Source organism: Pantherophis guttatus, chromosome 2 (genome assembly GCF_059756535.1).
Source record: "Pantherophis guttatus breed Tessera chromosome 2, ASM5975653v1, whole genome shotgun sequence".
In the NCBI taxonomy this organism is placed as follows: Eukaryota; Metazoa; Chordata; class Lepidosauria; order Squamata; family Colubridae; genus Pantherophis; species Pantherophis guttatus.
In genome coordinates this window covers 88,069,793-88,358,150 of record NC_142064.1, presented here as the reverse complement: position 1 = coordinate 88,358,150, position 288,358 = coordinate 88,069,793, and the positions used below count along the sequence as shown (strand labels likewise).

At 40.4% G+C, this 288,358-nt stretch overlaps 7 protein-coding genes and 2 long non-coding RNA genes across 17 annotated transcripts in view; 4 read left to right on the top strand and 5 right to left on the bottom strand.

Annotated features, from left to right (window-relative positions):
- GRIN3A (glutamate ionotropic receptor NMDA type subunit 3A) overlaps positions 1-24,439 on the top strand; it is a 142,867-nt gene extending 118,428 nt beyond the window's left edge. Inside the window, exons 6-9 of one of the 2 annotated variants that reach the window (XR_004590065.3) lie at positions 5,000-5,151; positions 16,567-16,745; positions 18,482-18,555; positions 21,087-21,224. Coding sequence is in view for 1 of the 2 variants with exons in the window: in XM_034410622.3 (XP_034266513.1) it covers positions 5,000-5,151; positions 16,567-16,731; positions 18,482-18,555; positions 21,087-21,420 (725 nt within the window). In the remaining variant the exon portion in view is untranslated. Of the gene's footprint in view, positions 1-4,999; positions 5,152-16,566; positions 16,746-18,481; positions 18,556-21,086 lie in introns of both variants that reach the window. The other variant, XM_034410622.3, reaches the window with a different exon arrangement.
- A 2,960-nt stretch (positions 24,440-27,399) lies between these two features.
- Positions 27,400-56,402, bottom strand: RNF20 (ring finger protein 20). 2 transcript variants are annotated; one of them, XM_034410623.3, is made up of 20 exons: positions 56,107-56,402; positions 53,401-53,569; positions 52,743-52,910; positions 52,509-52,656; positions 52,196-52,378; positions 50,240-50,358; positions 47,735-47,881; positions 46,752-46,829; positions 46,523-46,642; positions 43,211-43,390; positions 42,604-42,739; positions 41,807-41,928; positions 40,266-40,657; positions 39,458-39,575; positions 38,487-38,636; positions 37,040-37,252; positions 34,173-34,298; positions 28,596-28,736; positions 28,002-28,103; positions 27,400-27,713 (listed from the first exon to the last, which is right to left on the bottom strand). In XM_034410623.3, coding segments are annotated over exons 1-20 (2,991 nt in total). In that variant the 5' UTR covers positions 56,109-56,402; the 3' UTR covers positions 27,400-27,536. The 2 variants fall into 2 exon arrangements, with proteins under 2 accessions (XP_034266514.2, XP_034266515.2); XM_034410624.3 differs by lacking the exon at positions 56,107-56,402 and adding an exon at positions 54,893-55,204.
- Positions 56,403-56,422: 20 nt separating this feature from the next.
- On the top strand, positions 56,423-64,384 carry PGAP4 (post-GPI attachment to proteins GalNAc transferase 4). Of its 2 annotated transcripts, none has more exons than XM_034411267.3 (2): positions 56,423-56,674; positions 63,057-64,384. In XM_034411267.3, exon 2 carries the CDS (start codon positions 63,108-63,110, stop codon positions 64,359-64,361), a length of 1,254 nt encoding a protein of 417 aa, XP_034267158.1. In that variant the 5' UTR covers positions 56,423-56,674; positions 63,057-63,107; the 3' UTR covers positions 64,362-64,384. The 2 variants fall into 2 exon arrangements, with proteins under 2 accessions (XP_034267158.1, XP_034267159.1); XM_034411268.3 differs by having other exon boundaries at positions 56,427-56,488.
- Positions 64,385-76,674: 12,290 nt separating this feature from the next.
- ALDOB (aldolase, fructose-bisphosphate B) lies at positions 76,675-96,651 on the top strand. Of its 2 annotated transcripts, none has more exons than XM_034410621.3 (9): positions 76,675-77,125; positions 88,475-88,591; positions 89,185-89,396; positions 90,245-90,299; positions 91,036-91,196; positions 91,356-91,439; positions 92,743-92,917; positions 94,376-94,575; positions 96,059-96,651. In XM_034410621.3, exons 2-9 carry the CDS (start codon positions 88,480-88,482, stop codon positions 96,152-96,154), a joined length of 1,095 nt encoding a protein of 364 aa, XP_034266512.1. In that variant the 5' UTR covers positions 76,675-77,125; positions 88,475-88,479; the 3' UTR covers positions 96,155-96,651. The 2 variants fall into 2 exon arrangements, with proteins under 2 accessions (XP_034266512.1, XP_087742475.1); XM_087886349.1 differs by lacking the exon at positions 76,675-77,125 and adding an exon at positions 77,798-77,947.
- LOC148115179 (uncharacterized) lies at positions 96,139-98,433 on the bottom strand. The gene is made up of 2 exons (XR_015732296.1): positions 98,244-98,433; positions 96,139-97,029 (listed from the first exon to the last, which is right to left on the bottom strand). It is a non-coding gene; the product is annotated as an uncharacterized LOC148115179 (long non-coding RNA).
- A 207-nt stretch (positions 98,434-98,640) lies between these two features.
- Positions 98,641-102,108, top strand: MRPL50 (mitochondrial ribosomal protein L50). Its single transcript, XM_034410620.2, has 2 exons — positions 98,641-98,781; positions 101,084-102,108. The coding sequence occupies exons 1-2, from the start codon at positions 98,693-98,695 to the stop codon at positions 101,460-101,462; spliced, it is 468 nt and encodes a 155-aa protein (XP_034266511.2). The 5' UTR covers positions 98,641-98,692; the 3' UTR covers positions 101,463-102,108.
- A 4,438-nt stretch (positions 102,109-106,546) lies between these two features.
- On the bottom strand, positions 106,547-237,218 carry PLPPR1 (phospholipid phosphatase related 1). 5 transcript variants are annotated; one of them, XM_034410618.2, is made up of 9 exons: positions 236,482-236,629; positions 236,208-236,325; positions 159,063-159,170; positions 130,013-130,201; positions 124,477-124,609; positions 119,000-119,250; positions 111,758-111,934; positions 110,503-110,634; positions 106,547-108,974 (listed from the first exon to the last, which is right to left on the bottom strand). In XM_034410618.2, the coding sequence occupies exons 3-9, from the start codon at positions 159,123-159,125 to the stop codon at positions 108,942-108,944; spliced, it is 978 nt and encodes a 325-aa protein (XP_034266509.1). In that variant the 5' UTR covers positions 159,126-159,170; positions 236,208-236,325; positions 236,482-236,629; the 3' UTR covers positions 106,547-108,941. The 5 variants fall into 5 exon arrangements, with proteins under 5 accessions (XP_034266509.1, XP_034266506.1, XP_034266508.1 ...); XM_034410615.3 differs by lacking the exon at positions 236,208-236,325 and having other exon boundaries at positions 236,482-237,218; XM_034410617.2 differs by lacking the exon at positions 236,208-236,325 and having other exon boundaries at positions 236,452-236,850.
- Positions 237,219-240,985: 3,767 nt separating this feature from the next.
- Positions 240,986-241,598, bottom strand: LOC117662005 (uncharacterized). Its single transcript, XR_004590228.3, has 2 exons — positions 241,521-241,598; positions 240,986-241,223 (listed from the first exon to the last, which is right to left on the bottom strand). It is a non-coding gene; the product is annotated as an uncharacterized LOC117662005 (long non-coding RNA).
- An 11,904-nt stretch (positions 241,599-253,502) lies between these two features.
- LOC117661596 (uncharacterized) lies at positions 253,503-263,439 on the bottom strand. The gene is made up of 11 exons (XM_087886348.1): positions 257,491-263,439; positions 257,192-257,268; positions 255,978-256,985; positions 255,783-255,846; positions 255,588-255,682; positions 255,311-255,374; positions 255,148-255,210; positions 254,854-254,988; positions 254,581-254,676; positions 254,199-254,267; positions 253,503-253,729 (listed from the first exon to the last, which is right to left on the bottom strand). Exons 5-9 carry the CDS (start codon positions 255,632-255,634, stop codon positions 254,587-254,589), a joined length of 399 nt encoding a protein of 132 aa, XP_087742474.1. The 5' UTR covers positions 255,635-255,682; positions 255,783-255,846; positions 255,978-256,985; positions 257,192-257,268; positions 257,491-263,439; the 3' UTR covers positions 253,503-253,729; positions 254,199-254,267; positions 254,581-254,586.
- Positions 263,440-288,358: the final 24,919 nt, after the last annotated feature.

Here is a 288,358-nt window from a genome sequence, read left to right as displayed (position 1 = left end):
TGAAGGCAAGCTGTTGTATCGGTTGATTGTTCTCACTGTCAGAAAAATTCTCCTTATTTCTAGGTTGAATCTCTCCGTGATCAGTTTCCATCCATTATTCCTTGTCTGGCTTTCAGGTGCTTTGGAAAATAGTTTGACCCCTTCTTCTCTGTGGCAACCCCTTAAATATTGGAACACTGCTGTCATGTCTCCCCTGGTTTTTATCTTCACTAGACTAGACTAGCTATGCCCAGTTCCTGTAACTGTTCTTCATATGCTTTAGTCTCCAGTCCCCTAATCATCCTGGTTGCTCTTCTCTGCACTTTTTCTAGAGTCTCTACATCTTTTTTATAGGGTGGTGACCAAAACTGGATGCAGTGTTCTAGGTGTGGTCTTATATAAAGCACATTGTGCAAATGTTGCTAGTGGGTAGAATACTTTAGTTCAGGCAAAAGTGTAACTGGTACACGAACTGAACCTGATAGTAGCCACTTTGGACTGTAAAGATCACTTGGGTTTCTAGAGCAGTCATGAACCCAAAAGCATATTCAAGCTCCATTTAAACTCAGTTTAATAGATACAAAGGATAAATTTCATAAATCATAACTTAATACTAGATTGGGCTTCTGAGCTCAATTTCTTTCTTTCTAAGAAAGAAGTGTTTAAATCAGACTTCCCGAATCTGGTGCGCTCAAAACACATTCCAGAAATGCTCAGCCTGCATGATTCTGATGACTGGAGATGTCTGGGAGTAGAATGACACCATCACTGAGTTAACCAGATTGAGGAATTAGAATGACTTATGAGATGGAGGAACCATCATGACATACATGATCTTAGTAGATAATCACTTAAATATGAGCCATCAGTGCAGCTGCCAAAAAAAGCCAACACAGTCCTACGCTGCATTAACAGAAGGATAGAATCAAGATCACATGAAGTTTTAGTACCACTTGATAAAACCTTGGCAAGACCACACTTGGAATATTGGATCCAGTTTGGGTCGCCACGAAATAAAAGAAGGTATCAAGGCTCTAGAAAGACTGCAGAGAAGAGCAACAAAGAGGATTAAAGGACTGAAGGCTAAAACATATGAAGAACGGTTGCAGGAATTGCATATGTTTAGTTTAATAAAAAGAACTAGCGATAACATTTTTCCAATATCTAAGGGGCGGCCACATAGAAGAGAGAGTGAAACTCCAAAGCACTTGAAGACAGGACAAGAAGCAATGGTTAGAAAATAATCAAGGCAAGAACCAACCTAGAACTAGGAAGAAATTTTCTGACAGTTAGAAGAACAGTGGTACCAACTCCGCCAGAAGTTGTGGGTGCTCCAACATTGGACCCCTGACTTACAAAGTATAGAAGGATTCCTACCAATCCATTACACCAATCCCTTTTCTCTCTAGGTGGGATATACTTAAAAGGAAACAATGCAAATGTGAAAAAGCTTTTAATTCATAATCCTGTAGTATTTTCTAGGGGATGTATGAGAAGATGTCCAATTCTTTGCTAGCTAGTAAAACATCAAGCAAGTCAAAGTGGGTTTACAGTGCCAGAAGAAGTCTATAGGTCAAGTAGGGACTCCTAATTTGCAGATTCACTCATATGTAAGTCTCTCTGGCTGTCAGATTCTGCTGTTTGTGTGTAATTTGTATATCAGCTAATAGTGTCATTGACAGCAGAACTTTCCCCACAGAGAAGGCAAAATTCTCACTCCTGTAAAACTTGCTGTTGCTATGAGCCGAAGTAGAAGCTAATTTCTTACTATTCAGTGAGCTAAAGGAGCAAGTATTGAATAGGAGTTACGATGCATATTTTAATGACCATCAGCCAAAGCTACAATTTTAGATATTCTTGTTTGGCAATTATGGTCAAGAATCAACTAATGAGAAAAATTCTCATTAGAAAAATAAAATTGAAAAAGATAAAAGCCAGATTAAGGAATTGGAAAATCAATTTTTGCTTACTAAAGAAAAATTTTTTTTGGAGGAATTAAATTTGCTAAAAAATAAATTGATAGAAGAAGATATAGAATTGGTAAAAAAGAATATGAGATATTTAAATAGGAATTTTTTTGAATTTAGCAATAAAAACTCTAAGTTATTGGCAAGGATGGCGGAAAATAAAAGAGAGAAGAGAGAAATTGGAGCCTTGATAGATGATAAGGGTATAAGACGCTATAAAAAATTAGAAAAATGTGAAGTGGTCAGGAACTTTTTTCAAAATTTATATTCGAAAAAATTAATTGATCGAGGAAAACTGAGAAGCTATTTAGAAAAACATGTTGTGAAAATTGACCAAACATATAAAGATTTAATGGAAGAAGATATAACACAAGACGAGATTAATGGAGTAATACAAAAAATAAAATTAGGGAAAGCTCCAGGTGAAGATGGATTACCTGCTGAGTTTTATAAAGAATTTAAGGAAATAATAATACCAAAATTGCAAAAACTATTTAACGGAATTTTACATGGTGGAGAAGTTCCGTTGTCATGGAACAGAATGGTGATATCTATAATCCCTAAACCAGATAAAGACTTAGAAAGGATTGAGTCCTATCGGCCCATCTCTTTAATTAATCAAGATGCAAAGATATTTACTGCCATTATAAGTAATAGATTAAGTAGATTTATAAATAGATATATAAGTTATAACCGAGTAGGTTTTGTGAAGGGTAGATACATGAGTGATATTGTCAGAAGAGTATTAAATATTATAGATGTTGCTAAATATAACGCTGATAAAATACGTATAATATCATTAGATATTTTTAAAGCTTTTGACTCTGTACAATGGGAAACTATTAAAACAATTGTTGAGGTACTAGATTTTGGTAATAAGTTTATACATGTTATTTCAAAACTGTATCAAAAAAGTAGTGCAAGAGTGAAGGTGAATGGAAGGCTGACAGAAGAAATAAGATTGGAAGCGGGTACAAGACAAGGATGTCCCCTGTCTCCAACATTATTTTTATTAGTTATGGAAATTTTGACTAAAATGATAGAAAAAGATGAAGAATTGGAAGGGTATAAGGGATATAAGATAAATCTGTATGCGGATGATACTTTGATTATTTTGAAAGATATAGAGAAAGATTTGAAAAAGATACATAAGCATTTGGAAGAATTTGAGGAAATGACAGGTTTGAAAATAAATTGGTCAAAATCTGAACTATTAATGAATAATAATGGTAAGGAGTGGGAGAATATGCAAGAACAACTTGGGATAAGGATTAAAAAAACATTGAAATATTTGGGCATAACACTTTCACTCAAAGTTAAAGAAATGAAAAAACTAAATTATGATGTGGTGATGAATGAAATTGAGAAAAAGATAGATAAATATAAAATGATAAAGTTGTCTTGGTTTGGTAGAATTGCAATGTGTAAGATGATGTTGTTGCCAAAGTTTAATTTTTTATTTGAGATGTTACCATTAAACTTGACAGAGAAAGATATTGAAGGATATCAGAAGAAACTGGATAAATTTTGCAATGGTGGGAAAAGACCTAGATTAGTGAAGAAAATGTGGTATCAAAATCAAAAGGAAGATGGATTAGGAATCCCCAAACTACTCAATTATTATTGGGCTTATGCTATTCGGACTGTGGTAAAAATATTTAAAGGTGAAGATAGTCATTGGAGAGATTTAGAATTAAAGGACATCAAGAGATTTGGCTCAACATGGTTTTTAGATAAAGCAAAATCAAAATGTGTAATTAATAGCTATTGGTTAAAGGGACTGAGTAAAATTTGAACAAATTTGTTAAAATTTTAATTCCAGATATAATTTTCTTAGGGAAGACAATTGAAAATTGGCCGATTAAAACTAATATAAGTCGTGATAGGGTAATGGAAGATGAAAATATACAAACTATAATAGATTGGTTAAAAACTTCAGAAAATGAAAGGAGGAAAAAAGAAATCATTGAAAAATTGGGTTTAGGCTGGTTTGAAAAAATACAGATAGAAAAATGGACTAAGAAGGTAAGGGACAATTGTTCGATAAGTAGAAGTAAAACTGAATTTGAATATTTAGTATTCCAAATTATGAAAGATGAAATTGGGCTAAAGGGACTCGTTAGTAAGATATATAAGATTATAAATTTTGATGGAAAACCACAAAGGGTGAGGAAGATGAATTGGGAAAAAGAACTTAATATTAAAATATCAGATTTAGATTGGAACGTGAATTGGAAGAGTAGAATTATGAAGACTTTATCTGTAAGGATTAAAGAGCATAATTATAAGGTTGTTTGGAAATGGTATTTGACTCCATTAAGATTGTCATTGATGGATAAAAAAATTAGTAAACAATGTTGGAGATGTGATATGGAATTAGGGACTTATGAACATATGTGGTACAAATGTGATAAAGTTAAAAAGTTTTGGCAACAATTGGAGGAAATGATATTTGAAATGATGGGGAAAGCAATAATATTGAGACCAGAAACTATATTACTGTTGATAATTAAGGAAATAGAACCAACAAAATATGAGAAAGAATTGATTAGAATTATGATTATAATGGGTAGAATTATAATAGCCAGATATTGGAAATTACCTGTAGTATTTTCTAGGGGATGTATGAGAAGATGTCCAATTCTTTGCTAGCTAGTAAAACGTCAAGCAAGTCAAAGTGGGTTTACAGTGCCAGAAGAAGTCTATAGGTCAAGTAGGGACTCCTAATTTGCAGATTCCCTCATATGTAAGTCTCTCTGGCTGTCAGATTCTGCTGTTTGTGTGTAATTTGTATATCAGCTAATAGTGTCATTGACAGCAGAACTTTCCCCACAGAGAAGGCAAAATTCTCACTCCTGTAAAACTTGCTGTTGCTATGAGCCGAAGTAGAAGCTAATTTCTTACTATTCAGTGAGCTAAAGGAGCAAGTATCGAATAGGAGTTACGATGCATATTTTAATGACCATCAGCCAAAGCTACAATTTTAGATATTCTTGTTTGGCAATTATGGTCAAGAATCAACTGAGAAAAATTCTGGTGTTCTTTTTTTCTAGGCTATGGTATTGGCCTTCCTCCAAACTCTCCACTGACCTCAAATATTTCTGAACTCATCAGCCAGTATAAATCCCACGGCTTCATGGATGTCTTGCATGACAAGTGGTACAAAGTGGTACCGTGTGGGAAAAGAAGCTTTGCTGTGACTGAGGTAAGGAATGTTCCTTAGGTCCTTCCAGCACTCGGGATGGATAAATCCATCCCTTTGAGTCTCTCATTTCTTTTAACTGTGTATTTATTTCAATCTCCTTCCATCCATGTTTTCTGGTTGGTCGTTGTTGTTAAAGTCTCCATAAAAGTTTATGTACATTTTCACATACCTTTATCCTAATGCATATTCCTGTTCTTGGTTATGTACACTTGCCCAAACCCTTTCCTCTGGTAGAATTCATTTCTATGTTGACATCCCTTAGTCTTAACAGATAAATTGTTTCTCTCTCTCTCTCTCTCTCTCTCTCTCTCTCTCTCTCTCTCTCTCTCTCTCTCTCTCTCTCTGTGTGTGTGTGTGTGTGCTTTGTTTAACTAGAAGTCTGGATGGTAAAATTTGACTATCTGAACATCTAAAGGCCAATTGCATTTCAAGTTGCATGTTTGAGCACATGTAAATTAAGATACAGTAGGTTGTAAACAAACCTCTCTTCCTCACATGTCAATCTTCATTTCATCCATTCCAGAGAGAGGGGGGGGGAGAGAGAGAGAGGGTGGGTGTGTCATCCTGGAAGCCATCTTTTACTTTGGATCTTTAGGGCTGCCACATTTAGTGCTGTGGGAAACTGGGAGGGGGGATTTTATGGAGTTGGGGAGATATCTAGCCATAATAACATTCTTTTCTCTGAGAGTCAAGGGCATCCTGCCCTGCAGCTGGAGTGGTGTGACTGGGAGGCATCTCCAGTTGGGACAGTGCATTGATTGGACCATGTGATGGACATGTGGGTGCTGGGGCAGGAACTTGGACTTTCTTTTGGGTGGGGAAAACTTGGAAGGTTTCAGATTTGGGTTTTCCCAGATGTGCCAATACGACATCTCTAATAAAATGGAACTTTGAAGAACTTCTTGGAGCCTTCTTTCGTTGGGGGTGTTACTTGGAACCCTGTCAGTGTGTGTGTGTGTGTGTGTGTGTGTGTTAGAATACACATTCATGAGCAGAGCCATTGCATCAAGAGCTTATACCATGTATAGTTTTGACAGCATGAACATTCTTGACATGAATTTTTTTTAAACAATCAAACAGCCGTCTTGAAGGACCATGAGTAGCTAGAGCAGAGGAAATGATCTTTCATTATCAAAGTTTGGAAAGCTTTTTTCCCCAACACGAATACAACATCCAGGTGATAGTTTCTAATGAAAGACAAGAGGGTAAAACTGTTCCTTGCCCTGCCCTTAATGCTGTGACTCCTGTTTATGTGTCTGTTAATTGATTCCTGCAATTGACAGCCCATCCATTTCAGTTATAAGTGCTCGCTACCCTGGTTACTATGGGAAGCCGCATGCTAAAATGAATGAACCTGAGCTCATTATGCTTTAGCTTGGCAAAATGTAGGGCATATCTCCTTAACTGGCATTATTAACAGACACAAAAAACTAGCAAAGTGGAAAAGAAGTGATTGAGGAACTGATTCTCTCTCCTAATAATGATTTACCTGGTAATCTCACCATTATAGTATTATGATTATTTAGAAACTGCTACTTCTGGATGCTGATGTCCACAGAGGGTCATTTGTACATCCAGCTCTTGGTCAAGAAATATGCGCACTGTGGACCCATCCATAGGAACATAAGTGGGCCAAAATTGTTTTGGAAAAAACCAGAATTTAAGCAGAACAAGACAGCATGACTTTCATATTGATTTTAATGTGCCTATTGAAAGACAGTAGCGTTTTAGGTTCTCCAGCAAAAATGTGGTCCAAAATGTACTGTTCTTTGAGAAACGACAGGAGTTTTTAATGTAGCACTCCTGTCCTCGGCCAACTGTGATCTGTGATCTCCTTGGTACTGTTGGGATTTACTCCTTACCAAGTTCATTCTGAGCTGGGATACAAGAGATAGTCGAGCAGTTTAATGAAATTTAAGTTCTTTAATCTTCATTCAAGTGCAATGACAACAAGCTATGGGGGAGGATGGCCAAAGAAACTCCCTCCTTCCAGCACGTTTTATAATTATTTATCTAAAGGAGACCTTAACTTACTTCCATGGGTGAGCTGCTCGCATGGCCTGGGAAAGCTAAAAAGCGAGAAGGCCAACAAAATCTTAAAGAAACACATTATGAAACACAGTTTCAAAGCGAGATGTGGTTTCAGCATCTTAATAAAAGTATAAATGCTCAAATACTAGATTCTATAAAATATCTAAGCAGTACTTTATATTTGGAAACAGTGTTGTCCTGGATAACATTCTGTTAAAAGGATTGGTAAGCAATTCTTGTCTTTTATAGGATACCCATTTACAGGAATAACTCTTATTTTGCCAGAAAAAAATTGGCTTAGGAAGTATGTAATTTCTCTTCAGTTCTCTCTCTTCTATAACAAGCAGCTTGAAGGTTGAAAACAGACAGCCTATTAATCTTTTAAAAAGAAAAAGAAAACACTCTTTTTGCTAGCACTGCAACAAAGATGGGGAAAGATGTTTCTTTAGAAGCTGGCCTCTGTCAGAATTGCCTTAAAAGCAAACTCAGGATGCAGCATTTAAGATCAAACTAGAGAGGTGTAGTTCATTCCTACTGGAAGAGAGATATCAGATATTGAGCACTGAAAGATTACACAAACTGGTCATTGCTAAAGATGCTGAAGAGACGTCTCCTTCCTTTTCTCTCTCATGCAATCCCATCATTGGAAAACTTTGTTGTAATACTTATTTTTAAAAAACCTCTGCAGATTGGAAGTATACTTCTAATCAGCTCTAAGTATTTTTAAGATTTTTAGTTGATTAGCTTTAATCAGTTTGATGAGCGATGATTTATCACCAAGAGGCTAAAATTAATAAGAAGTTAAACAATGATTATATTTGGATCAAAGTGGAATGGTTTGAAGTGGTCTTGAGATCTTGAAATCAAGAAGATATGACTCAGGAGGCTTCAGATTGCTAATGTGTAATCAGGGTCTGGCCAAGAACTATTTCAAAAACTTAACTACTAGTTAAAAACACAGTGGGCTCATTTGTTTGTTTGCCATTCAGCTCAGGGCTAGTACTTTTGCCATCCATTTCTCCCCATGACTTTGTGAGGTGGGTTGAGAAAGAAAATTACCTTCTGAAGTCACCAAAGTTGCTTCTGTGAATTTATCTAAATGATTTTATCCAAAGTCCTCTCATGCAGTTTGTTTGTTTGTTTGTTTGTTTTTGTTTGCTCCACCCCAAATACTTCTTTTGTTAAATTCCTTGCATGGTGAAGAAACAATATTAAATAATTTTAAGTAAACATTTCAGTGGAAAGCTTTTGATGAGCTACCAGTGGTAAGGTCCAGCCCCAGACTCTGAAACAGAAAGCTGCTTGAGATGATTTCTCTGATCTAACAAGATATAAATTGTTTATCTTCATAACTTTAAGAAAAAAAATGTTATTTTTATGTAAATGTCAAAATAATATATGTGACTATATGAAACTGATCAAGGAGAGATTCAGCCTAGAAATAAGGAGAAATTTTCTGACAGTGAGAACAATCAACCAATGGAACAGCTTGCCTTCAGAAGTTGTGGGAGTTTCATCACTGGAAGCTTTCAAGAAGAGATTGGACTGCCATTTGTCAGAAATGGTGTAGGATCTCCTGCTTGGGCGGGGGGTTGGACTAGATGACCTACAAGGTCCCTTCCAACTCTATTAATCTGAATTGTGCGCTGCAATTCAGAATTCAAAACCTAGGTATGTTTACACAGCCATTTTTGTCTTGTTTTGTTTTGTTTTTAAGCAAAAGTAAATCTTTCATGCCATCTGAACAAACTTTAGGAGTTATGCTTTTGAGATGGGTGGGACATCAGGATAAAAAAAAAAAAAGCAACTCCCCTTCAGAGTACAATGGAAACAAATCAGAATTTCAATAGCAAATCACATTAATGAATGTTGACAGTGTGATCAGAAGCAAGCTCCAGGGACACTATCTATTTGTCTACCTCTATATTGGATTTATAAGACAATTTAATCATCAAATGACTCCAGGCAGCATATAACAACATAACACGATAAGGAGAATCAAACCGCAAACAACCGGCCAGGGAATACCAAAAATTAAAACTGTAACAGCATAACTGGGTTCATAAAACCCCACAGTCTCTGTCTGGGGCCTGAAGGCAAAACCTGTTGAAGGCAGAGTGGAATTGCACTCTGTGCTTGTGTGGTGAATATCTGCCATTTCTCCAGATTGAAAGGATGGTTTTAAAAAGGATGTTCTTCCCTGCGTACATTCTACAAAATGTACACAGTGGTGTTTGTGATACCATATACAAGATTTCCCCCCTCCCTTAAGATCTTTTCTGATTAAAGTTTCTGGCTTGCATAGCAGGATATATCAACACAAGACAAATGATCTGGCATGGCCTTATCTATAAGCAAAATATTGATTGTGATGACCTTGCTAAACAATGAAATATCCATCTCCTGGTTTTCATCACTCTTTTGGCCTCCTCCATAACCAATATTTCAGCCCGCAGTACTTTGCACTTTATTCCCTGATGAAATCCTCTCTCTGCTTACTTAAAGATTTTTTTCTTTGTTCGTATATTTTTGTAACACAAACTCGCTTAGCAAAACGTTCTGCTTTCGTCTGCCAGAACAGCCTCTTCTAATCATGCATCAATGGCTTGATTGTCATGCAGTTCCACTGGGAAATAATAGTCAGCTTCCAGAAAGCTTCCAGAAAAGTTGGGGAGATGTTCGAATCAAAGGAGGGAAATGGCAAGTAGGTAACGGGTTCTTCAGCTAACTATACCAGTATTGTATCTTTGGTGTTTGGTATTTGGTGCCTTGGCTTCTCATTCCAAGAATTCCTGAAAGTGGATTTGGAGTCATGGAGGATATGAAGAATTATGTTAACCATTTCTAAGGACTAAACATCTTAGGAATTTTGGAAGAGACAAAATTCTACTCTCCCAATTCACTTATATTTTCTGCCAAGACATCCAGATATATGTCAGGCCCATCCAATAAAATGGACTCCTCCAATCTCTAGAAATTCTTATCAGAGGTTTTTTTTATTATTATTTTTGAACAGCAATTAAAATTTTGAAGATTAAAAGCTAATACAAACTAAAAAATTAAAAGAAAAATAGAAAGCGCAGAAAAGAAAAAAATAAAAAGGAAAATAGAAATAGAAAATAGAAAGAAAACAATGAGTATTCTTATTTATATAAATGAATACTTGCCCCTTCATCACAAGTATAAATAATTTTAATAACTGGTACTTTCTCTTCTGCCTTATAGTCAGCAATGACTAGCAGAATAAAATCCACAGAGATTCCTTTACCTTTTTTACCTTTTATACCTTCTCTTAAAATACAATAAATGATCTCTGCTTCCCATATCCCATCTCCTATCCATAAACTAATCTTTAAAGCCACATCATTTCAGTCCTGATATCAGCAGAAGGCTATTAAGGGTTACTAGAGATAACATCATGTATATTTTAGCTAGATCAAATAAACCGACCTGATACCCTTCCTTTTGTTTTTAACAAATCTTCATTTCTTCAAATAATATCCTAGAACTTGATTTCTTTTCATTTTCTTTTTGTCTCTTCTCACAAAATCATTCAAAACTTTAACAAGCCTCTTTTGTAAATCCAATATAGGAAAATTATCCAGGTCACACTTTTGTTTGTTATTGGTTTATTCCTTTTAATTACTAAGATATCAGCTGTTTTTTTTTTTTGTTGTTGTTGTTTGTTTTTTGTATATCCAGTAAAGTGTCTTTTTCAAAACTTTTCCATTCTTGAGGCCTGTCATTTTAAAATCCACTTTCAGGTTAGTCTCAGCCTTGTCTGCTAAACTTGTCCTTCTTTCATAACATATTTTAAGCACAGTCTATCTGTAGAGGTAGTCACTCTCAAAATTTATTCAAAAATATCCCACAATATGTCCAGTGTTAAAATATTTTAATTCATTATATATTAGTAAATCAAATTTAAGTGTTCTTCTCTTTTAATGGTAAACTTTGATTCATTCTGATTTCCTTCCAAACTTCAAAGTTTGATCCTATTTTCTTAAGAAAATTCAAAACAAAAGCATTTGCACACAGGAAAGATTCTTCTAATTAATTCCAAAATCCTATTTCATCCATCTATAATCAGTTTGGTTTATCATACTGCATCTTGCATTTGTTAACCTTATATCTAATATTCCCTTATTTATATTTAGCTTGCTATTTACATATCTATGCTACGTGCTTCCCTAACATCTACCTCATGACATTTTTACTTCTATCCATTGGTACCATTTAGCAATGTATTTTTAAAACCATGATAACTTTGCTTGTTTTGAAGTTTGTTTTGTTCCATAAACAATGATTCAAGCCAATCATAGTTTATGACGCAGGTCATGGGTTTTGCCAAACAAGTTGTTGGCTCTTTTTGATACCTGCCTTTATGAATGTAGTATAAATCTGTAGCCCTAGATATCACCGAAACTGTAGTCCAGATATTGCTGAATATCCATCATCTTTTCATACTCAGCACCCCAGACCATTGGTCTCATTAGGCTAATAAAAGTTACACTTCAGACACATCTGACTAGGCACAACTAGCCATTTCCACCGCCATCCCTGGAAGGAGAATATTCTAAACACATTTCGGGGAAAGCGATCAAAACATCTAAGTATAAGAGCTTCATCAATGTGAATTCAATTAAAGACACCTAATTGAAAGCTGCATGTTTTGTGCTCTTGCATTCAGTGTTTACAATTCTCTTTAAATCTGTTGTCAAAGAGAAAATGCTGCTGCCAAGACTTTGAGATGCATAAGGATAGAAAAAGAAGGTAATCTGAAAAGATTAAGAGGTTGATCTGAAAAGAAAACATTCCTCTTATCAGGAAAAAAAAATGTTTATGATGTAATCCTTGTAGGAAAAAATTGTAGACACCATATTTTGATTTATTGTTCATTTGCTGAGATTTGTCATTAGATTCATCAGATTAATTATTTTTCCTCCTCTGCTAACTAAAAGAGTAATTAGGCACATTACTTAATTAATCAAAGAGCTGCCATATTTTATTTGCTTTTTCTTAACATAAAAGGAACAGTCTTCAGTTGAAAACCTTTCTCAACACTCAACACTTCATTATACAGCCAGCGAACAGGATTAGACGTCCAAAGTCAGGCTTAGAAAATGCAAAAAAAAAAAAAAAAGTATTATTGATTTACATCTGCTGGTGTTACTTCCCATTTGCTGGTTTCTATTCAGTGAAGCCTATCTTTGTCACCTAATAATGTTTTCCTTGCATATTTGGACTAAGTTAAAATAGACAAAATTCAAGTTCTTTGGCTCTATATTGTGGATAAGTCCAGTGGTGGGATTCAAATAATTTAACAACCGGTTCTCTGTCCTAATGACCACTGGGTAGGCGTGGCTCAGTCGTCATATGACCGTGTGGGCATGGTCAACTTAATATCACTCAACTTGTAATGACTTAGCTGTTACAATGTAATAAGGGTTAACCAGAGAGGCAGTTTCTGTAAACAGGGCAATAAAGATTAGGCTAGAAACAACACCAGAATGTTTCCTTCCTGCCTTCCTTACAGGATTAGCCCTGTAAAGTGGAAAAAAACAAAATAAGATTTCTTCCAACAACCGATTCTCCGAACTGCTTAGAAAGTTAACAACCGGTTCTCCCGAATAGGTGCGAACTGGCTGAATCCCACCACTGGATAAGTCTCCAGATGATGTTTCTGAAATGGGAAAGATTTAGCCCTCTTTTCCCAGTTCTGATCCAAATCTCATTTTTGTCCTGCATGTTTTACTCTGAGTCAATTTTCAACGAAGCACTGGAAAACATTGATGCTGGCCTCAAAGTAAACGGTGTTCAGATCAACAATTTAAGATATGCTGATGATACAGTTCTGCTTGCCAGTAAGCATGAAGACCTTCAGCTCCTCATCAAGAGAGCCTCAGAAATATCTGAAAAATATGGCTTGAAGCTTAACACCTCAAAAACATCATGGTCATCAGCAAACAACCAATTAATTTACCACTGATAAATTTGGAGGGAATACTACTAGAAAAAGTTGAAAGGATCACATACCTCGGTTTTAATTTACACGAAAGCTGGGATGTGATCAGTGAAGTAAAGACAAGGATAGAGAAAGCTCGAACAGCATTCTTCAAAATGAAAAAGGTTTTCTACAGTCACAACATAAACCTAAGACTGAAAATCAGGCTTGTCAGATGTTACATGTTTTCTATCCTGCTCTACGGAGTAGAGAGTTGGTCTCTGACAGAAAATCACTTGAAGAAACTAGAAGCATTTGAAATGTGGATTTACAGACGGCTGTTACGTGTAAACTGGGTTAACAAAATCACAAAAGAGGAGGTGATAAGCCGTCTGGGAAAGCAAAGGGAAATCATCAAAGCCATTAAAAAGTGAACGTTAGAATATTTTGGACATGTGGTACGAGACCCAGAAAAATACGGCATCCTTCACTTAATCCTCCAGGGAAAGATTGAAGGCAAACGAGGTCCAGGCAGAAGAAGAACATCATGGCTTCAAAACCTAAGGGACTGGTTTGGACAAAACTCAGCAGCACTTTTTCATGCAACTGTTGACAAAAATAGGATTGCCAACATGATTGCCAACGTCCAATGACAGATATGGTAGAAGGAGGAGGAGGAGGAGGAGGAGGAGGAGGAGGAGGAGGAGGAGGAGGAGGTGGTGGTTTAAACAAACTTTTGGGAATAATTTGGCATGGAATTATCTCATGTTGTATAAAATAAGATAAAGCCAGGAATTCTGTAAAGCATTTTGCCAGCTTTTTGCAACAGCTGACTTATAGAAGTACTATTTGATGGGTTAATTCTCCTGGGGTTCATCTGTACATCCCTCTAATTGCAACTCAGAGCTGCTTCATTAGCTGTTTCTATCGATACTGCCTTCATCTTATCTCCATAGCTCAGGCTGCCTAACCTCTAGCCTATCAAAGAGAAGGATTAGAGGGGAACATGAGAATTGTTTTCCAGTACGTGAGGAGCTGTTAGAGAAGAGGGGTTTGACTTATTCTCCAAAGCACCAGAGAGCAGGCCAATAACTAACGGGTAGAAGCTTGTTAAAGAGAAATCCAACTTAGAAGTAAGAAGAAATTTTCTGAAAATGTGAACAATTAATCCATGGAATAGTTTGCCTCCTGGAATTGTGGGTGCTCTGTCACTGGAGGTTTTCAAATATAGACCAGACAACCATTTGACTGGGTTGGTATAAGATCTCCTGCCTTGAGTTGGATGTCCAGGATGGCGAACCTATGGCACGCATGCCACAGATGGCACGCAGAGCCATCTCTGCGGGCACACAAGCCATTGCCCTAGGTTGCCTTCACTACGCATTGCACATGCCGGCCACCTGATTTTTGGCTGGGCACGCCCACACCACCCCTCCCTCCCAGGAATCTCCACATGGCATGTTTTGGATGCCAGGTAAGTACAGGGATCACATGGAGGCTCTGGGAGGGTGAAAAATGGGCCTTCCGGAAGTCCAGAAATGGGCTGTGTTCGCCCTCCCCAGGCTCCAGGAAAGCCTCCGGAGCCTCGGGAGGGTGAAAAACAGGCCTATAGGGCCTACCGGAAGTCCAGAAATGGGCCATTTCTGGCCTCCGGAGGCTTCAGGAAGGCCTGCTAGGCCTAAAACAGGGCGCGGGAGGGGGGTGCGTTCATGCGCAGCGGGCGGGACATCGCAGGGTGTGGTGCGCTGGGGGTATTGCATTATAGGTGTGGGCATGCACGCACACAATCCCCCCTGCACTGCCCCCGCTTTTGGCACGCGATGGCAAAAAAGTTTGCCATCACTGTTCTATGTTCTATATTTAGCTGATCTAATTCAAACATTCGTATGAAACTAATGTTTCCTCATTTTTCACAAACATTTGTCATAATTTCTGGCAGGCCATCCTTGCATACAGGCAACCACTCAACTGGAGAGGTTTCCAACAAGAAACAAGAAATAACTGAACAATGATGCTAACATGGAAACCAAACCCTGAAACAAACTCAGATGTCTGTTTTGCCTCCATGCCTATACCAACAGTATTATTACAGGCCACAATAAGTACAGGCACAAGATTAGAGGTGCTTCTCACGCTCCTCCTCTTATGTGATAAACACTATCATCTGCTGACAACCTTTGGGTTCTCAGTATGATACACTGGGCAAGGCTTCTGTAAAAGAATTGATGGATCAAGTTTGGCATTGGGATTCAAATCAAGGGCAATGTAAAGCATTTACCCCCCATTACCGATCTCAAAGTAGCCATCTTGGAAAAAAGAAATTTTTCAAGCACAATTGAGTGAGAGATTGCTGAACTCACCCAAAAGGTCTCAAGCTATCTCAGGACATGTCAATAAAGGATAAAGGAGAATATTTGGACCTCAGAGTTGAAATTAAGGGTCCTTGCTGTTCTCTGAGCTTGCTTGTTTTGTTGCAGGCCTTTCATTGCCCAAACTAGGTACAGTAACACCATCAATGCTAGTAAGGAGTCCTTACCATTCCTTACTACCACTGATGAGCTCTTTGATATCAGCATTCCTCTTGAAATCATTAACTTCTGCTGGTGGGTTAACTTTCTCCTCAGAGTAAAGTCTCATAATGTTCAGAGTAGTGATGCTTCAGGGAATTGTGAGTTGCAGGGAGTCCTTGAGTTACAACTGTAATGGAACTCATCCATCACAGTTGTAACTTACGACAGTTGTAAAGATGGTTGGTCACATAGCTGACCCAATTATGCAACCTATTTTACAGCAGGTTATTAAGTGAATCACCTTGGTCAGTAAGCAAATTCCACAGTCATTAAGTGAACCAATGGTTTTCTATGGGCTGGTTTTCTGCAAAACTATTGTAAAATGCAATCAAGTGACCACGGGATGCAAATGACCATAAATATGATTGTCAAATATCCAACCTGCAGTCCTGTGACTATGGGAGAATTCAGCTGTCAGATCTTTAAATCTGGGTCATAAATATCCCTGAGGTAGCTCCATCAGAACTTTGAACCAGTCGCAAATCAAAGAGTGCCTGTACTTAAAATTGCAAGCAGTTTACAGCCATCTCTCCCTTCTACTTAGTCAGTCCAAAGGCAGCTAGGCCTTATCACTGAGTATGCAACTTTATGTTTGAACCCTCTGCCAATAGGTTGGGCCCCAGTAACTTGGAAGAGCCAAGTTTAATTCCATGTCTCATGCAACTAAAACTCTCTTGCATCATGGCGAATCTGCACATTTTCATTTTTGGCTACAGCCCATTATATGGCATCAAATGGACTGGAGTCCATTTCCTGGGAAGAAAATCAAGTGGAACGGTTGTATAAAAATAATTGTCGATTTTGCCCCATGTGTGTTCCCATTTTATAAATGTGTACATGGATTTCCTTTTTTTTTTTTTTTTCTAACAGACCCTGCAAATGGGCATCAAGCACTTTTCCGGACTATTTGTGATGTTGTGTGTTGGATTTGGTTTGTCTATTCTCACGACCATTGGAGAACATATCATATACAGACTGATGATACCACGAATTAAAAAGAAATCCAAGATGACATATTGGCTCCATACAAGTCAGGTACATATGCCTAAGTAAGTCTCTCAAAGGGAATGATCAGATTCTGCATTGGCTGGAACCGAAGTCCTGTTGAAAGTATTGGATTCAATACATGGCATTTCCAGGCCTCTTCTTGAGATCTTATCATATCCCAACTGTGATTAAGAAGCAAAATCTGGGATAATTGTTTTCTTTCTTTTTTCTTTTTCTTTCTTTCTTTCTTTCTTTCTATTTTTTTAATGCATCTGACTCTGGAAAAAACAAAAATAATAATACTATTTAAAAATTATCCTACTTCGTTGAGAAAAATACATAATGTAGTTCTAGGAAAAGTGACTCAGATATCATACAATTCACAGGCAAAGGAACTTTCTCAAGAAATTTGCAGCTCCTTGATTGTTAACAGTGTTGCGCAAACTAATGCAGAAAAATCATACATCTTTAGTTTTGATTTTCCTAAGAAGTTTTCTGATTACTTGCAGTATCTAACAATTACAGATATCACAATATTTTCTGGATTTCAACCACAATGTCTCAAAAGCTGCATGCCAACTGTATTACACCCATTTTATTACAGTAACATATTTCTATTTCTCCAACGTGAACAGAAGGAACAAAACTTTTAATCTGTTTTCATATTATAAATAATATACCTTAAAATGGAAAGGGCACCAATTCATGAATATTATCATAAGTTTATGCATTCAGTATAGAACTTCAGATTGACATTTTCAAGCTTTCAAGATGCCCTATAGCTGATGTTCACCATGAGGATCAACATCTCTATGGTAAATTTCCTGTTCCATGCACAGCATGAGCTACAGACACAACATAGAGACATCACATCAATCTTGCGGGTTGATTTGTCATGCAGAATTGTCCGCTGAACTTTTCTTAATCTCTATCTACATGTGGTCCCTCACTCCACAATCTAAGCTCTCAGTAATGATGAAATATTGTTGGTGAGCTTTTTGTGCCTTAGTCATTGCTACTCAAGAAACACAAACCATACTTGGATCCCTCCTTGCTTTATCCTTTTTAGCTATTCATCATTTTGTTTTCTGTGCACATTTTAACATGTATTGAATAAAAAAGAAAAATGACATAAATTTCTTCTGAAGAATGACATAATGTTCTTCTGGGTTGACTCCTCTCTTTTCCATGCTCTTCATGATATGGAAGAAGAAATACTTGCACTTGCAATATGATTATTCTCTAAAGCTTCTTTGTATCAGTCATGAAAGGATATTCTTATTACATTCAGTCCCTGGGTCATCTGGATTGGGAACCTGCAGCCCTACAGCCTTTCCTACAGCCTTTCCCTATTTTGTCTGTAGGCACCATGTAGTTAACATCGTAATGGTCATACATTTCCCATTTCTGATCTAAAACACAGAATTGGTATATTTAATCAGCCTATTGGCCCATTTTGCCTCCAGTTGGTTACCTTGCCTGGCAACACTTCTGGCTGTATGGCTGAAACTCTAACTCTGCCTCTGCCTCCCCCAGCTCTGTCCTAGGAAACTTCTGGATTGAATCTGCATGCAACCATCTATTCTCTAGTCCTTCACTAAAGTGCAGTATTAGCAAATATGAGGAGCTGAAACTTGGACTTGTCATAAAGATACAACATTCAATAACAATGATAAATTAGGCAAACAGTTTTATTTCCATACTGCATTCCCTCCAGGGTCCCTGTTTTATGTTCAATCTACCTAAAATGCAAGGACAATTTCCCTTCTGATTAATTTATTTTGGGTTTTTCCTCTAGCGACTGCACCGCGCTCTAAACAACTCATTTACGGAAGACAAGCACCAGCTTAAAACAAAGCCAGTTGAAAAGAAGTAAGAAAAATGAGTTTTTAATCTCTTGTTTGCTGATGCATCTGTAGATAAAGATTCCCCAGATATTGTTTTGTTTTGTTTTAAAGGACAAGAATTGTATAATGTAGTCACACGATGTATAATGCAGTCGACACATTGTAGAAAAGTGGAAAGTTTTATTTATTTGGGAGTCAAGAGAATCACATATCAGACAGATCCACTTCACCTGCATTGTATAAGACAGTGAAATATTGCAGGAAAGTACAAAATTTTATCTATTTGGGGTCAAGAGAGTCATACATCAGAAAGATCCACTTCAACGATATTGAAAGAATGACTTTAACTATATATCCTTTCCCTGAGTTAATATTTCTTCCCCTATTAACTGATTTAGTATTGTCTAACACAATGTTTCTCAATCTTGGCGTCTTTAAGATATGTGGACTTCAACTCCCAGAGTTCTCTAATCCATATGGCTGGCTGGGGAATTCTGTGGGTTGAAATCTACATATCTTAAAGTTGCCAGGATTTTTTTTTTTTTTTTAAACTGGTCTAACACATTGTATTCAGGCACAAACTTTGAAACCATAGTCATTTAGGAATAATATGTTAGGGGTTGCAGAGTGTTCAGGGCATTATGACAGATAGATAAAGATACCTCTCGGTCTGATAATTCCATTTCCCTTTGAGCTTTTTCTTAGTACACAGGGGTGTTGTTATGTTGTTATGTTGTGATATGATATGATGTCACACCTTTATTATTTTTATAAATAGCTCAAGGTGGCAAACATACCCCTTTCTCTTATTTTCCCCACAACAATCCTGTTGAGGTAGATTGGGCTGAGAGAGAGTGACTGGCCCAAAGATACTTTCATACTTAAGGCAGTACTAGAAGTCACAGTCCCACTTTCTAGCATGGAGCCTTCACCACTAGACTTTGCCTCTTCAAAGCCAGTTTACAATTTATCTGACATTCTTATCTATAGTGCCATTGTGTTGCTTACTCCATTATGGAATTTCTCTCTGAAGCCAATTCACAAGCAAACTTTGCAACGCTACATCAGCTTTGACAGATGTGCTTTTAGCTTCCTGATATTATTTGTGACACAAATAATAACACCCATGCCTGCCTGTATTTTTCCAGACATCCTTCTTTGTTGGCTTTTCTCATGCCCCTTGTAATAAACCTAGTCTGGTCATAAAGGAATTTTTAGAAATCTGATAGAACTAAATCCCTGGGTGAGTGTGACTTTCTAAATGGTTTTTGATAAAAAATAAATATTTGATTTGAAATGTTGGGGCCAGGAACCCTGGAGAAAGAAGGGTTGAGCACCAGTATGGAAACATGTCTCCCATGTTGTATTTCTATGATGGATACCTATTCAATCAAACTGCAGTCAAGTTGCCAAAACCACAGATATAGAAATAGCAAATCATTGCAGTTAAACAATGTAAAGAATGACCTTCTGCTCCTCAATAACTCTGATCGATGCTTTTAGGTAATTGTATGAAAGACAGAAATGAGAAACGCTGAAACAAAATTGCTGTCCCTGAGCTACACAACCATTATACCGTCTTCAATCAGTACTGAAACTGTTTTTCCCGATACTATACATGTAGAGATGCGCTGCTTTTTAAAACATTCAAAATAAAAAGACAAAATTCCTTCTATAAAGAAAAAAATAACATCAGATGTAGCTTTTAAATTAAAAATACTTGAAACCTGCCTCATCCTAGTCTAGCCACAAAACTACAACACAGGTTGGGGAAATCATGGCTTTCCATAGATTTCCAGAGATTGTGTGCAATTTCCAGCTAACCCTACTGATGAAGATATAGCTCAGGGACCTCTGGAAGACAAGTTTTCTTCAAGGCTTGTTCCAGCTGAACGTTTCTATCATTCTTCTTGCCTGTCTTTGCAAATTAAAACAGTGGCCAGATTCTTTGTAATGTAACCACTTGCATCAGTTACGAAAGACAAAGAGCAAAAATACAGGCCCTTAGTTTCCATAAGCTGCTAGAAGACTTCTTGGAAGCTTCTGGGGAGTATTTTGGAAAGCAAAATATTGGGCTAGATAAAGTTTTTGTCCAATCAGGAGGATTATTCATAAAACAGCCATAGATTTGTGATTGTTCTGTTGTTTGGCCAGCCTGAAAATATGCTGGACTTAAGTTGGGACATGGGGTTGGATCCAATTAGAGAAGCTCACAAGCAATCAACCAATGGAACAGCTTTCCTTCGGAAGTTGTGGGAGCTTCATCACTTGAGACTTTCAAGAAAAGATTGGACTGCCATTTGTCAGAAATGGTGTAGGGTCTCCTGCTTGAGCGGGGGGTTGGACTAGATGACCTATAAGGTCCCTTCCAACTCTGTTAATCTGTTAGTAATTCAAAACGACAATAGAATAAAGAAACATAGCTAGAGGGGAAGCTGGAAAGATAGGCCTAAGAAGTTGTGGGGTTCATAGAGTTTCCTTTTCCTAGTTTGCCTCACTATGTACATACATATATATGATGAGTTCCTAATTCCTTGTGTGAACATCCTCCTGCAGGTCCAGTCCCAGGAACAGCCAGGTTTCTGTCTGGAACACCGCTAGCCCTGGCAACTGCCACAGAAGGAAATACGTCTGCAGTATTGAAAAGCCGAGTGAAGTGATGCTCAAACAACTACAGCATGATACCGCTTTTCCCCCCTTGAAAAGAGACTCTCCAGGGACTACCAATGGGAAAGCAGACGCTCTGAACGCTGCTAGGACCTCAGTGATCCAGGAACTCTCAGAACTGGAGAAGCAGATCGAAGTGATCAAGCAGGAACTGCAGTTAGCGGTGAGCAGAAAACTGGAGCTGGAGGAATTTCAGAGGACAAATAGAACTGTGGAGCTTTGAGAGAGTTCACCCTCGTTCCATCTCGGACTGTAATAATTTGTATTACACCCTCACCTTTGGGCTTTGTTTTTGTGTAATGCTAAGAAGTGGCGCCACAGTCAGCAAGCAATAGATCTACAGTAGCTCCTGCCTTCCTGCAAAAGCGACACTACCAAAAGATGGCCGCATTCTGGTTACCGGAATACTTCAAAGTACCAACAGGTCCTTCTCTGTGGGAAGTTTTAGCCTAGTAGAAAAGGGTTGATCTCAGGCTACAGGAATTTGAAGCCTCCAGACCACACAGCACCTATTTTCTTTCTCACTAGAATTAAATGAATTTTTCCACTTTTTAGGGTTTTTTTTTTCTCTGCATTAATTAAAACAAAAGAGCAAAAGCCTTTCAAAGATTGTTCAGAATTGTTCTCTGCATGGATTTTGCTGTTCAGAGTTTTTAAACCTATATCGTTGTGTCTCAAACTGTGGGCTCCGAGGGTCCTGTGGGTACTGGCCTTCTCTGCAATTGGCACAAGGGGAGTACTGATATTCCCTACAAAATCAGATGCAAAGATTAAACACATTAAGAAGGGGTTTTAATTATACCCCATTCTTAACTATCCATTATCGAAAAATGATACCACGTTTGGAAGGAAATCCTCAGGATAGCTTTCAAAAATTGGGGGTTGAGGTAGGAACATATGGAATTCTGTCCCTTCTGAAGACAAACAAGGAAGATTGTGTTCTGAATGTCCATCCACATTAAAAACAAAAGTAGACTGGTTTTGGTTCAAACTTTTGCTGTTCCAAGGCATTATGTAACCACATACCAAGTATCTTTTATATGGGGATGTACTCAAAATACAGCTTCTTGTCTCCAAGTTTACTGGTATAGCCCAGCACTCTGACCATATTATTTTTTGATAATATGTGCAGATTGCTTCTCACTGACAGGTACCATCTTATATTCTTTGCTATTTCCGTTCTCAGAATTGCCAAAGTAAAGTCCACCCAACTTTCTCTACTACATAAAATAATTCTACAGCCACCCTCGGCAGATGTTGTAGATACGCACTCTTAATTTTGTTCAAAGGTAGTATTTTAAGATTCTTTCATTTTAAGTTACAAAACAGAGTAGGGCTGTATTTTTTTTTTTTTTGAGTGGTTCACTTAAAACAAACAAATAAGCAAGCCTTGAATTGTAAAACATTTTTCTTTAATGTGTTGAGTGTTTATAGAAAATTTTATACTTGGCAAAGCATTCAAAATGCTTTCCTGTCTCCTCACATTTTACAACCGTTTCAGCATCCTGTAGTCACATAATTGCCACTTCTGTGCTTCACAATTAGTTTGCGACAAGCAGAGTGAATAGAGAACGTAGAAATACAATCAAAAGTCACGGTCACAAGATATTTCGCTTAATGACCAAAGCGAATGTGCAGTCGTATATCTGTCACAATCATGTGATTTACTGCCTAATAACCCCAGCTTTGCATATAATCTTGTTAAGAATGAAAAAGTATAAAAGCAAATGTTAAAACCATGAAAAATTCAAATAGCAAAATAAAAAAACCAGCATGAAAGTGTGAAAAGGGAAAGAAAGTTTGAAAAAGGAAGTTTTGCTTTTCACACTTTTTCTTTCTTGTTCTTTACAGCAACTGCAACAAAGTTGCTCATTTCCATTTTGGTCACTAAACAAGGACTACTTACATATTCTTTGGACAAAGTTCTACTATTTTGCCACTTTTTTCAGACTAGACCTTTTACCAAGACTTTGCTTCACAAAATAATCCTCTGGTTGCCCTTGACAGGATAGATGGCCTGAGCTCATTTTTTAAATGTCAAAGGAGAAATTTTAAAACTACCAGTTAAAATATTCTTTAAAGTGTTTTTCTATTACCAGAGTCTTATTTATATATATAAATATTCCATGTCATGTTCTGAGAACCTATCATTTTAGGCTGGTGGTGGGGAAACTCTGGTCCCTCATTAGTCCAAAACTAACTCTAGTGGCTAAATGTTTTTTTGAAGCTCGGTGGTATCCTTCAGTGAAGTGTGTTGTGTAAGTTGCCAGTGATGATGGCTTGCTCTCCAATTGTTAAATGTGTATACTTCATGCGGGTGCTATACAAGCAGTGGGTGCAACAATGTATGGTGTACAGCCTATTGACATTATCATTCTGTCTCCCATTCCCCTAAACCACCCTGCCTACACACACACACACACACACAAAATCATTGTCAGTATGGTCCAATTTATAAGCTAGTCTAAATGACATAATCCTGGTCTCAAAGATGATTTCATATTATTCCAAGCAATATGGTTTTTTTTTCTTCTGTCAACACTGGGGCCTCATACATAGTTATATATCGAGCTGATGATGCTCACCCTGTACAGAGGGGGCTGCTGATAAGGAATATAACTATGAAATCCAACTTAATCAGATCCAGAGTATGTATTACATTATGTTGATTGGCACAGGAGTAGTGACAGAAGAGGCAAGTCAAATCAAAGTAATGTATATACTAGGGCCTTGTATAATTTGACCGGTTCACTTTCAAGTTTTTCTGCCAATCAAAGATTGAGAAAACATAGCCTATAGACATGCCACATAGATTTAGCTTTTGCATCCAAGATAATTCCTATGTGAGAATATGAACAGAGACCCATAATGGGGATTTGCCCCTAAAAACTGCCAACAGTTTTTGTGTAGCAAATGCAGTACAGTAATCCACCAACAAAATGTGCTAATTAAGTCTAGATGCCTAATGCCTGACTAATGTCTCTCTACTCACTAGGTCACCAGTGATTTTATCCAATTAAGAAGCTCCTCTCTTTCCTTAAGTATTTCATTGGCATCTTCAAATATCTAAGGGAAAGCCAGCACTACAATACATCTTATACCTTTGATTCGGTGTCAATGAGTGAAGTCTTTCCTTGACTTCTGTAAGTTGCCCTAGCCATTGCCTTTTCTGAATGAAAATTCTGGTTGGGGAATGTGCTGGTTTTTTGTTTTATTTTGGTTTTAAATAAATTTTAATACTACTTGTTCAGGCTTGTTGATTTGCTTCACAGTTGGGATCTAGCTGACAAGCTGGTTGGATGACAAAATGCAAACTAACACTGTGGAGACGAGTTATGTTTTATTTGCCCAATACGAAGACTGTTTTCCATGAATTATCTGTAAATGTGGGGGATGGAGAGAATCAACTCTCATTCAGAGACAGAAAGTGATAAAAACAAATAGGTGGAAGAAGACATTCCTGTTGCAAAATCTTGATTCTTAAAAACTAACCATAATTGGGATGGCTGCTTGCCTTGTCAATTTTAACTCTTCAAGGTAACTCATGCCTAGCCGGGGCTTTTTTGTTATCTTCATTTTTATTCTTCCCTGTACGGTATAACTGTTCTTTTTCTTTCCCCATCTTCATTTTTACCAGTTAATCCATGGATAAAATGGACTTCATCACAGAATCAGCCTTCTATGTGAAACAATGTTTCAGCAGGATATGATTTTTTTTTCTTTTAATGACTCTGTAATCCTATTCATCAGGGTTGAATCGGGACGACTGAATGGAGCTGAGCATTTACTGGCCAGATGCCCTTCCTGACACCTACGTGGAGTTCACAGCAGACAATTACTAATTGTGCCCAGAGAGAAATATCTGCCATTACCTAGGAACAAACTCATAGCCTCCTGATTGTGAAGCGAGAGCCCCATCTCTAGGCCATCACACTGCTCCAGCAGAATATATGAGATTTGTCATCATTTTAGACATTGTCTATCCACTGCAGGATGAAGGCCTCTTCTGTATGTTTCCATCCAATATGGTCCTGAGCTTTTTTGCCAATTGGGCCTGCAATACTTGCTGATGTCATCAATCCATCTTGTTTTAGGGATATGAAATTACCATACATTAAATCAGTTACTGGTTCATTTGGACAGTATCACCTCAAGGACTGCATACCCAGAAAATAAAAACCCTTCAATCTTGTCAGAAGCAAAAACATTTATTCAGAGATGATTCTCTACTAAGTGGGCATCTTGCAGCTTGTATGTATATCCTAGCACCCTAAGATGGTCTTGTTGAAATTCAATAGCAAAATACCATGTTTCAATAGCTATTTTCTTATTATATATTGCATCTAAGTACATCCTCAACCTGAAATCAGTGTATTTTGCCTAAATTTGGTGGAGGGAGTATACCAATAGGAACAGGAATGAGAGTCAAATCATTCCCATCCCCACCTTTAGCATTCCTGGGAAAAGACCCAAAGTCTTTTGGGTCTAGACTGAAAGTCTAGGGAGTTTTATTGGTAGGTGATCAAGGGAGGGAATGTAGTTGTTTATGGATTTCACTGAATTTATTAACTCATTCCAATCCCACAGGATATTGTGAGCATACCACGTCAATGAGAAGAAAGCCAAGAACATAATAATAAATGAGTGAACTGGAATAACAACAACTCCCTCCCAATATTACAATGAGCAAATATAAGCCCCAAAGAAAACCCAAGAAATGTGCCCACAATTTTAATCAACAGGAATCAAAACTATGTTAAAATGAAAATAGTTTAAATCTATTTCCAGGACTGCAGCAAGTAGAGGCTGTACTTTTGGGGGAAGGGGGGGGAAGTATTCCACAAAGTGAGGACTATACCAAAGAAGTTCTGCTGTCTCACTCCTGCCTTGTGGACCTCACAAGGGGAGGGAAATTTCAGAAGGCCCTCTCTCAATGACTAAACCAAATGGACAGATTCTGACATATCCTGGTATACTCCAGAACGGGAATGGGTTGCCTCCCAAAGCCAGACATTTCTATTCCCATTTCCCACCATTCCATTCAAAAAGTGCAAAATCATACTGGGCTCTCATCCTTTAGTTTAGCTCTTACATAATAGCTCTTTAGCTACAGTATGTACATGGATATACAAACATCAAAATCCCAAACTGTCCATATCTAAGATCAATTTACAGACTCAGGCTGTTCGCAAGAATGAGGGCAAAAAAAAATATATATATCCAATCCCACAAAGCAAAAACAAGAGAGAACCATGGCAATTTATTGAAGACAATGCCCTTTGAAAAAATGCCTATGAAAATCTCATTTTCATAGCAAAAGAGACAGTAGCAGCCAATAAACCCTGGGCCATTGACAATTCTCTGGCCAACCAAAAGGAGGTGACTTCCCTGAAACAGTGGTCTCTAAAACCTAGCTCTGGTCCAGAATTGCTTCCTTCACTGCACAGAAAATGTTCAAAGCAAATCAGGCTCATGCATTTGAGTGCGATCCAGTTCCTATTTATGCAATAGATTGGCTGCAAGAAAGCAATGGCCAAATGCTGCCAACTGCTACCATTTGTGCTTACCCTTAGTATTAAAAATTCTCCAGGCAATGTGTCAAAAAAGTGGCCTTTTCTTAAAACGGCATCATGATGTAATCGGATCCAAAATTATGGATGAGACAAAGTATTGTGTTTCTGCATTATCAGAACAGATTACATATGATGAAGAGATGAAATATAGTGAAGGTCACCATTTTCTCAATGCCTCAACTTCCAAGATGTACTTTGTTGGCAATTTTCAGAAAACATGAGTTAAAAGTTCAGTTTGAAATAGGATGGGTGCATTGCTGTCTTCTTTCTTCAGAAGTAGGAATGCCTTCTGTAGACTGCAGCATTCCACACACACAAGCAGACATTAAACTGGGAAATGCGATAACTAGAAAGAAGAGTTTCCTCTTTTATCCAAAACAGAGAAACAATTAGCTTAAAAATCATGAGAAAGCCAACTGAGCTATCCCAAATGGATTTCCCAGTTTAAATGTTGTTGCCTTGTTTAGTTCCAAGCCAAATGATGTCAACACTGATGAATCAGGGACCAATTGACTATCTGGGCCCCACAAAAAGTGTATTTAACAAGACAAGTGAGACCTGGCTTGGGAATTGGCAGTACTTTAAAAAAAGTGAAGAGAAAAACAAAAAGAACACATACACAAAAAGAATAAACCAAGATGTTCCTTTACAAAGAAGTCAAAATAGGGGGAAACCTAGCTGGCAATAAGCAGTATCCAGCCTGCTGAAGAATGGCAGGTATGGGAGTGGACAGCGGAGATCCTCTGGACATACATATCTGGACATATCAACCAATGTAGATCCGATGGAAGTCATTGGCTCCAAATGCAGCATTGCACTTGGGACATTTGCGCTGCCGAGTGTCATAGCGAGTCTTCACACATTCAAAACAAAAGACGTGAAAGCATTTGGTGAGCACAGCATCCTTCTTCCGCATGTTGCAGCAGGGGCAGGTCAGGCGAGCCTTTGGGAAAAATAGGGCAGAGTTTAGGAGCAGATGTTTAACAGACAAATCCTCCCCTTTTAGTCCATGAGGGAGAAAATTCTTCATCCTGGAAAGGTGAGAGTTCTCTTTCCTTCCATAAAAGGACATTTTAAAAGTTCTGCTTACACAATATACTTCCCAAATGAGCCAGCCCCAACTAGTAGCATTTTCTATCTTTCTCCAAACCTACAAAGATATGCCCAAACCCACCACACCCAAGAGTCTATAGGCCTCAAATAAAATAAAATAAATAAATAAATGATCTACCTTATAGTCTTTGATCTCCTCCATGAGGATCTCATCACAGTTGGGAATCATGTCTGGTTTCTTAGTTGTCTCCAGTTTTCTTCGTAGCCGTGAAATATCCTCCTACAGGAAAAAATATTAGTCGGGTAGGCCTGTTATCTTCTTGCCTTTCAGATGGCAGGTTCCCATTGTAATGGAAATAAATCTGGTAAAAGGTTCATAAACACCTACATTTTGGCTTTTACCGCCCTACAGAGTTTCACATGAATTAGAAAAATTCATGGATCTATTTTAAGTTATTATGAAAATGAGAAAGCTGTAGTTCTTCCATTATTATTAGAGCCTTGGAGAACTCTTTTGGAACTCAAAACTGAATTAAAATTGATATGTGAATTGTAGGAGCTCCAGTGTTCAGTGCCAGCATTGACAACTAACAAAAGCAACAGTGGAAACAACTGAAAGTGAGCCATGTAACAGTGACCAAGCTATCAAACTACAGGAGCCAAAACACTGTCAGAAAACAAGAGGCAGCCATATAATCTGAATTAGTGAAACTGGAAATAAAGACAAATTGTGAGAGGTAGCTAGCCAAGCAAAGGACTGCATGCCAGTTACCTGGGCTCGTTTGAAATTGAACATGTCTTTTTCCTTTGTTACACTATTTTCCACAATCTCATCCTGGAAGTCATGCAATTTCTTCTGAGCCAGCTCCAATTGGGCCCGAAGGTCATCAGCTAGCTGAGCAGCATCCATAGCCTAAAAAACAAAACCGTAATGTTTCCCCATTCCACTTATTGAAATTAACACAAGAGATAGCAGCACTCTAAAGGTTAAATCAGAAGTTTCATCTTATTGCTTTGGGAATGTATGTCAACTTTTTTCTGGAGAAAAACAGAAAGGAGGGAGGGAGGGAGGGGTTCAGCACTTACCTACAATAGTCACTACTTCCAGTAGTGACTATTGTAGGGTAAATAACAGGGCCTCCTTGGCGTAGGACAAAACATCTATTTGAGAGCCCAATGGCCTTTTGCTTGAAGATTACAGCAGTATCAAAAGAAAATGAGGGGACTAGGGGACCTGTACCAGTTCTGACTGCAAAAACAAGTTGATTTGTTTCTCAAATCTAACTCTACAGAACATGTGGGTGAGCCTGTTTCTTTGGTTTGATGGTCCCCAGCCCATTCTACTAGCTTATTCTGCAGATAAACATGGAAATATTGCTGAAAGTCCAGGAAGGGAGGAGGGGAATGGAATGGGATTAAATGGAATATGTTAAGTAAGGGAGAGGGAATTGGGGGGAATGATGGGGGAGAAGAATCAGTCCAAAATATATACAAATACATTCTAAATCCCATCTCCTTATCCTATACCAAAAGCCAGTTAGGAAATCTTTATGGAAAGCTCTAGCCAAGAAGACAACCTAACACCTACCTTATTTTCATCTCACTGCAAATGCCTTTGCCCAGTTTCCTAGGCTTTTAAAATACTGCACAATGCTTTGTTCCCCCTTTAATTATTATAATTACTTTTGCTTCTTCCTTCTGAAAAATTATTTTTATACTGTGGTATTTTATTGGTTTTTTTTAAAAACCTGAAACTGTTTTTTAGCTTTTTACAAGCTGCCTTGGCACACTAATTAAAGAGAGGGTAGAGTGAGAAAATAAATTCCCCTGTGATCTACCATACAGAAATGAAACCTGGCAGAGAAAATTCCCCCATCCCCAGTGATCTATAGAGCCAACATCATTCCTATCTTCTGGTGTTCTCTGCAGGCCTCAGAGATTCCACCCTCCCCTGCTTTTGAAAATTCAGTGCTGGAGGATTTAGACTGAAGGCCAGGAGAAAAGAAAAAGGATTGCTTCTCCAAAAAAAAAAAAAAAAAAAAAAAAAAACCTGCACCAGTTAAAAGGGACTGTTCAGTCTTTTGTCTCAGAGACTGCTGTTTTTGTCAGCAATGTTAATGTGTTGTCCAGAAATGGCCAGAGAGGAGAGATCCAAAATTCTTGGGCTAAGGTTCACTCAAATGCTCAACTAATTGCTGATCTACAAATTAAGGCAGCCCTAGATGTCTGGTCAATGGGACCTGCAGCTCATTCTCATCTAAGAATTGAAGACACAGAACTTTGGTTGACACAAAATTATACGTTGCAGTCCTATTCTTTTCTGCATGTGTAACAATGCAATAATCAAAATCTCAAAACATTATTATCAAACTCTCTTCTTATGACATTCAGCCCCCACCCCCAGTTCATTCTGCTTTTCATTTATCCTCACAACCATTTTTTGCTGGAAACCTTCAAACCTTCTAATTATTTACATCAGACTACTCTATTAATTTTTTTTGAAGTTCAATTTTTTCCCCTCACTCTTGCTTCCTTTTGTCCATGAAATCACTTTGTAGCATTGCTTTTTCTCCTAATTATAGAATCATTTGCGATTTCTCTTCTTAGGAGAGAGAAATTTATCTGATCTAGCTATCTGTCCCTATGGAGAAACACATTTGAAAGGATTCACACAATCGGAATAGCTGTTTTTCATTTTGGGGGCCAACCTAAGTCTCTCAGGCTTTCAATAAAAATTTCCAGTCATCTAGGGAACCTATCTGTTTCTAAAATAGAGACGTTTGCAGCTGTCACTACATTCCACTCACCCTCTTGGTGCATATTTCATAAATAGATATATATAGTCTTAGCTTGAGGATCCATATTCAGTGACCATTCCAAATTGTAACGGTGCCGAACAAATGATAGTCATGACTAACCCTTGAAGTTACAGTCATCACAGCACCCACACACAGTCATATGATCAACAGGCACTTGGCAGTCCAGCCACATTTACAACCTCAGCATGCACTTCAGTTCCTATCTGCATATCTTCTCCCACCACCTCATGTCTGCCCTTTTGCCACCCTGCAATCCACCACTCCTGATGCCCCTGCCTCCGTGGACTCCGCCGACAACTGCTGGCCCTTTGTTGACACTAGGCGCACTTTTGACAGCAGCAAGAGGAAGAAGATAACATAGTTGGCTGGGGTGATCATTTAAATGGCAGCAGCAGAAGACGTGACAGCCAAAAAGGCAGAGATGGGAGACAGGCAGTGGTGGTTGAAGCGCACAGGTTGTAATGGGGGAAGCTGAAATGGAGGTGAGCCCAGCAGGTCAGTGGAGCCTCTGCCAAAGGCAACTCGCTGGGTCCAGCTGGGAAGGAAGCAGCAGGATAGAGCTGGCAGTTGTTGCAGGGCAGAAGTGCAAGGTCCTTATCTAATGATGGGGCAGTCCTCACCTAGTGACAAAAGCAGGACTACTAGACCTGGCCTTGCTAAGTGATACTGTTATGTGATGCTTCGCCTAATGACCATTATGCTTAACAACGGAAATTCCAAGGGTTGCTAAGTGAGGACTATCTGGCTTGCTTAACATTCACAGGATTAATTTTAAGAGCCTTCAGATTGAGCATATGAGAATCCAAGTTCAGAGTTTACAGCTGTGAAGAATGGAATCTTTTCCAGTTTCATTGCCCTGGAATAGCATGGTCTTTATCCTACAATAATCACTTAAAACTACTTAACTGAAGGGTGTCTAAGGAAATAGGAGCAACTTCTAGGAGGGAAATTCAAAGTGACTGCTTGTTTCTATAATGACCAGATTAAGTATCTTCCATGTGATTCTTATTTAGCATAAGGCTGATTGACAGAAGCCAGTTCAGGATGGAATTCCATGTAGATTTTGGTCAGGTTACACTAGGGGTGTCAAACTCACGTTATCAGTGTTGTCACATGACGTATCACAACTTTTTTCCCTTTGCTAAACTAGGCATGGCCAGCGCGTGATGCACCCGAGCCATGGGCCACAAGTTTGACAGCATTGGGTTACACCCAAGAATATCTTTCTTTAGAGAACTGATTAGGCACAAGGAAGAGGAAGCCAGGATAGTATTTATCATGGTGCCACTGCTCTTAACACATAATATTTGTGGATCTATTCCTATTTCTATTATACATAAAAATGCATAATACAGTATGTATAAATGTATATAGTGGGGCAAAAAAGTATTTAGTCAGCCACCAATTGTGCAAGTTCTCCCACTTAAAAAGATGAGAGAGGCCTGTAATTGTCATCATAAGTAGACCTCCACTATGAGAGACAAAATGAGAAAACAAATCCAGACAATCACATTGTCTGATTTGGAAAGAATTTATTTGCAAATTATGGTGGAAAATAAGTATTTGGTCACCTACAAACAAGCAAGATTTCTGGCTCTCACAGACCTGTAACTTCTTCTTTAAGAGGCTCCTCTGTCTCCACTCATTACCTGTATTAATGGCACTTGTTTGAACTTGTTATCAGTATAAAAGACACCTGTCCACAACCTCAAACAGTCACACTCCAAACTCCACTATGGTGAAGACCAAAGAGCTGTCGAAGGACACCAGAAACAAAATTGTAGACCTGCATCAGACTGGGAAGACTGAATCTGCAATAGGCAAGCAGCTTGGTGTGAAGAAATCAACTGTGGGAGCAATAATTAGAAAATGGAAGACATACAAGACCACTGATAATCTCCCTCGATCTGGGGCTCCACGCAAGATTCACCCCGTGGGGTCAAAATGATCACAAGAACGGTGAGCAAAAATCTCAGAACCACACGGAGGGACCTAGTGAATGACCTGCAGAGAGCTGGGACCAACGTAACAAAGGCTACCATCAGTAACACACTATGCCGCCAGGGACTCAGATCCTGCAGTGCCAGATGTATCCCCCTGCTTAAGCCAGTTCACGTCCGGGCCCATCTGAAGTTTGCTAGAGAGCATTTGGATGATCCAGAAGAGGATTGGGAGAATGTCATATGGTCAGATGAAACCAAAGTAGAACTGTTTGGTAGAAACACAACTCGTCGTGTTTAGAGGAGAGAGAATGCTGAGTTGCATCCAAAAAACACCATACCTACTTTGAAGCATGTGGGTGGCAACATCATGCTTTGGGGCTGTTTCTCTGCAAAGGGACCAGGACGACTGATCCGTGTACAGGAAAGAATGAATGGGGCCATGTATTGTGAGATTTTGAGTGCAAACCTCCTTCCATCAGCAAGGGCATTGAAGATGAAACGTGGCCGGGTCTTTCAGCATGACAATGATCCCAAACACACCACCCGGGCAATGAAGGAGTGGCTTCGTAAGAAGCATTTCAAGGTCCTGGAGTGGCCTAGCCAGTCTCCAGATCTCAACCCCATAGAAAACCTTTGGAGGGAGTTGAAAGTCCGTGTTGCCCAGTGACAGTCCCAAAACATCACTGCTCTAGAGGAGATCTGCATGGAAGAATGGGCCAACATACCAGCAACAGTGTGTGCCAACCTTGTGAAGACTTACAGAAAAAGTTTGACCTCTGTCATTGCCAACAAAGGATATATAACAAAGTATTGAGATGAACTTTTGATATTGACCAAATACTTATTTTCAACCATAATTTGCAAATAAAGTCTTTCCAAATCAGACAATGTGTTTGTCTGGATTTGTTGTCTCATTTTGTCTCTCATAGTGGAGGTCTACCTATGAAATTACAAGCCTCTCTCATCTTTTTAAATGGGAGAACTTGCACAATTGGTGGCTGACTAAATACTTTTTTGCCCCACTTACATATTATACATATCTGCATTTGTGGATCTATTCCTGTTTTTATTATACAACTTAGTTTGAGTCCCGTTTCTTTTATTTTTTTTAAAGTCTCCTTCACAAATGTAAAAAAACGAGGAACTTTTCCCACGGGATTTTAATTTCATTATACACACACACACACACACACTTATGACTACAATTGAGCCCAAAATGTGTTGCTAAGTGAGAAATTTGTTAAGTGAGTTTTGCCCCATTTTACGACTTCTCTTGTCACATTTGTTAAATGAATCACTGCGGTTATTAAATTAGTAACACCATTGTTATGTGAACCTGGTTTCCCCACTGACTTTGCTTGTCAGGAGGTTGCCACTGGTGATCACATGACCCCGGGACACAGCAACTGTCATAAATGTGAGTCAGTTCCCAAGTGTCTGAATTTTGATCATGTGACCATGGGGATGCTGCCACAGTCATAAGTGTGAAAAATGGTTATAAGTCACTTTTTTCAGTGTTGTTGTAACTTCGAACGGTCATTAAGTGAACTGTTGTAAGTCAAGGACTACCTGTATATATCTACTTACTTTCCGCTTGTTCATCTCCAGGGCCTGGGTTCGCAGGCCCAGCTCCTTTTCTCCAGTGCCAATGTTGTTTTGTAGCAGATGCTCTTTCTCCTCCAGCTTGCGCACAACTTGCAGCTGGGCATCCACCTTCAAGAGGCAAAAACAAGGAAGAGGGAAGCATTCGATTTAGGATTTTGCATTTGGTCAACTTATTTACGGTTCTGTCTCTTAGGATTGGAGTAAGTAAACTGTACAGTTCTTCTTGTTTTATAATAGGGATTGTGCTTTTTGCCCAATATGGAATGAGAAAGTTAGTACAGCCAATGGAAATCTTCCCTTTAATGGATCCTGAAATGTCAAGCAGTCATAGCTCACCTACTTCTAAGCAGGGCTACAAATTAAAAGATGCTGAGCCGCAGTGGTGCAGTGGATAGAATGCAGTACTGCAGGCTACTTCTGCTGCCTGCCGGCTGCCAGCAATTCGGCAGTTCGATTCTCACTGGCTCAAGGTTGACTCAGCCTTCCATCCTTCCAAGGTTGGTAAAATGAGGACCCAGATTGTTGGGGGCAATATGCTGACTCTGTGAAAGCACTTAAGAGGGCTGTAAAACACTGTGAAGCGGTATATAAGTCTAAGTGCTATTGCTATTGCTTCAGGAATCAATGTCTACGCTTAACACCACATTCTGCATTCCATATGCTTAAATAATGTATTTCAGATTTTAGTCTACCAAATACATTGTGACAAAACCGTAAGGCAACTATGGAAATTATGTCTCCAAAACACAAGAACTTTTTCAAATGGCTAATTTAGACTTTCATGCCTATGGCCCAAATCATGTAATTCAATATTCTTTATGGTATTAAGAAAGCGTTACCCCCCAAAATCCCGAGATATGACTTGCATGTTTGCACTTTTCAAACTGTTGCCCCCAAATCCACCTAATATCCTGCTTCCCTCTAAATAGTAAAGTTTCTTTCTTCATCTTCCTAGCATTCCTCTGCAAAGACCATGCCTGGATCAAAAATCTATTATTGCTTCAGAATAGGGATGAATTGAAATCCCCCCTCCCTTTAAAAAAATATGGCTTCTGCGGTATACAAGGGGCAAGTCATTAATACAGGGATATCACCTGAATGAGTAGGGTTGAAACCTGTAGCCCTTTTTTGAGTGACTACTCAGAATAGCTGCATTAAGGGTATTCTGGAGACTTAATGCATTTATCTGGGGAATGTGAAGCAAAAAAACCCATGCCACTAAAAATCAAACATTTCCCCCAAATGTTGGCAGCTTGACATTTGAAGGAATGTCTCAAAATGGGGCTGAAGTCACTCGTAGTTATAGGTTGTCTGCCCCTATGTAAAAAGATGCCATATTACCACCAAACTGCTCAAAACTGATCTCTGGAAGGCTAGGGACAGAGGATATTCCTCGGCCCTGGTCCTGTTAGATCTCCCAACAGCTTTTGATACCATCGACCATGGTATCTTGCTGCGGCGCCTCGAGGGGTTGGGAGGCACTGTTTTATGGTGGTTCTCCTCCTACCTCACTGGATGCTCGCAAGTGGTGTTGGCGGGGGGGCAGAAGTCGACCCCGAGGCCCCTCACATGTGGGGTTCCCCAGGGGTCAGTTCTCTCTTCCCTGCTGTTTAACATCTATATGAAGCCGCTGGGGGAGATCATCCGTGGTTTTGCCATGGTTTCTTCATGCTGATGATACCCAACTTTTTATATCCACCCCGAATCAGCCCAGTGATGCCCTCAACGTGATGTCCCAATGCCTGGAGGCGGTGCGGCTCTGGATGGGGAGGAACAGGCTCCGACTCAACCCTGCCAAGACCGAGTGGCTGTAGGTATCAGCGTCTCGGTTCCAAGGGAATATTCCATCTTTGGTCATAGGGGAAGAGGTGTTGCCCCTGTGGATAGGGCGCGAAACTTAGGCGTCCTCCTGGATGCACGGTTGATCTTAGAAGACCATGTTACGACCGTGACCAGGGGGCATTTGCCCAGATTCGCATTTGCCCAGGTGCGCCAGTTGCGCCCCTACCTGGACCGAGATGCCTTATGCACGGTCACCCATGCACTCGTCACCTCCCGGATCGACTATTGCAACGCTCTCTACATGGGGCTGCCCTTGAAAACCACTTGGAGGCTTCAGCTAGTGCAGAATGCAGCTGTGTGGGTAGTGATGGGAGCGTCCCGACACTCCCATGTCACACCCCTCCTGCGTGACCTGCATTGGCTACCGGTTGCCCTCCGGGTGAGGTTCAAGGTGTTGGTGATTACTTATAAAGCCCTACATGGCTTAGGCCCGGGGTATCTGGCGGATCACCTGCGGCCAGCAACAGCACCCCATCACCCCATGCGCTCACACAGAGAGGGCCTATTTGGGGTCCCGTCGGCCAAGCAATGTCGGCTGACGGCCCCTAGAGAGCGAGCCTTCTCTGTAGGCGCACCTACCCTTTGGAATCAGCTCCCCTTGGAGCTCCGGGTGGCCCCCAACCTTCGCTCCTTCCGTCGTGACCTTAAAACATGGTTGTTTCGCCAGGCTGACCTGGACTGAAGGGGTTTTAATGGGCATTTTAGATTCTTTTATCGTTTGAATTTTAATCTGGACTTGTTGTTGCTTTATTGCTGTGAGCCGCCCTGAGTCCTTGTGGAGAAAGGGCGACATATAAGTCTGATAGATAGATAGATAGATAGATAGATAGATAGATAGATAGATAGATAGATAGATAGAAAATTGTGGTAAAGATGTACACAAAACCCAGTCTTAAGATGCAGTCTCTCATTGATGACAACAACTGCATCTTTCAACTTATGTCTTGGTCAAAGAAGTTAGACTTCTGGGTTCCTATTTCGCTCCTCTTCTCATTTTCCCCACTTGCCTGTGTCTTCAGGGTAAGAACCTGGTCTGCCAGCTCTTCCTTTTCCTCTTTTAATAGCTTATGGATCTGGTTGGATTTGATGCGTTCCGACATGAGCTTGAAGTTGGCGTCATCTTTTTCCCTCAGCTGTTGCATCAGGCGGATGTTTTGCTCTTGCATGTCTTCAAAGGCCTGTCCTGTCACATCCATTTCAGATAGCAGGGCTTCTTCCTCCTGCAATTGAGAGGGAAACGGTTTCCACCTTTCCTGGATACTATGATACAAGTAGATAAATCTGTCAGCGCTTGACAGGAGGAGATATAAATGATGACTTTTGAGTAATATCATCATGCAATCAAATACAGGAAGTGTATTCTTTAATAGCTAGAATTGGGACTGTCAACTCAAGTCACTAAGCAAAGTGAAACAGCAACTGTGAAACAGCAACTGTGCTTAAAATCTCACTTCGGCTTTCCTTTGCTTTATGGACCTATGTCTTTTCTGCCCCAGCTACAGACCCCAAAGAATGCAGCAGACACAAAATCTATAAAAAGCTTATTTTACTCAAATAACTCAAATAATCAATGGCTGTTAATAAATTTTCAGACAGCCTACAAGAATTCTAAGATAAGGTCATCAGTCTTACTAGGGTTGGCAGAAAGCCCAGAAGCAATTTTGCAGAGAATCCAGACATGAAGGAGAGTGAACTAAAGTTGTTCCCTACAGCTTGCTGCAATCGGCATTCCTCCTTAAACAGGCTAAGGGAGTGGCCAATTAGTTCCAAGCCTTACTCTCGAGGAGACCTCCTCCCGAGAAGCAACTCCTGCCTTTTGGCAGCTCTGCGCGCCCGTGCATTGAGAAGAGGCTCCTCCTCTTCGTCCTCTTCACTTTACAACACTATGAAGATTGTAAAGGCAAAGACTGGCTGCAAAGTCACCTTTTCATCACCTTCGTAAGTGGAAAGGTTGCTGCATGAGGCAGTCACTAAATAGATTTTATATTGCAATCTATGTATTTACTTCAGACATCGGGACTCAAATATGTAACAGTAGCATTTGAACGCTGGCATCATCATAAACATGTCACCATTACGGTATCATCAGTTTGTGATAATGTTTGTTATGAAAAAGTAACTATCGGGAGCTTCTAGATTTTTTTTTTAGTTATTGGCATATAATTTAAACAAATTTATTAATTAACATAAATTATCTAATGTAGTATATCCTGGATTCTACCTTTCTGATACATATAACTGACCACAAATATGCATTTTCCTAGCGAAGTAGATGACTCCATTTGGACATGGATATCTGGTGGGGGTGGTAGTAAGAAGAGAGAAAAATATCAACATTCTAAACTCCAATCACCTCTTACCTAGTCATTAAGAGTAAATCAAAGATTTAGCATCCTTGAGGAATAAGACTATTAGCCCTACTTGCCTCTCAACCATCTCATTACTACTTCTTACCTGTTTTGCCATGGCTAGTTTCTTCTGCAAGTATTCTATTTGTTCTTCCACAGCCCGGATTTTTCGGAGAGCGTCCTCATCAGCCATCTTTTTGCTCTCTTTCTTCTCCTTATCCTCCAATTCCTTCAGTCTTTGCCTTAGCTCTTCCAACTATACAAAGCAGAATTGTCCAGGAGAAAAGGTTTTTTTTGAAGGAATAGAAAATGAATATGCAAACAGTAAAGGAGGAGGATAGCTCAAAGGTTCCTAAGGTTGTTCAGAATTACTTGGAGGAAGTAAAAAGAAGGCTAAATAGATTTGCTAATTAGCACTAGACAGAATGCCATCTTACAAAATTTCACAAAAAAGAGGACTGCATCAACCCACTGAACTGTACTGTGACAGTTGGAGAGAGGAAGAGGAGTCACATCACTGGTTTAAATGAAAAAACAAACAAACCCAGAACTGATTCCACTCCAGTTTTTGACACAAAAAGATGACGACTTGTGGCACGTTCTTTTGTATTCATTATAAGATCAGTATGTCACTAAAATCCAAATATTCTTGTTTTCCTGTTCTCTTTCTTTGGTTCCTGTTCTTTGTTTGTTCCATGTCTTTTTAGATTGCAAGGAAAAGGCAAGGATTCATTTTTATGGACTTGTAAGACAAACTACTTTTTAAAGCATCATAAAGCAACCTGGAAACTTGCAGTCGAATTAGAAGTGATCTCCATTGAATATTTAAAGTCTATCCCTTTATATTCTGCATTTCAAGCATTCAGATTCTGCTTGGTACAGTTCCAACTGACAAGCAGAATCTGAATGTTTGAAATACAAAATATTAAAGGATAGGCTTTAAATATTCAATGGAGATCACTTCCAATTCGACTCCAAGTTTCCAGATTGTTTTATGGTGCTTTAAAAATCAGTGTCCATTATATTATGGGAGAGATTAGAACAGAAAATACTTTGGACCACATCAAATATGATTACCTCAGCTTTAGACTTCTTTTCAGCAGCCATCAGTTGCACTTTGTCTCTCTGCTCTTTGGGGGCAGAGCGGTACATATCTAACAACAACTTCATTTCTTTCTGGCTCTCTTGTGCCTTCCTGAGTAGATTGGAAAATAAAACAGAATTTTTAAGGGTAAAACTGTATAGCACTGTCTAGTTGGAAACAACAATTCAGCTCACTCTTCCCACTAAGTTAGGGCTTATTGTCCCCAGGAGTCATGTTGGGGACAAAACAGGAAAAAAGGCTATTCATTTTGTTCTATAACTGTGCTGGAATAAATCAATAAATGATCTCGACTCTAGACAGTGTCACAACTGGAGGTTGCAACACCACTTCTTGCTAAGCGAAAGTTCCAAGAAGGTGAGTGTCTCATAGGAAAAAAACTGAAAAAATGCTGGTTGTGGAATATGATGGTATTGCTTATCATCAGCCCTTTGCAAGTGGCCTAGAAATTGCAACTTATATGGCTGGAAGGCTATTAATTGGTGCTGAATGCTGTGAGCATCTAGCACAGATGCTTCATCACTTTACTGGTGCAGCCAGCCTAGAAGCAATCCTAGGTGACTTCCACAAATCCAGCGATCCCCTTTGTAAATTGACAATATCTGCAAAATTTAACCCAATGTTAAAAAATGAAAAACACTTTTCAAGATCTAGGACCCAACTTCAATCCCTCTGTTATTTTTCTTCTCTCTTTTTTGGACACAGTAATGTCACAAAATAAAAATCATCTTCAGCTATCACAGTACAACTCTCCAATGAAAAAAAATATACAGATCAACTTACTTAAGATCTGCTTTCAATTGTTTGACCAACTCAGCTTCTCTCTTCCTTCCATCATCATGTTTCCCTTTGTCCTTCTCTTTGGTAGATTCTCTCTCCTTCTCAGATTCCTTTTGCTTCTGCTTTTCCCTTTCCCTTTCTTTCTCCTTTTCCCTTTCCCTTTCTTTTTCTTTCTCCTTTTCTTTCTCCCGTTCCCGCTCCTTTTCTCGTCTTTCCCTCTCCCGTTCTTCTTCATCTCTTTTTGCTTTAGTTTCCAAGGCATCCTCAGACGCTCCCTTGGAGGTTGCAGCATGAGAAGGATCCTCAGCTTCCTGTTTGATCTCTGGTGGTTCCTCCTTGGCATCTTCAGTGCTGGATTGGGAGTGCAGGACAGCACTGCCACTGCGAGAACGAGTCTGGAGTAGAAAAACAATTTATTAGGAATACTTTTGATATGGGTTTTCAAAAAAACACCTCTTCTTCTTTATCTTCATTTTACAGTGGTAACCAACACACACCAAAACAGAGTTTTAAAAATGGGGTAAGGTGAGACACTTTTTTATTCACTCAAATGTGAAATAGAGATCATTGTATATTATCCTTCATGCCCTGTGTAGTTGATACATGCAAATATTCTGCTCTGAAGATGTAACATTATTGATAGGAGCAAGAATGCTCTGTGCATAAAAATGGAAAGATACTTTAATTCCCACAATAGATGGCTGGCTGGAAAAAAAAACCTGATGAAATTAGCAGAGATGGCTAAATTGACTGACAAAAGAATACAGCTAACCTTGTTTCCAGTTGGAAACACTTCTCGACTTTGTGCCTGAGGTGGAAAAAAATGAAACTCCGACTTTGGGTTTTGCTGATTAGATAGGTTGTTGTAGAAATGGCTAGTATGTATTATTATGGAAAAGTAAAAAGTTGAGGCTGTATATTATTATTTTATTCTACTGTGCTAAAAAGGGTAGGAAGTCAATGCAATGCTATTCTTTCCTTTTCCCCTTTTATACTGCACTTGTCTTCCCTTCTTCCTCCCCGCTTTCCCAACTATTTTCATTTTTCTTTGTATTTTATATTTTGTTAAAACTAATAAAAAATTGGAACTTGAGGATGGAATATTACGCGGAATTCTGAGACATTATAATACATTCTGGGGGTGGGCCAGCAATCTTTAAAAACAATTTTTTCTGAACGAGGCCATGTATTGTAGTGTTCTGGACATGGTCCGGAACAGTTAAGAGAACCTCCTAAGATCTATCTCCAGACTGCAGTGTTTTCCGCACACAACTTGCTTTTCTTCAACTGTAAATTTCATTTACTGTACGTTTCTGTAAAAATAGCCCGAATGGATCAATTAAAGCAACTAAAACTATTTGGGTAATAGTTTAAGAAACATTTCTAATAGGAGTACTTATAAAATGATAACTATCAAGCACTGTCTTTAAAAAAGCACAGCTGGTCATGCAAACAATATCCCACATACTCTTCAAACCTGAACTAACACACATCCTTTTGCTTCCAGTTTTTTGAAACAATCTTTATTTTTCCATTTCCCTTACCTTGCTCAAGTCAGACTGAGCCTCCCTCAGCTTCCGCTTATATCTCAACACCTCCCCTTTTAGCTGGTGATTATGATTTTGGAGACTGCTGATGAGGTGGCGCATCTCTCGATTGATGGGGCCTACAACACACACACATAACAGATGTGTTATATCAACTTCTCCTCAATTTTGCCATTAATAACCATTCCTCAAATAAACTAATTCCTAGACTAATTTTAACCAATGAAAATTTATATCAGGGACGACTAATACAAGTCTCCAAAACAAATGAAATGTCACCTCTCAATGACCAAAGACTCTCCTTTTGACCTCTGATCATTTCCAGTTACTGAAATGCTGCACACAAAGAGAGTGTCATATTCATATTATTCACAAGAACTTTGTAGATGATCAAGTAGCAGCCATCCTTCAAAATGGTGCTTATAAAGGGCTTTAGCTCCTGCGATTCTAGCAATCCAATTACAAAAGGACCTATGGTGGAATAAAAAAAATTGCAAGAACACACAGAAAGTACCCTTAAAAAGCTCCATGCTAATAGATAAAAAATACTGTGCTATAGAAGTGGGAACCTCATGACTCACATCCATCCACCCATCCATTAGATTTATGTGTCATCGTGCTTCAGGCTTACTTAAAAGATCATATAAATTTTAAAACCAATGGCTCTTTTTAGTGTTCAGTCATAAAGAGCTATGTCATTGGTGAAGTTATGCAGTGTTAAAAAGATCACTTGTGCAAATGGTTTTGCAAAATCAATAAAGTAGGATCTCTATGAAAGACCTGGTATGAATTACCTGCTTGTTCGTTAGCTGCAAGAGTCTGTTCAAATTCAATCCGCAACATCTCATATTCCTTGCGGACCTGGGCAAGAGTGTCTTCCAGTTGAATAACCTCTGTTCGTAATTTCTTGTGTAAACTGACTTCATCCCGCTGGCAAGGCAAAACAATGGCTACTGCATTAATACTGCCATGATGTAGGCTGTAGATACATTTTCTAGAACCATAATTGGATATTTCGGTAGCAGAAATTATGCAGTTTACTTGAAACACAACTAAAATATGATATCTATTTCTGTCTGCACTTTTTTTTTTAATTATTCTAAACCCTTTCTGAGGGATTTTGGCCAGAATAGTTACTTGCTATTTATCTACTAGTAGCTTTTGTCTTTGCAATCTCCACCTGATTATCCTGATGTTGAAACACAGGCTTTAAAGTTTGTGTTGCAAAAATATTTTCACATTGAAATGTTCCAAGCCAGCAAGAACCACATATTACATAGCTGAGACTAGTAGGAGTTACTGTCTAAAACATCTGGAATGAGCAAAGCTGCAAAAGATACAACACCCACTTTCTTATATTTTCAGGACAAAGTAAGAGACACAAAGGGAGAAATACATTACCTCAATCAGTTCCACCTGGCGCTGGTGAGTACTTCGGGTACCATGTAGCAAAGTGCGGGCTTCATCCAGTTGTGATTTTAACTGGAGACTCTCATTATATAATACAGAGAACTGGGACTGCATGCAACGGTATTCTGGAGTTTCCTTCACTACCTCTTCCACTGCCCGCCTTAGATCCACCTGTTTGGGCCCATGAAAGGAAAGAGAAGTAATTCATATATACTTGATAGAAATAAAGGCAACAAAATGCAATTGAAAAAAAACACTGAGCCACTGCATCCCTTTAATATAATATAAATAATATAAAGTGATTTATATTATTAATCAATTTGACATCTATACCATGGAAAATCCCAGGAAAAAAGGAAAGTTACGGGTTTGCAAGAAATTTATAACCTTGGTTCCTACTACTGTCTATATCATTCTTTCTCAGTCTTGGCAATTTGAAAATGTGTGGACTCAAACTCCCAGAATTCCCCAGCCAGCATGTTGGCTGGAGAAGTCTGAAACTTGAAGTTCACATATCTTCAGGCTGCCAGGCTGAGGAACACTGATCAATATGAAGAATGCCAGCTTTAGTTTTGTTTCTTCAACTGATCATTGCCTACAAACAAAATATGCTGGAACCCAGTTATTTATCAGTTTGATGGCATTGCTGAAACCATAACACCCCAAAGACATGCCAATGTACCTTCCCCAAGAGCAACTAGTTTTCAACATTGCCATTCCCACACCTGCAACACTGCTCTGAATGCTTGATTTTTACAGAGACCTGACTTTATTTTATATCATGAATGATGTCACCTATTAAATGCTGCAATTATAACATTGAAACAAGGCTAAAGTTTCAAGACAATCAACTGATCAACTGGATAATCAATGTTATTCCAACTGCATATTCCTTGCAATAAAATAAGTATTACAATATGTCCCTAATTTCAAGAGACATTCAAGAGACAAGAGTTCTCTAAAGCAATGGAATGACCTTAATATCTTAGATTGTGTTTTTATTTTTTCAAGTAAAATCAAAACACACAACATATTTAGGATATCATATATACAAGTTTGCTCATGTATATTTTGGGCATTCTGTAAAAAGAACTATGCAGATGGACACTATGAGAAGATGGACAATTCAACAGCCATCTAGTTAAAACTAAAGAAATCTGGGGGATTTTCAGAGACTAGATCAGTGATGGCTAACCTTTTTGCTGTCGCGTGCCAAAAATGGGGGGAACACGGGGGGGGGGGTTGTGCATGTGCGTACCCACACCCATAATTCAATGCGTCCCGCCCCGCTGCACATGCGCACGTGACCCCCCCTGCTCCCCCCACTTTTGGCACGTAATGGCATGGTGGGCCCAGTAGGCCCGTTTTTCACCCTCCCCAGGCTCCAGAGGCTTTCTTGGAGCCTGAGGAGGGCGAAAACGGCTTCCCCCCCCCCAAGGCCCTCTGGAGGTCAGAAACAGCCCATTTCCCCACTTCCAGTGGGCCCAGAAGGCCCATTTCTCGCCCTCCCCAGCCTCCAGAGGCTTTCTAGGAGCCTGGGGAAGGCAAAAACTGCTTCCCCCCCACCCCCCGGAGGCTGGAAACAGCCAATTTCCTGACTTCCGGTGGGTCCGGAAAGGCCAAAAATCAGGTGGCCGGTGCATGCATGCATGCTGGAGCTGAGCTAGGGCAACGCTCGTATGCCCACAGATATGGCTCCGTGTGCCACCTGTAGCACATGTGCCATAGTTCGCCATCACGGGACTAGATGGAAGAGTGCTTCAAAGCTTAACTATCTGGTTTTCAGCTGTATGAAGAAAATATATATTAAATAATGTATGTAATAATCTTGTCATTAGGAATCTGTTGCTATTTTGGAATAAATATCAGAGTAGTATTTAAGATAATATAGACAAAGTATGTTGCTAATATCTCCAGCTTGCTTTATTAGTCCAGAGGGGGGCAGCACTGCATCAGACAAATCTGCTTCCTAACTATACCCATTACAATTAAACTAATGTATTAAAATCAACGCAGCATATAGAGAATGTGGAGTTATACACTCTTGTAATACTTTTTTTAAAGAAAAAACAGAAAGTAATGATGAATTAAGACAATAAATCAAAGCAGTTTATATCTGTTGAATTCTGCCCATACCATAGACCTGGAGAGGTTGCAATTTATATCAGTTTGAAGGGTCAATAATATCAGGTTTGGTGTGTCATGTTGAGGGCTGTTCTCTAGAAAAGGAGGAGTTCAGAACTTTTAAGAGATTAAATGGATGTCTTAACAATCTGCTAGACTTAAGACTTTACAAAACTTACCAAAGCTTCCTAAAATGTTTAAAAAGGACCAATACATTCTTAGATATGAGAAGGTTTCAGGTATCACAAAAGTGATACCAGCAGGCTGCAATTCAGTATGGATGCAAGTTTTGCATCTCTGTCCTACATTTAGAGCATGCTCATTTTGACAAATAGCGAGCTCCAGGCTAGGTAGGAAACTGCTTGTTTTATTCAGACCTTGGGCTCTTGTAGTAAACTAAGAAGTTAATCATACTGATCCTTTGGATACATTTGGAACAATTCATCATTCACACTCTTCCTCTTGAGATCTGGCAGGCCCCTACCCTTTTAACTTTCCAGAAAGCACTTAAGAACTTATTTTTCCCCAAAGTATTGTTATGGACTGCACTGAGGAAGTTTGGTTGCAAATCAGGTTTTTCTGTTCTTGGTTTTATTATTTCCTGTTTTACTGCTTATATTCCTGGTTTGTGAGCCACCCAGTATTTGGTGTTAAGATGGGTAGCTATACAAATGTCATTAATAAATACATAAATTCGTTATACAAATGCAATGATCTGCCTTTTATGGGAGCTGCTGTGGTTAGAAAGGGCTACCTTTGGCTCCAAGAGATATTCCTGTGGGCCAAAGCCACTTCTTGGAAAGAGAGCTGTTTTCAGTTCCTGGATTGGTCTGTCTTTCTCCACATATCCAGACTGACTACTATACTTTGATGAATAAGCAGCAGACTGTAAAGGTTTGGGGTTAGGACGCTGAGCAAAACCAATGGTCTTCCTGACTTAAATTTCTGATAGTGTCCACCAAGTACTGCAGAGATTTCATATCTGCATACATTCCTTCATCCATTCAGAAGACACACCTGGGAAAACTGGTCCATTCAATAACACAAAGACAGGAACTATTGACTGCTAATTCTGATTCTTAGATGGACTCCAAAATTAAAGCCTTGCAGATGTGAGAGTGAATTACACTTTCAAACTTAAGTTTCCAGACTTTTGGGAAACACATGCCCTATTCATACCTTTAGCTTGTCATTCTGAGTTGTCACCTCCTCAAGATCCTGACGCAATTTTTCTAATTCACTCAAACGGTTTTCGGCAAGCTCCTTGTTTTCCTCAAGTTCTGCATTCATCTCCTCAAACTGCAAAATGGAAGAACACCAGGACCACAAATGTGTAACGTCCTATGCTTTGTGCTCTCACTCTCTGATCCCCCCCACTACCTTTATGCCACTGAACCTTAAAAGTTACCTTTCGAGAGTTGATTGTGATTGTACCTCCATAGAGACTGCTACCTGCTCCATATACCTTGTATCCTTTTGAGTTTACCTGTAACATTTACAATTTTAAAAAAACATGTATTAAGATTATCTGTTTTGAAACATTTAACAGCTGTTATTACAAGGGTAATGTTCACAAAGCTGCAAATTGTACAAAATGAAAACTTATCCAATTGGAGTTAAGGACTGATCCTCGCTGCCAGCATTAAATAGAAAATGATAATGTATTTGGTCTCCCCAGCTTTTTTGAAACTGTTGTTTTAAGATTTCCCTCTGCATATATAAAGGTTAAAAAGCTTTTTGGTTGCTTCTCTGTATGTGCATTTTAACTTTTGAAACTAAATTATCAATAGCAATAATTTCTGCCCCTCATGGAAATGTATACAGTTAATGCAAAAAAATGGATTAGAGAAATATTTAGCCACGGTAAATATGTACTTTATTCTGACTCAAAACAATTTCAAATGAGGTGTGAAAGCAAGCCAAATTCCAAAATTTTATTTTATTTTATTAATACATTGCTTTAATACAATTTTGTTTCTTTCAGGGAAAGGCAGTAAGCTATTCAAAACACTATCACAAGCTATTGGAAATTTTTTTATAATAAGTGAGCAGCCCTCATCAGCTGTCCAAAAGGAGGTTTCCACGTCTTTCAAAAACAATTTTCCAAGATGAAATTTAAAGTAGGAAGCCTTTATTTCTGAAAAGTGGTATATTAACACTTTATATTATACTTCCTCCAATTTTATCCATTTGATTTCCAGTTCTCTTTTTAAAAAAAAAAAAAAAAACTGCTATACTTTACAATCACTGTGCAACTTCAGAGACCTTCACTGAAATGCAAAATGCCTACCTAAGTAGTAAAGAAAGTCCAAGCTGATGACCACATTTTCACATTAACCGAGAAATATTACCGTATATGTTCCTATTTTTTAATCTGGGACTGCTACTTACTCTTTCTAGAACATCTGCCAGATGCCTGTTCAACCGCTGTTCTCGTTTGCGGATTTTGTCCGTATCCCACTGCAAGTCTTCAATTGTCGTTTCTAGCACAGATACACGAGACTCTGCTGTCTCTACTTTCCCTTGTAATTTGGAAAACTGAGGCAAAGAAATTAGAAGGGATGGAAGTTAAATGAGATTCCTGTGTTTATTCTAGAGAGCAACTACTCACTTTTGTCATTCTGCGTGTTACACACTTAAATTTTACTTATACCTTCACGAAGGATGCCACTGCCACATGCTTGCAAAAAAAGGAATCTTCAGAGGCTACTAATGAAACTTCCCTCCTTGCTCTTCCCTTCCAACTGCACCCACAGCCTATCCCATTCAGGATGTCACTGCAAATTCTACAACCTATACACTATATGCATCCTACGAATAACTCGTTTCTGTGCCACAATGTTGAACCACAACTCTAAAGGCACCTTCACAACATGAGAATCATTTCTGTTTTAAAATGCCAGAGTTACAGAATACCTTTTCTGAAGCAAATGTTCATGCTGACTAATAATTATGGGATTGTCCTCATATAACAGAACAATGAATTAAATTGCAGGCACACTTAAAACGGAGAACGGAAGTTTTTCATTTATTAATTTTCTGTTTAAGAAATGTATGTCATGTTTCTCCCCAAAAAAGAAAGCATTGCTTTGACAGACTCACTATTTTTAAACTGAATATTAAAAAATATTTAAAATGCCTTTATAGCTGAAAGCAAGACACAAAAGGGAAAACTGAAAGTAAGTAACCTAACTTAATTGTTAGTAAGACTAACAGCATCAGAATAAAATGTTTACTAAAAGTGAGAAATGCTGGTTCCAAGAATTAACACCTTGAACATCCCTGAGAAACAAGAAGCCACCAGTGCAGTTCACAGAGAACAAATGACACTGAACACAGCACTCTGCAAAGAGCAATATGGCATTTTGACCTTGCTTTCATTTCTAAATACTGTCCAGAAGCTTCCCCCTATCGTCCATGTTGCAATATTCAAGGCAAGGAATGAAGGTGGCCAGAATCTTTTTCTTAGCCAGAGTAGCTATAGTCTCTGTACTCCAAGAATAATGCAAGGTTTACCTAAGAACTACCTAAGGCTAAGATCTTTTAGAGAGAATGTAACCCTAACCGCAATATATTGCACCTCAGTCCAAAACTAGCTTGATGGTTAATTCACCTCCATATATTGCAGGTAGTCCTCGAGTTACAACCACAATGGAGCCCAAAATTTATGTAGCTAAGTGAAACATCTGTTAAGTGAGTTTGTCCCATTTTACGGCTTATCTTGCCACAGTTGTTAAGTGGAACATTGCATCTGTTAAGTTAATAACATGGTTGTTAAGTGAATCTGGATTGCCTATTGACTTTGCTTATCCGAAGGTCGCAAAAGGTTATCACATGACCCCAGGACACTGCAAACATCATAAATATAAACCACTTGCCAAGCGCTGAATTTTGATCACGTTTCCATGGGGATGCTGCAATGGTCCTAAGTGTGAAAAACGGTCATAAACCGCTTTTTTCAATGCAGTTGTAACTTTGAATGGTCACTAAATAAACTGTTGTAAGTCGAGGACCACCTGTACTGCATCCATATTCTCCATTCTAGGACCCATGAATTTCAACAAAGCCTACAGCAACCAATGGGGAGCAATATGTGTGAAGCCTTATTACCTGAATAGCTGAGATTGTCAATTATTTGAGAATAAATTGAGATGGATATCAAGTGCCAGAGTATGGTAAAACTATAACTTGGTAGAGATAAGCAGCCATAATCTTATGGCTCACGCTCCTAGCAGAAAAATTATGAGGACACTGATGCTGTTGTCCCAATAATATCTGAACAAACAGAATGTCTGAGTGCAGCCATCTGCACCCACTTCTAGTAACCTCAAAAAGCCTACTCCTACCCCAATCAATATATAAGAAGCAGTGTATTTATTTAACTTGGTGTATTGGTGAATTCTAAAGTCTCAGAGTTTTACAATAAACATAAATTTAAAATTAACAACAAATATTTTATTTGCACTTCTCATGGTAGCTAATGAATGAGAAAAGACCAGTTGCACCCATAAGATTCGTAACAATGAATTGCACTCTATGTTGTTTCAGCTTTACTAGTGGTGTGATACACATAAAAGTATACTATTCACTTAATAACTGGATGGCACTATGAGAGCTCTGCTTCCTCTGTTTTCTTTTTCACAATCTGCTTTTAGGCTCCACAGCTTATAGTTTCCCCCTTCATTGAACATCACCAACCTATTCTTCTCCTAGAGACCTCAAATTTTGCACTGTGTAGGTTACAAGGCCAAGCAAATAATATACATGTAAGATTCAGCAGCTTCTTAATTAACGTCCTTCTCCTTTATGTCTTTTCCTCTGCCCCCCAAAATCAGGTCACAATTTTCCTGGTCCCATCACTTTTGCTACATGGCTTCATAGAACCTTTCCTTGTACCTCCTGAGACATAGAGCGATGTTTCTCCTGAAGCAAATCAGCCAATTCCTGCAGCCTTCTGTTCTCATTTGCTAGAAAGGAATTCAGTTCTTGAACAGCCTCTTCCATTAGGGATACATCTGAAGATGAGGGAAAAAATGAACATTATCGTATTGAAGCTATCAGGCCCCTAAATATTTTCTTTTAAAAATAGAAATGTACAACACACAATAATTATTATATTTTTCATAGAAACCCAATTATTTTTATTTTTTAAAGAAAGTTTCTAGCCTTATAGATTTTAAGAACAGACTTCAGAATGATGGGAACAATTCTAAATAATCTTGAATAATTTTAGAGATTGTTTCAAAAAACAGGATAACTAATAAAATATCTGCATTCTTCATACCTTTCATTGTTAAAATTTGGAAATAATTTCAACAATAAAATTTGGAAATAATTGTCCAAAAATAGATCTAAGAAGCAATGTATAGCAATAGAGCCGTGGTGGCGCAGTGGTTAGAAGGCAATACTGCAGGCTTTCTTCTGCTGACTGCCAGCAGTTTGGCAGTTTGATTCTCACCATCTCAAAGTTGACTCAGCCTTCCAAGATTGGTAAAATTAGGACCCAGATTGTTGGGGGCAATACGTTGATATTGTAAACTGCTTAGAGAGGGCTGTAAAGCACTGTGAAGCAATATATAAGTCTAAGTGCTATTGCTAGTGCTAATAGCACTTAAATTTATACAACACTTCATAACAGTTACAGCCCTCTCTTAAGCTGTTTACAGAGTCAGCATATTGCCCCAACAATCTGGGTCCTCATTTTACTGACCTCAGAAGGATGGAAGACTAAGTCAACTTTGAGCCGATCAGGATCCAACTTCTGACAGTTGGCAGAAGTAGCCTGCAATACTGCATTCTAACCATTGTGCCACAATGGCTCTCTAATGTATATTTTGATTCTATACTACATCAGAAGATTTTAGGATTTCTCTTTCCTATAGCATTTTATTGCTTTTCCTTTTTGTTTATTTCTTTTCAGTTTTACAGATATTTCTAAATATATTTATAATGGTATAAATAACATTGTAGTGAACTCCCTATTACACAGAACTTAAGTACAATAAAGAAATCAAACATAAAATAAAGTAACTACAAATTATAAAATATATAAATAACCATTGTGGATTCAAACCTCAAGCAGCAAAAGTCTACCATGAATAAGTTGAAATATTAATGATGTTTGGTACTATCTACATAAAGCAACCAAAATGAAGGTTTTTCACCGATTTTATTAGTTCAACTAAATCAGAAAACAAATGTAATTCAGCAATAGAAAGATGGATCGAATTTAAAAAGCAACTGAAACAAATACTACCACATGTGTGATAGGAAGATTACAAAGATGCCTTTTGATGAGCTACAGTGCAAACTGGATTATATACCAGGTTAACCTGCAAGTAGTTTGGACCTAAGCATGTGAGAATAGACACATCACTTAATTTGAAAGGTGCAGCAAATCACCAGAGCCTGTTCTTTCAATTTCCAGCTCCAACAAGATACTGAACTCAAGGATAACACATTGTTGGATTGATAATCTTCAGACAATATGGGCAATAGCCAGAAGTAATGGGAATTGGGAATCTAGTAATATGAGTCAAAAAGTGCCCTTAATATAGTTTATCAAATTCAAAATTCATTTTATCAGATAATTCCAGTTTACTACAAGGCGTAGTCTGCCCTATTGTGGCAACTCTCTTGATGTGCAGTTGCAGTTCCAGCCAAATATCTATTTTTAGCATAATTTCAAAAGAATTTCAAAAGAACCAACTACTATAAAACATTATTTGTCAAATTGGCAGTAAAGTCAATGGATTAGCAACAGATTAGCCCATATTCCCTGAAAGGTTATCTAAGTATAAATGTTTTGAAAATGCAATATAGTATATCCATAAATTCTAGAAAATGCCATACCTCCACTGTTCAGTTTCTGAGACAGCACATCCACTCTCTCCTGAAGTTTATCATACATTGTCACAATCTGTGTGACTGCACGGCGGGAAGACTCAAAACGTTCCTGTAGTTGGGATTCCATTTCCTCACTAGTGCTACTAGCCAGTGTAGCCAGAAAGGAGAATGCAGGTTCAAATATTTCTCCTAAATTATAATAGTGCAAGAAAGTAATTATAACTAGATGTAATCTGGATCCAAAAAATAAATTATTTCATACTACCATGAGATCATAAGCATCTGTAAAACATCTACCATCCTGTATCAGATACTTTACCTCGATCCCGCTCATCTTTACGCTCTTGGTTGCTGTCTGAATCAGGTTCTGGTTCTGGTACCACCAAAGCTTTTCGCTCTGACAGGAGATCCCCAAGGCCTTGATCCAAGTCATAACGTTTCAAAATGATGCGAATGTTTTCATCAAACTGAAAAGAGGACATGTTTCATTGATAAGAAAGTTTGCCAAGCAAAATTAAAGGGATGGGACCATTAAGAGAAAAATGAAGCAGACCTGACTCCAGTAGCGGTTGACGATCAGTAGCGAAGCATCATCTGTGGCTTGACGCTTTTCCAGCTTCTCTATATGCTCTCGCAGCTCATCTTCAATAACTTGTCGTTGGTCCAGCATCTCTGCCAGTTTTCGGTTCTTAGTCTGAAGTGTGCGAATGTCCAGTTCTTCCTGAAATACAGCCAACATGGTATAGTGATTACAATGTTGATCTAAGTTTGGGAAGAACAACTATTCATTTCAATGTATGTCTGAAGTGGTAAGTCAGCAGTAAGCAACCTGACGGTCTCCACATTTTTTGGACCAAAGTATCCACAATCCTTTGCTACTGAATTCCAAAATATCTAGAGAACGCTAGGTATCTACATATCAAAATCTGATTAACATTTCACACTATAGGAAAGGGGTTATCACACAAAGTTTGTCAAATATCCCCCTTCCTAAATTAGTATGAAAGGGAAAAGGAATGAATAAGGACTCACAATTAATCACCCACATCCTACCCTAGAAACAGGTTCATCACTTCCATGAAAGTTAGACTCAAGTCCACACAGCTTTGTGATAGAACCCATCCCAGTGGCTGTGGGAGTCCAGGAGAGCATAATAATCAAAATAATATTACATTCCACAGAAAAAGTAAAACCCAACATGAGATACAAACCGTTGAGGAAACGCCACCAAGCTTAATAGTCTCTACAGTGGTCTCTGAGTCCTCAACTCCTGCCTTCTTCTCTGGAGGAGCTGATGGGCTAGTCTCCGCAGCCACTCGTTTGTTCCCAATCCCAGACATAGCTACAAACTGGAGGTTCCCACTTCTCCAATTATTCTTCCTGAAAGAAAGAGAAGGAACATTATAAATATTTTGAATTTTAACTTTTCTCATTTGTCTTATTAAGACATACTTCCAATAATCAGGAAAAAAAACTAAACAAGACAACAAATTATATGTGAAACAAAATGCATGCAAATCCCGTCTCCTGTATTATAATTTTTGCACTCAAGGCCTCATTAGTATTAAAGAAAGAAAAAAACATTCTCCATCTTAGAATCCACAAAATGATCTCAAAAATGCTTGTTTAATTTGCTATTTCCTGCTTTTTTGCCCATTTGAGATCTGCTGACAAACCTCTGGGATCAGAGCTGAGAACATTTACATTTAATTATTTTGAAGGACACAGGGATCTGAACTGCATCTGGTTATGGAGTCTTTAATGCTCTCTGAGCTTGGTTGTTAGCTTGCAGATGTTTCATTGCCCTACTAGACTCCCACCAAAAACTGGCAAAGCAAGCTAAAGTATATAATCAGAAAGCAAACACCACACTTACTGGCACTGATGATGTTACCTAGTTGGCTAATGAAACATCTGTATGCAAACAACCAAGCTCAAACACCAAGGACTCCATAGTTCAATCCTGAGCTACAGGTATTCTACAGGTAGTCCTTGACTTATGACAATTGAGCCCAAAATTTATGTTGCTAAGTGAGAAATTTGTTGAGTGAGCTTTGTCCCATTTTATTACTTTTCTTGTCACATTTGTTAACTGAATCACTGCAGTTGTTATATTAGTGACATGATTGTTTCCCCACTGACTGTCAGAAGGTTGCAAAAGGTGACACTGCAACCAACATAAATGTGAACAGCTGTAAGTCAAGGACTACCTGCATTGTCATCTAGCTTTCAGTAAACTGAACAGCAAAAATACAAAGACAGCAAGAAGCGGGGGAGAGTTAGCAAACGAAACATAATGACAGGCTAAGGAATAAAGTATTATCCCACCCCTTGATCAAAACTTTGTTCCTTAGCCTGTCATATGTTAGTAACTCTGTCCCACCATTTTGCAATTTTTGCATTTTTGCTGTTCTGCTTACTGAAAACTTAAAAGATGACAATAGAATATCTGGAGCTCAGGACTGAACTATGGATTCCTTGGTCCTCTCTGTGCTTGGTTGTTTGCTGGATCAAAAGGTATCCACCAACAAGGAGGCGTGCACCCTGGGGAGCAAAAAAACAAGGACCGATAAAACATACTGGAAAAAAAATATAACAACAGGTGCTCCACTGTCTTCTAAATGCTGCTTGCTCAAAGAAAAGGCGGGGGGGAGGGGGGAACTTTGCTCATGCTCAGGGGAACTCTTAACGAGAGACACCTACAGTGCCCGAAGCTGTCAACAGCCGCCCAGGGCAGCACACCGTTTACCGCTCGCTGGGTGTGAAGTCCAACGTCCTCGGTTCTTCCAGCCCCACACATTCCTCCATATCCCCCGGCAGCCCCAGGCTCAGAAAGAGACCGCTCGGTTTACGACAGCGCTGAATCCGGCCTCTTCAGCCCCCTTCTCCCCAGGCGCCGTCCCAGGAGAGAAGGAGGGCGACACACCCCCACCCCCAAAAAACGGAAGGCCTCCCCGACCGCCGATATACGGTCTCTGCCTCTGCACTTGCTCACCAACCCCCACAGAGCCTGCGGCCTACAACGATTGCCACAGGAAACCGTACGCCGACGATAAAAACGCCAAGCGACCAATCCGGCCTCGCTTCTTCCCCTCCTTTAGAACGGCCTCTTTTGCCCTGACGCAAAATGGCTGCCGCACCCATAGCTTCACAATCAGTAGAGGGGGCGAGAGAGAGCGAAGGTGCTCAGGTTCCGGGTTCAGTTTTCATTAACTTCTTTCCTTTTATTTATTAAATTTATACGCCGCCCGTCTTCTCTCTCTCTCTCTCTCTCTCTCTCTCTCGCCCCCAAGCGATTCTGAACCATTATTCCACCAGTCGGAACCTCTTGTTGTTCTTAAAAGAATGGAGCGCGAGGTGTTTGGAAACGGCCATTCAGGCATCTCAACGGCTGCAAGTAAGGGATTATTTAGCTCGCCGGCTCCCTGCTGCCACCGAAAGGCCGTTCTCTGTACGGAATTATTATTATTATTATTATTATTATTATTATTATTATCATTATCATTATCATTATCATTATCATTATCATTATCATTTAATCTTTAGTGAGATTCACAGCCTTTGAGGCTGGTTAATAGCTCAGCAGCTCGAGTCCTAACCCAAACTATTAAATTAAGTCCTATATTATTATTATTATTATTATTATTATTATTATTATTACTATTACTATTACTATTACTATTACTATTACTATTATTATATAATATTTACTTTATTCATTAAACATGAAACTATATTATTATTGTTATTAGTATTAGTATTAGTATTATATAATATTTATTCATTAAACATGAAACTCAGTATATAATATTATTATTATTTACTTTATTCATTAAACATGAAACTCAGTATATTATTATTATTAATAATAATAATTGATTGATTGATTAAAGAAGTTTTTGGAAAAGGTAACATACATGCTGTTTAAATTTAAAAAAGAAAGCTGAGGTCCTTGGCGAGCTCGGCAGGCCCAGCTGGCGCTGTGGCGACCATTCCCTCTTCGCGGTGCCTTTTGAAACTACAATTCCCAGCACCCCTCGAGGTCCGCAACTCCTAAGAGTTAAATTATCCACGGAACATCCCCCGCCCCCAGGGGGCTTTGGCTTCGCCACCAATCGGCTTCTTTCTGTCAAAACTTGTGGCGGCGCCTCCGCGGGGTTCCGCCCCCTTTTCTTTTTTGTTTACGGTTGCTGAGCTACGGCCAGTAACTTCCGTTCCTTATATCTCCGCCTTCCGCTTCCTTCGCGGCGGTCTGGTGGTGGTGGTGGCGGCGGTGTGCATGTTGCTCTCTATGCCCAGGTAAGCCTAAGCAAGGATAGGAGAAGGTCGCAATGAGAGACCTTGCAAACAAAGCTAGAAACGGGGATCCTCAAGGGGACGCAGAGCAAAAGGTGAAGCCAAAGAGCCTTTTCAACGGCATCTGATGTTGAACACATGTAATTGGATTGCTAGGTGCATGTATGGGATGCATCCATCCTTCGAAAGGTAGGTAGTAGCAATAGCGCTTAAGATTTATATACCGCTTCGTAGTGCTTTTACACGCTTCAGCTGCTCCCGGTGGCTGGTGAGGATTGCAGTCTTGAAGGAACAAAGTGTAGCTCACACCTTTTTCAAGGAAATCTGCAAGGAGGAGAGTCCCTTTCTTTCTTTCTTTCTTTCTTTCTTTCTTTCTTTCTTTCTTTCATTCATTTTTCTTTCCGTTCCCCTCTTTCCGAGAAATGCGACATAGAGTTGAAAGCCAGTATTGGGCTTTCCAGTTTCTCCCAGTAAGACAAGTTGAAGGAGGGCCTGTTTGAGTCAAACATCTGTTTCATTCATGTTTGCGTAATATGTATACATTTTAGATAATTACAATTTTTATGAATATATAGTTCACGCTTTGGGACTGCAATAGGGACTAGCAACTTGGTTGCTAACTGGAAGATTGCATAACCCATTGAAATTTTATTTCTTCCTCCTCTATTAACTCTGCTTGTTGCAAGGCAGTTGTGAAGTGCCTGAATGGTGACGTTACCATGGCATGTTGCAATGGTTGTAAATGTGAGGATCGGTTGCAAAAAATTTTTTTCACTGTTGTAATTTAAGTGGTCACTGCCCAAGACACTAAGCGAGGATGACCTGTAATAACACTAACTGCACTAATTTGCTGCTTGTTTTGTCTGGAGTGACATATGGCAACATATGAAAAGTTACTAGGGAGATACGATGAAAGAACACTTCTCTCTTTCTCTCTCTTTAGCCTTCTTTTAATCTTTTAATATCAATAGCTGTTAACATTTTTGTGTGACTAGGTTTTAAACTATTTCTAGTATGTTCACTATTCATGACAGGTCGCTATCTGTATAGTCTAAGGAATACATCTGCCTCATCAGTTGAATCATATGTCAACCTTTTGTTGTTTTCCATCCGCATGCACAGTTTATAAAAGTTTCTCCCTTTTAAGTGTAAATTTTAAATTTTTAATGTATTTTAAAATATGGGTATCTTAAATTATGGGTATTAATTCAGCCAAATTTATTTAAATTCATTTTATTCGATTTTAAATTTTGTATATGTGTTTTATTTCATGGCTGTGCACCGCCCTGAGTCCTTCGGGAGTAGGGCGGTATAGAAATTCAATAATAAATAAAAATAAAAAATAAATAAATATAGGTGGTTTATATTTCACACTGGTTGTAGGATATGTTGTCATTAGTATTCATGCAAGAAGAATAGTTGTAGCACAGGGGTGTCAAACTTGCGGCCCACTGGCTGGATGCATCATGCGCTGGCCACACCCACCCCAGTTTAGCGAAGGGGGGAAAGTCATGATACATCATGTGACGACAATATGACGCTGCGAGTTTGACACCCCTGTAGCAGAAATATCTATCTACAAGGCTTTCCCATTTCTGAACAGGATGAAGTGTTTCACATTACTGTACCAGGTAACATTAGTAGTGCAGGAGATGCAAGGAAATGAGTTTTGTTCATTGGCACCAGTTGAATATACATGCATTATATAAATTATGTACATGCTTTGGCGGAAGAGATGTGTAAAGGGTTCATTTGCATAAATCTTTTTTCTTTTAATAGGGAAATAGTTTGCACATTTAGGATAAAAATGACTTTTTCCTTGCTTTCCTAAATACAGAGATGAAAATAAAGGGAAATTTATTCACAATGATGGCTTATTAACATTCTTACTGGCATCACCAGAGCACTTTTTAAAGTCTTAACAACTGGAAAACTGGTTGGAAAGAGCACATACCCTTGTCTGTTTTGTCTTTGGGAAAAGATGTGTTCCTTCAATGCGTTTCCACTGCTTTGGGCAAATTAGCATTGGAACAAATTAATTTTCCTATGCAGAAAACATTGGTTTCATATTCTTTGTTTTTCCCCTTCTGAGTATATATTCTTTTCTCAAAAAACCTCACTTTTTCTAGCCTACATATTTTCACCTAACCAATTAATTTTTGTAGCCTGGAAGTTATCTGCGTATCTTCTAATACCACATTTCCGTTGAACAGTTTTTACACATCAGCCACAAAGTTTGCCAGCCCTTGAGAGAATAGACAATGTATTTTTTTCCCTTAAATTGAATACCTTAGAGAAAGAATAAAAGCATGTAAGAGTGAGACTCCATTCTTTCTTTGAACACAGTTTTTAAAAGTTTCAAAACAAATAGAAAGTAATTCCAGTATGCTATTAACAATGGTGGGCCAGAGTAGGAAAACTTTTATGGCATATCGTTTTCAAACTGTTTGAAGCTTGTGATGCATTCATTTGACATGGAATATACCATGTTTTTCTCAGCGCAATATTCTGGGTTCAGACAGCACCTATAAAATAAGCATGTGAATTAGGTTCACACAGTCTGAAAGGAGAAGATAGTATGGTAGGTTTATTTGTGATTCAGTGTACTGTGGGAACCCCAAATTAGATTTCTAATGCAGCATTATATCAGAGAACAAAATCCTATAAAGGAAATCATAATTTTATTGCCATGAAAAATCTCTGAAAAGTCAGAGATGACTCTACAATTTAGGTAATGTTTAAATTATTGTTAAAAAAAGAATAGTGTGATACTTTAATCTTTAGGGCGAGATTAGAGGGAAATGAAATCAGAAAAGTTTATATAACTGCATTATTAGCAATGGCCATTCTTAAAATTAGTTTTGGACCATAACACAATCTGGCCTATATATGCTAATTATCTTCTATCCTTAGTTTTTGCCACTGAAGCTTGTATTAAATATATTGGAATTTCTCTTCTTGGATTTTCCAGACAACATAAAGCAATCAAAATACATTTAGTTGTTTTAGGATTCAGTAACTTGCTATTGGCAAAATTATTGAGAAATATTGCTGTAGAATTTAACAATGTTAGAACAAAACTTCAGCCACTTGGGCCAAACTCACATTATTTCCCTTCTGCAATCCAGTTGAAAGGAAATTAAAGCCATATGTCTTTCCTGCCATCGGAATGTTTAATTGAACCAAGATTTAAAATAAAATTGACTTTCTTTAACAAAGTACAATAGTGAAATCAAAATAAAGAAAGAAGTGATGGTTATAATTGCTCAAATGTAAGTATGGTGAAAACACAGATTCAAAACGCAAACAATAATCCTGTCAGGAAGATACTTTTCTGCTCTGGAATATTGGCTTCCACCTGGCTTTTAATTCCCAGAAATCAAAAAACAACTTGTTTCATTCTTCTTTGTACTTTGCAAACTTTAGTACTATTACAAACATAGCATGTGTTTTCATGATAAATTATTCTTCTCTACTCATTTACATTTCCTTGAAAACATATCCTGTTCTTCCAAAGACCTTTCCTCTTGTTGTTCATTATTTTACACCCCATTAATTTCCCCTTTTTATATTGCCTTGTACAAATATGTCATCAGTATAGCCTACTCCTGATGTAGACAATAAGCTCTCTGGTCCAAGGCTGTTTAACTTGTGTTAAGTTACAAGACAAACTTTTGTGAGGGCCTTTTAGCTTAGTCTAGTAGTTTATCTTACTAGGTAGGTAAAATAGAGCTTGCAACTGTCAAAAGTTCAAGAAGGGCTATAAAATAAAGGTAAAACAAAATTAATGTTTAAGCAAATTACTAGCCCCTTCCTTCCAGCCCATTTTCCTGCTCCTATACCCATCCTGAGGGGACTTCCTTGCGATTGTACTTATGTATTTTTCCTGCAGTGTCTCTGACATATACTTCTGAACTGCTTACCTGCCGTGCCTGCCTTGTTCCATTTTCATTGGTAGTCCTTATGTTTTTCTCAATCTTCCCTAATGCTTGCTTCCTGTTTAGAATTACTCTGTATATACTTATATATGTATGTATATTTGTAACTAGTCATTTTCCATAATTAACACTTAGGATTCAGAAGTATTTATTATCTGAAGAAAGTTAAAAAGAAAAATATAGAACATGGCACATATTTAGGTACTACACTAATCTTTGTATTTATTATTTAAAGTTCTTTACAGCAGAATTTTATATTTAAAAGTAGGTTCTTTTCAATTCATTAGAACTTATACCCTGATGAGGACGGATGAACAGCTTAAAGAATTAAAAATAATATGTCAAATAATTTTAAAATTATTTCTAAACCACTTTTAACCTATTATTGAATATTTCTAGGAATGTTTCATCTTTTTTATTGAATTTTGGTTAGAATTCATACTGTAGCACCGCTGCTTGTTCTCGGTGGCTGGGGGGAGGCGGTGGTTCTCCTCCAGAATCCTGGCCGCAAGCAGCAGGGTGAGAACCACTGCACAGCCCCAGGGAAGTAGCAGGGGCAGCGCTGCTTGTTCTCAGTGGCGGACGAGGTGGGGGTGGTAGTTCTTCTCCAGAATCTCGGGCGCAAGCAGCAGGGTGAGAACCATTGTGCAGCCCCAGGGAAGTAGCAGGGGCAGCGCTGCTTGTTCTTGGCGGGTGAGGGGTGGTGGTTCTCACCCTGTCGCTTGTGGCCAGGATTCTGGAGGAGAGCTGCCACCCCCACCTCGCCTGCCACTGAGAACAAGCAGCGCTACTGCTGCTGCTCTTCTGGGTTGCCTGAGCCAGCCAGGCGCTCCAGACCACGGATGCACATCGCCGTGGGCTGGAGGGCCGGGGCTATGCAAGAAGCCCGCTCAGGCGGGGAGGGAGGGAAGCCCTGGCTGGCCCGTCCTGGCCAACAGCTCTCTCCTCTAGAAAGCGACTGCCGGGATCCTGTCTCCACGTCTTTGGGCACATGAACTGTTCTTTGTGTGTGCATGCGCACCAGAAACCACAAGACCAGGTGGCCAGCACGCAAGCGCATGCTGGAAACAGAAAGATCATCTTCCCGGCAGGCACACCGGGCAACTGCTCTTTCAGTTTCTGGTGCTCCTGCGTATGTGAAGACCAGCTGGTTGGTGCGCCGGAACCTGGAAGAGCAATGGGCGATGGCTCCGTGTGCCCAGAGAGATGGCTCTGCATGCCACTTCCGGCACGTGTGCCATAGGTTCGCCATCAAAGGTATAGGTTCTGCTTGAGCAGGGGGCTGGACTAGAAGACCTCCAAGGTCTCTTCCAGCTCATTCTATTCTATTCTAACTTGCAACCATTGTTAAAACTCCAGAACCTGCAGTAACATCTAGATCAAATAGACTAAATAATAAAAGCTTGAGTTGAATCAAGAGTAAACTTCAAGATGTGTTTTGGGGTAAAGCAAGCTTGTTTTTTAATACTGCAGAGGTTCCTTATATCTGAATTGATTCAAAGTAATCATATATTATGAGAGGCCCAGATTACCTATCAAATAAAATTGCCCACTATTTTAAACCTGGATTTCTCATAGTTTGAGCCTTTTATATGTAAAAGAATCAAGCTATATATCTGTGACCCAATATTTTCGGTATGCACATTAAATATAAAATATTAAATTATTAAATATAAATATTGCATGTGAACCCAGTACAAAGAAAGATATTCTCATACTTGACGGGATTTAAATTGGGTCTAATAATAAATCTCGCAATGAGTTAAAAAGGAGCATGGTACTAAAGTTCCTAACACTAAATGGTGACAAATCTAGAATAAATGTCTAGCTATAAAATTGGGGAAGTTAAATTCCTAAGAGGTAATTATAATTTATACAATGAGAATCTCACAGAATGACCTTGTTAGAGTAATTTATTCAATGTCCTGTAAAAAAATAATGTAAGAAAGAAGCATAGAAAGGCCTCTCAAAGAGTCAAGCACCTTAAGAATTAATTCATGTTAATCACATTTAGCCCATCCCAAATACTCAAAAGGAATTTGAGAACAAATATCTGAAATTTCTTTGCATGAAAACAATGGATTTGTTTTATATTTGCTAGTTGAGAAAATTTCTTGAAAATACTTACATAAAGAAGTCAAATACAATGTAAAAATTCCATTCCATGTACGTGACAAAATTACTGTTGTGCCCAGTAGCATCTAATATAATTTATCCAATTAACAGAGTAATCAGATAGGAAAACCAAACTTATGAAATGAGTTTAGGAATAGAAATTCTCAATGAGTGAAATATATCCTCTGCTTATAGCAAGGCCTTGTGCGCAGTAGTCTCTTAGTGCAATTCCATTAAGTATTTTAGCATTTCTACTTAATGCAAGAGGTTCTAAAGCCAAATTAAAAGGAGAAGGAGGAATAGTATGGACCTTGATTTCAGTTTAATGGCATGTGAATGCGCCTATTAAATCTGCAACAGATCAACTCGATATGAACCGGTCATCATTGTTTAAAATGAATTTCTAAGAGGGAGTAGCAATCATGCAAAATATTGTTTAAATGAAAGCTTTCAGTACAACTACTTTTTCACCAGGCATGAAATCTCCATATATATATTTTTTTCTTTACTTTTTACAGAATTGGATCTAATCATGACCTTACTAGAAGGCCCCCTGAACAGTGTGCCGCATGAAGCAAGAGGCTGACCAAATGGCACGCAGGAAAAAACCAAAGGACTCTCGAACTGCAGATGTGGCATCCATGTTCTCACACAGATTACTGCCTTGGGGCCGGCTATGCCGTTGCTCCAGCCCATTCCTGCAATTCCTTGTCTTGAGTGTTGTGACATTTGGTGTGATCGCTCCCTTCACTTGCCGAGACCTCCTGCATTCTTATTTCTACATTCGTGGTTGGTACCTGAAATCAATGACCCAACATTTTTTAAAGCAGAACCAAGAGGAGGGTTTGAGTGCTCTCCGTTACTTTGAGCGACTGCGGAATACATCAGAGAAGTTGACCAAAGAGGCCTTGCAGCCATGGTTGCTGATTACCATCATTACTGTTCAAAGGAGCCCGGAACTCCACTATGTCCTTCAAGTAGCAGCCCGCTTCCACCGTCTGCTCCAGGAATGTGGCCCTTCTTGCCAGCACCATCAGCTCTTACTCTGTAATGTGGAAACAGATCCCAGCAGCCATCAAGATGCTAAGCTGCTGGCTACTTTCTTTCCTGTGGTGAACCACTACAGTGGTCAGGAAAATGTGGATCTCTTTCCAAACCGTTTTGAGAAGGAGAAGCAAGATTACACCTATTGCCTTGAGAAATCACTTCAGCTGTATGGACCAGAATATGTCCTGTTGGTGGAAGATGATACCCTCCCAGAAGAAGAGTTCTTTCCAGTCCTCCATCACTTGTTACAGACACGATTCTCAAAGCCCCACCTCCGAGATGCTCTCTATATCAAACTGTACCATCCAGAGAGACTTCAACATTACATCAATCCAGAACCCATGAGGCTCCTCGAATGGCTCGGATTAGGTATGTTTTCAGGATCCTTCTTGGGCTTTGTCTACTCATGGGCATCCAACCGCTCCAGCCTTAGTTGGTCCATCGTGTTGTTTTTTGCCCTGTACAGCATGCTGCTAGTAGAGCTGGTTGGGCGCCACTATCTCTTGGAGCTTCGACGCCTGGCGCCATCCTTCTACAACATTGTGCCTGTGACTGAATGCTGCACTCCGGCCATGGTGTTCTCTGCTCCTTCAGCACACCGTGTATTGGGTTACATGAAAGACGTTCAGTGTCGCCTAGGTTTTGCCAAAGATATTGCTCTTTATTCATTGCTGCGTACCAAGGGCGAGCACGCATTTGTGGTTGAGCCCAATCTGGTGAGACATGTGGGGTTGTTTTCATCTGTCAGGATCAATGATAACCCAGAGCTGCTTTGATATTTATTAATATTTTTTATTTATTTGATTTATTTGATTTTATTTGATTTCTATACCGCCCTACTCCCGAAGGACTCAGGGCGGTGCACAGCCAAACAATAAAACACATACATACAAAATTTAAAAGTAGAATAAAATCAAATTAAATAATTTTGGCCCCGACAAATTTAAAACCCCAAACTTTTAAAACCAATTTAAAATTAAATGTATAAAATACTAAAAGATATTTAAAAATTAAAAATCTTTTATAAAAGAGGGAGAAAATTAGGCCAGGCCCGCCTGGTGAAATAGTAAGGTCTTTAAAGCGCGGCGGAAGGTGCGCAGATCCAGGATCCTCCGTATCTCTGGGGGGAGCTCGTTCCAGATAGTAGGTGCCCCCACAGAGAAGGCTCTCCCCCTGGGGGCCGCCAGTCGGCATTGTTTGGCTGACGGCACCCAGAGGAGCCCCTCTCTATGGGAGCGTACCGGCCGGTGGGAGGCTATTGGTGATAGTAGGCGGTCCCGCAAGTACCCAGGTCCTAAGCCATGGAGCGCTTTAAAGGTGGTAACCAAACCCTTGAAGCGCACCCGGAAGACCACCGGGAGCCAGTGCAGCTCGCGCAGGAGGGGTGTTACATGGGAACGCCATGTCGGTCCCATTACCACCCGCGCGGCCGCACTCTGCGCCAGTTGGAGCCTCCGGGTGCTCCTCAAGGGGAGCCCCATGTAGAGAGCATTGCAATAGTCCAGGCGGGAGGTGACAAGGGCATGAGTGACCGTGCGTAATGAATCCCGATCCAGAAAGGGACACAACTGGCGAATCAGGCGAACCTGATGAAAAATCCTCCCGGTCACGGCTGTCAAGTGCTCTTCTAAAGACAGCCGTGAATCCAGGACGCCCAAGTTGCGAGCCCTCTCTGTGGGGGCCAATGATTCGCTCCCAATAGTCAGCGATGGCGTCAACTGACTATATCGGGACGTCGGAAACCACAGCCACTCGGTCTTGGATGGGTTGAGCCTGTTCCTCCCCATCCAGATCCGTACGGCCTCCAGGCACCGGGACATCACTTCAAGGGCATCGTTGGGGTGATCCGGGGTGGAGATGTACAGCTGGGTGTCGTCAGCGTACTGATGGTACTCCACCCCGAAACCACAGATGATCTCGCCCAGCGGCTTCACATAAATGTTGAACAGGAGAGGCGAGAGGACCAACCCTTGCGGCACCCCACATATGAGGGGCCTCGGGGTCGACCTCTGTCCCCCTGTCAACACAGACTGCGACCGGTCAGAGAGAAAGGAGGATAACCACCGCAACACAGTGCCTCCCACCCCAGGTGCTGGGGGAGCTGTTGCGCGACCACACTCTCAACAACCTTCGCCACAAAGCGAAGGTTGGAGACCGGACGATAATTTACCAACATTGCCGGGTCCAGGGAAGGCTTCTTGAGGAGAGGCCTCACCATCGCCTCTTTCAAGGCGGCGGGAAAGTCACCCTCACCCAGCGAAGCGTTTATAATCCCCTGGAGCCAGCCTCGTGTCACTTCCCGGGAAGCCAGTACTAACCAGGAAGGACACGGATCCAATAAACAAGTGGTCGCATTCAGTCTACCCAGAATCCTGTCCACGTCCTCAGGGGTCACAGGATCAAACTCATCCCAGATAACATTCTCAAGACCTGCCCCTGTCTCTCCCTCTGAGACTACCCAGTCGGAGTCCATATCTTCCCGAATCTGAGTGATTTTGTCATACAGATACTGAACAAAATCCTCGGCTCTACCCTCCAAGGGGTCCTCCCGCGCTTCCTGATGGAGCAGGGAGCGGGTCACCCTAAAGAGGGCGGCCGGGCGATTATCTGATGACGCAATAAGAGCAGCAAAATAGCTACATTTCGCTGCTTTTATCGCCACTAAGTAATTCCTAATGTGGGATCTTACTAGTGTCCAGTCAGATTCAGAAAGACTGGCCCTCCAACTACTCTCTAGGCGTCTTTTCCGGTGCTTCAACTCCCTCAGCTCCTCGGTAAACCAAGGAGCCAATTGAGATCGGCACCGGGTCAGAGGCCGCAAAGGCACGACCCGATCCAGAGCTCCAGCAGCCGCCCTCTCCCAGGCGGCCACCAGGTCTCCAGTTGAGGCATGTGCCAGAACCTCAGGAAATGGCCCAAGCTCCGTCTGGAATCTGTCAGGTTCCATCAGGCGCCTGGGGTGGAACCATCTTACCGGCTCCGCCTCCCTGCGGCGGGGTGCAGCAGTTCGAAAGTCGAGACGAAGGAGAGAGTGATCTGACCATGACAAGGGTTCAGTAACTATATCCCCTATCTCAAGATCCCTCGACCACTGTCCAGAGACAAAAACCAGATCCAGCGTGTTTCCCCCTGTGTGGGTAGGGCCATGAATTAACTGGGTCAGGTCCATAGCTGTCATGGAAGCCATGAACTCCCGAGCCATCTCCGACGTCTCACCCACGGACGGCAGGTTGAAATCCCCCATGACCATAAGCCTAGGGGTATCAACCGCCACTGCGACGATGACGTTGAGTAGCTCGGGCAGGGCTGTTGCCACGTGGCAGGGAGCCAGGTACGTGATCAGCAAACCCATCTGAATCCCATGACCCCATTTCACAAAAAGGGATTCACAGCCGTCCGTCTGAGGAACAGTGGCCTCCCTCGGTCTCAGACCTTCTTTAATGATAACCGCTACCCCCCCACCCCTCCCCTGTGACCTCGGCTGATGGAATGCTTGGAAACCTGGCGGTTACATTTCAACTAGGGGAACCCCCCCCCTCCTGGCCCAACCAGGTCTCCGTAATACCTGCCAGGTCTGCACCCCCCTCCTGAACAAGATGACAGATGAGGGGGGCTTTATTTACTACGGACCTGGCATTGCACAGCATCAGCCGAAGGCCTGGGTCCTGAGGGTTTATGCAACCTGAGGAGCAAGAAGAGCGCACTCCCCTAACACGATATGGCCCCCTGCTCCCGCCATATCTACCCCTCCCACCTACAGTACTGATGTTCAAAAAACCATCCGGACAAGCTCTAACCCCCCCCCTCGACCCCGGGTCCCCCACCGCCCACACCGCTCTTCACTGCCAGACCCGACCCTCCCCCTTGTGGGTTATCCCCCATACCCACAACCCGAATTCCAATCTGACCCTCCCCCTCCCTGGGACCCCTTAAAAATTTGACTAAAAATTTCGATAGAAAACCCCTCAATCCCCTAGTTTGCACATGCCACCTCTCTGGGTCCCAAAACCCATCCTTGAGGTGGGCCCTCGGTAGTGAGGAGGGCCACATCTGCGAGAGGGGGGAATCTCGCAGCGCAAGAAGATCCGCTGTCGTGTACATCTCCAAGATACAGCGATGGAGGCACGGAGCTCAAGCAGGGGACTTCACAAAAGATGTAACACAGCCATTTGTTCATTGATGTACTATTGGTATCTCTACTGTCCTCCCACGACAGTAGGAGGGTCCTGATTATCTCATCCAATGGGAACGGCCTCCGGCCCGCCCTCTCATGGCAGGGCCCCCAGGGGGCTGTAGATCGAAAAAACTTCTCCGACAGACGAGACTCATGATGTAATAAAGGACCCCTCAACAGTTGCATCAATTGGCTGACCCATGGTCAGAGGAAGAGTTTATCAGTCTATCAGTCAGTCAGTGAGTCACTTCAGGGGCAAAGATGGAAAATCCTTGGCATAGTCTTATACTCAAGATCACATCCGAGTAAGTCCCGATGAAAAGTCCTGATGAAAAAAGGGGAGGGAGAAGAAAGGAGGGGGAAGAAGGGAAAAGGGGAAGAAAGGTGGGGGGAGAGAGAGAGGACTCACTCAGGGCAAATAATGAACCCATTTAGGCGGACACAGTACCCGGGAGGGGGAGGAAAAAGGGCTGTCACCCACCAGCCCTATTTTCCTCAGTTCTTCCAGACCCCAGCCTCCATTAAATGTCACAGGAGGCCTCCAGGTCCTCTGCAGCCACCAGGATATTCAGGATATTCCGAGGGGGGGTGGTCTCTCTCCTCTCTTCTCTTCTCCAATCCCAAGACCCGTTTATACTCCTCTCAGTTTCTGAGTGGGTTAGGTGGAAATTCAACGGGCTGCCACCACTCGCTGCCCCAAAGCCATTCTTCCTCCTTCCTAAGGAATGAAACAGATGAGCAAAAGCTCAACATGAAATATTTACTGAGCTTTGCTGAGCTAAATCATCTTCAATTGCAAGCTGGGGACTGAATCAAATCAATTGATTACAGTCACTAATGTTCTTGAGAAGTAAGCTTGGAATTCAGGTTTCTAGCATTCTGTGTAAAAAAAAAAAAAGACTTATATAATAGCTCTAAATCAGCCTTCCACACGATGCCCTTCCATTGTGAGGTAGTAATTCCAAAAATCCCAGCCAATGTGGCTGGTAGTAATTTTGGCTTACGAATTCTAGGTTGTAAAAGTCAGCTCTGATTTATAGCTTACAGATAATGAACAAGAGTTCCTAAGTTTGGTAGAAATACCAGAGATGATGCTTTAGCTTTTCTGCATCAACTTATAAATTATTTTAAATGGTTCTTTCCCATAATCATGAAGCATTAACTGAAAAGAGAAACTATTTTTTAATTGCCTTAGTCTATCTTTCCTGAGCTGATGCCTTTGAGATATTTTGGCTACAAAATTGCCAACACTGCCCCTTGGTCTTCTGGAAGCTCAGAGTCCTAACCAATCAAAAGGATGCCAGCTTGGGAAAGACTGCTCTACATTCAAAGACAAATAATCATATTCAGTGAAGGTGTTAGGGCTGTGATTATCTTAAAGTTTACTTCTTTCTTGTTTAAAATCTTTCATCTCTGTCACTTTTAAGTATGCTTTTGTGCATACTTCCTGAATATATCTTCAAGAGCCCTTACAAATGGCAAACTCTTCTTGCATGTAGAACTTTTAAGTTAGCAACAAAGTAAGGTCACTCAGTTTGAAGCAGCTAAAATGGTTGGAGATAGCTGAATTGTGAGACAGCCTAATCTGAGTTTATGTCAGAGTTGGCACGGCTGAGAAAATGAAAAAGCCCATTAGACTCAATGAAAAATCTAATGATGCTAATATTGTGGACATAGCCATAGCTGCAGAAGATTGGATTGTGTTTTTCTCTTGTGGCTTTTCCCTTGCCCTATCTATTCTTGTCTCCTATATTAGTTACCCTGCTGGTATATCTTATACCAAATGCCCAAATCACTCCATTAACAAATTTCTGGAATCCGCTGATCACCAGAAAAATCTAATCCTAAAACCATCTACGAATTAGAATTGCCCTGTCAATTGCCAGCTAATTTTTCTCTTACCAGTTTCTTACCATTTTTTTTCCATTTTGTTTCCCCAAGACAGGAAACCCTGGAAATATTTTCTACAACTGCCCATCCCAATCTCTTGCTTTCTTTTGAAATGTACTGATGGTGCTGTTTAAAAATCAAATGCGCACCATTCAAAACCATTCTAAAGGAAATGTAACGTTCTCATTTTTCTTCATTTGTTCTGCATTTGCTACCTCCTACTTTACATATTGCTCATACTGTTCCTTGTTAATGGGCTTATTAAAAAAAATACAAGTGCCTTACTTAGACATTAACACTTTTATAGAGAAGCTTTTTCTTCCTCGTCCTCTAACTCTGGGAATCTGTGAGAAGCGCATGGCTTTTTCCACCCTACTTGAAAAAAAACTTGAACCAAGAAATGTATTTTTCTTTTCATGAGAATTCAATTGAAATGAATTAAAGAATAAATGCAGCAGCATCTATATACGGTTCTTGGAAAAGTTGATGTATTGTTCCAACGTTCTTGCTATTGCAATGCAGTAATTTTAGAAAATTGGGTGGAGGGAGAGATAGTAGGAGTTTCTAGGGGCATCCATGTAGAAAGAAAGAATTCATGCTCCAAAAATATCTCTGGGGGAATCCAGTCAGAAGTTATTACACAGCACAGCTAAGTAGTACAGCTGATCAGAATCAATTTATTTAGTTTTTTGTTTATCAATTACTTGAGTGATTGAATTTCTATGCCACTCATCTCACTAATACAGAGACTCTGTATTAGTTATTTGATAATGTACATTTTTTTAGTTGACAATTGCTTGGAGCATCATGAGCTTTTGCAAACTTCCTCATAAGCTTTGCTCTTCAGCACCCTGTCTGTCAATCACTACATATGCAAATGGATAAAGGTTGACAGGCAAGGCACTGAATCCTTTGGACAGCAAAAGGATTAAGTCAGCCCTACACACCTAGGACACAGAAGATGGGTAGGGACTGACCAGCAGGATATTTAGTAGGAATCTCCCGTGGCATGGGTAGAGGCTGACAGTATGCTTGGCCGGACAGTACAGACAGAAAGCAGCCAACAGAAACTGGGAAGATTCCACCCTCTACTGCATGATCAGCTCATTTAGTGCTAAAGTACCACAAGTTATGCAAATAGCAAGGGGTTAGTTGGAAGAAAATATGGTGCACCACATCAATTTTGGTTCGGTTTTGTGCTATGGGTTGGGGATGGAAGGTGGTATCAGGTGGTGTAGCGTTCTTCAAGAATGATTAGCCAGGCTTCCTTGAATCAAAATTAGATATGTAGATGTACCTGTAGCCTAAATTCTAGGCAGTTGCAAAGCTGAGCTGCCCTGATTACTTCAAAGAATCAGATCTTATCTGTGCTAGAAGGTTTCTGAAACACACGCTTTCCTCCCCCACACAAGCACTGCCATTGTGCTGTGGATTTGTGCAATATACCTGCAGGACCTGTAATCATGCCAAGCTGTAACCAGAGAGTGAATTAGATTCAGAGGTTTTCTTCAGACTCTGCTCTTGTAGCTTCCCTCTGCTTGTAGCTTCTGGAATTATTTGTATCCTCAGCATGTTCTCTACCACTGAATTACAGCCATGCCCACAAGCAGCTCTTGATCCTTGAAGTATAAGATCCAATGCAGCAGCTCAAAAAACACAACTTACATAAATGTAAGTCATTTTTTTTTAACAAGAGCATATCGGTGCTTTACAACTATTTGATTCAAACTCATTTTTAGATATAGCTATCCAGAGTGCAAGGGGGAAACAGATGAAATGTGCTTTGCAACACAAATATAAAAGAGAGGGCTTGCATGGTGCCACCATAACACAAATGTTAACATTATCGTGGAAACAAATGATAATGTTTTCAAAATTATTTGATTGTAAGAATGGTACAAAACTAAGGTAAACCTATTCCATGCCAAACTAAATGCACCAAATTAAGAATATTTTGGGTATGCCTTGTTCTACCACTGAAAATAGCATATCACACGCCCACATATAGGGTCTTACCTAAATGTCCAGACATGTAGTATAGAATGGAAATTGCACTTGATATGGCCCAATGGGCTAATCAGTAAATAAAATTGAATTGAATTGAATAATGGAAACTGTCCTAGCAGTCTGTTCTCCTTTATGGTCATAAGCTTTGGTACTGAACAGATGAGGACATTTTAGTAAATTTACAGGCAGTCTATCTTATATACATGACTAAGGAGCTTACAATTGCAAGAAAAATAACAAGAATTGTTTTTTTAATGATCTAAAATGACAAAACAACTGTTTTTATTCAATTTCCCCAGAGTTGTTTGAAATTTTGAGCTTAGTTAGACCTATTTTTGTCTGTCTATGTATCCCAAAATCCCTGATCAAGAGCCAAAGTTCTAGAGATAAAACATTTGCTTTGTTTGACTGATCTTTTCCCCTTTAGTCTCTCATAGAACTCCCATCAGGCTCTCACAAAACTTAGTATTCCACAGAACAGTGTCCGGGAAGCTAACTATTTTAATAATAAATTGTTAATAAAAACTGAATAAAAGCATATTGGGTTTGGGTTGGAAGGAAGAGGTTGAAGTTTGAGTTCAGGAACTGGGAAGTGGGCTTTTGCATCAATGAGCTTTCTCACAGCTCTACAGAATGTCAACTTTTCACAACAGGAATATAGTAACTTCAGTTGCTATAGGAGATTAATGCAGGTGACAGAAGCAATAGCATAGAGTCAAAGAGATGTGACAACCGTTTGGGAGTGATGCAAAGACCTTGCGTGAAGATGACCTGAAATAAAACTTTTTTTTCTCCTATCTGGACAAATTCTCACTATGATTTCTCATCCCTGCGGGATTGCAGTAAATCAATTCATAAACGAGGGTGGGGATCACATTTCTCAATATACCAATTCTAGAAAAGTCTTAGAATGTTGAGATTCTTTATGAAATATACATGCTACCTGCCCTAGATTCTCAATATATTTAAAAAATCCATTTTTCCAGCTTCTTTTCAAAACTAAATCAAGCTAAGGGCAACAATGAGAATAGTCCTTTCTAGATTTCTGATCCCAGGAATTCATAATCCTACATAGGAAGCACAAACAGTCCACATTGTTGGTTCTCAACATGCTCATATATTTCCCATGCCACATTTCTATGGTGGCAGAGTCTTATATGTTACTGTTTAAATTAATAAATAGTGCAAATGATAAAATACTTCCAGCTTAAAGCAACTGTGAGGAGGTCATAGAGGTACATGAAGCTGAGGAGGCAGCCATGAGCAAAAAGGAAAAAAAAAAAAGATTTCGGATTTCTGGTCTAAATAGCAGCAGGTCTTTAGGTACATATGACGGACAAATGCCAGTTTGAATTAAAACTGTGGAATCTTAACTGATATAAATCAGAGGAGGGGATCAAATCAAGAGGAGAATGTTCTATATCGTGCAACTTTTCGAGAACCGTGATGGCACAGTGGTTAGAATGCAGTATTGCAGGCCAACTGTGCCGACTGCCAGGAGTTTGATCCTGACCGGCTCAAGGTTGACTCAGCTTCCATCCTTTTGAGATCAGTAAAATGAGAACCCAGATAGTTGTGGGGCAATATGCTGACTCTGTAAACCACTTGGAAAGGGCTGTAAAGCTCTGTGAAGCAGTATATAAGGCTTATGCTATTAGGAGGCAAAGGGAAGTCTTGTGGCAACAATTAGGCTTAATGAAGGCATCTTACTGACCAAAACTTCAGGGTCCCTTACTGTGTCTGGTGGCTAAAGTTCCTGCTTGTTTGTCTTTTCAACTGTGGAGAGAGAATGTCAGTGGCTTAGCAAACATTGCATCTCCCAGAGAAAGAACAGACTAGTGATCAAGGCCACCGAGAGATTGCATTAAAACTGAGACAATGTTGGTTTAACAAAATTATTGAGCTTTCACCTTTCAGGGCAACTAATCAGGTCGACCTCAGAGAGATTTTGCAGATCCAACCACCAGCTATCTTTCATGCAATGAATGTAATGGATCCATTTAAAAAACTTCTCTGAACTGCATCAGAATTGCATTTTCCTTAGGACACAGTGTAGCTGTGTGACATACCATTTATTAACATGCAGACAAATATGCATACTCATCAAAAGGCCCCCAAAAGGTTGGCAATATATTAAACAACAGCAGTAGCAGAGCATCCCTGAGATAAGAACATATTAATGAAAAATATAGAGACTGAGGAATGAATGATGTTATGCTTAAGACCATACAAATAACGTCTGTTTAGGAATAACTCTCTCTTTAACACACCTCACTGCATAAGCAAATATACTATCCTGAATGAGAGAGGCCCTCCAAACTATTCTACTCATATTAGCATATTAACTACCCATATTAGCAAAACATAACTTATAAAAACTCCTCTGAAATTCTACTGACTTCCTAAAATGCTCATTTTTAACACAAATGAGGTCAGATATCAAACGCTAACAGGATTTACACCCAACCATTGCTTATCAAATAAACAATCATTGACTAATGCAGTTATTAAGGCATAAACATGGCTTGCAACCACAATGGCTGAGAATTTTTTTCTTACAGCCAAATTTAAGTACTATCCATGGGTTCTTGAGTGACAGAAAAGTGTGCTGGCATAAATTACATTGTCCCCATTGTCAGTTCCAGCTCTGCCACAACAATGAAAATGGCAACTGATTTTACGTACTTATTATGAGCCAAGTTAAGGAAAGGGAGTGGTGGATTACCCTGGTTTGGTTTCTCCTCCTACCCAGTTTTCCTACAATCCTTAACATAGGGTTGGATGAGTTAAGATGGATTAGAATGGCGGGTTTAGTCACCTACAAAATTGCCTAACTAATGGGGAAAAGGGGGAGGCACTTTCCAAATGTTACAGTCAGCATGCCTGTAACTTGTCATTCAGGTTCACTTGAGAGGTGACAGATGTATCAAGCGGTACAGAGTAAAATGAGAGTGAGTTCTATTAATATTCCTATTCAATGCAGCCACTCTTCTGTAACCTGTCAGTTGGGTTATTATTGAACACACAATACTACCAAACTCATGTTAGAGCCCAGCAGGTAGGTAAACGGCACAGGGAGCGGGGCTTATGTTAAAATAGAAGATGAGCAAGTGAGTTCCAGCTTTAACGTTAGTGCAGATAATGAGTGTCCTAGGAGCCCTGCTCTGACTTCATTACCTGTATTAACTAGATGTAGCCAGTAGGCTATCATCGAAGATGTCACATCAAAGCAAATTTTACAACACTGGTTCTCAACCTGTGGTCTGAAGACCCCTGGGCAGCTACCATGTCACAGGGGTGTCCACGAAGGCTTAAAGAAATCTTACGATTTAAATCTTGAACTAAGTCTTGGTGGTCCGTGACCACAAAATGTATTTAAAAGGGGGTCCAGGATGAAGAAAAGGTTGAGAGAACCACTGTGTTACACTATTATAATTGCCCTGCCAAAGCTGAAAAGGAAGAGGTGAAATGGTGCTCCTTCTCATCAAAGATAACCATGTTATCATGGCACCCAGAGTCAAAGTTTTCATGAATGCACATACACACACTCAGGACTGCAATCTTCCCTAGGAGTAAGTTCCTACTGAATTCAATGGGGTCTCCTTTTAAATGGTGAAAGCCAAATCTGGCCCTAAATCTGCCTCAGTTTACCTTCCCAATAAGCAACTGAGTCAGAAGAATATTTAAAAGCTGTTTATATTAGGGTACCCTGATAAAATGGGATCTCTATGAAAAAGGAAGAGAGAACCCTGAGCCCGTTTTCTCTCCTTTTTATAGTTAACACAACAAAGAAAATGCAAGAGGAAAGTTGGACAGGGTAAAAGTAACCTCCCCTTTGCATAGGCCAAGGGTCTGCAACCTGCGGCTCTGGAGCCGTGTGTGGCTCTTTCATCCCTCTGCTGCGGCTCCCTGTCGCTCAAAAATATGCATCACAACTGCCAATGTGAGACACCTGCTGGCACGTAATTTATTGAGGTTTTCAACCCATCTTTTTTTTCAGAGTTCAAAATGTTTTTGTTGCATGCAGAAATAAAAAAAAATGTTTTCTCTGCAGTAGTTCATTGATTTCATAAATGCAACACACTATATAGTTTTTTTATACATAGCATAAAAGTAAAAAATGATATGTGCAGAGTTATCTTCATTTTAGATGTAAAAAGGGTTTTGTGGCTCCTGGTGTTTTCTTTTCTGTGGGAAATGGGTCCAAATGACTCTTTGAATGTTTAAGGTTGCTGACCCCTGGCATAGGCAATCAGTTACATGTAGTCAAACATGTTACATATACATCCCATAATATCATACATGTTTATTAAAATGAAGTCAGACGTCAGAAGGGGTATAATTGTAAGGAAAAAGGTTGTTCGGAATTCACAAAAGAGATGAATCAGACCCCAATTTGTACTAACACACTTTTTTCATATGTGAAGCTAGTCTCCAGCTTGTTTATCGGTTTAAGACTGTTAAAAGCCAATAAATCTGAACATCATTCAAAAAGAGAGAAAATAAATCAAATTAAAATACAAAGTAACTCTGTTAATTAACAAATCACAAAACCCAGGTCATTTGCCCCTCAATGGTCCTTAGGACTTGGCGCTGAGGGAGGCCACTTCTGCGTAGTCATTCATGAGGAATTTTCCAAGCCCAAAAGAAAACAATATTTTGCATAACATTTATGCGCACATTAAGAATAAATGAATGCAATTCAAATAAACATATCAGGCAGCTTAGGCTTAGCATAGAATAGAACAGATTTTTTTTATTGGCCAAGTGTGATTGGACACAGAAGGAATTTGTCTCGGTGCATATGCTCTCAGTGTACATAAAAGATATGTTCATCAAGAATCATAAGGTACAACACTTAATGATAGTCACAGGGAACAAATAAGCAGGAAACAATCAATATAAATCAATATCAATAGTAAGGATACAAGCAACAAAGTTACAGTTGGGTAAACCGAAGAGGTAACACCGGTGCCTGTTCCACATCTTGGCCACGTACAAGGTATTTCCAAGCCCCTGCCTTCCCAGGTCCTGGACTTAGACAAGTTAGCAGAAGCAGCCCTTGGTAAAGAAGACAGCTTCAAAGGGAGAACTTTCTGGCTATGATCTCCCCTTTGCAAAACCTTGCTTCTTTCGTCATATGCAGGCGTTGCAAAATGTATTGCGCTTGAGTACACAGGGCAGTTGTTTGGCAAGCAAGCACACACACACACACAAACACACAACAGCTTCGTATTGGACCAACCTTATCCCCCTTCACAGCCAATCAGAACTGCTGAGGAGTTCCATGTGCCAACCAGCTTGAAGTGGAGGAAGAGGGCAAGAAAATTCGGGGAAGGGTTAACTAGCAGTTAACTTGCGCCAAAGGTATAAAAAGTTTCCCCGTGGCAGAATTCGTCCCGTTTGGCTGAAGCCACCCCGTCCATTCACAAGAGCTTCTGGGAGAGGCGGTGAAGATCCACCGAAACGGTAAGCGCAAAGGCGTTGAGGAGGGTTCTTGGGAAACTAGGGAAGAGAGAAAGCTTTGTTGGTGGTGGTGGTAAATGAGAAAAAAGTGTGCCTCCCCGGAGATGCCCCTTCTCAGCTTAAAACGGAGCCTCTAGCTGTTGCTGAAAGGTACAGTGGCTTCTTATACCCTATTGATCCAGAAAGGTGCGAGTCAATTCAACAATCGCTCCGCGCATTTCTACCTAAACTGCATGTAAATTAAAGCCTCCAGTCCCTCGGAAAGCTACGTCCAGGACGAGAGAGGAGGTCTTCATCTCCAAGGGTTGTGTAATTGTGTAACTGCAATTCGTTACACCAGTGTTTCTCAACCTTGGTAGCTTGAAGATGGGTGGACTTCAACTCCCAGAATCCCCCAGCCAGCGCTGCTGGCTGGGGGATTCTGGGAGTTGAAGTCCACCCATCTTCAAGCTACCAAGGTTGAGAAACACTGCGTTACACAATTGCAAAGGCTTTTGGTCTTCCCATTCAAAAGCAAGTCGCGGGTTTGCTCTTTAGAACCCGCCTCATCTTTTTGCTTCTGAAATGGTTTGCCTCTCCGATGTAGACTCTCCCTTTCTCTTCCCCAAATCGTCTTCACTCGAGGGATTCCGCCGCTCTTAAAGCCGCTAATGAAATGTCTCCCTCCCGATCCAGACTAAAGATTACAGTCCCGGATCCCTCAATAATCGTTAACAAGATGTGAGTGTCCGCTCCAATTGTGCAAGAAGTGAGTCCTATTAAAAGCAGCCTAGATCTTTGCCACGTCAGCAACAAGACGGATCGCCAAGGAAAAATGAACAGAATGTAAGACAGAAGAATGGATCAAGGAGCTCCTATGGAGCGTATTGGGGGGGGGGTGTCAGAGGTGTAGTTAATAATTCTCTTTTGGTGCTTTTACCCTCGTAAATTGGAGGGACCGATCTGTGGCTCTCCAGATATTGCTGAAGTAAAACTCCCAGGATCTCTGCTATTAACCATGGAACAACAGGAGTGGGATGACTGGTCCTTCATTGTAATGATAAGCAATCTTCGTGAGATGATGACACACTTGGAATTTGGAAAATGTATTTATTTATTGGACTTATAGAATCTTATAATTTACTCTTCCACATACCATGAGAGAGGATGTATACAGTATTGACAAGAGCTAAATAATGACAGCCAGTCCCCAAAGAGCCATTTACCCAAAGGCGAACTGGTGGAGCTGTTTCTATTCCCCAGTAAGCATACATTTAAATCCCTCAGTGAGTAATATGTTACCCTTCAGGTATTGTCGGACTGCGGCTGCCATCAGTCTTTCCTCTGACCATGCTTTCTTGGACTTATGAGAGTTAGACAACATTTGGGGAATCACGTGTTGCCCAATTGTGCTCCAAGCAAGGTGGTTGCAGAGTAGGTTTGAAAGAATGCTTAAAATGCAGCTTAATGTTCATCCAAGATTTCAGGCAAACATTCATTAAGGCTATGATACGTGCCTTGTTAAGTCAAGGACTGCAAAATCTATTGGGAAAGCTGATTTACTATCGGATAAGAAAATCCTATTATCTTCTGTACACAAAGAAGATTCTTAGTTCTTACTGTGTGCCAAAACCAGAATAGTGGCCATGCGTTTTTCGATATGCCGGGAGGACAATGAAAAGTCATTTAAAGAGTTGTCTTTGGCTCAATGAGGAACACAACTAGGCTTCCCATGGCTGTATCAGGACTACTTTTCTCCCAATGGGAGAAATCATCAGGGACATGGACTTTCAAAGATTTTATTTTATTTATTTATGTATTGCTGGTATGATGCTATCTTTTTCTCTACTACTTCTAAGAGCCCTGGTGGCACAGTGGTTAGAATGCAGTACTGTAGGTTAATTCTGCCGACTGTCAGCAGTTCAATCCAGACCGGTTCAAGGTTGACTCAGCCTTCCATCCTTCCAAGGTTGGTAAAACAAGGACCCAGATTGTTGGGGCCAATATGCTGACTCTGTAAACTGCTTAGAGAGGGCTGTAAAGCACTATGAAACTGTATACCGTATAAGTTCTATTGCTATTGCTATTTATTATACAAATACCGAGAAACTTTAATAGCTGGGAAGAAAGTATTGCTCCACTTGTTATCTTCAAATACCAATCCACACTTTGGAAGAGGGTATGGCAGTTATTATTCAATGAAGAGCCTGAAGAGACTTCAAAGATAAACCAGTGTTTTCTGTCTATTAAAACGGCCCTCTGCCTCTCTCCACACCAAGTTTCAAAGCAGTCCACATCTTCTCCTATTATCTTCTTTAATTTATTATTGTAGTAGTTGACTGCTTTCGCTGAGGAAGATTGAAATGATTGTTGGCAGATAGGGCATATTCTCTTTCTATCACTCACTGTTTTAAATCATATGATGTTTCTCTACATCGACTGGCTTTTTAAAAATCTATGTATTAGGTAGGAATACTTGAATACATTTTGCTTATTTTTTAAGTAGCATTCGTTACTTGATAATGCAATTGGTAGTTTGAAAAACTTCATAGGGCAGGAACTTCAGAGGGAATGTAGTTCAGATTTAGGTTTTCTTAAGTATCCAAATTATATTTGATGGCAATGGCTTGTTCTATTTCTAGGTATCATCAACTTTGTTGTTTTTTTCATCACTAGTGAGCCTCATCAAAAAGAATTGGCATGTTTTGTTTTTTTCTAATTTTAAAAAAATATTTTAGAGGTCCTGGCAATAAGGACATTGTTTAGGATCTGCTAACATCCCAAACAAGACTGTAGAAGTTTGAGACTCTTTTCCGCTTTAAACATTTTGAAGTCATTTCTCTCTTAAATCAAAATTGCAATAGCATTAGAAAGACAGATGAGTGCACATATGCAACCTACAAAAGCAACTTTCTGTAGTACTGAATCTCCTGGCTGCAGCGTTTGTGCAGGTGGCTGTGGAAAAAACAGAGATCCATTTGTGACTAAGCTGCATGGAAGCTGTAGTTCAAAGGATAAATATATAGATGAATACAGAACTGGAATGTTGGATTTCAAAATGCATTAGCAATAGCACTTAGACTTATATACTGCTTTACAGTGCTTTACAGCCCTCTCTAGGCAGGTTACAGAGTCAGCATATTTTCCCCAACAATCTGGTTCCTCCTTTTACCTACCTTGGAAGGATGGAAGGCTGAGTCAACCTTGAGCCTGGTGAGATTTGAACTGCCAAATTTCACATAGCAGAAGTAGCCTACAGTACTGCACTCGAACCACTGTGCCACAGTGGCTCATTAATTCTTTTATTGTCTGGGAATAATTCATTTTTTGTCTGAGAAAGTCTTGTGGAAAGTGCTGGCAATAATTGGATACCTATCTCTGTGGTAGTACTAAAGAGCCCCTGGAACACTAAAATTCACTAATCATAGATGGCAAGAACTCCTTGGGTGCCTGATACTATAGGACAGTGATGACTAACCTTTTCCGGACCGAGTGCCTAAAGCATGCACCCAAACCCCCAAAATGCAATATGCGCATTGGCCCCACACATGTGCCTAGCCCCCCATGAGTGCATGCACACACACCATGGGCTCCACCCCACACATGCGCACCCCCCCACACACACACCTGTGCCCCCTGCACATACACCCCCCTTGCATGCACCCTGCCACCCGCGCATGCGTGGCAGAGACCCGAAGACCAGCTGGCCAGTGGGAGGCACGCGTGCTATAGGTTCGCTATCACAGCTATAGGACATTTTGGGTGAAAAAAAAATGCATGCATATCATGACTATTTTTTCCCCCCTCTCTCAAAGCAATATTGATCAGTTTTACACAAGCAGAGAGGCAGAAACTTCTGTTTTGCATGTTCTTTTCCAATATGCAATCCAATACTTATTTATAATTCTTTTCCTTCAGATAAACTTTACAATCCAGAACCCTCCCTCTCCCACACTCATAAATAACTAAATAAAATAAATATTTTTGAGAGCTCCTACTGTTACTAATCGAAAGACAGTATGGAAGCATTCAATCCTTTCTTTCCAAATACTGTGTATATTATTGTGTCCCGTATTATGCCAAGGCAAAGAGGCATACATTGGTAAGATCACCCAGGAGAGTTATAGCTGTAATGTGATATTTGGACACTCAGATGCACCCATCTCCATTGCATTTCATGAGCAAAGCAGGGAAAATATGCAGTACATCACATCTAGAAGCTGTGAACTGATAGAAGGCTCTTTTTATTGGACTCAATATCATGCTTGAAGTAGCGAGTCCAGTAAAATCGATGGAGTATGATCACCAACACTTTGAAGTTGCCTTACTTTTGAAGAAATTCATGACTTTTGACCACAGTACTGCATTCTATTCTCTCCCTCCCCCACCCCACCTCCTCTTGAAATTTTAGAGCTTTCTGCTTGACGGAATGCTGTGCAAAAGGCAACTTCCATCTTTTCACTCTTGCAGGTCTGAAAAAATCTACAAACTCACCTAGTGTCTATTTTAATGTTTAGTTGCACATACTCTCTCTCTCCCCACAGAAGGGGCACCTATTTATCTATGGCATTGCATGCTTTCGAACAGCTAGGAGGGCAGGAGTTGGGCAAGGACAGGAACTCACCCTGTCAATGGCACTTGGGTCTCGTCTCGAACCTACACATACACACCTTCAAATCAGCATTGACTCCTAGCAACTGCCAGGACTTGTCCCTGCAGTTTTCTCGGCAAGATTTTTCAGAAGTAGCTTGCCATTGCTTCCTTCCTAGAGCTGAGAGTGTGTGACTGGACCAAGGTCACTGAACTGGCTTTGTGCCTCAGGTGGGGCTAGAACTCACAGTCTCCCAGTTTCTAGCCAGATGTCTAAACCATCACACCAAACTGTCTCTCATTTAATTGCACTATAGAAGATTTATTTATTTATTTATTTATTTATTTATTTATTTATTTATTTATTTATTTATTAAATGTGTATTTTGCCTTTCATCCAAGAGCTCAGTGAGCCACCATGAATAACACTACTCCCTCCTGTTTTTCACCATCATATCAATCATGTAAGGTACAATTAAAGAAGTACTTTATAAATGCACTATAGAAAAATTCTGCTAATCCAAGATTCTTTTTAACCAATATAGCAAATCACTAGATTTTTAAACCTGCTTAGACTGCTACTAAAGTCCATATCTTTTGGGTCTAGCAAGTGAAAACAGTGATCGTTCAAATCCACGTAATGGCTGTACTCAGTGGTTAATTATTCTCCATACAACCAGGGTTTAGATTTAGCAAAACTAAACATTAGCTGTCTATTACCTAGGAACAAAAGTTGGACACACGTCCTAAAAGACTCACAAGAGACCTTGCAAATTGCACATCTATCTCCTCCCCCCCACCCCCAAAATACACACACACACCCCAGTCCATACTGCAGCAACCATAGCTGGAAGGCACAACCTGCTAACCCTCTTCTGACCTCAGTTCTTGGACTTTGATCTGTCATCTGTTATAACATTAACAGAAGACAACCTTTGTGCTATTTCTAATGGGAAATTATTATTTTCTCCTCTTCTTCTGTAGCTCTAAAAAAAAGAGGGGAAAAAAGGTTTACATTCCAGCTAGGCTGACTGTTCCTGCCCAGATCCTGTTGTCTCACTGCCAGGGATTTGATTAGGCAAACAGCCTTCTTTGCTGTGGATGCTCCTGATATATGTTAAATGCCACCACACTTTTTATAGTGCTGCAACCAGTGGCGGGATTCAGCCAGTTCGCACCACTTCGGGAGAACCGGTTGTTAACTTTCTGAGCAGTTTGGTGAACTGGTTGTTGGAAGAAATCACTAAGGCAGAGAACTGGTTGTTAAATTATTTGAATCCCACCACTGGCTGCAACACCCTTTTCTCTCTGTGAAATTTTTAGGCTTGGAAAATACAATTTGTTTATGTGACAAATGGGCTCATTCGGTACCTAGTTATGTCCGTCTCAATTGCTATCTTTCAAAGCTTGGGTGTGTGTGTGTGTTTTTCCTAGAAGCCGAAGTCTGTTATTTTATTATACTTTTCAAAATAATAAAAACTCTTCCTTATCGTTTTTTTTTTAATGCGGTGTCACCCAGATTTGCTAAAATTCAAGCCACACAATATAACCCTGAACATCTTTTAAAATTGTCTCCAGAACTGCTCAAGTTCAGGCTGCCAAAATGTATTGATTGGTGGTGAGAAACAAAGAGAAATTGTTAGGGTGAAACTGCAATGAGCTTAACATCCACTTGCAAGTGAAAACATGTTTTCCCCCCTCTTTCTTTTGCATTTATTTAGTTATTTGATTTATATAGTCGCCCATCTCACACATGTAACTTGTTACAGCATTTATATTCTGCCAATTTCAAATTACTCCAGGCAATTACTTATTATACTGCCAATTCTAAATCTCAAACCAAAACTGAACCCTGCAATATTAACAACAATTAAGTTAAAACCGTTAAAAGATTTTTTAAAAATATGCATTTTAATGTCGTCTTCATATCAAAGATGTTTAGAGAGAAACCTTCCTTATTTAGGCAGGCATTCATTTATTCAGATGGAAAAAGCTTTGTACAGTTTTTCTTAAAATGGTATTTTGTGATCACCTGTGGTTTTGGATGCTCTGTCATTCCAGGAAATAGTTTTGGTTTTTTTTTAATGGTAGTGTTACACACAAGCAGACATGCACACTAAAACCGTATTTTTTGGAGTATAAGACGCTCCAGAGTACAAGACGCACATTTGTTTTGGGGGAGGAAAACAAGGGGGAAAATATCTGCCTCTGCCTACCAGTATCCATTGGTATTCATCTGGCTAACATCCTTTCAGCAAACAGCCTGGTCAGCTTCAGCATGTTATCGCAGCCTGATTTAGCACGAACAGCTAATTGGCAGTTGGATCAGCCCAGTGATGGGTTGCCCCGAGTTCGGACCGGTTTGCAAGAACTGGTAGTAATACCGGTGGGAGGCCCTGCCCACCGCCCCATATGTCATCATCGGCAATCTGCGCGTGCGCAGAAGTTTCTGCACATGTACAGAAGCAAGGTGGGTGCGTGCGAAGCAAGCGCGCATGCACGATCTCATTGCGAACCAGTAGTAAAGGTAAGTAGAACTCACCCCTGGATCAACCTCCTGGAATACTGTCAATCAGCTGTTCCAGGCTGCTGGGATCACCAGAGCCCATCGCTGCCGATTGCTGCCTCCGCACATCACATTTTTGGACTTCACAGGCTCTGTTTTAGACCTGTTCCAGGTTGCAGGGATCACCACAGCATATCGCTGCTGATCGCATCGCGTTTTTAACCTCCGTGCATCACATTTTCCGTCTCTGCATGCCCTGTTTTTGGCCTTCACACGTCACATTTTTAGCGGTTCCAGGCGGCGGGGATCGCAGCTGCTGCCGCCGCCAATCCCCGCTGCCTGGAACAGGCTGAAAATGTGAGACACATAGGCCAAAAATGGGGTGTGCGGAGGTGGAAAATGCGGCGGGTGGAGGCGGAAAATGCAATGCGCAGAGGCAGCGATCGGTGGCAATGTGCTGTGGCAATCCCCGCAGCCTGGAACAGGTCTAAAATGGCCGGCGGGTGGGTGGGGCTTCAGCAACATTCGGTGTATAAGATGCACCACAAATTTCACCCACTTTGGGGGAGGGAGTGCATTTTATACTCCAAAAAGTACGGTACATATGTCTGAGTACAGCCATTATCCAAGTGAAAGAAAATAATTACTACAGCCTTGAATGTCATTCACAGTAGCCAGTGGCAGATAATAGAACCACTTAGCTTTTCTCTTGGCAGATTCTGAAACAGGATAATCAACAGCCTGCTTTAATGATTAACTGACTGGATACCTACATGAGCCATATAAATTATTCCTACATCTATGTACCTGAAAATCTCTGAACTACATATAAGCACCAAGGGAAGAATTAAAAGCTATCGTATCTCCCAGTAGAAGCAAAAATTCAGGTGTTTTTGTAGGAGTTTTTCTAACCTCCTGTATATATTTTATGAATCCAGACTCTTCCTGGTTTTGGCTACCATAAAGTAACATAGCTCTCCTCCTCCAAGAATCCCTGATAGGCGCATTGGCGCTGAGGAAGCAGAAGCTGATTAGCCCAAGGGCCTGTTAATAAAGAACAGAGTCCTCTATTAGAAGATCCCAATGTTATTTGGAAACAAGGAATCTGATTCTCTGTAGTAGAAAAGGATCTTAGCACTTAGCAATAGCACTTATATACTGCTTCGTAATGTTTTACAGCCCTCTCTAAGTGGTTTACAGAGTCAACAAATTGCCCCCAACAATCTGGGTTCTCATTTTACCGACTTCAGAAAGATGGAAGGCTGAGTCAACCTTGAGCCAATCAGGATCGAACTCCAGGCTGTGGGCAGAGTTAGCCTGCAATACTGCATTCTAACCACTGCGCCACCATGGCTCTTTTAGGATCACAATCTTGTTGGACATAACATGCTAAAATTTTGATAGCCAGTGTCAGAAGAATAAAGCAATATGGCTGAGGGCAGGCAGTTTCTTGCATTTCTACAGAAAGCAGCTTCTACAATGGCAAACGTCAGCAAAGGAAAGGGAGAGAGCCACCATGCTATCTGCTTCTAGCAATCCATATTGCTTCTTCTCATCATATGGATAGTTCGTTTCTTCAGTGAGGTATTTTTAGGCTGCTTTTAAGACCTTCCCAAGGCAACTTCTAGAGTATTTCTCAAATACTTTTGGATGGGGTCCATGACCATACAGGGAAGGGAAAATATCACACAGGGAAGGGAAAATATCACACATGTGATCATCTTTGGTGACCTTCTGATAAGCAAAGTCAACAGGGAAGTCAGATTCACTTAACAAACGTGTTACTAACTTAACAACTGTAGTGATTCACTTAACAACTCTGGTAAAAAAAGGTCGTAAAATGAGGCACAACTCACTTAAGAACTATCTTGCTTAGCAATGGAAGTTTTGATCTCTGGTCGTAAGTCGAGGACCACCTCTGCATGACACTTAAAGCCCATTATATCATTTTTATTAAGCCAGATGTTAATTAGATTGGAATTACAGAAAGGCAAAATGTCTTAGGCATTAATCTTAGCAAACACGGCAAATAATTGCTCAGTTTGTTGTTCTTATTACCCAGGATCTAATAAACAGGAAAGGCTGAAAATGTGGTGTTTCCCTGATTATGTTTACCTTTCTTTTCTAAATAAGGAATTTGTTTATTTGTAGGTATTTTATTAGAAGAAAATAATCTTATAAACTCCCCACTCAAAATTAACAGCGTGCCACATATTACTTACATTAGAGATGGTCAGAAGGAAGACCAATTTCTAGAGATGTCAATGCTTCTTGCTTGAAGAATGTAGGACTATGTAGATGTTGCTCCAAATTCTGAAGGTCCTGTGTGCGTTAAGCAATAATGCACATTGAGAGCATGTCCGCATGAGGATTCTAAGCAGCTCCAGACAGCTGTTTTCCCATGATGTCAGCAGTGTTGGAAAATTAAGCTGGTTTATCTCCAGCTCAGCTGTGGCTTAGATGAGAATGCTGCGGAACTCATGTTATTCTTGCCTTCTTGTGTAGAGATGTTGCTGTTCCATTTCTCTTTTAGCCAGAACTCTTGCTTCATTCCTTCACCTGTTTTTTTGGACTGTACAGGGAATCCTCGACTTATGACCATTCATTCAGGAACCTTTCAAAATTACAATGGCGCTGAACAAAGGGATTTACCACCTGTTCCTAAAGCTATGGATGCTGCAGTACCCCTGTAATCACGTGAACAAAATTTGGGCATTTATCCACCAGCCCTTACGAAAGACCTCAGGGGTGCTCCCACCTGCATCCCACCACCCAAGGTCCCTTGGGCCTACCTTCCACCTGGCTGAGTCTTGGGCTTGCTTCCTTCTGCCCCTCTGGGCTCACAGTTTTAGTCCCATTCAGGAATAAGAATGGAAAATTTGGTTTCAGTTGGTCCAACTACATACATTTCATTTGGCAGGCTGCCAGGGTTAAGTCTGAGTCTGTTCCTCACTATCCAGACCTTCACAGCCTCCGAACACTGAGATAAGACCTTGATCTCACACTTAGTCAGGCTTAGCTTAGATATACCATCATCTTAGTGGCCATAACTGACCTCAAAATGACAGATCACCTCACACAGATATTAAATAAGAGGAAAGGAGAGTGCCAAGTCCTACGGCACCCCGTATATCAAGGAACTCAGGTTCATAGTCTCCTCCCACCAACACTGACTGGGACCAGCTATAAAGAAAGAGGAAAATCACTAACAATACAGTGCTTCCTATTCTTCATCCCCAAAGATGGACCAGAAAGACACTGTGGTCAATTCTATTGAAAACAGCCAAGACATCGAGAACTGGGGTAGTCCTGGTTCCTCTAGAAATCACCACAAATATGCCCGATGGCATCTCTGTACCAGGATCTGAATCCCAACCAAAATGAGTCCAGGGCCCTTTGAAGCTGACAACATTTTTAAAATCCACTATTTATTGTTTTTTTGTTGTTGTGATAACCTGGGGCATGGCACAAGGGCAACACAGACAGAGAATAAGTACAAGTCCCTTTATTAGCTCCAAACTTTGCCCCCAATGTCCCTTTACTCTCCGGTCTGGAGAAAAACTCTTCCTCAAACCTGCAAGCAGACAAAACTTCCAACTATAAATCCCACAGGGCAAGATAAAGTAATTAATCCGGCAGGGCAAGCAAGATAAGAAGTCCAGACTTGAAGTAGAACGGCAGTAAATCAAACCAGTTGGAAGGATGCCAGGAACTCAGATAAAGCAGCTAATAGGAACTCAGTGTTTGTTCCCGACAACCATCCCTCCCATTTGCCTCCCTTTTAAACTCCAGCTCCAGGCGTATCTTATGAAGGGAGTTGGGGCCCACTCCTCCTCATAAGCCACGCAACCCAAACCCACGTTGCTCTCTTCTCTGTTCTTCCCTGCGTGCCCTAGGATGAGGAGGGGGTGGGCTTTGGTCTTCATCAGAACCCCCTCTCCCTTGTTCTACCTCTCCCCTGCTCTGCCCACTCTGACTTTGCCCTTCCCCAGTTTCCTCCACAACCAATAGAGCCACTCTCTTGCTCTGTCAGCTTTTCCTCTTCTATCTCAGAGACAGACTCAGACAGGGACATGACAGTTGTTTTACTGACTTATAATGGCTGAAAACCTCAGTGTGGGTGAGAATGTGTCCTCTTCCTGTTACATTTAAATGCACAAAGGCCTTATGCCATTATAATGATGCTGTTGTTGCTAAAATAAAATTAAAAAATCATTAGATTATTCAGATATCCAAATAAATTTATCTTAAAACTTTGGAATGGTCTTTTCTTTCAGCCACCATGACCCACCAATTTCCAACCCTCTCTCCGGAGCAGAAAAAAGCACTCTCTGACACAGCTCAGCGGATTGTAGCTACTGGCAAAGGGATCCTAGCTGCAGATGAATCTGTAGGTAAGTGCCATCAAACCATCATTTTTGTTCTTTTCTATCGAGGCTGAAAGGTTAGATTCATTCATTTCAGTTGTGAATGATTCAACTATAAGGGGCGCCATTGTAAATGATGAATGAGGCTCATTTTCAGAGTTATCTTAGAGAAGCCAAGGGAAGACATTCAGAAATGAATTTCACATTGTTTTCTACCCTCTCTTTGCTTTTCTTGGTCTGCACACTTTCAGACCACAGGCAAAGGATAGAAAATGTGAATTTTTCCAGTCAAAAATTGCTAGTATAATCCCAATTTCCCCTAATCCTATAAGAGAGAGAGATTAGCCAATTTTCTATAAATATAGAGAATATTTTCACATGATGTGGAATGTTAAGATTAAATCCCGTGCCTGTAATCTGAAGGAGTGTAATCCACATAGGTGATACTACCAGCTATATTTTAGGTGATGGAATTTTATAAATCATTGCGTGTTATTCATGAATGCACATCCTACCATCTTTTGCGGAGCTTTTAAAACTTGTTATAAATAAAAGGACAGATTATAGGTAAAGGTCACCAACACAAAGTTCCTGACTTTTAGTGGTTCTCCTCTCCATAGGGACAATGGGTAACAGGCTGCAACGCATCAAAGTGGAGAATACGGAAGAAAATCGGCGTCAGTTCCGTGATATTCTCTTCTCTTCCGACCCATCCATCAACCAACAGATTGGGGGAGTTATTTTCTTCCACGAGACTCTCTATCAGAAGGACAACACTGGAAAACTCTTCCCAGCTGTCATTAAGGACAAGGGCATAGTGGTTGGAATCAAGGTAAATAGTTTCAAAATCCTTTCCTAGATGTCTAGAAAAGAAAAGATACGTTCATCAAGAATCATAAGGTACAACACTTAATGATAGTCATAGAGTACAAATAAGGAATCAGGAAACAATATCAATATAAATCATAAGGATACAAGCAACAAAATTACAGTCATACAATCATAAGTGGGAGGAGATGGGTGATAAGAACGATGAGAAAATTAATAGTGCAGACTTAGTAACTAGTTTGACAGTTTTGAGGGAATTATTTGTTTAGCAGAGCGATGGCGTTCGGGAAAAAACTTCTTTTTTTAAAAAAAGTTTTTTATTATTTTTTTAAAAACATAAACATAAAACACATTTTTTCAAAACAAAGCTTTTGATCCGGTCATAAATTAATACAAATCACTAACAAATCTTAATTTTCAATTAACACAACTTAATATTTTACTCAGTTATTTCCCTCAATTTTATCTATTTAACTATGCTTGTCGATCCCCAAAAACCCATTACAAATCTTAAATTCTAATCAATTATAATTCCATTTTTCTCTTTCATTTGCTTAGATGGATATATTTTAACAATATAAATCATCACAATTATTATAAACATTCATAAAGTAATTAATTCCAACATAATCATTTTATTTTTACAAATGAACGCATCATTTATAGTCTATTTCTGTTATTAAACTTAACTGTTCTTGTGTCTAGTTGTTCTGGTGTGCAGTGCTCTATAGCGTCATTTTGAGGGTAGGAGTTGATCCAACATATATTGGTAGTGCCCATGTTTAAACGATCTGTGTGCTTTATTACATTTTGTGATACATGTGCATTTAATGCTGTGTTAATTATCCACAGCTGGATAAAGGCACAGCTCCATTGGCAGGAACTAACAATGAAACCAGCATTCAAGGTAAGCTTTCTTTTACATCATAGAATTTTCAGAAACATTAGCTAGAATGTTAGATAAAAAGGTTGCAGAACAAGGAAAAAAAGAACATAGTGCTTTTAAATTGAGGGAAAAGACTTCTATAAACACTAAAGGCAAGAACAAATTAACCTTGGGAGGAATGGAACCCTGGACTTGGAAGGCAGGGTTGCATTTTAGTCCTGAAAACTCAAGAAATGAGGAATCCAAAAAACAGAATTGAAGTTCAAATAGGAACACAATTACCTGACTAGGTGGCTCAGTGACCAAGACACTGAGCTTGTCGATCAGAAAAGTCTGCAGTTCGAATCCCTAGTACAGGTCTCCTGCGTGAGCAGGGGGTTGGACTAGATGATCTCCAAGGTCCCTTCCAACTCTGTTACTGTTACATGCTTAAGGTAGCAAAAGTAATTATTGTCACATGCCCCAGGGGCAGTGTTTACAAAGGTTTGGGGGTGGATGGGGAGAAATTCTTGTCTAAAGCTTCCTCAAGACTACAAAATAATTCAACTTTTCTGTCTGGTATTCCAAACTTCCAGAAGGCAGAGGTTTTGTTTACGTGGCATTCTTATCCATGGTTAAATCAACCAAATATTTTTCAATGAAACCAATATATAGTATTGGATTTTCATGACAAACAGAGCCATAAACTAACTTCACGGACTGAGTTTGCCCCATTGGAAAAACCCAACTGCTAAAATACTTCTACATTTGCCTTCAGGTCTGGATGGGCTTGCTGAGCGCTGTGCCCAGTATAAGAAAGATGGAGCAGATTTTGGCAAGTGGCGTGCTGTGCTGAAAATTACACATACAACTCCTTCTACCCTTGCCATCCAGGAGAACGCTAACACATTGGCACGCTATGCTAGCATTTGCCAACAGGTATAATAAGATCTCCAAAAATATTTGGGTGCTTGGGACAGTTTGTTCAGCAGCTTGATAATGAGTATGATTGTGAGCGTTCCTAGTTTTAAGCTGGCTAAACTCAAGTACAGCCTATCTGGATTTCAATTAAATCTTCTCTCTCTGTTTAAACACCAGCATGGCTTAGTTCCTATTGTGGAACCTGAAATCCTGCCTGATGGAGACCATGACCTGCAGCGATGTCAGTATGTGACTGAAAAGGTAAAGAGGTGTTGCTGCTGCTGCTGCTGCTGCTGCTGTTGTTGTTGTTGTTGTTGTTGTTGTTATTATTATTATTATTATTATTATTATTATTATTATTATTAATCATTGCACAGTCACCCAGAGAGATGTTCAGACTGGCTTTGGTGTTTTAGTGTACCTATCAAGTCCTTACCAAGAACCTGGGATAGGCAATGACAATGCCAATCCCAGTGCTTTTAAGTTGAGATATGTTACAGATATCGTTGCAGGATGGAAGCTGTTCCAAGTAAATCTGCCTTCTGCAATTGACATCATCATCATTATTAGTCTGGTCCACTTTTCAATCTAAAATTAAATTCCCATGGGTGCAATGGTCTCATCCCCTGGTTATCAGGGTTTGATCACTTAAAATGTAATTCTAATCTTCAAGGACTTTAAAAGTCCAAACTGTTTTGTGTCTCTCTTAATATTCATTTTACTCCTGTTATATCATTTTATTTTTTAAATAAGGAGAACCATTTAACCTCATCCATTATGGGTACAATTAGAGGTTTGTGCAGGCTTGTAATTTTATTAGAAATAAATAGGCAAAACCAACCATGAAAATATATGCCAGTTTTGAAATCTCGGGCTAATGCCTTTTGAAGTGAAATGAATAAAGATGAAGAATTGCTTTCTCCAGTTTTTAAAAAATATAAGACAAGCGTATGTTACTGAGCCACACCGTCCAACATTTCTTATCCTGGACCATAATGGCTGGGGTTAAAGGAAGTTGCATACTTGACATATAGAACACCACCTTGGTGGCTTGGCAGCTCGGCGGCAGGGGGACAGGGGAACCGGGCCAAGTGAACAGTGGGCCAGCCCACACACACTTGCACACATAGCTCGACTGCAAGTCGAGCTATGCACACACGACGTGCATGCTGGCCCACCAATCATGTGGTCCGGTTCTGAATAGGCCACGGTCCAGTAGTGGGCCGTGGACCGGGGCTTGGGGACCCCTGATCTAGAGGACCTGATTAGATGTAAGCAAAGTGTAATCAATGATAATGTGTTGTACTCCTATCATTTTCAGTCAGTGTGAGTGTTAATGAATGACAGAGACTATAGTCCAACACTGAAAGAAAGTACCAGACTGAGGAAGGACAGCCATCTTGAGTAGCCATGGAGACACTGAAGGAAACTTATTGGCACGATTGTTGCTGAACCATCTTGTTTGAGGATAAAGGCACACTTATCTGAGAGTTATCACACTAAAAGAAGTGGGGCTGTAAGCATTTTATAAACACTTCCACCATCACTTTTCTTTGTACCCCAGGTGCTAGCTGCTGTTTATAAGGCCTTGAATGACCACCATGTTTATTTGGAAGGGACACTGCTGAAGCCCAACATGGTGACAGCTGGACAAGCTTGTCCCAAGAAATACACCCCACAAGATGTGGCCATGGCAACAGTTACAGCTCTTCTTCGGACAGTCCCAGCAGCTGTTCCAGGTAATTCTTCAGACCCTGTGATTTGAGCAACAGAACTCTCCTCGGTCATTATTTCATTTTAGGTTTTCCTATCTAATTAAGGCTGTTTTAAAGCTAATTTGAGCATCCTGAATCAATATTTCTTGGTTTGTGAAAGAAAAAATGTGAGCAGTCTATCCATGGTGAGAATTGATTTTAGGCACACAAAATCTTTTTACACTCACACTTGCCAGTTGTGCACCTATCTTCAGCCTGCTCAGTTTGTATGATGGAAGACTGGAAGTTTCCAGCACCTTATTCCAGAAGTCTTCTGGGTCTTCACACCTTAGTTTCATCTCATGTTTTCAGAGAGTGACTAGGTAGCCCCTGCTGTCACTCCTATCTTCCATGATACCTCACTGGAGTTCACTCCCTTCCTTAGGTATGTGATAGCCCAGCTTCATTTTAAACTAATTTTTAAAGCACAAAATGGCTTAGAATTAGGTTATTTGAAAGACTCCCTACAAAACATGGCCTATTAGGGGCAATAAAGACCCATCTTAGGTCAGTTAGGTCCACGTGTGGTTTTAACTGGGGCAGCCCCATCTTTATTGCATCTTTTCAGTAGAAGGGTTCCTGTCTTCATCTGTGATAACTTTTTTAATAAGCCTGAAAATTTCAGTTCACATTTAAATGATTGTAAGATGCAGCTCCAAAATTTGACATCTTGCTGGGTTTGATTTTATTATGTTTAAATGTGGCCTCTGTTGAAATGGAATGTTTACAGTATAGTGTAGTTGAATTAACTGTCTTTAAATTTTTTTAATTCTTTAAATTCTTGAAAAATAAGAAATTTTTGAAAAATATGAAAAGTAAACTACCGTGACAAACTTCCTACCTTGAAAGGGGAATTTTAAAAAATGTTTCAATAAGAAGCATTTGAGGCACATAAACAGAAAATAAACAGAAAACAAAGATGCCGTTGAGTGAAGTCCAACTTCACATATTTTTCATGACAATACAGGTAGTCTTCGACGTATGACCACAATTGAGACCAAAATTTCTGTTGCTAAGCAAGACAGTTAAATGAGTTTTGCCCCCCTTTACAACCTTTCTTGCCACAGTTGTTAAGTGAATCACCACAGTTATAAAATGTGATCACCTCAAAAGGTGATCACATGGCCCCAGGACACTGCAACCGTCATAAATACAAACCAGTTGCCAAGTTTCCAAATTTTGATCACATGATCACAGGGTCTAAGTGCAAAAAATGGTCATAAGACACTTTTTTCCAGTGCTGCTGTAACTTTGAATGATCACTAAATGAATGGTTGTAAGTCAAGGACTACCTGTAATATGGAACTAGCTGACCATCATTTCTTTCTGAGATTTTGGATTTATTAGTCTAATCATATAAAACATCACGATTAATCCAGCACAGTTACTTTAACACTTATAAATTTGAGCCATCAATATCTTGTAATCTGATTCAAACTGCAGGAATTTGCTTCCTTTCCGGGGGCCAAAGTGAAGAGGAGGCCTCCATTAACCTCAATGCTATCAATTTGTGCCCACTGCCCAAACCTTGGAAGCTGACTTTCTCATACGGGCGAGCTCTACAGGCATCGGCGCTGGCTGCCTGGTCTGGCAAGCCTGAGAATAAGAAGGCTTCCCAAGAGGCCTTCATGAAACGGGCAAAGGTAAGCCAGTATCCTTAAAAGAACCAGAATCTCAGAGGTGCCAAAACTAAACAACATAATCAGTATATGTTTCAAACTGAAATATTATTGCTTTCAGTCAAGCTATTTCTAGCATTTTTTCACATTTTTTCTCTTAATAGAAGAGAAGATGGATGCATCTTCACTCAAATTTCATTTCTTTTAAAATGATCCAGCTGTCTGTCACCATACTATTGGATACACGCTTTGGAGGGCATAATTATAAAAGGGGCCCATAATTATAATTGAAAAATGTGCCCTAAGGACCAAAAAGCTCATCTATCCTGCTTTATCATGTAAAAATCTAAATATGTCATTAAGTCAATAAACCCAAGTTAAATGAGATAAACCTGAGTTAAACCAAGCTCAGGATGATGTGGAGCCTCACCATGCAAATATGATCAAATCATAGTAAGTTGCACTATAAAAGGATAGTTTGGTGTAGTGGTTAAGATATTGGCGTAGAAGCCAGGAGACAGTCAATTCTAGTCCCACATCACCTTAGGTATAAAACCAGCTGGATGACTTTGAGCTAGTCATTCTCTTTCAGCCCAACCCACCTCACAGGATTGTTGTTGTGGGGAAAACAAGATAGAAAAGCATTAGGTACGTTCACTGCCTTAAGATGTATTTAAAGAAATTGAGAAGAAAGAGAAGACTTCTATGAAAATTTATTTATTTATTTATTTAATTTGTTCGATTTATATGCTGCCCTTCTCTGGAGACTCAGGGTGGCTTACAATGCATTAAGCAATAGCCTTCATACTTTTGTATATACCTGCTTAGTAGGGCTTTTGGGCCCCCCTAAGCGGTGTTCTTTTTATACAAAGTCAGCTTATTGCCCCCACAATCCAGGTTCTTATTTTACCTACCTCGAAAGGATGGAAGGCTGAGTCAACCTTGAGCCTGATGAGATTTGAACTTGCAGTAATTGCAGGCAGCTGGCAACTAAGTGCTACTTTAACAGCACTTAGTCCACTGCGCCACCAGGCTCCTTATGAAAGCATCATTAGAGTGAAATTTACACAGATGTGAGGATTTTCTACCATTGTCTTGTGATATATTTAATTCACAATTCCTCTTGATTGTCTCTATAGCTAACACATTTGTGCTCTTATCTACCAATGATGTATTATTACAATAACATATATAATATACAAATGTTTTAAATTTAATGCTATTTTTCAAATTTAATATATCTGATATAAAATTACATTGTTTATATAATTACGTATTATGTCATAGTTGGTATAAAAATAGCCTGTGAACAGGTGTATTTTTACACTAGCCAAATTGACCGCTTAACTTCTTGCAGAAATTATTCAGTATAGTTAAATACAGCACTATAACAAGGGCCTGATGAGTAAAACCATGCTTTTAGAAACTTAAGCTTTGCTTAGATTAACTGATTTTTCTCAATTCTTTGTTTTTGTTATTACCTATATCTTTCCGTTTTCTTTTTCAGATTAATGGCTTAGCTTGCAAAGGCCAGTATGTGACATCTGAAAAGAGCAGTGGAGCAGCCACCCAATCATTGTTTAGTCCCAGTTACACATACTAATGTTAACAACCAAAACAACCAACCTCAGAGAGCACCAAGGACCCCTCATTTCAACCCTGAGCTACAAATATTCTCCTTTATTGACATACTAGTTCATAAAGCATGGCAGTTCAGTCACCCTCTCCTACAGTCGGCAAATGGCTGAAAGAGAAAACATCCCGCAGTATATATTCCTAGTAGGAAGAGCAAATGGATGAATTGCAATGAAAGCCATCATGATACTTTGTAAATCCTTTTGACATCATGCAAATTAATTTAAATAGGGAGCCGGGCAGTTTTTAAAAATTTAATCTTTCATTCATTGGACCGCTGCCTTTTTTATGACTCCCTCCCTGTCCTGTTATTATCCAAGGGGAGAAATAAGAATAAAATGCCCATGTGCAGAGAACAATGTAAAGAACACCAAGAAAGAAGCAGCAGAGAGTGCCTTTTCCAGTCTATAAATTCTGAGCAAATGTCTTAACACTGTGAAAAGATTAAATGGCTGTGAAACTTTGGCCAAGTCTGTATCTGTTATTCATTTCTGGTTTTTGCTTTTTTGTGTGGCAATTCAATGACCTTATATAATGGCTTAACATAATCAGTGTTTGATTAATGTGTTTGAGATTGAGTTAAAAAGGGGTCTTTCAAGATAACCAGAAGGTTGTTCAAATCCCAGGGGAAACCACATTCCAAAAAGCTGCTACCAAGTAAATGCACTTCTGAGCTCCCAATAGGTGATATTGTTTAATCAATGGAACTGGAGCATGCCAAACCTGCCAGACTGAACCAGCTGGGCAGATTTTGCTATGGCAGGCATATCTGGTTTATGGAATCCGGGAGCCAAACATACATCAGGTTTGAAAGTCTCCCTGAAAACCCTTTCAGATGGGTTCCTGCAAAAAGGGACGGAGGGAGGGAGGGAAAGAGAGAGGGATTTTCTATTTAAAACAGAATACACCTAAAAGCTGAACTACCAGTATTTCTGAAAATACTTAAAAGAAACACATTGCATAGGAAAGTCATCACCCAGGAAAATCCTGCGTTAGATATATGATCCACTGGCCCAAACTACCTATAGGCTAAACCAGATTGTGTAAGTGTATAAGTGGACCTGCCTGCCAAAAACTCTATTGGCCCAAAGCAACAAGAGATCTTTGGTGGCAGGGATCAGACATTGCCTAATTTCAGTGTTGCAGTTAATCACAGCCCTCTTCAGCTTCTGCTCATAGGGGGCTTCCATTTTTCTGTCATCCAATACAATTTGATGTTTAATATCAGCAGAAGCTAGTAGACAATTCATTTCTGTTTTGATATAAATCCATCACTTTGTGGGAATAGCATTCATGGTGACCTTGCCTAAAGCCAATATCTAAACAATGCACAGATGTACACAGTGTGCATGAACATGTTATCAACATAAAACAGCAGTGCTTAAATATATAATAACCCTAGGGATGGATTTGCAGTATACTTGAGTAGAAATAAAATAGCCTAATTTAAAGTCTTGATCAGGAATGAGTCTTGAACCAACTGCACTAAAGGGATGGGATGGGCCATTTTTGCAACTTGGAAGAAAGGGAGTGTGAACAAAGCCTCTATCAGCCATTTTTGGCTTCAAAGCTCACCCTACCAGCATTTCCAGTTCTCACATACCAATCTTTCCAAGGGCAGGACAAAAAAGATGCACTTTTGCAAGGTCGTCTTTGGCCACCGCCGAAACAAAATGGGGAAATACAGGTAGTCCTCGAGTTACAACCACAATTGGGCCCCAAATTCCTGTTGTTAAGTGACACAGTTGTGAAGTGAGTTTTGCCCCATTTTATGACCTTTCTTGCCGTAGTTGTTAAGTGAATCACTGCAGGTGGTAAGTTACTAACCCGGTTGTTAAGTGAATCTGGCTAGCCTGCTGACTTTGGCTTGTCAGAAAGTTGCAAAAAGTGATCACATGACCTTAGATCACTGCAATGGTCATAAACATGAACCAGTTGCCAAGCAAGTGAATTCTGATCACATGGTCGTGGGGAATGCTGCAAAGGTCGTAACTCTGGAAAATGGTCATAAGTCACTTTTCTCAGCGCCGTTGTTACTGAAAGGTCGCTAAACTGACCGTAAATCGAGGACTATCTGTATAAATCTCATCCAATGGAAATCACCTTCTGCCCGGCTAGACCCCGCGATCTTCACTTCTCTGCGGCGGAGAGGGGCAAGAAAGTCACGGTGCAATTAAAACCTGCTCCGTTTCAAACTGATTTTGATTCTTTCCCAATCAAAGCTGAGCCAAGCGGTACTTTCCGCTCTCTACTTCGTTTTCCAGGGCAGGGGAAAAAAAAATCAGAGCATGCGCCGATTGCTACGGCATGAGCCGTAGGAAAACCTCACGTTTTATTTTCTGATTACAAGCGACTTCGCATTAAGGCAGCGCTAATCGCGTCAAGTTACTTCTATCCTATTATGTCTCTACGTGGGAAAGGCACAAACTACGTATCCCACAATGCCAAGGGCTTTCGCGCTTCCTCTTTCCCAACGGCGGGGCGGCGCTTTCTTTGCGTCGACAAGATGGCGGCTCCCAGCGTGCTGCTGAAAGTGTGGAGACACCGGCTGAGTTTGGGGGTTCCTGGGCGCAGGACTTTCTGGGGAGGGAAGAAGTAAGTGTCTGATGGGCTTCTTTCCATGCAATAACCACAGAAAGAGGCTCATCGTATTGGGACGGGGACATAACATGGGGATGAGTTAAAAGTCTGCAGAGAGTCTCAGTCGACCAGGTCATGGTTGTCCCAAAGGTGCTTTTTCAGGAGGCAACTGGATTTTCTTGGTTTTTTTCTTTGAGGACGTTTCGCTTCTCATCCAAGAAGCTTCTTCAGTTCTGACCAGGCTAGGGGAATGGAAGGATTTATATACCTTGCAGACAGCTGGTCATTTGCATCCTTTTAGAGCAGAGGGTTTCAAACTTGGCAGCTTTAAGATTTGTGGACTTCAACTCCCAATTCTAGGAGTTGAAGTTCACAAGTCTTAAAGCTGCCAAGTTTGAAGACCTCTGTTTTAGAGGCTCGTTGAAGCATTTGGGGGTTTATCTGTGTCCTCAGGAACACTACTCAGGTAACCCTGGGGACACAGATAAACTTCCAAGTGCTTCAACGACCCTCTAAAAGGATGCAAATGACCAGCTGTCTGCAAGGAATATAAATCCTTCCGTTCCCCCCCACAGAGCTGAAGAAGCTTCTTGGATGAGAAGTGAAATGTCTTCAAAGGAAAAAAAAACAAAGTCCAGTTGCCTCCTGAAAAAGCATGGGGACATGGAGATAAGTTGGAGTAAGACAGTGGGTTAACAGAATTGAGTTGCAAAAATTCAAATGCCACTAGATGGCAGCAAAAAGAGAGACTGGGCTGCTGTTTTAGGATTGCCCAGATGTTTGCAGGAGAGAGAGAGAGAGTCCTTAGAACGCAAAATCTCAAGTTTTCTTATTCTGCAGCTTTTACCTGGAGAAACTCCGGTTGTGTGTTGAATGTCAGGCACCTTTAAACTTCATATTATGTTTTCCTACCTCTGAAATTGCAATGATTAATACCGCTCTTCCCAGGTTGTTATGTTTCAAAACCCTGATTTACAGTTCAACATTTTCCTGCCAGCGTTGGTTGGTTAGATTCTTTATCGCTGGCAATTTTAAGCTCTTTGGAAATAAAGGGGAAAAAATTCCCCATGATCCAGTGTACTAGGGAAGACCACACAGTCTAATTTATTTGAACAGTGCTGAGGACAAACTAGAAGCAGTCCTTGATTTAGAACAGTTCACTTAGTGACAATTCAGAGTTACAACAGCATTGAAAAAAGTGACCATTTATGACCATTTTCAGAGTTATGACCATTGCAGGATCCCCATGGTCACGTGATTTACATTCAGATGCTTGACAACTAACTCACATTTACGATGGTTGCAGTGTCTCGGCCCGGGTCATATGACCATCTTTTGCCAGATTTTGACAAGCAAAGTCAATGCGGAAGCCAGATTCATTTAACAACTGGGTTAGTAATTTAACAACTGCAGTGATTCACTTAACAAATGTGGCAAGAAAAGTCGTAAAATGGGGCAAAACTCACTTAACAAATTTCTCACTTAGTAACATAAATTTTTAGCTCAATTGTGGTTGTAAGTTGAGGACTATATGTATAAGTACCATCCACTGAAGGAGGGTACAACAGCCTTTATATGGTTGTATAATAAATGCTGATCAGTAATGATGTCAAATGCTGAGCATAACACAGATTAAATTTTCTGTTTATAGTGAGATAAGCAGAACACTAAATTGGAGGTCTGCATTAGTTAGTTTTTATGGTTAGTTCCTTCCTAGTTTCCATTTAAAAATAAAGTGCTAGCTTAAGATAACGCATGAGCTAACATCAGTAAATACCTAAGCAAGCTATTAAAGAGGTGTATTTTTGCTCAAGGGCTTTGGTAATTTGAACATTTGGGTTCAAGTACCTGATTTATTCCTTCAGAAAACAGCCAAGTAGTCAGACAGATTGGTATTAATAAATATGAGATGTGTCCCTGAAGTATTAGATTTTGAGGGAAAAGATTCTGAGTTTAGATTTATGCCTACATACATATGCAGCAGTTTTAGCAATCCCAGTAAGATTAGGTGATGTCAAGGTTATTTTAACCAATTGTTTTGTGGGACAGATCTCTCAACCAAGAAGACTGCCAACAAAATTCAACACAACTTGTTTTTTTCTTTGTCCCAGAGGGCCATACTACCCATGACTTTACGAGAAGGAGTTGAACAATGTCTTCATTTGTTTGGATTGAAGTAATATTTATTATGTTTTGATTTACAAACATTTATACAACCCACAAACTATTTTGGGAGAATGATTGTCTTGGATTAAAGGACGTAAATTATAAATAGTAAGCCTTTGAATATAAATCCTCTTCTAATTTATTTCAACAGGAAACAAGATCAGCCAGTAGTAGAACCCGTGAAAGATGTTTGCCCTGTGATAGACGTTTGCCCTTCACCACGAAGTAAAAAATACCTTCCTCCTGAATATCTCCAGAATCATCTAGAATCTCGCGTGAGAGAGATTTGGGGATCCTCAGTTTTGAGTGACTGGCAGAGGACATCACTAGCAGACATCGGTTTAAAGTATCAGCTATTGGCACAAATGGCAGCAGATCTGGACCACACAGTCCCCAATAACCAGCTCCATCAAATGAAGAGTGTGGGAGATGTCTTGGATTTCTACAGTACACCTGTAAAAGACATCTCAAAGTTAGATGAATTGGGCATGCAAGAGCTTCCATCAAATCTGAAGATCAATTGGGAGTAGGAATTAAAACAAAGTACTGGTGCCATTTGTCCTTGATAAAACAGCATCAGTATAAGTGCAGATAAAGCTTGCTTTTGTTTTCCCAAGTTCTCAAATAATGTTTCTTATCTCCCTGCAAATAATAATACTGTAATCCATCCAAGCAAATAATTCATGCATGCTTTTTTTGGGAGACAAAGAACTCGAGGGAGTGGGGTTTTTTTCCCCCAGGCTGTTCTTCATCTGAGGAGACTATGGATATCCAAATGAGTCACCAGAAAATATTTGAGACTTGATTTTCCTCTTCTTCTTTTTCATTTCATTTCAGATAGCAAACTTCTGTTAATTGAATGGGAAAGAAATACGCACCATCTTAACCATATAAGACAGCTGTGGATGTTTTTTTTAATCTACATCAATGAATTTTATTTGCTGTATTCAGTATAAATAAGACAGATTTCCTTTTATGACATTATAAAAATAGTGGGAATCTCATATAAGAAAATAAAGTTATCCATTACAAGAGAATATTTATATATATGGCTCAGGGTTGAACTAGGGAATCATTGATATTCTGACATTTAACTGGCTGGCTTGTGATATCTGGGCCCCATTACACAACTATGTAACCTCTGTGTGAATAAATGTGAAATTTGCTTCCTTTTTATATACAGTAGTTTGCCCTGTCAGTTGGTGGTGTGTGTGTGTGTGTTTCTTGGCAGTTCTTTGATTGGAATATTGTTTTCTTCTTGATAGTTTGTCTGATATTAATCCCTATTTGTCTGGGTGTTGGCTTCGGAAGATGATCTTCTGGTCTTTTGTTTCTTACATTTTGTTTCTCTCTTTTGAATGGTATGTAGATGTGGTTTATAAGTCTGCTGATGGTTGATTTGTCTGAATGCTAAACTTCTAAGCATTTTTTAATTTGTTCTGGTTTAAGATGCTAATAGTTTCCCAGTTTACACTACAGTTGAGTCTATCTATATTGTGAGATTAAGGAGTTTTAATTGTGCCTTCTGATTGCTAATTGGAGTTTACGGATATGCTCTGCTAGTCTTCTGCATGTTATTCATAATAGCTATTATAGTCCTTACACTGTAAGTTATAGATGACTCCTGTTTTAATTTTTTGTTCTTTCCTTCTTTTGGTTTACTTAAAATGTTTTGGAGGGCTTTAGTTGATGTAGTGCTATAGTGTATCCATGCAGTTGTAATAATCTGTTGTTTTGGAAATGTTTTTGATATATGGTAATGTTATCCTTTCCATAGCTTGTGCTGTTTGTGCTGCAGTGGATCAAATAGTCAGGCACTTTTTAATTAAGTTGTGCAGATATTCATTTTGTTAGAACAGGTATAGGTGATCTGTTTCCTTCTTCTGTTGTTCTTGGTGGTTGTAATGCATTTATACTTTTTTTTGAATACAGGTAGTCCTCAACTTACAACTACAATTGAGCCCCAAATTTATGTTGCTAAGTGAGAAATTTGTTAAGTGAGTTTTGCTCCATTTTACAACTTTACTTGCCACCGTTGTTAAATGAATCACTGCAGTTGGTAAATTATTGACATGGTTGTTAAGTGAATCTAGCTTCCACCTTGACTTTGCTTGTCAGAAAGTGGCAAAAGGTGAATCACGTGACCCCGGGACACTGCAACCGTCATAAATGTGAGTCAATTGTCAAGCATCTAAAATGTAAATCATGTGACCACGGGGGTGCTGCAATGGTCATAAGTGCAGAAAAGCCATCATAAATCACTTTTTTCAGTGCCATTGGAACTTTGAATGATCACTAAATGAATATTGTAAATTGAAGACTATCTGTAATGTTTTTACACAGCTCCTTGGGTGGGAAGTTAGGTTATTTTGGTAATGGTGCACTCGGTTAGCGTGCATTATGTTTTGATAGAAACGCATTTCTAATTTGTTATCATTTTTCTGCTGGTGAGGATATCCAGGAAGGGTAGTGTGTTGTTTTCTTGTTCCCTTGTGAATTTTATTCATTTGAAGATGTCTCCAGTTGGCGCTCTGTGGTCACAATAATGGTTGATAAATAGCAGTGCTTTGTTACCCTTAGTGCCAACAGATAATCCTTAGAAAGACTCTTACCTGTGTTCGGTTGAGTTCACTCTTCGTTTTACTTCAGTGGCATTCTAGGTATCTTTTATGTTTTATCACCCAGAGCTCCTCTGAAAACAAGAGCCTCTCCCGCATCTTCAAGAATAGGAGTCTGCATAGGTGGAGACCAGAATCTCCTCCTCATTGCAAATGGCAACAAAGGTCTCAGTTAAACCATGTAGCAGAGCCCCAGGAACAATTCCAAGCTTACTCTGGAATCCAGTGGGGTTTATCAGGTGCTTGGAGTAGACTATTCAAATAGATCCTGCCTTCTCACAGGGAGATGCAGCACCAGAGAACTCCAAACCAATAAGGAATGATTTGTCCATGTACCAAGGGACTGATGGTAACATCCCCCAATTCTAGATCATGTATTGATGCAACATAAAAGCCATGACAAACGTGTGACGTCCACAAGGAGCTGGGCCAGAAATAATTTGGGTAAGATCCATAGTTGCCATGGTGGTCGAGAATTTACAAGACATCTCTGAATCCATGCCAATTGAAGGGACAGCAGATTGAAGGAATTCCACTGCTTGTCTAGCCAGATTTGAGCAGTTCAGGTAGGAGGTTACTATCCAAGAGTGGTACATAAGCCAGAGTCTCTTCTCAGGCTATAACTGAGCCATGGTGGCGCAGTGCTTAGAATGCAGTAATGCAGGCTAATTCACTGTCAGGAATTTGATTCTGACCGGCTCAAAGTTGACTCACCCTTCCATCCTTCCTCTATTTTACCCTTCTAGCCTTCCCCCATTTTACCAGGTTGGTAAAATGAAGACTCAGATTGTTGGCAATATGTTGACTCTGTAAGCCCCTTAGAGAGGGCTGTTAAGCACTTTGAAGTGGTCCAAGTGCTATTGATGCTGCTGCTAGAATTCATCTTCACAAACAAGGGCTGAGACACTTGGCAATCTGCAAAGCCATTAGGATGTCTCAGATAGTCATTGCCACATCTCTACTGTGATTCTGTGATTGTGACCGATGTAATGCAGGAAATCTGGCTGGGCACATCTCCAAGGGGGGAACATCTCACCCACACCTATGCCCAGGTAAGTTTCAACAATGGAAAGATCCACCCCTTCATCCAAAATAAATTTATGGATGAGACCAGCTTTATTACAGGCTGGCTGTGCATTCATCAGCAGCAGCCAGTCGGTCTCTAGACATGACTATCAGGCCATGGATCCTGCATAGAGGTAGGGCTGGAAAGTGATACTGATACTAACATCAAGGGTGAGTTCATGGTGAGATATTTGCATAATGACATTATATAAATGATACATCATTTGTTTGCATAATCTCATTGCTTAAACGATATCTTTGCAAATGATGTGAATTATAGACACTCAAGAATAACACTCATACACTCCTCTTGTATCAATCACCATACTAAACTGTTGGGTTGATTTCTACAACCCTTTAGACTAAAGTGGGATTGGGTAGTTTGTGGGGGCAACACATAGAAATCCAGCTATTTTTATCGTATTAAGTGAAGGCAATTTCATAAAACCAGAATATGCTTTGTGTGTGTGGGGGGGGGGGGAGAGGACAGCATGGTATATTAACTCTATTAATCCAAGTTTAAAGTTTAGTATGTTATGCACATCTAGCTAATAGACTCTATAGAAAAGAATCCAAGTTGGATCAATAGTTACTTTTTAAAAATACCCAGGTCTGTCTTATGACCACTTGCTCCACTTATGCAACCTGTTCCCACTTCTGCATGTGTGGAATGTGGAATCTGTAGCAACCCTGCTAGCTAGATGATCCAGAGAGGTACAGTATGGCCAGAATGTGCAGAATGCATAGCCATGGTTGTCCATGGTGGAAGACTTGGAGATACAAATTACTTTCAACTAAAGGCTGAGACTTATCAAATTTGAAGCCATAACAAAGCGTTACTGATTTTAAGTACTGTATGTTGTTGCTCTTACACTCATTCACTCTTCTGCACACCCTCACATGCGCACATCCTAGGTTGACCAGGCACTAGCTAGAGGGAGGGAAGTCACCAAGCCCAAATCCCAAATGTTTCAAACAGCTGATGTGAACAAAATCCTTCCTAGTGGCCAAAGTTCCTGCTTTAGTGAACTGTAAAATTCATCAACAGTTAATGGATAAGGGCTTGCTTGCCCTCCAGGCATTTTTGCCTGATGACATTTCTATTAGGTGCACACATAAGAGTTTCCTTGTGGCAAAATGGGCAGCAAATAAATTTAATAAATAAAAATATTGTTTGGCTCTTAATGATTTGATTCTTTCTTAGCTATTTTCTGAAGGTGTGTTTTTGATAAGATTCCTGGTTTTGTCCTCTGTAAGCTCATATTTAGTCCAATTTAAGGTTATGGTTACAATTGTCAATTTTGGCCTGGTCAATATCCAGTGCTGGTATTTTAATGTCTTTCTCCAATGAGTGACTCCAATTGACTGTATTATGTATTGCAGTGGTTCTCATCCTGTGATTCGCGGACCCCTGGGGCCACAAGGTCACAAGGGGTCCATGAAGGCTTGAGAAAAAATTATGATTTAAATCTTGAGTTAAGTCTTGGGGGTCTGTGGTCATAAACGTTATTTAAAGGGAGTCAATGGTGAAGAAAAGATTGAGAATCACTGTTTTATTGTACTGTATTGTGTATTGGATATATAGTGGATTCAACAGGGTACTCTTGTAAGGAACTTCAGGACTAATGTTTTTGTATCATATGCAAGAGAAAAATACAATTATAGCCCCTAATGATCCCAATCTGTGAATCTCTGAACTACACCTTCTAAATGTATTGGATAACAATTTTGAGATTAGCTGATTTAACAAGATTCTTAATGACTTGCACTTTCTAAAGTACCGGTGAGGTATCAACAAGATGCCTTTTTTAAAGGAAATCTATGATTGGAGGTTTATTCATGAAACGCTGAAGAACATAGTTAAGAAATAAGACATGTCTCATATATCCCTCCCAACTCCTAGAAAAATGACAAAACCCTGATGCAAACAGTTTTGTGATAATTTTTTTTTTTATCTCTTTTGGAAAAAAAAATTATATACAAAAACCCAAGAATCAACATGGCAGGCATTCCAGCAAAAATACAGAGAGAAGTTCCATTTCTCAAAGGAAACACTATTGTGATTATGATCATGCTAGAAAAATGGGATGTAGCAGAAAATTTCTTGGACTGGGAGAGGGAGAGGATGAGATCAGCAAACTGGTCCTTTTTCATTTCCTTTGATTTGTTAACAATAAACCACAAAATGAAAATCAGTTTTCAATACAGATGTGTTACATTTTGATTCAGAAAATTAAGCCGGCATTACTTGGAGGAAGGAACACCCACATTTGGGGGGAATTCAACAGCTGCTGTAGGCATTGCATTTTATTTTAACAGATGCTAAGTTATATCTCTTCAGAAGAGTCCCTCTCTGAAAACAAGGAAAATTGTTGAAACACAAAGTCATTTTTGGCTGCCTTTTTCCTTGATGTTTCCATTTAACTCCTTGATAGCTTATCTTCCCAGGGAGCTGAGAAAAGGAAAAGCAGAGATAAGGTACCAAGTTTGACCAGTCTTCATCCTTGAACTGGCGTTCTAAATTTCTTTTAAATTTCCTTATGAATGAAGAGGGCCATTTCTGAGGAGGCACAACAATGATGCTTTTCACATGGTTCATATTTGACACACATAGTCAGCAACTGATTTCCTACTTGTGTCAACGTGAAAGGTATTACAATATATTAGCACCAGTGAAACTGAATCACAAATGTATTGCCTTAAGGCATCTTTCTGAGTTGCAAAATACGCTCAAATGTAGCAATGAAACATTTACACTCTTTCTATTACAAAACACCAATTGGTAACACAGTGATGGTTTCCAATTTTCGGGATCATTTTGGAGCCTTCTGTGAAGCACTGTATGAAATAACAGGATTTTGAGTGGCTCTAAAGAGATTAATATATTTGTTCCAAGGTTAAGTGCTACTTCCAAAGTTCATCATGTATTAGAAACGCATGCATATGTCACAAGAAAGCGATACATATATGTCTACAGCAAAAAAAATGCTCATTTGGTAGAATTCTGGTAAATGATTCAATGATTATGGCTACAAATTTTCCTACATGATTTTCATGCTTCTTAGGAAGAGACAGTTCTTAAGAAATTTAAAAGTATCACACTGAGGTGGATTTCAGCTTAGTGCAGGCCATTGTTCTTCGGCCTGGGACTGCAATAATACTGCAATAATACTTCATTCTCCTAAGTATCCCAACTTGTTCTTCTGTTCCTCAAATCTACTAAAAGGCTAATGATACAGTCTTTTGACTAACACTATGAATTCTTGATCCAATCTGCTAAACTATTAGTGCTAAACTGGATTCCGACTAAAAGCTGCAGTCATTTGTTCTTGTAGTTCAAGGCAATAATCTTAAGGATAGTGCACAAGAGGTGTGCATTCACACGCAGGCTTTCTCTATAATTTCCATCTTGCTAGTTGCTTTACATGAAGAAAATTTGCTTGAAGCAGACTCTACGAGACAACAAAAAGCTGCTAAGCAAGAGGTGTGAATTATGCACATTCAATGAAGACCTTGGGGCTAAGGAAACTAATCTTGAGTCAACAACCCAAAGATTACATACCATGAGCATAACCCCTTGGGACAATTTCCTGAGCAAGCTCCATAAAAAAAATTGGACTCCTGAAAAAAAGTTCAGGTATTTCCTGCTCTAGTCACAGTCACAATTATGGGGCTTGTATAAGAGGAATCAAAGTTTGCAAACAGACATGTTCTTAGTCTTGCTATGTTAAACCAGCATTCAAAGTACATATTTCTCATTATTGATAATCTAAAGGGCCAGATAGCAGTCATGCAGAGACAATTCTACAGTAACTTCTAGAAAACGAGTATGAATTCTATAGAATTGCACTGCCAATGCTGAATCTGAACTCACTTACTGGAAGCATCATCTCTGGTAATAAAAAGGTAAAAAATGAATTAGTATTATAATTATCATTTAATTTATTGTATATAAAACAAAACAAAACAAAAAAGTTTGTGTGTACAAATATCACAAAACATCAACAATTCCCAAAGGTGTAGTGCCTCAGAACACTGTAATCAAAAAAGAGTTCATATTTTTTTGTCTTGTTTCTTTTTTGTTTTCATTTGTCTTAAATTCTGGCATAAATATATTAAAGCTGACAACAAGAAAAAAGAAAGTGGGTGGGAATTCCAGGGCAAGCTATATCACTTCCTCATACAAAAATGTACAAAACATTAGTTCCTAACTAGACATAACATAATAATACTGGTCATCACAGTTTGACAATTAGTATAACTGTGTATTCTGGTGGGAGTACTGTAGCAGAGGGCAATAAAAAAATTCTCTTGATGTTGTTCAGATCAGGTTACTTCGGTCATAGAGGCAGAATGATTCTGCAGAACAAAGAGAGAAGAGACAGAATATGCTTTAGTATGCAGTGATGTAGTCACAGCAGTTGATCTTAGGACAAATAAGAAATAAGGTAGGGAAAGCACACAGAGTATGGTGTCTGGAATTGTTTTTAACCTGTTCAAAACATTTCTACCCTAGGACACATGACCAGAAAGGAAAAGGAAAGAGGCTTTAATGGAGGATCCATCAATTTTTTTTTAAGACACTGCCTAACTACCAGTTTCATAACTATTTATCAGGCTTTTTTACAATTTTTTTGAGAATTTCTCTCCTGTTTCAAACTCTTTCTGTTCTCTTTCCCCTCCAAATCCCAAACATAATTCCATTTTGTTCATTTTTGGAGCGTTATCCTGCTGGTGGACTGGTGAAGAGACATTGATCTGATCCCCTTATTTATTTCCAACGTTCTGTTAGGTTGGAAGCAATAAGGCTGAAAAAATAATCCTTAATAAGTAGTTAAGTAGTCCTGCTAACACTTAATGACAGCCATTAAGCGAAGCATTCATGTGATTGCCCCATTTATGACCCATCGCTGGTCTTCTCGATGTGGTCATTAAACAAATGTGCGAGTTGTTAAGCAGAGCACATTCAGGGGCCCCGGGGGGGGGGAGGTCCTGAGATGTCTGGTGCAGGCTCTAACCCGGGATTCCATTTGGCTTCCCCCACCTTAACACATCCCATGCTCCTCTTCCTGCCCTGTTCCCACACTGGGCCTACTCTCCACCCCAACGGGCCCCACACCCGCCTTCTCACTTGCATTGCCAATTGTGTATCTACCTTCCAAAGAGTTCCAGAGCTTGTCTTAGGGAACCTTTGTTGTTGGGCTGTGCGGTGCGACCCCAGAAGCAGCCACCATTTTCTGAGAACCCTCAATTCAATGAGGCTATTTGGAAAATGGCGGCTGTTTCTGGAATCACATCACGCAACTCAGCAACAAAGCACATTGTTTTGCTTAACAACCCATACAGTCCTTGCTTTACAATGACAACTGGGACTGCCAGAACAGCTGTCACTAAGCAGCACAGTTATGTGGCAACTTACAACTATGTCACTTAATGCAAGAGTTTCCAGGCTCAATTAGCATATTTAATGAGGTTCTACCCTGTTTTTTGGAGTTAATGGGAACTGGATTACAACACAATTCCCCATCCTGCTTTAAAAATACTTGTACAGGGCATAATATCTGAAGTAGTTCAAAGGCTCAAATATAATTGCCAAGAGTGGATACTTAGAAGGGTATTTGTTATTGAGCAGATTGTCCCAATTAAATGATTACCTTTAATCCAGAATGGATGAAACAGAATATAAAAATGCAGGATGGAAGGATTGGTGTAATGAAATATGGTGCTTCTAAACGGTTGCCTTTTTTATCCTGTTATTTATCCTGCTGAAAATGCTAAAATCATAAAAGCAAACCGACTACCAAGTTTATTTGTAATATAAAGAACTGAACTACTGAAAAAGAGTTAATCAAAAAGAGAAATGGATAAACAGAAGGTTATATGGTACCTGGGCACTCAACGTCTCCAAAGGACTTTCCACTCGTGGAAACGCCATCAAGGGCACGCCTCGCTGTTCATCTAGTTTTGATTTTGAAGGTGTCCCATGTGCTCCCTTGAAATTATGAACTACGCAGATGCCCTTGGGATCAGAAAGAGAAAAGAAGATTCCTGGAGCGATTATAATTACTAAAACCCAGAAGATATTCGCATGCATTTTGTGGCATGGACTTAAGTTTCTATCACTGAATGACATTCTTTTAAAAGGTAACAGTAAAGGTTCCCCTCACACATATGTGCTAGTCGTTCCCGACTCTAGGGGGCAGTGCTCCTCTCCGTTTCAAAGCCGAAGAGCCAACGCCATCTGAAGTCGTCTCCAGCATGATTAAGCTCTAAAGGCACACAGAATGCTGTTACCTTCCCACCAAAGGTGGTCCCTATTTTTCTACTTGCATTTTTTACATGCTTTCGAACTGCTAGGTTGGCAGAAGCTGGGAAAAGTAACGGGAGCTCACCCTGTTACACAGCACTAGGGATTCGAACCGCTGAACTGCCGACCTTTCAATCAACAAGCTCAGTGTCTTAGCCACTGAGCCATCGCATCCCTTCTTTTAGAGTGAGCCACCATGACTCACCATGACTCACTGAGCCACTGCGACATTCTTCATAATTCATTCATAAACTACCAATTTTATCTTGTTCATACTTTGCAACCAATTAAAAGCTTTTGTATATTCTAAAAGCATTCCATGTGTACTATATAATGTTGGCTCCTGCTGAGCAACATCTAGCAAAGGTGTTTACTGACTCTCAGGATCATTAACACTCTTTTTTCTAAAGCCACTGCTAAAACGTTTCAAAGCAGATTTATATTACAGCAATCCATGATCGTATCACATAATTCCCAGTCAGTGCTTTAGATAACAGTGCACAAACTTATGACTGAGATGAAAATAGAAGTAGCTATTTCATGGGACAGATGCTGTGTGGTGAGAAGTAAACCAGAGATGTTGGGAAGCAGAGTTTGCCACAAGTATAGCTGAGGCCGAAAACCACTGACCGACCACAGTTGTTGTAAAAGTCTGATCAATTTCTGTACAAAAAATGGAAGCAGGAAGTAGCATGTCCTTTGCTCTCTGGATGCAAATTGATCCTGAAAAAGACTTTTCTGTTTCCTTCAGCCTTGTATGAACAAGCTGGCCCAGTTTGGATACTGGCAGGGGAATTCTCCATATGAAAAAGATAGTAAAAGTTTATCCACCTACCAGGAAGAGTGCTACTGTGCTTCCCAAGATGAAGCCTGCAATGACATCTGAACAGTGGTTTCGATACTCAGAAACTCGGTTGAGCCCTGTAAGGAAGGCAGCACAAAGCGTCCCCAGACACAACACTGGCTTGGCAAGCCGACTGCTCTTTGTCTTGATTGTGCTAGTGATGTACATCTGAAATATCAACAGATTGACCTTAGTCACATAACCTAGTCCTCAACAATCCAGCACCAATCGCCTCATATGATGGTCATCTGTATACAGGTAGCCCTTGACCTGCAACCGTTCAATTACTGACCATTCGAAGTTACAACGCCACTTAACAAGTGATTTATGCCTGTTTTGCACACTTATAACCATTGCAGCATCTCTCTGGTCACGTGATTAAAATTTAGACATGTAGCAACCTATATTTACGACGAGTGTAGTGTCCCAGGATCATGTGACTCACCTTTTGCGACCTTCAGACAAGCAAACTCAATGGGGAACCCAGATCTGCTTAATAGCCTTGTTATTAACTTAACAACTGGAGTGATTCACTTAGCAACTGTGGCAAGAAAGGTCGTAAAATGTAGGGCAAAATTCACTTAACAACTGTCTCGCTTAGCAGCAGAAATTTTGGGCTCAATTGTGGTCGTAACTCGAGGACTACCTGTATTGGTATGTTACTGCAAAATGCAAGCTTCGAATCTTAGCCCCTATTCAGTTTTCTTATGATTTTTTTAAAAAGATTAAATCAATATGGCTATGCATGCTTCACAAATGATTCAGAAGAAATTATTTGAATCTTGCAGAGTAAAAACACAACATCCCACTTCTATTTTTTAAAGCTTATCTGGTTTTCCCCCCAGACTTTTGTAAGAAAGAGTCTAATATATATATATTGACCCATTAAGAGTAGCCCCTTAAAGTTAATATGATTCTTAAAGGGTTATGAATAGGGTTAGGGTTTTTTGCTGGGTTGTGTTATTGGAACAAAAGGCACTACATAAGAGCTGCATCTGAATCATGTCTGAAATATTTGCAGCCTCTAAAATAGCTACATTAGATCCAGCAAAGTGAAAAGAGTCTAAAACTCATCAACATAATCACATGGTTGATACTATTCCTGAATTTCTGAGGTTGATATAGCAAATGATTTTAAATCCCGAAACCTGTCTTTTTGTCTGATCAACATTCTAAGTCAAAATGTGGTAGAGAAAGGCATAAACAAGTAACAGTTCATTCTTCCACATAATAGATGAATATTCTTTGCTACTTTATCCCATTTCCGGCTTTCAAAAACTGCCATTATAATTTTTAGTGTAATTAATAAATGGCAGAAAATGAAGAATGTATAGTTTTTGTTGTTGTTTTTAAAAAAAGGCAAACTATCATGAAAGACAATGAAAGTGTAATTATAGGATGCAAGTTTTCTTTGTATTCACAACTATTCCTTCAACAGAACAGCAAAACCATGATAAAAAAAAAATTGGCAGCACTGAGGACAAACTTAACACTAATTTTTGAGACTATAATTACAAGGGTGACATGAGTAGGCAGATACTGTAGCACTAAAATAAAAGTGATGGGCTAAATCAGCAAATACAATAGAAACGTCTCCAGCAATTTCTGCTTTCCAAAACACAGCCTGGCTTCATTAAGACCTCACTTCCCAAAATAGCATCATCCCAATAGCAGATGCTTTCCAAGTATCAAATGAGGCTTAATGAGATGCAAACTAAGGTTAGGCCAAGTTAGATCAATCTCATGGGGATACAAATAAAACTGTAAAAAAATTGGGGGATATAATTAATTGGACTGCTATAATTGTAGTTTGTTGAACAATCACGGTGGCCTAGTTCCCATAAAATGCTAAGCTCTAAACCATGATTTCAAAGTGCCAATGGCTGAGCTCACAGAAATACAACTGAGGCTTAGTGGACAATCAATTAAATATGAGTCAACAGTGTGTGGCAGCACCCAAAAATGCCAATGTAATCCTGGGCTGCATTAACAGAGGGATAGAATCAAGATCACATGAAGTTCTAGTACTGTTGTGGCCCACCAGCGGCCTGCGCGGATCGTGGCTGATCCCGATGAAGAGGAGGCTGGTGTGATGTCGCGCCAGCAGCCTGCACAGCCAGTGCTCGCGTCGGACAGCGAGGAGGCTGAAGAGGATGTGGTGCCAGAGGCAGAGACTCAGCCAGGGCCTTCAGAACCTCCAGAAGCTCCTTCCAGTGGAGAGAGCGAAGTGGAGGAGCCTCTCCTCAATGCTCGGGCACACAGGGCTGCCAAAAGGCAGGAGTGGCTACTCAGGAGGAGGAGGTCTACTCGAGAGTAGGGCTTGAGGATAATTGGCCACTCCCTTAGCCTATTTAAATCACATGCAAATAGTGAGTTCTTGCTGGAAACAACTCGTATTTATAATCAGAGTATTTTGGTTTATCATATCTTGCTTTCTGGGCTGGTTGCCAACCTTTGTCGGTCTTGTTTATTCTTGCTACTTAATAAATTTGATAAGGACCGTTGGTGTGTGTCAGTATCCTCGGAAATCCAGAGCTGGGGCAGAACAAGTACTGCTTTACAAAGCCTTAATAAGACCACACTTGGAATTTCTGGTCACTCCAATATAAAAAGGATGTTGAGACTCTGGATTAGGGGGCTGCAGGCTAAAACATATGAAGAATGGTTTTGAAATTGGGTATGTCCAGTCTAATGAAAAGGACTAGGGGAGACATGATATCAGTGTTCCAATATTTGAGGGGCTCCTACAAAGATGAGGGAGGTCAAACTATTTTCCAGAACACCAAAAGGTAAGATGAGAAACAATGGATGGAGCCTAACCAAGGAGAGAAGCAACCTAGAACTAAAGAGAAATTTCCTAACAGTTAGAACTATTTACCAGTGGAACGGCTTTCCTTCAGAACTTGTAGGTGCTCCATCACTGCAGGCATTTAAGAAGACACTGGACAATCATTTATCTGAAATAGTATAGGGGCTCCTGCTCGAGCAGGAGGTTCGACTAGAAAACCTCCAATGTCTCTTCCAACTCTATTATTCTATGTTTACCAGTGTAGAATAAAGAGCTTCTTCAAAATAAGAAATATAATGAAAATCATTACTTTGCTTTGCTTATTGCAGCCAATCCATAAACACCCAAGGTACATATAAACTAGGTATATATTTTAAAATAAAATTCATCCTGATTTCAGAAAATGAACTAGTTTGTGGTGCATCCATTTAGCAGTTTATAAATACACACTTTCACCATCTGCTAGGTGACAGATAATTCTGTGAGCAAAGTGATTTTATTGGGCGTGTACATTGCTCTGGAGGGGATAGTAACAGTAATTACTTCTCAAATGCCCCCCCCTCCGTTAATTATACATCTCCACATTTCAAGGCTGAGTAAGCACAGCAGTCAGTCTCTCTCTTTCTCTCACACTCACAAACACTCGCAATACACACACAAACACCGAATCACAAAGTAGAATCACGGATGGCAGTAGCGCTGAGTAAAAGATAGCTCACAGCTTTGGTGAGCTATATATCAATATTTTCTTTACTGCGAACGGTTTGAAATGTTTATAAAAAACCATGGGCCTTTCCAAGCAATCTCTTTTCATCACCTGCACAATGAGATTGAAAAAGATTAGAAAGGGATATTCGTAATTTATATTAGGTTTTTCTCACTCCCCTCTCCTGTTCCTTAACGTTCTTGCCTTTCCTCTGAGAAGCAAATTAAACGACTCCACGGGGGAGTCAGAATGTAAAATGAGATAAGGACGTTTTACTCTCCTACTCTGCTGGAGCAGTTTTATGTTCCCCAATTGATGAAAATCATCAGTTTGCACACACATCATTGCTGTTCCTGCCATGCTAACTGCTCTTTCCTCATCATGTAAATTATTATTATTTTTTTCTTGGGAAGATGATGATTAAATACCAAGCTAACTGCAACAATCCAGATGACTGCTAGATAGCAGAAAAGAAATACAAAACACCATTAACTTTTTACAGGTAGTCTCAACTTATAACCACAATTGAAACCAGAATTTCTGTTACTAACCAAGGCAGTTGTTAACTAAAGCCATGCCCGATTTTAATTTTTGTCACAGTGGTTAAGCAAATCGTGGCAGTTGTTAAATGAATCACACGTGATCGTTAAGTCAATCTGGCTTCCTCCATTGTCACGCTATTCTCCAAAGCACCTGAGGGTAGGACAAGAAGCCATGGATGGAAACTGATCAAGGAGGGAAGCAACCCAGAACTAAGAAGAAGCTTCCTGATAGTTAGAAGAATTAATCAGTGGAACAACTTGCTTCCAGAAGTTGTAAATGCTCCAACATTGGAGATTTTAAAGAAGAGATTGGAAAACCATTTGTCTGAAGTGGTATAGGGTTTCCTGCCTAAACAGTGGGTTGGACTAAAAGACCTCCAAGGTTCCTTCCAACTCTGTTATTCTATTCTATTGACTTCATTGGGTGGAAGCTGGCTGGGAAAGTCACAAATGGCAATCACATGACCAGTGTCTGCTGCAGCCATCATAAACACAACCCATTTGCCACGTACCCGAATTTTGATCATGTGATCGTGGGGATGCTGCAGCAGTTATAAATTTGAGGACTGGATTGTAAATCACTTTTTTCATTGTCACTGTAATATTGTAACAGTCAATAAATGGATGGTTGTAAATCAAGGACTACTACCTCGATTTACTGCCACCCAGCAGTTATTGAAATTTTTGCAACATAGATCGAAAAGGAGGTAGCTAAGAAAAAGTGCTCCTCCTTGGGAAGTCAATATATGAAGGTGAAGGAAGGGCAGTGAAGTTTGCAAACTTGGAAATGCTCAGCGAAGAATCAAATTGAACGGCAGAAACACAGAAATGAATTCTGAACAATTGAGCAGCAAGATGAATTTAACTATTAGGTCAGGAACTAGTACCTCATGAGAAGAACCTCATGAGTACACAGGGCACAAAAGTGTGAATTAACAGCTTATAAACTATGGTTCAATTTGTCATGAAATTGTTGTTTGTGTTATTACAAGCAATGCCCAGGGAAACTAAGCAACACAGTTCAAATAATTGTTAAACAGCCAAATAAATTTATAGCACTACAAGACCCAAGCTGAAGTAACGACCAATAGTTTGGACATATTTGTTTTCCCAAAGAATCAAATTTGTATAGCATGGATTTATCGAAAGCTTTTTGCAATGACAGCCAGATGCAATATTCGAAGGCAATATGCTGCTGAATCTTAGATGTTTCCACAACAAAGCAAAGAATATGGGAATCAAACAGAGGAAACATGTTACCCTAATATGGGGCGGGGGGTGGGGTGGGGGCAAATTTGATGCAAGAGGCCTCACTGTCATTTGATGGGACATGATTGGAACATACCCCTGGAAGATTACAGCTTATACATAAGGAACAGACTCAACAGGAAGGAAGGGAGCATTGCATTTCTATGTAAAGAAAGCAGATGCCTGTGCAGAAATTCATAAATAAGAGCACAGAAATCCTGCTGAGAGCAATTGAGTAAGAATAAAAGAAGAGAGAAACAAAAGAGATACCATTGTGGGATTTGTGTAGACAGGCAGAAGATATACGGTAGATAAGGTCTTCTCAAGAAAGCAAAATTTTCAAAGAAACACATGATAGTAACAATGGGAGATTTTGTCCATCCTGACATTTGGTGCAAATTTAACTCTGTATTTTTGTCAGAAGATGGCTGAAATAACAAAGAGTTACCCTATTTTTCAGACTATAAGATGCACCGGAGTATAAGACACACCGGAGTATAAGACACACCGAGATTTCGAAGAGGTAAACAAGAAAAAAAAGTTTTTGCCCTCCCCTGCCCCAAGGAGCACTCTGCAGGCCTCCCAAACCCTCTGAGCATCCCGTTTTTGTGAAAAACGGGATGCGCAGAGCAGTGGTGGGTTCCAACCGGTGTTACCACCGCTTCTCTTCACGCATGTGCTTTGCGCGCGATTCACAAAAAAATGCCCAATTTTGGTCTCCCAACACCCCCCCATCACGTTTTTGCCCTCCCCAGCCCTCAGGAGCACTCTGCAGGCCTCCCAAAACTTCTGTGTGCCACTTTTTGTGAAAAACGGGCCCGTTTTTGGCCTCCCAAACCCTCCACGCGTTGCGTTTTTGCCCTCCCCAGCCCACAGGAGCATTTTGCAGGCCTCCCGAACCCTCTGCACCAGTGGTGGGTTGCTCCCGGTTCGGTCCGGTTCTTGCAGAAGCGCACGCGCGGGTGAAACAAGGGCGCACACATGCTCCTGTTGCAAACCGGTAGCAGAGATAAGTAGAACCCAGCCTGCTCTGTGCATCCCGTTTTTGCGGGCTGTTGGTTTTATCTGTTAACTATGCATTTTTATATATATAGTAGATTGACAACAGGTCAAATGGGTTGGGTAAGCAGAGTTGTAGAAGTACATAAACTGTGTGTCTGTTTTGAAAGGGGAGGAAATTATTATTCTTGAAATATATTTATCAGTATTCAACTAGGGTGGACAGTTTATACATATGCTTTTTTATTTTTTATTTTTTGGGGCGGTCGTCTAGTTTTGCTTTGTTTTTGTATTTTCTTTTTTATCCTTTTTTGGAGTTTGTATTTTAATGTTTTGAATAAAAAAATAACAATTTATTGAAAAACAGGGAAGAAGTATGCTATTTTAGACTTAATTCTTATTAACAGGGAGGGATTATTTGAAGAAGTAAAAGTGATTGAAACTTTGAGAGAAAGTGACTCATTATCCTTCTATTTGTGATTTTAAGGGGAAGAGGAATAGAAAAGCTTTAGACATGTACAATGAAGTTTAGAATAGAGGACTCTGATGAATTCAGGCAGAAAGTAAGTTAGATCAAATGGCGTGGAATCCTGAAGAGGGCAATAATGCCTCAGCAGACCCAGGCTGAATGTTCCCTCTGTCTTACCCCTTATCTCCTTCTGCTGCATAATTTGAATACCCATCCGTAACCCTTTCATTATTTTTGGAAAATCTTCCTTTCATAAGCCACTTTTTTCAGTGCTGTTGTAACTTAGAACCATCACTAAACAAATTGTTGTATGTCGAGAACTACCTGTATGATTGTGATATGGTAGAGCCCGACAAGATTGGCATGGCAGATCTCTGTGATTCTGCATTTAGGCCTTAAGAGAAATGAGAGGGCATTAAAGAGTTAGAAATGATACATGAAGCACAGAACAAGCAAAATTAGAACCTCTTTATGTACTTACTGTAGCGTATAAGGCTGAATATATGCTTAAAGCAGCATGTTTGGATGGAAAAGACCTCCTCGCCTTCTCAATCACGTCTTGGTTGCCAGTGCAGATATTCCCATTGTTAACAAACTGGTGATGAGCTCGGCAGTCACTCCCAGTGTAGTTGGGTTTACACACAGTCAAGAAATAGGGTGCCAGGTTTCCCGTCACTACCTGGCCAGCATTTACAAATATGTTGGTAGCAAAAAGACCAAATGCAAATACTCCTGGGAGAAGAAAAAGGTAAAACAACAAGAAAAGTAGAATTATTATTCAGAACTGAAACACCATAGACGTGGAAGAAAAATAACAGCTTCTTTCCCCCTCCTGGGGGGAAAAAAGGGGGGGAAGGAGAGTAAAATTTGCAATAGAACTACGGCAGGAAGAAAAAAAACCCTGAAGGTCAAGTCCAAACTACGTATGTGATGAATATCTGCAATCAAATCTCTTGAGATTTAAAAATAAGGATAAATGTAATTAAACCAAATGTGGAGGCTGCAAATTTTGGGGGAAAAAAAACCCTATATATATATGGAGACATTCAAACGTATTTGAGCCCTTCAAAGTGGCCTAATGTTATTTTATGTTAGTGTTGGCCACGGTCAAAGTATGGCTTTTGTTCAAATTAAGTGCACCAACTGCCTAGCACATATAAAGAATGAGAACCCAGCTTTTATTAATGTTCCGAAACATAATATGGATATGTATGTAGAGGAAAATGAAGAGAGAGATGGAGCGAGTCTTCTTCACGTAGTCAATTCAGAATTGTACTAATGAGGGCAGGGAAATGGTTAGGATCTAATGAAAATTCAGAACATTAGGATAGTTGAATATGCTATGATTAAATGAAGCATGGATAAGCCTTTTGGGATGGAAAGTTTATATAATCTCCATTTCTTTACTGGAAAATTGGAAAACACTTTCATTATAGAGCCGAGATGACGCAGTGGTTAGAGTGCAATACTGCAGGCTACTTCAGCTGACTGCTAGCTGCAGTTTGGCAGTTCAAATCTCACCGGCTCAAGGTTGACTCAGCCTTCCATCCTTTCCGAGGTGGGTAAAATGAGGACCCAGATTATTGGGGGCAATTATCCATCTGATAAACTCGCAAGATTCGTTTTTCTCGCCATGTACATGTATACATCTGAACTAGACTGTGTTATTTCTCTGTGTCATATAATATATGTGGGTATATGCATAATTTTGTATTTATTTATTTATTTTGTCATGGTTATGTAGTGTATATTAGATTATATAGTGTATATTAGAAGTGGAGACCCTTTGAGAGCTGTATGCAACGAAATTTCATTTTAATGTAAGCCGATTACTGTACATTCAAAGTGACAATAAAGTTATTCTAAATAAGATAAGGTAAGGTAAGGTAAGAACAGGACTCCCTTATATTGTGTTCAAACCTCTGCTGACTTAATGGACATGACTGTCCAGTTTTATTGACAGCAGTATGGAAACAGAATATCATGCCTTTTGTTTAGCAGGTTTTTCAAATTCCCACTTTATTCTACCACCTACAACCTAGTCTCGTGATGGCGAACCTATGGCATCAGAGAGTGTCCTCTCTATGGGCATGCAAGCCGTCGCCCCAGTTCAGCTCCGCTGTGCATGTATGTGCACCTCCCGCTGGCTAGCTGGTTGTCAGGTCTCTACTGTGCATGCGCAGGGGGTGGGGTGCATGTGGGGGGAGGGTGCATGCATCTGCGGGGGGCCACATGTGCATTGCATTTTGGGGGTTCAGGTGCATGTGCAAGCATTTGCGCATGCACGTGCACACTTTGGGCACTCGGTCTGGAAAAGGTTAGCCATCACTGACCTAGTCTATTTCCTGATAATTTTTCATTCATGTTCCGTGCTTAGTTTCCAAACCCCGATAAGCGGACCAGGTGCTGCCACTTGCTGTATCCATACTTACATTTCCATCTATGATCCTCCAAGGGCTGACTATGGCCACCTTTGTTTAATTTTCCATATCAGCTAAGTGCTGCCATTCTATGGGGCTTCTCCAGCATAAATGTACAGGTACTGAGAATCCACAGCTTCAACTATATGTTTAGCAATAGTTTGAGGTTACAACAGTGATGAAAAAGTAACTTTGCAACCAATGCTCACATTCACAGAGTCTCATGTTTGCCATTATACTTCAAGGTAGGCTGGCTGGGAACGCTGATTGTAGATGGACCAGTCCTCTTTCTTCCCAGAGAGTGGAAGCTGAATCTAAAACTCTCTTTCTCGCACCCCTCCCCCCAGCAAATTGGCAGGCAGTTCCTCAGGTAAACTGAGGAGGAGGAAGAATGATTTCTGACAGCTTCTCGGAAGCCAGCAGGAAGTCAGAAATCACTCCCACTCCCACTGCTGCATCCAATCAGCTGGTGGCAAGACCTGCAAGTGAGCAGTGATTTGCTGCTTTGGAACCAAGGCTGAAATCTGAAATCTCTTCAACAGCAGTTGGCAAGGGAAGAATAGCACTTAGCAATAGCACTTAGACTTATATACCGCTTCACAGTGCTTTACAGCCCTCTCTAAGCGGTTTACGGAGTCAGCATATTGCCCTCAACAATCTGGGTCCTCATTTTACCCACCTCAGAAGGATGCAAGGCTGAGTCAACCTTGAGCCTGATGAGATTTGAACTGCCAAATTGCAGGCAGCCACCAGGCAGCAGAAATAGCCTGCAGTACTGCACTCCAACCACTGCACCACCGTGGCTCAAGAATAAAGGATGACTCGGATGCCTGCTGGTGAGATAGGCTGGATAGGGGATGCTGGCAGTCAACAGGGGTGTCTTCTTTTTCCCTGGAAGGAGGGGCTCTTGGGGATATACCAGGATGGGGAGCAGGGAGGGGTGCAGTTTTCCTCATGGTCTGTGACTCCCTTTGCCCCCCCCCCCCCCGGCAGCAAAATAATAGACAGTTCCTCAGGTCAGCCAAGGAGGAGGAGGAGTGATTTCTGATACTTCTTCCCAGCTTCCCATAAGCATTGTCAAGGGGGAAGTCAGAAGCTCCCATTCCGACTGTTTGTTGTTGGGTTTTTTTTGCCAATCTGTGGTCATTCTGCTTCTGTTTAGGTAAAGAAATATCTCTGAAAAGAGGACACATGATGGCCACAAGTAGTTTATTTCCTAACTACGGTAGAGGTCATTCTAGCTACTACTGATAAGACCTGGCATTCAACAATATCTGGAGGCCTAGAGGTTTTCCAGCCCAGTGTTGATTTATTTATTATTCTAATAGTACAGGAATACGTCCATGGTATCAAGCTGGGTTCCTGGAGATTACCTTGATATGACCATGTAGTTTTCTTTGGCAACAAAATGAGAGTGGTTTCTTTTGATTTTTTTTCTCATAGCCCTTGTGATTTCCCATCCAACTTCTAAGCAGGTGTGACTATGCTTAACAATTCATGATCACTGACCTGAGCCTCTTCCGATTTTGTTTTGTATTCTCATATTAAGAGTAATAATGAATACTTCTCATATGATAAATAATCAATCTTCTTTAATTACATCAGATGCTTTATTTTTAAATCTCCATTATCAGGGGATTCTGCCTCTAAAACTGATCCACTTAAAGGAAGTGTTTTCCATCTAAGTAGCTACATATTTCAGAAGCTTATATAAAGATGAAAGCCATCTAAACGGAAGCAACTTTCACATTTAGCCCAGCATATCTAATCCTCTAACTACAAGAAATTAAAGAAGGCAGACAGAAAGAGAAAATACTTGGGATGTAGACTAATTGAAAGCAGAAGCTGCTTAAAAGCATATCGGCCAATAATAAACATTTAGTCATACATGCACAGCAGAAGTGCTTTTAGCAGAAGTCCTGCAGGTGAGATTGTTTGATTAGTTTAGACTTCAACATCAGAAAGCACTTCCTAAATTTTCTAATGGACTCTTTACCTCTTATCAATGCAATAGAGATTGCTTAAAATACATATTTTTAAACCATTAAAATGTGGGTGTTTTTTTAATTTCTCGCAAGTGATGTCTTTCGTTTTGATTACTTTATTCAAGAAAGAAGCAAGCTACCCTGTGAGACAGGAAATCTTAAGTTTTATTTTCATTTAAAATGGATACATGCAAGGAAGCCACTAATAAGACATTAATTCTACAACTCAGTTTCCTCTGGCAAGATGGGGATAACACTACTAGGCTGCTAATATGATTTAGATAATGCATATGAAGCACAGAGTGCGTGAAATGTGCTAACCCGATTCCTTGGACATAGTTCAGCCAGAAAATAAAGTATGTAATTATTTTGTTTTGCTCATGAGAACACAGGGAATAATCATAATGGATTGACAGGAGTCAAGAGTCCTATTGAAATAGCAAAAACTTCATTGCTGCCTAGATCCAAATTTCTCCCAATTTTTTCACAGAATTAGGACTTCAATCCGAATATCTTCACTGGAAGAACATGGAAGCTGGACCTTCCTAGCTCCTCCTCCTCTCTCAGAAACTTGCCCCTGTTCCCTACCAAGAGCAGTGCATGCAGCTGTGTTAACTGCTCTTATACAGGTAGTCCTCACCTTATAACAGTTCATTTAGTGACTGTTCAAAATTATGTCATTGAAAAAAAGTGACTTACGATAATTTTTCACACTTATAACTGTTGCAGTGACCCTGCGGTCATGTGATCAAAATTCATACACTTGGCAATTGATTCCTATTTATGATGTTGCTGTGTCCCAAGATCATCTTTTATGACCTTCTGAGAAGCCAAGCCAATGTAGAAACCAGATTCACTTAACAACCATGTTGCTAACTTAGCAACTACTGTGATTCACTTAACTGTGGCAAGACAAGTTGTAAAATGGGGCAATATTCACTTAACAAATTAGTAATAGAAATTTTGAGCTCAATTGTGATCATAAGTCAAGACTACCTGTATTTCATCTCTTCATGCAACTTCTGAAAGAAAACCACTATTTTTGTAATCTGTTTTTAGACGCTGCCTCTAGCTGGGAATTCTACTTCAAAAGCCACTGAAAATCACAACTGCTATGGGAAACTAATGGAAAATAAAAATGATGGTTGTCAGCCAAAAGTCATCAGAATGGCAGGTTGGTAGTTGGCCTCCCGTAATGAAATTGATTTCTTAGTTCTGAATGGAAAAAGAAGAAAATAGTTTTGCCTTTCTTTTGTCACAGGCCCTTTGAGAGAATCTGTCTCTGGCTATCAATCAAACTGTACAAGGCCTTCTATATCACTAAGCTTTATGAAATATGATTTGTTAGGTGTGAAATATTGTGCCAGAAAAATACCAAAAAAAGGGAAAAAAAATCTAAAGAAAAAGACTTTCAAAAACTTGGAGCTAGTAAATTCTCTCTCTCCCTCCCTCCCCCACCCCCCTCTCTCTCTCACACACACTTGTGTTTGTGCATAAAAATATATGAAATAGTTCGGCTTATTTTATTGTGCAAATGTGTTAATTATGCTTACCTATAAATCGGATGATTCTCCGAAGTAGTGGATTCAGGTAACAGCATTCTCCTGTCAAAATGGTTTTCTCTTGGATAATTAAGCTTTCTCTGGTGGACTTGATGAAATACATAGATATCTCTCCAATAAAAATCTGTAAAAGGAAAGGGGAATGCTGAGAATCACAAAGACAAATGCATTGGTCACTGCTGAACTCCCCTTGATAACCGGAAACCATTCTCTGGAAAGGTATGTTAATCCATCCCACCCCTCCATTTCTTAACCTGATCTAACTCTATGGAAGCAGAGACAAGAACACTGATAGCAGACAACTGGTGGGAGTAGTAGAAAAGTCAGATAAATTGAGTTTTCACCTATTCTGGATGACCACCTCTGCATAAAGAGATTAATTAACCACTTACTACAGTTCACTAGCTTAGATCTGAAGCAACAGACTGAGTCTTTAATTCTCCAAAGGTTATATTCTATATATTACTAAAATTATGAATCCTGTAACTTTTAATTGGGCGGAATAGTGCATCATAGACAAAACATTTGGAACCAAGTTATCTTAAATGGGTTAACACAGGGGTCCCCAACCCCCGGTCTGTGGATCAGCACTGGGCCACAGCATGCCAAAAACCGGGCTGCACAAACAAGCGAAGCCCCATCCACATGCCCTCTCTGGTCCACAGGAAAACCTCTCTCCACAGAACAGGTCCCTGTTCCCAAAAGGTTGGGAGACACCTAACATACAGAATACATCAAAAATTTGGGACCCACGACTCCCTTGGAATTGAAATTTGGCAAAGTTTCTAAAACACTTTATGACATAAACATTATCATAAAGCAGTTTATGACATGATACAAAATATCATAAAGCATTTCCTGTGCTGGTGTTTGACTGTGGTATGCAGTACATCTTTGAATGTATCCCAATTTTTCAGTGAAGGAAGTGCTATGCCATTATAAGGAAATATCTCTGAAACGATGACCCAATAAGGGCACAAGTTATCTATTTAAATATCTAAAAGGTTAAATTTAAAAATAAGCCAAAAAAAATTGCAACCAAAGCAAATGACACTTTTTGAATCCTCCACTTGCTAATGTGAGGGGAGGCATATGCCTGATGATTTTCTACTTATATCAACTAAATTTATTTTATATTTTGCTAATCACCCTTAGTTGGGAGTAACAAAATTTTATTCTTTACAAGATGTATTTATTTTTTTGTTATTAGTACAATCAGTATAGGAACAGAACCTAGTAACAAATTAATAGGGGAAACTATTATATTTTTCTGTTTTTTAAAAAAATAATCCAATTTTTAATTTGTGTGCTGCTGAATCTCAGTTGGATGCAGGAAGACCTACGGAATAGGAAAGGTAGAAAAGGGAATATGGAACAGCTATACTAAAAGCAAAAATGGCAATAAATAAGCCTTGTAGATTATAAAGGCTATCAAATCCATTATGCAATAAACATACAATGTGGGCAAGGAATTAATCCTTCTGGTGCTCTTCTTTTTGGAAAGAGTTGTATTTCTGTTTTTATTGCTACTTCTCCCTCTTAGCTATGGTACATTTCTGTCAATAGGGCTTCTTGTATCTCTGACTCTATTTATTTTCCCAGGTTTTTTTTTTAAAGAAAAGCTCTGCTTCCTTCTCCCTTATTATTTCCCATTCTCTTCAACTTCTTTACTATTATTCATCTGAGTGCGGGTGGATGCAGGCACAGAACAAGACTTGATATTTTATAAAGATCTCTGATTTTTTTCTGCCAGGAAGGAAATTAACCACAGTTAGAGTACCTTTGAGGCAGACACAGAAACAGAATTTTCCCATTTGTGCTACCTGCAACTGGAGGCTTGAAAAAGACATCACCCAACCAATTTTTTATGTGATTTCCAGACATGTAATGATGCTGCTGGGTAGTTTGTTGCTAAAGTTTCCAAAAGATAGACTAGAATACTTTATTTAGCCAAGTGTGAATAGACACAAAAGGAATTTGTCTCTGATGCAGAAGCTCTCAGTGTCCATGCAAAGCAACATAGTAATGATAGTCACAATAATTATACTACTACTAATAATGATAATCATAATAGAAAGAGTTGTACAACAGGAAGTCTCAAAGAAACCCCATTTCCAAATAAATGTCTATAGGAATGTTTATATTTAGCTAGTCTTGTCTTCTGTGCTGTCTCTTCTCTTCTAGCCACCTCTCTTCCTTCCAATCAGGTGCACCATCAATTCCTAACTGTTGCTTTCCTCAGGCTCTATTGGTTACTATTTATTTAGATTATATCTAGCCTTTCATTCATGAGATTCGTGTGGTGTACACATCTCTCTCTCCTACAATTTTTGCCCATGACAGACCTGCTGGGCTGAGAAAGAGCTAGCAAAATCACCCAGTGAGCTTCCATGCCTAAGGGCAGACTGGTCCCACTTTCTAGTCCAACATTTTAACCACAACACCAAATTTAGCTTTCCTAATTGTATACAAATTTTTAGTTGGCAAGTAGGACATATCCCTCACATGATGCTTTCTTCACCTCTTGAATCTCTGCAATTGAATCAGTTTGGGCACTTATTTTCAAGAAACACAACTACTGCTGGTGTTGCTAGAGATATAATAATCTACCAGTTTGACTGAAGCAGTGACATTAAGAATTTCGTTAGTAAGAAAGATTATTCAGGAGACTAGTGTAATGTAGCCATTATGGTATAGTACTGCATCAGGAAGACCCAAATACCAATTCATCCCCAGCCACAGAAAAGCACTAGATAACTTTGGGCCAGTCACTAGCATTGGCCTATCTCCCAGGCAGAAAAGTAACACAGGTAATACAGTAATACAGGTAGTCCTCAATTTATGACCAGAATTGAGCCCAGAATTTACATTGCTAAGTGAGAAATTTGTTGAGAGTTTTGCCCCATTTTATGACTTTTCTTGCCACAGCTGTTAAGTAAATCACTGCAGTTGTTAAATTAGTAGCACAGTTGTTAAGTAAATCTGAATTTCCCATTCACATTGTCAGAATATCACAAAAGATGATCAGATGACCCTGGGACACTGCAATCATCGTAAATATGAACCAGTTGTCAAACATCCAAATGTAAATCACATGACCTTGGGGATGCTGCAACGGTCATAAGTGTGAAAAATGGTCATAAGTTACTTTTTACAGTGCAGTTGTAACTTTGAATCATCACTAAATGAACTGTTGTTAAGTTGAGGACCACCTGTAGGTGTGCATAACCTACTTTGACTGTGCCTGCCATATATAACAATAAGTTCATGCTATCCAATTGTCCTGGAGTACAAAGCAAAAGAAAAGCACACTTTGGATTTCACCATCAAGCATATGAACATCAATTCCTGTTCTATCATTAACATGGCTTCAACCACCGGACAGAAAATTAGCAGGTAAAGGAAGCACGTTTTTACCGAATCAAAGAACTTCAAATATAAATCCCAGATGAAGGGGTGAATGAATTTACATGCAAGACATTAATTACTCCTGTATGTGGTGATCTAAGCTCCTTTGAAGAAATGTGGACTGCAAATCAGAAATCCTTGAAATGGGAATTTGGGTCATTCTGTACCTGCTGTACATTGATTGCATATTACATGGAAAATCCTTCATATACACTTTGGGTGCATGAAATATAGTGTGTCACAGAAGGATTTGGCGAATTAATTCCATGCACTGCATTTATGCACAAAAGTGATAAGACTGTTAACACTTAACACTGTTATTTCCCCAAGCACTGGGGCTGTGTGTTTAAGTATCAGTGTTAAAGGATCCTGCATATATCCCAATGCATTTACATAGGATGGGGAAAGTTAATTAGCTAAGGTTCTACTGCACAGGTGTCAAATCCGCAGCGTCATGTTGCCATCACGTGACGTATCGCAACATTTTTCCCCTTCAGGGAGCTGGGGTGGGCGTGGCCTGAGTGTGACACATCTGGCCCATGGGCTGCCAATTTGACAGTAGAACATATGGAAGAATCTCAGAGAGGGACAATAATAAGCATTTAATCTTTTTTTATAGCTGTCAGGGGCTGCCTGCCATGAAATGGCATAAAGGGCATATGAATGGTCATCTTTATTGAACAATCCTTGGGTGAATGTGGATAGCAAGAAAACACTCCTCAAATACCTTTCCAGATTATTTCCTTTAAAAAGACCTCTCTTTCTAGAAGCCTGTACACTTGTGACTACAAATGCACCTTTAAAAGCTCACAATACTTTTTCCCTACTAGCTTTCAATCTCTTTTGCAATACCTTCAGCAGATATCTCCTACTTTGGAACATTTTAGCAAGTGTGGTCTGAATATTTAACCTGCACATTAGTTCCGAGTTTTTGAAATTTTTATTTTATTTCTTTGAAAACAGGAGATGACATTAAAAAACCTTTTCCAGAAATGTGGATGGAAGAAAGTATGTCTGTAGCACTCTTCCTATCAACTAACCATATTGTACACAGTTGTGCACATCCTGTAAGGATGCTGGATTAAGACTTGTGAATTTGAATAAGAAGCTAAACTGAACCTATCCTATATGGACATATTCATCTAGTTGATGTGCTTAATACATGTTGCTTATTACTCTTCTGTTGAATCTCTCTTGCAGTGAATTTAAGGAAAAAAATTGCAAACAGGTATAATAACACGTATTCTGGTGGGAAGGATAAACAAACCAGGTTGCACAAAAGGAACTAGACAAACATGTCTCAGAAGCTTATTTGAAGCAGCGTTTTAAATTAAACTGGTGGCTGAATCTATTTGCTTTGTAGCACAAAGAAGCTAATGTCTCCCATGAAAAGAAAAGCAATCAGGACATTTTTTGGCATTTATCTCTTAATTAATAGTTTTCTTGGACTTGTGACAGCCTTCAATTATTTGGCATGGGAATTATATTGGAAAGATTTGGCAAACCAACATTTGATTTGCAAAAGGCATTTTTTTTTATTCGTTCATAAGCACTACTCAGCTGAAATATTTTTTAAAGCAGTCAGTTTTGCCTTCAGCATGTGACACTTCACACACCTTGCAAGATTCTCATTTTGCTTTTACTAAAAGCATAGTTTATTTATTTACTAAACTCCCCGAGAACTCATGGCGATAAACTCCAACACCAATCATTTACATCAAAGTGTGGTGGTTGATCTAAATGTGTGAAGCTGTTTACCCAGTGAGAAACACTTAGCTATTGCACTTCATCTGAGAAATATGTAACATGGGGTTTTGTCTTCCTGTGAAATCACATACACATAATTAATTAATTAGCAGGATAATTAATACCCCCAAAGGGATTATGATTACATGTCAATGTCTGTCAAGAGCTTTAGTTTAAAAATAAATAAAGAAAGATGCCTTGAAGTTATGCTGGACTCCTCATGACTATACTGACATTTACGGAGTTAGATAAAAATCATGAGGGTGGAAAAAGGAATAGAATCTCTTCTCTGGGAAGTCATCAATCAACAATCCAATAAAGGATCTTTAAAATATGCATATACATATATATTTACTATATTCAATCTACTTACAATTGCTGTTGGGGTTGCAGCCAGTACACAGTAGAGGATAAGAGGGGAAATGAAGCTTTCGTCCTCTGTTCCTGGATATGGTTTCATCAAATTGCTGTCTTGGCAGAAGAAGCCTTGAATATGCACCTGGAAAGTGTCCGTGCACTCGAAGTAGTAGGCGAGCAAGACCGTCCCAGCCATAATAACAAGCTGAAAATACAGCATGGTGACAACGAGACATTAGCAAGCTGCTCAGCATTTATGCCTCGGACAATTGCCACCCTCCATTCTCACTGCTACCATTTCAGCAGCAATGCCCACATATCGGTGCAGGAATGCGCTTGGATGAATGTCTGACCTCTGGAGCACCTCTTTCATAAATCGCAAAGTAACTCCCCCTTCTACTCCAAGGAAAGTTTTGGGACTACAAAGCACCTCACAAAAGAACAGGAGGTAAAGCCCCGACTTAGTCCAAAGTGTGTAGTTGTTACCAGCAGCGTAGATCAATGCAAATGAAACGGGGCAGCCCTGAACAGGGTATACATCCTATCAGTTAAGAAATCTGGGCCGGAATAAACACTCCCCACCCCACAAGACCGACGAAAGCAACATACAGATGGAGAAGAAACCTGGGGGGGGGGGGGGAAATCTAGTGAGATTTATTCTGGAGGGTGCATAGTAACGTAGCCAAGGAGTTTCAGAAAGAAGGGAAGCAAAACAGGGACACTGACAATTCTCTGCTGTTCTCTCTCCACCCACTTCCTATTTTTAGCTCTCTAGAGAATATGCCATATTTTGGGGGGTTTGAATTCTTTTTTGGGGGGATGCATCTTACTGTTGTACTCAGTATTCTGTTTCTTTATCATTTTATTTATTTTTAAATCTGCTTCCTGTCCATCTCACCCGTTCTGATTGAAATGGGTCTAAGGCGAACATTTGAGATATTCCAGCTAATTTGGTTTGGAAATTAGTCAAGCTCCTTCCCCCTGCCGCCATGGGAAGTACTATGCTTTATTTTGGGATTTTTTTTTTAAAGTGATTGATTGATTGTTTAATGTATTTGATTTATGTCTTCCCTTTCCATCCAAGTAGGATGATCAAATTAACAGCCTAATAAATTAAAAGCAACATAAGTTATTAACATGCATACATACAAATAGGATGATCAAATTAAAAGCAACACAAATTATTAACATGCAACATGCATAAAATAGTTTAACAAAATCCTTTAAAAAGTTTAGAATATCAGGCTGAAAGTGCTAAATTTAAAGCCACTTGGAACCCCAGAAATTCTCTTCTCCTCATGCAGTCTGTTAAAAGCTTCTGGCAGGCCATATTAAATAATTAAGGCTCACTCAATGTCAATCTCATTCAGAAAAAAATAATAATTACAAAGTAGTAAATAAAATAATGGAAGAAAGGAAGCTACAGGAAGAGAGGAATTGATCAGTAATCCAACTGCATGAATTTGTCAATGCTATAAAGAGGCTCTTAACTGAGGCGCAACTGACACAGCACTTCTGATGATTCCTATTATTGTCTTCCCAACTGAGGAAAAGATATGATGTCTTTCATAAGCAAAATGAAGATTTCTCACAACAGAACTAAAAAAAGTGATTATGACCATTTTTCACACTTATGACTGTTGCAGTCATGTGATCAGTCATTTGGTCATGTGATCAAAATTTGGATGCTTGGCAACTGGCATGTATTTATGACAGTTACAGTGTCCCAGGGTCACGTCATCACCTTTGGCAACCTTCTGACAAGCAAAGTCAATGAGGAAGCCAGATTTACTTAACAACCATGTCACTAATTTAACGGCAGTGATTCACTTAACAACTGTGGCAAGAAACTGTGGCAAACTCACTTAACAACTATCTTGCTTAACAATGTAAATTTTGGGCTCAATTGTGGTCATAAGTCAAGTCACTGGTATTTCAGCAACCTAAAATCAGTTTTACTTTCCTTTTATTACCTCAAACATATTCCTTTGCTATCATATTTTTAAATTGCTATATATGCCATGAAAAATAGAAACAGACAAGATATTTCTTTGCTCCTGCACAATGGGACTGTTATGCATTGAGAATGCCTACATTAAATGAGAAATGATACAAATTTCCATATCTCCTGTTACTATAAAGACAAATCAAATGAAACCAAAACAAAAGCACAATGTAGAGCAGCAGTTCTCAGGGATACAGTAAAGTAGAAATGATGAAGAGAACCACACTGCCTCCTTGTGAAAAAAAAAGAAAAGGCAACATTTAAAAACATTTTTTTCACTTGAATACCTACTGCAACCTCACTTTCTCTGCTAGGCTAAGTTGGGAGCAATGCCAAACCAAACAGATGGCTGTCTGGTCTAACCATCTGCAAGAATATGCAGTTTAGCTAAAGAATGCAGTACTACAACTAGAAAGAGAGAGAGAGAGAGAGAGAGGCATTGTCCTGATACTTAGGGAAGAAAAACTGAAGGCAACTACATGAAGACAAAATCTGGATTCATGCAACCTTTGAACAATGCAACAGAGCGAAATGTGGCGTAGCGTGTGTGAGCTCAGTCCTCAGGAAGAGTAGTAGTTGTTGCCCCTAAGTATTTAGATGCTGTGTGGGGAGAAGATTCTCCATTGTTGGTTCTCCAGAAAACCCTTTCTAGATCCCACACCAAGTGTCAGTTCAAGGCCTATATAAAAAACTATGAAAAAATAAAAAACAGCCCTGCCTTAAAATTAAAAGGTGGCCAGTTGTCGTGTAAAGGTGATAAGCCAGTCAAACTGAGCTGAGTTATCATAACCATCAAAGGTCAGAGATGAATTCAGAAGGACAGAGACAGCACAGTCCCATCCAGCACAATGGAATCATTATTTCCTTGTATGTTTATCAAGTTTTCAAAAAGCAAATTTCTTGTGTGAATTAAACTCCAATTTAACCAACTTCCTTCAATTTAACATAGACATCAGGCTTTGAATTACAACTTTCTTGAGTTTTAATAAAGAACAAAAAAAGAAATATAGCATTAGCATATTCTCTGGAAAGTATATATCACGTTCCTGTGAATGAAAAGTTTGTCAAATGGCATGATCACATGAGAAATCGATTTGCATTTGGACAAACTTCACTCACATAATCGCTTTCATCCTTTCATGAAATTGAGTAGGGACGGAATCTGGATGAGGCAGGGCTTATATAGTTCATCTCCTCATTTTAATTGTCTATGCACGCAGACTGGTTACACAGGCTTTATTTGCAACTGTTTTAGACTTACTAGCTGTTTCACTATACTGAGCAACTGGGCTTGATGAAAAAATACAGGGTGATTCTTGATTTAGGACCACAATTGGGACTGGGATTTCAGTTGCTAGCAATGTAGGTTGTTAAACAAGTCATCACGTGACCAGGCCTGATTTTATGACCATTTTTACCATAGTCGTTTTTTCTATGGGACCATCCACTTTATCATCCACAAACAAACTTGTGTATAAACATCACACGAAACTAAAATAAAAGTAGTTTTATCTATCTGGCAAAGAGGTTTTCACTGTCTAGTTCAGGGTGTCAAACTCAAGGCCCGTGGGCTGCATCTGGCCCATGATCTGGTCAGATCTGGCCCATAGGGCTGTCTTGATCTACCCAATGCAAAGAAGAAAGATTGGGCTAGCGTGGCTTTGACCCGGTCTACTCAATGTGAAGAGGAAAGATCAGGCCAGCATGGCTTCAGCCCAGTCTACCCAATGCGAAGAGGAAACATGCCAGCAGTTTGGGAGTGGCATCAAGCTGGCCATGCCCACCCAGTTGGCCATACACACTCAGTCGGCTACGCCCGCTGGCCCGAGGTCAACCACAGCCCTGGTGTGGCCCTCAATGAAATTTAGTTTGACACCCCTGATCTAGTTCCATACATGACATTAAACCACAGCTAATGAGGACCCAGATTGTTGGGGCAATATGCTGACACTGTAAACCGCTTAGAGAGGGCTGTAAAGCACTATGAAGCGGCATATAAGTCGAAGTGCTATTGCCATGTGGTGAGAGCTGTGGTGATGCAGTGGTTAGAATGCAGTATTTCAGGCTAATTCTGCCCACTATCAGGAGTTTGATCCTGACTGGCTCAAGGTTGAATCAGCCTTCCATCCTGTCAAGGTCAGTAAAATGAGGACCCAGATTGTTGGGAGCAATATGCTGACTCTGGAAACTGCTTAGAGAGGCCTGTCACTGTGAAACAGTGTATAAGACTCAATGCTATTGCTATGTATTTTTATTAGGCTAATTTGAGATTTACTAAACAATTCGGAAGAATATTTCATCTGAGAAAAAGTACTTGTGTGCAGAAATTCAAATTAGGTCCAGTCTGTGACAGAGGTGGGATTTGGTTCCAGCAAAATTCTCCCAAAATATGCTGAGGAGTAGAAACAAACAAACAATAATTGGTTCTGTAGAATTTAGTAGGTACAAAAAATAATAATAATCTGGAAAAAACTGTATTTTTTTATCTTAAGAAGGGCTCCAAATTTCCTGTAAAAATTCCCTTAAAACGTATCCTTTAAATCTCGCTGCACAGTTCTTTCCCCCTCACTTTAATTAAAAGAAAAAAGAAAAGAAACCCCAGAGTTTAAGTGCCAAATATTAGCTGGTCCTTGAGCTCCACTGATCCGTGTTTCTATTTAAACTCGCATAAGCTTCTACAGAACTTCAGAAGATTATGCAGCAGGGGGCATTAATGCTTTGTCAGACTTTTTTTGCAGACAATGCTGTTTGAAGAATGTCGTGCATTTTTTCTCTCCATCAAAATCATTTAATATCCCAAAGAAGGCTAGACTTTCATTTAATTTTCTCACAGTGGTTAATCTGACTCTTGTGCATGGCAAATGAGAGATTCCTAGACTATGCCCTTTTCTGTTAAAAATGGAAGATTAAAAGTGACATTTGGAAGTAGAAGCAAAGGGAGCCTAATTGTTCAATCCTATGTATGTCAACTTACAACCAGGTTTCATGGGGTTGTTTCTTATTTCTAGGGAGTGTTTACAGAGTTACCATTCAAACCAGTGCATGCTATGAATAAAAAGTTGAAAGCTACTGAGTTTTACCATACAAGGGGAATTATTTTGCCTCTACACACCCTTCTTTATCGAACACCAGTGACAGCAAACCAGAGATGACTATGGTACATGATTATGATTTCTTCCTCCTTCTATTTCTATAATCATATCCTTGGTAGGAACATATACTCATGTGTCCAACCTCTAATGTTTAATTAGAAATTGATACAACGCCCTCATCATGCTCCCCACATCCAACCCATAATCCAACCCATGGATTACAACCTCCTGAAAATGAGAGTGACAGATAGGATAATGGATAATTGTTTGTAGTAAACCACAAAGCAGTAGTTTTGTAGAAAACAAATTTATAAAAGAAAAACCCAACAAGAACTGTCTCCCACAGCTATTCTCTCATAGATGACAAGATACGTAGTTAAATTTGGTATGGCAGCTGCCCTTTGTATGAAACGCCAGAACTCCGAACAAAAATAAAAATAAATGCACAGTACTAAACAAATCTCCCACAGAAACTTACTTAAAAACATAACATTACATAACAGCAACTGCTTATGGCTTCTTGTGAAACAACCTCCTGCTGATTACTTGAAAGCAAAGCTTAGAGTGGCAAGTAAAATAAAACCCAAAGTCAGGGACAAAATACCCTCTGCATCTATAACCCAAACAAGCCTTGTAAGAAATGGAGCTCAGGAGCAAATCCATCTTCTGAATGCTATACAGGTAGCCCTTGACTCACAACCATAATGGAGCTTGCCCGTTAGTCAAAAGTCGTGACAGCTATTAAGCACCCATGTGATTGCCTCACTTATGAATCGATATCCCTGCTCTACCTGATGTACTGTGTTTCCCTGAAAATAAGACCCAACCGGAAAAATAAGCTCTAGCATGATTTTTCAGGATGCTCGCAATATAAACCCAAAAATAAGCCCAAGTTAAGATTGTCAGCCAGACGGACGCATTAAGTATCGTATTTCCCCCAAAATAAGACCCAACCAGAAAATAAGCCTTAATGTGACTTTTGGAGCAAAAATTAATATAAGACCCAGTCTTATTTTTGGAGAAACATGGGATAGTCATTAAGCAGATTATGAGGTGCTCCAGGGGCATCAGAGCCAGCCTTGGGAGGCCTAGTACAGGCCCAGCCCTGGACTTCCCAAGGCCTCCCCCACTTCCTGGGGCACCTCATGTTCCAATTTCAAGCCCTTTGGAGTTTCTGCAGGCCTTGGGTCTGCTTCCCAGAATATTGGGCCCCACACACTCCTCCTCACCCAGCATCACGAGTGCACACTTACCTGCAGCAGTGGTAGGTTGCCCCTGGTTCACACCGGTTCTATAGAACCGGTAGTAAAATCGCGGGAGGCTCCGCCAACTGAGCATGACATCATCAAAATGTTTCTGCGCATGTGCAGAAGCTTCTGCACTTGCGCGTGGCCCCATTGTCAACCGGTAGTAAAGGTAAGTAGAACCCACCCCTGACCTTCAGAACTCACATTAACTAAGGGACATTGTAAGTGGAGGAATAAGGTTGAGTTTGGCTCAGTAAACCTTATTTTATTATTCATTACATGATTACATCATATTTCTAGGAAAATACTATCTAGGGATGTTATCAGAGTTCTACTTTGAAGGCTTCTATACTTGCTATGGAATGAAGATCAATGTGATTTATAATTTAAATATGTACATGGATTATTTGTGTGTTTTTCATTTCTGATGTCAACCAAACGTTTTCCTAAGTGTTAAAAGGTTCTAATGTAGCTTCATAAGAAAAACAAAATGCTCTGTGATAATGTTAGATTTCTTCTTTACCTATACGTAGGCAGGCAGGTAGCCAGGTAGATATGCAGAGGAAAACATTGACTCAAATTCAAGTGAATACTAAATTTAAAAATCTACAGTGTTTATAAGACTATCCAATAAGCAGCAGCTAAATATATAGAAAGGCCTTATGAAAAGTATGGATAGGGAAATGTTTACTTGGTTCATATTTCTTTTATATACTGATCTAGTACCATTATCATAAAACAGTAATCCCAAATATTGTTATGTAGCTCTACAATAATGAAAAATTTTCAAAAATTTTAAAGAATGAGTTTCCATGTCTGGATTATTGCATGCATTTTTAATGAGAAACTAAAATGTGCATATATTTCTTCCATTGTATGGATTTGTTTAAGATGTAAATAATAGTTTGTCAACCATCATGGCAGGTTAATACAACATATTAAGCCAAACCAAAGAAGCTGCATTAAGGCTTAGGATAATGTATGAAGAATTATGTATGAAAAAAGTCTCAAATGTTATGAAAGATAGAAGGAAAAAAGAAGATAAGCACAAAATGGATGGGGTCATCATTAGAAAAATTGAAAGAGATCATCATGGAGAAAAACTACCGGATGTGGTCACTAAGAGTTGACACTGATGATGGCACATAATGAACCAATCATTTATGCGTGAAGACCAACATGTGCAAGTGTATATAATTCTCCTGAATTGTTCATTTATCTGTTGGATAATGCAGCTGAAATCCTGAAAGTGGAGATAAATGTTTGTGAGAGGAGAAAAGGCAAGAAAGAACAGGCAGCTGCTTAATATCTTTAGTAGCAAGATTTAACAATGGCCATTCATTTTGATTGTGACTTCACAACTATGGTTGTGATTGCAACCATACTTGGAATGTCACCTATGTATCAGAAAAATGCATCAGCTGAGAACATTATGATGGAATGCTTGTGAAAACTGTACCTGGTAGCTTGCTGTTACATATTTGCTGCAAAAAGATTGTGCAACCTTGTTTTTCTAATTTCACCAAAATAAAGTGCAGGAAACCTATCAGCAGGGGGCATTCTATCCAAATTCAACAGTGACCCAGAAATTGTCTGCAACAAGCAGCGAAGCTGTTTGGTTTTTTTAAAGTTTGTGCCTTGATAAATTTGAATTGCTTTAAAATGAGAATATGAGCTGAGGATGTGACATCTACTATAGATTAAAATTTAACTAATAATGGGTTCATTCCTATTTATCATTTTGTGGTCAAGGCTGTATGTACGGAATGTTCTTAGTATTTCTGTCATGCTTCTCTCCCATCAAAATCGGTTTCACATTTTAAACTAAACCACAGATTGTTTTAAATATTTAAATATGTCAACAATTATTAGGAATTCTTTACAGCACAATCCAATTCCAAATAAATCACATTATGGCTTAATGCAATGTTGAAAATTAAAATTTGGTGAGAATTGTATGAATTTTCTATTAGCAATTCCGATCTTCTGATTTCAAAGTGCAGTTTCCAAGAATTTCTAGAAAGACTACTGAATCAGTTGGAGTCTGCATATACATTAGCAGTTGAACTTTTTCAGGAATTATTTCCATTTTTTGATAATGCCCCTGTTTTATTTCAATGGCTTACCACAGGCATTAAGGAATGTCAACATGTGAGTCATCTCTTGATAAACAGTTAAGACTTTCCCTATCTCACCTCCATTTTTCCTTGCTTATGAACCTGCAACAAGTTGTTCCCAATATATTGTTTTATACTTCAAAAAACTCCCAACTGCACTGATAAATGGATCAGAAAAGGATATTTTTGGGCATATATTCTGTGTAATTCATTCATTCTATCCTTACCTCTTGCCTCTCCTTTATGCCACTCACTACTTCTTGTGAGCATCTGTGTATTTCTTTGAAAAAGCACTATAGATCTGGAATGACATACTAATGCAATTCTTCATTCACTCATCTCTTCTTTCTTTCTGAGTTTCCCTATCTCTTTAGTTTTATTAGTTCCCTTCTAGCTTTCATTTTCCTTCATTTTCCTATTGCCTCCAATTTGGCCCTGTTTGATTCCCCTTCCTCTTATCCTTCTCTGTACCATCACTATTAGATTTCTTCTGAACCTCCTGTTTGCATTTTTCTTAGCAGCAATCACTAGTAGAAATACTGTTAATACTATTTTTTTAAAAATTGGCTTTGTCTTCTGAGTTAGAGGGTGCATAATCTCTGCTATGAACTGGTTTCTCTTTCCATTCTCAGACCTAAGATGTCTTCCCACCCAGCAATAAATAACATAAAGTAATTAAAGAAAATTGAAAGCAGTCATTTTTGAAAATTAATTGCCTGATAGTGCCTATAACAACCATCAATAAGAAGCAAACTACTGGTAGATGACATGGCAATTTGGTATTACTCTAGTTTTAGTCCCACATTTATTTTAATTACAAACGTATGGTTGCTTCTTCCAGATTGGGACAACCATGAATGGGATGTGATAAATCTAAACTCCCCCACCCTACCCATATCTCCATACCTTTGATGTGTTTTAATGTTCTTCTAGCACTTATGGGGGGTAATTTCGGAGGGGAAACTCTATGCAAATATGGAGAACTTTTAATAATCCAATTGAAGGAATGAGGCTTAAATGTTATCCGCTTCTGATCAGAATCAGCCAATCTTGCCCTTGCAATTATGTAAAGAAAATTGTAAATAGGTATGGACCATATTCTGCACCATTTTTTTAAAATGATGCCTCACTATACCTATCCAAAAAAACCCTCCCCCAAATGACACTCTGAATAATTTTGCAAAATGGTGAGCTAAACAGAAACAATGACTACACAGCAGTAATTTTAAACAGTGTTAATTGAAATTCATGAATTGTGGCCTAAAGGCAGGGAAGAAGAAATAAAAACAGCATGTAGGTATGTGAGATAGCTGCATACATACTCTTATCAACTAACTAACATGCACAAGAGAATTAATGTAGAAGAGGAGGAAGGGGTGGTAACAATAGCTCCTTTCAAACAGTGTCTCTGGAATTGAAACTCTGTAGAATACGCATACTATCAAAGACATTAGCTTTTCTTCCTAGATGAATTATTTCATTACAAAACAAAAAGTGCAAAAGAATATAAATCCTAGAATGATTATGATAATGAAAGGGATATTTCAAAAAATGCTACAGTTGCCCACGCACATTTAAAGATCCAGACAATTATAGTCTTAGATGACATGATGACTTGACAATGATATGATATCATCACACAACTAATGACATAATCAGTGTAAGTCATGTAAATGGTACCAATTCATAACATTTCTGTGGTGAAAATATCCGTGACCCTATAGTCCAAGAAAACCAGTTGTATTCTGGCAAAATTAATGGTACAGATTGAGATTGATCCCTTTGCAGAGGACAATCTTGAATTCATAGAGTAAGTGGCAGGGCCTTAACTGAATATATGTATGGGTAATATTCTATGGGCAATTTTACAGGATACAGGTTATCCAAACCGACAAAACCTGCATTCATTAATTTCTCAATGTTTTCCTTTGCTAGTTTTTCTCCTGCTTCAATCAAGAATATGTGAGCTTCTTCTATCCTAAATTATTTTAGAGTTTCATTCAGTTTTATTTATATTTAACTGTGATATATTATCACATTTGCTTAAAATTTGAAGCCACTTAAGAGACTTTTTTTGAGTAAAAAAAAAAAAGAACATGTGATTCATGATTTTTATGATTAGGTAGGGCAGATTATAGAAAGAAACTACTATGTATTCCTTCACAGAGAAGCTCTTGAAATCTATCCCACCTCCTGGGGAAAGAAAAAGCTTCAACAAGAAAAACGAAAATCTGAAAGATAACAAAGCTTGGTTACCTGCCCTGTGCCACAGCAAAGTCCTGCCCAAAAAAAGGAGTCAGCTTCCCAAAATGGACAAATTGGAAACTTGCCTGGATAAGGACCTAATAGGACTCACTGCTCTAACTATTCACCAGAACCCCGCACAAAACAAGAACCAATCAGGATTCAGCATTCCAAAAATTACCAATCAGAACCCTGCATGAACAAAGAACCAGGATTCAATCACCAACCAGTCTGAACCAATCAGAAATCAGCTTGACTAAAGGGCAATCGGAAGTCAGGAAGTTAGGAAACGGGCTGCACAGCTGGATGGGTGTGAGTGATGGGTGAGGGAACTCTAATATAAACTTGCATGCATGGAATCTAGTTTGTGTGCTGCTTCTCTTCACCACCACCACCCCAATCCTTACAAACGCTGGCTTTGAACCCCTTCACCAACATGTACAATATTACTAACCAAATAAGCCATTTGGACAATACTCATCCATTTGATTAGTAATGTGCTACCAACTTGGTGTTGATGCATAGTGACTTCATAAGATAGATTTTTTATTTAACAAATTAGAATTTACAAAATTGTTGTCCAAACTGTAAATATTATTTACTAGCGATGCTTCTATCAAGCTGAAATGCTTTGGAAATCTTATTACTAACCATGGAGCTGCCTTTGCATTTAGGGGATTTTAAAACAAAGCAAGAGTTAGGGCTTTAGTTTTACCAACCTACACACAAGTTGATTCAGGGGTGAAATCCAGCAGGTTCTGATAGGTTCTGAAGAAACAGTAGTGGAAATTTTGAGCAGTTCGGAAAACCGGTAGCGGAAATTTTGAGTAGTTCAGAGAACGGGCAAATACCACCTCTGGCTAGCCCCAGGGTGGGGAGGGAATAGAGATTTTGCAATATCCTTCCCCCAGGAGTGGGGAGGGAATGGGAATTTTGACGTGTCCTTCGCCTGGAGTGGACAGAGAATAGAGATTTTGCAGTATCCTTCCTCTGCCACGCCCACCAAGCCACACCATGCCCACCAAGCCACACCCACAGAACCAGTAGTAAAAAAAAAAATTGGATTTCACCACTGGGTTGATTCAATCCAAAATCCCATGGCGATACAATATTGGGGGGGGGGGAGTGAATTGCATGTTATATTTATAATGTAACATTTGTTTTTATCCTTAGCAATATACCTCACGCTAGAATGTTGTCTTTTTTCCTTCCAATAAGATGTTAAGATATTTCCTTCCTCTTTTTTTCCTCCTGATAAGATGTTAAGAACAGAACAGATGTCAACATCCAGCCAGTATAATATTTTCATGTGATGGGGGATCTACTTTTACAGTGATTGTAGAGAAAACAGGAGGTAGAAATATTGATTATATTTGCTGCCCTTATCAGATCAAATATATTTTTAAAAGGCAAGATAAATATTGTTACCAATACTAATACTGCTGAGCTTGTCTCCAATAAATTGCATTCCCACCTCTACTGCAATCTTCAGAAGCTAAATGGAATAGCATAACATACTTCTGCCTGCCAAAAGATGCCCAGGAAATTCCCCTGCAGACCTTAACATTTGGAGAAATACATCAAGACTGCTAAACAACTGCAGAAAGATCATTAAAATGTGAAGTCCAGCAGGTAATCTATACCTTGTCCATGCAGTTCTTTTAGAATCAATATTGAGTCATTTCTAAATATTGACCCGAGGAGTAATCTCACTGCCCTACTTTGTAGTGGCTGGAAGGACAGGACTGCGCAGAGCAGACTTCAATACAGTAATCCAAATGTGAGCTGACTGTGATAATAATTGAGGTGATGGGGGGAAATGAAAATTTTCAATATAGTGCTGACCTTGGATGGGAGAAGAGTATCCTAAATCAAGTATAAATGATACAATCTTTTTTTGAAGTGGGGATTATTCTGGGTATTTCCTAAAGATTTTTGGTTTTACACTAGTTTTCGAGATTCTACTAACAAATTTATACCATCAAGAAGTACCGAGTGGTATTGTTCTCAACTGCAGTGATTGCTGTAAAATCTCATCAACCCAGAAGACTTTTGACAGGCGGCAAGGTAACAAGGAAAATGTAGCTTCTTGATGTTTCTCTCTCCTTCTTTAGTAATTACATCCAAGGCCTCCGAGAATCAATTTTGGCAGAAAAGAGGGAAGAGAAGAAGAAAAACCAACAAAATAAAAACATTTTGGGGCAAAAGGTATAACAAAGGATTCCCTCCAATTTTTTCACAATAGGATCCACTCCCCCCCACCCACAGCCCTTCATATCCATCCTTCCTACCGATCCAGTTGGTGTAGTGATTCCCGCCCTAGAAAGCAGAAGACTAATTTTTAGGCTCCTTTAGGCATGAAACCTGGCTGGGTGACTTGGGACCAATCACTCTCTCAGCCTAATCCACCTAACAGGATGGTTGTTGTTGTGGAGAAAACAGGAGGTGGAAATATTGTTTATGTTTGCTGCCCTTATCAGATCAAATATATTTTTTAAAGGCAAGATAAAAATATTGTTACCAATACTAGTACTAATAATATCACTAAGCTTGTCTCCAATATGTTGCAGTCCCATCTCTATTGCAATCTTTAGAAGCTAAATGAAATAGAAATCAAACTTCATGTAACAAACGCAGTAAGGTAGCTCCATCCCACATAAAGAGAGAAAGATGATTTATACGGTACGGCAGATCAAGTTGTGTTAACTACACTGTTTCACTATCACACTCCACTTCCTTATTTCTACTCCTCAACATCTGCCACCTGAGGTAATGTCACACTGTAAAAAATAATGGCCTTTTTGATTGATAGGTTGCAATAATTGATTTGCATAGTTTAGTTTTGCAAATTTTCAATTCAACACAGTTCAGCTCCTTTTCCTGATACATATTTAGGAGAAGACATTTTGAAGTTTTATAATTATTATTTAGCTTTCATTTAGTGTAGCAGAAGATTGGAGATTTGACACAATAGTAGAAAAATTAACCCTTTTTAATTTATTTTTAAAAGGCAAATTATACCGAGCTAACAGATGATATTTTACTGTATAAATGGCTCACATATACACCGCCTCCTTCCCACATTAAATCTATTTTCTGCTCTCACGGCATTTTATCCAATAAAAATGTCTATCATTTTACAAGGAATTGTTGGGGAGATAATCCCTTTCTCACATGAAGTTCCTTGTCAGAAAGAAGTGTCTGGTTTAGTAAAGTAATGTATCTTAAGATATTTTGATAGCATTTCAAACACCTGAAATTGCCAGATTTGGCAGTATTGACTTCATGCTATTTATAGAGAATGCCATGAAATAATACTAATGCTTTATTTTCAAATGTGTGAAATATGCTGAGCCTATAGGAATGTCCATTTAGTAGATTAATATCCCACTTTGCCTTCAGGAGTACAAGGTAGCACATATAAGTGTTTTTCATTCTCCTGTTTCCCCAAAGCAATAAAGCATTAGCAGATGGATGTAAATAGGCATTGGGTGTGTTTGTTAATGTACAAAGCAAAATATTTTAAGAAACTGTAATAAGAAAGTTGAGATCATTTCCATAAAGTTTAACTCCTACTTATGTAGGGAATATAATGGGGATAACACTTTTTTTTTCTATTTGTTTTTATGAAAACGTAAGCCAATGGAACCTGTGCTCAGGAACATGATTTTTTCCAGTTTTCTTAGGGTTTTTTTTTTTTTACTATACTTTTAAGACTTCACATACTATATAAGTAAATATTCCCCTGTGACTAACAGCAAGGCAGATTATTTAAAAATAATTGTAGGCCAGAAAGGAATATAGATAGTCCTTGAGCTACAACCATAATGGACCATGACAATCACAAGTTGTGATGGCTGTTAAGGGAGATGCCCTCTCTTAACAAACCCTACCTTCTGCTCTCCCTTAAACAACCATGCAGATCATTAAGCAGAGCGCAGGGTGCCTCATGGGTGGGGGAAGACCTAGGAGGTCCGCCAAACAGCTGAATCCAAAAAGGAGGCAGACAACCAAAGCCAAAAACAGTTCAGAGAAGAAGGTGAGCCCAGCTAGATTAGGGCTCAGCTCTGCATTCCAATGCCGAAGAGGTTTCCAAACAAGACTATATGCGTGGCCATGATGCTTTAAAACACCAGGAAGCTTGGTGGTCGCACAGTGGTTAGAATGCAGTACTGCAGGCTACTTCTGCTGACTGCCGGCTGACTGCAATTTGGCAGTTTGAATCTCACCAGACTCAAGGTTGACTCAGCCTTCCATCCTTCCGAGGTGGGTAAAATGAAGAACCAGATTGTTGGGGGCAATGTGCTGACTCTGTAAACCGCTTAGAGAGGGCTGTAAAGCACTGTGAAGCGGTATATAAGTCTAAGCGCTATTGCTATTAGTGATCCATCCACTGGTGCATTTTGCAAAAAGAACGAAAGCAGGTTTGTGGGTTGGGCTCTGCCCCAATCAGCAGGTAGTCAGGAAATTGTAGGCCTCTCCTAATTGTTTTGAGGCTTTGGAGAAGCCAGCACCCTGCATGCAAAGGATGCAGCTCTAGGGAAAGCTTCCCAAAACCTTTCCCTTGCTTTACACCTTCCCTCTTTCACAAACCCACATTTTTTTTTTCAATAAAGGAAAAAACCTGGAAGGGATAGACTTATTGATCTTTCTCCCTCCTTCCCATCCCTCAACCTCCCTTGACTGCTGAAACTAAACTCTCTTCCCTTCAATCCCTACCCTCGTTAACCACTTAATTTGGAGAAGCTTGCAGTCTCCCGACTTCCAGCTGATCACAGCAGAAAGTTCTGGAAGTGGATATCATTTCCGCATGAAATTGTCAGCCTACTGAAAATGGTGGCCACTTTTGGGATGCAGCCATGTGGCCTAGGAATGTGTGGCCTTCCTTAACATGAGATCCAGAGATCTTCAAAGGATAAGTGTGCGATCGGTGATTGGGGTGAGGACCCAGCAGTGCACGAAAGGGGAGGGAGAGGTGGAGGGCTTGCTGCAGTATCCTTGTTGGTCATATGGATAAATGACCATATTGGCGCTGTAGCGGCTATAACTTCAAAACAGGGTCATAAGTATCTTTTGGGGGGGGGTCTGTTGTAACTTTGAACAGCCGCTAAGTGACCGGTTATTAAGTGAGGACTACCTGTAGCTAGGGTGCAAATCAGCTGTTTGGTGATTAGTGGTATGGTAGCAGCTATAGAGGTAGCAGTGTCCCTGAGACCTGGGGCGGATAACAGCATGTCTTTTGGAATGAGTGGGAAAACATAAGCAGTGGTGGATCCTTCCTGGTGGGCTGCGATGTTGAATGGCAGTGGATTATTCTTCAAAAAAGGCTGTTGGACAGGCTCCAAGTGGCACCAGACTGAGACATATATCTGCTTCCAAATTACGAACACAGCCAGATTAGAGAGAAAAAGAGTCCTACTTTGCTTTCCGCTTTTATAATTTTTTTAAATGATATTACCAATTGCTATGAAAGCTGTTTTCATATTCCCATCATTCCATGGAGTTAGCCACTCTCATTTTATCTCCCATTTTAATCCCCTGCTGGGTGAAGAAATTAAAGGTGGAATATGAAAAAAAAAAAAACCCCACAAGTTCATATTTCAAGATGTTTGGTTTTCATCTGCTTCAGATACGTACGTGAATATTTTAATCTTTTTTAATGGCCAACTATCAAGGCTTTCTATTTCACTACATGCTGAGGAAAATATTATATTGATAAATACACTTTCAAGGCAAGCTATTTCAAAGGTTATTAGTCCTTAGAATAGATGGATTTTTAACATTGACAATTCATTGTTCATTTTTCCAGACACAAATATTGAAGATGTCAGCCCTATCTCTGGAGCAGACATAAGTAATCCTTGACTGGCTGGAGATATTTTGTGAGGGTGGGTGGATTTGATGCTTGCAGAATATACAGAGATGAAGTGACTGAGGTCATGCCACTCATCTTGGCGTTTTCTGTTGGAGGAGAAATTGGAGAAATCCAAGTTTCAGTCTACTTTTAACCAGGGTAACTCAGAAGGTGACTTTTGCATATTCTGGAGGTCAGATTAGGAGGTAAAACAACTTCTGAAGTTGATAGCTGCCCTAAGCATACTTGTGCCAACTGGGTAAAATAAAAACTACTATTAATCTTCTCATCGTTCCTACCACCCATCTCCTTCCACTTATGACTATATGACTGTAATTTTGTTGCTTGAATCCTTATGATTTATATCGATTTCCTAATTGCTTATTTGTACACTATGACTATCATTAAGTGTTGTACCTTAAGATTCTTGATGAACGTATCTTTTCTTTTATGTACACTGAGAGCATATGCATCAAGACAAATTCCTTGTGTGTCCAATCACACTTTGGCCAAAAAAGAATTCTGTTCTGTTCTGTTCTGTTCTGTTCTGTTCTGCTCTGCTCTGTTCTAAAATAAAAATAAAACCCCAAAATAAAATTTTAAACCATAAAATAAAATTCCTCTGGGCACAGTCAGGGGATCAAGTTTATCTAAAGAGGTGCTTGGGATCCTGGCCTATGAATTTGTTTAATCCCTTTGAGACAGCAATTTCCTGAAAATGGACGTGAAGTACAAGGGGTGGAAAATGGACAACTGTTCTTCACCAAAAGTGATTTAGTGAAGGAAATGGTGCAGGTTTCCAGGGCCAGTTGATTAACAGCTGTACAATGAAATCATTCCATTTATTTCAGAATCTGCCTGTAGATGTTAAGAGGATTCAATGTGTGAGTCTCGGTATTATAAGCTTTACCACAGATTTATATTCATGCTGATGGCCAGATCACCAAGATGTATTTCCTCTGAATTCCAATACTAACTGGCACTGAATCAAAATGAGTTATATTGTTACAATAATAAAAACATAATCCTTTATCCAATCTATTTGAAAAATTATTCCACTCTGTTATAATTGAATTCATAAATTAGCTAGAGACTAGCAAAATCCACATCCCATTTCCAGTGTACCATTATATCTGTTATTAATATGACTTTATTAAGAATGCAGCATCAGCAGAGGATAATGCAAATCCAAAACAAATAACAAGAAATAAGCAGCTCCTTTTGTGGTTAATCAGTCATATAGGCACTGATCCTTTATTCATTTTTTTCTCCTAAATTTAAATGATAGATATGTTCATTTGTTTAAACAGACAGCACTACATGAATCCATTTCATTCCATTCCAGAAGATTGTTGATGCCATTAGTACTATGAAAAATGTTTTACGAGCATTATAAGAGCGAATAAAATTCAAATAACGTTAGATTGGTGCTGCTATCTTGTATTGAGTGAGGATTTGGGATCTTTTTAAAACTAAGTCCACAGATAATAATTGACTATAATAACCAGTATAATAAAATATATGCATATGTATATGCCAGAGATGGGTTTCAGCAGGTTCTGACCAGTTCTGGAGAACTGGTAGCAGAAATGTTAAGTAATTCGGAGAACCGATAAATACCACCTCTGACTGGCCCTGCCCCCATCTATTCTGTGCCTCCTGAGTCCCAGCTGATCGGGAAGAAATGGGGATTTTTCAGTAACCTTCCTCTGGAGTGAAGTGGGAATTTATCTATCTATCTATCTATCATAACTTATATGCCGCCCTATCTCCATAGGACTCAGGGTGGTTCACAACAATTAAAACAAACCAATAAAAATATAAAATACATACATAAACAAATATGTATGAAGAATGGAGATTTTACAGTATCCTTCCTCTGCCACGCCCACCAAGCCAAGTCACACCCACCAAGCCATACCCACAGAACCGGTAGTAAAAAAAAATTGAAACCCACCAATGGTATATGCATATGTAAATGTATCTACACTGCCCTTTCTCACTAAAGTGACTCTGGGTGGTTTACAATAAAAAAAACATACCATAGTATAAAAACATAAATAAAAGCAAAGTTAAAACAGAGTTAAAAACAAAATCTAAAACTGAGATATTAAAAAGTTACAAAGGCAGAGAGAGCATTCTCATATCACCAAACACCCTCAGGGTTGCATATCCCTCTTCAACTTCCATGCCAATTGGCAAAACCAAGTCTTGACACTTTTTGGAAGGCAAGAAAAATGAGGCTGGTCTCATTTTTGGGAGTAAAGTGCTCCGGTGGGCAGGTACAACAGCAGAGAAGGCTTTCTTCCTGGATCCCACCAGTTGAAATTATTTCACCAAATTATTTTTCACCAAATAATGATTGTGAATTATTTGAATTACCGGGATTTCTTTCAGCTCTAAGAATTATTTCATTATTTACCAAATTAAATTTACATATTAAAACCTTACGTTAAGATAGTCCAGGGGTCTGCAACCTTAAACACTCAAAGAACCATTTGGATCCGTTTCTCACAGAAAAGAAAACACCGGGAGCCACAAAATCCTTCCTGTGCCTGACTATTTCTTAAGCGGCCACTAAACTAGCCTATGTAGTTGAATTAAACATTCTGTTTTCTTCTGAAACTTTTCTTTTCTTGGATTTATCCATGGTTGGCCTACTGGGGGTTGAAAAGCTCAATAAATTGCATGCTGGCGGGTATCGCACATTGGCGGTTGTGACGCATATTTTGAGTGACAGGGAGCCACAGCAGAGGGGTGAAAGAGCCACATGAGGCTCCAGAGCCACAGATTGCTGACCCCTGAGATAGACCCAAACTTCAGATGTGGTAGAAGCCCAGATGTAGAATTATAATCCATAAATACTAGTTTCCAAGCTGACTGAATTCAGGATCAGAAACAAAACAAAACAAAAAACAAAAAAAAAACATGTAACATTTTTAACCATTATACTAAGAGCAAAACTCAAGCTAGAGACATGCCAAAGTAATAAGACTTTTTTTTTTTTTTTGCTTTCATACAGGTTTTCCTTGTTTATGTTATTTTAAGATCAAGTGTGATTAGAATGCATTGTATTTTTGAAAAGAAGGCTACACAATCTAGGATTCTTGGGGATGCATTAAGCCTTTTCTTTTACCCCCTTAAAACAGGGCTTGGATATATGGATGGCACCAGGGGTGGGCTGCTGGGGGTTCGCAGGGGTTTGGGAGAATCTCTAGCTAAGATTCTGTGCAGTTTGGATAACCGCCAAATCCCACTCCTGGCTGGCCCTGCCCCCCTGCCCCTCCCAGGAGTCCCCAAGCAGCCCGTTTTGGATGCAGGTAAGTGCAGGGCGCGCATGGAGGCTTGGAGCAGGCAAAAAATAGGCCTACTGGAAGTTTGGGCCTCCCGAGCCTGGGGAGGCTGTTTTTGCCCTCTCAGAGGCTCAAGGAAAGCCTCTGGAGCTCGAGGAGGGCAAAAACACTCCCCCTGCCGTGGTGCAGGAGGCCGACTACCATGTCCACATCCACCCAGCAACTGGGCAGAGAACCCCTTGCTAAAAATTTTAAAGCCCACCCATGGATGGAACCTGATGCTAGCTCAGTCCTCCTTCCTCGGGTTCACATCAAATTTCACAAGATTTAAATCTTACGAAATTTCAGCAATCTTACTCCAGAATCCAATCTGGGAATGGTAGAAATCTCACAGGGTACTTGTAAGATACACCAGTTTTGGGAGCCCTGGATTCCTTCATATCCAGGCAAAAATTATTAATCATGTAAATGGTGGTGGCAATTGAAACAAGGGGCATCTTGAAGTTCAACTTATCCTACCATAAAGGACTCAAAGACAGGTACATGTCTGGCACTGGCTTCAAAGCTCAATTATACATTAAGTTGAGTCCCTATGATCTCCAGTTCAAGCTTCCTATAATTAGGAATGATTTCTGACTTATAGCCATAGTAGTGATTGAAAAAAAAAGTAATATAAATTTGATTTGAATTCTATTTGAGAAGGTGGAAACTTTAAGAGTTTATTGGTATAGCTCTGAACAGTACAAGAGAAAGGAACCATGTGTGCTCTACCTCTTATAGGTTTTCTCTTTATATGAGAATCCATTTATCACTTTTCAATAGCAAAAATATAAGCGAAATAGAAATTCTTTTCTGCTTAAAATTAAAGCCATATATTTTGCAAGAAGTTTTCGAAGACGCTGACATGCATTCTTTCCCTTTGTATGCTTTTTTTTTTTTAATTGCAATTGATGAACTAAAAGACCTTAATAAGACCATGGAGAACCAGTTTGATCTAGTAGTTAAAGCATTAGGGTAGAAACTGGGATTCTGTGAGTTCTAGTCCCATTTTAGGCATGAACCTATCTGGGTGAGTTGACTGAACAAGAAGGTAATAGCAAGCCACCTCTGAAATCTTACCAAGAAAACTGCAGAGACTACTCCAAACAGTTGCCAAAAGTTGGCACTGAGCCAAAGGTGTGTGTGAGTGCGCATGCACCTGTGCACACCAGTGGTGGGTTGCCCCCGGTTCAGACCAGTTCATAAGAACCGATAGTAAAACCAGTGAAAGGCTTCGTCCACTGACCCGGACATCATCAGAAGTGATCTGCGCATGTGCAGAAGAGCATGTGTGCGAGCGAAGCGAGCGTGCGTGCGCACGATTCAAACCGGTAATAAAGGTAAGTAGAACCCACCCCTGGTGCACATCACTAATCCATAATGTAAATGGCAAAATACATATAGTTAAATATGAGGCAGAAATCTAGGACAAAACATGTTTTGGTTTGTTATAACGTCTGGAATTTAATAATTCCAAAAAAGAGAAATGATCAAGGAGTTGAACCTTAGGAAAAGTCTCCAAATATTACATAGTTTCCTTTTAATGTCGGGACATACATTGCAGGTAGTCATCTTTTAATTATCACAATTGGGACTTGCAAGTCTGTTGGTAAGTGAAACTGTCATTAAGTGAAACCATGAATGTGCTGCTACACACTATATTCAGTTTCATATTCGATTATAATTATTATCACCAAGCCACGTATTTCCTTATACTTATGCATCTGAATATTGTTCCTCATGAAGAACTTTATTGGCTGCTAAATTTCAGTATTACTTGCAACCCATTTCTCTAATTTATCAAATTTTATATTTGTCTTCTATGGTATTTGTTTTTCTGGCAAATATTTTGCCACATAAATTTGTTAAGCATTCTTTCCATGTCTTCATTCACGTCATTAATAAAAATACTAAAATTGGAAGACCAAGGATTAATTCTCAAGGCACCCAAATATCTCTCTCCAATATGAGGAACAAATTGAGCTATCTTTAAGTAATCCATCCCTTTCTTATCTGGATTGCTAATCAACATACCATGCAGCATTTTGACACTCGCTCTACTGAAATCAAGATATATTTTCTTCTATTTTAGCCCCGCGTCCTTTTGATCTAGGCAAAGCTTAGAGGCAGATTAATTGGCTCCAATGAACTTTATGACTTAATTGCAAAGCTTATGCATATACAATTTCATCTCACAAACTCCCCCTTTAAAATAGATTATCAGCATACACCAATCTATATTGCAGGGTTTCATGCAATTGAGCATAAAAAGCAAATAGACGTGCGATTGCAACACTAGGCTGGCATCCACCTCTCTCGATTTTTTTGCAATAAATATTAACCGCTTCAGGCCCTACCAAAATTGCCATCATAACAAAATTCCTCTTTGTATTTTATTTGCTACTGGGTATTGATACAGATAGCAATTGGTATAGCATTCTGTAGAGCAGGGTCCTATCTTTCCTATTATGGATGCTCCAGTGGGAATGGTGAGAATTACAGGTACCATATTTTTCCATCTATAAGACGCTTCCATATATAGGACATCCCCATGTTTCATCTAGAGTAAGTAAGCACACTACAAGTCATTATTGTGCAGAAGTCATCTTATTAGAGAGTGAGTAATACAAGAACAGGAAATGCATCATAGGAACAATGGAGATGAAACCTAGAGTGCCAATGTGATACAGGAAACAGCTACAATAGAGAGGAATGATAGAGTTCTATATAAGGTAGAGGCTTGTCTGGCAGAGCTGGAAGAAGGGTATGGGCCACGCCTTCTCCTCTCAGCCTCCTGTGTGTAAGACACCCCTCCATTTTCAAGTAAATGTTTTTAAGAAAAAGTAGCGTCTTACACACAGAAAAATACAGTAGTCCTTGACTTATAACAATTTATTTAGTTTATTTATTCGAAGTTACAACAGCGACTTTTCAGTTACAACACTGAAACAGCAACTTATGATCATTTTTCACACGTATGACCATTGTAGCATCCCCATGGTCACGTGATGTACATTTTGAATGCTTACAACTAGCTCATATTTATCAGTTACAGTGTCCCAGGGATCATGTGACCTTTTTTTGGCGACCTTCTGACAAGCAAGCAATGGAGAAGCCAGATTCACTTAACAACTGTGCTACTAATTTAACAACTGCAGTGATCCACTTCACAAATAAAGCAAGGAAAGTCATAAAATGGGACAAAACTCACTTAACGAATTTCTCACTTAGCAACATAAATTCTGGGCTCAATTGTGGTCATAAATCGAGGACCACCTGTATAATGTCTCCACCCTACATAAGCTAAATGTTTGGAAAAAAATAATCATAGGTCTGAAAATTAAAAACAGAGAACTGAGCCATATTTTATCAGTGCGATTTCGGGGGGGGGGGAAATCAAGATAATTTGTGATTTCACATGGAAAGGTTGTATTTCCTAAATATCCAGCATATTTTTCAAGCGAACTGCAATGAATCACAGCCGCTGAAGGGAACATGTTCCTATTTACAAACCACAATGAATACACGCAGGGGGGAAATCTCCTTAGATCGCCATAATGGGCTGGCCATAATAGACTCTGCAAAACAAACGCCATGAGAAAACATTGCTGCCGCCTCTACGTAGTGTTCCAGCTTACTTTTCTGTGGGAAAAGATAATCACTTTGTTGCTGACCTTTAAAGAAATTCTTTCCCACTCCTATGAAATCTCACTATGCCTGTCGTTACTCACCAGAAGACGTCACAGAATTTATTCATCTCTTGTGGCAGCCATAAAACTCTGCAAGGGCTGAAACACAATTCTAATTCTCTCTCTCTCTCTCTATTGCTAAGGTTGTGCAAAGTCTGGAACACGGAGCACTCTAGGGACACACAGAGCAGCGGCAAGAAACAAAAAGGAGAGATCAGTGTGTTCAAAAGGATTCCAAGGTTGGGCACACATACAAAGGAAAATGTCTTAATTCCTAAGAAATCTCCAAAAACAGCCACTGAGGACCCTTGCATGCTCAGAAACTGAGAGAGATTAGATATACAAAGACTACATGCAGTAAGTCCCCTATGTCTCTGGGTTAGACTTGCCCATCTCATTAAATCGTAAATTGGTTGGTTTGATTTTGACTTGGTATACAACATGAGCCACCTAGTTGTGGTTTATTCAATAAACTCTGGTTAAGTCATGGCTCCTTTCTTTCTTCAGGCTGCTTCCTCTGAAATTACACAAAAGAAATAGTAGATATATAAAGGAAATCCTCATACTGTCTGGATAGTTCGTTTTCTACTTCACACTGAGATTCTTTGTATGTCCCTGGGGGATTGAGTAAGAGGAGCCAACTGAAATCAGTGAAGAAAATCTAAGATGTCTACCCAACCCCCTACCCTGCAAAATGCCAAAAGATAGCAAACAAACCCAAAACAAAACAGTGACTGCTGGGTTTTTTCCTCCACAGTTTAAGGCGAAATGTTTTAAAGAGGAACTGTGGAGGATCTGATGCTTCTGTCAAAATATGAAAGCACTGTTATGCCATGAACTCTTTTGTCGATATTTGCATGTTACATAAACAAAAAAGACAGAGCTTGCATTTCAATGGTGGGAACTACAGTATCCTAATTTCCCTTGCAGACCCTTCTGCTGCTAATGAAGATTCTATAGTAAATGGTAAATAAAAATAGAGTTTTCCTTACAAACTTGTTTATTCATACAATTCTCTCAGCAAATATTCTACAAATTAACTGCCTAGGGAAGAACCTTACTGAGGGTGGCCCTCTTGATTTAGATGTTAGAAGGCCATCATTTAATCTGTCCAGAAAAACCAATCCAGCCTCTTCAGACAGGTTTCTTTTTGTGAACTCCCCTGCTGGATTAATTTACATCCAGACTGTCTTGCGTGACTGTTTCAGGCATCCTACCTGACAACATCATAATCCACTTTCTAGTATGCTACTCTAGTTTTAATTATCCTTCCAAATTGCCTAGTTTTCCTCCAGTGTGCTGTAAATCGAGCTGTCAAAATCTGTTTCTTTACAGAACACTTCTACAGGAAATATATGTGTGTCAAAAGGAGCCAGCTAGGATGATAAGGTAGAGCTTTTGAACATGAGTGAGCTTTTGAGCTTTGGCAATTCTCCCCCTCCAACACACACACATACCATTTTTATCTTGCTTTTCTGTCATCAATGACAATGGGCATCATTTTAAATAATTTGTGTGGTCCCATTACTACAGTGCATTTATGAGTAGCAGGCAGGGATTTACAAGCTGGTGTAGGGGATGCCTTTGTTTAACAACTCTAGTAGAGGCATAGATTTACAAGCTGATGCAGGGGACCTTTCTTTAATAACTCCAGTTGTTCACTCATCGCAAGACAGTCAGTTCCAGTTACTGTTGGGAAATGTTTTGTGGTATCAACTGAAATCTATTACTTTGTTATTTAAATCCCTTCTGACTTGCCTCTGTATTGGAACAATTCTGAATGATTCTTCGCCATCTGCTACATTAGCATTTTAGAAACTTGAAGAGTATCATGGCACCCTGCCGTTTTCTTTTCTCCCAAGTTAAATATCCCAGGATACCAGTTTGATATAGTAGTTAAGGCACCAGGCTATAAGCCAGGAGACCATGAGTTCATCTCACCTTAGTCACAAAGCCACCTGGATAATTTTGGGCTAGTCCCCCTCTCTCAATCCTAGGAAATAGCCAAGGGCCACTCAGAGTCACTTGATAGTGTGATAGGCAGCATATAAATTTAATAAATAATTGCCAAAATCTTGCCAAGAAAAGTACAGTCTAGACAATCAACAGAAATCACCACAGAAACAACCCAGTGCCTTTTACCATTACTCATACAGTTGTGCTTCAATCCCTATGGATATGCTCTGGCTTGTTCATGTCCTTCCTAAAATATGGTGTCCAAAACTACAGAATATAGATAACAGTGTTGGAAGTGATCTTGAAGGTGTTCTACTCCAACCCCCTGCTCAAACAGGAGATTCTGTACCATCACAAGAACCTCACTTGACACACCCACACCTGAAGCCCTTATAAACAGAAGAACACTGACATTGACATCCCCTAAACTCCACTGAAGGTATCACCTAGCCTGGTAAGGAAATGTTCGGAAACCAACCCACAAGCTCAGAGAACGACCATCACCCCATACCATTTCAGACAAGTGGCTGTCCAATCTCTTCTCAAAAGAACTGGAAGGAGTATCTTAGATGTGGTCATAATGCAGAACATTGAGAGGAACTGCTTTTCTCCCTTAACATTTTGTTCTCTAAACAGGCAAAAGTAAGAAATGCTGAACTTCAGTGTGTTTTATGTCCAAAACATTAAAAATAAATCGAATTAATGATTATTCTAGCACTCTACATATATTAGAATTTAGGTTGCTGAAAAATTAAAGGCCAGGCTAATACAGTAAGCTACAGTGAAACAAACAGTACATATTAGGTAAAACATAATTACTATATTACCTCAAAATCTAATGAAAGAGCCAAGCATTGGTGCTTTCTTTATTCAAATATCAACTATGGATATTAATCACAGTCCATATTTATGATAATTACAAGATTTATCAGTACCCTTGAACCATGAAATTTAACATGCAATCTTTATGCTTAAATACAGTTGTATCTGTGCTTAATAGTTCCTGAGGATAGGAAATTGTGTTCTCTCTCAGATTGTGTTTATTTCTCTCTGATTATGTAAGAAAGTGAATGTTTCAGTACATAGACCTTTCGCCTGATCCCAGGAGGGAATTTGTAGTTAAATATTTTATCACAGATTTCTGAAACAACTCCAGTTTCTGAGCTTTTCAGCAATCAGTTTGATCAATGCCTGAGTAGTGTTTTAATTAGACCTCAGCTTCACCTCTTTGTTCCATGTTAATAGGAAAAAGCTTTCTAATTAAGGATTAAAATGCTGATGTACTTTTCTGCTGTTATAGGTATTTCATGCTCCCCTTGCAGTCTCTTCTCCCCCATTTGCCGGGCATGGCAGGAGCTAGAAGTCAGGTAAGACATGCGTCCGTTTCTCCGCCGTGTCTTACCCAATTTCCAGCTCCTGCCATGCCTGGCGAGGGGGGGGGAGAAGAGAAGTCCCCTTCCCCCCAGTCCCAGGTCGACAGGGTTAGGGCTGGCAAGAGATTTTTTGTGGCCACTCTTTGCGGCCGCCAGTAAGAGAAGGATTGCGGGAGCTAGGGTTTGCGGGAGTGGCCTCCATGAGGCCGTTCCACATGGATGGCAGGTACGTGTGGGGCACGTGGGGCATGTTCCCCCTCCCTTTCCTCTCCTCCGGCCTCACCTCCTTACGTCGTGTTGTTTGCGTGGCAGCTGCACATGCGTCTAAGTATTTGGGGGGGGCTTATTTTAGCACATGCACTCGAAAGCCCAATTGGGCTTATTATCCAGACAGGTCCTAATTTCGGGGAAACATGGTAGTCTGAAAAGATGTAGGCCAACCACAGATTCTGATAATTGGCTATTTATTTTGTAATTCTAGTTCTAGAATCAACAGACGATTGAGGAAAAGAAACCTTATGGGACATAAGGAGACAACAGCTGTTATTTCCAGAAATGAAACTAACCAGCAGAATAAAAGAGGCAGCTGAGTAGGCTGCCTCTGGGGACAATAGGAGCAGGGACAGTCTTCTGCCAGAAAGAGAAATTGGAAATTGCTCTGACTTGAACAAACAACCTTGATTTCATATTCAAAGTTACTGTTTACTTGGGAGCATTACAGAAAACTTGGGTGAAGCTGAAAGCATTAAATCTACTGGAAGAGGCTTTGGAGAGGCAAGAATTGGATTTCTACTTATATGTGCTTAAAACAAACAAAAAAAAAACAAATGTGGTATTTATAGGTGGCTTCATCATTTCATATCAAAAAGCCACTGATTTACTGGTGCCTAAGAGGTTAGGTATACCCCTAGAGTGGGTTTTTTTTTTAAACAATCTATTTAAATTGCTTAGCCTTTTCCATCACAGTCATATAACAGGAAGGCAAAGAAATTGATATGTTTAAGTGCTCATTTAAGCATTTTTAAGCACTTGCAGGACTTCAAAAGAAAAAAAAGTAGACTCATTTGATGAATGGGTAAAGGAGCTAAACTATCATTTATTTATATTTATTTATATTGAACCAACATTGTATGAGTTAGATCTGATGTTCATAATGCAAAAAGTGGGGATAGGATAAGCTGAGAACATATTGGAGGACAAAGAACTGAGTATAACTTCTATTTTCTTAAAAAAAATTATTTTCATTCATACAATTTTGCAAGTTAAGTTTGCATCCCCCCAGGAAGAATGGATCTGCTGCATAAACTTTAATGGGGATGGAGTGAAAATGTGAAATCCCAACTTTGGCTGTTATAAAGAAGCAGAGTGGAAGAAATATAATCTGCTTATGCAGCAAAGGATTCTCAGTATTTTTTTTAACAAAAGGCATGAAATCAGAATGTATATTCTCTTGCAGACATTTCTGTAGCTCCAATAGATTTTCGTTTCCAAAAAGAAAAAAGAACCACCCATCTTCTGGATGCCATGCTATCTTATCCAATTTAGTCATTTCAGACAAATAGATAAAAATCAACTTTATATTGTGAATCTAATTTTCTGACAACCTCTATCCTGCAGAGTGGCTCATATCGAAGTAGTTATATACTAATAAATAAATAAATAAGTAAATGAATATTTTAAAAGCTTATGGGTTCAATTCCAGGAAGACAAGATATATCAAATCAAATCTTTATTACAGTCACAGACTAGCAGAAAGACAAGAAATAAAGTGAATGTTTGAGCCAATCTCTTTTTTTCTCTTTAGTAAGGTTCACATAAGACTATTTATTTGTAAAAATTTATAGGTCACCTTAATCTGTTTTCGTTCTAGATGGCAATTACAATTTGTAAATGTGCAATTACAATTAGTATACATAATACAAAAACAACATAATACAAAATATAGAAATAATCAAAATCCATAAAAATACCATTTAAAAGAAGAATACCATGCAGGTTAATATGGCTAGCATTGAAGCCCTGGTGGTATTTTCTCATCAGAACCAATTTGTTATGATGAGTTTATCCTAGTTTCTCATATAAGTAGTAAAAAAAAAAATTGTACACCTATTGTCTATCGAATCTTTGTTTCCTATTACAAGTTGTCGAAAAGCTCACCTCAACAAAGATGAAACATGGGATGATAGAGTAACTTCGTTGTGTATTGTCTCCCAAAGCCATTTCTCATCACACCCCCTCAAGGTTAGGATCCAAAGCTGTTCGAGGCTGATTAAAAAGAAAAAGGGGGGGGGGGACACTAGATCAACAAACATCAAAAAACACTAGATCAACAAACATTATCAGACATTAAATTCTAATAATTTAAATAAAATGGAGAAAGTAAGAGAGCGGGAAAGATATAAACTTTTTTTAAAAAGTGATTTTACTTTGCGTTTTTGTTAAACTGCCTTAACATCAAACACAGAATCATTTCTTTTTCAAATGTAGTTTTTGTTTTTCTCTGAACAAAATGTAGCTGAGCACAGTAAGTAAAGGCAGCTTGTTTCTGTATCAGTGTTGGGTTGCTCCTGGTTCGGTCCGGTTCTTGCGAACCGGTAGTAAAAGCGGCGGGATCCGCCTACTCTACCGGATGTCATTATGATCTGCGCATGCGCAGAAGCGCACGTGTGAGCAAAGCAAGCGCGCATGCGCACTCCCATTGCGAACCAGTAGTAAAGGTAAGTAAAACCCACCCCTGTTCTGTATCCCCCACATTCTACTGACCTGCATTGCTTTACTGTAGTTGGCCTTGCAAAGATCATGTTATCTTTGCTTTAAGAGGCAAACAGCATGATTTTAGTGACTAGGGGTTTGGATCTTTAAATAAGCCAGTGCAGATAGAACATTCATCATGAATTCATTAGCCAAGCTCCCGTCTTGTCCAATTTGCTCAGGGTTCACCTCTGGCAAGCTCATGAACTACAAAGAATGTGACAGAGGCTACTGTTTAATACTCGGGTGTGTGGGGAGGAGGGGGGCGGAGAGCAGCAGAATTCCTACAAAGTTGGGAAATGTGAACCAGGAAGACCAAACTTAAATGTTTTATTTCCTCGGGGAGGGGAAGCAGGAGCACAAGAGGTTAACCAGTCAAAAGGAAAGAAAAGGGAAATTCTAATAAGCTGAGACAGGTGGAAGGTTAATGTCAAGCAAATTTCTTTTCCGCCTTAGGCCAGAATGAAGCATCAGGGGAAACGCATACTGGTGGCCGAGGCAAAAACCAACACTTTATTCACATTTCCTCCATTTAAAAACGCACCAGTGAAAGTAAAAAAAAGTGTGCAGCTCCGGTTTTTCCATTCCCTTTTCCCCAAAGCAGCAACCAATGAAGAAGACAAAAAAGGTAGAACATAAACCGGTGGTCATAACAATAGTAATAGCTGTTCCTGAATTTAAGGCTCATCCACTTTGGGACAGGGCCAAAGGGCGTATTGGTGGCCCTTCACAGTCTTGTAAACGACAAAGATGCATGGGGCTGCCATATTTCAGAATGTGCTGGCAACTGCTACAATGGTCTGCTGCGCAACCCAGCTTCCTTGTATTGTCATGAGGAAAAGCAAGAGAGCAGGTGGGCAGATTTAATTTGTCAATGTAGCTCTTTGATAGATCCCAGTGCTGCAGTGTATTTGGCTTAGAAGAAAATAACCAGCTCTTTGAAGTGGACATAAAAGCCTACAGGTAGTCAGTGTAGCAACTTGAAATCAATCTTATTCTGCAGAATCAATTCGGACCGTAAGCCTTCTGGTTACCACCTTCTGCACCACAGTTGTAGCTTCTGAGTCATCTCCAAAGGCAGCCTTCCAAAGAGTGTGTTACAATAGTCCAGCTACATGGTGATCAAGAGTTGTTGTTTTTTTATCCAGATAGGGTTGTAACTGGTAAATCTGTTGGAGATGAATGAAGACCACATCATCCATCCTTAAGCAAGAACTGTGAGTTCAGGAGAACCTCCAACGCATGGAGCATCTCTCGGGGGGGATGGGGTGCAATCCAATTAACAATAATGATAAGAACTGAAGACACTGAATTGTCCAACTGTTTATTGACCACCAACCACTAAATGTTTGTCTTTTATTTCTCTGAATGGCTAACAGCATATTTAGAAAGTAAAACAATGGGTTTATAATAATAAATTTAACAATCCAAAAAAAGGACTAATAAATGAGAAAAACCCATCAATTCAGCCTTTCAAAAAAAAAAAAAAAGGTCCTTAAGGTAGTTCATAAAAATTACAATAAATGGGCTGTTTATTGTACCATCAGCAAGACAAGTCAATTAACATTAAGAATGATTAAAACAACAATATCACAATTAACAAAGTAGCTGGCAGCAGCAAAAATGTTATTTTGTTGGTCTCCATAGAACAAAAATTAACAACTAGACTAGGAAATGATCTGTGAATTATCCCAAAACAAAGAGTTCCATTTCATATGGAAGATACTATTACTGGAATAGTCTTGCTCCTTTATAGCTATTACATTTCAAGGACCCCAGCACAAATATCAAATCATGATCTCTTTATTACTAAAGTGCTTTGGTTATCAATGGGACCTACCTCCAACATTTGTAACCCTAATTATTTTAAGGGATTTTCTAATAGAATAACTTATATGAAGCAAGGAAGCTGCTCTTGGCGTCTATTCATACCTACAATGTAAAGATGTGTGTGTGTGTGTGTATTATTATATATATTATGGTATTTATACTGTTAATATCTATTAGCAATACCCACAGGTTTCTTTCAAACAAAAGCAAAATGAAAATTGGATTAACCAAAGGATTAGTTTGACATCAAAAGCAATTTGTAATCCTTAAGTGACAGCACTGTGTATCAATAAATGATTAATTTATAAGAGGAACAGTTATAAACGCCACAAATAACATCCTGCATCTGAAAATAAAAATACATGGGAAAGAATGTATGTATATATGTATTAAAGCATTTATAGTCTGCTAAATTCAAACAATTTCTCCACCAGTTCTTTCTGTTACAATTTCTTCAAAGAATCAGTTCCGAGCTGTTAAACTGGGGTGACAATCCTGATTGCTACAAATTTCAGAATCATGTTTGAGAAACACCATCAGTTTTCTTGAAAGAATAAAACCCGCATTCAGCTGATAGAGAAAGCCATGCACGCAATTTTCGGCACCCCAAGATCAGTGCATGTAACAGTAACATCTCTGCTGTGTGAGCTACACTGCATGCTGGTTTGCTTCCAGGTCCAAATCAAGGTATTGGTTATGACCTTTAAAGTAATACATGGCATGGGGTCAGGTTATCTGCAGAACTATCATTACATCAGGCCACCCGGTTAGACACAGTAGGTATGCTACAAACCCTGTCAATTAAAGAATTTTGACTGGCAGGGTCCAGTAAGAAAACCTTCTCTGCCATTGTCCCACCCTGTGGAAATCCTACTGTAAAAGTCAGTATTTCAAATTTAATTGCACCTTTAATCCATTTGTAACTTTCTTAGATCAAAATCTTATTTAGCTTTATTTCAAATTCTTTGAAGTTGTTTATTTCAAATTCTTGTAAATTGTTAAGTTTTTGTTAATTTCACATTTATTTTTGAAGCTCACCTGGCCACTTTTCAATCTTGTTGTTCCAAAGGTTTCTAATAGCATTAAAATGGTTAATAGTCAATTTCCAAAAATGACTAGAAAAGAGATTTGTAAATCTGGTATCCTTCAAAAGGCTCTGCCAGGGTTAGGAACAAGATGGTGAATCCCATCATCTCCCAGCTCACACGCCTGCAGCAGACCACTGACACACATTCTCCTCACAAGGAGCAGCTGTCCAGAGCACATGTGGGCGAACTCTTATCCAATCCTTATCAAGACAGGTTCAGTTTGTTGCAGTTGTCAACTCCACTTTTGCAAAGACATCTTCAGTTTACCATGCCTCCCATAATGGTTTACTACAGAACGTATTTCAGTAGGGTCATGTGAATGACTCCTTTAGATACAATATATGGCATTATAAACTGCATAGAAATCAAAGTTTCTTAGGTACAGAAATACAGATCCCAGAAATAATATGGAATAACTCAAAGAATGAAGAATGTTTTCTGTGTCAATTTCATCAGATATGTTTTTACTGGTACCAAATTACCTTTGTCTAATAAACATATATGTTTGAATCCAGAGTGTAAACAATTACAAAGATTTGGTTCGGCATGATGAGAAGCCACCATTTTATGATATGAAAATAAATGGGCCTGTTTCATGCTTATGCAGGCCTTTCTCAAGGCAAAGGATTTCACTACTGTTTTCAAGAAACCAGGCCTTTCTAGGCTATCTTAATTTTTTAAAAGATGGTTAATTAAAATTATTCAGAACAAGTTAAAATCAAGCTCCTTCTAAACCATCCTATAAACATACAGCCATCTTCTATGCTGGTAATTTAACTGGTAACTTAAAAGTAAAAACTCTCTTTGCCAATGGGTATGAAAGAAGAATGAGTGAAGAGAGTAAATGTATTTTAACCCTAACCATAACATACAGCAATTATACCATTCTCTGAGCAAGTATTTTGATGATTTGAGGAGTATTAAAAAAAAAAAAACACCCAAAAAAAAAAAAAACCCCAACAACCCCAAACTGAGCAATTAAATCTCTGATGCATATATAAAGGGTTTGGACAGGGAATGATATAGAAAGAAGTTTTTCTGACACCCAAATAAGCCAAGCAAGCACACATTAATTTATTTCAACTAAAAACTGGGCTTCTGATGTTCTTTCAATATGCCTTGTTGCAGCAGCAGAATTCATTCTCAGTTTTATATAATTTGATAAACTGTTAGTCCAAATAACTTTTTCTTATGTTATTTGCTCTACTAGTTTTCCCAGATGAAAAGTAAATAAAATAAAATGATTAAGAAAACTGTAATTTATTTTTCCATGGAATCAGGACTCTGGCTCTCTCGTGCGTTTGCAGTTACTTCATTTTCATATATGTGAAAGTTGCTTGCCTTCTATTTGTTTGGAACAGCTCGAGAGGAGAGAGTAAAACTAGAACATTCCTCCTTGGTTAGCGGACGGTGAGCCTGAGTGTAAAAGAACAGCAACAAAAAGCCATAGTTGAATACAGTGTTCTCCCTTGCATCAGACACAGTACATTTTAGACTGAGTTTGTGATTCCTATTACTTTAGAACAGGGGTGTGAAACTCAAGGCCCAGGGGCCGGATCCGGCCCATGGGGTGTTTAAATCTGGCCCATAGGGCCACTATGGAAACAGCGAAGGACCAGTCCATGGTGCTTCTGCCAGTGAAAACAGAGCCCCCAAGCTCCATTTTCGCTGGCAGGGGGTTACAGGAGGCCCTTGCAGCCAGAAACGGAGCTTGGGAGCCTGTTTTCACTGGCAGAGCGCTCGGGCCACAAGCGCCCTCGACACAAGTGATGATGAGCTGGCCATGCCCACCATGGCCACGCCCCCGCAGTTAAACACAACCCTGATGTGGCCCTCAATGAAATCAAGTTTGACACCCTTGCTTTAGAACAAACCATGGTGATCTCCTCTGCTTTGCCCTTTGCCATTCTTGCCACTTCCATAAACCAAGACAGTGAAAGCAAGCAGGTTCACAATCTTTCTCCAATTGTAAAGTGACCAGATTTTAACATTGGTAAAGCGGGACACCATTGTGGGCGTGGCTTATTTTGTGAGCGTGGCTTGGAGGTCATGTGACTGGGTGGGCGTGGCTATGTGTATAGGGACTACTCAGAGGGCTGAAAAAAGTCATTTCTGACAGGTCCTCGCACTTTTGACTGGTCCTCAAACTTATGACCATCCTCACATTTATGCCCGTGCAGCATTCTTAACAACCATGTCACTCATTTCACAACTGCTTCTCTTCACCATGATGACAAGATAGGGCAAAAATGTAAAATGTGAGGACAGTCGTAAGTTTGAGGACTGGTCAAAAGTGCGAGGACCAGTCAAAAATAACTTTTTCAGCCCTCTGAATAGTCCATATGCACAAAAGGACTAACCAGAGGGCTGAAAAAAGTCATTTCTGACAGGTCCTCGCACTTTTGACTGGTCCTCACACTTATGACCATCCTCACATTTATGCCCGTGCAGCATTCTTAACAACCATGTCACTCATTTCACAACTGCTTCTCTTCACCATGATGACAAGATAGGGCAAAAATGTAAAATGTGAGGACAGTCGTAAGTTTGAGGACTGGTCAAAAGTGCGAGGACCAGTCAAAAATAACTTTTTCAGCCCCCTGAATAGTCCATATGCACAAAAGGACTAACCAGAGGGCTGAAAAAAGTCATTTCTGACAGGTCCTCGCACTTTTGACTGGTCCTCACACTTATGACCATCCTCACATTTATGCCCGTGCAGCATTCTTAACAACCATGTCACTCATTTCACAACTGCTTCTCTTCACCATGATGACAAGATAGGGCAAAAATGTAAAATGTGAGGACAGTCGTAAGTTCGAGGACGGGTCAAAAGTGCGAGGACCAGTCAGAAATAACTTTTTCAGCCCTCTGAGTAGTCCATGCATAAAAGGATACAGCAATAGAGAGGGATGGATGAAGGAAGGGAAGGGAAATTAGAGTAGGAGTGAGGGTAAGAGAGGGAGGAAGAGAGGAGGAGAAGGAGAAAGGAAGAGGAAGTAGGGAGGAGAAGAAGGGGGAAAGAGAAAGTAAGAAGGAAAGAAAAGAGAGAGGTGGTAGGTTTGAGGAGAAAGATTGCTGTACAATAAAAAAGATGAAAGGGAAGAAAGCCAACCCCAAACAAATATAAAGATATTAAGGTAAAGAATGAATTGTTAAACTTTAAAGAATAAAAGAGAACAAATATGAATAAATAGCAATAATTAGAAACACGAATACAAACATACAATGTATTTTCTTTGAACAGAATATTTGGCTGGTTCACAAATTTAAACAGTGTTTAGTCATTTCAATTAAATTTACAATTTCTCTATTTCCTTTTTGCCATATTTATTCCTCATCTATTTTTTTAAAAAAACAATATTACCCTTCATTCTCATCTCTAATCTTAATCAAATTCAATTTTTCCCTTCTATTCTATATTATACCCCTTCCCATTGTCATCTATTTTTATATCCATCCTCACATTGGTTAATTATGTAATTATGTAATACAGTTGTTTAATACAAATTCAACATTTTAATATAAATCAATTAGTTATATAACTATCTTTTTTGTATATTAATCAATATGAACATGAATATTCCAATTATTTCCATGCAATCTAATTTCTTACAAATCAATTATATTTACCAATAATAATAAACCAAATAATTTCCCCCATATATTCCTCCAAACCACAACTTAACCATTTCTGCTTTCAACACAATATACAATTAATAGTATCTCAATTATTACAATTCCCTAGTTAAATAGAGCTTTTTTTCTTTTGTGTTTTAAAATCTTGAACTCTCCTCTTTTGCCCTAAATTTCCCATTGTTTGCAGTTTTGCACCTACCTTTTTTGGTGAGGAAAAAGAAAAAGAAATATCTCTCTGCCTCATTTTGTCACGTTGCAGCAAAGACCCTGCTTTACTTTCGCTTTTTCAGCATAGCTAGGGGGAAAAAAATCTGCTCCAGGAACTCTTTGCAGCTAGTAACAGAACAGAGCCCTGCGCAAAACTGCTGAGAGCAAATCAGCTGAGAGTGGGGAAGCCGAGCTAATCAACTTGTGCTAATTAACCTATGCAGAAGTTGTAAGGGGCTGTTTTTTCTATTTTTGCAGGCATCGGTCTACTCATTTGTTTTCTTTTAACACTGATCAGCTGTAGGGCGGCCCTTTGAAGCCCCGCGGCAAGAATTTAAACAGTTTTTTTCCCTCTAGCCATCAGCTGGGAGTCAGGAGGCAGCCGGGACTCAGGAGGCAGAATGAAAAATCAGGACTTTTTTAAAACGCCGCGGGACGCGGGACAAATTGCTAAAAATTGGGACTGTCCCACCAAAAGCGGGACGTCTGGTCACCTTATCCAATTGCTTTCAGTCAGGGAAATGAAGGGCCTTTATCTCCTTCCCTTGCTGTGAAACGGGCCTCACTGATGCATAATTCCCAGAGCAAACTCTTAGCAATAGCACTCTGGCTTTACAATAAAATTAGTAAGACTGAACAACAGAACTCAGAAACCTCTCAGGACACACAGGGAAAAAAATTCCTATCGTCAAAGAGACATTTGTGGATTCATTATCCAAACTAAATATTTGGCAATGTTTTCTCTGGAACAAAAGGGGCTGTCTTGGGAAAAAAGATGATTCTCCAAGATACCAAAAATAATCTTTCTTCTAATAGGTCAGTGACATGGAGCAGCTGCTAAATTGTTTTTTTGGTCTAGTAATTCAAAGGAAAGACAGATGGAGGGGAAAGGAACACAGACAATCTGACCTCTGCAACCACTGCTCAAGAGGTACCAACAGAGGATAAGCGATAGGTAATCATTTTCCACTAAATTGACTGTAATATCAACAAGCATTTTCACTTGTATGGGCAGGTATTTTATATTTCTATAGCAGAAAAAAGATGGGGGAAAAATCACTTGTAGAACTTCAGAATATACTTTTCAAAAGCTGATCCTCTGCTGGAAGCTCTGGATTTGGGGCCTCATATCTCTGAACAATCTGGTGATGCTGGCGTATCATTCTGGGAACTGAAGCCCAGTAATTTTGAACACCACCAAGTTAGGAAAAGTCATGTTAAGAGTTCCTGCACATCCCTACTGAAGTCATATCTGTAGGAGTTCCTCAGGATGCCTCTCTATGCTGAGATGCAGTCAATAGGTAGCCAGGATTTAGCCTTCTGAGTTTTCTCTGAAATATTGTTTCCAGTGGGGTATATCTGAACACAACTTTGAGTTAGGCAAATGCATTTTTATTCTCATAGGCATTTACAGTGATTAGGATTTTAACACATTGCTGTCTAACATTTTATAAATCAATACTGTTACACTGGAACTCTGAATTTTGCAATGCAGTTCTTCAAGTGGTGTACAAGTAATGGAAACCTTAATGGGAAAACACTCATGAAATGGATACTCTTAAAAACTAAATACCTAGACTTGCATCATCGTAGGGAAATCCGCTTTCAAAAATAGTATGTATGTTGAAAGAAATGTTTGATATGTATGCACATTTTATAATTTTGTTTTTTTAAAAAAACTTTTCATACAAACCTGCATCTATTGTTAGAATGAGCAACCTGTAGTCCTTGACCTACTTTCCAAAGCCTTTTGCAAATGGCTTTTGTTCATATCTGTGATAGGAGCAATCTGTTTTTTTCTCTTGGGAGAGTGGGGATGTAAAGAAAGTGTCAGAAAAAGAATAAAAGGTAGGTCGGGGGTGGGAGGAAAAAGGAGGAGAATGTCGTTCTCCCTTTCCAGATTCTGCTTTCTCAATATTGTTATTGAGCCTGGAAGAGAATATTTCCTAAGAAATATAGGCTTTAACTTAGAAAAATCCTGTGCCACCTTTCTTTGTTCCCCAACTCCCTTTAGGGTTTTCCTACAAATATGAAAGAGCGCCATTTCTCCAAAATTGTGACATCCCCTCCCACACACCTACCTGGCACTTAGTGAAATACTGTTTTTAAGTGAAGAAATCCACAATGAGGCGGTAGTATCACTCAGAGTAGGTGGATTCTACATGTAAGGAGATGGGGGGAAACAAAGAGTTCTCACTGAGGTGACATTTTGGCAGTAACCTTATGCACAGAATATAACTGTACCATAAGGGATTAGGAACAATCAGGATGATCTGTGAATACAATCCTAGTTGTTCTCTTAGAAGCCCATTGCTAGGCAACATTATGCACACTGAAGCTAAATTATGTATTTTTTAAACAAGCATGCTTTAAGGGACAATTCTTCAAAGCCATTCAAATTAGGATAAAAAAACTGCATTGAGATATGAAAAATAAGAGTGAACAAAGCAAAAAAAAAAAAAAAGGCAAACAAACAAATGAAACCATGCAGTCAAATAGTAGCCCATCTGCAGTTTGAAGCCAATATGTAGTATGAATTAAAAAATAAATTCAGATTAAAAAATAGGGGGGAATTGTGAATTAAGTGAAGCATTGATCAGATCCAAAATCCTCACCTGGGTTCTGACATAGGTTTTGCAGATATTCCATCGCCTGAAACAATATTTGCCTCCACTAAGTGTTGTCAGAATAACAGAGTTGGAAGGGACCTTGGAGGTCTTCTAGTCCAGCCCCCTGCTCAAACAGGAAAACTTATACCATTTGAGACAAATGGTTGTCCAATCTCTTCTTAAAAACCTCCAGTGTTGGAGCATTCACAACTTCTGGAGGCAAGTTGTTCCACCTATTAATTTTTCTAATTTTCAGGAAATTTCTCCTTAGTTTCTAGGTTGGTTCTCTCCTTGATTAGTTTCTATCCATTGCTTCTGGTCCTGCTTTCAGGTGCTTTGGAGAATAGGTTGACACCCCCCCATCCCTTTGTGGGAGCCCCTTAGATATTGGAAGGGTGTCAATTGGTATATTAAAAAAAATTCAGGTAGTCCTTGACTTAGAACCATTCATTCAGTGATTATTTGAAGTTACAATGGTGTTTTGTGATCTTCTGATAAGCAAAATCAATGGGGAATCCAGTTTCACCTAATAACCATGTTACCCGGTTCTGACCCGATCAGGCGATCCGGTAGCGATTGTGGCAGATGGTTCAGAGAACCGGTAGCGATGGCGGCGCGAGGCTCTGCCCACCCGCCCGGGTGTTATTACTTCCTGCTTTTAAAAGACCACAGCTGTGATCGTCAGAGCCTTTTTTTACCTTTTAAAAGCATTTTTTACAACCTATTCGCCAGAATAGGTTGTAAAAAAATGCTTTAAATTTTTTTTAAAAAAAGTTGGCCACACCCACCCAGTCACATTATCCCCCCCAAGCCACGCCCACAGAACCAGTAGTAACAAATTTTACATTTCACCACTGCTCTTGCCCATCTAGAAGAAACTAAAACCACCAAGATTCTCCTCTAACCTCTCATAGCTCAGCAAAGTAGGTGTAAGTACTAGCAAGCCTGTCTGAACTGTGTGGGAATGCGGTGGCATAGTACATGTATAGACCAGTTTAGCTGGTTGGACACGTGTATGGAGCTTAGCACCGAAATAATCTGACTATGAAAAGCGGGTTCAATTGGATGATCTCTGAAGGGGCCTATTCGTTCTCTCTTTGTTCATAACATAGGCTGTGCCTGCATAGCAGAGACATCTCCTTGTAGAACATTCCTGACAACTGAGGTAGATCTCTGGTAACGGGGCCTCTCTGTTGGCAGGTGATGGGATGCTGGGAACAAAGCAAATATGATAACATGGCAAAGTTAAGTTTTGTTTTTACATTAGGTATCGCTTTCCTAGAATTCATGTGATTTACTGTAATATAGTAGGATGTGAAAGTTATGTCCAGATATGGAGAAAATCCTTTGTATCACGGATGTAATATGAGAATGTATAGCTGTAATCATGCCTTCTGATACGCCCAATACCCTTGCTTAATAAAAGAGAGGTCTGGAGTCAGTTCGACGCTCTCTCATCACGAGAAACACCTGTCCTTGTGCTTTCTCTAATCTGGACTACTCATGAGAAGCCCACCAGGATGAATGCAACAGAACTGGTGATCTGAACAGGCATGATTTGAGGGCAAACAGATTTAAGAAGGGTTCTAATTTTTTTTAGTCATACAGATAAGGAATAATGAAGAAATAACAAAATGCTTGATATGGGGGAGGGCAGGATGGAAATAGGAGAAGAGGCAAACCTTTTGGGAGACATTATGTTATGTTTTAGCTGGATACCTTTCAAAGACTTTACCTCTATTTTTTTTAATGTTCTCTGCATGTAGCACTTTTTAGTTTCTATTATATTATGGTCAACGATAAAAATTTTCTATGTCTTATGATAGAGAAATCAGGGCTGAGAGAAGAAAAACCGCCTCTGGATGGTCTAATAAATTCCCTACAGAGAAGTTGGCAGAACTAATGTGGAAAGTGTCCTTTTCTAACCTAAGAGTACAAATGTTCAGAACTGCTTTAAAAAGTAAGCTCTAACTTTTCCACTTATTTGGCAAGCCTCTAACAATGAGCATTTAAAGAAGACCTGGTTCTGCCAGCGGGCCTGGGGCCAGAGCAGGATGGAGCCCATTAAATGGCTCGTGTGCTCTTCTGTCGCCAGGGTGGAGGTGGGTGGGAGGTAGGGGGTGATTTTGTTATATTGTACTATATTAATTTATTTGATTCTTTTTGTTAGTTTTTATTGTTTTAAATGTGGTTTTATATTCTGTAAGACGCCTTGAGTAGCCATGGGCGAATAGGCGGCAATATAAATTCAATAAATAAATAAAATTTAAAAATTAAATTTATTTGTCCTTGCCTTGTTCCTCTGAGTACTACATTTTGGGAGGTGTCCTTTCTCAACACTGATAAAAGGCAGGTATGTAGGTTCTATCAGCACTGTGCACGTTACTTAGCAGAAGGAGCAGAAACACACTGGGACAGTGATAAATAATGCCACAGAGACAGGTAGACCCCAGATATTCTTAATTAAATAATTTAATTATTTTAATTAATTAAAACATAATTAAATTATATTGTAATTATTTAACTATTCTTTTAAAATCATCTTTTAATTTTAATTAATTATTTAATCACTTTAAAAATTATTTTTAAATTTTAAGAAATGTTAATTATTTAATTATTCTTCAGAACAGCAACTGTATCAAACAACCCATCAGCGTTTAGTGTAGCATCCATTCATTCCTTGTGGAGACACAGAATTGTGCAGAATGTGAAATAAGTTTTGAACAAGATTGCATACTGGACTAGTCGTTCGCAAACTAAATGGAATTTCCCAAGGGGTTTTGCAAGACCAGCAGAAGAAACATAACAGTCTATCTATTAAACCTCTGGAAGGCATAGAAATACAGATCGCTAATTGAAACATAAGCTGAAACCATAGAAAATAGTGCAGGCTAAGGTGAGAAATGTTGCAAATGTTAATTTTGTTTGCCAGTATAAATAGAGTGGATTTTTTTCCCCACTGAAAAGTGTGTTTTGATTCCTCACTGAACACACACAACAGATTGTTGCATGGGCGGCTATTTGGAATAGCCAAAGGGACAAAGATGACCTGCAACAAATAAAGATTAGCTGTTCCTCCATCTTGTGTAAACATATTCAATACCGCAAATGGGGCCTCAACATCAATCAGACCACCCAGAAGAAGACAGTAAATTATAGGTTGGGTGTTGGTTTAGAATTGACTTAATGTTTCTTTGGATTAAATTTTGAACAGCCTTCCCTTGCACTAGTAATAAAATTAAATGACCTGCAGAGAAAATTACTTGGTTTCATCTAGCAGTTTTTATTTAGCCACCAGCCTCTTCTCTCTCTTCCTGAGCAGCATATTATTTAAAAAAAGGATTTTGTTGAAATGCTTATGTTTGGAAAGAGTTAGGGGGCTGCTTGTTTCAGTGAAATTTCAGTTGAACCACCTCCTCAAAAGCATATTTGTGAATCGAGGGAGGGTTCTCTTCAGAACTCCAGGTGGAACCAGGAGGCCTTGAGCTACCTTGAGTGCTTTGCAATTTCAACAGCTTCTGGGACTCTAGCAGAAACTTCTCTTCCATTTATGGAAAAACTCTGGTGGGGTTTGAGTGGTGTGGTAGACTCTGACAGTGATATGAGTAGCTGGCCAATAAGATTTTATCACACTATTAAATCCTACTATCAGAGCTCTTTGAGGGTGGAAGTACTCGTGCATGCTATTCTATTTCTGCTCATTCCAGTTTTTCTCTTTATGCGGGGATTTGTTTGCTTTACAGCTTATTTCAGATAAGGGAGAAGAGAGGGGATCTGTTTCTTTTGCTCTGACTTGCTGCTTGTTTGTTGTGGGACACAATCATGTTTCCTCAAATCCACATTTTATTCAAATGCTTGTTTGTATGCACCCAATTCCCTGAAAGCCTATGTCTTTCATATTTCAGTGTTTCAATCTTTTTCATTTCCCTCCCATGACAGAATATGGAATAATAGAGTTGGAAGAGACCTTGTAGGTCTTCTAGTCCAACCTCCTGCTCAAGTAGGAGACCCTACACCATTTCAGACAAATGGTTATCCAGTCTTTTTTTTGAAAGCCTCCAGTGATGGAGCACCCACAATTTCTGAAGGAAAGCTGTTCCATTGATCGTTGTCACTGTTAGGAATTTTCTCCTTAGTTCTAGGTTGCTTCTCTCCTTGGTAAATTTCCAACCATTGTTTTCTTGTCTTGTGCCCTTACCACTTCCACTCCCCTGATTTTAAAATCCCCTCTGTTATCTACTGCTTGTTTTGAATAAATGGATCTCAAAGTGTGTTTGAAATTTGAAATCATTATAAAATGCCACCTGCATTTAGTATCATGATAGTCTCTGCAAGATAATAGCTACACATGCACGCCTCTGAGAATTACTTTAATTTCATTAGTTCAGCAAACTATTTTACTAGTCAATTATATATGAATAAATATGAACTGTGGTGTGACCAGGGAGCAGATGGAAACAAGGGAGCTGAAATAAAGATGAGTTTTGGACACTACCCCAATGGTCGGTGGTTTGCTCCTCTCTATTCATGCATTAGCTGACAGTGTACACAGAGGCACTTTGTGTCCCACCTGCAATAAAGGAGAGATCCAAAGGCAGAAGGGCAACTTCTTCTGTCCCACTGGCAGCAGGAGCCACTAGTCCTGTGGTATAGATTTTATCCCACCTTTATTTTTTTAAATAATTCAAGGCAGCGAACATATCTAATACCCCTTCCTCCTCCTATTTTACAATTCTAAAAAGTGAATTGGGCTGAGAGAGAATGATTGGCCCAAAGTCACCCAGCCAAGTTTCATGCCTAACACGGACTAGAAGTCAGTCTTCTGGTTTTTAGCCTAGTGTCTTCATCTCTAGACCAAACTGGCTCTCCAGAGCAGTTTTCAAAGTTTACAGGCCAGTTTAAAAAAAAATAATCCCAGAACACATAATCTAGAGCCAGAATTCTAGTGATAGAAAATTGGCTGCATTTGAGTGAGCTTTTTTTTTCTTTTGGTCCGTATTCTCTTACAAAACCCCATCAAGTTCTCACAGAACCCTAGAGTTCCTCAGAACATTGTTTACAAAACCCTGGCATAGAGGAAGGCATATATTGAGGAAGATATTGCTGTTGTGGCCTGCCAGCAGAGCTGGCAGCAGAGTCAAACAGTAAAGAGGTTGGGGAGGAACATGGGTCAGTCCTGGGGGCTGGGGAAAGCTCGGATGAGGGCTCTGCATCAGAGGCAGGGCAGATAGCAGTGAGGCAGAGGAACAGCTGGAGCCCATTCCCAGTGTGCACATGTGCAGAGCTGCCAGAAGACAGGAACAACTCAGAAAGCAGGGTCGATTTGGGATTAAAGTCACACCTTGGAGATGATTGGCCCCTCCCATAGGAAACAAAAGAAAAGCGAATGGGGAGGGGGCTTTTGCAGGAAACAATTCATTCGTTTGGTCATTTCAGGAGTGGAAATTTTTGATTGTGACACTAAAGAGACTCTGTGCCAAGTTTTGCCTTACTCTGTGTTTGGAAACAAGTGAAGTGGCAGCTTGCCAAGCAAAATAAGGTCTGTTGATAAATATTCCTTTGAAAAACTGTTTGGACAAGCCTTGCTGACTGTAAATGAAAGTAATTCATAGTTGGGTAAATAAAAGAGGTTTTGCCAGAACAAATTCCTGCTTCCTGCTTTTTAAGGAAGCCTAGGTCAGAACAGTTGCAGAGATGGAGGTAAAACACTTGGGCCATCTTCTTCATTCTCTGTTCCTTTTGTCTTTGAGGGGCACCAGTGTTCCTTCTTCCACTTACTCTAAGGTTTACAAGAACACTAGAGCCAGAACGAGAATCTATATCCTTATGTAAGAAGTATGCAGTAGTGTTTCATAGAATCTCTTCCAGAAGGCAGTATGTGAAGCTTTCAACTAGTGCAACAGGCTTCCTCGAACCCTGTTGGCCTTCATGAAACACTAAAACTTTGGCTTTCCCATCAAATGTAGGACCCTGATAGTGTTATAGCTTGTTTGAGTGGTCTTGGGTTTTCTCCACTGCTATTTTTATCTTTTTTGTTTTTTAAACTCTGCTTGTTTTTATTGTTTTAATTGCAAACTGTCCAGTATTATGTACAGGTAGTCCTTGACTTATAACCACAATTGAGCTCAAAATTTCTGTTGCTAAGTGAGACAGTGGTTAAGTGAATTTTGCCCCTTTCTTGCCACAGTAGTTAAGTGAATCCCTGCAGTTGTTAAGTTAGTAACACGGTTGTTAAGTGAATCTGACTTCCCCGTTGACTTTGCTTGTCAGAAGGTCGCAAAACATGACTGCAGGATACTGCAATAGTCATAAATACGAGTCAGTTGCCAAGAGTCTGATTTTTTACCACATGACCATGGAGATGTTGCAAAGGTCGTAAGTATGAACTATGTAAGTCACTTTTTTCAGTTTGAACAGTCACTAAATGAACTGTTGTACATTGAGGACTATCTGTAGTGCCTTGCAGCCTTTCCCTCGGGTGCCTTGGAGAGAAAATACTGGGAGAAGAAGACAAGCCAGATATTTCTGTACTCAGAAGTGATGGATGGGTACCACATCACATGTGAGTTGAGGCATGTCATAGACCACATATTGGATAGATTTCAGCCCTTCAAAGTAAATCAGACTAGGAAGCCAATGTTATGTATGTCAGTACTATTTTTATAGTAACACTTTAAAAATAGAGTCTTGCCAGTCTCGATGTGTTTCCCCCCCCCCTTAATCTTCATGTGAACTAAGGAGGAGACTGTCTGAGACATGTTACATTCTTGGCATGAGTTCAGGCCCCTTTTATCCGATTGTTGCCTTGCCCTTCCCTCTGGTAGCCACAGGAAAAAAGATGAGGCCCCAAGCCACATTATAGCCTTGCCATTCTTCCCACTGTCCTACAAGGTCATCCCCTCTGCCCTCTACAGTGGGTGGCTTACAGGGCGGACAACCTTATCTGTGGCTTCATATTGGCAGAAAATCACAACGTTGGGAGTTTATGCTACCCTGTGTTTACATGATACTGAGATTGATAATTGAATCTCTTTCTGGGTCAAGCTGTGCTTGTCAAATTTTTCAAAAGGCACGTGTAGCCTGGCAACAAAAAATGCAAGTGGTTAGAATATGAAAGTGGTGTTATATTAGTTTAAATATTGGTTTCAAAAGCCCCGAGTAATATATCTTTCCCAAGGAGTCATGCTCAATTTTTTGCTTGTTCATACAAATAATTTTTGTCAACTGGGTCTTGTTTCTTTGGCCCAAGACAGGTTTAAAAAACCAAGTCAATATTGACTGGATAAGCAGGCACACATTCCTAATGGTAGGCTTTTCCAAAGTACATAGTGTGGCTATGAATCAGATATATGAACAAGCGTTTCCAAAGGAGATCACTGCTGTTTGTTAATTGCTTTATTGATAAGCAGTCTAGTCCCCCTTCCTATTTGCAACTCTGCAAATAGAGTGGCAGCAAGGCTAATGAGGCTTTGGACTTCATCCACTTTCTCAGTTCCCATTTTTTTTCATGCGACCAGCCATAATTGCTCACTCTTTGGTGAATAGAATACAATTTCTACCATTCTCAACCAGCAGGACTCCTATAGCACTGGAGATCTGCTCATGGATTTAGACATTCATGCTTCTGCATAAACTGATGAACCAGCGACCCCCAACTTTTGGGCACAGGGACTAGTTCCGTGGAGAGACATTTTTCCATGGACCAGAGGAGGCGTAGTTTTGTGTGCGGCCTGCATCCTATGGATGGGGCTTCGCTTGTTTGCGCAGTCCAGTTTCTGGCAAGCCACAGACCAGTGCCAGTTCACAGACTGGGAGTTTGGGACTCCTGTATTATACTGTATGTAGTTCATCTGTTTATTCCATAAAGGACTATAAACCCCTTTTCCTGGAGATAACAGACATTTCAACACATCTGAAGAGAAGCAAACTAAGAAAGATTACAAAATTTTAAAATATTTTGAAATATTATCGAGCAGTTCACCTGTCCACCTGAGCTATTTCAGCAACAATTGCTCCTCATGTGAAGAATATTTAGAAACCAAATAGGAAGGGGTGGCGGTAGAACTTCTACCCCCAACCAGTAATTATTTCAGTAAGAGAAAGGCTAAACCCCTTTGAATGAAGGGTTTAAATAAACTCATAGGTTCATTTCTTCTTCTGCCTTTGACCTGTTGGAAAAAGAACACTAGAAAGAACAGCCAAGGAATTAATACATGCTTTTTGTCCAGGGAATAACCAATCATTGGCAGCTTTTCTAATTTATTTTCAAAAGAAAATCTGATTACATTCTTCTATGCTATAACTACCTCAATTTGTCATACTGGCACAATACCAATGACATACATAAGAGCAAAAGGAAGGGAACCCAGTGATTTGTTTTTCCCTGCTTCATTCTGTCAGAAACTCCTGTTGAGTATACGATATTTAACCTACCTTCCAGTGAAGCCAAACAGGGTGCCCCTCCAAGATGTAGCTTGGGCAGGCAGGGAGGACTGTCCTATACTGCCAGCCCTTTCAGACAGGTTAAGATCAGAAAAGAGGAGTGTCTAGGAGTCTTAGAATGTACTTTAATGTAGTATTGTATCAGCATTTTGAAAACCGATCAAGGCCCTCCTCTTCAACTCATAACAAACATAATCAAGGCAAAGTTATTTAGATCTTCACTCTTATCCTTTTATTTTCCAAGGACTCAAATAGCTTTTCTGTAATGGCTCAGAATTCTCTTTCTCTAAGTCAGATCAAATCCCATCACACCTACCAGCGTTTGTCTTTATCTCTGCCACAACACCAGACCTCTATGAGAAGCTTCAGAGCAAGGGTCTCCAAACTTGGCAACCAGCATGGCTGGCTGAGGAATTCTGGGAGTTGAAGTCCGCAAGTCTTAAAATTGCCAAGTTTGGAGATCCCTGCTTAAGAGAAAAATGGGGCCTAGCCTGAATTCTGAGGAGGGCCCCAGAACTGCCAGGGTATCCAAGAATTCTTTTTTCTTGCTCCGATTCCAGGTGACCCAACTCATCAGAGAAAATCGGCAGAGGCTTTTCACTAAGGAGCATCAGTTGGCAGTAGTGGATCAGCGGTGCTGGTTCTTCCCTCACTCAGTCCCTTCTTCCTTCTGCTCTGTTCTTCTGCTACTACTATTCGGGCCCCACTGGTGTGACCAGGTTTTATAAAGGAGTAGAGCAAGAAGAAGCCCAGAAACCCGTGCTTATGGACTCGCTGAGGCACAATTCCCAATGGCCAACTCACCACAGGATAACTTGCAATGGTCAACTCACCACGGGGCGACTCGCTGCTGGACAAGTCTACAATTCAGTTTAATTATTTAAAATAATTTTAAAAATATTTCAATTTTTGTCATTCACGTTTCATTTTGGCATCCTTTCTCTAATGATTCTATTCCACTATTTCTTCAATATCTTGTTCCCTGGCGAGTTGTCCCTTGGTGAGCTGGCCATGGCAAGTTGTGCCGCAGTGAGTTGTGCCGCAGTGAGTTGGCCATGGCAAGTTGAATGAAGCAAGTTGCCATAGACCCTCCTACAGATGTCTACTTGAAAGAAAATGCCATTCAAGGTGAAGCAGCTAGCTATCAGAGAAGGGAACTCTCAAAGGTTGTCTCTCCACTTTTTCTGGATACAGCTTTAAATCTCTGCCTTTCCCAGAGCTTTTTTTCTAAAATAACATATATGGAGAAAAGTACAAATGGCCTCTGGTTGCCCCTTAAAATTATTACTTCAATATTGCATTAGGTTCTAATAATTTATGGACTAAATGCAAAGAACTAATTTTAGGATCTTAGTTCAAAATAATCTTAGCCCTGCAAATCTGACTATCCCCCCCATAAAAATCAGTTGACTCATATCATCTGGGTGCTTGCTCTGAATTTCATGGCCTTTTGGAGGAATTTTGCATAACTCCCACATGGATATGATTTAATTCAGTCAGGAACTTGACAAAACAGTATTTAATCAGTTAACTCTCTACTCTGAGGTGTGTATCTATTCTAGTCTTGCTTTAAAATTATTATTGCTAAGTACTTTTGATCATACTGACGGATAAAAAAGCAGATGTAAATATTGCAACAGAATAATCAAATAAAATAGAAATTGTCTGACTTTATAATTTTTATGTTTAGCCATTTATAAGGAGAGCTGTAGGCCAGAATAAAAATGAGACAAGCAATAATTATTTTTAAATTATTGCACATCTCTACACCCATACAGTTTTAAGGTAACTGATCACTGAAAGATTGAAAGATCCCAATTATGCTTGCTGTCCACTCCTGGCCTGGAAAGCCTGATAAACCAAGGGCAGAAATGCCAATAAACAAACATAGATGGCAAGTTGGCAACTTTAGGGTTGATAGTATTTACTGACCCTTGGGACTTCAACATGTCTTATCAGAAAATGGGTAGACTGACCTGTAAAACAGAGGTTATTTGGTGATAGAGACACTGATATATTAAACTATTTGCTTTCCCCAGTCCTGGATTCACACATAAATCCAGTATTTACTCATTTGTCTGTCACACTTCCTGGCACAAGTCAGACATTCATTAGCTCCTCATGATTCCATGCTGGGTTCACCAACTCATCACGGCTTGTCTGATGATCTATGTTTGAAGAGCCTGTGACATCTGCTCTATTCTTTGGGAAAGTGCAGATTTAACTCCCAGGGTGGAACTGTCACATAAATGTGACTGTGGAGGCGTTTCCACTTCAAAACCCCAGCAGTTAGTCTAAACATCGTCATAATCCTATAACTACTCTAAATACTTTCTTTTTTTCAGACATACTCCACACCACAGAGAACATAAAACTTGGTCTATTTTCATCTGCCCATTTAGACCTCCTAAGAGGTATTAAAAATAAGAATACGGAGTTAATTCTGTCTTAAAATCCTTTTACATAAGCTAACTGCTCAAGATTATTAAAATGTCTTATTTATATCTTATACAAAACAGCAAGCCAGGGAAAATTTACTCTAGATTTACATTAATGTCAACAGAGAAGAAAGTTTTGCTTCTCTACTTCCATTATGATACTCCTAGCTGACTTTATACATTAAATGTAAATTATTTGGAAAAAAGAACCCTAGTCTTTCCTTCAGTTAGTACAATAGTATATTAACTGGGATAAAATAGGACCATGTACTTTTTACAGCTTATTAACTGAGGAGCTGATATCGAAATTTCTAAATTGCTCTGATTACAGGGTTGCCACTACATGGCATTTGGAAACTGTATTGATAGAAATAATATAAAGCTGTGTCATCAATTCATTCCTCCCGAAAATGTAACCAAGATATTACTGCTGATGCATGCTGGATAATTGAAAAATCAAGAAACACACCATACATGACTATTTGATAGAGCGGTCATGAAGGCCTTGGAAAAGGTACTTAGATATTGTGATGAGTCTATTCTTACAAATAATCGTAAGTGCAAGCAGTGGTATTAATTTTGACATTTATGGAAGCAAAAATTGGACTTTGAAGATTATAAGGAGCTTTGACACTTTTCAGTTCTAGTGCTAGAGGATTTCTTAGAATATTATGGACAGTGAAGGAAACAAACAAACAAAAACAGATCAACCAATCCCAATTCAGCACTATTCTCTAAAATAATCTAGAGAGTAATTAATGTACTTTACCAGCTGCACTGAACTGAAAAATACTTCAGTCTAAGAGCTACATCTGAAAGCTTAAGAAGAAAACTAGAGAATAAGATGAGCTTTGTTGGGAATGAAAAATAATTGCCCTTAACAAAAGGAATGTTAAAAAAAGAAAAGAAGAACAAAACTTCTTTGTGTGCCAAACGGGCGTTTGTTCTACCTTAAACGCCGATTCTCTCCTGGCTGCAGAGTGGGTCATTAATGGGTTAATGGAGTCCGATCTGTTAGGAGATTGAGTCAGAATTTGTGGCCATGCCTCCATGTCTCTGCTTCCTGTCCCAGTTTTCGGCGAAGAAAGACCTGGAAGAGAATCTGGACCAGACATCAGTAATTCCTAATCCAGGCCCCGGCGGAAAAGGTGGGGCTGACCCACACTGCAGCCAGGAGAGAATCGGCGTTTAAGGTAGGACAAACGCCCGTTCTCCTATCCTGCTGCAGAGTGGATCATTAATGGGACATACCCAAGCCAGCAGAGTCACGGGCGGGAAGCCGAAGGGCCTGGATCACCTCCGGCAATGACCACCTGTTGCAGAACACGTCTCCCAAAAACATCCAGCTTGTAGTGCCCGATGAAGGGTGAGGGAGAGGCCCAGGTGGCCGCCCGACAAATCTCCTCAAGGGAGGCTTGCGTGGCCCAAGCAGCTGTGGTTCTGCACTGCAAGTGGAGTGAGCTGTGATTCGTCTAGGTGGTGGCAGAGCGTTGCTCTCGTAGGTGCGGGCAATGCACGCCCTGATCCAGTGGCCAATGGTGGAAGAGGTGACCTTGGTCCCAAGGGAAGTAGGTTGAAAAGAAACAAACAGAGCCTCCGTCTTCCTGAAAGTTGCAGTGCAGGAGATATATAATTTTAGGGCTCTCCGGACATCCAAGGTATGCCATTTTCTTTCCAAGGCATGGGAAGGCCGAGGACAAAAATTAGGCAAGATGACCTCTTGTACCCTATGGAACCAGGAGTTAACTTTGGGAACGAAGGTTGGATCCAGACGTAAGATTATCTTGTCTGGATGGAAAATGCAGAGGTCTGACCTAACAGAAAGGGCCGCCAGTTCTGAGATATGCCTAGCAGAAGTGATAGCTACGAGGAAGACGACCTTAAGGGAGAGATGGCGAAGGGTAGCCGTTCTCAGAGGCTCGAAGGGAGGTCCCGTGAGTGCCCTCAGGACCTTAGGTAAGTCCCACGTGGGGTAACGATGAATGACAGGGGGGCGAAGGTTACTGGCTCCCGGGAGAAACCTGCAGATATCGGGATGTAGGGCCAGGGATTCCCCTTCCCTGCCTGTCAGGACTGTGGCAAGGGCAGCTACATGACGCCTGATGTGCTGTGGGCCAGTCCTTTATCCAGACCATCTTGCAGGAACTCCATCACCTGTGGAACAGAAGCTGAAACAGGATTAGTTCCGCGCGCAGAGCACCAGCGAGAAAATACCTGCCAGGTATGATTGTAAATCCAGATCGTGGACTTCTTGCGGTCTGCCTGCATGGTCCGGATGACCCTGTTGGAGTAAGCACTTCGCCTCAAGATGACCCCCTCAAGTGCCAGGCAGTCAGATGGAGCCATTGCGGCTCCGGATGTAGAAGAACCTCCTGGCTGAGAGACATCCTCCAATGGGGAATCCTCCATGGTTGGGAAATGGAGAGAATGATGAGGTCTGGGAAGCACGGTCTTCGAGGCCAATGTGGCGCCACCAGAATCACCTCTGCCTCCTCCTCGATGATCTTGCGTATGACTGCTGGTATCAGAGGCAGGGGCGGAAGGCGTACAGGAGACCTGGAAGCCATTCGCAGCGAAGTGCGTTGGTTCCTTCTGCCCCCTGAGTTGGAAACCTCGTGAAGAAGCGAGGTAGGTGCACGTTGAGATGAGATGTAAAGAGGTCTACTTGCGGTTGACTGAAGCAACTGCAGATTTCCCAAAAGAGGTCTGGATGGAGATGCCATTCGGAGCTGTCGATTGTGGTTCTGCTGAGGAAGTCCGCCTGGGTGTTGGAGTCACCGGCGATGTGGTCCACCTTCAGCGATAGATGAGCCTCCGCCCATCTCCCAAGGCGGAGGGCTTCCTGCATCAGCTGCTTTGACCGAGTGCCCCCTTGGCGGTTGACTTGAGCTTTCGCAGTGGTATTGTCTGTCAGCACGAGGACGTGCTGATTCTGTACCAGTCGATGGAAGTGGCACAGGGCAAGGTGAATTGCCCACAGCTCCAACCAGTTGATGTTGTGTCGAAGGTCCTATGGAGACCAGCAACCTTGAGCCACCTGGTGGTTGCGGTGAGCTCCCCAACCATAGAGGCTGGCGTCTGAAGTGATGGTGAGTCTTTGAGGCTCTCAGAAGATCGTTGGGGGATGCCCACCAGTGAAGTGATCACCGAACTGCGAGAGGAACCTGCACTGGAGTCTGGGAGTTGGAAACCTTGGCTCGTTGGAAGGGAAGGAGGAACCACTGGAGCTTGCGAAGGTGTAGATGGGCCCAGGGCACTATTTGGATGCACGAACCCATCTTTCCTAGTAACGACGACAATGTCGCCAGAGGTACCGAGGAATCTCGTAGAACCCGGGCTACCAGCTCCCTGATGGCTATCTTCCTGTTGTGGGACAAGGAGACTTCCCCGTGGTGGTGTTTATGAGAGCGCCTAGGTGAATCAGGCTTGTGACTGGTTCTAGTTGACTTTTTGGAAAGTTTGTCAGAAAGCCGTGGCTTTTCAAGGTGTGTAGTGTCAATTGAATGTCCTCTCAGGCCCTCTAAAGGGAGGGGGCCTGGACTAGGATGTCGTCTAGGTATGCCTGAAGCCTTACTGGTTTTGACCTTAAATGGGCAATCAAGGCAGCTAGGATCTTTGTGAAACAGCGGGGGGCCGATGCCAGCCCGAATGGCAAGGCACGGTACTGCAGATGTTTTCCCGCATAACTGAATCTTAGGTATTTCCGATGTGCCTGGGCAATCGGAAAGTGAAGATACGCCTCAGAGAGGTCGATCGAAACCAGATAATCCCCCTTGCGAATCCCCTCCAGGATGGATTTGAGGGAACACATCTTGAACCTCTTGTAAACCAAGTGGGAGTTTAGGTTTATTGAGGATTCCCCTCCAGCCCCCCAAACGCTTCGGTACCACGAAGAGGATGGAATAATAACCCTGTTTCTTTTGATTTGGAGGAACAGGTTCTATGGCTCTGATGTGCAGGAGGTGCTGAATGGCCTCCTCCGTGCAAGCTCGCTTGGCCAGGTCTCTGGAGATATGGCATGGCATGAAGTGGTTCGGCGGGCTGAAGAGGAAGTGCAGATGAAGACTGAATCTGATGGACCGGAGGACCCAAGGGTCTGTTGTTGTCTGAGCCCACTGGTTTACAAAGAGGCTCAAGTGACCTCCTATGGGGGGAGGCAACGAGTCACTTTTGTTTACGGAATTGGTGTCCGCCAGTTCCATGGACGGAGCGTCTCTGATTTCTGCCCTGTCTGCCCCTGTAACAAAAGGACTGTCTGTCCTGTTGTCTAAACTGACCTTGCTGGTAGGAACGTTGAGGCAATTGGTTGTCTTGATAGTTAAAACGAACTGACTGCCTACGCGAGTAAGGCGTGGCCCTCCTATCTGCCCTTCTGGTAATGGAAGGCAAGATCTTGCGCCTATCCTTGTCCTCTACGAGGAGAGGGTCCAAAGCTGACCCAAAAGTTAGTTCCCTTGTACGGGGCTGAGGCCAAGCGCCACTTTGCCCTAAGGTCAGCTGATCAAGATTTAAGCCACAGAAACCTTCTGGAGGTGATGGAGGAGGCTAGGGCCCTAGAGCAGTATTTTGCTTTAAGAGTGGCTCAGCAGAGAACTGAGTGGCGGCTAGGATCTTATTAAGGTCCTGATGGACCCGGACCTCCGAAGGAGGTAATTTGGCCTGCAACTGCTGTATCCAGAGGATGGTTGAGTGATTAAAAAACGAGGCTGCAGTAGCAGCATTGATGGCACATGCGGCAGCTTGATGGGTCTTTTTGAATGAAGCCTCAAATTTTTTATCCTCTGGCTTGAGAGCCTCAGAGGGATCTCTGGTTGCATAAGGTGCTGGAGATAGCAGGGCCACCACTGGAGCATCTACTGTAGGAACCTGTAGTAGTTGACTGAAGGAAGGAGCCATGTTATAAAATTTTCTATCTGAAGTACTGGGAGTGGGGAGAATAGAAGGGCTATTCCACTGATTTTGTACCACATCCCCAAAAAGCTTGGGGGCTGGTATGAACAGCTGTTTTAAAACAGGTTCTGAAAAAATGCCATGGCCTTTCCCAGGAGCAGGAACCAGCTCAGTAGGAACGTCTTCTTGAAGCCCCGCTGTGACTATAGCCTTGTGTAGTAAGGACTTAAAAAGGCTAGCTGGAAAAAGCCCAGTGAAGGCCGGTGTATCAGGTAAGGCTGAATCTTCATCCTCAGACAAGTCAGGATCTCTGGTAATCTCATCTCCAAAAACTAGTTCCCCACTGCCCTCTGAAGGAGAAGGGGAGCGATGGGAACGTTCACTATGGCTTGGTTGGAGAGAAGAATGAGCCTGCTTACTGAGATATTCAGAAACCACAGATGAGGACCTATGACTGCGGATGCCTGCAGCAATGCCTGAGGAATCTAGATATTAACAACTGAACATTGTCTGGTAAATTGTCCAGCTGAAACTCAGCAGACTCTGGAGCCTTGCTGGACCTAGGGGTCTCAGAGTGAGAAGCACAGATAAATGGATTGGGCAGATTAGGTTGCTCCCTGGCAACAAGCAGCTCTTGTTCTGCAGAAATAGTGGGACTTGGAGAAAGTCTTCCAACTTCACCCTGAAGGGAAGGCTGGGGAGAGGTTTGTTGAGGGATCTGAGGAGATGTCTGAGCAACATGCTGATCACTAGACCTGGACATAGCTTCTAATTGGGATTGCTTCTTCTCTGCCACAGAAAACTGTTTCTCCAAGGCTTTTTATCTGCGCTCCATATCTTTCAATTCAGCACTGGATTGTTGAGAGGCCCTGCGCCCCTGTTTAGATTTGCAGGTAGCCTTTTTCTGGGTGGTAATCACAACATTGTCTTGTGACCTATCTGCCATATTGAAGCCTAAGGCAGATCAACAAGCTGGTGTAAAGAATTGTTAACCAGAAAATTTAAGCAGATCAACAATGGGAGTCTGCTAAGGGGCGGCTTACTCAGGGCGAATCTGAGTGCTGCCTGCACCTGCCCCCCCCCCACAATTGCCAGTCCCTTTTGTGGCAATACTTGCCAAATTGCAGCAAAAGGAAAAAAACAGGCTTTAAACTGGTACCACCAGGAGCTGCAGACATCCAGAGGAAGATCTGCTGTTGTTGTGAAACAAAATGGCTACCGCAGCCTTGGACACGCCCACTGGCAATGCTTTACAATGGCCGCCCCCTGACTAGACACTTCTATAGTCTAGAATAGCCTCCCAAAATGGCCACCGCCAGAATCCAAAATGGCCACCAAAGCTGAATCAGCCTCATGGCCTGCCCAAAATGGCTGCCACCTCACAAAGATAAGGGAGAAGGCTCCCAAGACACCAGGGCACTCCAAAAATGGCGGCAAAGTCAACCGCAGCGGATCGCTTCTCCTCAGAAGTCTCCGCATTAAATAAAACGCGATGGTGTCATTGTCGTCAGAATCGGCAGTGAATTTCAAGCCGCCTCCCAGCTGTTCAATTCAAATATTTTCGGCGGCAAAATGGCCGCCTTGCAGCTGATAGCTTCGCTACTAATACATGGGTCAGTGGCAAAGCAATATAACAATAATCTTGTTGATGGTAGTGTCAGCGGTGATGGCTAGAAGCTGCGTTGGTAATAGTGGCTGTAGAGGAGGGAGGGGGGCTTCTTAGGGAGGGAAGGGGAGGAAGAATGCCAAACAAAATTGGCAAGGCCTATTAGACCTGGGCCCTAAGGGGCAGCCACCCCCTTTTTTTTTAGTAGTGGCGGCTTTATCAGTCTAAACTGATGTGGCCAGCACACTAGCCCCCAGAATAAATATAATAAATAATAAAAACCTGTAGTTGATTTAAAAATGGGTTGAATGGAGAGCAACTGCCAAAGATGTCTCTCTGACGGACTGAGTCGAAAACTGGGACAGGAAGCAGAGACATGGAGGCGTGGCTACAAATTCTGACTCAATCTCCTGACAGATCGGACTCCATTAACCCATTAATGACCCATTAATGACCCACTCTGCAGCAGGATAGGAGAATATAATTGTTAAATCAAATTAGGCACAAAGTAGTGCTAGGAAAATAAAAACAAAGTTACAAGGCTTAATTACATAGAAACAATACACATTGGTATAAATTCTGAACCACGCAATGGCCACAGAGGTATTATATTCAGTACACAGTGGTAGAGCCCTCTATCCTAACACTCACCAGAGACTTGGGCAGTACATATATTTCAAAATATAAGGAGACCTTCTGGCAGCCTCCTTGGCTTCTCTACATCACTTTCTTGTCCAAGCTGGTTTTAGTAAAGTTGAAATTAAACTTAGTAAGTTGCAAATTCCCAGGACATCGATAAAACAAGACAATGACTACCTTACTCCCTGCTATCTGAATGCCAGAAGAAGCTGGGCACAATATGCCTGCGTTTCTAGCTTGAGTCTTGCAGCGCATGTATTATAAAACAGGGCTTGTAAACCATAATATCGATGTTTTCGTACAGTCTGCCAAAACCATGTTATGGCTTGATACAAAGTGTGAGCCCAGTACCAAATCTAGCAAGGATTGTAAAAATTCTATGCATGCTATTAAATGTAAATCTTGACTGTTCTTTGTAGCCTAGCAACTGTAAGCCAGATCTACAATGAACATTGTAGGGATATGATTGTTTATGAATAAACATGAACCAAGTAATCTCCATAATAAGTTCATACGATTGCAGAGCTGCTTCTGTGTTATTATTAGAGGTCTTAGGTTATAAGACACCTCGGGAAATTAAACATACAATTGAAACTCAATGGCTGAAAAAAAAAGGATTATCTTTATTTAATCAATATTGTAATTTTCTTTCAACTCTGATCAATGCAATTGGAATATTAAGAGTCTCTACTTAAAATACAGTTATTGTTTAGATTCAGCATGTCACTGGGAAAATCTGATTGCGATGGAATCAAAAGTAGCGAAGATCAAATGGCTGCGTTTGCCTTTTTCATCCCTGCAGATTTTTTTTAATGCTTTCTGTGCTTTTTTGCAAATTTGATTAGCCATGCACCAAGAGCCAGTAATGTTGAGAAAGGAAAGTTAGTCATTAATTCTTCTTCTGTCACAACCATGGCAAATAGCATTTTGATGGAGACTTGTGGTAGATAAAGCTGCAATAAAGAAAGTGAATTAAGTGAAGTACAGGTAGTCCTCGACTTATGACCACAATTGAGCCCAAAATTTCTGTTGTTAAGTGAGACATTCATTAAGCGAGTTTTGCCCCATTTTACGACCTTTCTTGCAATAGTTGTTAAGTGAATCACTGCAGTTGATAAGTTAGTAACCCGAGTGTTAAGTGAGTCTGGCTTCCTGCTTGTGAGAAGGTCACAAAAGGGGATCACATGATCTCAGGACACAGCAATGGTCACAAATATGGTTCAGTTGCCAAGCATCTGAATTTTGTTCATGGGGATGCTGCAAAGGTCATAACTGTGAAGAACGGTCATAAGTCACGTTTTTCAGTGCCGTTGTGACTTTGAACAGTCACTAAGCAAACTGTTGTAAATCGAGGACAACCTGTACTGGCTTCTTGGGTCACACAACTGATCTGAGAACCTGACAAGAAAGCTAGCTGTTCAGTTGAAGAATTAAATAGCATGATAGATTGTAGCAGTATTACTAATAATGTGGGCTATGCATATACTTGCATATGCAATATTAACACTATATGTAACAGGACTTTTTCAAAAATACAGTAAATGTTAATTACGCAGGATGATTTTTAATTTAGAAGCCCAACATTGGCTGTAATGGCAGCCACTTCAGTATAATTATCAGCATTCACACTAGACCCCCATGTCAACATTTCATTAAATGTCATTGATCTACTTTAACACAGACAAGCTTTTTCCAATCTGGTGCTCTCTAGATGGCTATTCTGGAAGGAGGCAATAATAAAGCAATTCTATTTTGCTGCCAAGAAAACTACATGGGCTCATGAGGCCACCTGGAACTGAACATGATTCAAAGAAGACTTATCTTTTAGAAAATTAACAGATATTGAAGTGGATAACCATATGGAATTATCCACTAGAAAAGATTAAGCAATTATTTTCATCTAGCATCCCCCTTTCCCTCCTTTGAATGCACATTAATAAATCATGACAAATTTAGCGCATCAGAATTATTGGGGTTGGTCAATTACCACAGTACATCCACAGAAATCACCACAATCTCAACAGGAGCCTGTGCTCCAGATAGGAAATAGACTAGATCCATTTAGTGAGGAGACTGGGATTGATAAAACTGCTGAAATAGAAAGCGGAGGAATAAGCATTATGTTGGATATGAGATCTTGGGAAGTGTTTTTCCTTAGAAATCAATATTACTCTCATTCTCCAAGTATATTTAAAATCAGGTGCCATAGGGACATATTCTTTTCAGTGTTCAATCCTGTCTTGGGGACAGAATTCCCTCTCTATATAAATAATTACCACTACATGCTAGCATTTAGAGAACATACTGTACACATATCAGACTACAAACTCACTCTTTGTTGTGACTGTTGCTCATTCCCCTTTCCTTCATTTGTATAATGGCTTGTCTATCTCAATGGAATACATAACCATTACTTTCCTTCCTTACCTGCCTATGTAGTCTTACTTACTTACTTCACAAAGCCTTTCTCCGTAAGTAGAATATACTCTTACCAATTGAGGAAAGGAATGAGTGCTTGAAAACATCAATAAAATGGCTATGCAAATTCATATAGTGCACATGAATAAATGTCGGGCTTACATAAGGCATTGGGCCCCAAATTACCGGTAAGTATTCAAACTTTGTGCAGCAGTTACCAAATCTATAAGATCACTTTATAATGCAAATTGGATAAAGCCATGTAATTGGGAAAACTGAGTCAATCAAGTTCAGTAAATCATAGTTCTAATAACTCTATGAACATTCAGAATACAAAGCTGGGTCCACAGAGGGAATTGCCATATATGAGGAGTAAATGTGCTTAGAAAGTGCAAGGAAGAACACTATTCTATACAATGCTCCTTTCTCAGATTTCCCACCTCAGCAGTTTTATCAATGACAGACTTGCACCAAAAAGGATCAAGTTTACTTGTTCAGACCATGTCTTCTGAGATGGCAGTGATATCTATGATCCGAAATATTCATATTGTGTCTAGGTTGGTCATGCTCCAATCTGAAATACAGAGCAGATACTTCTTCTCAGGCAGACTGCAGACATTCTCTATACATAAATGCATGAGGGAGAGAGACAGATTCACAATCTTATAAAGTCAGATTAACTCAACTCCTTCTTCTGCTAGATCCAGATAAAGACTTCTCCTTTTAAAGGAAAGCTGAAGTTGCTAGACTGAGGCGGGAACTCAGCTGGGGTATACTATCTCTAAACTATCTCAGATAAGCAGTTGGAATCTTCAGGAAAGTGAGCAGCTCAGGTAAAATGGACCAGAAGGAATTTCTATGGCTATACAGGTATTCCTTGATTTAAAACCATTTGTTAAGTGACCGTTTGAAGTTACAACGGCACTGAAAAAAGTGACCTGTGACTGTTTTTCACACTTATGACCACTGCAGCATCTCCATGATCATGTGATTAAAATGCAAACATTTGACAACTGTCTCATATTTATGACAGTTGCAGTGTCCCGGGGTCATGTGATCATCTTTTGTGATCTTCTGACAAGCAAAATCAATGGGGAAGCCGGATTTGCTTTAACAACCGTGTTACTAATTTAACAACTGCAGTGATTCACTTTAACAACTGTGACAAGGAAGGTTGTAAAATGGGGAAAAATTCTTTTAACAAATTTCTTGCTTAGCAACAGAAATTTTGGGCTCAATCATGGTTATAAATTGAGGACTAACTGTATTTGTTTACCCTCCAGGTAGCCTTGCTTTTCTATTCATTCAAACCATATGAAGTAATCAAGCCAAGTGGTGGCTTTGCAAAGAACTGGAACACAATAAAGCTTTCCTTCATATCAGATAAAGAATAACAACCGCAATGACTTAACACTCTAGTTAACTCATGTGCAATCAAGAATATTCCTCATCAATATTCCTTATATAATCCATAAAGTAGCTTAGCCCAACTTCATGAATTAGTTGCTGTATTTAAGCAAGATAACCTTGGTTAAAATAGATTATGTTGTTTTTAGATTAACCTTTAATGGCAATAAATACTTTGCATTTAATGACAAAGAGATATCATTAAGAGGACTTAATTAAGAATGTATTTAAGGACACTGGAATATCACAGACAACATGCTCACTCTTGCATACTATTCAGTTATCTGTAATTCAATTCACTGTCTATAAAATGAGACAAAAGTAACCCTTTGTTCTCCAAATAAATTGGGAGTAACTCAGAAATACTATGTCCCAATATAGATAAACCTCAACTTACGGCCGTAATTGAGTCCAACATTTATGTTGCTAAGTGAGACATTTGTCAACTGAGTTTTGCCTCATTTTATCACATTTCTTGCCACAGTTGTTAAGTGAATTATTCCAGTTGTTAAATTAAGAATCTGGTTGTTAAGTGAATCTGGCTACCCCATTAACTTTGCATGTCAGAAGGTCGCAAAAGATGTTCACATGACCCCGGGACACTGCAACTGTCAAAAATATGAACCTGTTGCCAAGCATCCAAATTTTGAACACGTGACAATGGGGCATGCTGCAATGGTCGTTTGTGAAAAATGGTCATAAGTCACTTTTCTTAGTGACGTAACTTCGAACCGTCACTAAATGAACAGTTGTAAGTCGAGGACTACCTGTATACAGTTTACAAGATAGAGAAAGCTTCCTGGTTGTTTTATCGGAACACTGTAAAAATGGGCAGATTGTGTGCCAAGTTGAAAAAAGCATTTCCTTGGTAGTGAAAGAAATTATTTTCAGAAACCCACGAATATAATAGACTGTGTAACACTAGGAATATAACTGAATTGCTAAGGTAGACTTTAGTAATCTGCACTGAATATTTAAAATACCCCCAAAGAACTCAAAATGAGAAAGGCATGGCGTCCTTTCTCTTTTTCCTCTCCCTTCTTCCGTTCTCTCCTTGGGTCTGGAGCCCTGCTTCCTTTTCAGCTGGCCCACAGGGACACCTTTAAGGGCAATTTGATCAACCATTATTTGTACGTGCTAATGCTTCTCTGCATGCCATAAAAAGCTTTGCCTGATGATTTCTGCAGCTTTAAGCACTGCTAAGGGCACAGAAAAAAGCTGAGCCACTATTTCCTAATTGGTTTCAGTAGCATCAGTGCTGTCAAGCACAAACGCAGCCCTGCTTGTTTTCAGCAGGCAGGAAAGGCAGAGTGGGCAAACAGAAGCATAAGGGGATAAAATTGGCAAGAAAAAGCTTCCAGCAAAGATTTTTTATGTGTGTGTTACCAATTAGAAAACACTGTACAGTTACTTCCCTGTTTTCTTCCTTAACAGATTAGCTTGTGGAAGTTATTTTTCAAAATGTTTAGAAGGTATAGGTTGCCTACCCATGAATGGCTTCCCAAATCTGGGTGCTCTTCACATCACTAGATTACAGTTCCAGGATTCCTCTCAATGGCCATGCTGGCTGGGGAATTCTGGAAGTTGATCTTCTTAGGCCAGGAAGTTGCTGAAATTCAGGGCATCAAATCTCACTTGAGTCTGTCTCTTTTATTGTGAGGATCTCAGATTTAAATTTTTCACACTACCTGCAATATGGTCTCTTCAAACTGAACCTATCCGGAATTGAACCAGGGGTGAAATGCTCCCGGTTCAGACCAGATCGCCCGATCCGGTAGCAATGGTGGCAGGTGGTTCAGAAAACCGGTAGCAAACATCCCTGTCCCCCACCATGCCTAGCTGAGCCGTGCAATCATCAGAGGCTTTTTTTTTATTTTTAAAAGCATTTTTTCTGCAACCTCTTCAGCTGAAAAAATGCTTTTAAAAGTAAAAAAAAAAAGCCTCTGATGATCCTGTGACTCAGCTGGGATCGTCAGAGGCTTTTAAAAGCATTTTTTCTACAACCTCTTCCACCGAAGAGGTTGTAGAAAAAATGTTTTTAAAAGCCTCTGACGATCCCAGCTGAGTTGCCTGATCGGCAGAGGCTTTTAAAAGAAAAAATCTTCAGGAAAGTGAGCAGCTCAGGTAAAATGGACCAGAAGGAATTTCTATGGCTATACAGGTATTCCTTGATTTAAAACCATTTATTAAGTGACCATTTGAAGTTACAACAGCACTGAAAAAAGTGACCTGTGACTGTTTTTCACACTTTATGACCACTGCAGCATCTCCATGGTCACGTGATTAAAATCCAGACATTTGACAACTGTCTCATATTTATGACAGTTGCAGTGTTCCGGGGTCATGCGATCATATTTTGAGATCTTCTGACGAGCAAAATCAATGGGGAAGCCGGATTTGCTTTAACAACCGTGTTACTAATTTAACAACTACAGTGATTCACTTTAACAACTGTGGCAAGAAAGGTCATAAAATGGGGGGAAATTCACTTAACAAATTTCTTGCTTAGCAACAGAATTTTTGGGCTCAATCGTAGTCATAAGTCGAGGACTAAGTGTATTTGTTTACCCTCCAGATAGCCTTGCTTTTCTATTCATTCAAACCATATGAAGTAATCAAGCCAAGTGGTGGCTTTGCAAAGAACTGGAACACAATAAAGCTTTCCTTCATATCAGATAAAGAATAACAACTGAATCTGGCCTGCTGATCTCAGGCGGCAGCAGCTCTGACCCGATCCTCCCCAGCAATGCTGCGGGCATGAACCAGCCACGCCGATCCCGCTTCATGGCTGCGCAGACAGCCCACACCGGCCACTACTCGGAGCTCCGGCGCCAGTCCCCCTCCCTCCAGTCCCAGGTCGACAGGGCTAGGGCTGGCAAGAGTTTTTTTGCGGCCGCCACTAAGAGAAGGGGTGAACGAGCTAGGGTTTGCGGGAGCGGCCTCCGCGAGGCAGTTCCGCATGGATGGCAGGTGTGTGTGGGGCACATGGGGCATGTTGTTCCCCTGCTTCGCCTCCTCACCTCGTGCTGTTTGCATGGGAAGCAACGAAAAAGCTGCCACGATTACAGGAGGCAGCGGCCTGAGCAGCACTGGCGAAGCAGCTGGTCGGACCTCCGGCACCAGTTCCCCTGCCATGGGCCAATATTTAGGGGCCTCCTGCACCTCAAAAATAAGACCCCCCCCGATAATAGGGCCAAGGCCATATTTCAGTGATCAAAAGAAATGGTCGTTGCTTACCTGAACGACCCTTTTATACTCGACGTTCAGACACTCCTCAGTCTGGGTTACGATCACTCCTATTTGCACAGCTGAGTGTCAATCAAATCCCTCTGGAGCTGCATCCTCCTCTCTTCCTGCTTCCTCCTCAGACTTTTCACGAAGACAACTTGGCTCAATAGCAGCAGGATCGACCATTAGAAACTCCATCAGGTAGACACACAGGAAGCAGACAGCTACAGAGGGAGAAAAAGCAGACCTCCACCAAAGCCAGGCACGGCCAAGAAAGGGAGGGACGGAGTGTCTGAACGTCGAGTATAAAAGGGTCGTTCAGGTAAGCAACGACCATTTTCCTACTCGCCGTTCAGACACTCCTCAGTCTGGGACATACCCAAGTTAGAAAGAAAAGGGAGGGAATTAAGCCGTAGACTGGCCCTGTGGAGAGATTACAGCTTGTAATACCCTTCTGCCAAAGGCAGCATCTGCAGAAGCAAACTTATCCAGCCTATAGTGACTTACAAAGGATGAAAGGGAAGACCATGTGGCCGCCCGGCAAATATCATCTACCGAAGCCTGGGTAGCCCAAGCCGCAGAGGTTGCGGCGCTACGGGTAGAATGGGGCAATATACCACCCGGGACAGGGGCCTCTCTTAAGTCATATGCCTTAGAAATACAGGCTTTGAGCCACCTTCCTACTGTGGTTGAAGAAACCTTCTGACCCAGGGAAGAGGGAAGGAATGACACCAACAGAGCCTCAGTCTTTCGAAAAGGGGCAGTCCTTTTAAGATATCTTCTCAATGCCCGTCTCACATCTAGAGTATGCCACCGCTTCTCAGCAGGATGACGTGGGTTCGGGCAAAAGTTAGGCAAGACGAGTTCTTGGGCTCGATGAAAACGAGTATTCACTTTGGGAACGAAAGCCGGGTCGAGGCGTAGAACAACCCGGTCAGGATAGAAGATGCAGAGATCACTTCTCATGGACAAGGCAGCAATTTCGGATACTCTGCGCACCGAAGTTATTGCTAACAAAAAGGCCATTTTTAAAGACAAGTAGCGTAGACTGGACGAAGCGATGGGTTCGAACGGTGGACCCGTTAAGGCCTGTAACACCAAGGTAAGGTCCCAAGTGGGGTAGCGATGAATCGGTGGAGGCCGCAAGTTTGAGACCCCTTGGAGGAAGGAACGGATCCTGGGGTCCTGAGACAAAGGAACACGAGATTCTCCTGACAGGACAGTGGCTAGAGCCGCCACCTGTCGGCGTAGAGTCGCGGGAGCCAAGCCCTTGGAGAAACCCGCATGCAGAAAACACAGAATGTCCGGAACAGAAGCAGTTGTGGGGTCTACGTGATGATCCCCGCACCATCTCGTGAAGGCAGTCCATGAGGCGTTATAAATACGAATCGTTGATGGCCTTCGAGCTGCCTGAATGATGGAGATAACATCGTCAGACAAATTGTCCTTGATGAGCTTTATGCGCTCAAATGCCACACGGCTAATCGAAGCCATTCTGGTTCCGGATGACGGATGGCTCCTTGAGTCAGTATTATCTTGTCTGGTGGAATCCTCCACGGTGGTTCGACTGATAAGTTCTTGAGGTCGGCGAACCACTCTCGACGGGGCCAATACGGTGCTACTAGTAGAAGGTCCGCCCGTTCGTGAATGACCTTCCGCACTACCTTGGAGATGATAGGAAGGGGAGGGAAGGCATAAAGAAGGCCCCGGGGCCACTGACTCCGAAGAGCATCCAGCCCCTCCGCTGCTGGACATGGATAGCGGGAGAAGAATCTCGGCAATTGGGTGTTCTGAGCCGTCGCAAACAGGTCCACTAGGGGAAGGCCGAACCTCCTGGACAGGTCCTGGAACAAGCTGGGGTCTAACTTCCACTCGGCGTGATCTATTTGGTCTCTGCTGAGCCAATCTGCTTCTCGATTGAGAGTCCCTGAGATGTGTTCGGCTTTTATCGACGAGAGGTGGAGCTCCGCCCATGACAGAAGACGCTCCGTCTCCTGCATCAGTGTCCAGGAGCGGGTCCCCCCTTGTTTGTTGATATGGGCCTTGGTGGCCACATTGTCCGTTAGAATCAGAAGGTCCTGGCGATATACAAGGCGTTTGAAGTATATCAGGGCGAGACGGACCGCTCTGAGCTCTAGCCAATTTATATTGTGCAGCTTTTCCGCCGATGACCAGGCACCTTGGGCTAGCTGACGGTCGAGGTGAGCCCCCCAGCCTTGCAGACTTGCGTCCGTGGTCAACACCATCCGAGCTGGTTTGAGAAAGGGAGAACCCTTGTTGAGGGCCGGAGACAGCCACCACCTCAGGGAAAGGCGAACTGGAGCTGGAACCTTTACCTTGAGAAGAGACTCCGCTCGACCTTGTCTCTGGTAAGGGAGCAGGAACCATTGGAGGCGACGAAGATGGAAACGCGCCCACGGAACAATGTCTATGCAAGATATCAACTTCCCCAGAAGCTGGGAGAGAGACAGTAAGGTCACAGTCCGGTGTAGTAAGACTTGAGATGTCAGTTCCCGAATGCTGGCTTGTCTGTCGGGAGATAGGGAGACCACACACAGTGCCGAATCTATTGTAGCTCCGAGATGTAGGATACTCGATGTGGGAATAAGATGGCTTTTGGCAAGATTCAAAGTGAACCCGTGGTTTTGGAGGGACTGAAGTACTAGCTCCCGGTCCTGGGTCGCCTGTTCGGGAGAAGACGACAGGATCAAAATGTCGTCGAGGTAGCATGCCAGACGAACAGGAACCTTTCTGAGCGACGCCGCTACTGCCGCTAGCAACTTTGTAAACGTCCTCGGAGCGGACGAAAGGCTGAAAGGCATCGCCCGATATTGAAAATGGTGGTCTCCAAACGCAAACCGGAGGAACTTCCTGTGCGACTGATGAATAGGGACGTGCAGGTACGCTTCCTTTAGATCTACAGATTGCATCAGATCTCCCCGACGAATGCAGCCCAGCAGAGACTTGAGGGAATGCATTTTGAACCGACGGTACAAAATGTGTTGATTGAGACGTCGAAGGTTCAAAATACCTCTCCAATCGCCCGAGGATTTCGGTACCAGGAATAGTGTTGAATAAAAGCCGGTTTTGAGTTGATCCAATGGAACCTGTTCTATGGCCTGGATTTGCAACAGATGGTGAATTTCGAGTAATAGAAGAGATCGCTTTTCCGGCTGAAGTGGCCAAGGGCATTGAAGGTAAAAGTCCTGTGGCATGTTGGTGAATTCCAAACGTAACCCTTCGGTGACAGTTTGGACAATCCAGGCATCCGAGGTGGTAGATGGCCACAGGTGAGAGAATGCCTGGAGCCTGCCCCCGATTGGGACCAGAGGCGGTGAGTCACTTACCGCGCCTGGAAAAGCGGCCCGCCGACTGTCTGAAAGGTCGCCTGAAGTTGGATTGTCGGCGACCGCGGTCACGAAAGGGCGCCCTGTCCGAAGTTGACTGGTACTGGGACTGCGAAGATCTGTAGTAAGAGGCGCCCCCGGCGCCTTGGTCTTGTCGAAAAGGCTGTCGATTATAAGGAACATAGCGCCTGTCCTGACGTCGGAAAGACGTGGGTAACACCTTCTTCTTATCCCTATTCTCGACCAGCACAGAGTCCAGGGATGAGCCAAATAAGGCAGGGCCCTTGTAAGGGGCAGCAGTCAAGCGCCATTTGGACTTGGCGTCAGCTCTCCAGTTACGGAGCCACAAGAGACGTCTTGAAGATACAGTCGAAGCTAAGGCCCTGGAAGCGAACTTAGCTGCGTCTAAAGACGCGTCAGCCGAATATTCAGCAGCTGCGACCAGTTTGGCCAGGTCCTGCTGTAATCGTGCGTCCTCCGGGGGAAGCCTGTCCTTCAATTGACGCAACCACACCAGCGATGCCCGATTAAAGAATGATGAGGAGGTTGCAGCACGAATGGCCCAAGCTGCCGCTTGGTGTGTTTTACGAAATCCCATTTCGGCTCGTTTGTCCTCAAACTTGAGACCATCCCCAGCCTCACCTACCAGGATGGAAGACGATGTGAGACTCGCCACCGGATCATCAATTGAAGGTAACTGCAGGAGGGCATCCAGCGCAGGAGCCGAGGCATAAAGCTTTCGATCAAATGAATTCGGGCCCGACAACGAGGCGGGGCGGTCCCAAGGCTTTTGAACAACCTGGCAGAAAAGATCCGGACAGGGAACAAAGTCCTCATCAGGTTGAGGTAGATTGAACAAGTTACTGTTGGGGCCAGATGGAGTAGAAGAAGAGGAGTCCTGAAGAGGTGTGGAATCCATATTAGTGGCAGCTTTTGCCTTGCGTAAGAGAGAGCGAAACAAGGAAGGTTTAAATAGACCCGGAAAAGCCGGCTTGTCCTGAATCTCTTCTTCATCCTCTGACATCTCAAAATCTTCTAGGAAATCGTCCTCCCGGGCTGATTCAGGCACAAGGCTACAGGCAACAGATTGCTGCTGAAGTTGTGCACCAGGGGGATGCATGGAAAAGGCAGAAGTAGTGGGGCACGTAGGAGCAGAGAAGGCACCAGAGGCTTGCTGCAACCCCATTTGATACATATGGGACATGGCCTGGGTAAAAAAGGACTGAAAATCCACAGGCTGAGGGAACCCTGGGCCCACTTCAGGGCGGAGGCCAGCTGCAGTGGGTGTAAAAGTAGCTTCAGGACCTGGCCTAGAAGCTTGAGAAAAATGGCTTGTAAAACTAGAGGAGCGGGACCTTACACTGGCCCTTGACTGATTAGTCGCAGGCATTGGAGCCTCCTGAGAGGTTGAGGGGCCATCCTCCCTCAGACCACTGGGCAACAAATCTACATTATGAGAGGCCGAGGGCTCACAGGTCTCCTCATGGCTCAAGCCTTCAGGAATTGGTCCTTGACCAGGGTCCTGGGCCCGTTGCCTAGCCTTATCAAACTGCTTTTCTAATGCTTTATGCCTCCTTTGGGCATCTTTATCTACTGTGGCAGATTTGGAGGACTTTGCCTGCCTGGTAGCCTTAGATTTCTTCCCCCTGAGCTGTTTAGGGGAAGGTACTGGGGAGGGGGAGGGACTCCTGTCCATATCAGAAGAAAGAGCACCTTCCTCCCTGTCATCCATGATCAATCACCCCAATGAATTATTAATTAATTAATGAATTAATTGTAAATAGAACTTATCAATTCTATATATATGATAGTATATTGGTAATAGAAATTGTAATATATATATCTATATGCTCTTATATAATTATTATTATTATTATTATTTATTTATTTATTTATATTTTAATTGTAATAAATGCAGGAAAAATCTACAAGCACAACCAGTCTATCAAGATAACCAGGCAACCGCCCCCCCTTTTTTTTTTTATTAAGAATGTAAATTAATTTAAGCAATGTGTACTTCCCTGAACTTTCAGGCACCTCTCTGCAGGCCGTTGTGAATTGCAGGTACGATCAGGACAGTGTCCCCACCTGCCAGCAACCTAGCGACCCTGGAAACCAAAGCCCAGGTCGCTATGGCCACGGAGATCCAAAAACGTTGCCGATGATCAGGGCTCAAAATGGCGGCCCGCGAAGGGAAATTCCAGAAGTCCTGAGCCAGGCGAAACACAGCGCCTGCGGCCGGACTGAAGCTGCAGCAAAAGAGCAGTCACAATTCTCAAAGGCAGCTGATGAGTATGCCAGCCGGCAGGGACTCAAGCCGCTCGATCAAATGGCCACTAAGGCAAACCGGAGCCTCGCAAAGTGACTGGCAGCAAAATGGCGGCAATGGCGGCAATGGCGGGAAAACCGTTAGAAATAAAGCGCCAGCCAAGCCAAGCCGCAAGCGGCGGCCGGAGCCCCGAACCGCCGCTACGCGCTTTAACCTTTTCCAAACGAAGGCAAACGAAGCGCAGCACTTTTAGACAGTAAAAAAACAATATTTAGCCAATTCAGAAAGAAATAAGTAAATTAAGAACGAAATGCAATCAAGAGAACAGACACTCGATGCTATTGCAATGGCTGAGTGAAAAAGTCTGAGGAGGAAGCAGGAAGAGAGGAGGATGCAGCTCCAGAGGGATTTGATTGACACTCAGCTGTGCAAATAGGAGTGATCGTAACCCAGACTGAGGAGTATCTGAACGGCGAGTAGGAAAACACAGTATTTATCTACTTGCATTTCTATGCTTTCAAACTGGTAGTTGGGCAGAAGCTGGAGCAAGTAATGGGAGCTCAACCCATCCCTCAGCATTCGAGTCTCAAACAGGGAAAGTCAGCTTTCCAGCATTTTTAATGAGACATTGTGCCTTTCTTATGCAGGAATAGAACTTCTTTATACTCATTAGTTTTACACACCCACCCACCCACCCACCCACACACACAAAATACAATTCTTTATATTAGTTTTCATCTTTCAGAAATACATTGGGGAGACAAGAGGAAAGAATCTGACTATAACATCTGAATTTAATCAGAAGGTTTTTACTTTTCTTTATAGTAGAAATGAAACTATTATTTCCCAATATAACTTTAGCGTTTCAAAAATACTGGTATAATTTCATTCAAAGCACAGGTAGTAGCTGCAAATGGATTTCAGATATACTCTAGTGGTTTATCAATATGTTGTATCTAGCTTGTCATGTGTCAGATTTAGTTCAATTTTCCTCACCTTTTATTTTTTTTCCAACAAACAACTCTGAAAACCAAAATAAAGTTTTCAGCTTCATCAGCTTCAATTTTCTACTTGTCTTGGATACATGAATATTCTCAGCAAGGTATAGGTGGTCCTTGACGTACAATAACAATTGAGCCCAAAATTTATGTTGCTAAATGAGACAATTGTTCAGTAAATTTGCCCCATTTTACGACCTTTCTTGCCACAGTTAAGTGAATCACTGCAATTGTTAAGTTAGTAACACGCTTGTTAAGTGAATCTGGCTTCCCCCACCTTTTCAGAAGGTCGCAAAACGTGATCGCATGACTCCAGGATTCTACAACCATCATAACTATGAGTCAGCCAAGCATCTGAATTTTGATCATGTGACCATGGGGATGCTGTGACAGTTGTAAGCGTGAAAAATGGTCATAGGTCACCTTTTTCAGTGCCGTTTTAACTTTGAACAGTCACTAAATGAACTGTTGTAAGTCAAGGACTATCTGTACAATGATAAAAGAATGAGGACAGGAGTGTGGTAACATCACAATATAAAATTCAGCTCTTTGTAACGGTATTCCAATGTTGGATATAAGCACAGAATCAAGATTTTTGCAACATTATATCATGACATATTTTGTCATTTGCCCTTCTGATCCCCCTTAAAACACTTTATGTTTTAGACAAGTAAATAAAGCAAGATATATTTTTTAAAAATAAATTAGGATTCCCTAAAAAATGGTCATAACAGAAAGAAATCACTACTATAAGACCTTCTCTTTCGCTCATTTAAGTTAAAATGCCAATGTAATATTTTCATCTAGAAAACAAAAATATAAACAAAAGTTTAGCAGGAATGGACAGAAAATCATCCCAAATGTAAAAATGTCAGAATACATTATTTAAATATTCTGTTCTTTTCTCAATTTCTAAACCAAAAAGAAAAAAATGGACTTAAAGAAATCTAATCAATTCAGTTGATTAGATACTGTGAAATAAGATATATCAACTTGACATCTTCCCTGTATTTAGCTCATTGGAAAATGATTGTTCGTTGTATCTAAACCATTTGCGTGAAAGCATATTTTTTGTTTTGCAAATATATATTCCACGTCAGTTAACTCAAAAGGGCTTTTTTAAAATGAATAAATGACATTATGCAGGTTAATAAAACTAAGAAATTAATAGTACAACTAATGGAAGTCTACTTCAAGTCAAGCTCAATCAACTCCTGCTGATTTTATCCATGTAATTTTCTTTATAACAATGTGAGGAAAATGATTACTGCTTTATTTTTTTTGATTCTCCTGTCATCTTAACAATGATTTACTCTGAAGCATTGGGATTTTCTAGTGGTGTCCTATGGAAATACTAAGCAGATCTAATGCTGCTGAGCTTTCTGCAACCTACCAGAGATCAGCTAAAGCCGTGATGGCGAACCTATGACACTCGTGCCACAGGTGGCACGTGTAGCCATATCGGTGGGCACGCGAGCTCAGCTCCAGCATGCATGCACGTGCCGGCCAGCTGATTTTCAGGCCTTCTGGGCCAGTGGTGGGTTTCAAAAATGTTTACTACCGGTTCTGTGGGCATGGCTTGGTGGGCGTGGCATGGGAAGGATACTGTAAAATCTCCATTCTCACCCCACTCCAGGGGAAGGTTACTGCAAAATCCCCATTTCCTTCCGATCAGCTGGGACTTGGGAGGCAGATAATAGATGGGGGTGGGGCTAGTCAGAATTTTTATCACTGGTTCTCCAAACTACTCAAAATTTCTGCTACTGGTTCTCCAGAACTGGCCAGAACCTGCTGAAACCCACCTCTATTCTGGGCCCACCAGAAGTAGGGAAATAGGCTGTTTCCTGCCTCCAGAGGGCCTCAGGGGGTGGGGGGGGAAGACCCATTTTTCTCTCCCCAGCCTCCAGAGCCTTTCTAGGAATCTGGGGAGGGTGAAAATGGCCTTCCCTACCCCCACCCCCGGAAACAGCCCATTTGTCAACTTCTGGTGGGACCAGAAATAGGAATAGGAAAACAAAGTATTCAAATAATAAAATGTTTTTTATTTTAATTTTTTATTTATTAAATTTATACACTGCCCATCTTACCCAAGTGACTGAAGGAGTTCCCTTCTGTGCACAGGCAGGAGCTGAAATCCTTTGGCAGGCAGCTCTTTCAGCTGCTCTCAGAGAAGAAGCAATTTCAGAAACCAAAATGCAGAGAGGCAGCACGGTAAGGAAAGGCACACAGGGTGCCTTACAAAGGTAGGGAAGGTCCACTATAGGTTATGTATGTTTCTCTGCTCAGGAGCTGAAAATCCTGCTGGGATTTTGGCAGAGAGTATTTTCAGCACCTAAGCGGAGCCTTCCAGGGTCTCCTCCACCCCCTAAAGCACCCACACTCCTTATCTGGGACTCGTATGCTTAATGATCCACCAGATTGCCTAACAGAACAAGTAACAATGCCAGGACTGCAGTTCACTGAGTGAAGCAGTCACATGGTATCTTGCTTACTGGCCGCTTAACTCAATGACCAAGATTCTGGTCCCACAGTGAAACACTGAAAATGTGACAATGAATTTCCCTTTCAATAAATCTTGTTATTCTCACTTTTAAAGAAGACCTTGTTTTAGAAATCTGAGCAAACAAAGACATCACCTTAAATAAATATGCACACCATAGAGGTAGATGAAGACCATTTCTAGAAATAGGAAATGAAGAAGAGGATAGGGAAGAAGCCACTCTAGCTAGCTGATAACTGAGACTGACTCCATTAACCAATTCACTAGAATAATGAAACAGCTAATACCGTCTGACTGCACATTTAAAATGTGGAATTTCAAATTTGGAAAGATGTGAATGAAAAAATACACCTTCTGATTTCTATCACTTATTTTCTGCAGCTGCTGGCATGCCCAGCTGATGCAAAGCACAGCCTTCTTACTAAAGCCTTCTTGCACCATCCTGCAAGCAAGCCCATTTTCATGATAGTTAGAAGGCTCCTTCTCCAAATCACACAATTTTGAAAAAAAGGCCTTCTAAACAATCACAAGATCGACCCTGTATTCTACCCTTCTTAGCCTAACTTTTATCATTTTAAGCGATGCTGTTCACTAGCTTTTCAGCCTCTTCCATGTACATGAGACAATGCTTCAGCCAGGCTGCAGAAACTGTGCTTGGGTCTTTTGGAACACAAGTCCCATTTCCGCAGACTTGTGGAGGAGCTGAGCTCTACTTCGTAGGCAGCTCTTCCAGCCAACCCCAAGAGATGAGAAGGAGTCCTCTTGTCGGGCAACACTAGATTGCAGATTGCAAACCATTGACTTACTGAGGAAGCCAGCAGAGAAGATTGCAAATGGTGATCACATGATCACAGAGCACTTGGCAACTGATCATAGGTGCAAATAAGTTGACAAGTGCCCCCAAAAATGTTTTCATGTGACCATGGGGGGGGGGGGGTTCAGGTCAGCATAGTGCTTTATGGGCTGGAAAGCACACTTTGCAAGCCATTATGGCTTTGAACAGTCATTAAATGACCAGTCGTAAGTTGAGGACCATCTTTAGAGGTGGGCTGTAATATTGTTAATAATTCCAAAGCACACTTGCACTTTTAAAACATATTAACTTAATAAAACTATATTAACAAATTGATGGATGATACTAAGGGAAGAAACACCTTGAAATGTGGGTGTGGGTGTGGGTATAGCATCTTTCCCACAATTTTCTCACTCTTGGCAGTGATATTGCCTACGAACCATATGCAAATAATGTCTGCTTGCCTAATATTAGAAATTGGTTAATTTGAGAAGTAAAATCAAAGAATGAAAGAGACAGAAAACAACAGTGAATCAATCAAGCAGCTGACATCATATTCAATTTTTAAAAATGATGTTCCCTAAAAGATAAAAAGATGTTTGTTAGAAAAATCTAGCACCAAATGCAGAGAAGCAGAATTGACTCCTTCTCCTTTGTATGTTATTTACAATCTATAGGTGCCAATGAGCAAAAGGGAAAAATGCAATTCTTTGCATCACTGACTGTAATTCTTTTTGCAGAGGAAGGAAAGTAGCTGCCAGCACAAAATAACATTCATAAAACTAACCCTCATGAGGATTTTGAGGAAAGGAAGGTCAAAGAGCAAGAGATGCAGAGATAAAAGGGAATGTATGATATGAGAAGAGATGAAGAGGAATAAAAAAAATGCTGAAATGTCCTTCCAACATATATTAGAACTGCGGAAACCTTGGAAGAAAAGCATAATTTTAGAGGCCATCAATTCATCTGTTTACTTGTAAGATTTGTTGGTGCAGGAAACCCAATGGAGAACTCTGTTCTGTAGTAATGGAGAGAATGACACTTTTATGTAAAATGGGCTTTTTTCACAGTATACAATAGAGCCAAACTGTGGGCACAAAAACAAAAAAACCCCCCACACAGCATGTGTTGTTAAAAATGACAACAATGTATGTTGATTACAGGTAGTCTTCAATTTACAATAATTCATTTAGTTACAACGGCAATAAAAAAGTGACTGATGATTGGTTCTCATACTTAAGACCATCACAGCATCTCCATGGTCATGTGATCAAAATTTGGGTGCTTGACAACTGGCATGTAGTTATGAAGGCTGTGGTGTCCCAGGATCATGTGATCACCATTTTCAACCTTCCCAGAGGGCTTTCAATGGGAGAAGCAGGATTCACTTAATGACCATGCAATACATTTAATTGAAGTGATTCCTTTAACAACTGTGACAAAAAATGTAATAAAATTGGATGTAACTTACTGAACAACCACTCTGCCTAGCAATGGAAATTCTGGTCCCAATTGTGGCTGTAAATTGAGGATTACCAATATGCCAGTTTATCAGACAACCACTAGTCTGCTGACTGACATATTAAGAGGACAATGGTTGAAATGGCAAAATTCTCAGGCTGATCACAAGTTAATAGCAATCACACTTAGACTTATGTACTGCCTCCTGGTGCTTTATAGCACCATCTGAGAGGCTTATAAATGTCAGCATATTGCCCCAACAATCTGGGTCCTCATTTTTCTGGCATGGGAAGGAGGGAAGGCTGTGTTAACATACCACCCCCAATAATTTGGGTCCTCATTTTACCAACCTTGGATGGATGGAAGGCTGAGTCAACTTTGAGCCAGTCAGCATTGAACTCCAGTCTGTGGGCAGAGTTAGCCTGCAATACTGCATTCTAACCACTGTGCCACCAGGGCTCCTAAATAATACAAGGCCCACTCCTATGTAGCAAGTATTACAGTCACCTTAATGCACTTGAGACATCCCAATATCCTTGCCTTAAGCAATTTAAGCAACTACCTTTATTTCCAGCCAGAAGACCAAGGCTTAATGAATCTGAAAGGATGGGATTACTAGGTGGGATTTCACTCTTCCCCATTTGGTTATTTTTAAAAAAAAACTTTACAAAGTGCATTAAAATATCAAAACTCTAACACCCTCCTCACTAATTTTCAGGAACAAATCAGCAGGAAACTGCACTGCCATTATTTGGCAGTTTGTCGCTGAATTTTAGCAGCAAAGTTTGGGAGTTTCCTTGGGCTCTGTACAGATTGCTCATCCCTGCTGCTTGTGAAAGATTGTGAGGAGGCTGGAAAGAAATAAGAGGAATTCTACACATAAACAATCTACAGATGGCAGAATTTATCAGTGATTTATCTCATAAATGTCAGCTGAATCCAGCTTGTACAAAGGCCTGGAAGAAAAGATTTAAAATGTTCAGATTTCAGCCTTAATGAAGTTGCTAATAAAAAAGGGGTTGAAGGTTACTATTGCAGTTGCAAAGATTGTGTATTTTACCCCTAATTCCTGCTTCCTTAATCAAACAATATCACTTGGTGTGATGGCTAAGGCTTATAGCTAGAAATTGGGAGACTGTGAGTTCCAATCCTGCCTTAGGCACAAGGCCAGCTGGGTGACCTTAGGTCAATCATGCGCTCTCAGCCTGAAGATGCAGGTAATGGCAAATCACTTACAAAATCTTGTGAAAAGAATTGCAGGGATTTGTCCATGCAATGCTGACTGGAAGGCACAAACAAGCAAAGTAACTAATCGAAGAAGTGAGCATACAAGTAACAATGAAATTAACCAAGCCTTTTTGCCAGCATTTTCAAAGCTCATCTACTGAAATTTAATCCATCCAGTATAATTCAATCAAAATATACTACCAAGTCTATCACAGCAATTCAAATAATTTCAAAATGCCTCGTAAATTTCTCACACAATGCCCCAAGTCCTTTTTTGACCAGGTTTTAAGAGATTCTATCTGGGGAAACCTTCTAAAGAAAACACAGTGAATACCCAGATGGAGATGAAAAAACAAACGGAGGTAATGTGAGAAAACTGAGGCAGTTATGAGAATGGTGGTTTTGTTGAGTCATCCATTTTAAGATCAGATACAATCTACTTCTTTATTCCAGCTGCATCACATGATTACTTAGGTTTCCTAATCAGTTATTCTATTTTCTGGCTTTGACAATTTATTGAGTCATATACAAGCCAACAGGCTGGCTTTGTAAATGCTTTAAAAAATAACCAACATTAAAACTAACCAAGCAAAATAGGTTACGTGAACACCACTCCATTGTGCAATTTTAATTGACCTCATTAATCATGTTGTGTGACAGAAGCCATTGAAAGCAGCAAGGTACAATAAGCAGCTAGAGTAAAATTATTTTTCTGAGGAAACTATGAAGTACCCCAAATAGCCGCCCTGAGTCTTCGGAGAAAGGCGGCATATAAATTGAATTAATTAAATTAAATTAAATTAAATAAAATAAAATAGCACTCTGAATAGGATTACCAGCTGTCTAGCAAAAGGAGAACATGTCCTCCTTTTTGTCTTCATGTCCTCCATCCACAGACAGGCATAAAATCAAATATTGTCCATCTTTTTGAGTATCTTGGTTTTCTATTTTGGTCTGTTTTTGCAACAGTAGTCATTCAAACTTTCATGGCACTGTGACCTTGTAAATTATCTGCTTATTTCTTTCCCTGGTCTGTCAACAATAGCTTAGACTTATATTATTTCATTTATTTCCTGATTTTAGCTTTCAACTTCACTCCAGCCCCTGTACTGTATGTTCATTGTAGTCGGGCGATCACATGTCATACATTTCTATGGTTGTCAATGATACAGAATTCTACATCATTGCTAGGATTTGTTCTTGAACATAAAGACTTGTTGGAAAAATTTTGCAATTCAAAAACTAATCTTTCTGATATTGGAAAAAGTAATGTCACATATATGTAAGGTTAAGCACATTTTTTGCAGTTTTTTGCTGTATATTGTCACAGATGCCAAGAACATTGAACTTAGAATTTAGGATTTAGACTTGGAATAACTTTATTGTCACTTTGAATGTATACTTATTGGCATACATTAAAATGAAATTTCATTGCATACAGCGCTCAAGGGGCCACCACCTACAATATACACTACGACGACATGAAAAAATAAGTAGCAAATTATGCATATGACTCAGAGAAACAACACAGTCTAGTTTGAATGTATACATGTGCATGGCAGGAAAATCTTGTGAGATTACCAGATGGATGACATAGGGAACAAAGCTGTTACAGAATCTGGTAGTTATGCTAGAAATACCGTATTTTTCAGACTATAAGACGCACCGGAGTATAAGACGCACCAAGGTTTCAAAGAGGTAAACAAGAAAAAAGTTTTTGTCCTCCCCAGTCAACAGAAGCACTCTGCAGGCCTCCCAAACCCTCTGCAAGCTTCCCAAACCCTCTGTGCGTACGCGGGGTGAGTTTTTGGAAGGCCAAAAATGGCTGTATTTGGTATATAAAATGCACCAACATTTCCATCCTCTTTTGGGGGGGGGAGTGTGTTTTATACTCTGAAAAGTACGGTACTTGGAAATCTTCTCCCAGAGGGGAGCAACAGAAACAGACCATAAAGTGGGTGTGTGGGATCTCTAACAATGCTTCAAGCTCTAAGCACATAGCCCTTATAAGCAGTATCCTGATTAATAGGACGCGAGCTTTCTATAATCGTCTTGGCTGTCCTTACCACTCTCTGTATGGACTTTCTATCTGAGGCACTGTTGCCACCAAAACAGACAGTGATTCAGTTTATTAAAATGCTCTCAATTGTGCCTCTGTAAAAATGGCTAGGATAGAAGGAGAAAGATGTGCTCTCCTCATCCGACACTGGAAATGTAGACGGTTTGCATGCTTCATAGTTAGCATGTCATCCTTTCCAATTATCTATGTCCTCTTTTTGCCTGTTCAAATATCTGAAAACTCTTAAGGACCAGTGGCACACTTGAGAAAAGTACTACCTTGGCTGTGAACTTTCTGGCAATGCTTTCTAGCACAGAAACAGATTAAATGTAATCTTGTCAAATCCTGCTTGTAGGGAGTCACTAACTGTTTTCATCTAAGGCTATAGAGCTCATTTCTTAGATTTGAGTTTCCATTTTTAACAAATCAGTCTGGTTGACAGCCACTGGAAGAAATTAAGTATGCCCATCATCAACAAAAAACACAGGATCCATGTTGAGGAATCAAAGATTAACCAGGCCTCAAATACTTCATTCTAACATGCTTCTCCAATGTGACACTGTTCCAAAAAGCCTTATAATAAAAGAAATGCCATGAACATTGTTTGTACACACAAAAAATGGAAGAAGCTTCCAAGATTATACTGAGTTGCATTTTGGGTCCCGGGGATGCTTCTGATTTAGAACTTCATTTCTTTATACTGAATTGTATTTTTGTTGCATGAGATTTTTATGTCATTTGAGATTTCTTCTCTCAAAGACGTATGCTCTCTAGTACTGCTTGCCTCAAAGGTAAACTTGGTCCAGTGTAGAAAAATTACATGGACATTTTTAAAAATTATTTGAATGCCTGGGGGTGGGGGGAAATGAGATGCCACGGGCTGGCTCCTTTTCTAAGGAATGAGGATTTAAATCTCTTTCTATGCTGTCAATTTAATATATTTCATAAACATGGCAATTTACTAGGACACATTTGAGTCTCAGCTTGCTTCAGTGTGTGTGTGTGTGTGTATGTGTGAGAGAGGGGGGGAAGGGGGGAGGGAGAATGAATCTCCAACAAAATGAATTCTTAAGGAACATCTTTTTCAGCATCACAGATTTCCAATGCACTGCAGTGTGTTTGAAATAGCACTTATAATGTCCTTTCTTCACTTTTATTTTCTGCCATGAAAAATCTTGTTTCCAGTGGAAAAAAAATCAGATAGGACATAAATAAGCTTCTAGGAAACAAGACAAATAGAGTGTGAGGATTGGATGGGCTAAAGAGGCCATGAGATTTGAAGCTGACCTTGGAAACAGACTTTTCGTTCCTTTTGTATGATTCTATTTTTATTCAATTGATTCAAGAATGTTACAGCTGTTTTGCAACATGAACTCTCAGCACATGATATTCATTCATACAGAAGAAAGGCAATTGCTTCCATTCCAAAGTTATTATCTTGTTTTATGTGATTAACACTTGCTTTTCTGCCAGAAAATCATGTAGCAAGCTGAGAACTGGTGTGAAGATTCTACCAGCTCTCTGCTCTTGCTTCCAAGAGCTGTGAGGATTTAAAATAGAAACACAAATGGAACCTGGAGGAGCTGTTTCTATGAATGAGTGCTATAAGTGATGGGCCTTCTTTTCTATTCTTTCAGTCTTAGATAACTATAGGAGCCATTTTGTCTGGGCCACAATTTAAAAGCATCTCTCTCTGAGGACTTACATAATTTTGTATTACAGTGGTTGCAGTCACTACTGGCCACTAAGGGGCACTACAGATCCGATTTCACTCTTGTTGGACCAAAGGCATGGGTAACACCCCCACCCCTATGTTAAATCATATATTAAATAAGAGAGGGTCTGCTCACTATCACTCATGCCTCTGAGACCTCCCATTGCCCCTGAAGAGCATTTGTAAATTTCAACTGGTACAAAATGTAGCAGCAGATAATAAATAGTGCCAGTTATATGGCATATGCAACACTACTATTCCATGACCTGCACTGATTGCCAGTTTGCTTTCAGGTGCAATTCAAGGTATCAGCTGTCATCTTTAAGTTACTTGAAGACTATAGTTGTTTCCATCTATCCAATCTGGTTAGGCAGGATGGGCATGGTTTCGGTCCCATTGGCTAAGGAATGTTTGCAGGGCCTAGCCCTAGAAGACATGGCTTTTCTGCCATAGCAAGTCTGGTGTAGTAAAGATGCTGGCCTAGAAACCAGGAGACTGTGAGTTCTAATCCCACCTTAGGTACGAAAGCTGACTGGGTGACTTTGGCTCAGTCACTTTCTCTCAGCCCAACCCACTTCACAGGGTTGCTGTTGTGAAGAAAAAGAAGAAGAGAAGGAGGAAGGAGTATTCAGTAGATACTCTGCCTTGTGTTATTTAAAAAATAATACAGGTGGGATAAAATATAATAATTAAATAGAGGAACAATTAAATAAACAGATAGGTAGCATTGACATTATGGAACATTCTTTCTCTGGAGATCCTTGCCTGCTTCTCATAAGACTATGCCCTCAGACTATGCTGGGACCTATTTCTTGGTTGTATGAGTGGTTATGGGATGGTATTTTCTTGCTATGTATTTTAATTCTTCCATTATTACATTTTTTATTTTAATATTGTTCATTTGGCAAGATGGGCAGCCACATAAATTGAATAAGTGAGTAAGTTTATAGGCCTTGCACTTTGATGATTACAATGAGGGCATTTAGCTTTTACAGCTATCTTTGGCAGAGAAGTTTGCAGATGCTATGAATTATACACCTTCCTTTTTATTCGTGTTCTTAAACTAGGGAGCTATAGGAGTTAAACTGTCTGGACTTCATACTAGAAGCTTCACGACTTCCTCCCAAGGGGTCTTTATAAAACTTTGTATGGCTACATTGCTACTGACCAATACTGAAATTTCAACAGTAAGTTTAATGTATAGTCCAATTTATGTAACCCACCAGGTGTACAATTTACCAAGTGTATTATCAACTAAATGTATATGACCAAGTTACATGACCAGCCACTGAGTCATAAATGGGGTGTTGGTCTTACCTGATACACTCCTCCTCGTTGGGGTGGAGATAGCATCCAGGAAAGGGTTAACGCCGTCTGTCAGCTAATTGGACTGAGTCTGCAAGTTGGACATCTAGTCCAAGCTAAGACTGGGTCTAAAAGCTGGGGATGCAAGCAGAGGAGGCATGTCATCACAACTTGCAGTCCAATTAGCTGCCAGACAGAGTTAACCCATTCCTGGATGCTATCTCCACCACTATGGAGAACAACTATTCACATTTTAGCGTGGTGTATGCTATGAACCCAACCAATAATAGCTAAATTAGTCTGCCAAACTCCTTTGAGAGTTCTTTATATCATTTCACTTGAATAGAGGGCTGATAACTTTAAATTGCCAGTGATCCTGGAGACGAATCTCAACTACTTTTTAAAATTCACTTGATTTTGTAGAAAATAATTTGATGAATTCGTGTGTAAGCTATCACTTAAAAAGCAAGTGCCACTTATGAGACAGGTTGGAGAAATGCCAGTTGATAATTACTCCTGTGCTCTGTTCATCGTAAAAGGGGTCAATCACCTGTATTAGATTTTCTGGCTTCTATAGGGGAGGAGATACTGTTACCTAGCAACTAAAAAGAACAGGTGAAACAGTTATAGGATGTGCTGAAGGGATTTTATCTCTCACCTCCCTTAAATTGAAATATCCTCTTTGCAAAACATGTATTTGCAAACATGTTTAAGCTCTAATTTGTTTCTGTTTTTAATGCGTGACATCTGATTGACAAAAAAGGATAATCAGATCTCTAACAAACAGAGCTCTTGTTAAGCATGTAGGGAAAAGTAAACTGAATCCACCTTTTTCCAAATTAAACATTCCCACACAGGGCAATAGCACATAGAATCGTTTCTGGGATTTATCTTGAGTAGCACTTGTCATGGCTTGGAGCTATAGGAATATAATGTATATCTTAACTAGTAAATTCTGGAGTACAATTTAATGCCATCAACTTTTATTTATCAATTTAGGTGGAATTCTTGGTCAATGACCAAGAGGTCAGAAATTCTCTTCCTTCCTCTCTCTCTGTTTCTTCACGTAAGTTAATCTTAGTCAAAACTTCTTAGTGCTGACTATCCCACCATAGGGATAATAAAAAAATCAAAACATTTTGGCAACCCATTTTTAAAGTGGGATGCCTAGTCACAATACTCTTGGCAAATGTCATAAATGTTTAAGGGTGTTTATAATGAGTCTGTTTTTTATAAAAATGTCAAGCTTCTTTTAAGCTGAACTCAGCTTCTTGTGTCTTCATGAACACATCCGTTGTTTCCTTGACAGTAAAAAGATGTGACTTGCACTGCCTTTTTTCCAAGATGCTTGTCAAACAATGCATTTTGCCATTAATTTTGCCATTGAAACCACATGCCACATTGCTTTACTTTGTCAATTTTACACAGGTATTTTGCCTCATAGTTTCTTTAATAACAACATTTTTAGGACATTTGGATTTGTTGTCTGAATTATAACTGGTAGATATATAGTATATTGTATATTCTAGCATAATTACAAACTTCGATATTCCTTAGAATTCTCCCATTCCATTAATCAGAACTGAGCTTGTTGAACTTCTGAACACAAGAGAAGGTCAGTTGGTGATATCAACTGTTGAAATTTGCTATTTTGTGGCAGAATCAATCCAGTGACACCTTTAAGGATTCTTTAAGCCAGGGGTCCCCAAAACCTGGACTGCGGCCCACTACCAGGCCTTGAGCACTCAATTTGTAATAGTTCTTTATGCACCACCTTGTTCTGCTTATTGTATAATGATGTGTGTTGTATATTGCAGGGGGAATTTTATATTCAAGTAATGTTTAAACTACATCAATTAAAATGTACATCATTATAATCTTTTATGTTAGTATAGTTTTTGAATCCTGGCATTCTTTCTTTCCAATATTTTACATTACACAGGAAATGTGTAATTAAAAAGATTTTATTTCTCATGTGTGAGGAAGGCTTATTCCTTGAAATACTTTTTTTCAAAAAAGATTCCGGTATTTTGAATAAAGAATAATAGAAACAAAATCACTTGAATTTCTATGTAGGTGTTCTCATACCCACATTGATGCTGATGTAGCTATCTCTGAAGAAATAGAACTGCTGAACAATGAATTTCTGCACTCCACAATTGCCTCTAATTCCATTTCATGGTGGATTCTCCCCTCTCCCAACCTCTTTTAACTGAAATCTCATTTAAATCCAGTATGTACAGTTCTTTCTCTAACAGATGAACAGTCTCGGCCAAATCACTTTGAGATTGTGATTTAATCCCTATATTTTTGGTCTTTGACCAATTACAACTTAAATCTACAAGCATGTCAAAGGTACTACTGTGTTAATATGAAATGTGACCAGTTGTTACTCTCTTTTTTCATGTTTGCAACAAACCATTTTGGTTTCATTTGTTTCCAAATAACTTTCCACACGAGGTTTTTGCCTTTAAAGAGTACTTTAACATGCTCTCCACCATCCTTATAGAGGAGAAATTTAAGAAAATTCCTATGAGGCTACAATTTTGCCATTGAAACGACAGGCCACATTGAGTTATTTTGTCAATTTTACAGAAATATTTTGCCTCATAATTCCTTTAATAGCTGTTGGAAGAAATGTCCATCTGGGATCAGTTCCAAGTGGGAAGGAAGACACTGGAAACATGGAGACTGATTGGAAAGATGGTTTAATGGTGGACAGGACCATATGGTTTGAGGTCCTGGGCAATCGAGCACATCGGGGAGAGAGAGAGAGAGAGATTTATACCCTCTCTTGGACTTCGAATTTGCTTCCTGTTCCTGTGAAAAATGTATTCTGATTGGTTGTCAGTCTCCCATGGGGCCATGCAGGGGTAACTTTGTAGGTTGTCGTGAGTCCCAGGCTTGGTTGAATCTTGTTGGGTGATGTAATGAAGGGGCTTTGGGCAATTCCTATTATGGCTTTATGGCTTTGTCCTGGTTTGGATCTTGAGTGAGGGCTAATCCTATCACCCTGGAGCTGAAGGTCTGTTGTCTTGTAGGTAAGATGGCCCAGTCTTTTGTCTTGTAGATGAGCTGGCACCAAAATATCTGCTGGGGCTGAGTTTCTGTGTCCCTTAATATTTCTATTTCTCTTTTAGGAGAAATATTCTGCCTTTTTAATATTTCCTAGAATATTTCATTCTAGGAGAGGGGTGGGTGCTAACTTTCTACATAGCAATAGTGTGTCTTTTTAAGAGACACAGATTTGCTTTCTCTGAATTATTTATTTTGGAGCAGAAATACATCGTTTTCTCTTAATTGTTGTAAAATTTTGTGTCACAGTATACAATATAAAATTTGGCAAGGGCTAATGAGCTAATATCAGAGTGCATGTGTCTATCCTGTGAATTTTGCTGTTTTATGTAGGTTGGTCAGTGAGCACATTAAAGAATATCTCTCCCTCATGAAGATACTACATGCACTGGGACATTCAGTTTTTTAATAGCCTTATAAAATATTGTTGTCATGACACTGACCACCAGAAAGAGCCAGCGCAATGCAGCCAATAGATTTATTCTGGAAGATATACTTCAGTATTATTCACCTTACAAGTACGGTATTGGCAGAATACTAGACAACAGAGAAAATTAGTATATTGCCTCAGGCTCCTTATGCTGCAAAATGTATGTGCACTTGAGAAGAGAAAAATTCTATTAATACGAATCACATTTGATATTACCCTTTCTTGGCTATGAATACAGCAGGGTGAATGCTCTAAAAACAAAACACACACACACATATATACACGTTTTACAGAAGCACTACACTATCCTTTACAAAATCTTTATTGCTTGAAAGTAAGATTTGTTTTGACGTGGAACCATTCACAGAAGTCACAATTTCTCTTCTGTTGTCTTATAATTACTATTGAATAACTGAAGTTATTACAGTTGCTGAACTCAAAATGAGCTTTTACACAGAGCAAAGTAAACATATTAATTTTTGAAATTATGGGTTGCATTTAGTTTTAATGACAGCCAGTTTGGTGTGGTGGTGAAGGCACCAGGCTAGAAACTAGGAGTCTAGTAAGTTCTCCAGTGAGACTGTAACATCATCCAGACATGGGTTGCTACAATCGGATCTGCCTAGAGACTGAGTCATAGTTTTTTGACCACACCCCTTGTTCCTTCCTCTCAGGTCCAGTTTTCGACGCAGTCAGCCTGAGAGAAACATCTCTAACAGATCTGGCTTTCAGCCCAAGTCTGTTCGATTCTTTTAGAATCACTGTCAGTTTTTTTACCTAAAATATTTTCAGATTCAGCAGACGTACAGGTCTACCAGGCTTGCTTTAAAGACCTAGCAGAGCCGTACCAGTCTACTCATTCTCTTTTTGGAGCACACCGGTCTACCAGCACCAAAAATCGCTCCAGGCGGCCACCATTTTCAACGGCTTCACCGAAGCTGTTTTCGCCTCTGGCAAGCATCTTTTGGGCCCTCTATGCCACCAACGAGGCAGCGACAGCTCCCAAAGCCTATGCCACCAACTCCTTTGGGCAGCTATATTTCGGCAGCAGTTCCGGAATCGTGCCTCCCAGTGGCCGCCACCGCCTACAGTTTTTTTTACCACAGATCAGCTGTAGGGCGGCTCTTTGAAGCGCTGCGGCAGGCATTTGAGCACTTTTTAGCCACTCTACCACCACCGTGACGATCGGGAAGCAGCAGCAACGAGGCAGCTTGATGCAGGACGCACACAAGCGGTCTGCCTAGTGGTCTGCCAGTCTTGCCTGGTCTTCAACCACACAACCTTTGGCACTGGAAGCTGGCACGATCTAGGTCTGTCCCTTGAGCAGCATCCGCCTTGCTCATGAGTGTGTGGATGAATTTGTAGTGGGGATCATTTGTTATTATCCCCATACATTGAGAGTAATTGGCTTGATTGTGAATGTAGAAGGAATGGCAGAATCTGGAGATGGAGTTAAAAGTAATCAGCCTAGAATCCTTATATAACCATTTGTAAATCCAAGCCCCCTCCCCCAATTTTGGACTGTTGTTGATTCTTATCTAACTCTAAGCAGGTGTGGAGTGTTACTGGAGAAGTTTCCTGTGCGTACTTTAGCAGTAAATCAGCTTAATTGAATCTTCACATATGGACCAGGTCTTTCAAGCCTGACAGTGGCCATTCTGTGGATTCATTGTGGAGATAGGAAGATTCTTAGTAGTGGAAAATTCAGAATATATTATACCACTGGAACATGATACACTTAAATGTGTACTTTTCTATAAGGTTTTTTTTTTTTATCCCATCCTTCAAATTTATATACTAGTTCTCATGACAATTTCTTCCAGGGAAGGTATGACTGCACAAGAGTTGCAGAAAACACCAAAAACTGCTTAGAGAGCACAGGGAAGATGTAATAATAACAGCAGATATGATGGGAAGACTAAATCTACAAGAAATCTGAATGTCTTTTAACACTTGGGAAAGCAATTACTTTCATTGGCATTTTCAAACTGACCAATATAATTTACATTGCCTAGAAACATTTGAGACATTACATAGCATTTAACACACTTTGATGCAGTTGTTCTTTACAGTGTGCTCTTTGAATTCTGCAGTAAAGTTCAAAAGTTGCATACAAAAATACATAGATTAATAAAAATGATTAAATGTAAATTTTCTTCAAGATTTTTTAAACTGTATGCTAATGAGAAAAGCTGGATGTAACTGCCAGCAATAAATATGAAACTGGTAAGAAACAGAAGCAGTCTAATTTATCTGTTATGGTAGCAAAAACTCAATGTTAAATGGTTCCTCTAGGTGTTTATTATGGATGTGTATTATTTACAGTACCAAAATGTCATAATAGCATCTCTAAAAAACAGAAATTAAATCAAAGCATACCACAAGAGAAAGGCAGCTTCTATTCTTAGCTTCTATTATCTTATTTCCACTGCTTTTAATTTTAATTTCTCTGCTGGAATCTAATTGCTGCCACATTACTTTTCTGTATTTTTATCAGTTTTTCAGTAAATTAGAAAGTATACAACCTCCAACTGTTTCAAAATTTTCTTTAAAATCCTCACCTTAATTAGCTGCTTTTCATAAGGCACATATTCCTTCGTATAATTTAACAAACATACCATAGATTCCAAAAATAAACATTTTTTTAAACAATGTAATTACACCTAGTGCAAGTTTTCCTTATTATGGGCAGTGCAGTACAATATAGTCCCTCAAAACACCAACACTCCTGGGCATACATTAAAAAAAGCGAACAAAAATGGGACTATTAATGAAGGGACTCATAAAGTTTATCCACACATACACCTAACTGTGGCTTAAAGATAACCAACTTCCTTATGGGGTTATTTTGGCTTAGGCAGCAATGAATCAGAGCACTGATCAGGCATTACACAGCCTCCTCTTCTACACAGATAGATAAATGCCCCACTTGTCAACCTGCCAAGATGTGCAACATAGGAGCGAGCATGAGAATCCACCTCCAACTCACCCAATCAGCTATTTTTAAATAGAGGGAGAAATAAAAAGCAGAGAAGGATGACTGAGGATAAACAGATGCACAAGAATGAGAGAAGGACAAGCAAGAGAGAACCCCAGAGAGAATGGGAGCAATAGCACGTGAGAGTTGAAAAAGAAAAAACAATGAACCTGAACAGTTAAGTGAGAATGACAGAGCCTGAAACAGAGAGATACACAGGCAGCAACTGTTAAAGAATCAGGCAGCAACTGTTAACAGAATCAGTAACTAAAGTGAGGGTGAGTGAAAGAGTAGGTGATGGAGTAGATCACGGGTGTCAAATTCGGTGATGTCATGTGACATATTGCTACGGTTTTTGCCTTTGCGGAGCCAGGGTGGGTATGGCCTGCATGTGACGCATCTGGCCCGCAGGCCATCAGTTTGACACCCCTGGAGTAGATGATGAAACAGGTATTGGAGCAAGCAATAAAATGAAAGAGGGGGATTGAGCAAAAAACGGAGCGTGTGTGATAAGAGCAAACAATACCATGAGAGAGGACAGTGAATCGGGTAATGGTGACAGAGCAACAGCAATGGAGTCAATGATTAAGCTAGCAACAAAGGCATGATAGAGCAAACGTTTTAGAGCAGCTGATGAAGAGGGAAATGGGACAAGAAATGGAATACATCGTGGAGAGAATGAACAAGGAAGAAGCCATGGGAGATGGCATGATCCACAAAAGAGCATAGATTGTGAATTAGGGAATGGACTGAGCAAGGATCAATAGAGTGGGCAGTGGAATGAGCAACAGAAAAGGATAAGTAAGGAAGAGTGAAAGAGAAAAACTGGCAAAAAAAAAAAAAAAGACTGAGCAAATGAGATGGGCAAAAGAGAAACCAGAAATAAGCCATAGATCAGTGATGGCGAACCTTTTCAGCACCAAGTGCCCAAACCGGTGTGCGTGTGCATGTGTGTGCGCCGGAGCACAAGAAACCTTAAGACCAGCTGGCCGGCGCACGCATGTCTGGTTTTTGGCTGTTTTGGGGGCTGTTTTCAGGCCATTTTGGGCCATTTTCAGACAATTTTTTCAGGCTGTTTTTGGCCTGGAAAACGGCCTGAAAACGGCCCGAAAAAAAGCTTGAAAATGGTCCGGAAAATGGCTGGAAGATGGTCCGGAAAATGGTCCCAAAAGCAGCCATTTTCAGGCGCTCCAGTGCCCATGAAGACCAGCTGGCCGGTGCACATCTGCTCGCCGGAAACCAGAAGAGCAGCTAGCAATGGCACGCAGAGAGGGCACTATGTGCCACGTCTGGTACCCGTGCCATAGGTTCACCATCATGGCCATAGATTATTTGCTGGTTGGTAGGAACTGCAGCTTCTGATTGACAGGGCACACTGTGTGGGGTCTCCTGGCAAATCAAATTACATGTACATGATATAACCCATCTTTTTCTTGTGAATGATGGGTGCTTTTTTGTAAAAATAATAACTATTATACAGAATAGTAGCCCTTAGATGAGATGAAGTCATCTCTGACAATCTCAGTGGCAGTGATTACTTGACAGAAGACTCTATTATGTACAAACAGGGAAGGTGAAGTATGAAGACAAATGAAACATCTCTACTGAATGGCAGAAAACATTAATAATGCAAGCAAACAATATGAAAGCATCCATTATCAAACATTAGGTTGTTGAATCCATGAGCAATAAGTGTAAAACATGGAATGTCTAGAAAGAAAAAGCTGCTTACCTCACAGCAGTCAACAAACAAAAATCTGCATTTGTCAACTGGAAACATCAGAGCAACTTATGTGTTTTAAATAGTCATTTCAAGCTTTAAAATATACCATACATTTAAAGCTTGGTTTGTTCAATAGGCCATGAATTGTCCAGAAGACATTTTAAGACAAGTAAATGGGATTTCCTTATGCTGAGATACTAAGAAAAAGATTCATTTTTTCATTAAGTACACAAAGCATCTAATAAAAATATGCTGCTTATAATTCCTTTGTCCTCTGCTTCCCTTTATTAGAGGAAACAGTTGCATTGTAAAATCCAAGGTCAGAAAATATGCTTCAAAAGATTTGGTCAAAAAAATGTACATACATGAGCTTCTACTGTCTAATAGTAACTTGAAATAAAAATACAAAGAGCCAGTCATTTGGCAGGTAACAAAATAAGAAGTTTAGTGAATTTGCCTGAAAGTTGTTTAAACACCTTCAGGATTTTTGGATAGAAAGCAATTACTGAGAGGGATCTTGGAAGAAATTGACCAGGTAATCTTGTAACGGCTTGGATGTGTTTTTTCAAAGATATTGTCTACATTCTTTCTGAAAACAAGAGGCTATAGATTCAGATAAAGGAGGAAATCTGTGATTCTTGAGATTTTGTTGAACCTGTACCTAAAAAGCAATCTTGGAAGGATAAGGAATACTGGGATTTGTCACTCAGCAACTGCCAGGGACCCATGCTTTCTCCAATCCAGAGTTTGTACATTGTGAGTTAACAGGAGAAATCCTGTGTGTCAAGCACCAGGGAAATCAGGAAATTCAAGCAGTTCAAATGAGTATAAAGATTTATTGCAAGCTTAAGCTCTTTACAAGAATCTGACCAACAAATGGTTAAGGAAAATCAGCGGGAGATAAGACATTCAAAGTGGGCTGGACTTAGATCTCTTGTGTGACATATGATGCGTTTGACCCCCTCTCTCAGTCTCAGCCTAGTCATCTCCTACACTCTGTTGCTCAGTATTATTCTATAGCCTACCATGAATTACAATCAAGATTGACAGTGTCAATGAAGGGCAGGTATTGGAGTTGGTCACCTAGGCTATGTATAATTTATTAGCTCTTGCCTGGAAATGGAGGGAAGGAGGGAGGAAGGCTGTAATTTACATAGAGGATGTGTTTATTCCTTTAAAAATTAGATACTTTGTAAATGTGATTATGTAACATTGTTTTTGCTTTAAAAAATTTGTGTATATTAAAAATTGTAAGTTAAGACTACAGATTCATCTTTGCAATCACACTCTTGGGATAGTGGAATGTGTAGCCCAGAGTGTGATGCAAGCTTGTGAAATTTCTGCAGGTTGAAATCTGATGATTTACCCAAGGGTACTCTGTATTCTCCAGAGTAAATGCATGCTAGAATTTTGCTATGGATACTGTCAAGCTGCACACTTGTATGTATGCTTGTAAGTATGCATTTGAACTATTCACTTTTGAATGGGTGTGATTACAAATAGATATGGACTAATTATTTTGATATTCACAACAGCCATAGTAAAGTAGATTAGAATGCCTGCTTTCTATTGGTTTGTAGCCTAAAGACAAGCTACCATACATTTGTTACAACTTCTAAAATTTAAATTTTGGCATACTGTAGCATCATAAACAAGAGATGGCTCTGATAGCTTGCAGATATTAGGAGATATCTGTTCATTGAAGCCTAGGAATATACATAGGCCACTTTTTATTGTATGTGAAACTATACTCAGATCAAAATCCCATGAAACCTATGACGTTTTATTTAGGAAACCCCCCCCCCCCAAATTTTTAGCCCTTGGATTGCAAAGATATCCTTATGTTTGAAACCGTGCAGGCAATAGTAAAACAGTATACAAAATATATTCCAGAATATGCAAGGTAAGAAAAAACAGTGAGTTCTGAGTAACTTCATAGTTAATATGAAGTTGCTCTTAATGGCTAGATGGGTGGTATATAAATTTAATAAATAAAAAAATTAAAATTAAATAATTAAGTTTGGGTTTCTTATGGCACTGTTTTTTCATTTAAGAAAGCTAAGAAAGCACAGATTGTTGGGTCATGAGGAAGAATCATAATATGATTCAACAAAGGATATTTATGTCCTCTATCCACAGAGAATATAAAAAATTGTTAAAATAGGAAATTTATAAATGGAGACTGCAACAAAATGTTGCCTCATGCATTTCAGTTTAGGATTCTAGTCTGCCAAGTCCTTTGCCTTCTAATCTCTAACATTTATCAGCCTTTCCCTCCTGACACTTAACCAAAATTCTGTGCAAGCTCAATCCTTTTCAATGACTTTGCTTTCAACATATATAAAATATTACAGCATTTTTCTCACAGAGAATCTGACTGAAAAATTCTGTAGTTTTTGCTTTTATACTTGAGCCAGTATGGTGTAGTTTTAAGGTGCGGGCATAAACAGCAGGATGATTCTAGGCCTTAGACAAGAAAACCAGATGAGTGATTTGGGGCCAGTCATACTCTCTCAGCCAAACCAACCTCACAGGGTTACGGTAAAAATAGGAAGAGGTATGTTCACTGCTCTGAGTTATTTATAAAGTAATAAAGGCGGTATAAAAAATAAATAAATCTAGTAGTAAGTACTTGATCTAACCAATTTGCATATGAAGAGATGCTAACCAAATACAGTGAAAATACTCATTTAGTGGATCTTTTAAAAATGGGCTTTGATGCAATGCATGTTACTAATGACATTTCCATTATTTGCATTTACACTGTTTATGCAAATGATGTAGATTATGTAAGTTTGCAGCAATTTATGTTACCACACTAATGATGTGGAAAATGTAATTTACATTGCCTAATGACGTCAATAATATACACAAAATGATGTAAATGGGCACAAGGACCTGTTTTTGTGTTGAATGGACATTTATGAATAAAGGACACCCCCTTCTGCAAATTAATTCCTTTAAAATGAGGTTTCACTGCATGTAATATTATGTTGTAGAATGGATATTTAGTAAGATTTGGAATGTACTGTATTTGCCAAGGAAGTGGACCGTTCTGTAGTTTTATGGATTCTTTAACTGAAACAAAAAGCTGGTCACTGATCCTTAAAGAAGCAGCTTGGTCATGCCATATGGTTGCCAGCTAGCTGTACATGAGCTACTTCATCACTTAGTATAATATAAACGATGCCAGCTCCCATTCTGATAAACACTGGCTGGCACAGAAGCCTCGAATGCTTGAGAGAGTATGAAAGGAGGGAAGTAAAACAAAAAACAAAAAAACCAGTCACAATTTATCTAAGATTTCTTCATCCATCCATATTTTACAAGCATAGTTGACCAAAGATGCAGTGAAATCTAAAAGGTCAGATTGACATACATTTTGGCACTTTGCTCTCCTCTGTTTTTATTTATCTGTCCGACGAGCCATGCAGTGTGTGCATAGACACAGAAGATGCATTCTCTGGAGGAGAGTCTGTCAAGTTGACAGCCTTCACTGGGAAACACACACTGTGCTGTTGGCCAGGAAATCCAGCAGCAGCTCTGCAGGAGGAACAGGGTCAAAAAGTCAAGATGGTGCCACAACCGACTGATTGAAGCCCCATCTTTTCTTTGCAGGGTTTCATTTGCACAGCTCCAGCTGCCATGTTGACTTTCCTGTTCTTCCCTACTGATAACCTTTTCTCTCCAGGGATTTCAAACAGGGCATGGCTGGATGAGGCAACTGCTGACATTTGAGATCCACAGAGATGAGCTTGTGACATGACTGATCTTGATCTCCTAAATTCCCCATATCTACTATTTAAATGAAGAACACTGTCCAGTTTCCCTCTGGAAATGGGCTTCAATTGTTTGGTTGCGGTACACAGATTTGGGGGAAGGAGTATAAGTACCAGTTTATATTTATTGGCTGGTTGGTTATATTTATATCTGGCTTTTCTTTCAGGAGTTCAAGCATATATCTTCTTATTTTTCCCTCACAGCACCTATCTTGCGAGATGGGTTAAGCTGAGAATGACCGGCCCAAAGTCACTCAGTAACCTCCCATTGCTGAAGATGGAATTTCAGCTTAAATCACCCAATTTCAATCCAAACTTTAAACCAGGAGTCTCCAAATTTGGCAATTTTAATGCTTGTGGACTTCAACTCCCAGAATTCCTCCTCAGTTAACTGTCATTAGCAACTGTTTTGTATTAGGAGGAACTGTACTACCAATACGTGGATGCTGATCAAACAAAAAGCCAAGTACATACAATTTAAATAATCTGCTTGGATACTTCTGAGAGCCACAGAGGATGGACTTTGTAATACTTGACACATGGTTTTTGTAATATTGTTGCACTGGCTAATTAATATGGGTTTTCTTGTATTTTAAAGTCCATCTTCTGTGGCTCTTAATTTGGCTCTCATGGCTCTTACTTCTCATCAGACAAAATTATTGTAGTGCTTTCTAATTCTGCAGCATTCATTTGACCACCAATTGCAGCAAGGGGGGGGGAAAGAGAGGGGACGTTAACAGTGCTAACTGCCTAATTATATTATTTTCAAATTCATGGAAAAGATCGTTAAGATATTTAAAATTTAATTGCTGGAGCAGTGACGGTTGGACAATGAGTACAGTTAGAGCTAATTGGTTGAAGAAGTTAGCTTGCCTCATGCAATTGGCCAGTGCATGAGGGAATCTAACCTGTGATTGGTTGCTGTGAGTGTAAAGGGGAGGGTTTCCTTGTTTACTGGTTTTTTCCCCTCTATGTGCTGTGTGCTCTGTTATTTACCTCATGATGTTCCTGCTGTGTTAATTCATCTGAGGATGCTCCTCTTTGCCTATTTTATTCACTGTAAATATATTTATATATTTAGTATATAAAATATATATTTATATAAAACTCGTTTGTCTCTGACTCCATTTGGACACTGGCTGCACAATTCCCTGACAAAGATCTATGCTGGAGGATCACAAACTTTCTCAGTTCAATGCTGTTCTTAATGCCGTAGTAATTTTTTTCATAGCACCTCTAAATCAAAAGAAATGCCTAACAGTTCTGTTACTTAAGGAATCAGATTCGAATTTAAAATATCTCACGACACTCCATGCTTTTGTAGCACCATGGGACACGAGGCACACTTTTACGAACCACAAATCTATATACTGTCCATTTTTAAACAGCTGATAAATTCTTGTGTGTTATTGATCCTGTATTGTCCTTTCTACTCCCTAATCTTGTTCACTGGCATTTAGTCATCCTCACTATTAAATGAGATTTTTTATTGGCTGGATTTTAGCAAGATTACAGAGGACCGAGGAGGGGCAATTTAAAACAAAGTCTCCTTTCCCCTCATCGATATTTCAATCAACCTTCTGGAAGGAATGGTCTTGTTTAAATGGATAGTTTCAAGAAATATGTTTTTAAAACAGCATGGAAAACAGCATTTTGCATTAATTTTCACCTCAGGGCAGAATTCTTTAAATTGATTACTACTGTATCACTTTCATCTATTAGTTTGATGGTAAAAATAATGATGGAGTATTGTGCTTACAAGGGAACTGATTAAATCTCCAACAGTCTATGTGTTACTCTCTTTCCAAAGTAATTATAGCTTCAGACTTTTACTACATGCTGCTTTTAGCATAACGTGCTAGATCTCAGCTGCAGAGGCCAAATAAAAAAAAATTGTAATAAGGTAGCACACATCAGACTTTCCAATATAAATGTGCCAGCTCTCACCAGAAGCACCACTGGAGCAAACAAAATTACCTTTTCTCTCTGGGGAGAAGCCCAGAAGGCAGCATAAATATATGGTGTGCATTTGTGAACAGTCATAGGCCTGCTTAAGACAATCACGTGAATCGGAATAGTTTCTTTCCCTAGAGGAATCATGTTTGCAAGCCTCATTGTTATTGTTGACAAGAGGCACCACGAGCGAGCGATTTGTTATGAAGGCAGAGATATCAAGCGCATGCAAGCTATTGTCTCTTCATTGTTACACTGGCTATGAAAAAACATATAGGAAGCAGCTATTTAGAATTCTGAAACAAAATGCATGGTCTAAGGCCCTTGCATGGTCATGACTAAAAGAAAAGATTCCTTCAGAACATTGATGTTTACATCGTAACTTTGATGCCTCTATATATCTCTTTACATTTTCCTTTCCAAAATGTCCAGTATAATTTTGCTAGCATTATCATATTGCATTATTCTTCATTGCTTTGTTTTACTATTAGTTGCTACTAATATGCATATATCCTGAAAATAAGACATCCCCTGATAATAAGCCCAATCAGGCTTTTGAGTGCATGAACTAAAATAAGCCCCTCAAAAGATAAACACTCCCCGAAAATATTTAAATGCATGTGCAGCCAGTCCCCGCTATTTCCTCTGGTTAGGGTTAGGGAAACAGAGCTAGAAATCCAGTAAGATGGCAAGGGGAGCCCCGTCTTGCTCCATGCCCACAAAATAAAAAGACCTCCCCGAAAATAAGGCCAAGTGCTTATTTCAGGGTTCAAAAAAAATATAAGACAGGGTCTTATTTTCGGGAAAACATGGTAACTCTATAAATATCATATAAACAAGTTATGGTAGCATTCCCAGATTTCGTGCATGCAGATGTAACAATCATACGTTTCAGAAATTCTGACGATGTGAATTAGATGTCCATAGATCCAATCTATGAACATTTATTATTTATCAAAGTGCAATACAAATCAGATAGTCCCGGTAATTATAATATTCCATACAATAGGACTCCGCCCTGAGTCTCCGGAGAAGGGCGGCATATAAATCAAAGTAATATATATATATATATATATATATATATATATATATATATATATTAACAATGCAAATAAATGAAAGAGTACAAGTAGTCCTCAACTTATGACCACATTTGAGCCCAAAATTTATGGTACTAAGTAAGACAGTGGTCGAGTGAGTTTTGTTCCATTTTACAGCTTTTCTTGTCACATTTGTTAAGTGAATAACTTATTGTTAAATTAGCAACACTGTTGTTAAGTAAATCTAGCTTTCCTATTGACTTTGTTTGTCAGAAGGTCACAAAAGGTTATCACATGACCTCGGGACTCTGCAATCGCCATAAATATGAACCAGTTGTCAAGCAGCCGAATGTAAATCACATGACCATAGGGATGCTGCAACTGTCATAAGTGTGAAAAATATTCATGTCACTTTTTTAAGTGCCATAACAGTCACTAAGTAAACTGTTGTAAGTCAACTACCTGTATTCACACATATGGTATACTGACTCTTATAAACCTCTTAGACAGATCTGTAAAGCACTATGAAGTGGTATATAAGTCTAAGTGCTATTGCCATTATTTACATTCCATCCTTTTGAAAGTTTATGTGTGAAATACATTTTTATCGATGCAGCTTGATTTCTTGGATATATAGAATTTCTGTTTTCTATTGCTTTGATGAAAATTGGATATTTAATGAAAATAACTTTTCCTATACCTATATACTTACATGTTGTTCTATATATTCAGCCTAGGTGACACTGATTGGAAACTGTGGCTAAGGGATTCACAGGCATCCTCCTCTCCCTCCCACTCCTAGGAATAGCTCCTGCCATTCCTTCCCATATTTTGGAAACATGATTGGAATTCTGGTTATATTTCTGATGCTTTCATCTAATGATGATCATTCAGCAAGTGATTCGATGGTGTGACCCTTGTTTTCACAAGCAACATTGACTTTTGTCCTCAGCTGGAAAAGCAATGAAACAAATTAGGCCCACAGTTATTTAAAAATGCTTAAAATACATCTTATATTTTTTTTAAAAAAAAGATTCTCTTCTTGACATTGGGAAATAACATCTTTCATCCACATATTAATCAAGTTTGCATTCATTCCACCTGCTAATTAAGTGACCTGCATGCATCAGCAACAGAAGAGCTGGGATGACTTCATCTGTCATCCGTCTGCCATTTTCTTTCTTTTTCTTCCCAGCTGGTACAGAACAGCCAGAGAAAGTTTCACCTCTTTCCCAACTTTCTATTTTTTTTTCTACTGGAACATTTTTTTTAAAAAATCAACAGTGATCAAGGTCAGCACCACCATTGACAGGTTCACAAGGTTTACCCACCCCATTTCTGTCTTTTTTTTCAACTTTCTTGTGTAGCTATGAGGAATGGGGATACCAAACTGGAATAGTCACAGAAAGGAAATGCCTGGAGAAATTTGTTTTTTGAAAGCCTATCTTGGACTTTTATTTCTATCATAGAAAGCAGAAAAGCTGGCTCTTCCCTCTGGTCTGCCATTCAGATGACAATAGCTGACTAGGGGGAGTTACATGAGTGCCAAGGAAATCTGGGCCTTTTTAATATTAAAAGTAATCTCCTTAAGGTCAAATTGTTTGGGCCCCTTGATCCAACTTCATGTTCATTGAACATTCTGCAAATAAGAATATCATACAAACAGAGCAATTAAATTCTATTTTTTTATAGGATCGTGTTAATTTTCTTTCTCTGATGTTCTTACATAAAGGATACTGTAGACAGCGTACACAATATCTTTTGTTATTCTATGACTGGCAGTTTGCCATCCAAAATTGAAAGTGACATTCAGGGATTCTTCTATAGAGAACTTTCTTCCTGCCTACAAAAGGACTGTTTCATTGCTACCTATTAAAGAAAAACAGAACTTAGTCATCCTCAATATGATATTTTCTAGATGTATTGATAACCATCCATTTCCAGATGGACTTGGGAAGTTAAACCAATATATTTAGAGGGTACCTAATTAGAGAAATCTGGCATAAATAGCTCTCTATATAAGAGGAGAAAGCAAGTTTGCTTTTGAATGAACATAATTCTGGAGGACTACTATTTAAACCATGTTTCAATGCTACCATGTATATATGTCTTTTTCAGGCCAATGTAGGGATAATTTTAATTTCACAACAACTATCAACAGATTGTTTCATTTTGTAAGACTATTATCCTAGATACATTATCATGGATTGCTCTTCCTTATCACATCGCAGCCTGCCTGCTTTCATTTGGTGGCAAGCTGACATGATAAAAGGAAATTATCTATGATAGCAGATCCACCAAGATAACAATGTGACACAACCTAGCAATAAAAAGATAAGTGCAGTTTATCAGGCAGCAAAAAGGAATTCATATAAAACAACTTGAGTTAATGAGTGTTCCATTTACTGCTAGTAAAGAAGAAATTCCCTCCCCAAGTGTATTTTTCCAAGCTTTGCCTATAATCTTTGCCTTGCTCCTCCAGCCTTGTAATTATGGAAATACTTCTGCACACTAAAAAGAATTTAGGATAAGAGGTACTTCCCCTCCCCTGACCCGGAGAGATTGGAAAAAGGAAAACGTACATATTGACAGCATATTAAATTGATCCATGTATTGTTTTTCAGAATGAAATACAAGTATCCTTACTTAATGACCACAATTGAGAGCAGCAACTCTGTCACTAAGCAATGTGGTCATTGAGCAAAGCATCGTGTGATTGCAATGGACTTATGTCAGTTCAGCAGCAGTTGATAAATGTGACATGTCACTATGACTTGTGATTTTACTGCCAGTTACACCATTGACTCTGCCGATTGGAAGCTGGTTGTGAAGCATGCAAATGGCAATTATGTGACTGTGGGACACAGTAATGGTCATAAACAGCTGCCAATCATACAAATTTTGATCATGTGACCCTGAGGTGCCTTGACCATCATAAGTGCAAGGATTAGTTATCAAGCTATTTTTTTCAGCACTGTTGTAACTTCGAATGGTTTGCTGAACAAGGCAGTTGTTGACTAAGGATTGCCTATAATTAAGCATGTTGTCAAGATAATAAGATGAAAAGGAACAATGTTTTCAGGAGGACAGGTGGGCATGAAGAGCGAGTTTGTTTAGGTATGCAAAATGTCCTACATTCTCCTACACCCAATGAGCTGTTCAAATTCTGAAAACTTTCAGGGTGTTCATTAAAGCAGCCATGCCTTTTCCCAGGCTCTGCAACCAGGGACAGAATGGAACAGCTTCTCAAGCAGACTTGAAAAATATCATTTATTTATTTGTTTGCTTGCTTGTTTATTAAATTTATTTGCCACCCATCTCACACGAAACAATTCGGGGCAGCTTACAGGATTAAAATCCTAACAAATATATCTAAAACAATAAAAATGAAACTCCCAATCAAGATTAACATTATAGTTAAAAGATGGGGAGACAGGGAACAGAATGCATGAGGGTGGGGAGGTGGGATTGCCTCTTTATTCATCAACCACCTCCGGTGTGTTGCTCCCCCCAGTTTGCGCCAGAAGCCATCTGGCAGAGCCAGGTCTTTGGGCTCCTGCAGAAGGTCAGAAGGATGGAAGCCAATCTCACCTCAGGGGGAGGCAAGATGTTCCAGAGGGCAGAAACCAGTTGTTTTAATTAACTGAACAGAGGTGCTTTTTGCTCTTACAAGTTCTCCAACTGTAGACTTATACAGTAAAGTGTATTACTGCACAGCAAAAATGAGGAACAGAAAATCAAACATGTGATATTGAACATTTGGAACAAGAGCTTCCAAATAGGAACAATTGTCTTGGGCTGTCAGGTTGCTGCATTCTGGACCAGTTGCAGATTCCAAATCATCTTCACTTTACAATGCATGTAAAGTGCATTTCAGTAATCCAAACAGGGAGTGATCAAGGCGTGTGTAAATATGAGCAAGACCTCTTAGTATAGCAACTGGCACACAAGAGAGATTAGTACAAAGACTCTCCTGCCATGGCTACCACCTGTTCTTCCAGCAGGAGCCATAAATCCAAGGGGATTGTCAAATTGTGTATCAAAGCAGCATGGGCAATTGTTATCCCTGTTTAGTCAGAGATGTCAACTCTCCGGACCACAGAGAGATAAAAAATAATGGTGGTCCTCAATTTTCAACCACAATTGAGTCCAAAATTTAAGTTGCTAAATGAGACATTTGTTAAGTGAGTTTTGCCCCATTTTACGACCTTTCTTGGCACAGCTGTTAAGTGAATCACTGCAGTAGTTAAATTAGTAACGTGGTTGTTAAGGTTGACTTTGCTTGTCAGAAGGTTGCAAAAGGGGATCACGTGACCCCAGGACACTGCAATCATCATAAATATGAGACAGTAACTTTTTTCAGTGACATTGTAACTGACATTGTAGTTGAGAATTAGGTATTTAGCAGAGTGATGGCATGGGGGGAAAAACTATCTTTGTGTCTAGTAGTTTTGGCATACAATGCCCTATAACAAGGTCCTGAGGGGAGAAGTTGAAACAGTTTCAACAAGACTTGAGGTGCCTGAAGATATTCTCCCTTCATGCAAATCAAATTACAAGCCCAACTATGCCCAACTTCATAAAGAGTCAAGCTTTCTGCAACTGCTTGAAGTTGAGAAGTTTAAAAAATCAACTGTTCTGGCCAGGAATTCTGTCAAACGTCCTCCAGAGTTTTTGGGCTAGAAAAAGCAACTGATCTGCTCATTCTTTAAGCAGGGATCCTTTTGACAACTCAGATTCAACTTTTGGTGGTAGAAGATTGTCGAGAGACACTGTATGGCTTTAAAAGCTTTTACTAGACACTGCCCACACATTTTCAAGCCTATGTTTGCAATCATAACAAGCCTGACATTTGCTAGAGATTTGTGCAGGATGAATGCATGAAGTGCTGTTACCAATCTCCCACAACACAGAGGTTACCCTGCTAGGTGCAATGTTTAGTGTATGTTTATTTTCCTCCAGCTAAATCCATTGCCATGACTCCAATCTTTCAAAATCATTGTTTTCCAAAAGGCAGGAAATGTTTTAGAAGCAAGCATGCTTAGGCTATATCAAGAAGCTTCAGATAACTATAAAATATTTGGAATAACACAAATTAATACATGCAAAACAGCTGTATCTCCCAAAACTGAGTTTAAGAGGAGCCTAAACAAAATATTACCAACAGAATGTTGAGAGTTTTCCAGGCAGTCATGACTTGTATCAGAACACCCCACCCCATTCCCTAATAAAATAAGCTATGTGGCTGTCATAATTCACCACCTAAATTTGTTGTTGACATAAGGGTTGAAACTGTTCAATGAAGAAACTATCAATAACAGACACTAATACACAAAAATTCTACTGGGATTTCCTTGACCAACAATGACTACCTGTAGTAACCACTGCTTTGAATAACAGTAAGGATAGATCCTAATTTTTTTCCAGTTCAAAGTAGCTTGCAGCTGGGAATGTTGTAACAATATGCATATTGCTCTATTGTGGGATGTTTTACAACATGTGGGAGCTGGTTTATACATACAATGCTCCTACCTATGAACAGCCTTAATCTGACAAATTCATTAATGAGCCATGCTCAATCAAAACATAATTTGTGAAACCTGGCATCTCCAAAAGAAAACAATTTCTGCTACTGACATGATTCACAAGGCAGCTGCATTTCTCACACACATTGCCCATCACACACATAATCTTCAGAAGCAGTTCTTATCGGTAGGGAGAGCTTTATTGAAAAAACTAAGATGTGCAATTTCTTGCCTAGTAGATGGCCATTTTTTTGCTCATGCTAATTTAGCATCTTGTTTGTTTCTTTCCAAGGCTATGTAATCTCCATATCTATTGGGTTAAGGAAAACAGGAAATTTCTAAGGCAGACCCAGAAGAAGGACTTTTCAATCAGATTGCTTTGTTCTGTCCTGGGATTTAGATGATACTTACCTTATCTAGAAATTGATTTCCTACATTTCTTGTGCTGCTCCTCCACCGGGGTCAACTCATGATTTAAAACCATACAACACATCATAAAAATGGATTGTTTTAAAATATAGTAAAAAAAAAAAAGCAACCTTTTGAAATGAAACTAGTACTATGAGGGAGAAAGCTAGCCACAATAGTGAAGGGTTCAAAACAAAAGATAGAAAGAGGAAGGAGAGAGAGAGAAGGGAAAAGAGAAGAGATTTTAGTGGGAAAGCATACTGTAATATTGATGTAATTTTTCAACCTCCAATTTCCAAACCTTAAGGGTGGTCAAAAGTTGTGACATGCCTTGGGGATTATAAAGATATTTTGGTTACTTTAATATAATTTAGATGTGCTTGAGAAGTAACTACATCAATATAACTTTTTAACATTTAGTTTGTTTCATTTATAACATTGAGGTAGTCATGAAGGAGGTACTGTTCTGTAAAGTTATTTCTTACCCTGTAGCTGAAGAATTTCCCTAGAGTTTTTGGTGCCATCTTTTATTCTTTGAAGCAGACCTCACTGACTGTCCTACTTTTTCATTAGCTACTTTTTTTTGGCTGAGAGTAAAGACACACACATTCACATACATGAGCATTTCCCCCCCCCCTTTACTGCCTCAAGAGTATGTTTGCTGCCAGTAAATAGATTACGCTGATTATCTGGACAAAGATTTTATTTCATTCAATTATTTTATATTAGAGGCATCCGATCTGGACTGTAAAATCTGAATAGACCACTAGAAGGCACCAAACAGTTTTTTGTATCTCTTTATTGTTATCCAATAGTCATCCAACATGTTGCACTCCAGATTTTGTAGCCATAATTTACAACACAATATATTCATCCATAACGTGTTTTATTTAGTCTAGCTTAATCTGCAGTGCGAATTCCATATTGCACATTATATGGGGACCCGCTGTGACTTATTCAACAATCAACAAGGCTTAATGCAATGTTGTCAAACTTCCTCAACTTGGTACTTTCCAACTGGGCCAAGAATTTTGGAAATTTTAGTCTCTAAACATTTTAGATCTCCAATTAGGGGGAAAATTGCAATATGTAATTGGTAAGCCAGTGGCCCCCAACCTTTTGGGCATCAGAGACCAGTTCTGTGGAGGCAGGTTTTTCCTTAGACCGAATGGGGCATAGTTTCACACGCTGCCTGTATCTCATAGATGGGACATGGCCCTGTGCTGGTCCACGGATCGGGGGCTGGGGGACCCTGCTCTAAGATATATATTAAATTTAATATATATTTAAGTCACACCAGCATATCCCAAACTAGTGAATTAAGTGAGGTAATCATTTTTCCTACTACAAATTTGCCAAAATCAAAGAATTTTATATTTGTTTACATGAATACATTTTTTAAAAACCCAATTGTTCTTTTAGATGCTTGTAGTACCTACAAAGTCTTGCTATTTCAGAAATATTTGTGTTTCATCATTTGTTCTTCCCAATGTCTATTTATCTAAACAAAATATAATTTTGCAAATAATAACAATAGTATCTATTCTTTATTAATTTTTACTAATTCATGTTAATGTTTGCCATGCCAGAAGTATTTATTTTAAGTTTATTGCTGAAGTTTGAATATTCATCCATACATTATGTTCTTAAGTTACTAACATTTATCACTTTAGCAAATAATTGTATAAGAAATGGGGACATAATTATTTGCAAATTCTTGTACCAAACACAAGTACCTGCATTCACACATAAAACTGGACTAGGATGCTAACTATGGTTGTTTAACAAATCATAATAGCTTGGCTTCCTGCTAAGCTATAATGTGTGAGTTCACCAAAATGATAAGCTAAATAAAATGAAATCACATATAGCTTGATGAGAAATATGAATCCAAATACCAATTCATGAAAGAGCCAGAACCAGCTTTTTTCAGTGGCAAAAATGGATGTATAAAGAGAAAATAGGCTTGCTTCATCCCTCAGTGAGGAAGTGGCAATCAGACAGGAGTCATGTTGTACAAAATCTTTGCCAGGATTTAATTTGAAGGTTTAGTTACCAAATCTGGCCTCAATAAATATCAAGAACTACCAGAGTAACATAGTCCTTTCTTCCATTCTGAGGCATCAACCACAATCACCTCTCAGTAATCTACATCTCTAGGTCAACAGGAACAACTTCCAGGCTTGTTCGCCTGTGAGATTTTTCATTACAGGAATGATGGTTTGATGCTTTGACAAACAGCTCACTTTTTGAAGCACATTCTTCTCCACAAGAACAGTAGAGAGGAAATACTTAGCAACACAGCATTCCACTGGCATGCATTGCAAATGGGAAAAATCAGCAGGAAACAGCCTCTAAAATTTATAAAGCCATCATATATAATCCCCTATATTAGATATAGGCAACTTGATACTTTTGGACTGGAACTCCCCAAAACTCCATCCACCAAGAGTATAACAATGAGAGATATTTGGGTAGTTGTTGCAGTCCAAAATGGAGGACACTATACTGCCTTCCTTGGCTTGTACACACTAAGTACTTTTAGTCAGCTCAAAACATCCCACATGTTTGCAATTAACTCATTTTCAATATCCATTAATGTCACCAACATTGTCTTGCCTTCCTGAAACATGCATTTAGCTGCATCCAAATAGCAACAATAAAACACAAGGGTTTTTTTTTCCTAGCCTGTGCACACATAAATCACTTTTCATCTGCCACTAGCACAGGTGGAGCCTTTTCAAAAGGGGCAGATCAATAGAATAGAATAGAATTCTTTATTGGCCAAGTGTGATTGGACACACAAGGAATTTGTCTTAGTGCATACACTCTCAGTAACAGTAACAAAAATAGGGGGAGGGGGGGAATCTCTTATGTTGCAGTTGCTTCTAAGCCTCTCAGCAGAATGCACAAAATGCCATTGAAAAAGAGAGCAACACACACCCCTTAAGATAGAAGAATAGAGAGGCCAAGCTTTGCTTAGCAGCAGGGCAGCTCCGCACAAATCCAACTCCAGAAACCAAGATGCGCGGCAAAACTTTACTTAGGTAGATCTCGCTGGTCCAAACCCTTCCATCAGTTAAGAGGCTTTTTAATGTTGCTTGCTTCTCTCGCATCCAAGTTTCGGGTGCATTTTTCTTTTTGTTTCGACTACGTTTGGGAAATCCAACTGTACATACAAAGACGTGTTAAGTATCTTCTACACACGCATACACAACTCAAAGCATCCGAATAGGCACCCTCGATTCTCCGCGCAACGAAAGCCATAGTCACCCACGCAGCAATCAGATATCTGGGCTGTACGATCCTCTGGTACAAAGAAAAACGCAGGCTGCTCTACTTGTATGTTGTTTTGCGCGCGCGCACATACACACATACACTAGACTAGCACACTTTTTTTTTGAAATGCCTCGTGGAATCCAGATAAATCCTCTACGGCAGGCAATGCGTAGCAAATATTTCCAGGCGTCCCGAGGATTCTTACATATACATACATTTATACATACATACATACACACACAACCTACCTAATTTGCAATTGCAAGCTGCGCCTTCTTCACCCTGCGTCTTCTTTTAATATCCCCAGAATTTCCCCGCAGACCTAACCAAGGGCTCTTTGTGTACCTTCATCGCTCCTTGCCCGAACTAAAAAGCGGAGAAGGAAAGCAAAGTTTTCCGGCGAGATTAACCCTCACCCCCACCCCAGTCAAGGGGATCAGCCCCAGAGATCTGCCTCTAGACCGCAAACCCCACCTTTCGGAGTCAACCCACCGCGGCTCCGATCTCCGTCTCTTGCCTCACCTCCGGGCGCTTCTCCGACTCTCCTTTTCCTTTTCTCCGGCACCGCCGCTATCCAGGCTAGGAGTAGCAATATCCACTCAAGAGGCTGCCGAGAGACACCGTCTCCATCCAATGCACGATCATGATCTCCGTGTGTAGCGATGCATGTACGGGAGAGGCTGCACTTTGGGGTTTCGGCGGAGGATCCGTTCTTTCAGCCCGGATACTCCTGGTTTACCAAGGTCCTGAGGACGAAGCGGGATGGGGTGTATGTGTGTGTGGGGGGGAAGGGGGGTCTCCTACTTGCTCAACAGAAGAAACAGCCGGGGCAGAAAAGGAGATTGATGATGGTGTGAGGAGGTGGGAATCGAAGGGAGAAAGCCAGCGAACGAGAGGTTTGCGCAGGCGCAGGACGGAGGACAGTCAGCGTGCGCGGTAGCCCCCTCGTGCTGCTTCCCACCTCCTGGGTCCTTCAAGCAGAACCAGTTGCCCTATAGGCGAAGGGGGCGTGGCGGGCTGTGCGGCGCCCTGGCGGTGGGGGGGAGGGGTTCTTTTTTCTGTCCACGCGCGCCCTCCGCATCCTGCCCGTCTCCTTTAGCATGGCTTAGTGTCGCCTGGGTGGCTTCCCGCCTCTCTTTTTCTGGAAAGCGAAGTGCTGTTTCTCCTCACCGACCTCCGGGGTTGTCCCTGCCTTGCCCGGTCTCGCTTACCATGTGGGCGTCCTTTTCCTGCGTGTAGCCCGGGTTCTACTTAAGAGTGCTTGCTGAGGGAGAGGGAAAGAGGAAAGGATGGGATGGGGTGGGGAATTATGTGTAAGTGAGGACGAAGAGGAGGTTCCTGCTTCGCTGCAGTTTATAAGCGCGTAGTTAAATTTCCTGCTGCAGTTAAATTTCTAGCTGCATGTGCTGTGGTACAGCATCATCTCTTACTATTTCCACAAAAGTGTTCCTAGAGGGATAGAATAAAGACCACAAGAAGTGCTAGTACCGCTTTATAAGACCTTAATAAAAATACACCTGGAATATTGCACCCAGTTTTGGTCACCACTATACGGGTATTAAAAAAAAATGTCGAGACTATGGAAAGAGTAGAGAAGAACAACAAAGATGATTGGGGGGCTGGAGGCTAAAACATAATGAACGGTTGCAGGAATTAGGTATCTAGTATAATGAGAAAAAAAAGGACTAGGGGTGACATGATAGCAATGTTCCAATATTTGAGGGGCTGCCATAAAGAAGAGGTAGTCAACCTATTTTCCAAAGCACCAGAAGGCAAGACCAGAAACCATAGATGGAAACTAATCAAGGAGAGAAGCAACCTAAAACTAAGGAGAAACTTGCTAAGAGTTGGAACTATTTACCAGTGGAAGGATTTGCCTTTAGAAGTTTTGGGTGCTCCATCACTGGAGGCTTTTAAGAAGAGACTGGGCAGCCATTTCTATGAAATGGTACAGGGTCTTCTGCTTGAGTAGGGGGTTGGACTAGATAGAAGACCTCCAGGATCCATTCCAGCTATGTTATTCTATCTTTTAAAAAGGACAACAAAATGAGGATATTGAAATGCACTGGGAGTGCATGGAGGTGTGTGAGAGAGAAAAGAACTCCAAGGTGGCTTCCAGGGTCTCCTGGGGAACTTCCTTGAGGTGTGTTTGCGTGTGGTAGATAAATTAATTCTCTAAATGTTCAGATTGCAATCGCTGAAAGGCCATCTGGGAGCTGCACTCATCTCTCCAGAGAAAGTTGGTTAGAGTGGTTGAATTACAGAGCTTATGCAAAAGCACTTTTGTAGACGTAGATGTACAGATTAAAATACTGATAATTTTTCCTATCTTAAAAAAAGAATAATAGCATTTGGCACTTTATAGCAATTATGTCACAGGTTTTATTGGCAAGGCTTCCTTTCAGAGCTTCCTTTGTTTTCTTCCAAGCCAAGATGTAGCAAATAATTATACAGGTAGTCCTTGACTTACAATCATAATTGACCCTGGAATTAAGTTCTTAAGTCTTACTGGTCATTAAATGGGTCATCATGTGACCAACCTACTTTTACAACAGTTTCTGAAGCAGTCATTAAAGGAAAGCTGCAATTGTTAAGGGAAGCCATCGTTCACAATGGGCACTTTTTTGTCAGAAAGTGGAAGTAAAACACCAAGAAAAAACATTGTAAATTGTAGTCACGTGATCATGGGATGTTGCAAAGAGCTGTGAATATGAACTGGTTGCTGAGTGCCCACAATGAAATTGCATGAGTGCAGATGGGGGAGGGGACAGACATCAAGACTTTGAATCCAAGTTATAAATACCTTTTGGAGTTCTGTTGTCACTTCAAACAATCACTAAGCAACCAGTTGTTAAACAAGGACTACTTGGGTAGCCCTTCTTTCCACTCATGTCCCCATCCAGGAACAAAAACTGAACTAAAATAAGACAAACATATGACTTATTTCCCCTTGGATATTTCCCCATATATGGAGAAAATAATTTTCCCAAGCTTTCCAAATTAATTCTATCAATGCAGCAGTTTCAAATCTGTTTCTGAATTTATTTAGGCCACTATGCACCTGTTCCTTGTAGCACTGTCCAATCTAGATAGTTTATTTCTTAGACTTTAGTATTATGTACAGGAACATATACACACATCATTTCAATCACAAAGTGAAATTTCAAACTGCATGTTCATATCTGGGCTGCTTTCTGCACCACTTGAATGGTGCACTATAAATGCATATGTCAGTGCATTGTAATCTGCTGTGGTGATACTGGAGAAAGGCATGGATTCAAATGGCAAATATGCCAGTTTTAGAAATGGCAGAGCGTGTTTACATTGGGTGGGTTCTACTTACCTTTACTACTGGTTCGCGATGGGAGCGCGTACACAGAAGCTTCTGTGCATGTGCAGATCATCAATTATGATGTCCAGGCGGGTGGGCAGAGCCGCTTTTACTACCGGTTCTAAAGAACCGGACAAAACCAGGAGCAACCCACCACTGGTTTACATGCAGAGGGTATTGAGTTCAGTATTTGACATTTTTGGATCATTTTTTTTAATTCTGAAGTACCAGAGAGCCTTACAAAACAATATTCTGCTTGACGGTGCATAGTCTACACCCAATCTAAAACAAAATACATTCCTGAGTTTCTGAGAAACAATTGTGAATAAGGCAGAAGAATGGACTTTCGTGGTCCTAAAATATATTCTTAATTCTTAGTGAACTTGAATCAACACTTCTTTTTCAATTGAAAATGTAAACATTAATAAGATTATTACTGAGAGGATAATATCAAAGCAAGGTATGCAATATCGCCATTCACATGAGGTAGAATTTTTCTTTACACTTTAATTGAAATCGCCGTGCATGGAAATGCTTCATGCCAGATTAAGGCATACACTTTCCCTGCCATTTTACCTGTCCCATTTGTGTATCTTATTTATTTATGTTATTTATTTATTTAATTGTTTTGTCAACAAGTACAAGGAAACAAGTATCAGTATAGATATAGACATGGACACATGAAAAAAATGGCACAAATAAATGGATATAAATAAGCAAAACATAGCCATAAACACATAAAATAAATACATATAAATGGGGACAGTAGGAGAGGGACGGTAGGCACACTGGTGCACTTATGCACACCCCCTTAGGGGCCTCTTACGAAATGTGAAAGGTCCACGGTAGTCAGTTTAAGGTAAAAGGTATGGGGATTAGAGAAACTAACAACAGGATCAGATAGAATGTTCCAGACATTTACTACCCTATTGCTGAAGTCGTATTTTCTGCAATCAAAATTAGAGCGTATTACATTTAGTTTGTATCTATTGATAGTCCTTGTGTTAGTGCAGTTAAAGTATTGTTCTGTAAAATTCCTTTTTCTGGAAGAATACAAAATTTATGCTGGCATAGCAGATCTACTGTGCTTTCTGTGCCTACCATCATGATGTTCCAAGGACAAATCTTCCTGAAGTTGCTGAACAAAATTCTACTTCTTATTAGACAATACATTGGTTGATGCTGCAGAAAGTACAGGTGATCCTTGAGTTACAACAGTTCATTTAGTGACCGTTCAATGTTACAACGGCACTGAAAAAAGGGAATTTGTGACCTTTTTTCACACTTAACAACCATTGCAGCATCCCCATTGTCACGTGATCAATATTCAGACATTTGACAACTGACTTATCTTTATGACAGTTGCAGTGTTCCAGGTCACGTAATCAGTTTTTGTCCTGGCAAACAAAAGCAACGGGAAAGCCAGATTCTTGTAACAACTGTGTTACTAACTTAAGAACTGCATTGATTTCCTTAACAACTGTGGCAAGAAAGGTCATAAAATGGGGCAAAGGTCACTTAACATTGTTTCACGTAGAAATATAAATTTGGCGCTCAATTGTGGTGGTAAGTTGATGACCACCTGTATATAGCTGCAGAACATCTGCAAATGTCAGGTTTCCATCAATATGGTAACTGAGTACTAATTTACTGTATCCCATACAGCATAATAATAGTGGTTATTGAACAACGTTATTTATTTAACTGTTGGTTTTAATTCTAAGCAGTAAACAAAAAAGTACAGAAAATGATAACATAAAGAAATACCAAATTGAAAAATGAACGAACATTAAAACTAACAACAATCAAAAACAACAAGCCATCAATTACGGAAAGTTCTTTGGGGGAAAGGGGTTCCTTGCTGGGCTTCGTCGGTGGGGGTGATTCAGCCCTCCATCTCCATACCCTCCGTTGCTGAAGCCGTCCCTCTATACTGACAGAATAACAGAACAGAATAACTGAATTGGAGGGGACAGGACCTCAGAGGTCTTCTACTCCAATCCCCTTCTTACAAACAAGTTGTTCCCAGCATCGCCTCCGTCTGTCTGCTGTGCTAAAGAGCCAGCTTCTGGTGCAGCCCATCAAGAAGGGCAAGGCTTTGTCCTCACGAATAATCTGGCTAACCTTCTCTGCTCCTGCCTTTTCTCTGCCCTATGTGTTCTTGGATCAGGTGCAGAAGGCAGTTCCTCTTCCTCATCACTGACTGGCTGCAGCTGTGTGCTTTCCTCACCTGAAGCCTCAGGGCTGTCCTGCTTCAGCTGTGCTTCAGCCAAATCACTCAGCCAGCTGCTTGGAGCCATTGACCAACTCACTTCCTGAGGTGTCTGGGGTTGGTTCCTCCTCCTCCGAATTGACCTCTGAGAGGTGTCTGGAGAAGTATCTGGGGGAGGAATCAAAGGCTATTATTAGTACCACTTTGCTCTTTCTGGAGCTACTTGTAATTGCCCTCCGCTCTTCCCAGGTAGCATATTAGGCACCTTTTGATCTGAGGGGGTCATTTACTTGCATCATAGCTTTTAGTCTTTTGATACTGGAGAGGGTTTCCATTTCCTTCTCCAGTGGACCACATTGTGTCAGCACTCTCCACTATAACCTTTCTGACTTGGGTGGCCCTCAGCTGCGTAAGACTCTTCAACACGACAAGGCAGTGATCCATGCAGAGGCTAAAATAGATTCTTCTTTTAATTAAAGACTGAGGTCTAGGGAGTCCTCTTCCAGGCTGCTGAGATTCTCTAGGGTGGCTTCCCCTTCTTCGGGAGAATACTATGAATGACAATGATTCCTCTTTAGCCATCAGGGAAAAGAGACTCAGAATTCCTAAACGAGGATCTATTGAATGGGATCCATGACCAGAACAATGCTTCTGTCCCATCTCCAGAGTGAGCGGAATCCCCACTCCCACCCCACACATCCCCCAGAAAAGTAGTCTCTTTGCCTGTTAAAGCCCTGCCTGGAAGCAGAAGGATGCTGGAGAGGGTGACACACAAAAAGGAAAAGAATAAACAGGGTGGGTCACATCCATTTAGGACACCAGTCCGCTGCAATGAGCCTTCCCTGCTGCTTTGCAGTAAATGAACCAATTGCAGCAGAGCTTAGTTAGCCTAAGTACGTTGTCCCAAGGGCCAGGTGTCACCTTGCTCCACTCCCCAGAGCACTCCAGCACAGTTCACTCATGTTAGGACAACTAACTAGAGGGACTCCATTCCTCCCCAGCAGAAAACATCTTGTCTTTCTTACCCATGGACTGGAAGAAGGGCTAGCCTCTAAAGCCTCTGCATCCTGGTCTCAACTATCCTCAGATTCTTCCTCCAGAAGATCAGCAAGAGAGTCCAAGTCCCACAGGCTGCTGGTCCTGGAGCCCACCAGGACTGTCAGCGAATCCTGCAAACGACAGAATGGAGGCTAAATCCTAAGCTTTCTGCATCCCAAAAAGATTGCTAAAGGATAGGGTATATTCAGGCCCTAGGTGCCTTTGCAAGCCTTAAGGGGAGAAGGATATATACCACAATTTCTCCCACTCGCATCAGGAGTTATGACATAGCCTACATTGGCCCCATTACCAAAACTTTCTTACCTCTGAACAAGGTGTTTTCTCCCCATTAAGAGAGAGCTCCTCTTCCATTACTTGATCTTCTGGATTCCGAAATAAAAATGCAAAGATTCCGTCTGTTGGCATATCAAGAAATGCATAGAGACAGGGCTTCTTCTTTTACCATGGGAAGGAGCTGTTCAGGCCTTACCAACTCAATTCAAATCTCCAAAATGGTAGACAGCCATGACCTCCAGTGCTCTTGCTTTTCCTCTCTGGGGGGGAGAAAACGAAGGGGCCAAAGATCAAAAGTAGCCATGGGCCCTTTTTCAAGAGTGGTCATGTAGAGGCTCTAAGAACCTTTCCAGCTGGCCTGCCAAGGGGCTTGGCTTGAGTCATTATTCCTTCAGCAGAAGCAGAGGCAGAGATGCCTCCCCTCTACAAATGTTTCACACTCCGAGATGTTACGTACCTTGACTGACAGGCACTGCTTTCCTCCTGAATGTTTCTTGGGCTCTTAGCCTTCTCCATCAATCAGCATTCTTCCGATGGATTCTGAAATAACTATGCAAATATTCTGTCTATTGGCATATCAACAAATCCACAGAGACAGGGCTTCTGCCATTACCATGGTGAGGAGCTGGTCTCGCCTTAGTGACCCAAGGCAGGGGTTCAAAATTGTGGAGAGCTGCTTCTTCTTATTTCTGGGGAGAGAATGAAGGGCCAAAGATAAAAGTGGCCATGAGCCTTTTTAAAGAGGGAACACATGAAGGCTTAAAAAGGCTTGCCAGCTGGCTTGCCAAGAAGGTTGCCCTGTGTCACTTTTCCTTTAGCAGAAGTAGAGTGTAGAGATGCCTACCCTCTACAAACCTTTCGTCTAGCTCTTCTCTTTAGGGCTTCAGTGTAGCTGCCTTCTTGGGGACTTCAGAATCCCTCAGCTAAAACACTAACCTCATTAAAATGAGAGGTGGCCTGACATCTCCCTTCTTGGGACTCCGGGTGGTGGCACGAACACCCATCAAAACCTGCAAGTAACAATTGTTTATTGAAGGTATAAATTAAAAGTCCTCTCCTTGTGGTGGAATGTTGTTTGGATTCCCAGGAGAGAAGAGCTGCATTACAGAGGGCAAAGAGACAGCAGATCATGGAAAATGTGGCTGATAGGAAGAAGCTCAAAATGGCTCTTTCTTAATATTTCCCAGGATTTTTCCCTTCCAAGTCATCAAGATCTTTCGATGAATCCGAGGAGGTCTTCTTCAGTTTTCTGAGCTGGCCAGGGAATGCCTCCCTTCCCATACTTGGTTTTGAAGCATGAACTCCCACTGCCCATGTTGCAGAAGCATCCTTACCCCTAGAAAGAAAGATGTGTCTCCATCAGACACATGAAGATGTTCTCCCTGCCGGTCATCCGGATCCTGTGCCTTGTCAGTCCTGACCAAAAGAAGAAGGTGACATGTCAGAGAACATCCATCTAGCTCAGCCTCTCCTTTCTCAGCCCGGCCATTCAGTCTGCCCATCTTCTTGCTCCTAAAGCCATTTTGGGGAGAGGCTTGTACAGATTCTGCAGTCCATCAATGGTGCTCCCCATGTCCAGGGTTTGAGGAGAAGGTGGTGGTACCTGTCAGGAAGCACAGGAAGGTCTTCAATGTTGCTCTTCAGACAACAGAAAAGGCACGAACACCTCTTCCAGATGTTCTGTGAAGAGAAGAGTAATAGACTTGAGTCAGTCAGAAGAGTTAAGAAGCATGACTTTCTCCCCTATTGCCAGTTTCTTGGCCGCTGAGATGGCCACACTTACTCTGAAAAGCCTTCTGACAGCCATGACCAACTAGTTGCTCGTACTTTCATTGCACGAAGGGAGAATGGGCAACTATGCACTGCCTAGTGGCTTTTCACAGAAACTTACAACCTCTTTCCCTTGGCAACCAGGTTGACCATTTTCTATACCTACACAAAGAGGGCAGCTCACCTGGGTCTAGGAGTGGCTGGTGGCTGACTCCCTTGCTGTCCTTTTGGCTTCTGCGTTTCATGTGGGAAGTTGTCTGTTCATGAACAACAAAGGAGCACCATCGTTGTGGCAGAAAGTACAGAGGGAATCATGCAACGTCTTCCAATTAAATGTATATATTTATGTGCTACCACAGCCTGGGGGGTATCGAAGGGAAACAGAACAGGCACCACTCGAGCCTCATTTGCCCTACTGCTGCAGTGTCTGCATCACCAAAGAGACTGGCTATGTTCCCGCCTGCCTGCCCAGGGCACGTGCAGAGTCTCCAGGGAGATGAAGGGGCCACTATGTGCTCTACCCATGGGACTACTGAAGTTCTGGTCACAGCCGTGACTTTTACTCCTCTTTCAGCTCTTCCCAAGCTGGATATTTGCCAGTGAATGACAGCGAGGCTGAAGCCCTTCCTTGACTGGAATGTGGCTTGGTCATGGGAGCGAACACTGACTGGGCTGCTGCCAATGCCGCCACTGCTGCTGAGGGGCCATATCAGACATGCATTGCCTCCTGCTGTAGCCTGGCTTGGGAAAGACAAGGCAGGCCCTCCTCTCCCCTGACAGATCCAACAACTATGGGGTTTTTCCCTAATTAAATACAATTATTTAATGTTCCTCTTCTAAGTATTAATTACTAAAATTTTGTTTTTACCACAATATCTACAGTATGTTTTACTGTATATATGTATTTAAACAATCCATTCATTATAAGTAGTCCTCGATTTATGACTGGTTGCTTAATGGCCATTTGAAGTTATGAAGAACTGCTGCAGAGCTACTTATGACTTTTTAAAAGAATTATGATAGCCACATATCCCCACCTCTGTGTTCACGATTACATTTTGGATACTTGCCAATTGACTTATCCTTATGACTGTTTGCAGCATCCCGATGTTCACTTAATAACTACAGCATTTGCTTAACAACTACTGTAAACATGTCACATGATGCCTTGACTTATGACTGCAACAACTTACAATTGTAATTCAAGGCTCAATTACAGTCTTATGTTGAGGACAACCATTACTGAAAAAAGTTACACATTTTTAATGACCAGGAGAAAGACGCTGTTCTTAAAAGTCTTCTAAATAAATTTTGAAGTATTCACTGCCCTAAATGGAGACATTTCTTCTTTCTTCAGGAATTGACTTGCTAGTAACAAATATATTCTATTTTAAATTTTCAAATATCATAAACTAGGAACAAAACAAAAAAATAATTAACACCAAGTTCAAAGTAGCCAGCTTCACAGCTTGTATTTCAGATACAGTGAAATATTAAACTACATGCTTCACAGAAACAGAATAAATTCTTATTTGCTTTCAAATAAATTTCAGTTTTGCAGGTTTACTTCTAAAATGTCTATTATTTCATATAGATATCTCCCACCCACCCCAGGCAAATTCTCATTTATTTTTATATTTTAAATGCTGTTCTTGTATCCTCTCTCGGTTTATAAACATATCTAAGTTTGATATAATGCCAAAAACAGGAACAAACTGAGTAATCATTATAACTCCATTTCTGAAGGATGGGCTTCAGAGTTGTGAAGTGATTAGAGAAATTTCAAAGGAAGGTTGAAGCAAAATATTGGAAGGATTAAGTACACATAGCACAGATAATCATCAACATACAACAGTTCATTTAGTCACAGATGAAAGTTACAACGGCACTGTAAAAAATGATTTATGACCATTTTTTACACTTACGATCTTTGTAGCAATCCCATGATCATGTGATAAAAATTCAGATGCTTGGCAGCTGGTTAATACTTATGATGGTTGCCATGTCCCGGGGTTATGAGATCACCTTTTGCAACCTTCTGACAACCACCTCTATAACTCTTATTCGCTTTTCTAGGGCTAAGACTCCAGGCTTTCCTCCCATCTGTCCTTCCATTCCCAGCTCCCAAATTTCTCACTTCTCTTCCCTCAAAGAATAAAGAATGCAAACCAGGAGGGGGAACCCAGTGTTACTGTCCTTTGATTGATAGTCCTAAGATCCAATCAGCACTCAATGAATTTCTGGGCAACAGGAAATGGCCTCCTCTTTCCCAACACAAGGCCTCAAAATCAGGCCTGAGATGAGAGAGGTCTGCAGTCTGTGCTCTTGTAGTTGCCCCTCAGGCTGAGACACCCAGTGTTTTCAATGGTTTGCACACTTTTTTGCACTGAAGACAGACGCACAAACACAAAATCCCATAAATAACTATGAATAGGATTATAATGGTGATAAAATACCAGGGCAAAACAAGGCTCTCTCTCTCTCTCTCTCTCTCTTTGTGTGTGTTTATTTATTTAGCATATGGCGTATCATACATGAACTAGCAGTATATATTAACAATTCATCTAGATTAATAATACACAATAAAATATAAACGTTAAAAAGATCTATGTTCAAATATCCATGTCTAGGCCCTCTAATCATTAAAGCAAAGGCATTGTTTATATTAAAAAAATGAGATATTGTATATGCTCTCAGTTTACAGCCAGTCACAATGTGACCTACAATTTGATGTAGGCCTACAATGTTGGCCTACAAAAGAACATAGGAGAAAAAGCAACTTGTTCCCCATCACTTTGATTAATTTAGAAAGGAACAGTACTGGTGTCAAAGCAGATATGTGGAAAAGCGATGTGAAGGCAATCATTTGTGCAAACTTCTGGTCAAGCAAAGAAAAGGCTATGGGAAGGGAAGGGTATACATGGGTAGAGCAGTCCATACAGAAACAGCCAGTGAGATTTGTTTTCTGTGCGTGGATGAAAAAGTTAAGAAACACAGAATGACCATTCAGATTTTATGATGGTCATAGTCCAGACTCAGGACCATCGATGCCTTGTTGCCATTTCCCTGCAACCTGGATTGGAACTGCTGAACTGTTTTAAAAACAGCTGGAAGCAACATGAGAGGGAATGAGCTGAAACTCTAGTGAGAAATTGTGTCCGCCCCTACCATGATGAGGCACCATTGTCACTATTGCACTTCTAAAATGCCTCCCCTCAAGAAATACAGAATGTGCATAATTTTTTCAAAAGTTTTTATTCCAGTTCTGACATCTACCTTATTTCAAGCCTACCTTCAGAAGATGATGGCTTATTCATTGGCTATCTCTATCCACTATTCCCATCTTTTGTTGTTCAAACCAAGAAGGCAGAGTAGAGAGCTGAAAGGGCAACATAGCCCAGTGGTTGCAGATCCCTTCTATTAGTCCCTAAATTAATAGAAGAGATAAACTGTATTCACTTCTGGCTCCATACATGCATGTGTGTATATGTTTTCCTAACAAAAGAAATATTTCATCTTCAAAGAGCTACATCAAAGAAGAGGTTCATTTAAATTCTAGAGCTAAATGAAATCAGGCAAAAGTTATTTTTGCAAAAGACAACTTCTAGTACAGCACAAATATAAAACGTTGGATTGCACTAGGTCTCATACCAATGATGAACATGAGCCAAATATGGAAAAACAAGGACATCAGTCTGGCAACCAAATGTAGATTAGTTCACGCTACTGTGTTCCCGGTAGCTATCTATGGTTAAGAAAGCTGAGCCTGAAAAAAAAAACAAGATGGGAAGAAAGTAGACTCTTTTGAGCTGTGGTGCTGGAAAAGGCTCCTCCTTATTCCTAAAACAGCAAAGGTGACTAACAAGAAATTACTGGAGCGCATAACACCAGGCATGTCACTAGAAGGCAAAATTGTGACACTGCCTCTCAGTTTGATCCTGTCATGCATGGGAATTTACTGGAGAAAGCAATTATGTTTGAAAGAGTTAGTGGTAAAAGGAAACCAGGCAACTAAAGAATATGGTGGCTGGGCACCATCAAAGCTGGCACCAGCCGGAGCATAGAAAAACTCAAAGAAGCAGTGCAAGATCTGAAGATGTGGAGAGACCTGGCCCATAGAATCCCCAAGAGTCAGATTCAATTAATGGATAACATCATCATCATCATCTGCACCATCACCATCTTCAGATATTTTATTTTATCATACAAAATAAGAATTATGGTGTCTGTTATAACATCCACCAGAGTTGACTGTTCTAAAGTACTATACATTTCCTCCTTCCTGGAAGATTCCTTTAACTGCTTTTTTCAGTCACAAAAAGATGTAACTTATAATTTATTATGACTAGTACCACCACTGTGAGAACAAGCTCTGCAGACTGGCTTTGGGAAAAATGCTTTTCTGTTTGTTGACAAGCATGTCAATCTTACTGCCATCTCAGTAGCTAAATAAAAAAGTATTGTAGCACTGATAACATTTGGATGCTTTAGGGTTTTTCCAGGTGTAGGGGCTTATTCCTACCACATTATTAGACCTTTTAGCACTCTGAACTACTTCTTGAATGCTATTTTCAAAAGGACTACTAAGTGCACCCAGAAACAACAACATACAATAGCACATCTTGCAAAATCATAACTCACAAACAGTTCTCAATTGTGGCAATGAATCAGTTCCATGACAAATTCTTTGAAGCCAGTTTCCTGTTTGCATCTTGCAATTACTTTTATCCCTTATGTTTATATTAAATAAGACAAACAATAAAGGAAACTCCATTAAGCCTATCTGTTGAAAAGTCAATTATGCAATTAAATATGGTATACTTAGCACAAGTAATAAGGTGAACACTCTCTAGATTAATCACTTACAGTCCAGTTATGATCTCTTCCTATCTTCTGAAACTGTCAACTGGAAAAAGTCTATCCAGATAATCTCAGCGAATGTCAACACTTATGTAGTAAATCAATACTCTCATGCCTAATGTATTAAGTAATTCCTCCTTTTTTCCCACCTTAACAATATCAGCTTCTGAAGACTGAATCAAACAGAAGGGTGAAGGGAGAAAATCTTCACAAACCTTTCCTCTTGAGTAATTTTTCCATCTGATTCCTATCCCTTTCCAACAGATTTTTGTACATTTGGTGTGAAAGAAAATTCACATTTGTCATTATCTTTGCTAGAATTTCTCAGTACAGTTGAATTGTTTGTTCAAAGGAAGATGATTTCAAACTGGAAAACAACTGGGAAAAAGTCAAGCAGACTTTCTTAACTCACTTAGGTGAGGCTTTTATCATATGATTATCCTGCCTTTTTCACTGTTTTACAGGAAGTCCAGATGTTATTTCAATTAGCGGGGCTGGCTTGAGTTAATTTTAAATTGATTTTAAATTGGGTTATTTTAATTTACGGCCAATAATATTTAATTATTTTAAATTGTTTTTAAATTTTGTATGTATTGTTTTTTATTCTGGCTGTTCACCGCCCTGAGTCCTACTCTGGAGAAGGGCGGTATAGAAATTTAAATAATAAATAAATAAATAAATAAACTGAGATCCATGCTGACTTTTCATGTCTTTTCTTAATAAAAATATATGGGGGTGGAAGGAAAAGATGAAAATAGCTCTGTAGTACTTTTTCCCATTGTTAAATTCTAGAAGTCATTTATCTAAAAATATTCTTAGTGTTAAAAGCTACTTTCATTGTGAAGGGCATAGATGCACCTTAAAGTAAGACAGCAGAAGAAACAGATTATCACTGCTACCAGCCCTCTCACAAAATGCTTAATTTACCAGTAGGTAAAATTGTGAAGTCACTTCTTTCCATTCACCCTAGCTATCCTTTTTTAAAATCTTTCCATAACATATCGAACCATAAACTCATCATATGGCCTAGGTTTGTACAACATGCTACTTGAAAAATGTGGCTCGCTATGTTGTAACTCCATATGACATGAATACAGCCCCAGGTAGACTTGGTTGTCTATAAAACTAAATGCTCCTTCATAGATACACAAATGAAACAGCAGCTAAGTTAATCATAGATCAGCTTAATCATTCAGTTATGTATGTTTGCACTTCTGATCTGATCTTGTATAGCTCAAGAATGATTCAAGATTGGCATGGGTGGAGACTTTCAACAGGTCTTAATGGCAATAACAATCTGTAACACTGAGCAGCACCTAGTGGGAAATTGGTGGGTACCAATGATATTTCACTTCACTTTCTTCAGTACAACATTGTGGATAATTAAAACGCTAGCTTCTATAAAACAGTTCCCTTTAATTCATAACAAAAGCCGGAATAATGCTACATCAAGACATTGTGGTAAATTAACATTTTGTCCCATTACAAAAAATGAAATATAGAAGAGATCAAAATAGAACAGTTGTTGGTAATCCCTTAGTTGCATTGCCTTGATAATAAAACAGGGAACTTAATCATGATACCCTTGCACCTCTCTCTCCCTCCCTCCCCCCACCCCTCTTAGTTTAAATAAATAAAAAGAAAAGTGTATTTTTCTTAAACTGATGTAAATGTTATTTGGCAACGTGCAATTATCTTTCTATTCATCAGCCCATTATCTGAAAGATTGTTGATAGCAATTCATCTTTATGGCATCCTTCTTTTTAAAGAGCCCAGTAAACCGCTCAGTTCTCCTTGTCTAGTGTAAAATAACAACTCATATTTTTCAATGGAATTCATGGAGCACCTTTACTTAGGCGTTATTCAATGCCCCTGCTGTCTTATTAGCGCTAGGCTGGGGCAATGTATCACGGAAACTCAGATCAATGACGGGGATCTCTGCAGCAATATGTTAAAAAGCTCTGTAAATACAAAATCCTGGTTGATCCCCCCCCCCTCTTTAAAGCAGTCAGATGGAAAAGACCAGCTGCTGGAAGACATGTTAGAACAGGTGCATAAATATGCACCTGGGAGCAAAATTAACCCACTCAGAGCATGAGAAAATGAAGCAGTAAAAGTGAAGTCCAAATTGAAGAGGGAAAGGAAGAGAAAGATGGCAAGCATTCACTTCTGTTGAGAAAAAGAACACAAAGGACCTGTCAAAGCACTACCCAGCACACAAGGTTAATTCTAGGGACCAATATTGGAAGCCGGGTCATTTGGTCAAGTTTCAGAAAAAAAGATGAAAAGGGCAGCTGGCCCATGGCTGCTACACAAATGTTTTTTGGAGCAGAGACTCAGTGAGCTGTGACATTCAAATAATGGAGTTAAGGCTTTGTCTGGTTGTAATGCACATGTCACCTCCCTGATGTATGTTTGTGCTCACCACAAATCTTATAGCTTCTACTGTTTTAGCTGCTAGGGTCCTGGGCTTTGCTATTGTTTTAGAAAACATGTACATTTTTAAGACTCTAATGCCAGCTCTAATATTAGCATTTTAATTTGACTTTCCACACTAGTGCTGATGCACTATTGGATGTTTGCTGCATGTTTCAAGTTTATTTCAAATATGGCTAGAATTCTAAGTGCATTACTTTTCCATGCCCTAATAAATATGTTACTGTATGTACAACAGATTGCACCCATTTTTCCGCATTCTATGTTTTTTGGACAATATATGTGACTAGTTTTATTCATTAGCTATATAATTAAAAAATCTCCCAATCTGTGGGTAGCTTTTAAAATGTATTTTGGGCAAATTACAAGTAATATGGCAGCTTTTACTTATATGTGTGCAGTTATGATTTTAGTATCAGGGCAGCACTATTAATTTCTCTGATTTATTACCAGTGCAATGTGCAGTTATTCAGTAGGGTTGCATTTTACTGGGAAAATGTAACACTAATAGCAACAACAATAGAGCAGCCTTTCGTTTCAATTAAGATCATCTGTCAAACATATGGTTATTATATAAATTAAAATTAAAAAGATATCTATGAAATTAAAATCTAGTTTTACCTAAGGTATTAAACAGAGAATTCAATATTAAAGAGCTTCATATGGAAGAGGAGTATAGAAATCACTTGGTCATAAGTTTGGGAGAGAAATTTATCAGCAAGCAAGAGATCAGCATTTCATGTCCCATGGAGTCAGTTCAAACTGATATCAATTTTATAAACAAATATATTAAACTATTTTTTATTTTCCAATGAATGCCATTAGAACACATTCAGAAACAGGGTATAGTGTTAAGATTGCAAATGTTTGTCTTTCAGGCCTTGAGCCCTGGGCTCGGATAGTGAATAAATCCACCCTCTGGGGCCTTGGCATTCAGGATCAAGTCCATAGGTCAGTGATGGCTAACCTTTTTGCCGTCGCATGCCAAAAGTGGGGGGAGCATGGGGGTTTGCCTGCGCATGTGCCCACACCCATAATTCAGTGCTGCGTCCCGCCCCCCCTGTACGCGCAACCCCCGCCGACCCCCACTTTTGGCATGCGATGGAATAATTTCCCCAACTTTTCCAAATTAAAACTATGAATGCAGCAGTTTCAGATCTGTTTCTGAATTGATTTAGGCCACTATGCACCTGATCCTTGTAGCACCATCTATATCGTTTATTTCTTAGATGTTCGTATGTTGTACAGGAACATATACACACATCATTTCAACCACAAAGTGAAGAAATTTCAAACTGCATGCTCATAATGGGCTGAGAAGGCATGAATTCAAATGGCAGATATGCCAGTTTTAGAAATGGCAGAGCATGTTTACATGCAGAGGGTACTGAGTTCAGTATTTGACATCTTTGGATCATTATTTCTGAAGTGCCGGGGAGCCTTAGAAAACAGTATTCAGCTCGATGGTGCATAGTCTATACCCAATATAAACCAAATTATATTCCCAAATTTCTGAGAAACAATTGTGAGTAAGGCAGAAGAATGGACTTTTGTGGTCCTATTATATTCTGGGAGAATAATAATAGTCAATGAACAACGTTGTTTATATAACTGTTGGTTTTAATTTTAAGCACTAAACAAAATGTACATAAATGATAACATAAAAAATACCAAATAGAAAAATGAACAAATATTAAAAGTAACAACAACAACAAACAAACAAACAAGCCATCGATCAAGGAACGTTCCTTGGGGAAAAGCGGCTCCTCTCAGGGCTTTGTCAGTGGGGGTAATTCAGCCCTCCATTGTCCGTTGCTGAAGCTGTCCCTCTATATACAGACAGAATAACAGAATTTAATTTAATTTAATTTAATTTAATTTAATTTAATTTAATTTAATTTAATTTAATTTAATTTAATTTAATTTAATTTATAGACTCAGGGCGGCTATAGAATAGAATAACTGAGTTGGAAGGAACCTCAGAGATCTTCTATACCAACCCCCTTCTTATGTTGTTCCCAGTATCGCCTCCTGTCTGCTGTACTAAATAGCCAGCTTCTGGTGCAGCCCATCAAGAATGGTGAGACTGGCTCCTCGCATGTAATCGAGCTGACTTTTGCTGCTCCTGCCTTTTCTCTGTCCTAAGTGTTCTTGGTTCAGATGCAGAAGGCAGTTCCTCCTCATCATCACTAACCAGCTGGGTGCGTTCCCCACTGAAACCTCAGGGCTGCCCTGCTGCAGCTGTTGTTTCAGCCAAATCACTCTCAGCAGGCTACTCAGAGCCATTGACCAACTCACCTCCTGAGGTGGCTGGGGCTGGTTCCTCCTCCTCCAAGCTGACCTCTGGAGACGAATCTGAGGAAGCATCTGGGGGAGGAATCAAAGGCTATTATTAGGACCTCTTTGCTCTTTCTGGAGCTCCTTGTAATTGCCCTCTGCTCTTCCAATCTGAGGGGCTCATCTTCTGGCATTGTAGCTTTTAGCCCTTTGATACTTTTCCTGGGGTTTTCTTACTAAGGATACTGGAGATGGTTGCCATTTCTTTCTCCAGTGGATCATGTTGTGTCAGCACCCTCGACTATGACCTGTCTGACCTAAATGGCCCTGCACAGCATAGCTCATTGCTTCATTGAGCTTCGCAAGGCAAGGCATTGACCCGTGAGGAAGGTCAAATAGATACCTCTTCTCATTGAAGAAGGCGGTCCAGGGAGTCCAGGATGTCCTCTTCCAGGCTGCTGAGATCCTCCAGGGTGTCTTCCCCCTCCTCTGGAGAATCCTGTGAACGACAGTCATTCCTCTTTAGCCATCAGAGAAAAAAAAATCAGGATTCCTAAAAGGGGGCCTATTGAATGGGGATTACATTTCCCATTTAGGACACCAGTCCCTGCTACTTTGTGGCAAAGGAACCGATCCCACCAGACCACCCCAACCGAACAGCCTTTGTCTTTCTTACCCATGGACTGGAAGAAGCCTCCGCATCCTGGTCCCAGCTATCCTCAGATTCCTCCTCCAGAAGGTCAGCAAGGGAGTCGAGGTCCAAATCCCAGAGGCTGCTGGTCCTGGAGCCCGCCAGGACTGTCAGCGAATCCTGCAAATGATACTAGGGTTGCTAAATCCTCAACTTTCTGTGTCCCAATAAGATTCCTATGGCCCTATGGGCCAACAGCAAGAGAGCCTTTCCAAGCCTTAAGCTTAGAAGGATGTATAGCCCAATTTCTCCCACTTCCCATAGCCAAAATTTTCTTACCTCTGAAGATGTTTTATCCAGGTCAGGAGAGATCTCCCCCTGCACTGGTTGGTCTTGTGGTTCCTGAAATAAAAAGCCAAAGATGCCGTCTGTTGGGATATCAAGAAATCCACAGAGACAGGGCTTCTTCTTTTCACGTGGGCAGGATGTGTCCAGGCCTTACCAACTCAGTGCAGGTCTCCAAACTGGTGGACAGCCGCGGCCTCCAGTGCTCTTGCCTTTCCTCTCTGCGGGGAGAAAACAAAGGGGCCAAAGATCAAAAGTAGCCATGGGCCCTTTTGCAAGAGTGGTCATGTGGAGGCCCTAAGAAAACTTCCAGCTGGCCTACCAAGGGGCTTGGTCTATCAGTGGAATTGCCCTGAGTCTTTCTTCCTTTAGCAGAAGCAGAGGCAGAGATGCCTCCCCTCTGCAAAAGTTTCACCCCCCGAAGTATTACCTACCCTGAAAGACAGGCACTGTCTCCTCCTCCACGTCTCCTCCTCCACATCCCTTGGGCTGTTAGCCATCTCCATCGGTCGGCTTCCTTCTGATGATCCTGAAATAAGAGTGCAAATATTCCGTCTATTGGCATATTAACAAATGCAAAGAGACAGGGCATCTGCCATTACCATAGGGAGGAGCTGCTCTGGCCTTACCGACTCAGTGCAGGTCTCCTAAATTGTAGACAGCCGCAACATCCACTTCGATGTCCTCTCATTTCTGGGGAGAGAACGAAGGGCTTGAGTCATTCTTCTTTTAGTAAAAGTAGAGGCAGAGGGTACAGATGCCTCCTCTCTGCAAACATTTATTCTAGCCCTTCTCTTCAGAATCCCTCAGCTGAGAACACTAACCTCATTAAAATGAGAGCTGGCCGGACATCTTCCTTCCTGGGTGGCAGGAGCACCCATCACAACCTGCAAGTAACAATTGTTTCATTGAAGGTATACATTAAAAGTCCTCTGCAGGTGGTGGAACGTTCATCTTCCTCAGGAGGGAAGGGCTGCATTACACAGGCCAAAGGGACAGCAGATCATGGGAAATGTGGGTGATAGGAAGAGGCTCAAAATGGCTCTTCCTTAGTATTTCCCAGGATTTTCCCTTCCAAGCCATCAAGATTTTCCCATGTATCCAAGGGATCTTCTTCAGTTTTCTAGGCTGGCCAGGTTCCCCCCAACTGGGAATTCTTCCCTTCCCCCACCCAGTTTTGAAGAATGAACCCCCACTGCCCAAGTTGCAGAAGCATTCTTACCCCTAGAAAGGAAGAGACGTCTCCATTAGACATCTGAAGATGTGTAAGTAACAATTGTTTCATTGAAGGTATACATTCTTCCCTTCCCCCACCCAGGTTTGAAGAATGAACCCCCACTGCCCATGTTGCAGAAGCATTCTTACCCCTAGAAAGGAAGAGACGTCTCCATCAGACATGTGAAAATGTGCAAGTAACAATTGTTTCATTGAAGGTATACATTAAAAGTCCTCTGCAGGTGGTGGAACGTTCATCTTCCTCAGGAGGGAAGGGCTGCATTACACAGGCCAAAGGGACAGCAGATCATGGGAAATGTGGGTGATAGGAAGAGGCTCAAAATGGCTCTTCCTTAGTATTTCCCAGGATTTTCCCTTCCAAGCCATCAAGATTTTCCCATGTATCCAAGGGATCTTCTTCAGTTTTCTAGGCTGGCCAGGTTCCCCCCAACTGGGAATTCTTCCCTTCCCCCACCCAGTTTTGAAGAATGAACCCCCACTGCCCATGTTGCAGAAGCATTCTTACCCCTAGAAATGAAGAGACGTCTCCATCAGACATGTGAAGATGTGTCTTCAATTCTCCCTGCTGGTCATCCAGTTCCTGTGCCTCTTCAGTCCTGACCAAAAGAAGAAGGTGACATGTCAAAAAACATCCATCTAGCTGACCCTTTCCTTTCTCAACCTAGCCAATCAGCCTGCTCATCTTTTTGCCCCAGAAGTCCCTTCTGGACAGGAAGCCATTTTGGGGAGAGCCCCTTACAGACTCTGCAGTCCATCAATGTTGCCCCACCATACCCAGGGTTTAAGGAGAAGTGGGTGGTACCTGTCAGGAGGCACAGGAAGGTCTTCAATGTTGCTCTTCAGGCAACAGAAAAGGTGCGAACACCTTTTCCAGATGTTCTGTAAAGAGAAGAGAAATAGACATGTATCAGTCAGAAGAGTTGAGAACCATGATTTTCTCCCCCACTGCCAGTTTCTTGGCAGCTCAGTTGGCCACACTTACTCTGAAAAGCCTTCTGACAGCCATGACCAACTAGTTGCTTGTACTATCACTGCACGAAGGGAGAATGGGCAGCTGTGCACTGGCTAGTGGCTTTTCAGGGCAACTCACAACCAGCTCACCTGGGTCTAGAAGTGGCTGGTGGCTGACTCCCTTGTAGTCCTTTTGTCCTCTGCGTTTCATGTGGGAAGATGTTGTTCATGAACAACAGAGAAGCACCATCCTTGTGGCACAAAGCACAGAGGGAATAATAGAATCTTAGGGTGGAAGCGACCATGTGGCCATGTTACTTTGAGTCTTCTGCCCCTCACCCCCACCCCATGCCCCTCCTGGTAGAGTGCCTCCATGGCAGCAGACCTGTGCGGAAAGGAAAGAGAGGCCGGCTGACAGTGTGCGTGGAGGCGGCCACAGGACTGGGCGGGCTGCATTCAGCTCTGCATGGCTACAAATGCGGGCTGGCCACAAAGAAATCTTTCCTGTTGAAGGAAGGGGCTGCGATGCAGAAGAGAGCTCCATTGTATGTATTTGTATTGCAAAGTAGCACAGCAGGAATGAAGAATAATGTGGGACACTGATTTAGTAACTCAAATAAAATCCGATATTTCAAATAAAATATCTAGCCTCAGCAAAAGAAAACCATTTCTTCGTTGCCCGACCACTGTGGTGTCTGCATCGCTAAGGGGATCAGCTGCGTGCCCGTCAGCCTGCCTGTATGCTCGGGGCGTGTGCGGGGTCTCCTGGAGAGGAGGGGCCAATGTGCGCTCTCCACAGGATTAACTTAATGACTTCAGCATTCGCTTAAAAACTATTGTAAAAATGTTCAAAAAAGGGATGTTGGTTTTACCATGGTACGTTCCTTCTCATAGTGTAAAATGGGAGGTGCCAGGCTGGGTTATTTTATGCTCTAGCTCTACAGACTGAGTTGAAACTTCTGAAGATCCGCCTCCCTGGTGACGTTCCTTCAGTTTTGACAATGAAGACGAAGTGAATGGAAGGCCATCTGAAAAACAGAAACAACACTCCCCACCCAACGGGAGTCGGGCCGGACAGACAAAGACAGGGTGGGGCTGGCATCTCCCATTTTACACTACAAGAAGGAACGTATCACGGTAAGACCAACGTCCCTTCTCCATAGTGTAGAAATGGGAGGTGCCAGCCTGGGATATACCAAAGAATGGCCAGCATTACGGGCAGGAATTGTCCTGGGCTGACGACCTCGGATCCTCGTGGACCCTCTGCAACACTCTTTTTCCAAACGCCGCCTCTGCCGAGGCATAGGAATCAAGTTTGTAGTGATGTATAAAGGGAGAGGGAGACGTCCACGTAGCCGCCCTACAGATCTCTTCCACAGAAGCCTGAGTGGCCCAGGCCGCCGTTGTGGCTGCACTGCGGGTAGAGTGGGCCGTTATCCCCTGAGGCACCAGGAGAGCTTGAAGCTCGTAAGCACATGCTACACATGTCCGAAGCTAATGCCCCACCGTGGAAGGGGTCACCCTGTGGCCAAGAGTTGACGGCCGAAAGGAGACGAACAGGGACTCTGTTTTCTGGAATGAAGAGGTCCTTGAAATATAAATATGGAGGGCCCACCTAACATCCAACATATGCCAGGTCTGCTCCAAGGCGTGCTGAGGCCTTGGACAGAAATCTGGCAGGACCAACTCCTATGCTCGGTGAAACGAGTTGACTTTTGGAAGAAAGGTAGGGTCCAGCTGTAGGACCACCCTGTTAGAGTGAAAAATACACAAGTCTTTCCTCACCAATAATGCCGCCAACTCTGAAATCCGTCAGGCAGACGTGACGGCCACAAGGAAAGCAAACATGAGAGGAGGCGAAGACTAGCCTCCCTCAATGGTTCAAAAGGTGCCTTAGTCAATGCCTGTAAAATCTTAGTTAGGTCCTAAGTGGGATAATGATGAAGCGTAGGAGGTTTTAAATTAGACGCTCAATGCAGAAATGTCTTCACCCTCGGATGGTTAGCGAGGGAGCCCCAGTCCCCAAAGGTCAACACCGAGCCCAGTGCAGCCACCTGCTGTCTTAGGGTATTAGGGGAAAGTCCCAGTTCCAGGCCCTCTTGTTAAAACTCCAGCACCTCCACCACAGAGGCTGAAGTAGGATCCAAATGTCTTGTGACACACTAACCGGCAAACTTGGTCCACATGGCCTCATAGATATGTGTGGTTGAAGGCCGCCTGGCCGCCTGCATTGTCCTAATGACCCTGGTAGATAACTTCTCCCGTCTCAGGAGCCTCCGCTCAACTGCCAAACGGCCAACTGCAGCCTCCGTGGGTGGGGATGCTGCATGGGTCCCTGGCTGAGGGAGACTCTGTCCGGGGGAATCCTCCAGGGCCTGGCGACAGACAGGCCGACCAGGTCAGCGAACCAGGACCTCCTGGGCCAGTGTGGGGCCACCAACACAATCTCTGCCCCCTCCAACAACACCTTCCTGATGACAGCTGGTATTAGGGGTAGGGGAGGGAAGGCATATAAGAGGCCCCTGTGCCACGGGGTCCTCAGGGCATCCACCCCCTTTGCTCCCGTGGCAGGAAAATGGGACAGGAAGTGGGGAAGGTGGGTGTTTGTTGGAGAGGCAAAGAGGTCCATCACCGGGTGACTGAACCGGTCCACTATGGCCACAAACAGGATGGGATGGAGCCTCCACTCCAATGGATCCACGGTGGCTCGACTCAGCCAGTCGGCTTGGATGTTGGCTGTTCTGGCGATGTGGTCCACTGTCAGGGACAAAAAGTTAGTCTCTGCCCATTGGCAAAGGGTCTCCGCCTCTAGCATCAGAGACCATGAACGAATCCCCCCTTGCCTGTTTATATGGGCTTTCGTAGTCGTGTTGTCTGTGAGGAGGAGCACATGCTGCCGCCTTACCTGTGGTAGAAATGTCTGAAGGGTCAGACGGGCAGCCCGCAGTTCCAACCAGTTGATCTGCTGGGAGAGTTCCAGCTGAGACCAGCGTCCCTGGGCTACCTGAGACCTGCAATGGCCTCCCCAGCCAAAAAGACTGGCATCCGATGTCACTATCACTTGGCAAGGCTCTCTGAAATAGCAACCCTTCTGGATGATCTGAGGTCTACCAACCCAGGGAGTGAAGTACCCGTGGCGGCACCCATACTCAGATCTTGGAAGAACTGGTGCCCGCCCTCTGAAATGGAAGCAAGAACCACTGTAGTGGTCATGTATTGAATCTTGCCCACGGGACTATGGCCAGACAGGAGATCATTTTGCCTAACAGTTGGGATAACTGGGCCACTGGCCCCCTCTGGTCCTGCCGAATAAGCTGGATCAACGCCCGTATGCTCTCCTGCCATTCGTGGGACAAGAATACCTGACCCGCCTGAGTATCTATCAGGGCTCCTAGGTGGACCAGTCTCGTTGAAGGCAGAAGTTGGCACTTTTCCAAATTTACAGAGAATCCATGATCCCTCAGCGTACCTATTGTCGTAGCCAAGTCCTGTTCCGCTAGCTGCTGTGATGACACCTGTATGAGCAGATCGTGCAGGTAACACTGGATCCTGATAGGGATCGACCTGAGGTATGCCGCCAGGACAGAAAGAATTTTAGTAAAGGTCCGGGGGGCAGATGCCAGCCCAAACGGCAGGGCGAGATATTGGTAGTGGTAGCCTGCATAATAAAACCTCAAGTACTGGTGATGCTCTGGATGAACAGGGACATGGAGGTATGCTTCTGTTAAATCTATGGAAGCCATGAAATCTTCCTCCCTGATTCCCGCTAAGATGGAATGCAGGGAGTACATTTTGAATCTCCTGTAAAGAATGTAGATATTAAGTCCCTTCAAATTTAGAATTGCTGCCCCCCCCCGAGGCCTTTGGGATGACAAAGAGGATTATATAGAACCCGTGCCCCCGTTGCTCCGGCGGAACAGGCTGAATGGCCTGAATATCCAGCAAATGCTGGATAGCTGAATCCATGAGTCCCCGTCTGACCAGGTCTCCAGAAATAGGGCAACGGAGGAAACGCCTCGGAGGAGGGAAAAGGAATTCGAGGGAGAGCCCTGCTCTTACCGTCTCCCTCACTCAGTGATCTGATGTTAGGTCGTCCCAGCAGTCTGCAAACAAAGCAAGCCTGCCTTCAATAGGTGCCTGAGGCGAGCCATCACTTGGATCGTCTAGCCCCGCTGCCACCATTGCTCCTAAAGGGCCTGCCGGACGGCTGCTGTCTACCCCTGCCAAAGGTAGATTTATCAGCCTGGAAACTCAGTCTGAAAGGGCTGCTGCTGACAGGGAAAGCCTGCCCAAGCTCCCCACTGGCGGAAGGAGGGCCGTCTATAATAAGGTGATGGACAGAAATCAATATGTTTGCCCTGGGAAGGAAGCACTTTCCGCTTATCCCTGGTCTCCACCAGTAACGGGTCCAAAGACTGACCAAACAAATGTCCCCCTTCAAATGGAGCCAAGGCCAACTTCCATTTGTTTTTTCCATCCATGCGCCAATGGCACAGCCAGAGCATACGCCTTGCTGTAATAGAGGCCGCCATGGCCCGGGCAGAAAACCTGGCGGCCACCAAGGTAGTGTCAGCGGTGTACTCCGCAGCCACCAGAATCTTTGACAAGTCCTGGTGAGCCCTGACATCCTCCAGTGCCAGGTGGGACTATAGGTGGGGTAGCCATCTAACCGAAGCCCTTGCATAAAAGGACGCCGACGCCGATGCCTTAACAGGCCAGGAATCCACCAGGTGAGCCAAGCAGTCTCCTCCCTCCGTTCCTCAGCCTTCAAAGTGTCATCCGCATCTGGCGGCAACACGGAGGAAAAGGTGAGCGCCGCAACTGGAGTATCCACCTTGGGAACCTCCAGCAAATTAAGCAGCGCTGCATCCACATCAAAAAGCTGATTCTCCAACCCCGTGGCCCTGGGAGCCATGGTTGGTGAGGCCCACTGCCTACGAATCGTGTCCAGGAACATGTCAGGTACAGGGATTGTATTCGCTGTTCCAAGAACAGGAAATCATCCTGGTCACCACCACCCATGCCCTTATCAGAAGTAGAAGGGGCCTGGCCCAGCCCTGCAGTAGCCCGTGCCTTTGCTAACAGAGGTTTCAAAAGGGCGGGGTTAAAGAGACCCTTGAAGTGCGGTCGCAGGTGAGGATCCTGCTCTGAATCCGAAAAATCACCCTCCCCCTGAAAATCCCCTGAATAAAGACTAAGTTCTGAAGAGGTAGAGGAGTCAGGGTCCTGGTAATCCACCAGAGCAGGCATAAACCTGTGAGGCTCCAGGTCAGGTCTCAAAGCATACATTGGAACAGGTGCCTGACACTGCAGGTGCATGCCTTCTGCAATACCCTTTCAAATAGCTTGATCAATCCACATTTTCATGAAATCTGGGACATCTTGTTCCCCCATTTTCCCCTGGTGGAGCCCTGCCGCAGTGGAGGTGAAAGTGGCTTCAGGGGTCCGAAGAGCCACTCCAGAAGGTCCAGGAGCCGTCTGAGAGTCCCCCAATGCTTCAGGGGACCAGGGCCTAATAGCACCCCGCTGGGAAGGCACACTCTGAGACAGCACACTCTGAGACTGCTGCCTAGACAAGACTGGAGGCGCAGAAACCAACTGCTGGTCTGAAACTGCTGAAACAGAAGAAATCTGAGGCAAAACCTCTGATGGTTTAGCAAATTCCTTGTCCAGGGCCCTTTGCCTCACCAGGGCCGTCTTCTCATCTGCCTTAGAAAGGACAGAATGTGCTCTGGCCCTGGCTTTGATCTTTGCAACCGCAGCAATGCTGCCTGATCTGGGTCTATTGGTCGCCCTGCTAATTCTGTCAGGTGGAGGCGACCACGAGCCCTTTGCAGAAAATGAGCCCTGTCTGTCAGTGTCTTCCATGTCAGGAGTTGCTAGAGCCAGGCTCACACAACATCTTAAAGGTACAACAGCCCCGCCTCCAATCCAGTCACTGTAGGTGAGAGAAATATCCCCTAAAGGGAATCCCTTCAAAGTCCAAACAAGGCCCACAGTTTAGCCAAAAGATGTAAAACAGAGATCTACTGGCCTGATCCCATGAGGCAGTGCAAACAAAATGGCCACCGTAATTCAAAATGGCTGCTCCAACGGTCCCTGCAGAAAAATGTTGACAGGATCAGGCACACCAGCCAAGCCAGATCAGGCCGCCCAGCAAGCCCGCAAGCCACACAGCTGCTGGCAATTGTCCAGGGCTCCCATCCGCTGTTACGGACAGCCTCACCAGTCCTCAGCCAGTTAGTTTATGCCGGGGGAGCAAGGCCGCCTGGACTTAAGGCTGCACAGAAATGTGTGGGAAACAAAGCTGCCGCAACTTAGCAACAAGGGCAATGGCTGACTGGCCCCAATCCACTCCGCAGCACTCCCAGCACTCCGCAGAGGCTTCGGCAACAAAAAAATGACCCGCGCCCAGGCTACAAGAGGCTGGCGCGGCCGCCGAGATCCAGAAAGCTGCCGGAATCCACAAAAGTCCCCGCGCTACAGCTGAGCAGTGGGGATCAAAGGAAAGCCGCACCAAGGCTTGTGAAGGCTGGCGTGGCTCCAGTGGCTCCAATACCGGTTCCTACCACAATTGCTGGGGTGACTCCTAGCCTGGCAGCATCCCAAAATCAAAGTCCAGCACCTGTGGGGGGTTGGGGAGGGTGAGAGTCACCGAAAAGGGCCACCCTCCCCCCCAGCTCAAATCCATAGCCACGGAGAGCCCTCCCTCACTGCAAGCCAAATAAAGCCAAACCAGTCAGGATTAGGAGAGGAAAATAAAATAAAATTAAATTAAATTAAAATCTATCCAGGGAAATTCTAAGCTCAGTTCCAAAGCTCTGGAGCTAAGAAATTGCGTCCATAGCTGAGACTGAGTTGAAAAAACTGAAGTAATGTCACCAGGGAGGCGGATCTTCAGAAATTTCAACTCAGTCCATAGAGCTAGAGTATAGAATAACCCAGCCTGGCACCTCCCATTTCTACACTATGGAGAATTGGCTTGTCACATGATGCCTTGAGTTACCACTGAACAATTTACAGCTGTAATTCAGGGCCCAATTGCAGTCTTAAGTTACGGACAGCCGTTACTGATAATATGACGTGAGGCTCAAAGAGAAAAAGTTACACATTTTTAGTGACCAAGGGAGAGACACTCTTCTTAAATATCTTCTAAACAAATTTTGAAGCATTCATTGCCCTAATCAATGGAGACATTTCTTCTTTCTTTAGGAATGAGCTTGTTAGTAGCACTTACGATTTTTAACACTTATGATTTTTCTGGCAGTCCCATGATCATACAATCAAAATTGAGATGCTTGGCAACTGCTTCATACTTATAACCGTTGCTGTTTCCCAAGGTCATGTGATCACCTTTGGCAACATTTTGAAAAACAAAATCAATGTGGAAGCAAGATTCACTTAACAATCGTGTTACTAAGTTATCAGCTGCAGTGATTCACTTATGAACTATGGCAAGGTCACAAAATGAGGCAAAACTCATATAACAAATGTCTCACTTACCAACAGAAATTTTGAGCTCGGTTGTGGTTGTAAGTCGAGGACTACATGTACAGGAATATCAAGCTGTGACTTGAGTCCATAACAAGCTGGTATTTAATTTGAGATTGTCCCAAGAAGCTTTGAACAGGAACAGAATTGCCAGTATTGTAAAATTCACATTTAAAAAAACTGAAAGTGGATTATAAGCAGGTTCCCTTATAAATGTACAATATTTCTACCACATGCTTGCCTTCCTTGGCTCTCAAGATGTATCTATACAGATAGTCCTCAACTTACAATAGTTCATTTTGTGACTGTTCAAAGTTGCAATGGCACTGAAAAAAGTGAGTTATGATTTTTTTTTTATACTTACAACTGTTGCAGCATCCCAGTCACATGATCATAATTCAGGCACTTGGCATCTGGTTCATATGTATGATGGTTGCAGTGTCCCACAGTCATGTGATCATCTTTTGCGACCACCTCTATAACTCTTAATATTTTTCCTAGGGCTAAGACTCCAGATTTTCCTCCCATCTGTCCTTCCACTCCCAGCTCCCAAATTTTTCACTTCTCTTCCCTCCAAGAATAAAAAATACAAACCAGGAGGAGGAACCCAGTGTTACTGTCCTTTGATTGATGGTTCTAAGATCCAATCAGCACTCAATGAATTTCTGGGCAAAAGGAAATGGCCTCCACCTTTCCCAACACAGGGCCTCAAAATCAGGCCTGAGATGAGAGAGGTATGCAGTCCCTGCTGTTTGTCCTCCTGTAGTTGCCCCTCAGGTTGAGGCAGCCAGTGTTTTCAATGGTTTGCACACTTGTTTTGCAGTGAAGACCGACACACAAACACAAAATCTCATAAATAACTATGAATATGATGGTGATGGTGATAAAATACCAGGACAAAACAAGGCAAGGCAACCAACAGGAAGGAATGGTTACACTGGATATTTGCCATTCAGGAGCAAATGTTGAAGTCTGTGCCAATTTCTCTTTTTGTCTCTACCTCCCTCCATCCGTCCGTCCCTCCCTCTCTCTTTCTCTATTTAATATTTGCATATTATATATGGATTAGCAATATGTATTAACATATATCTAGGCTAATGAAACATAATAAAATATAAATGTTTTAAATGTTAAAAAGATCTATGTTCAAATACCAATGTCTAGGCCATCTAACCATTGAAGTGCAGCATCGTTTATATTTAAAAAAACAGTTACTGTATATGCCCTCAGTTTATAGCTGGTCATGACGTGGTCTACAATTTGACGTCCACACTCTTCGTGTGTGTTTAAACACCTGTTTGCTGTTCTTGAGACCTGTTGCTAATCCTTATCTAAATTGCCCTGGCACAAAAGTTTTTCCTTTTCCTGTTTAGTTTCCCTTTCTTTTCTGCTTCGCTGCTAAATGATTGCAGGCCTTTACATTTTGTTCTGCTGACAGGCCAAACTTTACATTTACTGCTTAATGTTAAGCTTGACCTAGAGCAATATGCATGTCTAAATGTGGAGAAGCATTCAAATATTTCTCACTTCCAAAGCCCACTAGTCATTGAAAAAATATGTCATTGTTCTGTAGCAGTAGATTTTAAAGAGTTGTAATTAAGAAATAACATCTGACAAGATGAGCAGCTCTGAAACTTCTTTGCCTGCATTAACTTGTAGAGGGGAAAGAAAAAAAAACTTTAGAATGTAAAGCACTAAGAATGTTCTACCTTACCTAATGCATTCCATTGCAGTTCTCCTATTCTTAGCTGCAGGTTGTCCTTACTTATGACCATAATTGAGCTCCATATTACAGTTGTCAGGGACTGTGGTCGTTAAGCGGGTTGTCATGTAACTGCATCCAACTTCATTTTGCATTGGTTATTAGAGTAAACAGTGCAGTTAAATGAATGCTGCGCTCATTAAGCTAATCCATGATGTCCAATAGGCATTTCTTGCCAAAAACCATAAGGAAACATTGGACAAAAAAGATAAAAAATCATGACATGACTAGGAATATTGTTGTTTTGTTTTAGCTGGACTATCAGTTCTTCATTGCTAAACGTTTCTATAGGCCTACAGAAGGACATAGGAGAAAAAGCAAGTTGTTCCCCATCACTTTGTTTAATTTAGAAAGGAACAGTACTGGTGTCAAAGCAAATATGTGGAAAATGTGAATGTGAAGGCAACCGTTTATACAAACATCTGGGCAAGTGAAGAAAAGGCTGTGGGGAAGGGAAAAGAAGGAAAAGGAAGGGCATGCTTGGGTAGAGCAGTCCAGAAAGAAACCAGCTAGTGAGATTAATTTTCTGTGCATGGATGAAAAAGTTAAGAAGCAGGGGAATGACAATTCAGATCTTGTGGTGGTCATATTCCAGAATGAAGGCCATTGATGCCTTGTTGCCAGTTCACTGCGGCTGGGACTAAACTGCTGAAGGTGTTTTAAAAAACAGCTGAAAGCAGCAAGGGAGGCAAACAGCTTAAGCTGAAGTAAGGAATTGATCCCCCCACCACTGCCATGATGTAGCACCAATGTCACTGTTGCACTTCTAAAATGTCCCCAATACAGAATGGATATAATTATAATAAAGATTGTTTTTTTCAAAGGTTTTAATTCCAGCCCTTCTGTTAGTCCCCAGACTTTAATAGAAGAAACCAACTGTATTCACTTCTGGCTCCAATATGTGCATACATATATATTTTCCTAACAAAGAAAATATTTAAAACTTCAAAAGAGCCACAGAGAAGAAGAGGTTCATTTAAATTCTAGTGCTGAATGAAATCAGGCAGTAGCTAATTTTGCAAAAGAGAAATTGTACAAAATTTGCTCACACCATGGATGGAGCTATGTGCAAGTGTGAGGCAAGCTACTGGAGAAACTTCGAAATCTGTTCACAAAATTTGTAATGATTTGCTTCATATTCTGCTGCTCATATCAGATTTAAATATATATATATATTGAATTTGGATGGATCAGAATAGCATACACAATGTAAATACTTCATTGAACAATAGAAGAAAAATAGCATTTATTAATGGATAGAATGTAGAAAACATCTATAAATCTAGATGTCATGAATGCAAAGATCATCTATAAAAAGAAGTTCAGCTGAAAAGATGACTTTCAAGAAATGCCTCATAATTATTAAACAGGCCAATGTACCTTTTCACACTGACATGATGGGTATGCAGGTATGCAATCCATGTCACGTCTGTGATGTAATAAACCACACTTTCCTATGACAGGAGTATGTAACTGGAGTCCATAAACTGAGTGCAAAATTTTTTACTACCGGTTCTGTCGGCATGGCTTGGTGGGCTTGGCATGGCATGGCATGGCTTGGTGGGCATGGCAGGGGAAGGATACTGTAAAATCTCCATTCTCACCCCACTCCAGGGGAAGGTTACTGCAAAATCCCCATTTCCTCCTGATCAGCTGGGACTCGGGAGGCAGAGAATAGATGGGGGCAGGGCCAGTCAGAATTTTTACCTGTTCTCCGAACTACTCAAAATTTCCGCTACCGGTTCTCCAGAACTGGTCAGAACCTGCTGAAACCCACCTCTGAGTGCAGCCTTCCTCACCTTTGTGTTTGGCAGCCTTGGAGCATACTTATATCTTGTGATTAAAATCTGGTAGTTAAAATTACAGATTATCATCACCAGGATTTTTTTTCTGGAGGAATACAAATTGGGTGATTTAAACAGTTTGCAAGATTTAATGCCCATTAATTCTCAACCCTAAACCCTAAAAATGTTTCAGCTCAGTGCTTCCTGCTTTTGGAGACTAATCAAGGGAGAGAGAAATGAAAAGCAGTGCAGTCTAAGATTCAGAAATTTTGCCTATTCCCATGGCAAATCATGTTTTTTTACTCACAATGGCTGAATTCACAGATTGCATTAAATTAAAATGGGATAAACATTATGTCTTAGTGAATCTATCCTATATTTGTATTTCTATACCAGAAATGTACATAATGTGCTTTAGATGAATGTTTAGGGTTAAACATAATTGGGAAATAAAGTTACCAACTATTTGATCTTGTTTTTAAAGTCAATTTATTCCCCCAACATCAGATTTAACCAGCTTGAAAGATTGCTTTGAAAGAACAACATTAAGTCATTGAAACTCTCAATTGAGAAAGAGAATGAGAGTATATATATGCCTGAGACACATGCTCTGCTTTTAATTCTTTGCAATATATAAAAATTGTCCTCACATTAACAAACCTGTTTTCTGGTGAAGTCATAAAATGCCTAATGACATTGTTACTGGTTTTGTAGTTTGAAGAAGTTTTTTATATTCTTTTTTTCACTATTTCACACCCAATTATTAATACATTTGCTTATGTTCCTCCTTCCAACTTCAAATATAATTGTCAAGGTTCAAATATTTCATGCTTTTATCTTTTCCTCATTTCCCCTGATCTTTTTTTTTTTATTAAGTTTTTCATCGTTTATTTTCATTTCCCCTAATCTTAACCCAGCTAGGATGTGTAAGTTTTAATTTTGGTTCATCAAGATAATGTCACCTAGCAGTATATTGCTCGTTGTCATATTTGCTACGTGGCCATATTGCTTCGGAACAACCAGGTCTTCTACCACCAATTCTGCCCAATAGGTTGAAAACAGGGGTGAAATCCAGTAGGTTCTAACAGGTTCTGGAGAACCGGTAGCGGAAATTTTGAGTAGTTCGGAGAACTGGCAAATACCACCTCTGGCTGGCCCCAGAGTGGGGTGGGAATGGAGATTTTGCAATATTCTTCCCCTGCCACTCCCACCAAGCCATGCCCACAGAACCAGTAGGGTAAAATTTTGAATTTCATCCCTGGTTGAAATGCATGCTCCAATACCTTTCAGCTTCCTTGTATTTAAATGTTTAAGTATTGCATGTATTGTTAGGAATACCTGTGGCACACAGAGAGTCCCTGTATAGAGCAAAAGATCCCTGGTAGAGATGGAAATATGTTTTTAAGATACTTTTATGCTGGTGCCTGTCTGCATTGATCCTGTTGATGTTACTGGTCTCACTTCTTAGCACAGTTTCCTCTGTCAAGTGACAGAGAAGGCCGGTTTTGATGAAAAGATGAAATAGCAGTTTCTCCAAAGTGCAATCTAGAGTTTCTTTCTTTCTTTCTTTTTATTGCAAAAGTTTTACAATTACATTTTCACCCCTTTTCCCCCCCCCACCCCCCCAAACTTCCCAACCTCCCTAACCCTCCCTAACCCTCCCCTCCCCCCAGACTTCCCTATAATATACTCATAACTTGATAAAAAAAAACACACACAAAAATATTAAAAAAACCCTTAATATGACACTTATGTGTAAACTTGAACCCCTCCCTCCCCTGTATAATTTTTCTTTTTACCTCGTTACATTAAAATATTTCTAATACATTATTTTCAAATAAAAGCTATTTGATACTTTCTAGTTTGATATTTGTTCTGAACATATTCTATCCACCTTTTCCATTCCCATTCATAAATCTCTTGTGAACAATCTTTTAAGTATGCTGAAATCTTCACCATCTCTGCAAAACTGGCCATCTTCAAAGTCCATTCTTCAATAGTGGGCAAAGCTTCATTTTTCCAATATTTACCTATCAACAATCTTGCTGCTGTTATCATATATAGAGTTTCTTTCTCCCCATCCCATTCCATCTTTTGCAAAACATGTTGGTACAGAAGCCACACAATATTTGAGAACTGGTAGTTCTAATATAGAGATTTATGTCTGTCTGTCTGTCTGTCGGTACACAGATACACACATACACGGAGGGAGGGAGGGAGCGTACATATGTCTAACAATTGTATTGAAACTGGATAACACACAATATAATTTTGCTAGGTTCTTAGTTTCCTCTCAATATACTTTACTAAAACAACAGCTTAGTGAAGGCGGGAAAGAGCTATAGCCATTAGCACTTCATTAAATTATCTCATTATACTACAATATAAAAACACGAACTCTTAGTTTCCCCTTTTTATTATGCCTTTCTCTGTTTTGCAAGCTATTTCAGTAAAATAGTAGCAGGTCAGTCGTCAGATGCGGTGGACTTACCAAATTAATGTACTTTTTGAGAAGAAACGTGGCAATGGCAAGTAGCATGTTTTCCATAATTGGTTAGTGACAGACCTATTGAACTCCTGCTCTTGTTCTTATCATATGGGAATAGCATCAGCGATTGCACTGATTAAAATAATAGGTCTGGTGTCTCTTAAAAACCTAACGTCTCTTCTGTATTTATGCATTCTCTGCTGCTTCAGTTTACTGATAAAGGAGGATTCACTTTTGCATAATTGTATTTCATTTTGGCAACATATCCTTAGTACAGATTTTGAGTACCTTGACTTGTCTGGTTGAATGAGGCTAATTTGATGTCAATAAAATAAATTCCATACTATCTGCTGCTGTTGATCACTTGCATGCTGGCCATTGTCTTCTCACAGCCAATTTGGGTGAAATGCTGTGATGTTGTGGAATGTGATCAAAACACTTGTTTAGATAGTTGGGGAAATCTGATATATAAACTGTGATAAATCATAGACATGCAACAGGGGTTAATGTCATAGTTTTGAACCCAGAATCTGTTTTTGGTATAGAGAGAGGGGAATATGTGAAGCAATAACAGAAAAATACGGAGAAGCGAATGCTCTTTCATTGCAAACCTCCATTCAATACAACTGCTTCCTTGCCTAATTTAACACTCTTGAATAAAACCTCAAATCTGAATAAAGGCCTAGATATAAAGCATCTTGTTTTCATGAGCTCACTTGCAGGGCTTAGTTCCAAAATTAGTCCCAGGAAGAAAAGCCAAGACAAGACTATAAACGTCTCCAGCATAGACAAGGACTCCTGGCAATAATTACATTTGGCCACCATTGCAGGTTTTCTGGGTGAAAGAATTATTTGTAGAAAGAAGATCAAATGGATGTAATAAATCAACTAAAGAAGACAGGGCTCCAGGAGTCATTAAAAAGAGAGACTCATAAATATCTATTTGTAATTTTTAAAATGATTAATAATTACTATTTATTAACATGTTAAAATGTGTTTATTAAAATATTAAAACTATACTTTTTGATACAGAATGTATTTTTTGTCCAGATGTTTTGCAAAACTCTTTATGAGTCAATCAGTCTCCTAGCAGCCTCAAGCCAGAGGTAAATTTGAAGCATTAAAAAAAGGGGCAGAAAATGCCAACCTGTAATCCTCATCCTGCCTAGATTGGACCCAATTTCTCCCTGGGACAGGCTGAGTAATCAATGCAATGAATTACTATAAACAATTTAAATGGTTTAGGCACAGCTGCTGTTTTGCCAATTTATATATAGAAAATAATAAGTGCTTTGGCAACATTCTTAAAATGAAAGGAACTCTGAAGCTAAAATTAGGAAAAGATTCCAGCATTCAGCTTGCAAACACTGTTTTGAATATTTTCCAAGAATCTTATTTGACTCTCAAAAGACTTTTACCTACTACATTACTGTAACAATGCCCATTCATGGTGGACTCTATTTATATAGAGAAGAAGAAAAAGTTATTACAGAGTGATAGAACATATGGGTTGAGCAAAGGTTTCTAGCAAAAGATTCCTGTATTTTATAACATGATCACTTCTTCTACAATAGAGATCAAATCCAGCTTATTTATACATATAGTATGTGTGTGTGTGTGTGTGTGTGTGTATTTGTTTTGTTTTCTTTTCTTTTCGTAGGCCTTTGTGTGTATTTCTCTTTAGCCAGGTTCTTCCTACGTAAACCAAGATTTTTATGCAGCCCTAGTTCAGTGAAATCCCAATCCACTAGTTTCTAGGCTTTTTTTCTTCAGGCAGCCAGAAGCACCCTGCTGCCCACTGGGAGACTAAAGAGACTTAAGATAGATCTATTTTGGATTTATAAGCCCTCGTTAGTTAGCCTAAGGTGACCAGATTTTAACATTGTTAAAGCGGGACACCCACCATTTTGTGGGCGTGGCTTGGAGGTCATGTGACTGGGTGGGCGTGGCTAGTTGGTCATGTGATCGGGTGGCCATGGCTATGTGTATAGAAAAAAGTCATTTCTGACAGGTCCTCGCACTTTTGACTGGTCCTCACACTTATGATCATCCTCACATTTATGCCCGTGCAGCATTCTTAACAACGATGTCACTCATTTCACAACTGCTTCTCTTCACCATGGTGATAAGATAGGGCAAAAAACGTAAAATGTGAGGACAGTCATAAGTTTGAGGACTGGTGAAAAGTGCAAGGACCAGTCAAAAATAACTTTTTCAGCCCTCTGAGTAGTCCATATGCACAAAAGGACTAACCAGAGGGCTGAAAAAAGTTATTTCTGACAGGTCCTCACACTTTTGACTGGTCCTCATACTTATGACCATCCTCACATTTATGCCCGTGCAGCATTCTTAACAACCATATCACTCATTTCACAACTGCTTCTCTTCACCATGATGACAAGATAGGGCAAAAATGTAAAATGTGAGGACAGTCGTAAGTTCGAGGACTGGTCAAAAGTGTGAGGACCAGACCAGTCAAAAATAACATTTTCAGCCCTCTGAGTAGTCCATATGCATAAAAGGATACAGCAATAGAGAGGGATGAAGGAAGGGAAGGGAAATTAGAGTAGGAGTGAGAGTAAGAGAGGGAGGAAGAGAGGAGGAGAAGGAGAAAGGAAGAGGAAGTAGGGAGGAGAAGAAGAGGGGGGGAAGAGAAAGTAAGAAGGAAAGAAAAGAGAGAGGTGGTAGGTTTGAGGAGAAAGATTGCTGTACAATAAAAAAGATGAAAGGGAAGAAAGCCAACCCCAAACAAATATAAAGATATTAAGATAAAGAATGAATTGTTAAACTTTAAAGAATAAAAGAGAACAAATATGAATAAATAGCAATAATTAGAAACACACATACAAACATACAATGTATTTTCTTTGAACAGAATATTTGTCTGGTTCACAAATTTAAACAGTGTTTAGTCATTTCAATTAAATTTACAATTTCTATATTTCCTTTTTGCCATATTTATTCCTCATCTATTTTTTTAAAAAAACCAATATTACCCTTCATCCTCATCTCTAATCTTAATCAAATTCAATTTTTCCCTTCTATTCTATATTATACCCCTTTCCATTGTCATCTATTTTTATATCCATCCTCACATTGGTTAATTATGTAATATTACAGTTGTTTAATATAAATTCAACATTTTAATATAAATCAATTAGTTATATAACTATCTTATTTGTATATTAATCAATATGAACATGAATATTCCAATTATTTCCATGCAATCCAATTTCTTACAAATCAATTAATTATATTTACCAATAATAATAAACCAGATAATTTCCCCCATATATTCCTCCAAACCACAACTTAACCATTTCTGCTTTCAACACAATATACAATTAATAGTATCTCAATTATTACAATTCCCTAGTTAAATAGAGCTTTTTTTCTTTTGTGTTTTAAAATCTTGAACTCTCCTCTTTTGCCCTAAATTTCCCATTGTTTGCAGTTTTGCACCTACCTTTTTTGGTGAGGAAAAAGAAAAAGAAATATATCTCTGCCTCATTTTGCCACGTTGCAGCAAAGACCCTGCTTTACTTTCAGTTTTGCTTTTAAAGCATAGTTAGGGGAAAAAATTTCCAGCACTCTGCAGCTAGCAACTGCAGAGCCCTGAGCAAAACAGCTGAGAGCAAATCAGCTGAGAGTCGGGAAGCCGATCTAATCAACTTGTGCTAATTAACCTATGCTGAAGCTTTAAGGGGCTGTTTTTTCTATTTTTGCAGGCATCGGTCTACTCATTTGTTTTCTTTTAACACTGATCAGATGTAGGACGGCCCTTTGAAGCCCCGCGGCAAGAGTTTAAACAGTTTTTTTCCCTCTAGCCATCAGCTGGGACTCAGGAGGCAGCCAGGAGCAACCCACCACTGTGCCATGCATTCTTTCCAAAAATCAGGACTTTTTTAAAATGCCGCAGGATGCAGGACAAATTGTTCAAAAGCGGGACTGTCCCGCCAAGTTGACGTCTGGTCACCTTAAGTTAGCCACACCTTCATCCCATGTATCCTCCCTGTAAAGTTCAATATTTGTTTTCTTTTCTTTTAATAGGCCTTAATGTGTATTTCTCTTTAGCCAGGTTCTTCCTGTGTAAACTAAGATTTTTATGCAGCCCTAGTTCAGTGAAATCACAATCCACTAGTTTCTAGGCTTTTTTTAATATATATATATCCTGGCTAAAATCCCACCTTAAAATCCTCCAAAATCCCAACAAAACACTTTTTAAGGTCTTTTGAAACTCTGGCTAAAATCCTAACCAACACTTTAAAAATTTTCTTTTTGCCAACGTTTCGACAAGCTCTCTAACTTGTCATCATCTGGCCCCTACTTTCAGTTTAGAAGCTGTGGGTATGCTGCGAGATCGGAGTTGTCGCTTTTCTATGTTCGCTGCTGCTGACGTATGCTGGTTAGCCTGCAACTCTGTGTCCTGATTGGAGGGCAGCAGTTTTTTCTCCTGGTTCATTATCCTAGCTGCAGCCTGACTGCGTGTTAAAGGCCCAGCTTTCTCTGGTTCCCTATAACTAACTGTCAATTGCAAAGAAGGAAGGATTCTGGTAGGTATCACAACACCGCTGATTGCCTTTTGAGATCTCAGCCTATCTTCTGGCTCGGTTCTCTCTCTCTCTCCCTATTACTAGCTATCATCTGCAAAGAGGGAAGGACTCTGGCAGGCATTACAACACCACTTGTTGCCTGTTGGAATCTCTGCCTATCCTCTGATGTTAAAACTCGAGTTTCCCTCAGTGCAGGTCTCCAAATACTTGATAACCTAGAAGCGTCATCTCGTCTATTCATATTCTGCGGCCTCTTTTCAATTTCGATAGCCTCCCTAATTATTCTCTTATTAAGATGTTCCTCTTTCACCACTGTTCTAGTATTGTTGAAGTCGATATTATGTCCCGTGGCTTTCATGTGTAGTACCAAGGAAGAAGTTCGCTCTTCTTTTTTCACTGCGTTTTTGTGTACTTCTAAATGCACACCTATTCGTCTATTTGTCTGTCCAATGTAAGATGACTGACAGGAGGCACATGGCACTTCGTATACCCCTTGATTTTCCAGCTCAATTTTATCCTTGGGATTTCTTAACATCATCAATATTTTTCTATCTGTGTGGAACACTGTTTTTATTTTGTGTTTCTATAATATGTTACCAATTTTATTGGTGGTTCCTTTTATATAGGGCAGGATGGCTTTTCCCGTATTCTGTTCTTCTTGGGTTTCGCTCTGTCCTAATGTCCCTTGCCGGATTATACCTCTAATTTTATTTTTGTGGAACCCATTTGCCATTAATACCTCTGTGAGAGTCTGAAGCTCTGTTTGTACATGTGCCTCATCTGCTAGACGGTTAGTTCTAGTAATTAAAGTTTTTGCCACTGAATTTATTTGCGAAGGATATTTGTTTGCATAGATTTTCACGGGTAGAGGTATGCAAGTTTTGGTGTATTCGGGTCTTTTCCCGTGTAAGATTGAGAGTATCTTGGCGATGTTTCGACGAGGTCCCACTCGTCATCTTCAGGCTGGTGTCTTCGGCTTCGTGCTTGTGCGAGGAAAGCGTGATCAGAGCTGCTGTCTCTCTATAAATACTGGTGGGGAGGTGTGGGATGCTGGCTTTGTTGCTGTGAGCGGGTTGGTTGCCTGTGTTATTACATCTTGATTAATTGATGGAGTTGATGTTTGCAGATTAGTCAGCTGTTTCATAACATCCTGTGTGGGTGAGGTCCTTGATGTGTGCCCATTAGTCTTTTGTGTTTTAATGACCTGGGTAATGGGCTGTGTGTTAATATCCTGAGTTCTAGTGTTGTGATATCCTGAGGTTTTTTATGTAATGTCCTGAGCAGATGGCTGTGTTGCCACATCCCAGGCTTTGGTTTGGCTCTGAGTTTGAGGTCTTGCCATGTGTTCATGGCGGGTGTCAGTTTGCTTTGTGTGGGGATTGGAGGGGGGTGCAGCAGCTGGTGATGCAACCGTGGTCTGGTTGTATTTCGTTTATGGGATGGGTTTGAATCTGGTGAGGATGATTGGTGGTGGTGTCATGTGTTATCTTGGGTCTGGTGTTAATCTTCGTAGTGGGACTCTTCTGTTGACTAGGGCTAGTTTCCAGCTGTCCAGTAGGCGGGAGGTATTGTCGCATTTATTCATGTTATGGGGGTGTTTCTCTATTTCGATGGCTTCCATGATTATTCTCTTGTTGAAGTGTTCAGTTTTGGAGATTAATTTGGTTCTTTCAAAGTCAATTTCGTGTCCTGTTGTTTTAAGGTGCTGGAAAAGGGAGGAAGTTTTTTCTTCTTTTCTGATTGCATTCTTGTGTTTTGCAATGCGTGCATTTATTCTCCTATTAGTTTGTCCAATGTATGTGGCTGGGCAGATTTTGCATGGTATTTCATAGACTCCTTGGTATTCTAGCTGGATCTTGTCTTTGGGTTTCTTAAGATGTTGGCTATTTTTTGATCAATGCAGAAGGCTGTCTTTTATTGAAAAAGTTTTTCAAATACAAATTTCCCCCCCCTTTTCTTCCCCCCTCCTCCCTAACCCCCCCTCCCCCTCCCCTCCCCCTGTGGCTTCTCCAAAATAAAACCCAAATTAATAACAGATTATATAATACTTTACCATCCTTTTACTCCACCCCCCATATACTGACCCTTTCTTTCTAACAATATTATTATATCCCCCCTATACTATACATTTCAGAACAACATTCAGCTGTAAAATTATATAATAAATCCTAATTTGGCAATTTCAACTCATAATCTACCCATTTCCTCCTCCCCCATACATATATCTCTTAATTCAAGTCTTTTACGTATATTAATATAACATAACATCCCTTTTCCTAAACTAAACAATCAGTAAACTAACCCAGCTCCACCCATTTTCCTACAGGTCTACCATACATAATATTTTTAATATTTTTGTTCTTCTGCCCACACCACTAAAAAAATATTTCCATATGTAAATAAAATCCTCAAATGACTTTAAGCTTGTATTCCATATGATATCTTCTATAATGTCTTTCAACTGGATTGTTAATTCGATCACCCATGTTAAGGTAACATCACATTCTAGTTCCAACAATATGTTCAGTATCTTCAATTACCATCTGCCCCCATCAATAATAAATATTTTCGTGTATAAAAAACCACCCGAGTGACTTTATATTTATATTCCATATAGTGTCTTCTGTAATGTCTTTCATCTAGATTATTAATTCCAACCACCGTGTTAGGGTAACCACCAGATCTTCTGCATGCCCCAATCCCATAGTTCTCTTGCCTTGTAGCTCAGCATAAATGTAATCCATTTGTCAAAGAGTCCAAAATAGAAAGTTCCAACCCACTCAATTAAAGGCCATCTTCCACATCCCAAAAGCACAGCACTGCAGAGATCTGTCACTCTCCTCAAAATAGTATAAACCAATACTTTGCCTCAACTATATTTTCATGTATTTAATCGTCTCTTAAGTAACTGGCATTAGACTGTTGTTTAGTCTAAAAATTTTTAGTTTTGTAGAACCTGCTTCTTCTTTTCTTAACTTTTTGTGGCTTAGATCTCCATCCTGGTTGCCTTTCTAGGACTTGTATATCAGCTGATTGATTTCCATGCTGGTCTGTAACTTGATAAATCATCGCATTAGAATCCAAAGCCGCCTCTCTTGTATTTATAGGTAATCCAACTATAACCTCTGAAGGAGAATCCAAAAGCGGCTCGTCCAAAAAGGCCTCTGTAACTTGTTGTTTTTCCATTACCTCCACCTCCATCTGCTTAGCCTGAATTTCAATCTCTTGTTGATTTTGCTTTTCTTTATTCCCCTCGTGTATTATACATGGAGATGTTGAATCCATTTTAAGAACCTTGTAGTAAAATTCTTCCGCTTTTTCAACAGTATTTAGTTGATATCTTTCTCCTTGATATCTCAATATTATACCAACTGGAACATCCCACCTAAATGGAATGTTTTGTTTCTTTAGCTCAGTCACCAAAAATCCAAAATCCTTTCTATCTTTTAACATCTTGGGCGGCAGCTCTTTAAATATCCAAATCTTCCTTCCATGCACTTCAAGAGTGGAGTTAAAAGACTTTTGCACAATATCATTTCTTATTTCTTTACCAGTAAAGTAGATCACCACATCTCTAGGCAGCTGCCTTTGCTTTGCCACCCAAGAATTAGCTCTGTAGGCCTTATCAATCTTGCAGGATACCTCTTCAGGACTAACCTTTAAAATCCCAGCCAGAACTTGAGCAGACATCTTTCTCAAATCATCTCTGTTATTTTCCTGTAGTCCCCTTATTCTGACCGCAAATTCCATGAACTTGTATTGCATCATTGTAACTTCTTTTTCAATCCTTTGTTTTATATTATCTGCATTATAGGTCCTGTAATCAGCTTCCTTTATTTTGGATTTTACTTCTGAGCTATTATCTTGAATATTTATCAAATCATTTTCAATTCTTTGTATTTTATTGTCCAGATTATCAATTTTATCATCAACTTCCTTCATTTTAGACTCTATTTCTAGATTAATCTCTTTATCCATCCTCATAATTGCGTCTAAGAAACTTTTCAAATGTTGCTTCAGGATATACTTTTGTTGAACCAACTCTTTAATTTCCTGTCTAAAATTTTCAAGGTTCTGATTCACAATCTTATCATGTCTTGCCATCTCCTCCAGTACAAATTCCTTTAGGTCTGTAAAGCCAGTCTTCTGCATCTGCAAGCTCACAAGTTGTTCATGTGGTTTATAAATGGGGGAGCCCCCCCCCACAGCTTGGTTGTCTGGCTTTGTCAGTTTTAACGCCATCCTGCCCCACAAACAGATTTTTTTTCTCCCCTTTATGGAGAAAGACTTCTCTCCAAACAATATTAATATCAAGTCTCTAAGAAGAAAAAAGCATGAAATAAGAATTTTTCTCTTCACTTCTAGCCAGCGCTGTTGTTTCAGTTACTTTGTAACCTATTAAACTATTCAAACGGAAGGACTTTCGCTTTCGGCTTTCTTCTCAAGCCTCAGCCAGTCGCCATTTTAAACTTTCTTTTTTTCCCCCTTTCACTCTTCTTTACTTTTAAAATCAGTCTTAGGGTTGTTAGAAATACTTGCAATTTAAGATTCCAGATCCGGATTTCATCCTACTTGTTCAGATGATCTGTTAGTTTCGTTAGTTGGTCTGGTCCCATCACCTGGCTCTGCAAAACGCAGAGTTCTCCCGAAGCCTGGAGCAGCGGCGAGCGAAAATAGGGAGCCTCATCCTGCTTCCTCCCCAGAGGTAAAAAAGAACTCTGGGGACTTCGCAGAGGGCTCTACCTGCCCTCGCCGGCTCTGTCTCACATTTCCTTAAGGAAATGGAGTTTTTCGAGCTGCCTTTCAGCTGTAAAGGCGGCTCTGTACGGGCGACGGGGCTGGCGGTCTCAAAGGACCGTCTGGTGGCGACAGAAGCCAAACCGGAAGCCAGTGCAGAAGGCTGTCTTGATATTGTGTTTGTGGAGAATTTTGCTGATTTTATCTGTGGTGCCTTTGATGTAAGGGAGGAGGGTGATGCCGTTGTCCTGTTCTGTGTCTCAGTTCTTGGGGGGTGTCTCCCTTTGGATTAGGTTGGTAATTGTGTTTCTTTGGAATCCATTAGAGATTAATACATTTGTGTGTAATTCAGTTTTCAGGTGGTCTTTGTTGGCTAGGCGTTTGGTTCTGGAGATGAGAGTCTTAGCTATGGAATTGATCTGTGCAGGGTGGTGATGTGATTGTGCGTTTAAGTAGCGATTGGTGTGTGTTTTTTTCTGGTAGATGGTGTGTCCTAGGGAGCCATTGGGTTTTTTGTAGATTAGGATGTCCAGAAAGGGGAGTTGGTTGTTAGCTTCTATTTCCATAGTAAATTGTATTTTGGGGTATAGGCTGTTGAGATGTGTGAGGAAGTTGTCCAGTTTTTCTTTTCTGTGTGGACAAATTACGAAAGTGTCATCTACATATCTAAGCCAGAGTTTGGTTTGTGTTCAGATTTATCTAAAGCGTTGGTTTCAAAGTGTTCCATGTATACGTTTGCGATGGCGGGTCAGAGGGGTGATCCCATAGGTGCTCCTTCTATTTGTTTGTATCTTTGTCCATTGTGGATGAAGTATGTGTTGGTTAGGCAGTGGTTGGTCAGATCTAGGATGTGCTTAGGAGGGTATTTGTTTTGGATAGCTGTCAAGGCTTCTTTAATAGGTAATAGGCACATGACAGCCGTGGCCAGGGGGGCTTTTTATCAGGTTCGCCTGATACGCCAGTTGCGCCCCTTTCTGGATCGGGACTTCCTACTCATGGTCACTCAAGCACTCGTCACTTCCCGCTTGGACTACTGCAATGCTCTCTACATGGAGCTCCCCTTGGGGTGCACCCGGAGGCTACAGTTAGTCCAGAATGCGGCCGCGCGGGGGATTATGGGGAGCGACGGGGCGCTCATATATGACACCTCTCCTGCGCGAGCTGCACTGGCTTCCTGTGGTCTTCTGGGTGCGCTTCAAGGTGTTGGTGACCACCTTTAAAGCGCTCCATGGCTTAGGGCCGGGTTATCTGCGAGACCGCCTTCTGCCACCAATAGCCTCCCACCGACCGGTTCGCTCGCACAGAGAGGGCCTCCTTAGGGTGCCGTCGGCCAGACAGTGTCGGCTGGCGACCCCCAGGGGGAGAGCCTTCTCTGTGGCAGCACCCGCCCTCTGGAATGACCTACCCCCTGAGATACGCACGATATCAGACCTCCGGACTTTTCGTCGGGCCCTGAAAACACACCTATTCCATCTAGCTGGGCTGGCTTGATCCCATCCTCTCAGTTTTAATTGAATTTGGTTTTAAAAGGGTTGTTTTTAATATCTTGGGCCGAAATTATTTAATTGTTTTTTAAATTGTTTTTAAATTTTATATGCAATGTTTTATCTTGGCTGTACACCACCCTGAGTCCCGCAGGAGAAGGGCGGTATAGAAATAAAATTATAATAATAATATAATAATAATTTGGGTGAAAAGGGATATGACATCGAAGCTCACGAGTAGGTCGCTGGGTTGTAGGTTTTGTTTATTGTTTCTATGAAGTGGAATGAGTTTTGTATGTGTGAGGTGATGGATTCTGTGTAGGGCTGAAGTTGTTTGGCAAGAAATTTGGCAAGATTCTGTAGAGGTGAGCCTATGGAGCTGACTATGGATCTGAGTGGTGTTCCTTCTTTGTGTATCTTGGGGAGGCCATAGAGCTTGGGGCATCTGGATGATTTCTCTCTGGGGATGATTCTTTGCTGGATCTCTTCACTGATGGGAGAGGCTTTTATTTTGGATTTGGTGGTTTTTTCCAGGTAGGTGGTGGGGTCTGTGTTCAAAGGGTTGTAAGCGGGGTCTTTCGAGTAGGTTGGATAGTTTAGCTTGGTAGTCAGATGTGTTCATCACCACTGTGGCATTACCTTTTGTCTGCTGGGAGAATGATTATGTTATTGTCTTTCCTCAAGTTGGTGAGTGCTTTTTGTTCTTCTTTGTGTAAGTTGTTTCTGGGTGGATTGCTGGAGCAGGGTGGATTGTTGGTGACTTCAAGTCTGATTTTATTGGCTTCATCTGGGTTGATTTTGGTTAGGCTAGCTTCAACTCCGCATATGATGTTTTCAGTGGGGATGCGTTTGGGGGCGACTGCAAAGTTGAATCCTTTGGAAAGGACATTGGTTTCTGCTATGGTGAGGGTCCTGTCTGATATGTTATGTACTGTTTGTTTCATGAGTTGCTGTGGAGGGGGGCTGGGCTTCTGGCATTTTTCTAGTCTGTGGAGTTTGTTGGTGTGTATGTCTGTCTTGTGGGAGGTTTCTGTTTTGGCTCTCCAGAGGGCTAGTTGTTTGGATTTGTCCCAGAGTGCTGGGTGGATTTTGTTACTGAGTTTGAGGTGAAGAGTGAGTAGGTCCCTGTTGGTTTGGTCTAGTAGGAATCTTTTCCTGTGGAGTTCGTTTCTGATTAGGGCTAATTCGGTATTTTTCAGGATCCTTTCGGTGACTGAGGTTTTAGAATGGAATTTTAGTTGGAAGCATGTGGGGATCACGTTTTTGTCTCGGCAGTCATGTAGGAATGTATTAGGCTTTTATTTAAATATATGACATAACCTGAGGTGCTTTTTCTCGTTTTAATGTCACTAGCCCAATCCGCATCTGCATAACATGAGAGTATTGGTGACTTGGATATGTTTGGGGTGAGTGTTAATGTGATGTTCATTGTATGTTTCAGATAATTTAGCAGTCTTTTAACAGCTTTCCAGTGATATACCTTCGGGTTATCTATATGTCTAGATAGTAAGTTGACAGGGAGAGATATATTGGATCTGGTCCAATTAGCTATATAGAGCAATGAACCGATTGTTGATCGATATAGTGTATTTTCATTAAAAATTTCATCATCATTATACATATTTCTTATAAAATCAGCCTGCATAGGCGTATCAGATGGTTTAGCGTTGGTCATGTTGCATTTCAATAACAATTCTAAATTTTTTTCTTTTTGGGATAGTATGAAACCATTCTCAGTTTTGATAATTTGAATTCCGAGGTATTTATCAACCTTTCCCAATGATTTTATGAAAAATGTTAATTGAGTTTTTGAGAAAATTGATCACACTTGGATTTACTTTTACCGATGTACAAAATATCGTCAACATATACCAATACTTTTTCATAGGAACCTTGATCTCTCCTTACAAACACACATTTGTCAGCTGATGTTGCGGTGAAACCTAACAACCTAAGTGTTTTAGAAAGACAATCATACCAACGCTTACCCGATTGTTGCAGACCATAGAGACTTTTCTTTAATAACCATGTTTTGCTCTCATCTTGGTCAATTCCTGGTGGTGCTCTGACATAATTTTTTTTATCTAGTTGTGCATGTAAGTACGCTGTCTGAACATCAAATTGAAACACATGTTCATTTAGAATTGATGCAATGACTAGTGTGGTTTTTACACTTTCTGACCTGACTGTAGGAGAATAGGTATCTGTGTAATCATCTGGAAATCTTTGAGAAAACCCTTGTACTACAAGTCTTGCCTTATATAAATTTTTGTTATCTTCTAAATGTTTTATCTTGAATACCCATCTCGTTCCAATTGTTTTTTTGTGTTTGGGAACTGTAACTGGTGTATATACTTTTAGTGCCCTTATACTATCCATCTCTTTTTGCATGGCGTTTTCTACTTTATTTGTTCCTCCTCGGGAAGAGTCAAAATGTCCTCATAGTTTTTTGGTGTAGTGACATTACAATTAATGGACATCACATAGTCCTTTAAGATTTTAGGTGTATTCCCTTTGTTTGATCTAGGTGATCTTCTGATTTTTTTGTCTGCATTATTAGTATTTTCAGATGATTCGTTGGTGTCCTCTTTATCAATGTCTCGTATATTAATGATGTGATGGCCTTCTTTCCAATCCTTAATTGCTATTTTATGTTTGATTGATTTGTTGATGTGTATGTGAGATTTTGATTGTGTTTGATTATCTTTATATGTGTGTTTATCTATTATGATTTCGTTTTAATGTATTTTACTCCAATTTGCATTTTCATCAAAATTTGCCAATCCTGAAATTATTATTTTATGATTGTTGTCCATAAATCTATATGCTTTGGTTTTGGACTCATAACCTACAAATCTTAGCCTTTTTGAGATTTTGTCCCCTTTTTTCCTAAATTGTTTGGGAATATGTACGTTGGCCATTACCCCAAAAACGTGAAGGTGAGATACATGATTTCATATGGGTTTTTTTGAATTACGCTAGACCATAATCTATTCAATGTATAATTTGAATATAGAACGGCCTCTCCCCAATATGAAAAACTGAATCCTGCGTCTTCCAACACACACCTAACTATAGTGTGTAAAATACCATTTCTGCGTTCAGATACTCCATTTTGATATGCCGAAAACGGTGAAGTTTTGTAATGTATCAAACCATTTTTGTTAATCCAATTACCAAATTCTTTGCACATGAATTCAGAACCTCTGTCTGTCATTATCTGTTTCACTTTGATATTATGTTGAGTTTTGACTCTCTTATAAAATTCTTTGAATTTTGCAAATGTTTCGCTTTTGTGTTTGAGGGTGTACACGAAACCGTACCTACTATGATCGTCGACAACCGAAAGGAAGAAACGTTTGTTGCCAATTGAAGGCTTCAATGGGCCTACTATATCCATGTGCACCAGCTGAAAAATGTGTGTGGTGCTCCTTATAGATTTCTTTGGTCGGGGTCTGTTTTTTAATTTTGAGCTTTTATAAATAGAACACTCTAAATAATTATCACAGTTGTTTACATTAAGACCTTTTGAACAATTTAACATCTTTTTTTATAATCGGGAAACCAATGTGTCCCAATCTTCGGTGTAATAGGTGGGCGCAATTATCATGTATAGGTTTACCGATAGAAATACATTTGTTATTGATTGGTTCAGTTACAACATGTTCAACATCAATGTTATCAACATTGTTACTATTTTCCCCTTCTGTGTTACATTCATTAGTATTACAACCATCATCTAATTTCTCTTCCCCTTCTTTTTCCTCTACACCATCACTATTTTCATCTTTGTTACTAAAGTTAGCATTTATCTGTTCAATAGACTCGTGAGATGGTATATAATAAGGTAGTCCTCCTGATATGACTACGTTTCCAACTTCTTTTCCATTGTTAGTTAACAATACATTACCATCTTTGAATAATACTTCTATTTTTGTTTCTTTACCATAGCAAGAACATTGTAAGGTATTTCTGGTATGAAAAGAACTTCGCTTACATTACCAATACCTGGAATATGAACATTTCCTTTCCCATCAACTTTTACGAGTTTTTGATTGGCTACTTTTATGTTGAATGACAATTTGTTGAAGGAAGTAAACAATTCTTTTCCAGAGCGCTGCGGCTCCACTCCATATACAGGATTTTCTCCTCTTCTCTGACAGCAACTGAGAGAATTGTAACCACACCCCACTCTAAACACCGCAGTCTTTCTCTCAGTTGCTGACGGACTGAAGTGTAAAATTTGTGCCCTGTGCTCTTTAGCTTAAATTTTCTCGTGTAGAAGTTTTCTTTATTTTTGATTAGTTGCCTTTTACCGGGGAGAGCTATTTTCGCTGAGGCATTCTGCCGCTCACCAGCTGGGTTGCTGGCAACATGCCTGCTGTGCCGGGTTGTGCCGTGCAACAGCGCTTCAGTGCTCCCAGGCCCGGATTCCGACCCCTTGGGGCGGATCCGGTAGATTTGAGCCGCCGGAGGTGATTGGGCGCCATGCTTCGCTTCTCCGTGCTCGACTCATCCTCCCTGCACTCTCCTCGGCGCACTCTAAAACGTCAGGCGGCATCGGAGTCTCGCACGGGCTCATGCAGGCCCGAATTTCCAAAGGCAGGCATGCGGCGGCTGTCCCATCAGGGCTCTGCGGGTGGCACCGTCACTAAAGCCGCTTGGGGCGTTCATTTGAAGGACCTTTGGAACAGCTGCGGCTTGCCTGATCGCGGACAGGCTGTGCGGCTGTGATTGGGCTCGCAGACCTGTTTCCGCTGCCCTTGGCCTTTGAGGACAACGTGAGTGAGTACTGCAGGTGCCATTTTGCTGTCATCTTCTTTGGCACCCGCCATTTTGTACGGCCTGGGAGAGACTGTTTCTTCCCTCGGGCTTTCAGCGAGGCATGGAGACGCTCCTGTCCCTTTTCTCCCACTCGTAGGTGGTTCCCTTTACTGGGCCCCTGGGAGGCTCATTTGGGGGGTTTCAGAGGTTGTGCGGGCTTTTCGCCCTGCCCCTCCCCCCCGTATTGGCACGGTTGCTGTGCCTCAAGGACCGTGTTGCCTGGCTCCTCTTGGTGGCTGCAAGAAGGAGCCTAGTTTCCGACACTCCCCTTGACAGGTGTTGGCCTTGTGAGGGGGTGCTCCCTTACCCCTTTAAAAAGAAAAAAAAAATCCGCACAACCACCACTTGAGCCATGGCAGACTCATCGTTTTCTTCGGACCTGGAGCAGGAATCCAGTCCTGCCAGATCCGTTACCTCGCACAAGAAACAGTCCAGCAGAAAGTCGGCCTCGGGCAGCCGGAAGGCCCACCATTCAAAGGCGTCCTCTTCAGCCGACAAAGACGCGCTCCGCAGACATAAGGCCCTGGAGCGTCAATTTGAAAAAGCAAAGCTTGCTGCAACCGCACCTGCCAACCTGTCTGAGGCGGCATGTCCACAGGCACCTCATCCTTCGGAGCAAGGCGTGACTGCACCATGTTCCTCCGCTCCGCTGGTGTTATCCAGAGGTTTTTTGCAGTCTCTCCCAGACGTTTCTGTGGCTGGAGTAAGTGCCTTTCAGCGGCCTCTCCTCCAGCAGCCTACTGCCACCTTCACACCCACAGTGGTGGGTTTGCGAGCCGCGCCACAGCAGACCATGGGCTCTGAATTTGATTTCCAGACCATCATCTCCACGGCTTTGGCTTCCATCATGGCGGCGGGAGCGCATTCCGCTGCTCATTGCCAGTCTACGGAGGCCCCTCATGAGGCGCCCGCTACTTCGGCTCCGCGCCGTTCGCGCTTGCCACTACGCCGTGAGCCTGTTTCTTCTGAAGAGTCTGGAGGTGAGGAGGACTATCCCGAGGACCTCGAGTTTTCAGAAGATGAGGGGCTATTACCAGACGCCCCTGCCTTCACGGGATTGTTTCGCCTGGCTTTGTTTAAGTCCCTCCTCCACAAGGCGCGCCTAACGACTAATCTAGGCTCTGTGGGTGCTCAACCTCCATCGGCTCAACCTGAGTCTGGCCCGCATGATGCCTTGTTTAAGCAGGCCAAACATGAAAAGGACTCTATACCGTGTCCCCAGCTATTCACGGACATTTTGCAAGCTCCATGGAGCCAGCCGGGCTCCTCCACGGCACCCACCAATTTGGACAAAAAGTTGTTTTGTGCGGCTCTGGAGTTGGAGTCCTTGCTGGAGTTGCCTTCTGTGGATGCACTTGTGGCTGGGCTCTCCTCCCAGTTGATGATTTCTGCCGAGCCTCTGGACGGCCTGAGATTGGAAGAAAGGCGCACAGAATTGGCTTTTCGTAAACCTCATCAGGCCATGTCTTGGGCCATTAAGACTGCAACAGCCACATCCTTTTTTAATCGGGCCTTGTTGATTTGGCTCCAGCAGTTGCAGGAGTGCCTGCCATCAGAGGAAACACGTTTACACCATGACGTGAACAAACTTATTGCTGCTATGGAATACTCGGCAGACTCATCTCTGAGTTCTGTGAAGTTCGCCTCTCGGGCCCTCGCCGCTTCTGTCACTTCTGTCGCCATCTCTTCTGGTTGTGCCCCTGAAAGATCGACTTCAAGACTAAGTGGAAGTTGGCAGCGGCGCCGTATACGGCTCCGGCCTTGTTTGGAGCAGCCTTAGATCCTGTACTTGTAGAGGACAAAGATAAGCGGAAGGTCCTTCCATCGACTTCCCGGAGACAGGACAGGTGCTTCACACCTTATTTGCAGCGCCAGCCCTTTCGCCCCTATTCGGG

Bases quoted from the DNA above. Each gene is read 5' to 3' on its own strand.
- LOC117661596 (XM_087886348.1), bottom strand. From the start codon at position 255,634: ATGTGGAGGAGGAGACGTGGAGGAGGAGACAGTGCCTGTCTTTCAGG. The intron at 255,375-255,587 runs GTAGGTAATACT...TTCTCCCCGCAG, and splicing joins GACAGTGCCTGTCTTTCAGG to AGAGGAAAGGCAAGAGCACT. The intron at 255,211-255,310 runs GTAAGGCCTGGA...TTTTTATTTCAG, and splicing joins TGGAGACCTGCACTGAGTTG to GAACCACAAGACCAACCAGT.
- MRPL50 (XM_034410620.2), top strand. From the start codon at position 98,693: ATGGCGGCTCCCAGCGTGCTGCTGAAAGTGTGGAGACACCGGCTGAGT. The intron at 98,782-101,083 runs GTAAGTGTCTGA...TTATTTCAACAG, and splicing joins ACTTTCTGGGGAGGGAAGAA to GAAACAAGATCAGCCAGTAG.
- ALDOB (XM_034410621.3), top strand. From the start codon at position 88,480: ATGACCCACCAATTTCCAACCCTCTCTCCGGAGCAGAAAAAAGCACTC. The intron at 88,592-89,184 runs GTAAGTGCCATC...TCCTCTCCATAG, and splicing joins AGCTGCAGATGAATCTGTAG to GGACAATGGGTAACAGGCTG. The intron at 90,300-91,035 runs GTAAGCTTTCTT...ATTTGCCTTCAG, and splicing joins CAATGAAACCAGCATTCAAG to GTCTGGATGGGCTTGCTGAG.
- PGAP4 (XM_034411267.3), top strand. From the start codon at position 63,108: ATGAAGCAAGAGGCTGACCAAATGGCACGCAGGAAAAAACCAAAGGAC.
- RNF20 (XM_034410623.3), bottom strand. The intron at 52,911-53,400 runs GTTTGTATCTCA...GCTGTATTTCAG, and splicing joins TTGGTGGCGTTTCCTCAACG to GAAGAACTGGACATTCGCAC. The intron at 42,740-43,210 runs GTAATGTATTTC...TTGCCTTGCCAG, and splicing joins GCCAGGTGGAACTGATTGAG to CGGGATGAAGTCAGTTTACA.
- PLPPR1 (XM_034410615.3), bottom strand. From the start codon at position 159,125: ATGGCTTTGGGAGACAATACACAACGAAGTTACTCTATCATCCCATGT. The intron at 111,935-118,999 runs GTAAGTACATAA...TTGATATTTCAG, and splicing joins ATTCAGCCTTATACGCTACA to ATGTACATCACTAGCACAAT. The intron at 108,975-110,502 runs GTACCATATAAC...TTTGTTCTGCAG, and splicing joins TGGAGACGTTGAGTGCCCAG to AATCATTCTGCCTCTATGAC.